Consider the following 288,358-nt stretch of genomic DNA (forward strand, 5'->3'; position numbering starts at 1 on the left):
TCTTTTGAATTCCTGAACCCAATTTCAACATGTGTGTGTGTGTGTGTGTGCGTGTGTGCATGTGTAGGCTTCTTCACACCAACAAGCAGTTTTTGGATGCCAGCACAGGTCCAAGATTTCAGCTCAATTCTTAACACTACCTACTTGGAGCTACAACCAGATACCACAGGTAAAGGGCTCAATCCCCCAAGACTGCCCTCTAATTCAGACACCAGTCCCAAGTCCAAGTTGTTTTCTGTGCTTCTGGCTGACTAGCTATAAATCAGGTTGTGATTTCCACAACCCTCTCCTCAGCTGATTAATTTTCTAGAACAGCTTATGGAACTCAGAGAATCATGCTACTTATTAAACCACCTATTTATTATAAAAGGATATTAAAGGATACAAATCAACAGCTAGATGAAGAGGTGCATAGGGCAAGGCATGGGAAAAGGGAAAGAATTTCTGTGTTCTCTCCAGCATGCTACTCTTCACGTGTTCACCAACCAGGAAGCTCTCTGAACTCTCTCCTTTTGGGTTTTTATGAAGGCTTCATTACACAGCCATGATTGATTAAATCATTGGCCATCAGTGATTGATTCAACTTCCAGCCAGTGTTTTTCAAAGTGACCCTGTCATTTTGCATTCCCACTGGCAATGATTGACAGTTCCTGTTGCTCCACAGCCTCACCAGTATTTGCTGTTGTCCATGTTCAGGGTTTTGGCCATTCTAATAGGTGATAGTAGTTTATTTTATGTGTTGTTTTGATATGTATTTACCCGATCGTGCATAATGTGGAACATCTTTTCATATGCTTATTTCATATCTTCTTTAATGAGGTGTCTGTTCATATCTATGGCCCAAATATGATTGTGTTGTGAACTTTCTTGCTGAGTTTTAAGAGGATTTTTGTTGTTGTTGTTTTTGGATAATAGTCGTTTATCAGATGTGCAAAAGAGCAAATATTTTTAATTCTACACACTTTTCCTGGACCTGGTGCCATAGATTGAAATGCTATCTATCAGATTTTGGGGACTCATTTTATTCCATCACTAACCCGGCTACTATTATCAGTCTCTTTATTCCTTGCCATCCCCCACTTTAAAGACAATGAACTGTAAGGGAAGTCTGCTAGGGAGCTTTCCAATAAAAATAAGGAAATCTTCTTGGGCCCATCTCTTCCCTTGCCTTTTCATTCATCCTTTGAATTTAGACGTGATATCTGGATCTACGGCAGCTAGTTAAAAGAGTTTAAAAATGTCTTAAAGGAGACAAGCCATTGTCTCCTTAAAAAACAAGCCATTTATAACAAACACATGAAAAGATGCTCAACATCACTCATTATCAGAGAAATGCAAATCAAAACCACAATGAGGTACCATTACACACCAGTCAGGATGGCTGATATCCAAAAGTCTACAAGCAATAAATGATGGAGAGGGTGTGGAGAAGAGGGAACCCTCTTACACTGTTGGTGGGAATGCAAACTAGTACAGCCGCTATGGAAAACAGTGTGTAGATTTCTTAAAAAACTGGAAATAGAACTGCCATATGACCCAGCAATCCCACTTCTGGGCATACACACTGAGGAAACCAGATCTGAAAGAGACACGTGCACCCCAATGTTCATCGCAGCACTGTTTATAATAGCCAGGACATGGAAGCAACCTAGATGCCCATCAGCAGATGAATGGATAAGGAAGCTGTGGTACATATACACCATGGAATATTACTCAGCCGTTAAAAAGAATTCATTTGAACCAGTTCTAATGAGATGGATGAAACTGGAGTCCATTATACAGAGTGAAGTAAGCCAGAAAGATAAAGAACATTACAGCATACTAACACGTATATATGGAATTTAGAAAGATGGTAACGACAACCCTATATGCAAAACAGAAAAAGAGACACAGAAGTACAGAACAGACTTTTGAACTCTGTGGGAGAAGGCGAGGGTGGGATGTTTCAAAAGAACAGCATGTATATTATCTATGGTGAAACAGATCACCAGGCCAGGTGGGATGCATGAGACAAGTGCTCGGGCCTGGTGCACTGGGAAGACCCAGAGGAATCGGGTGGAGAGGGAGGTGGGAGGCGGGATCGGGATGGGGAGTACGTGTGAGTCTGTGGCTGATTCATATCAATGTATGACAAAACCCACTGAAAAAATAAAAAAAATAAATAAAGGAGGAAAAAAAAAAAAACAAGCCATTTAGGTATAGGAGAACAGAAACCTAAAAAGAAGCAAGATTTTGATAGCATTTTTGAACCACTAAATCAGTGCTTGAAGCTGCCACCTCTAATTGTTTTTAATGTAAGAAAAATAAACCTGTGTCTTACAAGACACTATTAGTCATATTTTCTGTTATGTCAGTGTTAACAGCCTTCATAAGACATAAAATCCAGTGTTTATTACCTTGATTGTGGTGATGGTAACACAAGTGTGTACAATACATATGTTAAACTCACTAAAGTGTGTATATTAACTATGTGCAGTTTTTGTATACCAATTACACTTCAATAAAGCTAGGTAGGAAAATGATATAAAATCCCACTTGCTCCCCTGAACTCTAGAACTCAGCTGTCTTTCTAGCATCTGCATTTGGATGTCTCAGAAATACTTCAAAACCAGCAAGCCCAGAACGGGTGTCATCAATCTCTCCCTGTAAGACTGCTCTTCCTCTTGTATCCTCTTGGTATTAATTGGCACGGGGACTTTGGTATCATTCTTGCTGTCTCTCTCCTATTTTCTCACTCCTACATCAAGATCAATAAGAATTGTTGATACTACCTCCTAAATATCTTCAACATTTGTCACCTCATCCCTACTTCTGCTAGCTTATTTTAGAACTTTTCATTGTATTTTTAAAATGTGAAATATAATAAATATACAGATGAGGGAATATCAACACATGTACAGTACATTCTTAATATTATCTGTGGTGAAACAGATCACCAGCCCAGGTGGGATGCATGAGACAAGTGCTCAGGCCTGGTGCACTGGGAAGACCCAGAGGAATCGGGTGGAGAGGGAGGTGGGAGGGGGGATCGGGATGGGGAATATGTGTAACTCTATGGCTGATTCATATCAATGTATGACAAAACCCACTGAAATGTTGTGAAGTAATTAGCCTCCAACTAATAAAAAAAATTTTTTTAATGGAAAAAAAAAAACAAAATAGAAGCAATTGCCTGTTTCCCATTCCCCTCCCCAATGTATTGTATGTGTGATAGCCTGAGTACTATTTCATAACAATGAGTAAGGAAAAAAATGAGTAAGATTAAGCCGTTGCCTATTTTAATATTTCAAAAGCATCCCATTGTGCCCAGAATAAAATTAAAACTTTTACAACTCAGAATTTTAAGTTATACATATGTTGCATCAACTATATAAAACATTAACATCTTAATAAACAATTTTTCAGTGGAAAAAAAAAACTTTTAAACATTCTTTACAATCCAATTCTTGAATTCTGCTTTGGTCAGTTTCTCCTGCCTTATCTCTGAGGGGACTTTGCGATCTGCTTAGCACCTTTCACTTAGCTGTTTAACAAAAAGAACTTAACAAACTTGGCTTTACTTTATATCCTCCACCAGACTCTGACCTCCACCAGGCTGGGGATAATATCTAATCAACTACTGTATACCTAGTGCCTAGCACTGCCTTGCCCAGTTAATCATTCATAAAATATAGAGAGAATCTGAATGGGAATATTCCAACCTTCTGAACAATTAGGTCTCTATAAATGCCTTTATACTTTAAAATTGCTTATTAAATTCTAAGCTAATGTAAGAATTCATCCCCATTATACAAAAAAGTAAAATACAGGAGTATATAAAGAAAAAAAGTCATATTCACAGAATCTGGAAATTACAGCAAGATAGCTTCTTAGAACATATTAGATATTCTGTTTACCACAGACTCATTGGCTCACAATATATACCATTCTCCAAATTCCATTTTTCCCACTCACAAAATATCTTAAAGATACTCCTTTTTAATTGGCATAGAATATTTCATACTTCATATGGATAATAGTCTAACTTAATTATTTTCCTGTTGATAAGAATTAAAGTTTCTAAATATGAATTATTGCACAAAGATAACACAGTTGTTAAAACAACAGACTCTAGTATAACATTATTAAAGTATACTGAAGTATTTGCTCCATAGAAATTTACATTGTAGCTAATTGTTTACATGTCTGGCTAGCCTAATGGTTTACTTGAATATAAGTACTGTCTCATTTGTTTTTATGGCCTTCAGAGCTTCTTTTACATAGTGAGTAAAATTGTCATGTAATGTTTGAAGACTGTAATCAGATGGTTGGGGCTTCCCTGGTGGCTTAGCGGTAAACAATCCATCTGCCAATCCTGGAGACCTGGGTTCGATCCCTGGATTGGGATGATCCCCTGGAGAAGGAAATGGCAACCCACTCCAATATTTTTGCCTGGGAAATCCCATGGACAGAGGATCCTGGTGGGTACAGTCCATGGGGCCACAAAACGAGTCGGACACAACTTAGTGACTAAACAACAACAATCAGATGGTTGGTCAAATAAATGCAAATAACAGAATTGATTGTTCTCAACTTATGTCTCCCTTAACTTATAGCTTCCTTTACCTGCCTTTAGGTAGCTAAAGGATCATGACTCTCCATGGATTTTTTTCTCCCACTGTTCCATATAGGTCGACCACTTGCTAGTTCTGGGAAATCAAGTATATATTTTTTAATTTTATTTTAAAAAATTAATGTAGACTTACCAAAAAAGTTGAAAAGATAGTACATACAGAGTTCCTATATATCCTTCACCCAGCTTCCTCTAATACTGACATCATACATAATTATGATACATTTATTAAGAGTAAGAAATTGACCCTGGTACAATATTCTTAACTCTAGACTTTATTCTCATCTCACCAGTTTTCCACTAAGGGCCTTTTTATATTTCAGTATCCAATTCAGGTCCCTTTAGTATCCTTAAAGAATGTTTTTGAAATATAAATTGGGAATGATATTCATACCAACTTATAGGTTCCTTGTGATAGGTAGGTGAATGAAAACAAGCAACGCACTTTGGACAGATTATGGCATATAATATTTACTCTAAGTGTTAGAAAAAGGGGTCATAAATATTCTTTACTCAACTGGAATGGAATTAATGAATACAAGGATACTTAGATTTTAAATTTCGATTGGTTTATTCAAATTGCCCTCCAAAATGTTACACCAATATGAATTAGAATATGCATTTTCCCATGTCCTCTCTGATAGTGGATTGTTAACAGTTGTTTTTACTTTTGCAAGTGATGGATGAAATATGACGTACCCTAATTTTTAAAACTCAAGTACCTCTGATTTCTACTGAGATTCATGCATTCTTTTAATAGCCAGGTGACAATGTGCATGGCAACAATGCATAACCATATGCAGTAGTTCTGATACTTCTGACCTGAAACTCCCTTCAGAACCTTCATTACCTCTGCTAGTTAGAAGGTTGATACTCTGGTAAGATGTACTGTTTCCCCAAATCCAACACAGTAAGCAAGTGACAACTAGCAATGAAGGGGAAATGTCTCAGTCATCCCCAGTCAAGATAGCCCAAAACTAAATGATCAAGCTTTGATAAATTACTACTGATAATTGACAATATACTCACTATTAATGCTGATAGAGATACAGCTATTTATAAAACCAAATAAAGTAATAAATTCACACTTGTGGATTTCTAGCTGCATTTAAGTTCACTAGTTCTTTGGGTAGGTTCTATAATGTCTAATGGCTCCTAAAATGTAACCGAAGAATCACTTGACTTAATTATATGCATTGAATGCAAAAGAAAAGTAATAGGAAAAGTTACTCTGGGTCAACATGAGTAGTATGTCAACAGGGCACTAAAGGCAGAGGGAGATTTATTAATCAGAGTTAGGAATTAGAGTTGGTCCTCTTAGATTGAAAGGAAATCTCAAGGGCCTAGAGGTTCTTCTTTTGTTGAGTCAGTATCTATACTGAAGCAAGTGATTATCTAATTCATCTTTTACAGAGCTCTGTAAGAGGGAGCATCACAAAAAGGAGAGACAACAGCCTATCATGATCATTAGTCAACCTTAACATTATTTTTTTCAAAAGATCCCCTGAGATGCACATTAGTAAGTGTTTGTTAACTATGGACCTTACTTGACAGAAGAAATATGTTATTTATTCTTCCTTCTAGTCATGACAATGAAATGCAAAAAGAAAAAAAAAACTGTTTATGCACTATGTTTAGTCATTCAGTTGTATCCGACTCTGTGACCCCATGGACTGTAGCCCTCCAGGCTCCTGCCTCCATGGAGTTTTTCAGACAAGAAGACTGGAGTGGGTTGCCATTTCCTTCTCCAGGGGATCATCCCGACCCAGGGATCGAACCTGAGTCTCCTCCATCTCCTTCCTGCTTGCAGATGGATTCTTTGACCTGCTGAGCCATCAGGGACACTAACTGGATATAAACTTTTGATTATCTCTAAACAAAAGTATATTTGAAAATAGGCTACTCTTGCATATTTGTATGTGTTAGTCTCTATGGATTATATACAAAGTTATTGTTTGCTTTCTTGAAACAGTGCTTTGCCATGTGACAAATACTTGAATAATTGCATTGTATAATGCTAAAAGTTTTTATGATCCACTGCAGCAGGTCTTTCTTTCATACAGTTGGTCATCAGTGTAAATAGTGCATGTTTTCTTCACTCTTCTAATTTGGATCCCCATCACTGTATTTCTTATATAAATGAAAGAACTTATGGGGAGCAGAGGATTTCACTCTGAAATATGCCTCTTTGACTTAAAGATGATCTTAGACTGATTATTTTCAAGAAATAGCACAGGAGAAATTCTGAAAATCAGGTAAAAATTACCCTTTTGTAAGAAACATTTACATATATATATAGGGAAAATCACCATTTGTAAATTTGTCTTCCTCTCTCTTCCAGGGAGAGGAAAGTGATTCAGTCTTTCAAAACACTTAGCAATGGAGAAAGCAGCAATTTAAATCTGCATCACAACTTTATCCTTGTTTACTGTGCCTTTCCTGGTCACCTCCCAAAACTGACTTCCTACCCAACCAACAGTTTTTTGTCTTTAATTTGAAATGGTATTGAAGTGGTTGACTTGGGCCATTTGGGGAGTTACTCCATTTTTCCTGGGTGTCTCCCATGTATATAGGAGATATACATGTTATCAACCTTTTATTTCTTATTCTCCTTTTAAAATGTCTTTTGTTATAGGGGGCCTCAGCCTATAAGGGTAGAGGGAAAATTATTTTCCCTCCTCTATGATCTTTACACATTTTAAAACTCATTTTCTCTGTGGCCTCTGTGATGTTTGATGCAGAGGTCAACTATCAAGCACTTATTGGAAATTTTAGTAAAACTATCTAATGAGTCCATATTTATTTCTATGACTGTTAATTTAGTTTTAATAGATTTGTTCCCTATATGTTTTACATTGCAGTAGTAGAAGTGAATTTTAATAATTCTTGTTGTTGTTCAGTCACTAAGTCGTATCTGACTCTTTGCGACCCCATAGACTGCAGCACGCCAAGCTTCCCTGTCCTCCAGTATCTCTATTTCACTTATATATATATCAATGTGGAATTCTACCACTGAAAAAATGTCAGAAGCATGGGGAAAATGAAACTGGATATCTCACAGATCCAGGTGTCCCAGGTGGCGCTGGCAGTGAAGAACCCGTCTGCCAGTGCTGGAGTCATAAGAGGCACATGTTCAATACCTGGGTCGGGGAGATTCCCAGGAGGAGGGCATGGCACCCCACTCCAGTATTTTTGCCTGGAGAATCCCATGGACAGAGGAGCCTGGTGGGCTACAGTCTATGGGGTCACATAGAATCAGACACGATAGAAGCAACTGAGCACGCACGCACGCATCTCACAGATCAAGAAATGGGTTATATTTGATGGTAAGAGTTTGAATTTATTTTTGTGGTGAATCATTGTTGTTGTTCAGTCGCTAAGTCGTGTTTGACTCTTTGTGACCACATGAGCTACAGCACGCCAGACTTGCCTGTCCTTCACTTTCTCCCAGAGTTTACTCAAACTCATGTCTGTTGAGTCAGTAATGCTATCTAACCATCTCATCCTCTGTCACCCCCTTTCTCCTTTTGCGTTCTGTCTTTCCCAGCATCAGGGTCTTTTCCAAAGAGTCAGCTCTTCACATCAGGTGGCCACAGTATTGGAGCTTCAGCTTCAACATCAGTCCTTCCAATGAATATTCAGGACTGATCTCCTTTAGGATGGACTGGTTTGATCTCCTTTCAGTCCAAGGGACTCTCAAGAGTCTTCTCCAACACCACAGTTCAAAAGCATGGGAATTCTTCAGCACTCAGCCTTCTTTGTGGTCCAGCTCTCACATTTGTACATGGCTACTGGAAAAAAACATATCTTTGACTGTACATACTTTTGTCAGCAAAGTGATGCTTCTATTTTTTAATATGCTGTCTAGGTTTGTCATAGTTTTCCTTCTAAAGAGCAAGCGTCTTTTAATTTCATGGCTGTAGTCACCATCCGCCGTGGAGCTTAAGAAAAGATTTTGGAGCTTAAGAAAAGAAAATCTGTCACTGATTCCATGATTCCATTTTCCCCATCTATTTGCCATGAAGTAATGGGAGCAGATGCCATGATCTTAGTTTTTTTGAATGTTGAGTTTTAAGCCAACTTTTTCATTCTCCTCTTTGACCCTCATCAAGAGGCTGTTCAATTCTTTGCTTTCTCCCATTAGAGTGGTATCATCTGCATATCTGAGATTGTTGATATTTCTTCTGGCAGTCTTGATTCTAGTTTGTTATTCTTTCAGCCCAGCATTTCTCATGATATACTCTGTATATAAGTTAAATAAGCAGGGCGACAGTATAGAACCTTAATGTATTCCTTTCTCAATTTTGAACCAGTCCATTGTTCCATGTCCAGTTAGTTCTAACTGTTGCTTCTTGACCTGCACACAGGTTTCTCAGAAGGCAGTTAAGGTGCTCTGGTATTTCCATCTCTTTAAGAATTTTCCACAGTTTGTTGTGATCCACACAAAGACTTTAACATAGTCAATGAAGCAGAAGTAGATGTTTCTTTGGAACCCCCTTGCTTTCTTCATGATCCAGTGAATGTTCACAATTTGATCTCTGGTTCCTCTGCCTCTTTGAAACCCAGCTTGTACATCTGAAAGTTCTCAATTCACATACTGTTGAAGCCTAGCGTGAAGGATTTTGAGCATTACCTTGTTAGCATGTGAAATGAGCACACTTGTACGATAGTTTGAACACTCTTTGTCATTGCCTTCCTTTGACATTTGAATGAAAAGTGACCTTTTCCAGTCCTGTGGCCACTGCTGAGTTTTCCAAATTTGCTGACATACTGAGTGCAGCACTTTAGCAGCAGCATTTTTTTTTTTTAAATAGCTCAACTGGAATTCCATCACCTGCACGAACTTTATTGCTAGTAATACTTCCTAAGGCCCACTTGACTTCACACTCCAGGATGTCTGGTTCTCGGTGAGTGACCATACCATCGTGGTTATCCAGGTCATGGTGAGTGAAAAATTTAAATTGTTTTTAGAGGAAGAGCAAGAGGAGAGGAGTATTTTTAAGAATCAACTCACCCTAAATTGAACTTGTAAAATACATCTATCATACTGTATGTCAACTACAAATTGGCACTTGCCATGGGCAAGGATTAAATCAGGTGCTGATGCAGCTGCTAACATTCAACACCCCCTAAAGGAGTTCAAGGTAGAGAGCAGAAATGAGGCACTCTATGCTCCAGGAAAGCTATCAGGAAAAATCTTCAGGTAGTCAGATATTCTCAGGAGCTAATTTTATGAGCCCATCTCTTATATCTCCTCATATCTAAGAAAGCACTAACATCCTTCATGGTGACAGTTGTTTCTCGTGACTAGCAGAAGCTTCCCAAGACCAGTGGAAATCTTCTACAAAAAAATGTGTGCTTGATTGCATGTATTCTCCCTTTACCAAAATCACATGTATACTGTCCTTCCCCCCTTCTTCTTTGGAGCAGTCTCTCAGAGCCATCTGAGGTGCTGTCTCCCAGGCTGCAGTTCTCATTTTGCCCCAAGTAAAACTTAACTTGCTACTCTTACATTGTGCAATTTTTTTTAATTCAACATATGTAATTCTAACAATTTACTTCATAATGGAGATACTATTGCCCTCATGTTACAAATAAGGAACAGTACTAGAAGCTCAATATTCCAAGTCAAACAGAGTCGATCTGTTACCAAAACCTTCCCCTTTCCCTACCTCTAGGCCATTTAGGATTGATGGGGAGGATGCAGTGGAGGAGAATGAAGCTAAAAATGTAGAGAATCATTAGAGGCTGTTTTCTGTAGATGGTGAGCTCCTGAACATAGGCTATAGAGGTAGCTATCAAGAGAACAGACTAGATCCAAGAAATACCTAAGAGAAGAATATCAGCAGATATGCATAATGTTTGGATATTGGAGAACAGTAAAAAAAGAAAAATGGCATCTAATTTCAATTTGAGTGATGGAAAACATGTGATTGTTATCAAGATTTTAAACAATGAAGAATGCCTACCCCCCATCCCCACTCCCTGTGGCCAAGTGGTAAATGATGATTTGATTAATGCTCTTTGTGTTGAATTTGAAGTGCCCATGTGATAACCAGATAAAGATATCTACTATGAAATTAGATCAAAGTACCTAAAGCTAATGTGAAAGTTTTGATCCTTTACACTGGTGGTAATTGATCATACATGGAGTGCATATAGACTGAGATGATAAGAGGGTCGTGGCAGTACCCTGAGAAACATGAATATGTAAGGCAAGGATCACTTTGATTTTCTATTTAAGAATTTTTTAATGCAGCATAAGACAAAGTGATTATAGAATACAGGATAGTGATTAATCTTGAGCTGGGGATGAGTAGAAACTGGAAGGGGACAAGAGACTTCGGGAGTACTGGCATGGTACTCTTTCTTTGTGTAGGCTATAATTTAGTAAAAAGCTAAAGTATATAAAAGGAAAGCCTAAATGCCAGTGTCATTATCCCTACTAATTTTTAAAACAAAAGGCTTTAGTCTATCAGTGAAATGCAATTGAAGCATAGTTTGATCAGCTGGGGATTAATGCAGAAGCATGTATGCACTGAGTCAAAATTTGCATTTGCAATTTAACACTAAACAAATTTAATTTTGTAAATAGTGACTAAGCTAGACATTCATTAGAATTATGGTTACACTTGCATTTATTTTTGAAGTGAACATTTCTTGCTGATGACAGTCATTACTGCACCCCTGAGAGGTAAACTGATTCCATTTCCTAGGTCTATTAGAATGGAATTGCACCCATCTTTCAATTTCCAGTAAACTCCTTAATTCAGTCTGTATTTTCACTCTGCAAACGTTTCTTAAAAGTTAATTTCTTGGCTGGTTTAAAGATTCTCTTCACTTCAGTGTTGTGAAAGGATATTAATTAATAGTTCTTATCTGTTCTTATCCATTAATTCCAACCTCAGTATGAATGTGTTGTTGCTGTACTCTAAGAAGGTGCCAAAAATAATTTTTAATAGGACACAGAAAAGTTCCCTGAGGGATAGTTTTCCTTTGTTATCTACGGTTCTCACTTAGTTTAAACAATTTACAGCAAAGTCTCTACACATCTTCTTCAGGGCACATATATAGCTGTAAGTCTGTAGCATTTACACAAATATGCTCCCCTGTTAAAGATAACAAATATGTCATAATGAATAGGCTGAACGTGCTTAACACTTTCACGAATGTGTCAAAGGAGTGGGCGATTCATTTCAGTTATATTCGGCATCAAGACTGGCTTCTTTACACCTCCATGTAAAGTAGAGCAAATATTTCCTAGTTTCTAACAAAATAAGCAGTAATGAAAGTAAAAACAACTCATTTAATGCCGTGATAGTGAGATGTACTAAGAGCCATATTACTGGAAAAGTACTTAAGCAAATGGCAACTTTTCTCTTGCTTAACACCGGGAAAAGGCTTTAAAGAATAGCAGATGAATTATGTGAGTAGTATAGGATGTTCTTGCCTAGCCATTCCCTTAGTTCATTGTCTAGTCTGGGAGGAGGCTATCTTAAAATAGTAAAATATTACAACTACTTTGACTGTGCTAAAGTGTCCTATTCTACAGTGTAACCACTACCAAGGGTAATCATTCATACTTTTATATACTCCTTGTTTGCTTTGGAGTTTAAGTTGCATTAATCACCACTCCTTGAATTGGAGAACACATTAAGACCAGTGAAGAATGCCTCCTTTCAGTGATATTTGCTAGCAGTAGGCTGTGACCTGAAACTTCAGTTAATCAGCACACTCACAAACACACAGAGACTCCGGTTTAGATTAAAGAAGCAGTGTTAATAAATTTAAACAAGGGGACATCTGGGCAATGAGTTGGGGGAGAAAAGGAAAAAACACAGAGTTCAATTTTGAAGGAGCTTTTAAGTTACTGAAGTAATTCCAGTAAGTCAATGATCTTCTCCATATCAGAGGCAGCTAATTAAAAGTGCTCTACAGCTTGATGTCCTGGTGGTGCGAAATTTCACAGGTTGAAATAGCTAAAGTAATGGAGCAGAATTCTTGAATTAAACCAATTGGTATCAAGGGATTTATTCTCAAAAGACATGGAACGAGTTAATGGCCGAATCGGAGAAGCACACTTAGGGCATTTTTAGAAACTCTTGAATTTCTGGGTTATGCAAGTTGAAGGAAACCCAGGAGGCTCTATAGGATAAAATGCCCACTCTTGACTTTTTGTGGTGCAGTCAGCTCTATAATTCTGAAATTAGCAAATCTTTACCATAGATGCTCTGAAACAGTGGCCTTTAGATGTTTTTCATGCATCAGAATCCCCTGGAGAGCTTTTTAAAATCACTGTGGCTGGGCCCCATGCCCAGAGCTTCTCCTGGAGCAGTTCTGGGGCAGGAGCTGGGAACTCACATTTCTGATAAATTCCCAGGTGATGCTGATGCTGCTTACCTAGAGATCACACTTTGAGAGCTCTGGAAAACAGCAGTTTCCACTCACATTCTCTGACTTTAATGTACATCTGAATCTCCTGGCTATCTTACTAAAATATATAGAAATCCCGTGGGGATCTTATGAAAATACATGATCCTTACTCAGCAGATAAGGTAATGCCAATTTCTCTGCTCTGTGGAACACACTTTGAGAAACAAGGATCTCTAGTACCTTGGTGTGGATCTATTTATCATGCCATTCTTTCCTTAAATGAAGAAACTGTGTAAAACATGAAAGCATTCATGAGGGAAGGATTGTAAGAGAGAAAGAAGTGATTGCTCAAGTTGGGGTTAAGCTGAGAAGGAGAAAAGTGAAAGTGAAGTTGCCCAGTTGTGTCCGGCTCTTTGTGACCCCATGGACTGTAGCCTATCAGGCTTCTCCATCCATGGGATTTTCTAGGAAAAAGTACTAGAGTGGGTTGCCATTTCCTACTCCAGGTGATCTTCCTGACCCAGGGATCGAACCCGGGTCTCCTGCATTGTAGGCAGATGCTTTTACCATCTGAGCCACCAGAGAAGGAGGGTGTCATGTAAAAGGCAAGCCAAGCCAACTGTATAGTTTCTTCTTAGTCTGACACTTTTTCCCCAAGTTAGAATGAAAGATAGACTTTTAAATATTTTATATTATGTTTGCCTGACTTTGAAAATTAGGTGTTCAGAGGCCAGTAGAGTTGAAACAAAACATTCTTGAGTTACTTATGTTCTCGGTTTATATTTCTTTCTTTTTAGAATTTCAAAGGGAAACAATGGGAACTACATAATTATTCCTTCTTTTTACAAAAGACTTAGTTACCTGTTGTTGTCCCCTGTTTCACACTTTACAGCCATTAACTCTCTAGAGTCAATACTCAGTCTTGAAAGTATCTAGTGATTACAGATGAACCAGTATGTAACTACTGTAGAGGGTAATTAGGCACTTGAGACTTCTTTCTTTAAAAAATATCTTATAAATATTATACTTGGTTAACAATAAAGAAAGAAAACACAAACTCTTATTCCAAACCCCACTCTACTGTTTACTGTGGTCTCTATGTTGACATGTGTTCCCAATCTCCATTGGAGAATTTCTTGTGCATATAAGAGTTCTTTGTATATTTTGGATAACAATCCTTTATCAGATGTGTCTTTGCAAATATTTTTTCTGAGTCTGTGGCTGTCTTGTTCTCCTGACATTGTTTTTCTCAAAGGAGAAGTTTTTAATTTTAATGCAGTCCAGCTTATCAATTATTTCTTTCTTGGATCATGCTTTGGTGTTATATCTAAAAAGTCATGACCTTAACCAAGGTCATCTAGGTTTTCTCCTGTGTTATCTTCTAGGAGTTTTATACTTTTCATTAGTTCTGTGTTCCATAAGGTATAATTTTTAACAGTTAAAATAAAATCAGGCTCATAACTCACCTTAAGCCAGTAGATTGCTATATAGTTGGGACATTTTAGCAATAAATATTGAGCAGGATCCCTTACTAGGTCAGTGATCTATGTGTAACATAATACGGCATAGGTAATATACTTCATAACATAGTGGTGGGTTGGTTTGTGTATTCATAGTGATAGAAATTGTAATTGATGTCTGAACAAAGTCCATATTCTGGAGAGAGTAACTGATTATAATGGGTAAGAGAAAGGAAGAAAATTAGAAGAGAGGGTAAATTTCTTGAACATAGTATACCATGCTTATTTATCTTCATGTCTCCAATGTGTTGCCTAATGCTTGGTGTCAGATGTAAATAAATGCTGACATATGAATGTATGACATAGTTAACAGCATTCATTTCTTCTCCTCTACTAGGTGACATCTGTGCTAGAGTAGAACACCATCCTATTTTACCAGTATTATATCCTTTATGATATCTAGCAACATATCCTGTTTATAGTATGAAAAAGAGAAAGCAAATTTACCTATACATTTATGTGCTAGACATAGTTTGTATATATTATGTTTTGACATATTATTTCATTGGTGTTTCTTGAAGTGGCTTAAGGCAGGACTTTGGTTAAAAACTTAAGCTGACAAGGTACTATAGTAGCCATAACAAGTTCAGAGTATTCATAAAGGGATATAGTGGTCCTCCACAGAGGTTGGAAAGTAGGAATGATAGAACCACCAGGTCAGCCCTGCTATGTTACACCATGCCTAAGCCAGTCTGAATTTCTGTGAGCCCACTGTTATATTTATTGACTCTCTATACACTGCCATCCAGCCTTATTTCCTCAGTGTTTTGGCCTGAGAGTAAGAAGTCCTTCCCACTCTGCTTTAACCTACAGCCAATGGTCTGTAGACTAAGACTGTAGACTGCTCAGGTACACTGAGATTTTTATCCAGTCCCCTTAACTTATTGCCTAGAACAGATCAATTAGCGAGCAGACAGAAGGAGGTAAGCCCTGATTGCCCATATGAACACTAACCATGCTAACAGCCTAGAATACATTCATAATTGTAATTGAAATTGGAAGCAATAATTGTTTAGTTTTTAGGAACTCATTAAAATTTAAGGAAAATTATATTGTTAAAGAGGATCATTATAAAAAATTATTTCAAAACTGACGATAGCTAAGAATCCAGTTTGGGTTTATAATCGATTCACATTTGAAAATCATCTATTAAATAATTCTATTAAACATATTCAAATACCTGTTTTTTTATAAAGGACTGTTATAGAAGTTCAAAGATGAATACTCGTATTTCAGTAATAATTGTTTTAACATAATACTGTTAAGCATCTACTACCTGCAGAGCACTTTGGACATTCTCTGATACTTTAAAACAACCCTTCACTGAGGGGTTTATTAGTCTCCTTTTACAGATATCATCACAGCTTCAGAGAAATGAACTGACCCAAGTCTACAGAGCTAACAAGCAACAGCAGTTGGGTGTGAAATACTCCTCTTCCTGACTCTGAGGTATTGTCTGTTCTGCCATCCTGCCTTTGTGAATTCAGTTCCCAATTCCTCCATCATTTTGGATTAAAAAAATAAATAAAAGCACATATAGTTAACATTCATATGGTATATCAACAGGATGACCATATATATTATCCTCTAACCCAGAATACTGTTGGAGTAAAAGAAGAGTATAAAAAATTACTGCAGGGAGTTATTGTTCAATGAATATAAGGTTTCAGTTATACTAGATGAATATGTTCTAGATATCTGCTCTCTAACATACTGCCTATAGTTAACAATATGGTATTGTGCACCTCAGAATTTAAGAGAGTAGATCTCATGTTAAGTGTTCTTACCACACACAAAAAATAAAATAAAATAATAAATAGAAAAAAAGGGACAGGGGAAACCTTTAGAGGTCATGGATATATCTGATACCTTGACTTATGGTGATGCCATCATGGGTGTTTGCCTATGTCCAAACTCATCAAACATAAAATTGTACACATTAAATATGTGCAGTTCTTTGTATATCATTTTTACCTCAAAAAAGCTGTTTAAAAACAGCTTTAAAAACTACTCCAGGCAGCAAGTATAACCTGTGGCAATACAGTCCCTTTTGTAATACAGGACAATAAAACTAACCTCAATAAGAGATAACATATGATATGTACTTATACTGATATGTACCTATACTTAACATATAGGTCAAGAAATAGTACTTACTGCTGTTGCCATTAACATTATTAGTGTCATTAATATAGTATTTAGTAATTATCCTAGAAAATACAGTATTACATTTTTCTAGCATCTTGTCCTTGGACTGACTCCCTATTAGCCTACACATCAACCATAACATTGTCCTCTGCTCACTTACTGGGATGTCCAGTTTGACTTCTCTGGCACCCCAGGATGGCTCCATTTATACGATCAGCCCCTCCCTCCAACAAGAATTAGGCCATCTCTCACATATATCTATGCATATGTGACAACCAATAAGAGAAATCAACAGTGAAAATGATAGTGGCAATATAATAGCATCCAACAACAACAAAGAAGTAGATAAAATCATTGTTTCATTCAACCCAATGATTTCTTATTACACCTACAATAATTTGTGATTAGCTTGGATTTCTTACTCAGTGCCAGGTCCCTTCATGTCTAGGACTTAACTTTTCACTATCTGTGGGGTTCATTCAATATACTTCTTTATTGAAGTTTAAGAGAAGTGTCTTTTAGAAGCACATAAAGCCATCTTCTTGAATAGCTAGACCACAGCAAAGGGACTGGGTAAACACATGGGCTGTCACTCAATTATGGTTTTAAGTGAAGTGGAGTGAGAGTCGCTCAGTCATGTCTGACTCTTTGCGACCCCATGGACTATTCAATCCATGGAATTCTCCAGGCCAGAATACTGGAGTGGGTAGCCTTTCCCTTCTCCAGGGGATCTTCCCAACCCAGGGATCGAACCTGGGTGTCCTGCATTGCAGGCGGATTCTTTACCAGCTGAGCCACAAGGGAAGCCCAGTTATGGCTTTAATGTGAATACATATTCTTTATGTATTCATTAAGGTTCTTAGGGATAACCTAATACGCATTTTTAAAGATGTTTTCTCTTCCTGTCATAATTGAGAAAGAAAATCAGAATTCCCAAAATGTATCCTGGTCTGTGAAAATCAAGATCTATTAATTGAACAGAATCACAAAAAATGCATTTTCTTTTCAATTTGCAGCAACAATTACCTTGTTGTATAGTGTTTTATGATCTTGACTTTCGTGTTATTTCTACCCAGATTCCTCAATCTCACGCAGCATCCAGCTCTCTAAAAGCATACCTGTTAAACCACTAAAGCCATGGCATTAACTGGCAAGGAGATGTGTCTGTAATAATATTTTTTTTTCCTTTTTTAGAATTTTATTGAAGTATAGTTGATTTACAATGTTGTGTTAATTTCTGCTGTACAGAAAAGAGAAAAAAAATTATATATTTGTTTATTTGGCTGCACCAGGCCTTAGTTGATTGCTGCATGTGGAATCTTTGATCTTCACTGCAGCATTCAGGATTTTAGTTGCAGCATGTGAACTCTTAGTTAGGACATGTGGGACCTGGTTCCCCTGACCAGGGATGAACCCCAGCCTCCTGCATCAGAATTGCTGAGCCTTAGCCACTGGACCACCAAGGAAATCCCAACAGTATTTAAATTGGCCATCATTTCCAAAAGCTCATGGTTTCCAGTCATCCCTGACTTCTTTTATTCCTTTTCCATATAGCAAATGCATTGTCAAGTAGCGATTTGATTGATTTGATTGCTGTATTTGACCTCTAGATATACTTTAAGAGGGCTTCCCAAGTGGCTCAGTGGTGAAGAATCCACCTGCCAGTGCAGGAGCCACAGAAGATCTGGGTTCAATTCCTGGGTCAGAAAGATCTCCTGGAGAAGGAAATGACAACCCACTCCAGTATTCTTGCCTGGAGAATCCTATGGATAGAGGAGTCTGGTAGGCTACAGTCCATGGGGTCACAGAGAGTCGGACGCAACTGAGCATGCATGCTTTAAGAAGAGGATTCTATGGGGAGCCCAGGTTTTCAGGAATTAATATTCACATTGTGTGTTATTTTACTTGTGCTTATGGCTCTAACTATTAACTTTTACTTGTATCTTTGTTCTTTTCCATAGAATTTCTCAGTTCCTTCTCACTCTTCTGGGTCATTCTGTTTCCCTTCTTGATTCTAGACTCCTCCATGTGAGTTGCTTTGGCCAATAGGACGATAGCATACTTGACCCAAACAAAAGCTCGACAGACTACTTACACATTTCCCTTTCATCTGTCCTTACCTTAAGACCAGGGTTATTGGACATGTGTAAGAGACACATGGAAATAATTAAGTTATCACTCAAGAAAGAGTGACATGGACATCAGGAAAGGCCTAAGAGAGGAAGTGATATGAATATTAAGCTGTCTCTTAAAGATTAATAGGAATTTATCAGGTGAACAGTGGAGCAAAATGATATTCTAAGTGGGAGAAGTGTCATGTAAAAAAACTAGGGAGCATGAAAAACCTTGGCATGTTAAAAAAAAAAACTCAGCTGTATGGGAACCATCTGATCACAAAGGTAATTGTATGGTATGCTGAGAGCTTGGATTATATGTTACAGTTTTGCCAATGGGATGTTATTGAAGAGATTTTTAGTACATATTGGTTGTTATCACTTTCAATTGAATATTTTGGCAGCAGGCTCAAAGATGGACTAGAGACTGCAGAGATTGAAGGAAGAGAGCTTGACTGAAATGGTTCCAGTGAAAGATGGTGGCTGTCATGTTTAAACTGTGAAAGTGGGAAGTGAAAAGAGATGTGAATTCAAGAAATACTCATGTCATTGTACGGCAAAAACCACTACAATATTGTAAAGTAATTAGCCTCCGATTAAAATAAATTAATTAATTTTAAAAAAGAAATATTTAGTGGTAGAATTGACAGGCCTTATGAGTAATTAAATTTGGATAAAGAGTAAGAACAAATTGTTCCCAGGTTTGTGGGAGTTTTCATTGGGATAGGCACTATATTCAAGAGGAAGCAAGTTTTGGTTGAAGCAGGGAAGAGAAAATGGAAGGGGTGTGTCATGAACTCAACTGAACATTAACAGAATATGAGGTTTATCTTAGATGTCATAATGACAGTGGTCAAAGTTGATGGAGGAGCATCAATTCCGTTAAATCTGAGTATTTCATTATGGCATCTCTAAAAATGTTATATAGCTAGAAGTGTAAAATAATAAGTGAAAATGATAAGGTTATATTATTTTTTATCAGATCTCTAATAAACAATTTGAGACATGGGTTAAAAGAGCTGATAATTTATTTGGGACATGGAAACCTAAAGCAGCATGCATGAGGAAAGGCAAATAAAATTGTGAAACAAAGCTTGTGTTACCCCATTGGCTACTACTTCATGGCAAGCCAAGAAGAGATACTAAAGGCTGCTCAGCAAGTGTGTTCACTCAGCATCTGAGATTTCTCTGGATAAGCCATGAGGTGAAGTTGTAGCTCAGAGTAGTCTCTGAGTCATTACTAATCTTACAGTATAGTGTTCCATCCAAGTATGGAAGCAGTGTGAGGAACTAGAAACTGGGTTTAAGGTTGGTCAACATGGCTGTGTGATGCGGACTAAGTGGGACAGTCTAGCAGAGGCAAATGTCCCGGCCCCTGTCCTATGCAGTGTAATCAACAAGACTGGGACACAATTGGAAGGAAAGAGGCAGTGAAGGAAATGTGAGGGGGCTCCTAAGCCTTGTATCCAACATGATCTATCAACATGGCACAGTCTCAGAAAACTTAATTTTGAGTCAAAAAATAAAGTTGGAAAACTAGACATGTAATACCACTTTAACAAAGTTTAATACAACAAAGTAATGAAACATTTTAAAGTCAATCCATGCATATGCTGTTAAAGCATTAAATAAATAATAGGATGATGAACATTAATACCAGCAAAGAGAGTACCTCTGGTAGGAAGAAAGGGACTGTAATAAGGGAAAACAATAAAAGAACCTTGAAGTATATTTGTAATGGTTTGTTTCTAAACTTGATTGGAGGAAGCTGGGCATTTTAAAATGATTTTTTGTATAACATTTTAATAGTGAAATAGTTTATTAGATAAAATGAAATAATAAGCTCTAAGACTTAGGAGCATTCATGTGAGAAAGTACAAAAAAATAAAGAAAAGCAAATGGAATGAAAGTAAAACTTGAACAAACCAATGAATGGCAGGAAAGAAGCTAAAGAATAAGAAATCATGTAAAGCAGGAAAAAATAGAATGGTAAAAATACATCCAAACATATCAGTGATTACTCTAAATATGTATAAGCTAATTTGCCTATTTAAAAGATAGCTTTTCAGATTGGTATTTAAAACAAGCAAGACTCAGCTATATTCTATTTACAAAGATATGTTAGATAAAATGGTGGTAAAGATTGAAAATGAAGAGAGAATTATATATTAGATGTATGATAAGAAGGAAGGAAAAGCAATAGCAACAATATAAATAGCAGACAAAACAGTACTCAAAGTCAAACAAGGACAGATTGATAAAAGTTTTTAAAAATTCCATGAGTATCTTAACATAAAGGGAAAAGAACTTCCATAATTATATCTACATCTAACTGAACAACTCCAAGTATAAAAAACCAATATGAGGAACTCTTCCCAAATACAGAGAAATTTGGCACACAAATAATACCAACAAGGGGCATTATAGATGGTAAGAAGAGAATTGCCCAAGAAATTGACAGTTGGTGTTCTTAAAGAAAAGAAAATAGTAACCAGCAGAAGCAAGATCATAAAGCATTCAGCAGAAATATTAAGTTACATACAGAGAAAAAATCAGCCTGAATACTTTCGGTATTCTGTTCCGTCATGGTAAATACTAAAACCACTAAATTTTGAGAGAAAAATATTTGCGACTCTATTATTTCTTATAAATAGTTAAGAATTCGCCAGATGTTAACCTGTTAAAAACTTCACTTTTGACATTTGTGGGCTCAAGCATATATTCCCAGAGCACTGTTTGTGACCAAAATACTTAACACTGAGTATGAAGACTCAGATTCAGGAATGAAATTTTGGTTTTAAAAATGGCATATTGGTCCACTTGGGCTGCCATAACAAAATACCATAGACTGGGTGGCTTAAACAACAGATATTTATTGCTTCACAATTCTGTAGGTTAGAAGACCAGGATCAAGGTGCCAGCCTGATCAGTTCTTGGTGAAAGCCCTCTTTTTGGATTGCAAACAGTCATATTGGGGATTAGGACTTTAGTAAGACTTTTGAGGGGAACACAAACATTCAGTTCATAATAGATAGGAAATGATTATTAAATCATTTAAACATAAATCTGATTAGGATTGCATATATTCAATCAAAAATCAGTATCTTAACTCTCAAAATATAAATATACCAGGTAAAATAATGTAACTAATAGATTTAGAGTTCATGCTATATTAATAAAAACCCAAACATGAAATATGTTGAAGTGTTATCATTTTGTTATTTTTCTTTATCCATAATTACTTTTTCTAACTTGATACTAGAATGTTTAATAATTTTTGCTTTAATCTTTTCATGCTTTTCTATAATCTTCTAATTATTATTATTTTATTATGCTAAAAGGTGATAATTTAGTTTAAATGATGCAGGCACATTGTAATGCACTGTAAGCATCTGATAATTACTAATGTTTGCCTTTTTACAACTTGTCTCTTGTAGCTCTAAATTCATTTACTAATAACATCAGAAGTCTCTTCAATCAGCAGTTTCATTGAATTGCATTAGTTAAACTCCCAAAGTATTTGTGATATCATTTTGGTTATTCAGCAAGCTTTTTGCATGAAACTTCTTGGTACTTTTGCATACCCTAGGAAAAATGACAATTACAGTTGAATACCCAGGAGCACTAAAATAAGAGCTTGCCTTTCCCCCCCACTGGATTTTCAACATAGTTTGTCTCTTTTATTGAAATTTAGTTTTGAAGCTAGTTATTAAGCATAATTTAGATAGGATCAATACCACATGATTTTTAAAGCATTAAAGCATGCTTTTATTAGAGCTGAAAAATATAAAATAGGGATCTATGTCATAAAAATAATCTACAATTTAACTTATCACTGAATCCTTTTTGCTTTTCATTTTCCTCTTTGTACTGCAGCAAGATATACAAAAATGATTTGGCTGATTACCACAAATTTTAAATCAAATTTCAAAATGTGACTATATTATTTGTTTTTTAAGATTAATCAGTTGATCCATTTTATTTAGAACATTTTTTTTTCTAAAATTCCTGCAGAATGCAGAGGCTGAACATTATTCTATAAAATGAAATAAGGCAAATTATTATGATATCAACTATTAAAAGGCAAAAAGTATTCCTCACATTGGTATTTAAGAAGAAAGATTGATAAAAGACTAAATTTACTACAAAAAGATTATATGGGTAGGATTGAACAATTTAGATTTAAACATTCTGTGTGAAGTGAGGTCTTCCCTGGTGGCTCAGGCGGTAAAGAATCCAAAAGGATAATGGAAATCATTATCTATTTTCTGAGCTAAAACTTGACACTTGTTTTAAATAGAACTTTAAAAAATTTATATATAAATATAATATACATATATGTATATGTTTAGTATACATACATATATAACATGTACTCTAATTTTTATAGATATAAGTATTTTATATGATAGTAAATAAGAACAGAAAAGTTATATGCTTGGAAATGTATTTATCCTTCGTTCATATATTCCTCTTAAGATGTTACAACCCTGGCTGTTAAACCCAGTTAACAGCCACAACTCTCTTTAATCCCATGATTTCAAGTCCCAATCACTCTTGGGCCTTGGAGGTATCTATTGTAGTCTCTGTATATGGCCAGTAAATAAAGTAAGAAAAAGCATGGAAATTTCTGCAGGTCTTAAAAACCAGTCTTAGAAATAATGTGTATAACTTATGTCCATATTTCACTGTCCAGAATACAACCATATGGCCCCACATAATTGCCAAAAGGTAAAGAATTATATGTGCCTCAAATGCAGAGAAGAAACACAAATATTTGTGAGAAACAACATTCTTTGTCACAACATTAAAAAAATTTTTCTCCCACAAGGATTTATACATTATACTTAAGTCACTGGCCAAATTAAAAAATTGGACTTTGTCATCTTCCTCAGGAACGTAATAAGATGAACAATGGTCCTTATCGATACATAGTTAGACTTTGTGCCAACCCTGAGTACGTCTTTGTCCTAAATCTCTCCCACTGAAAACAAGAAAAAAAAATCTTTTACCATTGTCAATCCATGGGCCTTCTTTACAGTAATTTTTTTTTTCCTATGATAAACTTTCTACCATGCATTTAAATAGTCTTTTTTAAAATTTTAGAGTAACAGTTATTCATTGTGGAAACGATTAATGTTTTTGATGATTTGTTAATTTTGATCTTATCTAGTTGCCAGTACCTAACTATCTTTGTGATACGAAGGCCTTGTGCTCAAAGGATGATGAAACAACAGAAAATAAAGGATAAGTGGTATTTATTCTTTCGGGTAACAGAATTCATGTAAATTAAGGGGTACAGAAGTAGTCAGTAATGGTGTCACAGTTAATGGCTCTCAGATGTAGAATCGACACTCCTGGCTCAGGTCTCAGCTTCGATGTGAAAAATATAACCATTTTACTCTTGTGTACTTGCATTATATGTTTAAAGTCAGGCGTCAGGACACTGCCTTTTTTTGTAAATAAACTGTCGTTGGAATACAGTCATGTCCATTTGTTTATGTACTGTCTATGGCTATTTCAAGTTATAATGGCAGAGTTCGGTAGTTGTGACAGAGACTGTATGTGGTCCCCAAAGCTGAAAATATTTACTATCTGGACTTTTCCAAAAAACATTTGCCCACCCACCCCTGCTTTAGACCCATGAGAAGTAAACAGTAAACTTCCTTTTTCATTACAAACTCTCCATTTTTATCCCACAGAAAACTACTAAAAGCTATTAAAATTCACTGTAACACTTGGTTAACAATGTTGGCTCTTTAGTTTCAAAAAAGTTCAAACTGAAAGTGAATTAAGGAACACTGGGAAATCTTATTGAACAACATTTCTTTGTAATGATTTCCTGCCTGTGGAGGACAGTTTTGAATGTATTTATAGTCATCTTTCATTAACAAATATATGAACACAAAGACAAATTATCTATAAAATTATAATTTTTACTTTCAGATATTTTATATTGCAGTGATGTAAGTTTAATATTTGTAAATAGTTTTTAAAAATAGGTGTAAAGGGGCTGTAAAATGTGGAATAAATCCTACAGCTACCTGGGGCATGTTTTAAATAGTAGGCCTGTAAGGATTTGCTAAAATAAGGCTTTGCATCCTATTTTTGCAATAAATAATGCATCACGCATTCCAGTCTAAATGGAGCATACTAAGGTGCCTAATTTCCATTTTAATCATAAGTATTAAAATTGCATATGATTTTATTGTTTAAAAAATATCTACAACAAGATATAATGGTATAAGCTATTCTTGTAAAACGACTTTATAAAAACACAGATTACCCCCATAAAGGGCAAATGTGCTCTAGTTGCTGGGATCATTAAAAAATAGGAAATTGCATTTCATTATGTAAGTTCTTCCCATCTAGCTTAAAAATTAAAAAGTCATAGATGATGATTGCTGATTTCAGGTTCAAAATTACAGTGGATTGTTTTTGTTTCACTCAGAGGCACATGTGTTTCATAATGTACCACTTATCTACACCAGGTTGTGATTTTCTTCTTTTTCTTTTTTTTTTAAACTTTTTATTTTGTATTGGGGTCTAGCCGATTAACAGTGCTGTGATTGTTTCAGATGGACAGCAAAGGGACTCAGTCATATATATACATGTATCCATTCTCCCCCAAACTCCCTGATTTTTTTTCCCCATTTAGGTTATGGCTATTCCATGATATGTTTCAGTGATACAGTGATGAAAACGGTAGATCCAATCTCTCTACTGTCTTAGGGCTGTAACAACCAAGGATTAAGAACAGATGCCAAACTGGTCTTCATAAATAAGAGTTTTGAAGAGCTGAATGCTACAGAAGGGGTGTGCGAAATGGCTTATAAAATTTATTTTTCCAACTTTCACATGGAAGCCATGTGAAAACTTTTACAGGAATTTCTCAGACCCTTTATAGTAGCAATAATGATTAAAATGAATGAAGATAGAAATAAAAGTTTAAATATGGGTGTGAAAATTGTATTTCAAGTATATTTTTACAAACTGCTTTGTTAATAGGCTATACTTTGTAGCGATTTATTTATTTATTTATTTTACTTATATACATATTCTTACAGGGCTTGGATACCATGAGGGATGGTCACACAGTGTAAAAAGGACACCATCAGAGGTCAGTTGAGGTAAAAACTACAAAATAGATGGTTTGCTCTCAAAGATCCTGCTGCCTATCTCATAATCACTTTAATTATTCGAAGTTTCTCCCAGCTGTTTATTAACTTTGTGCAGCAGCCCTGATTTCTTAGGCAGCATTTCTAAAAATATTTTCCCAGACCAACCACAGTAGACTCAATAGAGATACTTGTTACAATATACAGATTCCTCGGCTAAGTTTCAGTCTTACTACATGAGATTCTGAGGACGGCAGGCCTGGGAATGAGTCTAAACCTAATCATAGAAAGTAGGTTGATGGCAGACGTAATAATGTCTGAATTATTATTCTGAATTAGATATTACCGTTTTAACAGAGTTCTTTATAAGCAGATGACTTAACCTGGAGGAGAGTGTTAAGTTGGAAGGATTTCAGGTGAATATGGGCTTCCCCAGCGGCTCAGTGGTAAAGAATCCGCTTACAATGCAAGAGACGCAAGAGACTCGGGTTCGATCCCTGGGTGCGGAAGATTCCCCTGAAGGAGGGCATGACAACCCACTCCAGTATTCTTGCCTGGAGAACCCCATGGACTGAGGAGCCTGGTGGGCTACAGTCCATCGAATCGCAGAGAGTCAGACATGACTCAAGCAATTTAGCACAGCGCAGGGAAGCTTGTATAGATAGGTGGGAGTTTATTTTTTTTTATACTTCTCTACTTTATGGTACAAGGTGGGAATCTGCAGGTTGCGTGCTTGCTCCAGCTATACGTGTAATTTTCACTTAGCTTAGATTCCTCTATTGGGTTGCCTAATAGAGACTACTCCTAGGAAGTTTCATAGTAGGTAATGGCATACTTCCCTACAAATACATGCAGGAATTTGAAGATTTTACACATTTTTCCATTTTTAGGAAAATCATGAATGTTAGGTGAGTAACATTTCATACCAAGTCAGACTGGATACCTGAATGACTGGTTTAAATACTTTTTGTATTTGGAAACATGGGTCCTGTGATTTGGATATTGTTATTTCCTTATGCAATTCTTATTTTCAACAGATACATAGTATCTCTTAAAGCAAAATCTTCAACTGCTTTTCATTTAGTATTTAAATCACCTGGAAATATAAGAAGTGATTATCTGTTGTTGTTAAGAGTAAAGTCATTTTTGTTTGAAATCATTTTTTTAAGAAAACCACTTACAAGCTGGCAAGTATCTATTAAATCTGAAACCTAAACCAAGGTATTTTATGAGGATTCAGAAACAACAAAAAAACAAGAGCTTTATCATTTTGCTTATAAGAATAAGAAGAGGAAAATCCTACAGTAAATGAAAACGAGGGGATGTGGAGTTGTAATGTTCCTTAGCCAAACTAGAAAAAAAAAAAACTGAATGGAACAACTATACACCAACAAACTGGACAACCTCGAAGAAATGATAAAATTCTTAGAAACGTATAACCTACCAAGACTGAATCAGGAAGCAATAGATAATCTGAACATACCAATTACTAGTGAGGAGATTGAATCACTAATCAAAAATCTCCCAACAAGGAAAAGCCCAGAACTATATGGCTTCATTGGTGAATTTTACTAAACATTTAAAGAAGAATTATTGCCAGTCCTTCTCAAACTCTTCCACAAAATAAAAGAGGATGTAATACTCCTGAAGTCATTTTACATGGCCAACATTGCTTTGATAAAGCCAGAAAAGAGACCTACAGGAAAAGAAAACTATAGACAATATCTCTGATGAATATAGATGAAAATTTTCTCAATAAAACACCAAATTTATTAACATATAAAAAGGATCATTCACCATGATCAAGTGGGATTTGTCCCTGAGATGGAAGAATGGTTCAACATACACAAATCAATAAGTGTAATACAGCACATCAATGGAATGAAAAAAAGTTTTATGATCAGCTCAACTGACTCATGAAAAGCACTTGACAAAATTTAGCATCCATTCATGATAAAAACCCCTAAAAAAATTAAGTATAGAAGGAACATATCTGAATATAATCAAGGCTACATAAGCCTGCAGCTAACATACTCCATGGTGAAAAGATTGAAAGATTTTCCTCTAAGATCAGGAACAATACAGAAGTACCCACTTTTACTGCTCCTATTCAACATAATAATGGAAATTTTAACCAGAGCAATCAGTCAAGAAAAAGAAGCAAAAAACATCAGAATTGGAAAGGAAGAAGTAGAAAGAGAATTAGTAAACTGGAAGATAGGTCAGAAAAACTATCAGAATAAAGCACAGTGAAACAAAAATTTAAAAAATAAAACAGAGGATAAAAGTCATAGAGGATACAGTAAGAAGCTTTAATATACAGTTAATATCAGAAGGAGAGGAGAAAAATAGAAGTGAAGAGGTAATATTTTAAGAAATAATAGTTGAAAAAAATTACTGAAACTGATGACAGATATCATGCCATAGGTTCAAGTAACCCCCAAAAAATATCCATCAAGATGAAATATATACACATATAAACATACAAATATATACACACAACTCATTAGACACATCATAGTGAAGTGAAGAAAAGGAAAATTATAAACCCCTAATGAAAATAATGTAGATAATCCTCAAAGGGGAGACAGACTGTTACAGTGGAAATCAGAAAATAATAGAATAATTTATTGAATTTACTTTTTAAAAAGGTGAATTAAATCCTTTATCTATATCCAGGGGAAAACTTTTCCATAACTAATATTAAATAAGAGTAGTCTTAGGCAAAAGGAAACAAAAAATAAAGTTAAATTTAGAATTTGCCAGAAGCAGACACAGTTTAAAGGAAATACTAAAATCTGTACCTCAGAGATAAAGAAATCTCTGAAAGGTAGATTCATGAAGGAATGAAAAGTAAAGAAACCACACAAAATTAATAATGTATGATTTTAGAAAAAAGCAAAATACATGATGCTGCTGCTGCTGCTAAGTCACTTCAGTCGTGTCCGACTCTGTGCGACCCCATAGACGGCAACCCATCAGGCTCCCCCGTCCCTGGGATTCTCCAGGCAAGAACACTGGAGTGGGTTGCCATTTCCTTCTCCAAAGCGTGAAAGTGAAAAGTGAAAGTGAAGTTGCTCAGTCATGTCCAACTCGTCATGACCCCATGGACTGTAGCCTACCAGGCTCCTCCGTCCATGGGAGTTTCCAGGCAAGAGTACTGGAGTGGGGTGCCATTTCCTTCTTATTAGCATTTAGAATAGTGTTTAAATCTTGTAAGAAAGTTAGATGAAGATATAAAATAGGGGCTATAGATAGAAGCAAGATACTGTTATGTTCTAGTTCTAAGTTGGATGGTAGGTTTTTGGGTACTTATTATCATGCTTCTTAATTTAAACATAAAGTACCCAATATGTACTAAATATATTTAGTGTGTGCATGTGTGCTCAGTCACTTCAGTCATGTCTGACTCTGTGACCCCATGGACTGTAACCCACTCAGCTCCTCTGTCCATGGGATTTCCCAGGCAAGAATACTGGAATGGGTTGCCATTTCCTCCTCCAGGGGATATTCCTGCCCCAGGGATTGAACTTGCATCTTTACCACTGAACACAGGGAAGCCCAATATCATAAGCAGAAAATTACAGCGTTTGGGGGAATAAAGCAACTATTAGGAATGCAGTCATAGCACCTCTCTGAGATAGATGATGATCTAACAGGGAAGACTTAAACAGTCTTTAAAATGCAGCATCCACTTTGAACCAATGAATATTTTACATTTCAAGAAGACAAGAAAGGGAATTAAGCAAATCCTAAAATTGAAAACATAGGTAAATGGACCTAGCTCTATATAGGACTGATTATATAATCACATTGGAAAAATTTAAAAAAATTTTCCAAGACTATGTCTAAATATTTAGTGGATAATTTTAAGGATAAAAATCTACAAAGAAATATTTAATCTTACACAGCAAGCTTGTTGTTAGTAATGCTAATGGCATAGTGATTCTAAACTATATTGTGTACATTGAAGGATAGTGCAAATGATTAATATATTGATGTTATTATAAACCAAGATTCTCACTGTGAGAAAAGGAAGAAACAACTATAAGGTGAGGAAAGGTCAAAAACAGCCTGTAGGATTTCTTTTTTATTTGTTTGTTTTTCATTATTTCTTTCTTTATTTATTTTTGGCTGCACTGGGTCTTTGTTGCTACCTGGGCTTTCTCTGGTTGTGGTGAACAGGTGCTACTCTTCATTGTGGTGCATGGGCTTCTCACTGCAATGGCTTCTGTTGTGGAGCATGGGCTCTAGGGCACATGGGCTCAGTCGTTGTGGTCCCTGGGCCTAATTGCCCCAGGGCATGTAGGGAACAGGGATTCTGGGAGCAGGGATCAAACCTATGTCCCCCACAGTGGCAGAGGACTCAAGCACTGGGCCACCCAGGAAGTCCCCATTTTTTTTTTTAATTGAAATATAGTTGATCTACAGTGGTGTGCTAATTTCTCTTCTACAGCGAAGTGATTCAGTTATATGTATATGGATCATCAAAAAAGCAAGAGAGTTCCAGAAAAACATCTACTTCTGCTTTATTGGCTATGCGAAAGCCTTTGACCGTGTGGATCACAACAAATTGTGGAAAATTCTTCAAGAGATGGGAATACCAGACCACCTGACTTGCCTCCTGAGAAATCTGTATGCAGGTCTAGAAGCAACAGTTAGAACTGGACATGGAATGACAGAATGGTTCCAAATAGGGGAAGGAGTATGTCAAGGCTGTATATTGTCACCCTACTTATTTAACTTATATGCAGAGTACATCATGAGAAATGCGGGACTGGATGAAGCACAAGCTAAAATCAAGATTGCCAGGAGAAATATCAGTAAGCTCAGATATGCAGATGACACCACACTTATGGCAGAAAGTGAAGAAGAACTAAAAAGCCTCTTGATGAAAGTGAAAGAGGAGAGTGAAAAAGTTGGCTTAAAACTCAACATTCCATGGCTGATTCATGTCAATGTATGACAAAACCCACTACAATATTGTAAAGTAATTACCTGCAACTAATAAAAATAAATGAAAAAAAAAAAACATTCAGAAAACTAAGATCATAGCATCTGGTCCCATCACTTCATGGCAAATAGATGGGGAAACAATGGAAGCAGTGACAGACTTTATTTTGGGGGGCTCCAAAATCACTGCAGATGGTGACTGCAGCCATGAAATTAAAAGATGCTTGCTCCTTGGAAGAAAAGCTATGACCAACCTAGACAGTGTATTAAAAAGCAGAGACATGACTTTGCCAACCAAGGTCCGTCTAGTCAAAGCTATGGTTTTTCCAGTGGCCATGTATGGATGTGAGAGTTGGACTATAAAGAAAGCTGAGCACCAAAGAATTGATGCTTTTGAACTGTGGTGTTGGAGAAGACTCTTGAAAGTCCCTTGGACTACAAGGAGATCAAACCAGTTCATCCTAAAGGAAATCAGTCCTGAATATTCATTGGAAGGACTAATGATGAAGCTGAAACTCCAATACTTTGGCCACCTGATGTGAAGAACTGACTCATTAGAAAAAACCCTGATGCTGGGAAAGATTGAAGGCGGGAGGAGACGGGGACAACAGAGGAGGAGATGGTTGGATGGCATCACCGACTCAATGGACATGAGTTTGAGTAAACTCTGGGAGAGGTGATGGACAAGGAGGCCTGGCATGCTGCAGTCTGTGGGGTCGCAAAGAGTCGGACACAACTGTGCGACTGAACTCAACTCTGTGTGTGTGTTTGTGTGTGTATATATATATATGCATTCCTTTTTTAAACTATTTTTTTCCATTATGTTTTATCATAGGGTACTGCATATGGATCTCTCTGCTATACAGTAAGACCTGGTTGTTCATCCATTCCATATATCTGCTAAGCCAACCACCCACTCCATTGCTTTCCCACCCCTCTCCTCCTTGGCAACCCGTGGTCTGTTCTCTATGTTTGTGAGTCTGTTTCTGTTTTTTAGATAGGTTCATTTGTCATATTTTACATTCCACATGTAAGTGATATCATATGGCATTTGTCTTTCTGAGTTACTTCACTCAGTATGATAATTTCCAAATCTATCCATGTTGCTACAAATGGCATTATTTCATTCTTTTTATAGCTGAGTAGGATTCCATTCTATATATGTGCCACACCTTTATCCAGTCATCTGTCAATGGAGACATTTAGGTTGTTTGCATGTCTTGGCTATTGTGAATAGTGCTGCTATGAACATAGGGGTACACATTTCTTTTTGAATTATAGTTTTGTCCAGATATATGCCTAGGAGTGGGATTACTAAATATAGTAATTTTATGTTTAGTTTTCTGAGGAACCTCCATACTGTTTTCCACAGTGTCTGTACCAACTTACATTCCCACCAATAGTATACAAGGGTTCTCTTTTCTCCAGGGTTGCTTTTGAATTAGAGATGTCAGTGTTAGTTCCTTATGTACATATTTTATCTCTGTCCACCAAAAGAGCCTGGTGTTACAATGTCATTCATTGCAGTGAACACCCCTGTGTCAGTCTGGGCCCAATCAGGAGATAGAAATCACAGTGTAGGTGTAAGTGGGGGAAGTTTAATAAAAATAATTACTAAACTGGAATGTAGAATTGACTATGAGATATTTGAAAACTCTATATGGGATTTTTTTGGCTGAAGGAGGCTAGCAAGAAGGAAAAACTCATTAGAGATTCCCTCCCCAAATCTGGGTTTGAGACCTCAATGGTGAAGGTGTAATTCAGTTCACTAGATAGAATAAAATTTTGCTGACTTTCCAAAGCCAGACCTTGTCTACTTTTACTGAAGAAAGGGGAAGTGACCCTTCAGAGTACAGGCAAAGAGCGCACAATAAACAGCCCGTGTGTGTTTGTGTGTGTGTGTGTGTGTGTGTGTGTGTGTGTGTGTGTTTTCACAAAGGAGGTAAAAACCCTCTGGGCAACAGGAGAGCAGCATGGGAAACTGCAGAGGGAATTGGCAGCTACAGGGAGGAAGCCTTGTAGGTACTGGTTTTGCCAGGCCAAGGATACAAGGTTGCCAGGGACCATGCAATCTGGGTGGGTTGAAGTTTGCCATATGTCCTCCCAGCTACACTGCTGTTTAACCATACTGCAGAAGGGCCCCTTCCGCCTACAGTGTACCCCCGTCCCCTCTTCTGAGAAAGTTTAATATCATAGGAAATACAAAAATATCCTTAGAGGAATTTTGTATATTACTATAGAGGATATGTTGATGTTTACAGCTGAAACTGAGAGGCAATAAATAGATTACTGTCAAAACATTTAATACTCAAATATTTGTTTCAAAATATCATTACTCTTTAAAAATACCAGGGCTCCTTGAATAAAAGACTAATTCTAGGTATGGGTATGGAAAGAACAGAGAGATTGAAGCTTCTTACCAAAGACTTGCTCATGTATCAAGGGGAATATGTCACCATGCACAGGCTCCCACTGACCAAATTTGGTTCAGTTGTACATCAAACAGGATAGTGACAATAAAGGCAGATAACTGGGGAAAGAATTCATTGAGTTCTCCAGGGGATCTTCCGGACCCAGGAACTGAACCTGTGTCTCCTGCATTGGCAGGCAGATTCTTTACCACTGTGCCATCTGGGAAGCCTATTGAGTCCATAGTAGTACTCAAAAAGAAAGAATGCTAAAGGAAGTTATTTTTTATAGAAAAAAGACATAAAAAATAGATGGAATAAAGCAGAAGGTCAAATTAGCAATGAAAAGGCATAATTGATTTAGGTAGGGATCATCCATGTATCCCTGGAGAAGCGCATAGCAACCCACTCCAGTATTCATGCTTGGAGAATCACATGGACAGAGGAGCCTGGTGGGCTACAGTCCATAGATTTGCAGAGTTGGACACAACTGAAGTGACTTAGCATGCACACACTCATCCATGTATGGTAAAATGATTGGGTGAAATTTCTTGGGGACTTGAGTATTCACTGTGTTAAAAAATATCACCCCACTGATTTTATATACCAGAAAAAGGAAAAAGTACCATTAGAAAAAAGAAATGTGGAGAACTCTACCTAAACTAAGTTATCAAAGTAGCATCCCCAATAATGCGACATACTGACATGTGTCTCCTTGATGTGAAGCAAAAGAAAACACACATTTTTTTTTAGAAATCATACCAAAAATATTTGATCTGAATCTAATCAAATTAAAACAATTAGAGAAATTTGTAGAACAGTCTATAAAACCTGTGCACATGCTAAGTTGCTTGTCATGTCCAACTCTGTGCAACCCTGTGGACTGTAGCCCACCAGGCTCCTCTGTCCATTGGATTCTCCAGGCAAGAATACTAGAGTGGGTTGCCATGCCCTCCTCCAGGGAATCTTCCCAAATTAGGGATTGAACCCGCGTCTCTTACATCTTCATTGGCAGGCAGGTTCTTTACCACCAGAGCCTCCTGGAAAGCCCTATAAAACCCAGATACTGCCAAAATGTCAATGAAATGGTGGTAATTTCTGGATTAAATGACACCTTAGAAACATGACAACTAAATACAATACAGACTCCTGCAGATTTTTAAAAACACAAAAACATTATTTGTGATATTGGGGTGAAAGTGAAAAGAAAGTGTTAGTTGCTCAGTCATGTCCGACTCTTTCCATGGACTGTAGCCCACCAGGCTTCTCTGTCCATGGGATTTTCCAGGCAAGAATACTGGAGTGGGTTGCCATTTCCTTCTCCAGGGGATCTTCCCGACCCAGGTATCAAACCTGGGTCTTCCACAATGCGGGCAGATTCTTGACCGTTTGAGCTGCCGATATTGGGGTAGTGGACTATAATAATATTGTTAAACTAAAATTTGTGTGTTTGGGGTAACGATAGTTTGGTTTATAAACTTTAATCTCAGGGCATCTATGGTGATATATGTGGTATCACAATTTAGTTCCAAATGATTCAGCAAAAACTATCTTTATACACAAATGTACATAAATACAAAGACAGAGCCACTATGCACAAATGAGAATACTGCACTTGCTTTGGTAGCACATGTACTAGATGAGGAGAATACTAGTGTTTTTCTTTTTCAAAACATTTAGAAATTCCATCCTCACCATTCCTCTCCCAACCCCACACATATGACACACAGATCAAAATATAAAATATAAAAATGAAAGTAGTAGATTGACTCCATCTAAATCAAGTATGTTACCCTATAACTTGTTTCTTTTGAGGAAATCAGAACTTAAAGTTCAATGCAATAATTGATTAACTCAATAATGTGCTTGTTTCCTAAGTTTAAATGTTATCATGTGTATTAATTTAGAGATAATATAAGCCATCTAATATTATTTAGAAAAATCTTTAATCAAAATGGCTGCTTAAAGGGGGAGGTTTCCATTACCTGGAAAATTTAGTTATTTGATACCTGCTTATTATCTTAGACATCAGAAAAATGAATCCATATAGTAATTATTTGGTTATTTTTATCTATAGCTGTACAAATTTAAGAAGCTTTAGCACTTTGAAGAGAGCCTACCCAATGCAAATGTCATTTTCTCTGGTGAAGCCCTAGCTGTCTCACCTCATCCTTGCTTATAGATTTTTATTATGTGTTTCATCTCTTCCCTCATAAACAGTGGTGCTTTTGTGGGCACACACCATCCATTCCACATTTTTGTATAGCTCATAAGACGTAGTATATTTCCTTCTGGTACTCTTAAGATCTCCAGGATCAAGGCTGAATAAAACAGAAACAAACACTGTAGAACTGGGAAATTTACACTTCAAGACATTTGGTCATTTGTATTGCTCTTTATAACTGCCAATATAAAATACTGTCACCTTAAAGAAGTTTTAAATTCAGAAGATTTTAATCTTTCCCAGACTTAACATGTTAAAATGTCACAATGGTTATGCTAGATATCCCACTGTTGGCTGCCCAACTCTCACTTAGACTGACAATGGGAGGAAACGTGGTTTTTGTAACATATATTTTCTTCAGTAGGAATTTGGATTGCTGGATGTAATATGTGCAAAAATGATTTCACAGTAGTTGAATTAAGACTACTATACTTTAGCATATGCCTTTACATGTAATTCCCTTGTTACAGAATTTTACTTTCTCAGAGGGTAACTTTCTATTTCAATTACTATTAATATTTTAATATGTTTTTTCCGCTTTAGTTCAGTTCTGTTCAGTCCTTCAGTCGTGTCCGACTCTTTGTGACCCCATGAACCGCAGCATGCCAGACCTCCTTGTCCATCATCAGCTCCCAGAGTTAACCCAGATCCATGTCCATTGAGTCGGTAATGCCATCCAGCCATCTCATTCTGTGTCTTCACCTTCTCTTCCTGCCCTCAATCTTTCCCAGCATCAGGGTCTTTTCAAATGAGTCAGCTCTTCACATCAGGTGGCCAAAGTATTGGAGTTTCAGCTTCAACATCAGTCCTATCAATGAACACCCAGGACTGATCCCCTTTGTAAGACTTTTTTTTGTAATATGTCACATAATGTGTAATGCTCAGCAGGCTCAGCAGGTAAAGAATCTGCCTGCAGTGCGGGAGACACAGGAGATGTGGGTTCAATCCCCAGGTCGGGAAGATCCCCTGGAGGAGGGAATGGCAACCCACTCCAGTAATCTTGCCTGGAGAATCACATGGAGAGAGGAGCCTGGCTGACTACAGCCCAAAGGTCACAAGGAATTGTACATGACTGAGTGACTAAGCGCACACACACACACACGCGTGTCACGTAGTAATAGTACATAGACAAGAGAATCAAGTTAACACTTTATCTCGCTAGAGGAGTTAATGAGGAGGCTCTTATTTTGTGCATTATTTTTTGTATGACTTGGAAAGCTACAAAACCACACAAAAACAAACTGGATATTTAAGGCTAGACCATATGAATCCCAGAGATCCTAGAAATTTCCCTGACTAGCTACTGATTTGCCAACCAAGTTCACATGGGCATATAAGCAGCTTCATGGCAACCAGCCTTGGCAGGTGGTTGAGCACTCATGCCCATGCCCATGCTTGAATAGTCAACACTCCTGACTGGACTTCATCAATCTCCAAAATACAACACAGAAGCTTTTTTATTAGATATCAGCAATTTCTAACTGCTGAGGCAACCGTAACTTTTTAAATTTACCAGTGCTTATGTATCCAACATGATATACAGTTACTCTTCCTGTCTGGTATTTGGTTTATTTCACTATATCTAAGTCATTTCTTATTTGTCTTGTCCTTACTAGGCAGACTTCTTGGAAGCAGAGACTCTATCTTTTTTCATTATAAATCTATACTAGCTGAGCTCAGCATTTTCCTTCAGGTGATCAAGGCATAATTGTGAGAGTAAAGAAAACTCTAAGCAAAGATGGCCTTTGTCATTGTTGTTGCTGTTATGTGTCTGTGTGTCTTGAAGGGTAAGAAATGACTTAAATGGTACGCCAAAAATTTGGTATACAATTTACTGTTTTACTACAGGAGAATCCTCTGAGTTTGTGCTCATAAACAAAACCTGAAAAAATACATTCAGCATTTTAAAGGCTTTAAAGACTCCTGGGAAGTTAAATTTTGGAGAGTATCACTGAGAAGGGAGAGATTCATTTTGCAATTTATGTATTTTGGTGTACTTTAGTATTTTAAAAATTCGAGCACATACATGTTCCTGTGCAAATTTAAAACAAAACTGTGTAGATACAGTTAAAATTGTCTTTATATTTAACCTGTGGAAGGCCAACAATACTATTTATTGCAGAGACAAATGGGTTTTGTGATTGCTTTTGGCTTTTCTTGATTTGAAGTTACACATAAGTGTTTCTAATCACACAAAAATAATATATAAAGGGGGCAGGAAGAAACTTTTGTAGTTGTGATAGATAGATTTACAGCACAGATTGCAGCAATGGTTTCACACGTGTATACTTCAGGTTTATTACATTGCGTTTACTAAATATGCACAGGTTTCTGTATGTCAATCATACCTCAATAAAGTGAGTTAAAAAAAGAAATCTCCAAATGTCATCCATTTAAACTTGGGACTTACGCACTTATAAACATTCTATACTAAGTCACTAATAAATTATAATACAATTATAAAACACCAGTGGAGATTTGCCAAAAAGAATGAACAATTCTATTTTATGCCCTCTGTCCAGTTTCTAAGACCCCATAGTTCAACTTTACATCAGCCCAAGAGTCCTTCTACTTCTGTTTATTTTTTGCAAGGCTTTTTTTTTTCAAATTGAGGTAAAATTGATATACAATAAATATGCACAGATTTTGCCAGTTCAGTTTGACACTGGGACTTCAACTGTACTACTCCTGTGCACTCAGGGTGAGTTTGTAGGAAAGGGTTGGCAGATCAGGGAAGGCTCACTCTACAGCTGGAGCATTGCACGATTCTCATTCATCCTTCATCCCACTCACCCCCATGAAAAGTTTAAAATCTGGCTAGTTTTCCCTTAACTTCTATGGTTGATACCTTCTCATCCCACTGCTCCATCAAGGTAAAAGCAGATGTGTACCATTACACATCTTCCTTCCTAAGAGCTTTCTGGAATTTAGTCTATTTGGATTTATTTGCATCTTCAGTTCTCTTACAGGCTTAAGAACTCTGTATGTCTAATTTCTTCAGCTTGCTTGCACTGTTAAAATGGGAGCAATGGTTTTTTTTTTTTATTAAATTATTTATTTTAATTGGAGGCTAATTACTTTACAATATTGTAGTGGTTTTGCCATACATTGACATGAATTAGCCATGGGTATACATGCGTTCCCCATCCCGAAACCCCATCCCATCCCTCAGGGTCATCCCAGTGCACCAGCCCTGATCACCCTGTCTCATGCATTGAACCTGGACTGGCGATCTATTTCACATATGACAATATACATGTTTCATTGCTATTCTCTTAAATCATCCCACCCTTGCCTTCTCCCACAGAGTCCAAAAGTCTGTTCTTTATATCTGTCTCTTTTGCTATCTCGTATGTAGGGTCATCATTACCATCTTTCTAAATTCCATATATATGCATTAATATACTGTATTGGTGTTTTTATTTCTGACTTATTTCACTCTTTTATAATAGGCTCCAGTTTTATCCACCTCATTAGAACTGATTCAAATGCATTCTTTTTAATGGCTGAGTAATATTCCATTGTGTATATGTACCACATTCATCTGCTGATGGACGTCTAGGTTGCTTCCATGTCCTGGCTATTATAAACAGTGCTGCGATGAACATTGGGGTGCACGTGTCTCTTTCAATTCTGGTTTCCTCAGTGTGTATGCCCAGAAGTGGGATTGCTGGGTCATATGGCAGTTCTATTTCCAGTTTTTTGAGGAATCTCCACACTGCTCTCCATAGTGGCTGTACTAGTTTGCATTCCCACCAACAGTGTAAGAGGGTTGCCTTTTCTCCACACCCTCTTCAGCATTTATTGCTTGTAGACTTTTGGATAGCAGCCATCCTGACTGGCATGAAATGGTACCTCATTGTGGTTTTGATTTGCATTTCTCTGATAATGAGTGATGTTGAGCATCTTTTCATGTGTTTATTAGCCATCTGTATGTCTTCTTTGGAGAAATGTCTGTTTAGTTCTTTGGCCCATAAAATGGGAGCAATGGTTTCTTGAGAATTTCTCTACACTACACAGAAGTGAATTCTCTGATGCTTTTGTAAAAACATTTGTAGAATATAAGTAAGGACCTTCCAGGTGGTGCAGTGGTAAAGAATCCGCCTGCCAATGCAGGAGATGTGGGTTTGACCCTGGAAGAAGATCTCCTGGAGAAGGAAATGGCAACCCCCTCCAGTATTTTTGCCTGAGAAATCTCATGGACAGAGGAGCCTAGTGGGCTACAGTTCATAGGGTCACAAAGAGTCGGACATGACTGAGCACACACATATAGAATGTAGCTTATTGCTCATCTCAAAGACCTGTCCCCTGTTCTAGTAACTATCACTCATTTATGGATGGAGTTCTGTCCTTTGCATCCCTTGGACATTCAGGTGTATCTTGTTTAATTGTGCTTTGCTTTATTGTGCTTCATAGACACTGCATATTTTACAAATTGAAGCTTTGTGACACTCTGTGTTGAGCAAACGTTTCAGCGACATTTTCCCAACAGCATTTGCTCACTTCCTGTCTCTGTGTCATATTTTGGTAATTCTCTCATTATTTAAAACTTTTTAATTATTATTTTATTTGTCATGTCAATCTGGGATCAGTGATCTTTTCATGTGACTACTGCAAAAAATATGACTTACTTAAGGCTCAGGTGATGATTAGTATTGTTTAGCAATAAAGCATCTTAAGATTAAGGTATGCATTTTTTAGACATAATGTTATTGCAAGCTACATAGGCTGCACTATAGTGTAAACATGTTTATTGTAAACATGCACTGGGAAACTGAAAAATTCGTGTGACTTGCTTTATTGCAATATTTGCTTTATTGTGATACTCTGGAACCAAACTCACAGTATCTCTGAGGTATGACTATATTTCCAACTCAGTGGCTAGGAGGAAGGAAAATAATGATATCTTTTAAAAGAATAATATACCTGCATTCTTTAAAAAATTACTACAAACTTTTCAGTTTAAAAACAACAGAAATATGTAATCTTGCAGTTCTGTAATCAAGTGTGGCATAAGTTTCTTTGGGCTAAAAATCAAGGTTTTAGCAAGGCTGTGTTCCTTCTGGAGACTCAAGCAGAAAATATATTTCTTTTCCTTTTTCAGCTTTTAGAGACAATCCATATTTCTTGGCCTCTGCTTCCTTTCCTGTATTTTCCAAGGCAACTGTGTCACACCTCTCTGATCCGTAATGTCTCCCTCTATAGCTCTACTCTCTTGTCTTCCAGTTTCACTTCTAAGACCTTTGTGGGGCTTTCTGGTGGCTCAGACAGTAAAGAATCTGCCTGCAGTGCAGGGGACCTGGTTCGATCCCTGGTCCCTGGAGAAGGGAATGGCAGCCCTCTCCAGTATTCTTGCCTGGAGAATGCCATGGACAGAGGAGCCTGGCGGGCTACAGTTCATGGGGTCACAAAGAGTCGGACATGACTGGGCGACTCTCTCTCACACACACACACACGAGACCTTTGTGACACCATTGGGCCCAAGTGGAAAATACAGGTTAATCTTCCTATCTTCTGGTCAGCTGATGAACAGCTTTAATCCCCCTCTCTCTTGTAACGTGACACATTGACAGATTCTGGGGCTTAGGGCATGGATATATAAGGGACCACTCTTCTGACTACCGCAGGACAACTCACATCTCATCCTTCAGGATTCTCAGAAATTGACTAGTGTCCTTTTTTTCAAGACCATTCTAATCCTCCAGGAGTTTACACATGCAGTGATTAACCCTAATTCTAATCACATGGAAACCATTATAAAATTTCAAGAAATCTATCTACACAGCAAAGGTAGCATTTTTAGCAATATTAATAAATTTTACCCTTCAGACATGTTTTCTGTTCTTTTACAATACATGAATTTAAAGTAAAACACCTGTATAAATTTAATCTTAAATTTATTTTCTTTTTTTAAAAGTTATTTTGTTAAATGAAGGAACAAATAAAAGTAAATTACACGTTAAAGTGCTTATTGTGGCAAATATTTTAGTGGCATGTCTTTAACTAGCTTGGGGCATTGTCACATATCCCTTGGATAGGGGAAAAAATATCTATGTCTTGTTTTGGACAACGTGCTATGGAGGTAAATAATTTGCTGAGAATTGGCTGGCAGAAAGCAAGTCATTTTTTATAATAATCTAAGCATTTTAATGGAGAGCTATTTATCACACTCTCCTATTATCACTTGGTATTTGAACCATAAAGGTAATTAACTAGGAATAAGTGAACCAAATAATATGCCTACACCTGTCCACCTTATTTCAGCATGACTTTATGATGCACAGTGGTAGGAGAAATGTCTTAGCTGGGAGGCAAAAAATAAAATATTAATGCTTTTAATATTGAATGCCTTTATGCCTTTGGAACAATGATTCAATAATGTGAGCCAGGCCTTGGGATTTAAAGGTGTTAGGGTCACACCTGAATAGCATAGCAGTTCCTTTGCCAGCCACAAGCATTCTGACTCAAAACTTCGACCTGAAACTATCTCTAAAATCCTTCATATGTTTAAATGATACCTAGGATTACTTAGCAGCATTTCCATGCCCACTGGCTGTAAGGATTGATAGCCAGAATTTGATTTTTAAGCTACTGCCTCTGAGACTCTTGCATATTTATAGAATGCTTAATTGTAAATAATTAAAATAATAAACTCTCAATACAAATATCAAGCTTTTGTTTGTTTGTTTTCCTACTTTCGAGATGATAGAACATCCAGGGGATTATTTTATTTTGTGATGCAACAAAAAACCTGCAGAATGAAAGCTATTTTTTTTGGACATGGAAACTAGGCATTGGGAGAACAACAAACAGATGTGGACCATGGAGAGAAAACAGACTCTAAAACCAAAATAAATTCACTAAATAATTTTACAGGGTCCAAACAAGTAAATAGTTTAACCCATCTAAACTCAGCGATATGTGACACAGCCTCTGTATCTCAAGTTAAAGGCCAGATGTCAGCAGAGAGGAAGGGGAACAACAAAAAGGTACAACTCTAGAGCCATCTTTCTGTCATGAGCACACACAGAGGACATCTATAGAGCTTTATACAGGGATCCATACCTTGATTTTCTCTTTTATATGTCAGAGAGCAACTCCAGCAGATGTGTTTCTTGTGATTCCAATGTGTAACATTGAGAATTAAGGTTGAGAATTTTTCCACTAATCTATAATTTAAAATTTCAGAGTCCAAGTCACAGAATACACAAGCAAAGAACCAGGTGTATCAATCAGCATTCACAAGAGTCTGATGGATAAGGGCTGCATTACATAAACTACCTATGATTTTTAAGGCTCTCTCTCTCATTCTTCACTCAGGCCAGTTGTTGGGATGGTAGTATTTTGAGGAAGAGGTGTGCACCCAGTCAGAGGTGTCAGAAGCAAAGGAAGAATATCCTGAGGAGTCATTTCATAGAACATGATGTAGGTAAAATCCATTATTTGATGTCATGGAGAAAAATCAATAAGTTGGCGAGTTGCCTTTTTTCATTTAAAATCTTTGGCTTTGTCCGTATCTAGCACCTAAGAAAATACTTGGCATATCCAGAGTCAACTTAGCAAAACGAATACGGAAACAACTGCTATGAATTGGAGGAGGGTGTGCTATACATAAAAAAGAAAAAATCAGGCCATCTGGTTGTTTATTCACACCTCTATAACAAATGCTATATGACTACAATGATAATATCATTTAGTTGTAATATATATCCTATAGTTGTAATATATAAATATAGATTGCCCCATTCCATTAACTGCCTTAATGGTTTTATTCTAATCTTTGGTTATATAATGATGAATATGAACACATTAAAATATATGCTACATAAAGAATATACATGAATTAACAAAAAGGAAAACAATACTATAAATGTTTGTGTTGATGTAAAGAGTTATCTAGCACTTTAAAAGGGAATTTTTAAAATCCCAAATCTGTAGATTATTATTAGGTGCTTATTCAAGTTATAAGGCAGCAATATACCTTCTTTGAATTTTTTATTTTATATTGAAGTATAACCAGTTAACAATGTTGTGATGGTTTCAGGTGGACAGCTTAGGGACTCAGCTATTTATTTACATGTATGTATTCTCCCCAAAACTCCCCTGCATCCAGGCTGCCACATCACACTGAGTGGAGTTCCCAGGACTATACAGTATTTCCTTGTCGGTTATCCATTTCAAGTATAGCAATGACCATCCCAGACTCTCTAACTATCCCTTCCCCTGATCCATCCCCTCTGGCAACCATAAGTTCATTCTCTAAGTCTGTGAACCTGCTTTTGTTTTGTAAATAAGTTTGTTTGTGTCATTTCTTTTTAGATCCTGCATATAAAGGATGTCATACGATATTTCTCCTTCTCTGACTTACTTCACTCAGTCTAACAATCTCTAGGTCCATCCATGTAAAACAGCAATATACTTTTGAACAAATATAATAGGTGGTTCTTAAAAAGGTCTTCACTGATTTATTTAAACTATGATTTAGTTCACACACGCATACATGCACATACCTTTAATCACACACACACTTTTCAGTCAATAGCTGATCTTTACAGAAGCAGTCATGTTGTGCACGATAAGGATATTCCCTTGGTGTTTGTCGAGAATTGCAAAGTTCCTCTTTGAAAAACTCCTTTAGTCTCTAGAGATGTTTTCCTTTATAAAGTAAAGGTAGAGTGTTTACTATAATAGCATGATACAACTAAAAGTGCAAAGTAATTCTTCTACTTGGCAAGCATAATTACACTTTGTTTTTATAGTCTCTCACCCCTTTAAGGTCACCAACAGTTTTGGTTTTCATCAGAGACACACATAAGAGAAGACAGAGCTCATATTTATATTTTCTAATGTACAAGGAAGACATTACATGTGCAACTATTCAGCTGTGTGTTTCATTGGTTAAATACCGTAATCTACATTTACTTGTTTTTTGTGTATTATTTGCTTTTTTCAAGTTATAATCACTGCTTTCTGTTTTGCCATTATTTTGCATGCAAAATATCAGGATTTTCCATCCACTGTTATTATGTTGGGATTTTTGATGTTTTAATCACACTTAATTTAAAAACAAAGTGGCACACACTTTTATCTTTGTTGGTTTTTATCACATCTCTCAGCATTTTCTGATGCTAGAGAAAAAATGTTGCTTTGTCAATAGAGTCTGTTTTGATGTTTAAACAAAAGAGACAATTTTATTTAAAATATTTTTAAGTTTCAGCGGGACTACACATTTGTAAATATTCTTAAACTTTGCCCTTTTAATGCACCTAGCATAATGTGCTCTGCTTCTCACATTTTCTGACTTAACATAAGAGACTTCATAGTATGTGGGAAAGCATGAGCCGGATAGATTTTGGTTAAGTCCTTGTCTCTGACAATGAATAGTTGTGTGAATTAGTGCAAGTTGATTGACCTTTCTAACCTGGGGGAAACATGAACACTTTCCCAGACTTTGTGAAGTTTAAATGAGAGAAGAGTTATAAAGAACTGAGCAACAGTAAAGCTTTATCATAATGCAATGAGTATGGTCCAAAAAGATCAATCCATAGTGGATCCACATGACGGAGTGACTGTGAATTTAAGGAAATAGAGACCAGTGCTAACCAGCACCCAGCTGGCTGGAGTTCCTGAATTTCAATTGCCAGATTCAAACCACCCCCTCCAGGCCTACTTACATATCACTGGAAGGGGTTTGTATATTTTGCCTTAAATATCCATGGGAATACGTCCTGATCCCATGACCAAGGTAGAGAGGTAAAACATAGGATAGATACCTAGTTAAATCTGACTTCCAGATAAACGAGAATTTTTTTTTTTTTTTTTAAGTAAAATTTGTCCCTCAAGTACTGCATGGGGAGGGGAGAGAAATCAGCGATAAAGTGAAAGGATCTTTGACTAGATCTACAACTTGAGTTTGATAACTAAGGTAATGTGTCCTTGGGATCATTGTTTCCAGGCCTAGACTGGGGATGCTGCCAAGCTTCCATACACGTCCTCCATCCTATATGGTGCCATATATGCCGCATCTTGGAAAGGACAGCGGAGTGTAGTGGAAGATGTCAGAGGATCTTAAACTTATTTTGTGTCACAGAGACAGTCTGGTGCCAGTGGACTCCTTCTCAAAATAATGTTTTTAAATACATAACTATAATACTTGGGATTACCAAGGAAATAAGTTATATTTTAAACTACTGTTATCAAAATGATTAGAAGCATATTGTGACATTGTGATATATTTGCTTTCATTAAGACAGTAAACAATAAGAACTAGTAGAGGATGTGAATAGCTCTGTAATTTCAAAATAGTGATGGGTATAAACAATAATTCTGCTGCTGCTCCTAAGTCGCTTCAGTTGTGTCCGACTGTATGACCCCATAGACGGCAGCCCACCAGGCTCCCCCGTCCCTGGAATTCTCCAGGCAAGAACACTGGAGTGGGTTGTCATTTCCTTCTCCAATGCATGAAAGTGAAAAGTAGAAGTGAAGTTATTCAGTCGTGTCTGACTCTCAGTGACCCCATGGACTGCAGCCTACCGGGCTCCACCATCCATGGGATTTTTCAGGCAAAATTTTCCAGGCAATTCTAGTTAGGTGAAATAATTTTAATGTAATATAAAAATTAAATCTATTGGTGAAAAACTCATAGGTACTGTTGAAGCTACTATAGGATGTTGCCTAAATTCATAACCAAGGAAAATGCCAAATTTTAGTTGGGTATTTGTGAAAATAAAGATGTAGGATTTTTTTCTAATCCAAGTATATAGACCCCATGAATTCTAGCCGTGATCTCCTTAGGGTATGGTTATCCTAAATTGAAACTCCCTGTAGACGACAGTATTGTATTATAATTAGGCAATGTGATAAATATCACTGCAGTGGCAATCATAATAAAACATATACATGTTATCAAAATAACATGTATATGCTCAATATACATAACATTATATGTAAAAAATATTCAATTAAAAAGCAATCCCTTGGATAATGTACTCACTCTCTATGGCATAGCAGCCCCTGTAACATTTTATTATGAAAATTTTCAAATTTAGGGAAAAATTGAAAGCATGCTCTGCTAAATTGCTTTAGTCGTGTCTGACGCTTTTATGACACTATGAACTGTAGCCTGCCAGGCTCCTCTGTCCATGGGATTTTCCAAGCAAGTATACTGGAGTTTGTTGCCATGCCCTCCTCCAGGGGATCTTCCAGACCCAAGGATCGAACCTGCATCTCTTATGTTTCCTGCATTGGCAGGTGAGTCCTTTACCACTAGCACCACCTGGGAAGCCCCTAAAATTGAAAAGGTTTTTCTAAATACCTGCATACCTCTTCCATGGGTATATCATGAACATTTGTCTACATTTATTTATCATCTATTCATTAATTTTTCCAACCATCAGGCCCCTTTATTTTTTCCTTAATGCATTGCAGAGTTCTGTACATTTCTTCCCTAAATATTTCAACATAAATATCCTTATTTGTTTGAAATTCATATTTATTTGGTGGTAATAGTCATGTACAATGAAGTGCACAGATTTTAAGCGGACACTTACTAAATTTTTACAAATGCATACATTTGTGTAACCCAATTCTTCATCAACAAATTCCTTCGTTTTTCTTCACAATTGCTGACATGGCTTATTTTTTAATATGTGGATGATTTGGAGGCTCCTATGTGCCACCTTGTTCCCAGGTGGTGCAGTGATAAAGAATCTACCTGCCAGGAGACACAAGAAATGAGGGTTCGATCCCTGGGTCAGGAAGATCCCCTGGAGAAGGGAATGGCAACCCACTCCAGTATTCTGGCCTGGAGAATTACATGGACAGAGTAGCCTGGTGGGCTACAGTCCAGGGGGTCACAAAGAGTCAGACAGGACTTAGCAACTAAACAACAGCAACAGTGTACCACCTTGCCACCTAATATGAAGCAACAGAAAGAATCTGAGAGGGTAGGTGAACCATCAGAAAGCTGGAGTTTTAAAGATAACTGGATCAAAACTGAAGGCCTGGCAACAGGATATGATCATAGGACTAGCTGATAGGGTTTGCCCCAAGAGGAGGTGATCTCAGCCAGTTCAAGGAGAGCAAGGCATTACATGTAAAGGCAAGCAGGTCAGTCTGATCCCCTTTCTGTGGCCAAAACAAGGCTATTTAAGACTAATGTAAGTGGTAGGTCAGAGAACTCTCGCTAGTAATGTAGCTTAAGATATGCAGCTTTGAATTGAGTAAAACCAAGAAGTGCAGTCCAGGCTGGAGCAAGTGAAAAGGACTTAATTCAGATCAAAGAGAGAAAGCTTTTATCCCAGGGGAAGCAAAGAAGCTGTTTCTAAGGTATGTCAGCCCTATGGACCCATATCAACTGGAGGTATCTCTTTAAAGGTTCTACTTTTACTTAGAGTCATAGTAAAATGAAAAAAGAAAAAGGTAGAAATGAAGAAATTTAAACTTGTGCTCCATCCAGAGTTGATAAGAGCATAGAAACATATCCTGAGTTCTCTGGATGTTTTCCCTCATTTATCTGAGAGAGTTGGACTGGACAGCATCAAAATATCATCAAATGATTCTATAGCATCATTGACATCAAAGAACAAAGGACACAAACAGCATGCCATTTGGCAAACACACGCAGGAGCAATTTTTAAAGGCTTTGATATTTTTGTTTGCTTTGTGTGGAAGACAAAGTTATGAGGATTAAAGTGTTTCTAAGCTGCTAACATTGCTTCCAGCTATGGTGCTATTTCCTCAAATACTCCTTTAGTGCACTGTATCTAATACATGTAATGATGTTCTCATATACATCATTTCTCAGCAATAAGCAAGAAATGTGAAAAACTCTATATAATATCGAGCCCACAAAGAAGGGAGTACTTCCGCTCTAGGCCAAGTGAATTGTCTAGGTAACTCAAATTTACCTTTAATTACCAAAGTCTTAGATTAAAAAAAAATCTTTCTAAGAGACTTTAACTATACTATCTTGACTTAAAAATTATAGCAAAATTACTTATGAACTGTTTATAAAAAATAATAGTTATAAACAGGCACATCAATTATTTCACTATTGTTAAAAGCATTGCAAAAAAGCAGCTATAACCTGGGGAGGTCGGAGGCAGGGGGATAGTTGAAATACACGTAACTCAGTATCCCCACCTGAAATTTACCCATATTGCCCTGCTATAATGTTTTTTTCTCAAAATATTAAAATTGTTTTCTGATCTCTAATGCACTTTCAGTTTAGCAGTTATTATTTCTGACAGTCATGAGCGTGCTGATATTTGAGCTTTAGCTCCATGCTTTTCTAATCTTCCTAACTAAAATAATCTGAAAACCAAATATTATAGAAAAATATTTAAAGAAAAAGGAAGTAAGTTATGTGTGATAGCCTGAGAGGATTTTCTTTATGTTAAGGATATTGAAATGTATGACATTGATTTCAAATGCTCAGAAGCTTTAAAAATATTTTCATATTTCTAAGCTATATTGTGGATACATGAGCCTCTTGAAAAAATAAGCCTTGCACAAGTTAATGTAGTGTGCTATATGAAGTCACTAGTACTGATTTCCTTTGGATTCAGTGATCAAATGGAATAGGAACTTTCTGGTTTATATTTTATATCATTTAAACATTAGATTATCTAAACCTGAAGATGGAGAACAGATATCTTCTAAGTGAAAGGTCACAAAATCACTTAAGATTGCCAGCCATTACAAAAATAAGAGGCCATAAGAATGAAGAAGAAGTTGAATTTAAGAGGACTGAAACTAAATGCCAAAACCCCTTTCCACTCTTGTGACTTCTATGTCTGTGAAATTCACTGATCAATATGAATGAAATTCATCATATCAGTATGGTCTTGAGATTCTAAAGGAATCTTAGAATCGAACCTGTGTGTGGTTGAGAACACACACATACACACACACACACACACACCCCCACACACATAATGTATATAATGTATAATGCTTATATATGTGTGTATGTATGTGTATATATATATATCCAAATGATGTCCTAATCTATGGGAGTAAAATCTTTAATTATACAAATGCAAACTGATAGATTGACTACAAATATTTTTGCTTATCAATTTTTTGTAAGAATTTGTGTCATTTGTTCTCGTTTCTTCACTTCTGTCATCCTAATTATTTATAACTTTCTGTGTGAGTGGGGGCAAAAAATAATCTTTATATATTAGTACTTGTGAGATACTGTGGAAACAGAATAGTTTCAAAATATCATTATGCTATAGTGATGACATGAAATAACTAATCCCTGTAATTCAAAGTTATATCCCAGAATCCAATCTGTTATCATTTTTAGAAGTGACTTTTTTTCAAGTTCCAGAGCACTTTAATATACAGCATATCAGAACTGTTATCATCAGGAAGTGTTTATTGTACCCAAAATTTAAAAAATAAAGAGCAATTTCAGTTCATTTATATCTCTCTTTTGGTAAGATGAAACGATTTTAAGACAATTCTAAAAACCGTTGCTTTTTTATGCCAACATAGTTTTCTTGAACCTTTTGAGTGAAAGCTAGAAATTTATTGTGTCTAGGAGTCTGTCTTCATGAAGAAAAACTTATTAGTAGTTATAGAAGTTTAGTAGATGATTTTCAAGCCTGCTACCTTGATCCAAATACATTTCATTCTAATTCAAACTAATGAGGCAGAATTGTCCCATTTATGAAAATTGTACAGATATATTCAAGTCTCTAGGAGATACTTTAAAAGAAACTTTAAAAGTATATGAGAGTAAAGAATATTAATATCCCCTGGTCAGGGATCAAAGATCCCACACGCCTCAGGGTCAAAAAAACAAAACATAAAATGGAAGCAATATTGTAATAAATTCCATACAGACCTTTAAAAGGGTCCACATAAAAAAAAATCTAAAAAAAAAAGAATATTAGAATGTAAATATTTCTATACCAGAAAGAAAGTTGAAATATGCAGAAAATTGAGAGTTGAAGAGGTATAATAACTTGCCTTAAAATAGTTGACTTTGTTTCTGTCACAGCCACTTTTATCACAGTATTTCTTTGCATCTCTATTTATTTTTATTCTTGAGTTTTGAATGACTACACTTTTAGTTGTCCAGTGACAGTGGAGGATAGTAAGTAATAATAGTGCTAGGGGAAGCACACTGACTGAGACCGCCCACCCTGGCCAGGCACCATAGTAACCATTTGCATGAGTTGTTTTATGACAGGAGGTCCTGGTAAGGAACACGGAACTAATAAGCCACCACCAACTGGAAGAGTTCAGGAAACATCAAAAGGAGACACCATGTGTCCGACCACTTCCCAGAATCCTTCTCGCTGGCATCTGTCTTGGCTGAACAAGGCATGCACCACCAGGAAGGACTCTTGAGTCAGAATGATTGGCTAAAGAAAACCCGGAAATTAATCCCATCACCATAAAATGGGAGCAGTTCTCCTGGGTTCCCTTACCCTGCTGCTCTCTGCCAGGGCGCCCTTTCCCAATAAAATCTCTTGCTTTGTCAACACGTGTGTCTCCTCGGACAATTCATTTCTGAGTGTTAGACAAGAGTCCAGTTTCGGGCCCTGGAAGGGGTCCCCTTTCCTGCAACAATAGTAGCCACGATTTGTTTGATGCTTATTGTGTAATAGAAACAATTTCAATTGTTTTACAGTATTAATTCTTTTAGCCAATATGACAACCTTATGAGATAAGCACTATATCAATTTTGCAGATAAAGAGGCTGATACATAGAAAAGTTAAGGAATTTGCCCTAGGTCACATAGCTAATAAGTCATAGATGTTAAGTCTGAACCCAGATATTTGGCTCCGAAGTCTATACTGTTAACCATGGTATTATTACAGTAATATTGTGATTGAAGAGATTGAAATGGAAAACCATTTCCGCATAATCCAGTATTGCATGTTTAATTCAAATTGGAAAGGAATATAAGATAATTCTATTTTTTTATATCAGAAAGGAACATAAACATCTCACTTTTTTTTTTTTTTCTGGCTTGGCCACCGAACAACTTAATTATCATGGTACAATTATAGCTATTAATATATTAAAACTGTTGACACTGGGTGGCATCAGTATTTATATTTCTATGGGAACCCAAATGTCCAAGGAGAAACATATTTATATATATATATGTATATATATAAGGATTATTTGTTTGAAGGAATTTTTCATTTTTTAAAAATTAATCTTGGTGTGTATATAAATCATACCCAAACTGACAGATCATGGAGCTAAGAATAACTTGAAATTTTCTTTTCACTTGTGCATTCTCCAGATTTCTGAGATAGTTTTTTTTTTCAAAATCAAGTTTATTGAAGTAAAATTTACAAAAGCTCTCATCAGTTTTAAGTGTATAATATATATAACCACAACCAAAATAATGGCAAAAAGATTCTCCAGGATAGGAAAACTTGAACTGTAATTGATGACTTGCTGGAGGTTCAGTGTTGAAAACGCTAAGTCTTAAAAACCCCAGGTGGACCCAATATGCAAGGCTGGAACTACATTTGAAAATTAAGGAATAGAATTCACCACAGCAACAAGCTTAAGTCACATTATCATATCAGTAGTTGCAGAAAAAGCACTTGGCAAAATCCAATAACAACCATTCATGATTCATGATAAAAACTCAGTATACTAGGAAGAGAGGGGGGAATTTCCTCAATGTGAGAAAGAATATCTATAAAAAACCTACAGGCAACATCATGGTTAATGGTGAGAAACTCAAAGCTTTCCCACTCGGATCAGGTACAAAGCAAGGATATCTCCTTTCACCACTCCTTCTCAACTTTGTATTAAGAAGCTCTAGTTAAAGGGGTAGACAGGAAAAGGCTGGAATGGAAGAAATATAACTATCTTTGCTCACAGATGACATGGTCATCTATGTAGAAAATCTGAAAGAATCAACCAAAAAACTCTTGGAACTAATAACAAATTAATAGTAAGTTTGCAGAAAACAAGGTTGAAATACAAAAGTCAGTCATTTTTCTATATACCAGCAATGAACAAAGAAATATGGAATTAAAACAAAATACCATTTGCACTGCTGCTGCTGCTAAGTCTCTTCAGTCATGTCCAACTCTTTGTGACCCCATGGACTGACCTCAGCCCATGGGATTCTCCAGGTCAGAACACTGGAGTGGATTGCCATGCCCTCCTACAAGGGATCTTCCCAACCCAGGGATCGAACCTATGTCTCTTATGTCTCCAGCATTGGCAGGCAGGTTCTTTACCACTGGTGGCACCTGGAAAGCCCACCATTTGCACTACTAGCATCCCATAAAATGAAGTACTTAGGTATAAGTGGTTGCTCAGAGGGTAAAGCGTCTGCCTGCAATGCGGGAGACCCGGGTTCGATCCCTGGGTTGGGAAGATCCCCTGGAGAAGGGAATGGCAACCCTTCCAGTACTCTTGCCTGGAAAATCCCGTGGATGGAGAATCCTGGTGGGCTACAGTCCATGGGGTCATAAAGAGTTGGACACGACTGAGTGACTTCACTTGCACTACATGAGGAAAGCTATGAAACTGATGAACAAAATTTTAAAAAACTTAATAAATGGACAGACATTCCATGTTCAGAGTTAGGAAAATGCAATACTGTCAAAATCTCAGGTCTTCCCAACTTAATCTATAGATTTAATGAAGTCTCAATCAAAATCCCAGCACATTATTCTGGGAATACTGACAAATTGATTACAAAGTTTACATGGAAAGTGAATGACCCAGACTAGCCAATGTGATACTGAAAGAGCCCAACAAATTTGGAAGTGGAATTTATTCTTCCACAGGCAGAGTTTGTTCTCTTGGGAAACTTCAGTTTTGCTTTTAGAATCTTTCAACTGATTGGATGAGGCCCACCCAGATTATCAAAGATTATCTCCTTTACATAAAGTCAACTAATTGTAGATGTTAATCCCATCTATAAAATACCTTCACAGCACCACCTAGACAAGTATTTAATTAACTAGGTATTGTGTGTGTGTGTGTGTGTGTGTGTGTGTGTGTGCTCAGTTGCTCAGTCATGTCTGACTCTTTGCAACCCCATGAACTGTAGCACACCATGCTCCTCTGTCCATGGAATTTGCCAGTCAAGAATACTGGAGTGGGTTGTCATTTCCTACTGCAGGGGATATTCCCAATCCAGGGATCAAACCCTCATTTCTTGCATCTCCTGCATTGGCAGGCGGATTCTTTACCACTGGAAGAATTTACCACTGGATTCTTTACCCAGGAAGCCCCAGCTAGGTAGCCTAGTCAAATTAATATGTGAAACTGTCACAATGAGATACATATTTTCCAAATATTTTCTCCCAGTTAGTAGATTATTTTTAGATTTTCTCATAGGTTCTCTCAAAGAGAAGAAATTTTTAATGAAAAAATTAAAAATGCAACTAACTTTTTTCATTTGATGTTTAAATTGTAGTTTAATTGTGTAATTTAAAAGTCAAACTAATCTTTCTTTCTCTTTCATGGATTGTGCTTTTTGTAGTCTATCCAGGATATCTTTGCCTAACTCAAAGTCATGATTGCTTTCTCTTATTCTTTCTTCTAAGAGCCTTATAGTTTTTAGTTTTACGTTTGTACAAACCATTGATTTTGAGTTAATTTTTGTGTTTAATATGAAGTAAAATTCAAAACAGTTTTTTCTGCAAATGGATATTCGGTAATTCCAGAAGCATTACTGAAAAGACTATGTTTTTCCATTATATTGCCTTTGCACCTTTGTCAAAAAATAATTTACCTTATGTATGTAGATTCACTTTTAGACTCTGTTTCATTGACGTTTGTGTTTATCTTTGAAAGTTCTTATTCACTGCAGTTTTGTTGTAGATCCTATTATAAGGGTGTGTGATTCCTCCACATTTTGCATTTTTGAAGTCATTTTGGCATTTCGACATCACTTGCTTTTTCATATGCAGTTATCCGAACTATAACCATCCTGTGCTCTCTGTTGTCCAGTGTTTGAAAACTACTGTTTCATATAGTCGACTTGGATTTCTATTTCTTTCTAGGTTTTCCTTATCTTCAAAGCATTCCTCTTTCCACTTCCTGTGATAATACTTAAGCTATGCTGATACTAGCGTTTCAATGGAGGTAAAAGAGTAATTACACAATGAAAGACCAAGATATTTTATATATTAGATAATATTTCTGAAGTCTGGCATAGGAAATTCCAAACTGGCAGATTTTGGGTTTTTTTTCCCCTTCCCTGAACCTTGGCTTCCTGTATGAGAACTCCTAGGAATTTCCTAGGATTCAAGAGAGCTAATCCCTTCTTTCAGATCCTCTTTAATCCACTTCCAGATTCCTTCCATTAGCTGATCTCTCAGACACCAAGGAAAACTATAACTATCCTTAAAAAAATTCTTCAAATAAAATAACCATGTTGCATTAATATTCAGAGCCTTATAAGTTCCCTGTTGTTCTGAACTTTGCCAATTTGTATTTTTCTTTTGCTTGATCTGACTCAAGGCCCTTTTAACTGTATGTTCCTAAAGGAAAGTGTTTTCTACTATCAAAAATTATTTCATGGTTCCATCTTTAGCAATACCCAGAGCGTTTGAAATGGCAGTTTTTCTTGCAGAGCCTCTCAGGTTTCTGATAAATTTCTTAGGCAAAATTGAAGGTTAAGGCCCCTGTGCATCTTTCCTTAAGTGTGTGTGTGTGTGTGTTGGCCAGGGATGGAGAAGTTTATTTTCATCTTTCCTGAGCAAACACCAGCAGTAGAAGTTGTTTTTTTCTCTCATAACATTATATTACATTAAAACTCCACTTAGATGGGGAAATAAAAAATAGAAATGTCCTTTGTATAAATAGGATATTAAAATAATAGAATATTATTACACTTCTGACAACTTACCCAACAGGTTCGCTTAAAAACTAAATCACCTATTAAACAATAGGATATTTGGAGTAACAATGTAAATAGCCTTATGTATACTATTTTCTTATTATGTGTTTTCTCTCCCACTGGGAGGAATCTTGTGTGTTTGAAAATAGACCCAGCTGTCAAATAATTAACACAATTGGAAACCAAATAAGCATGCTGTTGTTTTACTCAAAGTTTTTTGTCTTTTCTGAGATTGTTACCATTTAGTCATTAATTCCAATTCCAGGAAGCTTTCAGAAAATTATATAAAATCTTCTGTTTCTGTAGTTATTTTATACCCAGATTTTGATCCAACATGTCTACAAACCTACTACATCCCATTTATAAAATAATTGGTTTGTGTATTGTGTAGTTTTTCTTAATGCTAAGTAGCGTGTAACCAAAGGTTCTGTCTTCAGCCTAGATTCTGTCCTTTGGTGATCTTATCCACTTTGACATCACCTATGACCTCTTTTTCTCTAAAGATCTTGACTCAAGTTTCCCAAGGCTTATTTTATGTTCCTGTTTCTTGAACACCATTTCAAATGTTAAAACTCAGTATCTTTCCTCCTACGGCTACTTTTTCTCTTGACTTTCCTACATAGAGACAGACAGACAGAGGAATCAGCCTTTTTGCTATTACTCAGGTTTAAAACTTGAGAATCAGTGGTGAGTTTTTCTTTGATCTTCACACTACTAATTATCTAATCGTGTAGAATCTACTTAACTTGTCTCTCTTCATACTACTCCCTTCTTTTCTCTCTCGCTCCTTCTTGTGCTGCAAGACATTATTCTCTTCTCGATTATTTCAAAAACCTGGTTTCCAGATTCCATCTATATTAAATCAACTTGATAAGCTAATTGTCCTTTGCTGTGTCTCTACTACTGTTGTAAATATGTTCAGGAATTTTAAGGAACATAGTGAGGAGGGAAATGGATGACATAAGGAAGATTCAAATTTATGGAAATAAAAATTACAACACTTAAAAATTTCACTGAATTGAATTACAACATAATAGACCTGCATAAGAAAAGATCAAAGGAGATGAAGACATAGTGATAAAAATTATTCAAAATGAAGCACCTCAGTATACCACTAAGGTATATTGAATAAATGAACAGTATACCTTAGTGGACCCTCCCTGGTGGCTTAAATGGTAAAGACTCTGCCTGCAATGCAGGAGACCCGGCTTTGATCCCTGGGTCGGGAAGATCCCCGGGAGAAGGAAATGGCAACTCACTCCAGTATTCTTGCCTGGAGAATCCCATGCACAAAGGAGCCTGACAGGCTACAGTCTATGGGTTCGCCAAGAGTCAGACATGACTGAGAGACTAACACTTTGATACCTTAGTGAACTGCATGATATTTAAAAGTCTAAAATATACATGTGTATGCACATGCACACACACACACACACACACACACACATATATATAATTGGATTCCCAGAGAAAAGAAGGCAAGGTAAGAGAGAAAAGTAATTCAGGAAATTATTCCAAAACATTCACAGATTTGGGAGAGTATAAACTAAAAGATACAAGAACCTCAATGAATCAGAGGCAGGGTAAACACACAGACATCCACACACACACACAGTTTCATAAATGCAGTGATACAAAGGTAACTTTTTAAATAGTCAGCCATACCATAGGCATTTCCTCAAGATAGTTAAAACAGGAAGTAATTTCACTTGTTAGGTCAAAAGTGCCTAATACTGGGCTGATGGAGGCTCATAATTTCTTGACCTAAGGAAGTAAAGAGATCTATTCTTTGAAACATAGGACAACTGGAAAGATTATAAGTATATGAATCCTGTTACTGGAAAAGAGACAGAAAATAGAAATCTGCTTTCAAGGGTCAGGGAACAATCCATACTAAAAGCAAGGTTGTTTTAATGTTGAGTCACCCAAGTATCAACCTAGATAGAGTCCCATAAATTCTTCCTAACATAAGAGTCAAATGGGAAATTAAGTATGTTGCATTAGGTTTTACCTAAACTTTTCCTGGACTCCCTAGGTGGTGCAGTGGTAAAGAATCTGCCTGCTGATGCAGGAGATGGATTTTGGAATCTGAATTGCAAAATTTGAGGGAAAAGAAAAGGAGTACTTGAGCAGCTGAGAGCAGGATGATTACTCTGAGTTCTTTGAAGGTAAGAACAGTTTTTAGGTTATCTTGAGTCAACAGTTCCTAGTGCGTTGCTGATACAGTATATATTTGAAGAGTACCAGAGATGTATGATTACTCATCTGGCTGCAGGGCTGATCAGAAGAACATAGGAAGTCAGTAGTCAATAGACCCACTGTCATTCTTCTAGGAACAGTTCTGCTCTGTATTTATAGAAGTTGGTTGGATAGAAAATACTGATATGCCTCAAGGAATCTTTTCAATATGAAAGAGGACTCCAGACAAGTAAGTGGAGGTATCATAAAGCAGGGTGCAATTTCCTTTTAAAATAATTCCTTTATTTTAAAAGTTCTCTTCAAAAAATCCCAGAAAAATGAGCATAGCATCCCCTGACACAAAACTATGAAAAAGGTTCTGCTAAATGAACCAGTAAAGTAAGGTGGGAGTTTAGCAACTGGAGTTTGGTCAGTGTGGTGTGGCTCAGAACCATATAACACCCGTTCGAGGACAGTAAAACTCACCCAACTTCATTTGCTTTAGAGGAAGCTCTTATACCCTCGGGCTTCCCTTGTGGCTCAGCTGGTAAAGAATCTGCCTGCAATGCAGGTAGACCTGGGTTCGATCCCTAGGTTGGGGAGATCCTCTGGAGAAGGGAAAGGCAACCCACTCCAGTATCAGGCCCGGAGAATTCCATGGACTGTATAAATTCGTGGGGTCACAAAGAGTCAGACACGACTGACCGAGTTTCATTTTTCTTTCACTGATATCCTCAGCTAGGATTGACTCCAGACTGAGTAATGAATTGAACCTCCAGATTGGAGGTCTACAGACCCTGCAGTGGAGAGTGGAGTCCAAAGATGGATGGGATGGAACTGAAGAGGACGAGGTTTGCCATGATCTAGGGTAGGCAAGAAATCTGTGTATGTGTGTGTTTCAGATCTCACCTAAATGTGATATACTTTTTAAAATTTGACCTCACTAACTTTTGCTTTTCTTCATTAGTCCCTCTTACTTAATTGTGAAATGGGCTTTGGATACCTATTCTTTGTAAAAGAAGCTGCCCTTAAGCAGCTTCTCCCATCTTCTTTGGAAATTATAGAACTTTTGACTAATGACTCATCTTGATTAAATAATTTATATCTTGAGATTTGCTCAGTGGGTGCTTTACCACTATCACCACCCAGGAAGCCCTAAAGTTTTCCCCCCTAAGTCTCAATATATGAAGCTTATGTTACCACCTAATGTCCAGTATGGCCAATTGGGCTTTATTTTGAAATCTTTGGAAATCTCACAAGCTCAAAGGATCTCTGCATCTTCTCACATATGTATATCAGAAGTTTCCATGGCATACTTGGTATTTGTTCTCTGCTATAAGAAAGACATAACAGCTTAAGATAGCGGCTATCAATTCACAGAGCAGGAGCTATATCCATTCAGCTTCTTTTCAACACGTAATTTTTCTTAATGGAGTGTAAAATGTAACCATGTATAATTAATTCCACGGTCTTCCTTTAGAAAAAGCAAGTTTTTCATTTAATATATTTTCAAGAATTTTTAATCTTCTCTTCACAAATTTTATTTTCTTCTTCTTTGTTACTATCATGAATGAAGTAAACGGTTGTCTTAATCTGTCTACATGTTTCTATACATGTAATGATATGTAGAAAAAACTCTTAAGATACAGAATTCCAACACAGGCCTAGATACATTTGTTTTTTACATTACAAATCCTATGTTTGCCATAAGGATCAATTTATAGTTTGTTTAAAAATTTCATGCAACTTGATAACAACTGTGTTTTTCACTATACAGGGATATAGGAGCAGCAGGATTTAGTCATCTTGAAGTTTTAAGAGACGTGTAACTGTCTTACCTTTTTGCTGAAATGTTAAAGTGACTCACAGCTATCTTAGGCTATATATTATTCCAATCCAGCTGTGCCTGACATTTCAGACTGATGGGTAAGAGTCAGGAGTCCTGTGGAGCTCTGTTCCCAACAGATATTTAAGTTTCAAGACAAGAATTGAATGTGTTTACAGGACCCAAAAGTTGGCTTAAAGCTTAACATTCAGAAAACTAAGATCATGGCATCTGGTCCCATCACCTCATGGGAAATAGATGGTGAGACAGTGGAAACAGTGTCAGACTTCATTTTTTTTGGCTCCAAAATCACTGCGGATGGTGATTGCAGCCATGAAATTAAAAGACGCTTACTCCTTGGAAGGAAAGTTATGACCAACCTAGAGAGCATATTAAAAAGCAGAGACATTACTTTGCCAACAAAGGTCCGTCTAGTCAAAGCTTTGGTTTTTCCAGTAGTCATGTATGGATGTGAGAGATGGACTATAAAGAAAGCTGAGTGCCAAAGAATTGATGCTTTTGAACTGTGGTGTTGGAGAAGACTCTTGAGAGTCCCTTGGACTGCAAGGAGATCCAACCAGTCCATCCTAAAGGAGATCAGTCCTGGGTGTTCATTGGAAGGACTGATGCTGAAGCTGAAACTCCAGTACTTTGGCCACCTCATGTGAAGAGTTGACTCATTGGAAAAGACCCTGATGCTGGGAGGGATTGGGGGCAGGAGGAGAAGGGGGCGACAGAGGATGAGATGGCTAGATGGCATCACCAACTGGATGGGCATGAGTTTGAGTAAACTCCGGGAGTTGGTGATGGACAGGGAAGCCTAGCTTATTGTGATTCATGGGGTTGCAGAGAGTCAGACACGACTGAGCAACTCAACTGAACTGAACTGAACAGGACTCAATGTCTAATAATCGGGACATTTGTCTGCATAGGGCTAGGACTTTATAAAGTTTACTCCTGGATCATAAAATTATTTATGCAAACAGATGTTATCCTTATTCAGATCTTTTTTAAATATATAACAATAGTAGTAATATTGATAATAATAAGTTGCATAACACTTTTTTGCCAAATCAACACACACTACATGAATTATCTTATTAAACCCACACAATAACCTTATGAAGAGCTATTATGATGATCTGCAGTTCATTTAAAAAAAAAATTAAATCCAGGCATGAAATGTACAGCATGGCAACTATAGTTAGCATACTGTATCACATATTTAAAAGTTGCTAAGAGAGTAAATCTTAAAAGTTCTCATCAAAGAAAAAATACACTGTAACTATATATGATGATGGATGTAAACTAATTGTGCTGATCACTTCACAACATATCTAAATATTGAATCATTATCTTGTACACCTGAAACTAATATAAGGTAGTATACCAATTATACCCCCAATAAAAGTCAGTTAAAACACCAACTAAATAATAATACCAATACTTGAAGTACAGAGGGATAAAGTAATTTGTCTAGGACACAAAACCAGTCAGTGGCTCTTTCATTATTCATTCAGGTTTTTCCAGTTATGATCTTGAGTTCTCAAAAATGTCTTCATCACTTACAGCATATTCTCACTTAGGATTATGGCAAATGTGAAGATGATAAAGGAGATTTAAACAATCTTTTTTTAATTTAATTATATTAATTTTAGGGGGCAGTGTTTGTATTGGCCAAACAATAAAGATTTATTTTACTCTGGTAATACCTGGTAAAGCTTTAGAATATGAACATGAATAAGATGTAATATTGCTTTCAAAGAAATTCAATATAAAATATATTGTTTCCAGTTAAATAAATCATTAAACAGTCTTTAAAATACATTATTTAAACTGAAATAATTTAAAAATACTTGATGGTAAAATATTCTGGTTTAGCCACTAAAATATAAATCCATAAAAAGCATGCTCTATTTCAGAAACTTAAACTGAATGACAAAAAAATTTAAAATTTGTATGAAAGTTCTTAACGGTAGAAAATATAGCACAACCTTGACAGCAAATGGCAGTTATTACAAAGCAATGTTGAGAATTACGGAAATTGCAACTCTAACTTAATTCCAAACAACAAAATTTAATTGGGTATATGGACATGGACTGAACCTTGGAGGTTTGTGGATTGATAAGAGTAAAGAAAGATGAAACCGAGCCTATTTTGATATGGTGAAACTTCAGAAACACTTGAAAGCTCAGAGAAAGTAGTGGAATCACTAGAAATTCCAACAGAAGTCTAAGATGAATGAGAGGCTAAAATAAATTTTTTTATTATAATTCTAAATAATGTGATAAAGAATTTTGAAAAATAACTACTGTGAATTTATATTTGAACTCAGAGATACAAACAAAACTGAAAAAAAGAATGTACACATATATGTGATTTTTAAAGCTATAATTCTAAGGATTAATAATACCTTGCATATTTTTGCATACATTTTAGGAGGAAAGTATGATATTGCTAATAAATGACCAAAACATGGTAGTAGTTCAGTAATTAAAAGAAATAAGTTACTGATACACACAACAATATGGATAAATTCTTAAAGGATTATTTTGAACCAAAGAAAGTAGTCAAATAAAAGCACTTACTGTGTGCTTCAATTTATGTGAAGTTGTAGAATAGGCAAAACTGGTATAAGGTGACAGAAGTGAGAACAGTGGTTTTGGAGGGAGAAAGTAGGGATAGACTGGAAAGAGTTACTTAAGAAATTTTTGAGATGATGAAAATGCTCTATGTCTTGATCGGGGCATGTATCCTATGGGTGTATGCATTTACCAAAATTCATTGAACCGTACATTTAAGAATTGTGAAAAGTGAAAGTGTTAGTCACTCAGTCGTGTCTGACTCTTTGTGACACTATGAACTATAGCCCACCAGGCTCCTCTGTCCATGGAATTCTCCAGGCAAGAATACTGGAGTGGGTTGCCATTCCCTTCTCTAGGGAATCTTCCCCACCCAGAAATTAAACTCAAGTCTCACTGATGGCAGGCAGATTCTTTACTGTCTGAGCCACCAGGAAAGAGATAGCATTTCTTCCTATTTAAATTACACTCACTGAAGTGCTTGCCACTCTCTTGGAACTCTGATATATGTTTTGTCATCTAATTTCAAGTCCTGCAGCAACTCTTTGAGAAAGAAACTATTATTTCTTTTAACAAATGAGAATAAAGCACTCATATCAGAGGCAGAATTGAAATCTTGGATAAGCTGCCTGCTGAACACAAACTATTAATCACCACCCTGTTCTATTTTATTTTTGTCTTCTGTGAGACACAAGTTAATTGCAATTATATTGGTGAATGTATTATATTATGTGAAGCTGATTTCAGGAAACAGAGTGTTTTTTATATAATTATGTACTGGAATAATCAAATAAGTTTTAACTCAAAGTTAAAGATGATGAGCACCATTAGTATAAATGAAAAAAACAATTGTTAAGTGTAAATAAAATTATCCAGTAGGAAGAATTTTATTTACACACACACACACAAGAAAAAAAAAAAAAAACAACTTGGTGATTATGCTTAGTTTGTGACTCAGAGCCTGGGTAAATATGTTTAAAATAAAGGATGGGTTTAAAAGGGACACAAATCAAAGAGATAGTATCTTGTTCACTGCACTTGTATTGTATACTCAATAAAGATGATAAGTAATAAAAATAAATATCGTGGTGAAAATTAAATATATTTGGAAGTCCCCGGAAGTTAGATGGAAGAACCCAGAGAAACAGAATGTGGAGCCAGACTCTACATAAAATGTGGCCTCACATTTTTAACTTTCTACATGAAGTTTAGCTTTCTGCAGTATTACCCAAAGGGTTGTTGCACCTTATGTTAAATATATGGAAAACAAAGGCAGGGGATTTTGTTACCGCTTTGGTATTTTGGGTTCAACAATACTTCTTTGAAGTGAACATGCTAAGGTAAAATGGGAATTTCCTATGCTGGGATATACAACAAAGGATTTTCCAAATATATTTGAATTACCTGAAGGTAAAGGCATTTGTGGAATATACTTTAGAAATTTAGATGAATTGGCTGCTCTTAAGTAACCACTCATAGTGACTAAGATAACTAAGAATAAAGAAAGGTTGTCCTAAACCATTAAGCATTTCTACATTTATCTGAAAGAATAGCTAATGAATATTTGAACCCTAAACAAAGCTTAGTAATTCATCTTCAATTGTTCTCTTTCAAGAGCACTTGCCCACAAAGGTAACTTTTTGTGTTTATTTTTATTTAGTACTGATTTTATACTTTCCAATAATTAACATTACATTCAGTTTCTGAAAGTTATGACAAATAATGCAAACTCAAAATCAATAAAAGTCAAAAGACAATAAAAGTAGAATAACAACTACCTGCTATAAATGAGATCAAACCTCAGGTTTCAGAAAATTACATTCTAAGATAATGAAAGTACATTAGATAAGCTCAGAGATACACATTAAACATTTTTTTTTTGAAAAATGAGACAGTGGAGGTTATCCATGAGAGTGAAAGAGACACATATTCTGATTTTCAGAACAGGAAAAGCAGATAGGTAGGGGGAAGTTCATTGTACAATTTCAACATAATTGATGCATAGATTATTAATTACTTAATAGCAACATGAGTTTGAGTAAACTCCGGGAGTTGGTGATGGACAAGGAGGCCTGGCGTGCTGCGATTCATGGGGTCACAAAGAGTCGGACACGACTGAGTGACTGAACTGAACTGAACTGATGCTAGAAAAGGGCTTCCATGGTGGCTCAGATGGTAATCTGCCTGCAGTGCAGGAGACCCGGGTTCAATCCCTGGGTTGGCAAGATCCCCTGGTGAAGGAAATGGCAACCCTCTCCAGTGTTCTTGCCTAGAAAATTATGTGGATCGAGGAGTCGCAGAGTCGGACACAGCTGAGCAACTAACAGAACAGATGCTTGAAAAAATGGTAATAAACAGGGACCAAATGGATTATGAAAAACATTCTTTTTTGGTAAATCTACTAGATTAATAGTAGGTGTTATATTTTCATTTCAGTGCAGCAGATTGTAGGACATGTTCCATGTTTGTTTCCCTCAAGACATTCTGTTTGCCAAGGCATGGAAACATATTGATGGGATTCGGGACAACTACACCCAAATATGGAACCTTGACATAGTGAATATTTTAGCTGAAGGAGTTTGAGAAAACAGCAGAAACAGGAAAGTCACTGTGACTTCCTCCCTCCTGTATCTTCTGCAACAGGTCTCAAAACCATGATGTGAGAGGTGCCCACACCTGTACCCGAAGGAAAGGAGTATCCTTTATCTCTGAAGACAAAGGGACTCTGAAAAAAAAAAAATCCAAACTGGCCATGCTGTGGATCCCTAGCTTCCCGAATTCACCTTACACTCTTTGACATATCACTTTTCTACATGACTATCCATTCTTCATCAAACCCAGCATAAAAGTACTCAGGTTTAACTATTTCTTCAGGTCTCATCTCCTTATGGAGGCTCCCATGAGATATAAAACTGACATTAAATGCCTTTTGTCTGTTCATCTCTCTTTATCAGTTTAATTTTCAGACCGGGGACCCTAAGAAGGTTGAGGAAAACTTTTTCCTCCCCTACAATGTTCATCTCTCTTTATCAGTTTAATTTTCAGACCGGGGACCCTAAGAAGGTTGAGGAAAACTTTTTCCTCCCCTACAATGTTCATCTCTCTTTATCAGTTTAATTTTCAGACCGGGGACCCTAAGAAGGTTGAGGAAAACTTTTTCCTCCCCTACAATGTGAAACAACACTTAGGCATAATATGCTATAAGTAATAATAATAAAACTGGCAGCAGAAGCAACATTAAAAACATACCAAACATACTGGAATTGTACACCAAAGCCCCAAAAGTAAGTTTAACTGAGATTAATGTATTGGCCAGTAATTTGGTTTTCAAATAGCAGTTAATCAATATAGGAGATAAGAAAAACATGGACTGACAGTAATCAAAAATCCAAAGATTAAAGTTCAATTTGAAAAGTTTCAGTGTAACACAGTTAAGAAAAAAATCAAACCAAAAACTAAAAGGGAAGGCAAAACCTAAAAACCTAACAGCATATCACAGCATAAGGCTATACTAGTAGAATTACAGTCTCAAGAGCAAGTTAGCTGGATCTCTGTTTTATATTGGTCTAACTAGACTGAGTTCTGTGTTCATTTCTGTTGCTTTTTTTTTAAAAATTGAAGTATACTTGATTTACAGTGTTGTAGTAGTTTCAGGTATACAGCATAGCAGTTCATTTATATATATAATACATATTATATATATATATATATGTTCTTCAGATTCTCTTCCCTTATAGGTTATTACAAAATATTAAATATAGTTCCCTGTGCTATACAGTAGGGACTTCCCTGTGGCTCAGACAGTAAAGCGTCTGCCTACAATGCAGGAGACCCGTGTTCGATCCCTGGGTTGGGAAGATCCTCTGGAGAAGAAAATGGCAACCCACTCCAGTATTCTTGCCTGGAAAATCCCATGGACAGAGGAGCCTGTTGGGCTACAGTCCGTGGGGTCACAAAGAGTCGGACATAGTTTCTTGTTGGTTATCTCTAGTTCTACATTTTAAAAGGGTCTTTGAAAAGCCATATTGATAGAAAAGAGACAGTATAAAACTTTGAAAATATATGTGAAGATCATTTAAAAACTTCGAGATAATGAATATGTAATGAACATAAGTACAAGTTATGAAGTGCCATGAAGGGAGGGCAGAAAGAATGCCAGTGATGGAATGCCTCTTTTTTTAAAAAAAATGTATTGGAGTGTAGTTTATTTACAATGTTGTGTTTATTTCTGCTGTACAGCAAAGTGAAGTGGCTATACGTTTACATATATCCCTTCTTTTTTGAATTTCTTTCCCATTTAGGGAATGACCCTCCTTTTTATAAATTAAGACACATTGCATGAATACCTTGTCGAAATCACAAGAAGCCCGTTTCCTGCCCAGTTCAAGACATTCAGAGCACTGATTTCCTCTACGGCATACTCTGTTTCTGGGCTTCCCAGGTGGCCTGCCAATGCAGGAGACATAAGAGATGTGGATTCTATCCCTGGGTCAGGAAGATCCCCTGAAGGAAGGCATGGCAACCCAGTCCAGAATTCTTGCCTGGAGAATCCCATGGACAGAGGAGCCTTATGGGCTACAGTCCATAGTGTCACAAAGAGTCAGACACAACAGAAGCGACTTAGCATGCAGGCACACATACTCTGTTTTCAAAGAGCTTACAGATTGTCTTGTGGAAGCAAAATTGGACAGATATAACTGGTAGATAAGAGACTGGCAAAAGAATACAGAAGTTTTCCCTGAATAGTACACAAATGCTTTGATCTGGCAATTCAGTGGCCAACTTTTTTATCTTATGGATGTATTTGCACAAGTGGCCACTGGCACCAGGTGGTCAAAATTGCCTGACAAAATCATCATCATTATGAAAATAAATGAAGGAAGCCAGCCAACAGTTGAGGTAGAGTAGACACCTGTACCCGGAGAAGGCAATGGCACCCCACTCCAGTCCTCTTGCCTGGAAAATCCCATGGACAGAGGAGCCTGGTAGGCTACAGTCCATGGGGTTGCGAAGAGTCAGGTACAACTGAGCGACTTCACTTTCCCTTTTCACTTTCATGCACTGGAGAAGGAAATGGCAACCCACTCCAGTGTTCTTGCCTGGAGAGTCCCAGGGATGGGAGCCTGGTGGGGTCACACAGAGTCGGACATGACTGACGTGACTTAGCAGCAGCAGCAGCAGCAGACACCTGTGCTAATGGATTAATATTCGGTAGCTGGAAAGCCTCGGTTGGAGAATATGTAGCTCTTTGCATAGAGAAAAGAAGATGAAGAAAAAACATAATACCTCTAGTGAGAAAAACTGCCTGAGGGGTGGGACAGGGGCTAAGTAAAGTTGTTGAAAGCATGGTTAAAATATGTGAGTCATGTGGAAGCAAAATAAGGCTTGTTCTCTTTGGCTCTAAAGGGTCAAAGGGAATGAAGAAATGGAACGTATAGAGACATAACTTAAAAAAAAAATTTCTAATTCTTAAAGCCTCCAAAATGCTTTGGTTGCCCAAGAAATGAGTGTTCTCCCTCTGGGTGTATTTAAGCATAGGTTAATATGCCTATTATGAAACCAATATTATGGAGAAGCTTTAAGAATTTAGCTATGTGGTTAGAGTAAGAAATTTATTCTTGTATGAATAGTTTATCATTCTGCCTTGGTGACTTGATATTATTGCTAATCAGTCACATTATTTTCAGAAATTAAACTTTTCATCTCTCAAATGAGAGTTTAAAATAAAGGAGGTACAGAATTAGCAAGAGATTCTTTTTGTCCTTTTCGGCAGTAAGGTTTATTTATTTATTTTTTTGTGTCATTGTTCAGTGTTAAATTAGTGGTAGCTCAACTAATTTCATTTCCTTAATGCCTATTCTCTCGGTACACATGGAGCTCAACTATTTGTGTCGAAAGAGACAAAGATTCAACTTAATACATTCACCCTGGAAGCAATATGACAGGAAATCATTCAGTTGCCAGCACAGCTGCAACAAACAGCTTTAGGATCCCGAGGGAAGGGTGGTGTTGTCAGTGAAACTCAGTAGGGGAGAAAAGATGCTTTAGCGCAAGCAGCAGAGCCAGAAGTAAAGATGGCATCTCTCACTCTCCCAACACCACTTTCATACAAGTCCAGGAGTTCTGGCTCTCCTAGTATTTCAAAATGATTTTCCTCTGCTCCTGGCTTTCTGCTGGTGCATTCCTCTTGCTTCCTTTAGTTTTCCAGTGCTCCTACATTGGGTGAGAAAATTATTTTGTAATGCCAGTGAGATTACTTGCTAATTGCTGTGAGCGGAAGCAGAACGGAAAGAAGTCCTCTTCGTGGTGGTGGTACAGTACTGATAACAGACGTGGGAATGAGCCTTCTTAAAGGAGGAGTTGGGCTTCCCTCTGGTAGAGCTCAGCTGGTAAAGAACCCGCTTGCAATGCAGGAGACCCTGGTTCGATTCCTGGGTCTGTAAGATCCCCTGGAGAAGGGATAGGCTACCCACTCCAGTATTCTTGCCTGGAGAATCCCCTTGGACAGAGGAAGCTGGTGGGCTACAGACCATGGGGTTGCAAAGAGTTGGACATGACTGAGCGACTAAGCACAGCACAAAGGAGGAGTTACCCAAGTGGGCAGGAAGATCCTGGGCCTTTAACCATCCTATGCCCTTGGTTGACCTGTGGCTCAGAGGGTATACTTTTCTGTAGTTCAGATCTGATGTATTGTGGTTTTGTAAAGAAAAACAGGGAAGAGGGGGGAATCAGCAGGAAAGAGAGAAATGGGAAAAGGCAGTGCCTCCTTGATGTGGTAGTTCACAAAAGTCATTTCCCTGTTGCTTTATGGGCTATAAAATCTTTGAATACTTCGTTCTCTCATGGATTGCTCTTTAGATTTAAGTGTGAGCTCATAACAATGAAATATTTAACAGCACAATGTCTTTTAATGGATCAGCTCACTGGTGGGTCTGCAACACTGCATACTTAATTAGAAACTGGTAAAAGAGAGGGAAGATACTAAGAGCAGAGGGCAAAGTGTTTAGGAAACGCCTGTGTTTCTCATCCAAAGTCAGAGGATCACTTCTGGGGCTTTTCTAGGTTTGGAATACTGAATGCAAGTGGATGAGAAAGAATTACTCGGTTGCCTAGGTTCGGGATGGTAAGTGGGGAGGGTGGTGGAGTTGAGAGGTTTTTATGGCATTTGTTGATTTTGTTTCTTAATATGTTTCCTGAGAACAAGCTCCAGTATCACAAAATGTAAATAACTTCTAATATGAAGACATTGACCTTGACATATTTTTGTAGCAGTATGACAGTGATTCACACTCTATTTAGCATATGAGATGTGTAGAAAATAATCAGTTAATTCGTTCAGACTATATAAGCCTTTACATGTGCTAACTACTTGAATAACTGGTATAATTTTGCAACTTTTTGGAGTCTGAATGTTTTTCTCAAATGATTTTCCCAAGCAACATGAGTAATTGCCTTTATATTTCATTTCTCTTTGTGTGTTCTTTTTTCCTGGCTATTAACAATATTGAAAGCACTGATAATTCTTAGTTATTTGGGACAAATCTTAAATAAACATGATAATTAAATGACCCTACTACTACTGCTGCTACTTATACCACTGCTACTACTAACTTGGACAGAAATGTAACTGAAGTACATACTCTTCTTTGATAAGCAGAGGCCAAACTTTATTCACTTAGTGTCCCAAGCTCCCAATATGGCATTTCTGCTATTGGGATAGTTTTTCAAGAAGTGCCTGATAACTGAAGCTGATGATGCTTCTTCTTTATTTACAAAGCTCTTTTACATTCATTATTTAAATTCATAATTACTACAGCCCTGAAAAATTACAAGATGGTGAGATTTAAAGGGATTCATCCACGTCCTAATACTAATCATCCATCTGCCCTTCCTGCCAACTGCTCATCTAATTTATTCCCAAACATCCACCATGGTGGGAGACTCCCAACTTCCTGAGATGGACAATTCCCTTTGGGGGATTTTCATTTGTTATCTTAGTAGCCATGTAATTTGGTCAAATAATTTAATCCCTCTGAAGGTCTGTTTATTCCCCTGGGAAAAAAAATACAGAGTTGAAGCCTAGCTCGTGTGATTATTGAAGCAATCACATCAAAGAAAATTGCATAAAGAAATGTCTGCAAAAAGAAAAGTTTCATCAACAGCATCAAGTTTGGACAGCTTTAATGGCTTTATCACCTTAACTTTTCTACTACTGATTCTTTATAACACAATGTCCCCTCTACTGTGAACCCTTCCTTCAACTTTGCAGGCATTGTAACATTTTTGTTTTGTACAATATTTCGTTATTGTTGCTAGTACAGTCCATGTTACCTTGTATAGAAATATATTGATTCATGTTTACTTCTTTCAAAATAGACCATGAAATCCTAAGTATTGCTGCGACCCGGGGCAAGCCACTGCAAAATATGCCTCAATAGCATATTGATTATTCTGAGTTAAAGTTACTTAAGAAATGGTTAATGCAAGAGGGGCACCCTAACCCCCCCTTTTCTGTCTCCCTGAAAGCAGGAAATAAATCTCTTATATGAAAGATGCACTCCTTGCATCTGGAGGCAGGACACCCTTCTAACCGAAAATAGGGAGATCAGAGAAGCCTGTATACACAAACCTTGTTAAGTCTTTAATTTACTACCCCGAGCTCAAATTCCCCTTAGTCTTCACTAATTAAGCACAGAAGCCCAAGTTTCATTGTCCTGTCAATTCCTCACAAATTTACTGTTTCTGTGTCTAAAAAGTATAAAAACAGACTGCTTTGGCTATTTCTTAGGTCCCATTTCTATGAGACCTTTGTGTGCACAAAGTAAAATTTCTTTTTCTTCTGTTAATCTGTCTTGTGTCAATTTTATTATTAGTCCAGCCACAAGAACTCAAGAGGGGTAAAGAAGAAAATTTCCTCCTACCCAACAATAATCAAAATTGTGTCTTATTCATATTTGTACCTCCAATATTTAAAATAGTGTTTGTCACTCAAAATGTATTTAATGAATGAGTGAATGGTTCAATGAAAAATTGTAAAAAAAAAATGAAAAATCATGTGAAAATCCTTCTCCTTATAGCTTGTACCCACTAATCTCAATTCAATCTATATTTTACACAGTTTTGAACTTGAGGATTCTGAAAGAGTTTATAGGTGTTTTTTTTTTCTTTTTCCAGCAATACTATATTGGAATTCCACTGACTACCTTTTGGTTTAAATTAATAATAAAATTTATGGGTCATCCCCAAATAACCTCTCAGTAAATCTGCTGTGTAACTATCCTAGTGTCAACAGAAATTGCTATTTGAGTTTATCATGTCATCAACCAACAAATATTCTTTACTAAAAGAACTTGATGGGAGCAGTAATGAAAGAATGAACTCCCTGCTCTTTGAGAATTTACTTAATGGGACACTGAAGGGGAGTAAAGTTTGCCACACCAAAATATGCCTCTTTGGCATAAGAATTATTTTAGGCTGATTATTTTTAAGAATCTGAAGACACTGGAGAAACTCTGAAAACCCAGTAAAATTTAGCCTTTTTTTAGAAACATTTATGTTTAAACACTTAAAACTTCATCTGTAGGGGTGTCTCCCTCTCTGTACCAAGAAGAAGGGATGATGAAATCTCTAGAAAATCTTATCAATGGAGAAGGCACCAATTTATTTATTTATTTTTGTAATTTATTTTTGTTGAAGTATAGTTGATTTACAATATCTTGTTAATTTCAGGTGTACAACAAAGTGATTAGGTTACACGTGTATATATATATATATATATATATTCCTTTTCAGACATTTTCCCTTGTAGGTTATTACAAAGTATTAAGAATAGTTCCTCATGCTTTGCAATAGGTCCTTGTCTGTTTTATATATAGCAGTAGAGGAGACAACAATTTAGATATGGAAAGCAACCTTACTTTTGTTTACTGTGTTTTTCCGGAAAATCTCTCATAACTAGCTCCCTGCTCCCAACATCTTTTGTTTTTAGCTGGAGATGATACTTAATGTGGAAGCTTGGATCTTTTCCTGCAGTTACTCAGTTTTCCTGGGTCTCTCCTGTGTATATAGGAGATATTGTTGTTGTTTAATTGCTAAGTTGTGTCTGACTCTTTTGTGACCTCATGGACGCTAGGCTCCTCTGTCCATGGGATTTCCCAGGCAAGATTACTGGGACAGGTTGCCATTTCCTTCTCCAGGGGATCTTCCCGACCCAGGGATAGAACCCACGTCTCCTGCATTGGCAGGCAGATTCTTTACCACCAAGCCACCAGGGAAGCCCATATAGGAGGCCTACATGTTATTAAACTTCTGTTTGCTTTTCTCCTGTTAGTCTGTCTTTTTATTACATGGTGTCTCAGCCAAGAACCTAGAGGAGGGAAAATTATTTCTCCTCCCCTACAAAGTATAAGAGAAACACAGGAGATCCCTTAGTGGTAAGAATGCATTTTCCTTTCTAGGACTGTTTTGTCCTCCTATACCCAATCTCCCTGCTCTAACAAGGACTCCTTTCATCTGAACCTCATGGTTCAAATTCTCAGACCAATTTGAAAAGGATTTGAAATGTTCATTAGCTTTTCCCCCCCCCACATACGTTTAAATGCCTGAAAGACTCTACTCAAGAGGAAGTAGAGAGAAAATGAGTAGGCTGATGCCTCGAGTAGGCAGATTTTGAACCCATGCTTCAAAATTGTCATTCTATTTTACTATTTAGATGTTCACCCAGATCAAAGACTGTTTTATTGGCTTGGAATAGTTCTACTTTCCTGTCGCTTCAATTAAATAAAAAACTCTCATCAGCTGCAATGTTTTAATGAGTGGGAAGGCAGTAAGAGGAAACAATAGCATGTGTAACAGAATTCTGTTTCCATCTCTTGTGGGACTCATTTCCTTCTAGTCTCTCACAGTTTTTCATTTTGTTGGGGAACTCAAATATTCCTCTTTCTCTGAGGACTTATAACCCTTCTTCTTCGAAATGCAGATGCCCTATACCTATTAAACTTGAACTCACAGTAGGAAGTTATGCATTCCGAAGCCCAATTGCAGGGTATAGATAATAAGTGAAACTGGAGATCTAAGGATCACTATTTTAAACCATGTAAATGGTTTCCTTCTAAATGCTGATAACAGCAACAACAGTTCTATAATGGAATGCCTACATTGGCACTGGAGATAGCAAAAGTCTGGAGCAAAATGTTAGATGCCCACTTTTCTTCTCCTATACATCCTATAGTTGCCATCCAGATAAGAACACAATTTATTTCTTTGTTTAAATGTATAGCTTTATGATATGTGAATGTATTTGCAAATATATATGTTTGGTTCTGTTTTTATAGCTTTTCATAAATGAAATGATACTTAGGCCCTTTCTGTCTTTTTTATTAGCTCAGTAAAGTTATGGAGATCTACCCATATTAATTCATACACCTATAATTCATACATTTTACTACTCTATTATACTTAAACAATCTATACAAATGTAACTATATAAATGTAATGCAAATTATATTTTCATTTTATTAGCAGTGTTTCATTGAGTTTGTATTAGTAACAGTCTGCACCGGAATCAGATGGCTAACTCAAACTTAGCACATTGCTAGAGTTTAATAAAGGGGCTATTTTTCAAAAATGTGATAGAGTTTCAGCAAACCAACAATGGATAGTGCAATAGTGGATAGCTCCTCCCAACCCTGGGGATCTGAAGGGAGAGAAAGCAGTTACAGAAACCTGGAGAAGGTATGATAGACACAGAGAAAGTATGGGGAGAGAACCGCCTGAAGAGAACTGTGGTCTCCGCAGAGGTAAAACGCAGCCAATTCAAGATGACCTCACAGGGAGGTGATCCTGGAACAAATGCACAGACTTCACCCTCCTTCAAACCTCTCAGAGTCTGCTAGCGCCTCCCCTTGGCTGCAAGGCAAGGGGGCCAAGTGATGATGTCCAAACTGATCCCATCCAACTCCCAGGGTAAATGTGGCTACTGGGCTGTGGCCTTTCTTGTGTTTGTCTCCTGGAGCAGAAAGGTAAGAATTTATAGAGTATATACCTAGGAGTTGGTCAGCTGTGTCATCATTATCTGCACTATCACAATTGCTTGATAATGCCATGTCATTTTTCAAAATGTTTGTATGATTGTGCATCCAGTCAGCACTGTATAATTCCTATTGTCATCCATTCTTAATGTCACTTAATTTCTCAGACTTTTCTTTATTCTTAAAAAGTCTGAACAGCTTTTATTTTATTTTCTTGATCTCTGTGAGATTTCCTTCTTCTGAGAACTATTGTTCATGAAGTTTTAGAGGGTCTATTTTTTTTTTCTTATTGTTTATCTGTCTTTTGACAGGTGATAGATAAGTAGATAGCTATTCATTTATCAGTTATACAAATTGGAAATGACTTCTCCAGGTATGTACCCTGAATTTTCATTTATCCTCCAGTGTCTCTTGTTAATCAAATGTCCTTAATTTTCAGATTACAATTTTTTTTTCTTATGGCTATACATTTTTAGTCTTGTTTAAGAAATTCTTCTCTACCCAGGGTTCATAAATTAGTTATCTATACTGTCCTCTAAAAGGTTTAATTTTTGATTTTTATAATGATTTAATCCAACTTAATGTTTATAGTATATAAGGGTAGGGATCTAAATTTGCTTTTCCTTGTAGATTACAAGTTGTCTCAGTGCCTTGTTGGAATAATCCACTGTTGCCCAGTTTCTGCATTTTCCAGTCTTTGAATCAGGTTGTATATCATAGACCCAGGGATCGAACCCGGGTCTCCCGCATTGCAGGCAGACGCTTTACCCTCTGAGCCACCAGGGAAGCAGTATATATCACAGTACCAAATCTATGTGCCTTAATTAACACTGCTTTTAATGTCCTGCTATCCGTTTTGGCCAAATCTCAGTTCTGTTCTTCTTCAGACTGTTGTCCTTTGATTTTACATAAGCATGGTAGAATCAGTTTGTACATTACCATGAGAATCACTATTAGGATTCTGATTAAAAGGATTGAGATCTAAAGATAATTTAGGTGTGTATTTAGATCTTAACTATATTGAACAGCTTTCTTGAGGTATAACATTCACACATGTGTGTTGAGTATTTTTTTAATATTCATTATTTTCATTTTATCCATAGGTTATTTGAAAGTTTGTTTTTTGAATTTCCAGGGATATGGATATTTAACATTATTTTTATTAATTTAAAATATAAGTGCATTATAGTCAAAGAATATTATCTGTGATATAGCATTTCCTTGAACTTTGGTGAGACTTGCTTTATCACCTAATACATGATCAGTTTCCTTAAGTATTTCATGTGTTCTTGAAGAGAAATGAGAATAAAATTTTCAGTTTAGTATCCCTTATATCACAGATAAAGCTTGTTCATCTCTTTTATTTTTACTGATTTATCTTTATACCCTTGATCTATATATTATTGAGAGAAGTGTTTTAAAATCTTCCACTATGTCAATGTATATGTGTATTTCTCCTTTTATTTCTGTAATTTTTTGGTGTAGTTGTTTTAATACTTGTGTGTATTATACACACAAATCTAAAGTTTGCATGTCTTCTGGTGAATTGAAATTTTTATCGTATAACCAGATCCTCTTTATTTCAAGTAATACATACTTTTTTGTGTGTTGTCGAGTCTATTTTGTTTGTTATTAGTTTACGTATACGAACTTTTTTTTGTTGTTAGTATTTGCCTGGTATATATGATTCCACTCTTTGATTTTCAAACTTCTATATCTTAATGTTTCAGGGCTTTTTTGGTTTGTCTTAACTTGAAATATACTTGACATACAATATTATATTAGTTTCAAGCAGACAACATATATGACTTGATATTTGTATATACTGGAAAATGATCACCACAGTAAGTCTAGTTAACATCCATCACCATGTATAGTTACAGAATTATGTATCCTAATGTTTTGAGAGTCCCTTTTATAAAAACATATTGCTAGATATAGTGAACTCAGGACTGAATTTCTTTTAATTGAATGAGTGCATGCACGCATGCGTGCTAGGTTGCTTCAGTCGTGTCTGACTCTTTGCAACACTATGGACTGCAGCCCACCAGCCTTCTCTGCCCATGGGATTCTCCAGGCCAGAATACTGGAGTGAGTTGCCATGCCATCCTCCGAGGGATCTTCCCAGCCCAGGGATCGAACCCACATCTCTTAAGTCTTCTGCATTGGCAGGAGGGTTCTTTACCACTAGAGCCACCTGGGAAGCCCTTTTAAAAATTGAATATATCTGTCCATATTTATATATTATGATTATTTGCTCAATTTAATTTGTTTTGACTATAAATTATTATATATAATCCTTTAGTGTTTACCATAGACTTAAAAGATATCTGTATTTATTTATTTGGCTGCTCCAGGTCTTAGTTGTGGCATGTGGGATCTTTTAGTTACAACTTGGAAACTCTCAGTTGTGGCATGGAATTTTTAGTTCAGCATGTGGGATCTAGTTCCCTGACTAGGGATTGAACCTGGGCCCCTTGCAATGGGAGTGTGGAGTCTTAGCCACTGGATTGCCAGGGAAGTCCCTACCATAGATACTTTAAGCACTCATGTCAAGATAGGTAATTTCCTTGCTGCTGTGTTGCCATCCTCTTTTGTGTGACAGGCTTATTTCTCATTTAACGTCACAAGGAGGAGGTAGCCCTCTTTTTAGACTCTCTGGCAAAGGAAGACCATAGCTTTTCCTCTTGTCTTGTAATCCTGATCACGTAACAGAAAAAAAGCTCAGATTCACCTTGCTTCTGCAGTTACCCTTACCTCAAAAACTTATGCCAACACTGGTCTTCCGCTTTTACCATTTCCACTTTGTTTTGAAGTTGAAATGTTTTTTTCTTGCCAACTTGGGTATACATTTAATTATGTTCATGTATTTCATTCAGCTTTTTTTTTTTTTTTTTTGCTTTGCAGAGTCGTTTAAGCTATCTAACCCATCATATCACCAGGAACTAAAATCCCTCAGAAGATTTTTTTTTAATCTTTGTGTTTGTGAGAATGGGGGCAGATATGTTTAAAATTTCAAACATAGTCTCTTCAGTGAATCTACAGCTCTATTTTATATCAACTTTGAAATGTTAGCATTCACAAATTAAAATTTCTAAAAAGATTTATTATAAAATATTTGCTTTAAACTGGCCCAGGACTGAGCAAGGTAATATATTTCTGAATCCTTAAGGAAACAGAATCTCCTGTTCAATTCTTTCTTCTTTGACTATGAATGCCCTTTCTGATTCCAGGGAAAGTCAGAAAAATGAAATAATTTTGTGAAAGTTAGAATTCAGAAAGTAAAAGTTGACAGTTTAAGAAGTAACAGCACCACAGGAACTAGTGGAATTACCACAAGATAGCGTTCCTTGACAAAATTGAAACTCAACCATGTGGCCTGAGGAGATTATAATAATGTATTTTGGACTGCCACTTGCTCTGAATTTAGGAGGCTTTTGTAGATCTGCCCAGTCTTTTGTGATTAAGGTCACCTCATTGCTAATCCCCTTCTCCTCCTGAGCAGGTAATAAGGATTTAGTGTAAACTTTGTGCTAGAATGATAGGAAGGTGACATTTTGTTCTAGTTAATATTAGATAATGTATCCCATCCTCAACTCCTATTAATTAGAATGCCTGTTTCAACCTACAGGATTTTAAGTTCGAGACCCTATATTCTTAGAGAAAGTGATTCTGTGTTGCTGAAAGAATTTTTGGAGGTAAGGTCTGCTGAAGTCCTGGAAATCAGCCCTAAAGGACAGGTAGTTGGAAGTGAATTCTAGCAGCTTCGTGATTAACGAAACTGGTTGGCAACAAAGAGAGAAGATGCCAGAGATTTCTGTGCCCCATAAAAACTACTCATTAAATCAACCTTCATATAAGATTGATTTTGACAAGAGTTTTCTTTGCAGGTATTTTGGCACTTTCTGATGGGAGAGTATTACAATTGTAAAAGTATATATATGTTTTCACACATCTCTAAGCTTCCTTTTCTGTAAAAGATAGATATTTAAGTGGAAGGCTAATTTTCCTAAGGATAGATCAGTTCCATTATGGTATAAAGTGAAAAACTCAAATTGGGACCTTCTTGTTTCATTTAAGGCATGCAAGGATGTACAGAAGTCTTCTCAAGTTCCTTATAAAAATATTATAAAAAATTTAATTCAAAATAAGATATTTGAAAAAGTCTATCAGCTGTATATATAAAGAACTTCTGAAATAGCTAAAGGATTAGCAGCACCAAAAATATATAAATGTTTAATAAGGATGGACTGTTAGCTTTACTGCATGTGAAAGTGTTAGTCGTTCAGTCATGTCCGACTCTGTGACCCCATGGACTGTAGCCTGCCAGTCTCCTCTGTCCATTGGGATTCTCCAGGCAAGACTACTGGAGTGGGTTGCCCTCCTCCAGGAGATCCTCCCAACCCAGGGATCGAACCTGGGTCTCCTATATTGCAGGCAGGTTCTTTATCGTCTGAGCCTATAGGCATTCAATATAAGTTGCTTAATTTGCTAAAAAAAAAAAAAAAAACTCATTTAAAAATACCTAGATCCATATTACTAAACCAGTATAGTCAGTAACACCTAAGATAGGATCTTGACTACATCTTTCTTTGTATTTCAACTTCTCCATCTGTATGACTGAGATGTGTTCAAATATTTCTATGATCTTTCCATCTTGAATACTCCCTAAATCTATGAATTTAGGTTCTTTTTCACATGCTGTCAGGATAATAAGTGGTCTCTCTATTACATAACTTAGATGATCACATAACCTTTTATTGAATATAATTCAGTGACACCCAAACAAATTTTGGTCCTCCCAAGGGATAATAAGACTCAGTATTGTAAATCTTTGATGAATTAAATGCTTAGACATTAATAAATAAAAAGACACCAAGAAAGAAGCTCATACCAAGACTTTTTCTTTGTTTTTATTCACTTTTCCTTTTCCTGGAGTCACAACATATTCATATAGTCATATTTCCATGTCACACAGTAAGCCTTTAATGCATGCTTATGAAATGACTGTGGAAATGTAAATAAACCCCATTTTTACAAATTTCAAGATTTGATGCAAAAAAGGAGAAAATCAATGAAGAAAGTATTTAAAAAGATGAAAATTGGTAGAGAAAGAGATTCCCTTTTTAATCTATGATGATGCTGCAAGAGAGGACAAGTGAAAATGAAAGATACCGGAGGAGTAGTTCAAGGATGATTCATTCATTCAAAAACAAGTTTTGCCTTCTGATGTTTGTCTTTGCTCTTGTATATGCTGTGTATGTATCTGTGTATATCTGAAGAGGAACTAAAACACCTCTTGATGAAAGTGAAAGAGGAGAGTGAAAAAGTTGGCTTAAAGCTTAACATTCAGAAAACTAAGATCATGGCATCTGGTCCCATCACCTCATGGGAAATAGATGGGGAGACAGTGGAAACAGTGTCAGACTTTATTTTTTTGGGCTCCAAAATCACTGCAGATGGTGACTGCAGCCATGAAATTAAAAGATGCTTACTCCTTGGAAGGAAAGTTATGACCAACCTAGATAGCATATTAAAAAGCAGAGACATTACTTTGCCAACAAAGGTCCGTCTGTTCAAGGCTATGGTTTTTCCAGTGGTCATGTATGGATGTGAGAGTTGGACTGTGAAGAAGGATGAGCACTGAAAAATTAATGCTTTTGAACTGTGGTGTTGGAGAAGACTCTTGAGAGTCCCTTGGACTGCAAGGAGATCCAACCAGTCCATCCTAAAGGAGATCCATCCTGGGTGTTCATTGGAAGGACTGATGTTGAAGCTGAAGCTCCAATACTTTGGCCACCTGATGCAAAGAGTTGACTCATTAGAAAAGACCCTGATGCTGGGAGGGATTGGGGGCAGGAGGAGAAGGGATGACAGAGGATGAGATGGTTGGATGGCATCACTGACTCGATGGGCATGAGTTTGAGTAAACTCTGGGAGCTGGTGATGGACAGGGAGTCCTGGCATGCTGCAATTCATGGGGTCACAAAGAGTCGGACACAACTGAGTGACTGAACTGAACTGAACTGAGATCTAGATAAATAGTGTGTAAATGTATAAATATAATAGAGGGCTTCCCTCATAGCTCAGTTGGTAAAGAATCCACCTGCAATGCAGGAGACCCCAGTTTGATTCCTGGGTTGGGAAGATCTCCTGGAGAAGGGATAGGCTACCCACTCCAGTATTCTTGGGCTTCCCTTGTGACTCGGCTGGTAAAGAATACGCCTGCAATGTGGGAGACCTGGGTTCGATCCCTGGGTTGGGAAGATCCCCTGGAGAAGGGAAAGGCTACCCACTCCAGTATTCTGGCTTGGAGAATTCCATGGACTGTATAGTCCATGGAGTCGCAAAGAGTCAGACATGACTGAGCAACTTTCACTTTTATAGATATAATAAGTGCCTCTGTTAATACAACAGTGACTCAGCATGTTTACATATATTACCATCTAAAACTATGTTGTTTTTTAAATTTTTATTTATTAAATTTTTGGCTATGCCGGGTCTTCATTGCTTCTCAAGGGTTCTGGGAAGCCGGGGCTGCTCTTCAGTTGTGGTGTATGGGCTTCTCATTGCAGCAGCTTCTCTTGGAGCACAGGCTCCAGGGTGCACAGGCTTCAGTAGTTGCAGCATGGGCTTAGTTGCCTCATCGCATGTGGAATCTTTCTGGACCAGGGATTGAACCCATGTCCCCTGCATTTGCAGGAGGATTCTCAACCACTGGACCACCAAGTAAGTCCTCTATTACTGTTTTCTGATTTTATATGCTCCACTACCTTTATTTTGGTGTTTTATTTATTTATTTTTTGAGAAAACTTGATATATAACATAATTTTCATTACCTGTGTTTTTAATACTTTGAATTTGCTGATTTTCTCTTTTCTTACTGATAGGAGAGGTCTCAGCCAGAAAGGAAATATATTTCTCAAATCTCTAGCTCTTTGAAGCCTATGTCCATTTTCTTAGATAAGCTCATCATCCTGCTATCAGCACACTTTGTCTTCTATTATGTATGTTTTGCATCATCGTTGTTGGTGCTTTTCTTTTTGCTAAATGGTGCTATTTTTCAAAGTAGGAAGAAGGTTCTATTCCTCATTGCATTGCTGAAGAGGGACTGAGGAGGGACTGAAGAAAGCTAAACTGAGAGAAGGAGCGATCAAGCATGGACCTCCCTTTTCTAAGCAGCTGCTTCATGAATTGGAGCTTTGACTTGGTGATGTTACACCGTGGTCTGCTTTGCTTTCAACTACATATACAACTGCTTCAGAAGTGGTCTCTGATTATGAAAATTATTTTCTAGTTAGATGATACCAGTGGTAAACAATCACTGGATGGAACAAATGAAAACACATATGTATTTCTGAGAATTGGGGAAGCATTAGTGAAAACAGCCCTGCGTTGTGTGCATTTTTACACTAAATCCATGGAGTTTTCCTCTGCCAAGTTAAGCAATTTATACATTTTGCTCTAAAAAGATTTTTGTAAAAATAAATATATGCTTTCTTTTTCCAAACAAGAAATGTTGGAAAGGAAAAGTAATCTGCTAGATCTCTCTATGTATGTTGAGTAATTAGTAGTTAGGCAAGAGAGGGCAGTTTGGGGAGAATGGAGTCATTTTCTCATTTTGGTAAAAATTACCAAAACACCATCTTCATCATCAGGTTCAGAGAACCTGGCTGGTCTCTGAAAGGGTAAAGTCCAGAAAAGGTATGAGCGTTCTACTAGCATGATCTATGGAGGGAAAAAAAGGCTTTATGACAGTCATAAATCTCCCAGCCTCTGAGAAAAAGTCCAGAGCGGGCATGTGATGCCGTCCAACTGACATATATAAATGATGCATTTTCCGCTAGAGCCACAGCTCATCTCCATAATCCACACAACTGCTGAGAAGACAAAGTGAGAAATGTGGTCTAGCCAGCGCTCTGGCTAAAACAAAATAAGCTACAGTTAATCATTTATCGACCTCCCCAAATAATAAGCCCAGAAAGTAAATACCAACAGTAGACTATGATGATGCAGCGAATTTTTGTGGGAAATCTTGCATTTATAAATAAAACTGTGGACAGTGACCAATACTGACATCTGTGTGAAAGCGTCAGTAATGTGCACTCCTTTTATTTCACTAGAATTTCATCCTCAGAAATGAAGTTTCACCTTATGTGGGAAGATTTTACAGCAGTAAAAGAAGTTTTATTTAACCCATATTTTCTTGAAAGAAACAACCACCCCTGCCCCACCCCCCACTAAACTCCCACTTCGATTAAATTTTGTAACCAGGGAAAGGATTTTTGTAGAATTACAATCAATTTGCTTAGTCTGTCGAGTTAACAGTTTAGGGTACATGTGTCAGAAGAGATGGGAGATCACTTGGAGTCCTGTGAAAATAGAGCCACATATGGTAACGTATGGAAGAGCTGACTATTAATATAACATCCCATCATCTCCTCCTTCCTCCCAAAGTTTAACTCCCATGTAAGGTCTCTGAGAAAGTGAACACTTAGGAAGCCAGTGTGTAACTGGAAGTGGCAGCTCTCTGCTTTTCTTCTTACAGAGTACAGTGTTTTGCCTGTCTGTCTGCTTTTCCCCAGAACCCTGATCCTCATTTTCCTGCCTGGCATGTTCTTGTGCAAATCTAATTGTCCTCTTGGTCTACACTTTTGAGGAAATAAATGAAGGCTGAGAATGGAAACAAAGAAAAGTTGCTGACCTCCTTTGAGACATTCATTAAGTATGTATTCAAATGGACAGAATTGTACAAAATGACTTTCTGATTTACCAGCCCTCCATAACTTTTAATTAACCTTTCCTCATTCTAAAACAATTTGTCATTTCAGAGGTCACAAATATTTATGGTTTTAATCCTCTGGTCCACACTAACCACAGGAATGCATATTTGATATCATGGAAAATATGTAATATTTACATACACATAGGAACACACACACACACTGGAGAACAGATCCAATACCTCAGCCTCTTACAGTGGAAAACAAAAGCTCGTGTGCTGACCAGCTTGTTTTACTCTTTGGACAGAGCTTTCACCCCGGACTTATTAATAGGAATGGACTACCAGGTACCTTTACATTTCATGACTTGACTTGAAAATGAAACATGTTGAATAAAAAATTGCAAAGATATGCAGCCCAGACAAAATTCACTTCTGTTATTACCTGAAATCATGTATATAGAGATAGTTTCCACAAATAGGAAAAAATAGACACATTCAGATTACCCTAGATATGACACATTTACAAGCAAAATCAGTGAGGCAACCTGATACAGTAAGTAAACAGTTGTTTATCATCAAAGGTATTCTCCTTTCCTTTAGAACTTTTGAATTTTCAAACTCATACTTCTGTGTTCTTTAGTCACTAAGTTGTGTTTGACTCTGCGACCCCATGGTCTGCAGCATGCCAGGCTTCCCTGTCCTTCACCATCTCCCAGAGCTTGCTCAAACTCATGTCCGTTGAGTCAGTGATGCCATCCAACCATCTTGTCCTCTGTCATCCCCTTCTCCTCCTGCCTTCAGTGTTTCCCAGCATCAGGGTGTTTTCCAATAAGTCAGCTCTTCGCATCAGGGCACCTTCAGCTTCAGCATCAGTCCTTCCAATGAATAGTCAGGGTTGATTTCCTTCTGTGGAGATCTTATTTTTTCTGTAGGTTTTAAAACCCCTCCAAAATAAGGAATAAGACTTCAAATCTGCTTTTGCTGCCCACAGTACTACATATGTTGCTGCCGCCTAATGTTTCTGGATTGATACGTTATTTGAAAAGCACTGGTCTAGACCTAATCCATTCTTACCTTGTTCCATGCTGACAACAGTGGTATCAACCTTCTACTTACTAGCATGATTATGCTTCCTCACTCCTGCTGTCTCTGCAGGGGCACAAAGATGCCCCCCCCCCCCCATGCTGCAGTGCCAAACACTCCCACGTATTCTCATCCCTATTGCAAGCCACCTGCCAGGGTCATAGCCAGCATCCTAAATGCCCCCCAGAACCCCTCTTGCCCATCCAAGAACAACTTCCCATAATCAGACCTTGGCACTTCCAGTGGGATTACTGAGTAGAAAGGTGGAAAATTGACAATGAAAGTCATGGCTACATTTTTAAATAATACTATTAAATGATGATGCCCTGATCAGAGTAAATTTTCTATGTAGAAAATACTAAAACTAAGTCAACAAGTAAACTTTACAGGCAGGCAATTCACACAATGGAGATACAAAAAATAAACTGGAACATTGAGATGGCTTGGGTACTTTCTCTCTTGTGACTCAGATGGTAAAGCATCTACCTGCAATGCAGAAGACCAGGGTTCTACCCCTGGGTCGGGAAGATCCCCTGGAGAAGGAAATGGCAACCCGTTCCAGTACTCTTGCCTGGAAAATCCCATGGACAGAGGAGACTGGTGGGCTACAGTCCATGGGGTCGCAAAGAGTCGGACACAACTGAGTGACTTCAATTTCACTTTCTAGTGGAGGGTGAGAACGAACCTGTTTGGTAACAGAATTGCTGAATCATATGGTAATTCATTATTTAACTTTTTGAGGGATCACCACACTGTTTTCCACATGAGCGACACAATATTCCCAACAGTAATACATAGAGGTTGCATTTTCTCTGCATCATTCCCAATATTTATCTTCTGCTTTTGGTAATAATCGTCCTAATGTGTGGAAAGTGGTATTACACTGTGGTGCTGATTTGCATATTTTAAATAATTACTGATGCTGAGTGTCTTTTCAAGTGTCTATTAGTATCTGTATGCATTTTGATGAAAAATGTCTATTCAGGTCCTTTTTTCATTTTCAATTGGGTTGTTGGATTTTTGTCGACTTATAAAGAGTTCTTTAAATATCCTAGATATTAGTCCTTTATGAGATTCATGATTTGAAGTTTTGTTTTTTGACCATTCCATGAGTCCATAATGATAACTGTAACTCTGTAGCAAGTTTTTGAAATCATAAAGTGTGAAACTGCCAACTTTGTTCTTCTTTTTCAAGATTTTTTTGTTTTTTTGTGATCTCTTGAGATGCCGTATGAATTTTGTGTGTGTTAGTCACTCAGTCATATCTGACTCTTTGCCACCCCATAGACTGTAGCCCTGCAAGGCTCCTCTGTCCATGGAATTCTCCAGGCAAGAATACTGGAGTGGGTTGCCATTCTCTTCTCCAGATACGAATTTTAGGGTGGATTTTCCTATTTTCATAGGAAAAAATGTTGAGATAACTGGTAAAGATTGCATTAAATCCGATTATTTGAGTGATATTGACATCTTAACGTTACTTAGTCTTCCATTCCATGAACACAGTACGGGTTCACATCTATTTTTGTGTCTTTACTCTCTTTCAGCAGTGTTTTACAGTTTTCAGCATACAAGTCCTTCACCTTTTCTTTAAGTTTACTCTTGAATACTTTTTATTTCTTGGTGCTAATAAAAATAGTTATTTTCTTAATTTCTGTCTTGAATTTTTTATTGTTAGTGTATAGAAAGGCTTGCCAGGTGGTGCTAGTGGTAAAGAACCTGCCTCCCATGCAGGAGACATAAGAGACACATGTTTAATCCCTGGGTCAGGAAGATCCCCTGGAAGAGGAAATGGCATGGCAACCCACTCCAGTATTCTTGCCTGGGAATCCCCATGGACAGAGGAGCCTGGCGGGCTACAGTCTGTAGTATTGCAAAGAGTCGGACACGACTGAAGTGACTTAGCATGTACAGCATGCATAGAAATGCAAAAAACAGGAATTTTGTATGTTGATTTTTTATCCAGCAACATAGCCGAATTCATTATTCTGACAAGGACGTGTGTGTAATCTTTTAAAAAATATTTTATTGGAGTATAGCTGATTTACAGTGTTGTCTTAATTTCTGTTGTACAGGTCATTGCAGAATATTGAGTGGAGTTCCCTGTGCTATACAGTAGGTTCTTATAAGTTATGTTTTATGTGTGTGTGTAATCTTTAGGTTTTTCTACGTATAAGATATTGTCTGCAAACAGAATTTTACATCTTCCTTCCCTACTTCAGTGACTTTTATTCTTTTCCTTGCCTAATTACTCTGGCTATAACTCTGAATATGTTGTTGTTGAATATAGTTGATAAGAGCAGGCATCCTTGTCCAGTTCTTGATCTTAGAGGAAAAGTTGTGGGTTTATCATATGTGCACCCTTTATTTTTTTCAAGTAGATATTATTTATCCCTAGTTGTTTTTTATTGTGAAAGGACATTAAATTTTGGCAAATCTCTTTTTTGCCTCAATGGAGATGATCATGTGATTTTCCTTAATTCTGTGTATGTGATGGATTATATTGGTTGCTTTTCATATGTTGAAACATTCTTGCAATTATAGGAATAAATTCCACTTGGCCATAGTGTATAGTTCTTTTAATGTGCTCTTAGCTTTGGCTTGCTAGTTTCCTGTGGATGATTTTTCCATCAATATTCACAAGTGATATTGATCTACAGTTCTGTTTTCCTATAGTATGTTTATCTGACTTTGAAATCAGGATAGTGCTGGCCTTAAATATATTTTTTTAAATACAGTTTGCCTAATTTATTTACAAATTACTTAGATTTATCTATTTATATATATTATGCCATTTTTATATCTTTTTTATATCTTATTATATTTTTAGTATGCTGTTTTACCAAATTCTCTAGAAATGGTTTTTCATTAAATTGTCTTGTGTTCTTTGATCACGTTATCTTATTTTTTGAGTTTACATTATTAAAATGGCTCACATTCTTTTTTAAAAATTTTTATTTATTTATTGGCTGCTCCAGTTCTGAGTTGCAGAATGTGGGATCTAGTTCCCTGACCTGGGTTCGAGCCCAGACTCCCTTCATTAGGAGCACAGAGTCTTAGCCACTGGACCAGCGGAGAAGTCTCTGGCTCAAATCCTTAGCAATAATAAATAACAGTAGAATTGGGCATTCTTTTATTGGAGGAACTGATTTGAATGGAAACATTTCTTGTTTTGTCACTTGTTTGATTTTTAATTATTAGTTTGAAGAAAATACTCTGTCATGATTAGTTTCTTACTTCAGTGATGAGATTATCAAGAACCTTCCTTTCTTTCCCTTTTCTATCTTAAAAGCCATGATTAGATTTTTAGTTTCTTCATGATTCTTTTTATTACTTCCTTTAAACTACTTAGGCAGTTGATTATATTAACAGAATACCTACACTCCTGAAATGCCAGCTTGATGTGTTCTGCTAATATAATATTAAGCTGACTCTGAAACTTCAAAATACATTTTACATAGCGTGTGTTCTCTGTCTCTAAATCCTGTCCACCTCTGCGACCCCATGGATTGTGGCTTGCCAGGCTCCTCTGTCCATGGAATTCTCCAGGCAAGAATACTAGAGTGGGTTGCCTTGCCCTTCTCCACGGGCTCTTTCTGACCCAGGGATTGAACCCACCTCTCCTGCATTGGCAGGAGGATTCTTTACCACTGAGCCAAGACGGAAGCCCCATATTTTCCCTAGAGCAGAATGCAAAGGTTTCCTGTATAAGCTAATTAGCATTATTTATGGAAGTGATTGGGAACAGTGCCGTGAAGAGTATAAGCCTTACACTGTCTTCTAAATTCCAAAAATAATTCCATAACACATCAGGCCCTAAGGGTTTTGGATAAGTGCTTATAAGCCTTATCCAAGCCTATACTTTTACAGAGGAGAAAATATAATAAACTTTGTTATTTTTCTTGTAAAAAAGTATCAAGCTGAATTCCTTTATGTGCTCCTATTTCTGTGTTTTTCTGTTTTATGTTCCCTTTTAATATGTTTACTTTCTTTTTTAGCTTAGTGGTCTATTTTGCTTTATTTTTATCCTCAAATAATTAGTAAGTTATGTTACTTATTTTTGTTTATATTATACTTTTAATTTCAGAAAATATTTTTCTTTGAGATGTTAGTAAATATAATTGTAAGTATAAGTAAGTATAATTCTTATACTTCATTTTCTTTTGTCAACTATAGTACATTCTGGAATTTTTCAGTTTATTTTAGTTAAATTTTGTAACTTCTCTTTAGGAGTTTTAATATGAAATCTGATTTTACAATAAGTAAAATAGTAATTTGAATCTCATTATTTTTAACTGAATTCAGGACCCATCATCAGTACTTACATATTTCAGTAATTCAGTTGGGCTAACTTTTGAATTCACCAAGTTTCTAAGGACTGTCTTTGTTGTTGGATCTTCTGAGTCCTTGCCTACATGAAAACTTTAGAAAATATTACATATGAATGGAAAGTTGCCTAAGTATAGAGTTTCTGGGTCACAGCATTTTCCCTTCTAATTTATTTAGAATCTGCTCCGTTTTTACTGCATTGCCTTTGCAGTGCACACTGTGAGTTGCCTTCCTAGTATCTATTGATATCTCTTCTCTGACATTGATACTGATCATTTATCTCATCCTTCCTTTCTCTTCCCCCCCTAGCCGAATGGCTGAGGGGATGTTGAGCCTATCCTGAGCTCCATATTCATCTATAATGATCATACTGCTATTACTGGGGATTGGTTCAGAATTCAGCATGGGAATCAATTCTAAAAATTCATAAATGGAATTTACTGAAGATTCCTGGGGAAGATATTTTTACTCCTAAGATAGAATGCTGATAAGAGATAGTCTTTTATATTCCTCTGAATATCATCTTGTCTGTATATCCATTGACAGCCAGCCATTTTGCATGTAAACCAATAATCAAGCCAACATTGACAATAGCAAAGAAGATTTGAAATTATGTGGGTCTTCAATGAGATGAGTGAATTAATGAATTGGCTAACTTATCTATGGACTTTTTATCATTTAATATATATTATTTATTGTTTATAACTTGTTAAGTCATGACTCCTGTAATTTGCAGGGAAAAATTATCGAAACTAATGCAGTCTTATGCTCTGCTCAGTTGCTAAGTTATGTCCACCTCTGTGTGACCCCATGGACTGTACCTCCCAGGCTCCTCTGTCCATGGGATTCTCCAGGCAAGAATACTGGAGTGGGTTGCTATTTCCTTCTCCAGGGGATTGTCCTGACCCAGGAATGGAACTGGTATCTCCTGTGGCTCCTGCATTGGCAGGCAGATTCTTTATCACTGAGCCACCTGGGAAGTCCTGTAATACAGTCCTTCTTGTCTTTTTTACCGCATGGGTATGGCTGTCAAGGACAGTCATAAATGCTTGTATGTGGAGATGTGTGGGCCTGAGTATGAGGAAAATGTGCTCAGAGTTGTCTCCTCAGAGGGAGGTTAACCAGAACTGTCTGCCATCTTGAAGCTGCCCAGCAGGGAAGAAGGGGCTGTCTCAGCAAACACTTTGAGATTCTGAGGCCTAGTTTATAAAACTAAAGTCCCTCATGGGACAGATACAGTAACTTCCCACCTTTTCCTGCTCCTAACACCTCTAGTAAGATTAGACAAGCACAGTCATTAATTATTCCAGAAATAACCAAGGCAGCACTTGCCACCCTAAGAGTTGAGGCTACCATTGCCCACTTGGTTTTAATTATTTTTCAAGGAAATAGTTGCATCAGTCCTGGGTGTTCATTGGAAGGACTGATGTTGAAGCTGAAACTCCAATACTTTGGCCACCTGATGGGAAGAGTTGACTCATTTGAAAAGACCCTGATGCTGGGAAAGATTGAGGGCAGGAGGAGAAGGGGACGACCGAGGATGAGATGGTTGGATGGCATCACTGACTCAATGGACATAGGTCTGGGTTAACTCTGGGAGCTGGTGATGGACAGGGAGGCCTGACGTGCTGTGGTTCATGGGGTCACAAAGAGTTGGACGTGACTGAGCAACTGAACTGACTGAACTGAACTGAACTAATCAATACAGAGCCATTCCACTGAGTGCTCAGTGGTGGGTTGAGTGAGGAAATGGTACATTGTTCTGCCCTCAGGAAAGCTCTTGAGGTTATTGGGAGGAGTAGGGAGAAGGTGTTGTGTTATGGATTAATTTAGGGAAACCACCTGAGAGTAAATCTGTCCCTGAAGGCCTGAGTCAGGGCAGGAGCTGGGCCTTTTAGCCTGGGCAGGAGGATGACAGGTGGGGAGCAGAGCCTGGGTTTGCAGCCAGGTACTTTACTTCTTAGCCATAACTTTGAGCAAGGTCATCCATCTTGCCTCTATTTCCTAATTCTAGGATATTGATCAGGAATTTGGAAACATTATACTGTGGAAGCAGTGAGAATATTGGGAAGAAGAAACCATGGCCCAGGGAGGTACAATGGCTGCCTGAGGCCACCCAGTGGTCATTGGCAAGTGGGACCCTCAAGGGTCCCAACCCAGGCTTGTTGGCCCCATGCCTCCCAAGGCCTTCTGTGGTTCCCTTCTTTTCCAGGTCATTTCCAGGGGCCAGATGTGCTTGATGGCTGTTCTCTTCCCACAGTCCTAGAAACAGGCCTGGCGCATGCCCAGCTGACTAGGGTGTCCCATGAGGCTCTTTCCTCTCCAGTTCTTTGTGCTGAACTTAGTCGCTCAGTCACGTCCGACTCTTTGCAACCCCATGGACTCTAGCCTGCCAGGCTCCTCTGGCCATGGGGATTCTCCAGGCAAGAATACTGGAGTGGGTTGCTGTGCCTTCCTCCAGGGGATCTTCCAAGGATTGAACCCAGGTCTCCCACATTGCAGGTGGATTCTTTACTGTCTGAGCCACCAGGAAAGCCCTCCAGCTCTTTAGTCTTGTTAAATATTCTCTGCTTTTCAGAATTCTTAGGTCAGGCCCAGGTGGTGGCTTACCCGCAAAGTACGGAGACAGGACAAGATGAGCTCCAACCCTGGGGAATGGAAAGGATTCTCTTTTTATCCAGGAGCCCCATCTGAATCCTGTGGATTTCTGATCTACAGTCTTTCTTGTCTTCGATGAAACAGACATAATTCAAGGGTGAGCCTGACATTTCCCATTGCTTTGCTGAAAGTATGCTGTCAGAATTTGTTCCTTATCCTTCAGTTGTGAACATTTTTTACAGAGTATAGTTTTATTTTGATCTCTGTTAATTATTCCTGGAACACCAAACCTGCTGATTATTTTAAAATACAGACTTAAGTCTCCCTTTATTTCAGCATATATATCCTCTACTCTATTAGAATTTATTTGTGGTCTTTTCTTCACTATTGGGAATGTTGCATGTTTGCTCTGCATTGTCCTGTTGTTCATGTTCGCCATGTTTTCTCACTTTAGATCTGCTCTTTATGTTTTTGATTTTTATTAAGTCTGTTTTTCAAATTCTTTATACTAATCACTTTTTTGTTTTGATTTTTTAAAATTTATTTTTAATTGAAGAATAATTGCCTTACAATACTGTGTTGCTTTCTGCCGTATACTAGTCACTTTCAATGAATCCTCATATTAGTTATTATGTCCTCTATATAAGGTAGATACTTATATGAGACTCATTTATGGAATATTAAATTAAGGAATTAGGAGATCAAATGATTTTTCCCAAGGATATGTATTTGATTAGATACACAAGATTCAGAATCAAGTCTGAGCATTAATCTAACATCTTAAATAGTTAGAATATGAAAAGCAGTTAAGCGTAAGAGAGTAGATTCTAAAATCATACTGCCAGAATCAAATCGTAATCCTAATATAAAATGTATTTTATGATGCATGATGTAATTCATACCAAAATATACTCTAATGTAATGCTCCCCCTGGCAAACATGTACCAAATGGGAAGCTGGTAGATAAGGATATTTCTTGAATATCTGCTTCCAACAGTGGCCGATTATTGAATTATAATGACCAGCCTGGCTCGCTGTCTTCATTTCTCCCCAGCTTCTTTGACTGATTGCCTCATATTTAGCCTTACTTCTCTCTAGTCTCTACCGCTAACCTGATAACTACCATCATTTGGTAAAACTTTAAGTATTCTGGAGTTAAATGTCTGTGGGTTCAAATCCTGACTCAAATACTTTGTAGTAATGGTCTTGGATAAGTCCTTTGCCTCATTGAGCCTCGGTTCTCTGACCTGTTTTAGCAGATGCTATCTGCTACATATGCCCTGACTGCCAGATCATGTGCATGTCTTGCCTGTTTCAAGTGTCTAGAACTCTGGCCTGAAGGCTTTGTTGGACTAGCATAGCATGTTTGATCTGTGAGTGAAACAGGCCAGAAGTGTTTGGTTGTTGATGTTCCTGGAAACAGACAAGTTGTGGATTAAGACCTGGCTTCCTATTCCTTGGGTAAAGTGCCCATAAGACATGTTCACAGTGAGGTGAAGTTTACTCCCCTAATGATGACCTGCTTATTAACATCATTTTTAGTGGTGTCCTTCCCTATTTGACTTCTCTGCTCTCCAGTTGGTTATTCGGTAGGATCACATCCCAAATAAATTATTTACACTGGAACCCTCATTTGAAGCTCAAATTCTAGAGGAATGCAAACTGAGACATCTGTAACTAAGAATAATAGTACTAATAATTACAACATAATTAATTGGGCATTTAAAGGTACAGGAGAACATGTAGTGAGGTCTTTTTATGCATTCTCATGAGCCAGTTAAGAAGAGTCTATTATTATCCTAATATAACAGATGGTAAAGTGAATCACAGAAGGCAGGAACTTGTCAAATCACCAGACTTGCACTAAGATGAACCAGAATTCTAATTCTAGAGCCTTGCACTCTGCAGTCATTATGTTATATTTTCAGCTGTCATAGTGAAAACAAACAGGAGTCTAGGATGGAGGGGTTAGCAAAACAAGGCCCTTATAAACCTTTTAATGAATTTTTTTTTGCCATAAAAGAAAAGGAGAACAATTGAATTTGGGGAAGGTAGGGGCCGTGATGGGGCTGAGATTAGGATCCTGTTTCTTCTGTTGGAAGATCACATGAAGGAGGCAAGAGGAGACTAGTTAGAGGCTGTTGGAATAATTTTAGGAATTGTTAACTTTATATGGAAATGGTATTGGAAAGAAGTAGATGAGTTTCGGAGACATAGAGAAGATACTCTTCAGTTCAGTCAGTTCAGTCGCTTAGTCGTGTCTGACTCTTTGCGACCCCATGAACTGCAGCAGGCCAGGCCTCCCTGTCCATCACCAGCTCCCAGAGTCCACCCAAACCCATGTCCATTGAGTCAGTGATGCCATCCAACCATCTCATCCTCGGTCGTCCCTTTCTCCTCCTGCCCTCAATCTTTCCCAGCATCAGGGTCTTTTCCAATGAGTCAGCTCTTAGCATTAGATGGCCAAAGTATTGGAGTTTCAGCTTCAGCATCAGTCCTTCCAATGAACACCCAGGACTGATCTCCTTTAGGATGGACTGGTTGGATCTCCTTGCAGTCCAAGGGACTCTCAAGAGTCTTCTCCAAGGTGCTGTCTAGGTTGGTCATAACTTTCCTTACAAGGAGTAAGCGTCTTTTAATTTCATGGCAGCAGTCACCATCTGCAGTGACTTCGGAGCCCAGAAAAATAAAGTCAGCCACTGTTTCCACTGTTTCCCCATCTATTTGCCATGAAGTAATGACAATAGTGGTGAGCAGAGAGAGGCCTCAGAACCTTTCAGGCCTCTGACTTGAAGTGACCAGGCACTAAAAGTTACATTTACTGATATATAGAGAGTGGGGGGGTGGGGAACTACTTTAGGAGAGGATATAGGTTTTCTTACAAAGTTTAGGTAAATGATCAGTTACAATGTGGAATAAAATGCATTAAAATAGGGTAAATGCAGGGATGCTGCAGATACATTTGGCATCTAACTCAATCCTGGGCCATGATCAGTGAAGAAAGAGATACCTAAGCTCAGAAATGAATGAGGAGATGCTATCTACATCCATCCATAGCATACATATATCTGAACTACATTTACTATTCTCAGGACCTGGGTTTTCCTGCTATGAGGGAAGTCTTTAAATGTCCCTGCGGATACCTAATGACCATACCTGGATGTGGTTGTTAAGATGATAGACCAGGGTAACTGGGTCATGCCCACCACAGGATAAATTTCAGTCATGGGCAACCCTAGAAAGAACCACTTTTCAAAATTCACACCTCAGAAGTCATTATCATTCAATCTTAGGCAATATGTTTATTATACTCGTGTGACCGACAAAGTAATGGTCCCCCAAAGATACCTTAATACCTGGTGCCTGTGAACCTGGTACCTTAAATGGCAAAAAAAAAAAAAAAAAAAAGACTTTGAAAATGTGATTAAGTATCTTGAGGTTATCATGTGGCTCAATCTCACCAAAAGTATTCTTTAAAAAGGGAGGCAGGTGAAACAGTCAGACAGTTTAGTCAAAACTACACTGCAGATGAAACAGGTGAAACAGAGTCAGATAGTGTAGTCACAACTGCACTGCTGGTTTTGAAGATGGAGGAAGGGGCCACAAGTCAAGTAAGTTTTCCCCTTGAGTTTCTAGAAGGTGTGTAGGCCCACTGATACTTTGATTTTAACCCAGGGAAACTCATTTCAGACTTCTGACTTTCAAAACTGTAGAAAGTAAATCTGTGTTGTTTCATCCTGCTAAATTTTTGGTGTTTGTTCCAGCAACAATAGTAAACTAATACAAGTAGTAAACTGTGTTATCGTTTATGACAGACATCAGTGTAGTTCAGTTATTTTGGAAGAAAAATCATTCTGTCTGCATTGATGCATCCTGTCTTTGGGAGGCAATCAACCATATATTATCAGCAACCTTTAATCCACATAGTTTTTTTTTTAATGTTTTCAATTTATTTTTTGGATGAAGGAACTAAGTCATGTTGTAATAAAATGTAATAAAGCACCCAGTAAAGGTACAGAAGAGTATCTGCCGGCCTTAGAGCTACAATGGTAGCCACTCATATTTAAATTAATTAAAACTAAGTAAAATTAAAACTTCAGCTTCCCAGTTGCACTAGCTACATTTCACGGGCTCAATAGCTATGTGTGGACAGTGGATACCATATTGGAAAGCACATATTACAGACTATTTCCATCCATGTGTTGCTTTTGAACTTTGTTAAACTTCAGACTTAAAATTTCTAACAAGTCCCCTCTTGCAGAATTGATACTAAAATTTTGAAAATGACAACACATTCACACTGCTTGTTTCATTTTGTAAAATTTGGAAAAGCCTAAAAAAAATCAGACGTTGTAGTGACGTTTTACTTTAGCAAAAAAAAAAAAAAAATAGATATATAGAAAGTCAGAAGTATAACACTGAAGAGTAGAAAAGCACTTTTGACAAATTCAAAACAGAAATGAGAAATGAAGAATCCAGTAAGAATGAAAAGCCCTGACCGGAAGCAGTCATTGTAAATTAAAGAACAAGAGTAAACTCCCACAAGTGTGTGCACACACAGTCACACACACAGCTTTCCATCCCTCCTTGGAGAAGAGCGCAGAAGATCATTAGAAAGCATATAAACAACTGTAAATTCTATTGCAAAGAGAAATCATTAGTTCAGCTTGCTCTGAAAAGATAGAAAAATCTATCTGTAATTAATTAAGTGAAACCAGGATCTCAAGGTATAAAAGAATAAATGCTGACTCCTGAAATTATGCTCCCAGACTGTAAACGTGATGCAGTGCTAGTATTTTTTTTTAAAATTGGAGGATAATTGCTTTACAATGTTGTGTTGGTTTCTGCCATCCAATGTGAATCAGCTGTAAGTATACATATATCCCTTCCCTGGGTTTCCCTGGTGGCTCAGACAGTGAAGAATCCACCTGCAATGCAGGAGACCTGGGTTCGATCTCCAGGTTGGAAAAATCCCCCAGAGAAGGAAATGGCAACCCACTCCAGTATTCTTGCCTGGGGAATCCCATGCACAGAGGAGCCTGGTCCATGGGATCACAAAGAGTAAGACACAACTGAATGACTTAACACTTTTCACTTTTCATCCCCTCCCTCCTGAGTCTCCTTCTCACCCCAACTCCCCATCCCACTCCACTTGGTCACCACAGAGCACCAAGCTGAGCTCCCTGTTCTGTACAACAATGCTAGTGTTTTTACACACAGAATTGATATTGAAACTAGGTAGAGGGGACTCCCATGATAGTGAAGGGGATGTGGGCAGAGCTAAATCTAGACTTACAGGTTAGATTTTTAGTAACACAGATAGTAAACAAGAGCATGCATTTCAATAAGAGGGAAACCTTTTTACCAAAAGTTTGAGAGGATGTAAAGGAGGCATACAAAAATGCTTCAGGATGTCAGCAAAGGTGTAAGATGATTACAGCATCTTAAGAAGGAAATGGGGCTTTGTGTTTCAGAGAGAGGATGCATAAAGTTGTACTGAGGCAGGGAGGGGAGAGAACTTTTGTGAGGGAAAAGATGAAGACTTGGAATCACTAAGACAGAAATGCTAAAAAGGACACTGAAAGACATAGTGCAGAAGCAGCCTGTCACATGTACCGCGTGGTTCAACTCCGAAGGTTTTTCAGAGCAACAAACAACCTAACTGCTTCCTTTGATAACCCACCTAGTTGCCCAAGGGCAGGATACCCCAACTAGTGGTGGCTGCCAGGAAACCAGCAAATGGCTCAAGAATAAGAAAACAGAATTTGCTGTTTCAAAAGTTAGCAATTTACTCTTCTTTCCTCTTTTTAGTGTTTAAGTCCTGTTTCTGCCTTTCATAGGTGAAATGAATGTGTGCATTATTCTTGCTTGTATGCAAGTAAAATATCAAGCTAATAATTGCATTTATATTTGAGTTGTTCTTGAAGAGGAAGACTGAGGTGAGATGGAGAGTCCAGAGGGAAGCCTTGGCTGAGCAGTCCTGGGTTAAAAGCAGGGCACACTTCAGGTCCCTAAAGGAGATCCTTATAATCCTGTTTACTCACTGAGCCTCCTAGAACAGGCCTTCGTCTCTTCAATTTCTTATTAAACTCAAAATGAGCAGACAGTTTATGTGGAAGCGGGGACTATACAACTTCATGATCCTGAAAGGATCAAGTCAGGATTTACCTGCACATGGAAACAGCTCCCCACTGCTTTTTAAAGATAAACTTTTTGTTTGATAACAGTTTTAGATTTAATAAAAATTCCAGATTTCCCATATACCATACATTCAATCTCTCCTATTACATTATATCTTAGGTGACATTAGTATTGTGTATTTGTTACAACTAATTAACCAGTGTTGATACATTATTATCAACGAAAGTCCATAATCTTTCAGATTTCCTTAGTTTTCACCCAATACTGTTTTTTGGTCTATTTGTGTTTTTTCGTTGCTCTTGTTCTAGGGTACCATGTTACATTTCGTCATCTTGTCTTTTTAGGCTCTCCTTGGCTGTGATAGTTGATCAGACAGTCCTCATTTTTTAATCACCTTAACAGTTGGAAGATTACTGGTCAGATATTTTGTAGCATTTCACTCAATTAGGATTTGTGTGATGCATTTCTCACAGTTAGACTTGAGTAATGTGTTTGGAGGAGGAAGTCCATAAAGATGCCATTTCTTTGTATCATCATGCCTTATCACTGTTGATGTTAACTTTGATTGCACTAGTTAGTGTTTGTTAGGTTTTCTGCACTGGGTAATTACTCTTTTCCTCCTCTTTCTGTAAAATGCACTAAATTTTTGGAAAGAGCCCATTATGCCCATCCCACACCTAAGGGGTGGGTAGTTAAGTTCTATCTCCTTAGGGGCAAAATATCTACATAAATTATTTAAAATTCTTCTTCATGGACAATTTGTCTACTTCCCCCATTTAATTATTAATCATTTATTTATAAATGTGTGAGCTCATAGGTGTTTCTTTTCTATTTGGCATTATGATGTGATACCTCTTTATTTTGTTACTCAAATTTTTCCATTTTTGGCCATTGGGAGCTTTCTCAGTTGGATCCTGTATCCCTTTGACATACCCTCATAGATTCTAGCATTGTGAAATGTTCTAGGCTCGTCTTGCATATTCCCTGCCTCAGTCCTAGAACTAGCCATTTCCCTAAGGAGCCCCAGTTCCTTGTCTTGGAAGAAAAGGTTTAGAAACGAAGATCCCAACACTGGGTCAACTTATTGCTACTGGGGTGTCACTGTTTAGGCCTCTCAGCTGACAAAGCAAGGGAATATACATGTGTTTTAATATATTAACCCATATAAACACATATACCTAAACTTACTATGAGCTCACATTGATATCTCCAACTCTCATTACTACATGAACCATACTAGCTTCTTCTCTTTCTTCTCTGTAATTTCCCATTGCACTCTGATTGATCTATCAATAATTAAAATCTGGCTCTCACTATCTATGATTCATTTACTTAGTTGTTCAGTTCCAGTATATGTGTATAGCTGTATCAGGATGGTTAACCTTAACCCCCATGGGAAACATTGTTATCAACTAGAGTGCTACACTTACGTACAGTTTCTTTTGCCTCAGTGTTACATATTAGGCTTATTTCCAGAGGTACTTGCATCACCACCTTTTGTCTTATTTTCATCATTGTATTTTTTCATACATTTGTAATACAGTTAGATTGTTTGTCAGTTCTGGATTCCTACGGCACCAAGCATTGCATATCTGGGATAAATTCCACTTGCTTGTGGTTTATAACTCTTTCTGTACATTTTTGGGTTAGATTTTCTACTATTTTGTGGAAGATATTGCATCTATATTCATGAGAAATGTTGGTCTATAGTTTATTTTTAAACATATTTATCTAGTTGTGGTAAGGGATAATGTGGGCCTCATGGAATGAGTTAGGAAGCATTCCTGCTGCTTCTGTTTCATGGAAAAGATTGTGGGAAATTGATATAATTTCTTAGAAGTTTGGTAGAATTCATCAGTAAAATCATCTGGGTCTGGTGTTTTCTTTTTTAGAAGGCTATTAACTATTGATGTAGCTTTAATAGATATAGGCCTTCTCAGATAATTTTTCCTTGTGTATGATTTGTTAGTTTGTGTCTTTCAAGCTATTGGTCCATTTTGGCTACTTTATCAAATTTGTAGGCATAGAGTTGTTTTTAGTATTCTTTATTATTCTTTTAATCATCATGGTATTAGTAATGATGACCTTTCTTTAATCTTTGTAATTGTTAAATGGTCACTGTACACTAATTTAAAAAGATACATACACCCCACCATTTATAGCAGCATTATTTATGACAGCCAAGACAGGGAAGCTATCTAAATTTCCTTTATCAGATGAATGGTTAAAGAAGATGTGGTATGTACATATCCAGTGAGATATTACTCAGCCATAAGAATGAAATTTTGCCATTTGCAACAACATTGATGAACCTGGAGGATATCATGCTTAATGAAATAAGTCAGAAAGAGAAATACTGTATTTTTTATGTGGAATTTTTAAAATGAATGAATATAGCTTAAAAAAAACAGACTTACAGATATAGAGAATAAATTAATGGTTACCAGTGTGGAGAGGTAAGGTGGGGACAAGATAGGGTTAGGGGATTAAGAGATACAAACTGCTATGTGTGAAGTAAATAAGTTATAAGTATATATTGTACAGCATAAGGAGTATAACCAATATTTTATAATAACTTTAAATGGAGAATAATCCACAAAAATATTGAATCACTCTGTTGTATACCTAAAACAAAGATATTGTAAATCAACTGTACTTCAATTAAAATAAACATAAACACAAGTTATATATCTGAAAATGATATGTGCTATGGATAAAATGGGTGTCCCAGGTAGCTCAGCAGTAAAGAACCCTCCTGCCAATGCAGGAGATTCAGGAGACGTGGGTTTGATCCCTGGCCTGGGATCATCCCCTAGAGAAGGAAATGGCAACCCACTCCAGTATTCTTGCCTTGGAAATCCCATAGACAGAGGAACCTGGTAGGCTGGTGGAGAGTCCATGTGGTCACAAAGAGTTGGACATGACTTAGTGACTAAACAACAAATGGATAAAATAAGAGGGTGATACTTCTCAAACTTGAAAGTACATATTAATGAACTGGGGATCTTTTAAGAATAGATCCTAATTTTAGTAGTTCTATGTGGTAGCCTCAGATTGTGCATTTTTAAGAAATCCCAAGTTATACCACCTGGCATTACTCTCCATCGAAAGGGAATCCAGAGTATTAAGAATGGACTAAGATGAAAAGATAGTATATTAAAATAATACTCTGAGAAATTGAAATAATAAAATTATTCAGTGTTGGTGAGGAAACTACAAAGGAAAGTGTAAAATTAAAACTCACAATACAAGGTACAAATTAGGATTGACAAATACACAAAATTGATGTAGAGAATAATGTGTATAAATGTTCTCCTGAAAAGAGGTCAGAAAAATGAAAGATGGGAAAAAAAAAAAGGATTGATGTGAAAATTGGAGTATAAAGCACTAATCTATAAATAATTGAAATATCTAAAGAAGAAATGCAGAGAGAAGGAACAAAGGCAATAACCTTGCTTGAAATCCTAGATTTTTTCCACTGTTCTCAGATCAAAGGGACAATGCTTACTGTCATCACCACTGCAAATGCAGTCAGTTGGAAAAAAAGAAAAGCAAGAGAAATCTACATTGGACAGAGAACCATGCACTAGTTATCCATCCCAAAGGTGTAGACCATCATGTTTCAGTTAGCAATTCTAGGGGAAATCTCTAAACACTTCTGCCCACTGCATATTGGTATCAGAGTTGCCAAGAGAAACAGCACAGTCTAGCACTGGATGGAATGACAATTTCACTTACTTAGAGAAGAGACAGCAAAATAAACTCAGTGGTGAGCATCAGTCCCCCACGGCCTGTGAGTTCCTCCCGGTGACCAGATACAGGACAATTCACTTGTGTGCACCTCTCTGGTGCTCCAGCGGAAGGAACCTTCTCTACTATCTTCAGAGGACAGAGGTAACAGTGGGCTTGGTCAGGTGCCATGTGATGCACACGCTTTCAGTAGAAACAAAAGAGTGCTCGATACATCTGAAACAAGGAAAGATAGTCCCACACACGGTGATATAGTTCACACAGCCTGTGCCGTTTATCTCTTGGTATGGAAGTGTTCCAGGCCCAAGGCCCATTCCCATGTGGCTGAGTGGAGATAGAAAGACTGCATGCAGGAGACTGCCTCTCCCAATAGTCTAAATGCTGGAGAAGAGAAGACAACAGACATCATATGTCTTCATTATGTACTTAGAATACTTATGAGAAACAAATGTAGAATGCTTAAAAAATTAGAAAATTAAACATGGCTGCTGGTTATTAAAGTGATATAAAATCATAAACTTTGATACATAACAAAAAGATCATTTTGAAAATACCACTGAAAAGGTTAATTTTAAGTAGTAATCCATTGGTTGTTATGTTTACAATCCATTGGTGGTAATGGCTCAGTATACTTAATACCATTGAACTGTACACTTGAAAAATGGATAAGATAGTAAGTTTTATTTCTGATGTATTTTATCACAGTAAAAATTTTAAAACATAGTGAGCTATAGTATCATATATCAAGAAATTAATTTACCAAGGAAAGTACAAGACCTATATTAAAAATCTAAAATTCTACTGAAAGATTAAAAAAAAATTGAGGTACACTGAAAAAAATACTAAGTTCCTGTATGTGAGAATCCATATAGCAAATATGTGCATTCCTCTTACTTAAGATATAAATATATTGAAATTGATATAGCCATATGATTTATTATTTTAACTTAATATAAAGTTTTTCTGGAAAAGGTATTATTCAAGAACATGCTACAGAAATGTGAAGAATAAGATTAACAAGGCAAAAACTGATTTTATGTTTAGAGGCAGAGCAGTGAAACAGGAAATTAAGTCCAGCATAACATATATTGTTACTCAGTCACTCAATCATGTCCAACTCTTTACAACCCCATGGACTGCAAACACGCCAGGCTTCCCTGTCCTTCACTATCTCTCGGAGTTCGCTCAAACTCATGTCAAATGAGTGGGTGATGCCATTCAACCACCTCATCCTCTGTTTCCTCCTTCTCCTGCCCTCAATCTTCCCTAGCATTAGGGTCTTTTCCATTGAGTCGACTCTCAGCATCAGGTGGCCAAAGTATTGGAGCTTCAGCGTCAGTCCTTCCAGTGAGTATTCAGGGTTGATTTCCTTTATACCTAGGACCTTTTTTTCTCTCCAGCCTTCAAGTTTCCCTTTAAACAGGGAAATTTATCCTATGTACTTGTATTTTAACAATTCATGTTCTTAGATTTGTTCCTTTCATCTCACTTTGTTTACAAATAATTTTATTTCTTTATTCTTTTCCTAACTTGTGCTGGATACCCTGCATTATCATTAATTCTGTTTCTTTCCTTTGGTAATTTTATGTTATATTGGCTCTTATCATTCTACTAGTATTATTTTCCGGCCTCTTGCACTGAGTCAAATATCTATCTCAGTTCAGTTCAGTCACTCAGTCATGTCCGACTCTTTGCGACCCCGTGAATCGCAGCACACCAGGCATCCCTGTCCATCACTGACTCCCGGAGTTTACTCAAACTCATGTCCATCGAGTCGGTGATGCCATCCGGTCATCTCATCCTCTGTCGGCCCTTCTCCTCCATCTCTAACCAAAAGAAAATGCTGACGATGCTTCCTGACTTTACCTCCTCCTCTAGTAAGATGAAACATTTTGAGTATTTCTACTTTCTTTACTGCTGCATGTTCTCACAACTGGCTCAGGATGCCTTTACTTCACTCCTTTCTTGTTCCACTTACTCCAAGGTTTTAATGAGATAGTTATGTATCAAAAGTACTGAACTAGGATTAGTCTTTTCTTTGCAGCATTTCTCTCTTGCAAGAATCATTATCCCTTAGTCTCATTAGTTAATAGTCATATTTCAAAGTTTCATTCCCAATATCACAATACAATCAGATAGAAAAATGGCTAGATAATACATTTTTACTCTTTGTTTACTCATCTTTATCTCACTCCCTCTTTTGAAGGTTCTGTATTGATTTACTTGTTGTTTGGCTAGAATAATCTCTCTAGTAGTTTTTTGATATAAGGTAAATGGGTAATATGTTCCATAATTTTTGTAACTACAAATGTCCATTGCTTACCCTGAGAAGTGAATTTACATCAGGCTAAGTGTAAATTTTTTTAGTTGTGGTAATGTTGTTTTCCTCAACATTCTGCACATACTATATTTCCGTGTCTGAAGTTTCCAGATTGCATATGAGAAGTCTGATGGATAATCTGATCCTTTTTCCTATTCAGTAACCTGTCTTTTTTTCTAGAAATTTGTAGATTTTTATTTTCTCACTTTGATCTTAAGACTTCTACCTAAATACCTGTCATTTTCCACCAATTCTCTACAATATTTGTGAGCCCCTTGAATCTGCAAACATATTTTTTCATACCAAGGACATTTTTATTGACATTGTTCTTCTACTCCTTTTAATTTTTCAGAAAATCACATGTATTCGTATTTTGTACTGTGCTTTGACCCTCTAATCTTTCAGGTCCATGGTAGGTTCTCAAGAATGGCCATCATGATCTTATCGTTGATCTACTAAATTTTAAAATGAAGAAGCAAATTGTTATTTTCTTTTAGTTCCAGGAATGTTTTTTTCTTTGGAATGCTACAATTGAATTTCCTTAACATGATTATTAGTTTTATGTTTAAGATGTCATCTGTCTAGTCAGCAGCCTTATTTACTTCAGTGGGAGTCACCTCATTGGTGCCTTGTTTGTTCTTCCAATTTGGCTGTGGCATTCCCCTAAGCCTATTACTATATATTTTGGCTTCACAATGCTCTGTTCATCCTGTGCTGTCACATTAAGCTTTTAAACAAATATAGCTTCCAGGTTGAAGGCAAATTTCAGAACTAATTCTGATGATAACGAGAATATAGTTTCAAATTGCACATTATATCAGTAGATAGCAAAAAGTGAATAGGATAAGAAGCAGATGTAAAAGAATATGGCAGTTTTTGCTTTACAAAGACCTAATCCCAGAGAAATCATTCATTTTGCCTTTGATAATAAGAGATATATATTCAAGTATATTATTAAGCAATCATAATTGTAACAACTAGTATGATCAAATGCAAAACTTTCAGGTCATTGTGAAAAATAAGAATACACAAAGTCAATATAATTTCTGGCAGACATAAAACACAAAATTGAAATATATGATGTTTGACAAAAACAGTATATCATTATCATTTGTAGATGATAGTTTTGCACCTAGAAATACAATCTAATCAAGAAGAAATGCTAGCAATGGGTTTGAATAAATCAATAGATTTCCACTTTAATTTAAATAATCTGTAAAATTGTGAAAAGGAAAAAAGACTCCATTTTGCTGCCCTGGTAGATCAGCTGGTAAAGAATCCGCCTGCAATGCAGGAGACACTAGTTCAATTCCTGGGTGGGGAAGTTCCCCAGGAGAAGGGATAGGCTACCAACTCCAGTATTCTTGGGCGTCCCTGGTGGTTCAGATGGTAAATGATCTGCCTTCAACGTGGGAGACTTGGGTTCGATCCCTGGGTTGGAAAGGTCCCCTGGAGGAGGGCATGGCAACCCACTCCAGTATTCTTGCCTGTAGAATCCCCATGGACAGAGGAGGCTGGCAGGCTAGAGTCCATGGGGTCACAAAGAGTCGGATATGACTAAGCACAAAGTAGCAAATACAAAACCAAACATTATCAGAACAGTAACAGCAGCATCAATAACCACAAAAATAAATGCTATGCCAAAGAATTATTTTAACAGCAAAAAGAAACCTTTGAATAACAGGAATAAAATTTTGCTGATAGACCAGAAAAAAAGAAACAAAAAAACCTTGTTGCCCAGTGGAGAGACAGATTATTGCAATGAGTTCTTTATAAAATAATTTACTGACTTAATTTCATCCTCATCAAAATTCATTTAAGAAGGCTCTTAATGAATGCAGATGGAAAAATCACAAGGGTTTAGAAAACCATAGTGGCACTAATGGTAAAGAACATGCCTGGCAATGCAGGAAACATAAGAGACTCAACTTCAAACCCTGGGTAGGGAAGATCCCCTGGAGGAGGGCATGGCAACCCACTCCAGTATTCTCACCTGGAGAATCCCATGGACAGAGGAGCCTGGTAGACTACAGCCCATGGTGTCACAAACAGTTAGACACAACAGAGACAACTTGGTTGCTTAAAATGATTGTCTGAGGCAAAATGGTTTTTTGAGGCAAAATGGTTTTCTGAAGAGGCCTTACAAATACCTGAGAAGAGAAGAGAAAGGCAAAGGAGAAAAGGAAAGATAGGCCCATTTGAATGCAGAGTTCCAAAGAATAGCAAGGAGAGATAAGAAAACCTTCTTAAGTGATCAATGCAAAGAAATAGAGGAAAACAATAAACTGGGAAAGACTAGAGATCTCTTCAAGAAAATTGGAGATACCAAGGGAAATTTTCATGCAAAGATGGGTACAATAAAGGACAGAAACGGTATGGATCTAACAGAAGCAGAAGATATTAAGAAGAGGTGGCAAGAATACACAGAAGAACTATACAAAAAAGATCTTCATGACCCATATAACCACGATGCTGTGATCACTCACCTAGAACCAGACATCCTGGAGTGTGAAGACAAGTGGGCCTTAGGAAGCATCACTATGAACAAAGCTACTGGAGGTGTTGGAATTCCAGTTGAGGTACTTCAAATCCTAAAAGATGATGCTGTGAAAGTGTTGCATTCAATAAGCCAGCAAATTTGGAGAACTCAGCAGTGGCCACAGGACTGGAAAAGGTCAATTTTCATTCCAATCCCAAAGAAAGGCAATGCCAAAGAATGCTCAAACTACTGCACAATTGCACTCATCTCACACTCTAGCAGAGTAATGCTGAAAATTCTCCAAGCTAGGCTTCAACAGTACGGGAACCTAGAACTTCCAGATGTTCAAGCTGAATATAGAAACGGCAGAGGAAACAGAGATCAAATTGCCAACATCCTTTGGATCACAGAAAAAGCAAGAGAATTCCAGAAAAAAAATAACTACTTCTGCTTCATTGACTACACTAAAGCCTTTGACTGTGTGGATCACAACCAACTGTGGAAAGATGGGAATACCAGACCACCTTACCTGCCTCCTGAGAAATCTGTATGCAGGTCAAGAAGCAACAGTTGGTACCAGATATGAAACAATGAACTGGTTCCAAATTGGGAAAGGAGTTCATCAAGGCTGTATATTGTCACCCTGCTTATTTAACTTATATGCCAAGTACATCATGTGAAATGCTGAGCTGGAGGAAGCACAAGCTGGAACCAAGATTTCCAGGAGAAATATCAGTAACCTCAGATATGCAGATGACACCACCTTTATGGCAGAAAGTGAAAAGGAACTAAAGAGCCTCTTGATGAAAGTGAAAGAGGAGAGTGAAAAAGCTGGTTTAAAACTCAACATTCAAAAAACAAAGATCATTGTCCAGTCCCATCACTTCATGGCAAATAGATGGGGAAACAATGGAAACAGTGAGAGACTATTTTTGGGGGGTCTCCAAAATCACTGCAGATGGTGACTGTAGCCATGAAATTAAAAGATACTTGCTCTTTGGAAGAAAAGCTATGACCAACCTAAATAACATATTAAAAAGCAGAGACATTACTTTGCCAACAAATGTTCGTCTTGTCAAAGCTATGGTTTTTCCAGTAATTATGTACGGATGGGAGAGTTAGGCCATAAAGAAAGCTGAGCGCCAAAGAACTGATGCTTTTGAACTGTGGTGTTGGAGAAGACTCTTGAGAGTCCCTTGGACTGTGAGGAGATCCAACCAGTCCGTCCTAAAGGAAATCAGTCTTGAATATTCATTGGAAGAACTGATGCTGAAACTCATCAATACTCTGGCCTCCTGATGCAAAGAGCTGACTCATTGGGAAAGACCCTGATGCTGGGAAAGATTGAAGGCAGGAGAAGGGGACAACAGAGGATGAGATGGTTGGATGACATCACTGACTCAATGGACATGAGTTTGAGCAAGCTCAGGGAGTTGGTGATGGACAGGGACGCCTGGTGTGCTAAAGTCCATGGGGCTGCAAAGTGTCAGACACAACTGAGTGTCTGAGCTGAAATGAATTGTCTTAGCAGAGCACACATTATATGGAGGTAAATTCATTATAATACAGTATAACAAAAATGAGTATATTGCAGGATTGCAGTGGTGGCTTAACATTAGAATATATGTAGAAACCGTTCTCCACAATAGGAGGTGAAAAGAGAAAAGCAATGTTTTTACTTCATAATGTAGAAAAATGTAATAAAATTCAGCACCCTTTGATAGGTACTCAGTAAACTAGGAATATAAGTCAGCCTTCAAAACCTGACAAACAGAAACAACCAAAAAAAATGAGCAAACCTCTCTTGTAATGAAAACAACTAGAAGCCTTTTTTAATAACATTCAAGAAAGCCATTTAGCACTCAGCCAGTTATTTTTGGAGACCAAGAAAATAAAATCTGTACTTTTTCCACTTTTTCCACACTTATTTGCCATGAAGTGATGGGACCAGATGTCATGATCTTAGTTTTTAGAATGTTGAGTTTTAAGCCAGCTTTTACACTCTCCTCTTTCATCCTCATCAAGAAGCTCATTAGTTCTTCTTCACTTTCTGCCATTAGAGTGATATGATCTGCATATCTGAGGTGGCTGATATTTCTCCAGGCAATCTTGATTCCAACTTGTGATTCATCCAACCTGGCATTTCTCATGATGTACTCCCTATATAAGTTAAGTAAGCAGGGTGACAGTACAGAGCCTTGATGTACTCCTTTCCCAATTTCAAACAAGTCCGTTGTTCCATGTCTGGTTCTAACTATTGCTTCTTGACCTGCATACAGATTTCTCAGGAGACAGGTAAGATGGTCTGGTATTCCCATCTCTTTAAGAATTTTCCACAGTTTGTTGTGATCTACACAGTCAATGACTTTAGCATAGTCAATGAAGCAGAAGTAGATGTTTTTCTGGAACTCTGTAGCTTTTTCTGTGTTCCCGTGGATGTTGGCAATTTAATCTCTGGTTCCTCTGTCTTTTCTAATTCCAGCTTGCACATCTGGAAGTCCTTGGTTCATGTACTTTTGAAGCCTACCTTGAAGGATTTTGAGCATTACCTTGCTAGCATGTGAGATGAGTGCAAATGTGCAGTAGTTTGAACAGTCTTTGGCATTGTCTTTCTTAGGGATTGGAATGAAACTGACCTTTTCCAGTCCTATGGCCACTGCTGAGTTTTCCAAATTTGCTGGTGTATTGAGTGCAGCACTTTCACAGCATGATCTTTTAGGATTTGAAATAGCTCAACTGGAATCCATCACCTCCACTAGCTTTGTTTGTAGTGATGCTTCCTAAGGCCCACTTGTCTTGACATTCCAGGATGTCTGGCTCTAGGTGAGTGATCATACCATCATGGTTATCTGTGTCATTAAGACCTTTTTGGTACAGTTCTTCTATGTATTCTTGCCACCTCTTCTTAATATCTTCTGCTTCTGTTGGGTCCTTGCCTTTTCTGTCTTTTGCTGTGCTCATCTTTGCATGAAATGTCCCCTTGGTATCGCCTATTTTCTTGAAGAGATCTCTGAGCTTTCCTATTCTATTGTTTTTCTCTATTTTTTTGCATTGTTCATTTAGTAGGCAAACCATCTTAGTATTCTTGCCTCAAGAACCCCATGAAGAGTATGAAAAGGCAAAAATAATAAAATATACTCTTTAAAATTACAATAATGAGATTCATAAGAAAAAATCTTATAAAATATTTGTTAAAGATGTAAATGTGAAAAAAAAAAACAAAGCTTGAAAATCTTCAGAAGAAAATAGAGTTATGTATTTCTGACCTTGGACTAATAAATAAGGTACTAAGATAAATGCAAATAAATTTGTTCAACTCAACCAATCAACTCAACCAAATCAAAATTGAGTTTCTTTTAATGAAAAGATGAAGGCGTACATAAAATACAAACAGCAAACAGAAAGAGGAAACCATAACGCATAATATACTAGTCATTAGTCTTTAGAATGTGTAATGAAGTCCTACAAATGCACAAGAAAACAACAAACATCTTCCCTTTCCTCAAAAAAAAAAAAAAAAAAAAAAAACACAGGAACAGGCATTTTAGACTTATGACCAGTACATACTATGTAATCAGCAAATTGAAAATTCAGACCTTATCTTATCTGGATTCCCCAGAAAGCTACTTATAAGGGAACACAACCCCAAGGAGCAGGAGTGAGGGATAAGCATAATGAAGTAGAGAGAGCCAAGACGAGGGTGTGTAATGACCTGATTGTAGCTCAGTGTGCCTGATTATCCTATAGGATTGTCTTCTGAGAAGGTGTTTAATTATGACTCATGGCAGTCTAAGTTAGAGGAGAGGAATGAAGGGGGTAGAAAAATGTACTCCATTTCTCATATTCCCTAGTCAGAGTTCATCCCATGAGGCGTATGTGTAGCTAGCTGCAGAGCAGAGTTTCATAGCACCCCACATCTTGGCCTCAGTTCAGAATCCCCAGGCTTAGCAAAGGCATGAGACCAATTGCTGTTATTTTGTGCCAGCTTGAAAATTCTAGAAGGCTTCACTGGTTATGATGCAACTGGAACAGAAGATGGTGAAGTTGGGACTTTGGAGTGGTTCATAAGAAATATCTGATAAAGATACTAGATACCTTTTTCTACCTGCTGTATTTGTGGAAATTAAGAAGTCTGGCTACATCAGTTTTTGGCAAGGATATAAATGATGTTACATAGTGCTGATAGATAGCATATGTTTGTTTGGATAAATGCTAATCAGAAAAGAAATAATAATTTTCCCTGGTACAGAAAGGGAAAGAAACCTTTCAGAGCAATTTTTTTAAAAAGAAAACTTGTAATTTCTTTCTCTGTTTCTTTGAGATGTCCATAAATCTTTTTAAAACCGAAGTAAGCCTCTTTATAGCCTTACAACCCAGGAATCTTTTTCTCTAAGACTTGGGAGCCATATGTTTGAAATGTAATCATTCAAAGAAGAGAGCATCCCTTTCTCTCATTTTCTGTGGGAGCCTAGGAGCCTAACCTCAGCACAAGCCTTGCTGAGAAATTAACTTCTGTAATAAAGATAGGAGAAATTTATTTTTCTTTTGGATAAAGCCAATTAGCTAAGACAGATGGTCAACCCAACTACCAAGTGAATTTTAGGATGAACCATGTGTGAGAAATGTTGCTATCAAGTCCTTTTACCTGCAGACTAGTGGTTTTTTCTCTTGAGAACATTTAAGTCTAACAGGTTGTGTCTACTTGGCTATAGAGAAGTGGGAGGTTTCTTTCTATTTGTGCAGCGTCTTTAGTGGATTGCCTGTGATGCACATCACATTCTGGTTTCATGTTTATTAAATAATAAAACAGTTTTCTTTGTCTTCTATCTTTGTTGGAGAGGTATGCCAGATTGGCAGGAGTTTTTCTTTTTCTTTTTAGATTATACTCCCCCATCATATTTTCACTTTGGGTTTAGGTTTTGAGTTCATAAGTATTCATTATATAATTATGATTTATAGCTTACAAACACACACTCATATTCTTTTGAGTGTGTCAAATAATATTTTAAAGTATGGTATATTAAATATTTTTACTCTGTCCAAAAATTCCTTAAAAGTGAAGGATGTCCTACTGGAAAATTAAGTTTTGATAACATTCATACATCAAGTTTGTTAATATTTAACATGTAATACTAGGCTGTCTTTTGGCCTCTGACAGTTCCCAGGGAGGGAAGAACCTAGTTGTGTACTGTAATTGCCTATACTCCCAGCCACTAGGTAAAGGAGTATTTCAACTCTAAAGAGGGGTGGGGGAGAGGGGTACGGCTACATCTTTTTTCTGACAACATAGCAGACTAACTTGTGTCTGTGCCTCTCAAGTTCAACTCAGAGGATGCCACAGAAACCAGGGTAATGGGACAGAGACACTACATAAGAAGGGACATGTGAATAATTGTATAAAGTTGAAATTAAAAGCAAAGCAGAAAAGAAAAGTAATGCAAATAGAAAGAATTAAATAAAATGACAAAAAATCCAAATGTGACAGTATTTGAAAAAAAAGTAAATATGTTTTTTGAGCATTTGTTAGCTCAGAACCCTAAGATTGGAATTTTTCTTTAAAGTTTCAAAAAGGTCTACCAGTATATACCCAGAAATTTTTAAAATAAAATGCAAATACGAAGCACTCTAGATGGATATAGGACCTAAATGTTAACTTCTCAAACAAACAGAAGAAACTGAGAGAATATCTTTTTATCTGGGGGAATGCAAAAGATTTCTTAAATAAGATAAAAATAAAGCACTCATGATTATGTTAACATTGATTTAATTATCTAAAAACTAAAGATTTATCTCAAGAATGTCATATATATTGAAATGTATCAATATGAAGCTATTTACAATGCTTATCACATTGCAAATAAATAGTGAATCCCTGGATATCAACAGGAAAATGGAGAAGGGATAGATATTTTGTACATGAAAAGATGCTCCTTATCACTATCAATCAATAAAAAGGCTTATTATTTTTTAATCTATTGATTGAGATGAGATGGTTGGATGGCATCACCAATTCTATGGACATGAGTTTGAACAAGCTCCGGGGGTTGGTGATGGACAGGGAAGCCTGGTGTGCTGCTGTCCATGGGGTGGCAAAGAGTGGGACTTGACTGAGCGACTAAACTGAATCCGTTTATTTATTTGTTTGTTTGTGTCTGGTCTTAGTTGTGGCACACAGTGTCTTTCAGTTGCAACATGCGGGACCTAGTTCCCTGACCAGGCTTTGAACCCGGGCCCCCTGCATTGGGAGCACGGAGTCTTAGCCACTGGACCACCAGGGAAGTTCCCCCAAAATGCAAATTTAAAAAGGAGATACTACTCAACAATCATCAGATGCATAAAATTAGAAGCTGATAATATAAAAAGTTTTCCAAGAATGAGGAGAAATGAATCTAAACTGGTAAAGGAATCTAAATTGGTAAAGGCTTTCTGGAGAGTAATTTGGCAGAATGTAACAAAATTTAAGTCTGAATATTTTCTATTGGGAAGAAATTTCCCTTCTGAAATAAGCAAATTGCTTTCCAGTCTGGTATTGTCTAGCCTTCTTTGAACTCTCTCCTGTCAACTTGGCAAAAATCACCTCTTTGGCCTCTTTTCCATCACCCATTCTGTCTCAAGCTTGTTTGTAGATGTTTATAAGGAAATGTAACTAATCGGTGTCACAAGAGTGATCATCTAGCTCTTTGTCTGAAGGCACATTTTCTTTTTTAAAAAATTTGTTTAAAAAAATTTGTTTTTACTGAAGTATAGTTAATTTACAATATTGTATTAGTTTTGAGGTATGCAACATAGTGATTTAATATTTTTATAGATTATTCTCTACTTAGTTATTTTTAAATATTGGCTATACAATATCTTGCTGTACTGTAGATCCTTGTAGCTTATTTATTTTATACATAGTAGTTTGTACCTCTTCATTCCGTATACCTATCTTGCTCTTCCCCCATTTCATCTCACCTCCGGTAGCCACTAGTTTGTTCCCTGTATCTGTAAGTCTGTTTCTCTTTTGTTATATTCATTCATTTGTTTCATTTTTTAGATTTCACATAAAAGTAATAACATAAAGTATTTGTCTTCCTCTGCATGACCTTTTTAACTGAGCATAATACCCTCCAGGTTCATCCGTGTCGTTACAAATGGCAAATTTCATTCTATTTTATGGCTAGTGTTTCATTGTAAACATATAAACCACATCTTCTTTATCCATTCATCTGTTTGACACTTAGATTCCTTTCATATCTTGACCATCATAAGTAATGCTGCCATCAACAGTGGAATGTATGTGTTTTTAGAAGGAGTGTTTTCTTTTTCTTGATAAATACCCAGGAGTGGGATTGCTGGATCCTATGATCTAATTTGAGTTTTTTGAGAATTTCTGTACTGTTTTCCATAGCAGCTGCACCAGTTTACCAACAATGTAGGGGGTTCCCTTTTCTCCATGTCCTCACCAACATTTGTTATATATGTTCTTTTTGATGATAGTCATTCTGACAGGTATAAAGTGATATGTCTCAATGTAGTTTTGATTTACATTTCTCTGAATATTGGCAGTGTTGAAAATCTTTTCTTGTGTCTGTTGGCCATCTGTACATCTTTATTAAAACGTCTATTCAGGTCTTCTGCCCTGCCCATTTTTTAAAATCAGGTTTTTTTTTTCTGTGTGATCTGTTATATATTTTGGATATTAACCCCTTACAGTCGTATCATTTGCAAATACTTTCTCCCATTCAGTAAGTTGCCTTTTTGTTTTCCTGATGGTTTCTTTTGCTGTGTAGAAGATTTTAATTAGGTCCCATTTGTTTGTTTTTGCTTTTGTTTCCTTTGTCTTCAGACATATTTCCTATGTAAGTTTTTTATTTTTGTTTTTAGTTGTTTGTTTTAACGAGATATATGCCCCTCTTAAAAGCAGTTAAGACACATTAGAATTTTTATTTTGAACTCTGAGAAACATTTCTTCCCTATACAATTCTATACAAAAATTTGAAACTACAAATGATAAATATTGACAAGTCTGTATTTTACAGTTTTAAAATTTGCCAGTATGTTATTAATACAAGCAATAAAACTGCATGTATAGTTTATCTGGATTTATTTTAACTGGGTGAGGTAGGAAAGGAGATGGATTACTTGTTATGAATGAAATATTCATTGAAAGGCCAAAGTCACCCTTCCTTCAAAAAAGAGATATTTTGTCACACTTTCTGGGGGAAGTAGATAAAATCAGAATTTAGAGCACGTTGTGGGTTAAAGCATCAAGGGGTTACTTGTAACAAGACTGGGATTAGGCATTTTACAAACAATTTGTAGTGAAATTATTAAGTAAATCTCATTGATAAATTGAAAATTTCTCAGTCATTTTTTGTCCCTTTCTTCTAGCAACATGCTGAGTTATTGAATAATTATTGAATATTTTAACAATTGAAATCAGTTCAGTTCAGTCTCTCGGTCGTGTCTGACCCTTTGCTATCCCATGGAAAAGTATGCATGCCAACATAGAATGAAAGTTAAAACTCAAGGAAATTTTACTTATATTTTATTATTTTTAGCACTAAATGTTATACCCAGTTCAAAGCATGCATTTCTTACTTGATAATATATGGACCTGTGTTTACAATTACTGCACTAAACTGTTCTCCATTTTTCTCCTATATGGAATCTTAGTACCAGAACTCTTAAAAGCATTCTGAGTGTGAATATCATACCTGTTTGCTGCTGATTAAATACATGGAAATTAGTCTTTCACTATCTCAAATGACAGCTTACATGTTGTCAACCAGATAGAAAAGAAAACCTCTGTCAATTGTTGAGCATTTCCCACATAACGAGATAAATGTTATAGTGTGGATAAAATATTAGCACACTTTAAAAACAATTATTTACTTGTCACTGGAGGATTTGGTGTCATGTAGTCAACAGTGATTGATGAATAGAACATCTGCCTCTTAACTCCCGGTTCAGGGCTACAAGAAATGACAGTTAGTTAGCATTATATTGAAAATATATACTAAAAGATTTTGAAGAAGTACATAAAGGACATTCAATTCATGTCAGAAAAACATAAATGAGATATCTAAAAAGATAAGCAAGGGAATAAATCCAAAACTTATGAAGTACTTCATTTTAAAAATCACTTCCTACTTAAATATGTATGAAATGGGCCATAAAGTGCAGCTAACCATCGCTGGCAAAAACGTGGATTTTTTTTTTTCTTTTGATGGCTACAGAATGCAGAGTATGAGGATTTCTTGAGTTGTTCCACTTTTCATTTGCAAACCTCGCATTCCCTGTACTAGTGTTTTGAAATCTGATTCCAGAAAAAGATTTGATTTTGGTTACTCAAGCTGCAGAGAAGATTATGCAATATGTTACTACTCATCCTGCTATTATCTGTTAAAATAGTGTTGCCTAATTGAAAGAGCACAAGCCTTAGAGTTAGAAAGATGTGCATTTTATTTTTTAATTTATTTTTTCTTCCAGTTTTATTGAGATATGATTGACATACAGCACTATACATTTCTGTGCAGCATAATGATCTGACATATACATCATGAAACTATTACCACAGTATAGTGAACAGCCATTCTCTCAAAGTTAAAGAAATAGAAAAAAATATATTTTCCTTAGAATGAGAACTCTTAGGGTTTACTCTCTTAACAACTTTCAGAAATACAAGAGTAAGGATGCATATTTTAATTTCAACTGTGACAATAAATTAGCTGTGAGACCTCAAGAAAATGTGTTTTTTTTTCCTTTGAACTTGTTTACTTTCTGGAAAGGAAAAGTAATAAGATCTTTTTTAGAGCAGTATTAAATGTAAAATTGAACAGTGAATTTTTGTATAAAATTTCAGTAAGTGGTAATCATTGATATTGCTTTATTAATATAGTTAGCTTTATCCTTATTATATATTGCTAATTTTAGTTATTACCACCCTGGGCAAGTTACATGATCTCTATTGCCACTATCTACAAATGTGTAAAATGAGGATAGGTATCGTATGTATTCTTTGGATAAAGTAATGGTTTAATACATGTAACTCACATAGCAGAATACCTTGCACACCAAAAATGCCATGTAAATGTTAATCATTATTATTATTTGTGTTAGAGGAATTTGTTGTTCTTGTTCTTCAGTTGCTTGTTCAGTACAGTTCAGTCGCTCAGTCATGTCCGACTCTTTGCAACCCCATGGACTGCAGCACGCCAGACCACCCTGTCCATCAGCAACTCCTGGAGTTTACTCAAACTCATGTCCATTGAGTCAGTGAAGCCATCCAATCATCTCATCCTGTGTCGTCCCATTCTCTTCCTGCCCTCAATCTTTCCCAGCATCAGGGTCTTTTCCAATGAGTCAGCTCTTCGCATCAGGTGGCCAAAGTATTGGAGTTTCAGCTTTAACATCAGTCCTTCCAATGAACACCCAGGACTGATCTCCTTTAGGATGGACTGGTTGGATCTCCTTGCAGCCCAAGGGACTCTCAAGAGTCTTCTCCAACACCACAGTTCAAAAGCATCAATTCTTTGGTGCTCAGCTTTCTTTAGAGTCCTACTCTCATGTCCACGCATGACCACTGGAAAAACCATAGCTTTGACTAGATGGACCTTTGCTGGCAAAGTCATGTTTCTGCTTTTTAATACACTGTCTAGGTTGGTCATAACTTTTCTTCCAAGGAGCAAGCATCTTTTAATTTCATGGCTGCAGTCACCATCTGCAGTGATTTTGGAGCCCCCAAAAATGAATTATCTTAGTGTTTCCATTGTTTTCCCATCTATTTGCCATGAAGTGATGGGACCAGATGCTATGATCTTAGTTTTCTGAATGTTGAGTTTTAAGCCAACTTTTCCACTCTCCTCTTTCACTTTCATCAAGAGGCTCTTTAGTTGTTCTTCACTTTCTGCTATAAGGATGGTGTCATCTGCATATCTAAGGTTATTGATATTTCTCACACAATCTTGATTCTAGCTTGTGCTTCATCCAGCCCAGTGTTTCTCATGATGTACTCTAAATATAAGTTAAATAAGCAGGGTAATATATACAGCCTTGACATACTCCTTTCCTGATTTGGAACCAGTTTGTTGTTCCATGTCCAGTTCTGACTGTTGCTTCCTGAACTGCATGCAAATTTCTCAGGAGGCAGATCAGGTGGTCTGGTATTCCCATCTCTTTAAGAATTTTTCAATTTGTTGTGATCCACACAGTCAAAGACTTTAGCTAGTCAATGGAGCAGAAGTAGATGTTTTTTATGAAATTCCCTTGCTTATTCTATGATACAACAAATGTTGGCAATTTGATCTCTTGTTCCTCTGCCTTTCCTAAACCCAACTTGTCCATCTGGAAATTCTCGGTTCACATACTTCTGAAGCCTAGCTTGAAAGATTTGAGCATAACCTTTCTAGCATGTGAAATGAAAGCAATTGTACTGTAGTTTGAACATTCTTTGGCATATCTGTTCTTTGGGATTAGAATGAAAACTAACTTTTTCCAGTCCTGTGACCACTGCTGAGTTTTCCTAATTTGCTAGCATATTGAATGCAGCACTTTAACAGCATCATGTTTTAGGATATTAAATAGCTCAGCTGGAATTCTGTCACCTCCAGTAGCCTTGTTTGTAATAATGTTTCCTAAGGCACACTTGACTTCACACTCCAGGATGTCTGGCTCTAGGTGAATGACCACACCACAGTGGTTATCCAGGTCATTAAGACCTTTCTCTTTTTTTGGAGATTACAACATATTTTTAATTGAATGACAAGAATAATTGTACTTAGAAGAAAGTTTTATAGCTTTAAAAGCCTATATGAGAAAGGCACAGAAGGTTTTATTGACGTTTTCCTCCGAACATTTATAACACCAGTCTTAAAATCTTTTAGACAATAGAAAAAGAACACTTTCCAATGCATTTTATTAGAACAGCTTCACAGGGATATCATAGCATGACAAGGATATTACAAGAAAGAAAAAATACAGGCCAAGCTCCCATATGAATAGAAGCAGAAATTCTAAACAAAAAAAGTTAGTAAATTGATCCAGTAATTTACAAGAAGGACAATCTATGACAAACATTCAGGTTTATTCCAGGAATATATGAATGTTTTACCACTCAAAAGTCAATCATTGGTAGTCACACTTTTTTAAAATTCTGATTTCCTTATTTTTTTTCTTTTTTCAGTTGTATTGTGATATAATTGACATTTAACATTATATAAGTTTCAAGTGTACAACATAATGATTTTATATATATGCAAATTATGAGATGACTATCACAATAAGTTTAGCAAACATCCATCACCTCACACAGTTATAAAGTTTTTTCCTTGTGTTGAGAACTTTAAGATCGACTCCCTTAAAAACTTTCAAATATACAATACAGTATTATTAGCTATATTTACCATACTGTGCATTACATCTCAAGATTATAACTGGAAATTTGTACCGTTTGACCTTCCTCACCCAATTCTCCCACCGTCTCCCCTACCCTCTCTTCTCCTAACCCCTGGCAGCCAGCAGAAATTTCTGTTTCTATGAGGGATTTTTGTTTTTAATTTAGATTCTACATAAAAGTGAGATCATAGAATATTTGTCTTTCTCTGTCTGATTTATTTCACTTAGCAGAGTGCCCTCAAGGTTCATCTGTATTTTTGCAAATGGCAGAATTTTCTTATTTTTTAATGGATGAATTGTATTCCATTGTATATACTCAGACTTTTTCTTTCTTTTTTTTTTAACCATTGTTAGAACCTTCTTTATTATGACTACTTTTTTCCTCCCAGTTTTAGTGAGATATAACTGACCTACAGCACTGTATAATTTTAAAGTATATAACATAGTGGTTTGACTTAAATATATTTTGAAACGCTTACACAAAACTTAGTTAACTTTAGTTATCATCTCATATAAATACAAAATTTTTCCTTTCAATGAGAACTGTTAAGATTTACTCTCTCTTAACAATTTTCATGTATAAGCTGCTACAGTGTGATATTCTCATTTATAGGTGCTGAGAGACTGCGTATGCGGACAATAGACCTTGTGTAAAAATTGAACTCTGACCCACAATCTGCAAGAACTTGCCAAAGAAATCAACTGTCTGATCAATAATAAATAGCCCAGGAAGACAGCCTTCTGTAAGTCAGACTTGTAGGAAGACAGAGTGTTAGCTTTGATAACAACCTAGGAAGCCAAACAATCACTTCTGTAAAAATAGGCCCCAAATTTCCAATACCTGACAGCTTCCCTAATTTTTGCCCCAATTCCAATTTAGGACCAATTAGAGAAAACCAGATATGTACCCTACCAATCACCCTGCTCTTTTTATCCCCCCAAGTCTTCTTATCTGTTTTTTTAATTAGATTTATTTTTAATTGAAGAATAATTGCTTTACAGTATTCTGTTGGTTTCTGCCAAACATCAGCATGAATAAGCCATAGTTTTACCTAAGTCCCCTCCCTCTCGAACATCCCTCCCACCTCCTTCCCCATCCCACCCCTCTAGGTTGTTATAGAGCCCCAGCCCTCCCACCTCCTTCCCCATCTCCATTGCTGCCCTGAAAATAGGTTCATCAGTATTGTCTTTCTAGATTTCATATGTATACCTTAATATTCAATATTTTATCTTTCTGACTTACTTCACTCTGTGTAATAGGCTCTAGATTCATCCACCTCATTAGACTGACTCAAATGTGTTCCTTTTTGTGGCTGAGTGATATACCATTGTATATATGTACCATAGCTTCTTTATCCATTCATCTGTCAATGGACATCTAGGTTGCTTCCATGTCCTCACAGTTGTAAATAGTGCTTCAGTGATCATTGGGGTACATATGTCTTTTTCAGTCTTGGTTTCCTCAGGGTATATACCTAGTAGTGGGATTGCTGAGTCATATGGTGGTTTTATTCCTAGTTTTTTAAGGAATCTCCATACTGTCTTCCATAGCAGCTGTGTCAGTTTACATACCCACCAACAGTACAAGAGGGTCCCCTTTTCTCCACACCCTCTCCAGCATTTATTGTTAGTAGATTTTTTGATGATGGCCATTCTGACTGATGTGAGGTGATAATTCATCGTGATTTAATTTGCATTTCTCTAATAATGAGGGATGTTGAACATCTTTTCGTGTGTTTATTAGCCATCTGTATGTTGGCTTTGGAGAAATGTCTGTTTAAGTCTTTTTCCCACTTTTTGATTGGGTCGTTTGTTTTTCTGGTATTGATTTGTAGGAGCTGCTTGTTTATTTTTGAAATTAATCCTTTGTCATTTGTTTCATTTGCTATTATTTTCTCCCATTCTGAGGGTGTCCTTCCACCTTGTTTCCTTTGTGTGCAAAATCTTTTAAGTTTAATTAGGTCCCACTTGTTTATTTTTGTTTTTATTTCCATTACTCTAGGAGGGAGATCATAGAGGATCTTGCTGTGTTTTATGTTAGAGAGTTCTGCCTATGTATTCCTCTAAGAGTTCTGTAATTCCAAATCTTACAGGTATGCCTTTAATCCATTTTGAGTTTATCTTTGTGTACGGTATTAGTAAATGTTCTAATTTCATTCTTTCACACGTAGCTGTCCAGTTTTCCCAGCAGTACTTATCTTTTCCCCATTGCATATTCTTGCCTCATTTGTCAAAAATGAGGTACCCATAGGTGCATGGGTTTATCTATGGGCTTTCTATCTTGTTCCATTGGTCTATATTTCTGTTTTTGTGCCAGTACCATACTCTCTTGATGACTGTAGCTTTGTAGTATAGTCTGAAGTCAGGAAGCTTGATTCCTCCAGCTCCATTCTTCTTTCTCAAGATTGCTTTGGCTATAAGACCTTTCTTGTATAGCTCTTCTGTGTACTCTTGCCACCTCTTCTTAATATCTTCTGCTTCTCTTAGGTTCTTACCATTTCTGTCCTTCATCGTGCCCATGGTTGCATGAAATGTTCCCTTGATATCTCCAGTTTTCTTGAAGAGATCTCTAGTCTTTCCCATTCAGTTGTTTTCCTCTATTTCTTTGCACTATTTGTTTCCAAAGGCCTTCTTATCTCTCCTTGCTATTCTCTGGAACTCCGCATTCAGTTGGGTATATCTTTCCCTTTCTCCTTTGCCTTTCATTTCTCTTCTTTCCTCAGTTATCTGCAAAGCCTCCTCAGACAACCACTTTGCCTTCTTGCATTGCTCTTTCTTTGGGATTGCTTTGGTCACTGCCTCTTGTACAATGTCACCAACCTCCATCCATTGTTCTTCAGGCACTCTGTCTACTAGATCTTATCCCTTGAATCTATTTGTCACCTCCACTGTATAATCATAAGGGATTTGATTTAGGTCATACCTGAGTGACTTAGTGATTTTCCTTACTTTCTTCGATTTAAGCCTGAATTTTGCAAAAAGGAGCTGATGATCAGAGCCACAGTCAGCTCCCAAGCTTGTTTTTGGTGACTATATAGAGCTTCTCCATCTTTAGCAGCAAAGAATACAATCAATCTGATTTGGTATTGACCATCTGGTGATGTCCATGTGTACAGTCGTCTCTTGGATTGTTGGAAAAGAGTGTTTGCTGTGACCAGTGTGTTCTGTTGATAAAATTCTGTTAGCCTTTGCCCTGCTTCATTTTGTACTCCAAGGCCAAACTTACCCATTACTCCAGGTATCTCTTGACTTCCTACTTCTGCATTCCAATCCCCTATGATGAAAGGACATCTTTTTGTGGTGTTATTTCTAGAAGGTGTTGTTGGTCTTCATAGAACCCTTCGACCTTGACTTCTTCAGCATTAGTGGTTGGGATATAGATTTGGATTACTGTGATGTTGAATGGTTTGCCTTGGAAACGAACAGAGATCATTCTGCACCCAAGTACTGCATTTCAGACTCTTTTGTTGACTATGAGGGCTACTTTGTTTCTTCTAAGGGATTCTTGCCCACAGTAGTAGATATAATGTTTATATGAATTAAATTTGCCTGTTCCCATCCATTTTAGTTCACTGATTCCTAAGATGTCAGTGTTCACTCTTGCCATCTCCTGCTTGACAGTGTCGAACTTACCTTGATTTGTGGACTTTATATTCCAGGTTCCTATGCAGTATTTTTCTTTAGAGCATCAGATTTTACTTTCACCACCAGACACATCCACAGCTGAGTGTAGTTTCTGCTTTGACCCATCCTCTTCATTCTTTCTGTAGTTCTTAGTAACTGCCCTCCACTCTTCCCCAGTAGCATATTGGACACCTTCCGACCTGGGGGGCTCATCTTTTGGTGTCGTATCTTTTTGCCTTTTAATACTGTTCATGTATTCTCGTGCCAAGAGTACTGGAGTATGTTGTCATTTCCTCCTCCTAGGGACCATGTTTATCAGAACTCTTTACTGTGACCCCTCCATCTTGGGTGATCTTGCACGGCATGGCTCACAGCCTCATTGAGCTACACAAGCCCCTGGTTAGAAGAATTCCATTTTCTTTATTTAATTTCATAAGTCGACTGGGGAGTATTTGGAGTGTATAAATGGTCACCCACCACAAACACTAAAAACTAAGATTGATCTCAGTGGTCGATTATGTATTGCTTCATTCCTGCAGCATTATAGAGAAATGTGCCATCTCTTAGATCATAGTGAAACAGCAACAACAAAAAATATTCAGAACTAGAGATGTGAGCAAATTTTATGATGTAAAGTACAAATGTAAAACATGAACATCTAAATCAGTGTTACAGAATTGAAAATTATTTAAAACAATTTGAAGAGTTTGACAGTGATGCCCAAAGCCAACCTCCCAGGAGATCATGCCAGAAAACTCTAGTGAACTATTTTAATCTGTACCTCCATAGGCATTCTGTTATACCCTCCCCAGGGAGCCTTGCAACTCCCTCCTCTCGGTCCCTGCCAAGTAACATAAATGCTGTGGTGAGTCATGGTTACTGGTGGAAGTTTACAGTACAGTCTGAGAATCCCTGGTTTGAAGTCAAGATTGTCTTTTCACATTTGGTAGACATTTTCTTCTTTCTCATCTGAATAATCATATACTAAATATATACATCCTTGTTAAGACAGAAACTTATTTATAAAACACTTGAAGATAATATCTTATGGAGATAGGATTAAACCAACCTGTTTGCAGCTGAGATTTAATTTCAGAGTTTAATGAGATTTTTTGTCTACTAGGTGTGTGATTTTTTTCTTTCAGGTGAATAAGAAATTAAATATCTCACCACAATTGACATAGTAAGGGAATTGTATTTTTACAGTGATACAGCTAAGCTTTCACTAAATGAATACTTGAGAGTATTGGCAGATTGTCACTATAAATTTCTAAAATTAATAGTAAATATTTAATAACTCAATATGAAATCCAGCCAGGGTATGTGAAATCATAGATGGTGCTTGATTCTTTTTTGTCTAAGTTTTCTTGGAGGAAATTAACTTGACTGTTGTTAAGTAAAGGAAGATGACTTGCACTCTTTTCTCTTTTCTTCCTGAAGGGTTGTCTCAATTCTATCTTCTTTGGAAAGGAATTTCATCGTTCCCAAGCTTCTAAGTTATATACTTAAAAATACAAGGATTGTTTTTTCTAAGCATGGTATATAGATGTCATTGAAGACAATATAAAAAATGTAAGGTTTTAAAATTTTAATCAGTTAACAGTTTTGAAGTTTAAGATAAGCAGGCATTAATGTGGTTATCTCACTTTATCCCCACAGCAACCTGCTATTGTTTCTGTAATGATATTATTTGCATTTTGCTGATTAAGAAACTAAGAGTACTTGAATTATGTGTTCATGGTCACTCAGGTGATATTCTTGGTAGAACTAGGGTTTGAAGTATGATCTGCTTGCATCTAGAACCTCTGTTCTTAACCATCAGAACACAAGTTATGTGACTACACCAGGTTGTTTAAAGAAATTGGATAGGGCCACTGTGAGTCTGATTCAGCCATTGAGACTTGAAGAAAAAGGGCAGTGGAGAGAGTTCTTATTTGGTCAGAAGTTCTTTGTTTATGCTCTTTAATCTTTGTGGGTGTGGTTGTAATGGCTGAGATAATCTTATATCCTTCTCTCCATTTAAGGAAAGATGATATGGCCATTTATATAACTAAAAAATGCAACTAAGATGAAAACAGAACATAGCACATGTGACAGTTTATTCAAAATCAAAGTGTTTCTTTTCTAGCATATGTTGAAAGTCATTGCTAAAGGAAATATATATATTTGTTTAGAAATCAGAGATACCCATAGTTGCTTCATGTATGGTAATTGTCTTAATACACACAATCTGCTTTCAGGAACTAAGTAGATATTCACTGCCATGTTACTTACTCCACCATGAACACAATTCTGGGATCACTTCTAGTAATTTTGTAAGGTTGAAAATGCATCCAATCAATTTGCAATACTAATAATATTAGATAATATTTTTGAACACTTGATGCACACTTCTAAGATCTTTATGTGCTGTGAAAATATGAAGAATTTACCTATTCAGAAAATCTCTGTGGATCATAGAGAAGGAAATACACAGGGCAGCAAGATAAAGGGTTTATTTTGTAGCTGAGTGCTGTAAAGTTTCCCTGTTGCCTCCAGGATCTCAAGCAACACAAATCAATTTTGTAAGTATTACCAACAAGCCAGCTTTCCTTGCAGTTTAATGCTTTATATTACAGGTTGCCCTTTTCTCTCAGTAATGTGAAATCCTCTTAAGCTGTGCTTGTTTAGCAAATTCTGTCAGCATGATGACAAGGTAGTGTGAATGTCCACTGAAAGAACCTTGCAGTTTTAAAATATTTAAGAGTGGGTCTAGGTATCATTTATTCTTTCTTGTGAAAAATCTATGGAAGAAGTTACCAAAACTGTGTACTTTTGTCTGCCATTTTCTTACAGTTGTGTCCTGAAATAGCTTGTACTTGCTATGATCATTGGTAGAATATAACTTTTTTAAACTTTTATGACTGTCATAAAATGATGCAAGTTTTATTTCACATTCTTTGAAATATTCCATAAATTTAGAGTCAGAAAGGCACAATTTTTCTGAACAGTGTAGATTTTCTTTAAGTTAGCAAATTTTAAAGTAAGGCAAATTTGAGAGTAAACTGCGAACTAGTATTCCTCAGGAGATGCATAGATGCATAGCTAAGAATCCCACATCTGCAGGCATCATTCAGCTTGAAAGTATGACAAAGAAGGAGTTAATTTCTATTCTGTATGGGACCTCAAACCTTGAAACAGATATGGAAGTTTTTTGTCCAGGTCTACATAGTCCTTCAATCAGTCAGTAAACAAACTTTAGCATCTACTCTGTGCCATGGGTGGGTGATATGTAGTGCATGGTCATGGTGTCCCATCTGTATCCCTTTAACATGTGACATTTCAGTGCATATTGGCAAGTTTCCAACTGCCAGGAACCTGTGACTTTGAGGGCTGTCTCTGTCCCCAGAGCCTGCTCTGCAATAAGTACCAATAATCACCCACCCACCCTGTAAGCAGCATTTAGCACAGCTGCTGGGAACTGCTGAATAAATACTCCATTTCCATAACCTCTTTTGTAAGATAACTCTGAGGTGTTGCCCTGAACAGTCTCCCTGAGTTCTCCAGGTGACTAAACTTCATTTACACATCATGATAAGTAGCTTGAAAAACTACCTTTAAAATTTACTTTCCTTTCATCAAAATCTTATGTTCTCACTTTGCTCCTGGTTACCATCTCCCAAACAAACCACTTGCAATCAAATCCTTGTCCCTGGGTCAGCTTCCAGGGGATCCTAAATTAAAAGATAGATAGTATAAATATGATGAAATCAGGATCTGTCATGAAGTGATTTGAAAGGGATAGTCTGAACAAGGAACAGTAGTAATTCTGAAGAGGAAGGAGAATGGAGCTTTATAAAGAGTTCAAAGAAGTCCTGCAATGAATTCCCTGGATTTAGCACTTTGCTTTCAAGGTGATCATTGTAAAAATATGTGGCAACCGCGAACACTGGCTGCTCAGATCTTTCAAAGGAGAAGCTGCTAAAAAGAATATAGTTGGCTGACAGCCTCCAGTTGTTACCACTTGGGAATTATGCATGGCATTCATGCCAAGGTCACGGTCTCCCTGGCCAGCTCCCTGGTAGTGACTGAGCATGGCAGGTGTATCAGTCAGGCTTTAACCAGAGAAACAGAACCAGCAGGATCAGTTTACATGGTTGAAAGGGATGCCTTGTTGTTGTTATTTAGTCACTCAGTCATGTCCGACTCTTTGTAAAATCACAGACCATAGCCTGCCGAGTTCCTCTGTCCATGGGATTTCCCAGGCAAGAATACTAGAGTGGGTAGCCATTCCCTTCTCCAGGGGATCGTCCAAACCCACATTTCAGGGGGTTGGGAAGATCTGTGTCTCCTGCATTTCAGGGGGGTTCTTTACCACTGAGCTACCAGGGAAGCCTGGGGGATGCCTAGGCAAGTTTAAAAATCCATAGCCCAATACTTTGGGCACCTGATGCAAACAGCTGACTCATTGGAAAAGACTCTGATCCTGGGAAAGACTGAAGGCAGGAGGAGAAGGGGATGATAGAGGATGAGATGGTTGGATGGCATCACTGACTCAATGGACATGGGTTTGAGCAAACTCCAGGAGATAGTGGACAACAGGGGATCCTGGCATGCTGCAGTCTATGGAGTTGCAAAGAGTCAGACTGAGCGACTAAACAACACCAACAATGGGCAAGTCAGGAAGGCTGGAACTCATGGGCACTAGTTGAAGTGATGGTTCATTTAACAGGCAGAATTTCCTCTTCCTCAGAGAAACCTAAATTTTGCATTTAAAGCCTTTATTCTGATTAGATGAGGCCAACCCAGAGGCTAATCTTTATAGAAAGTCAGCTGATTGTAGATGATAGAGACATCTCCAAATGTACCTTCACAACAACACCTAGACTAGTGTTGAATAATTAGACCTGTTTATATACTGATCATAGAGGGTATTAGAAGTAAGAATGTGAGACTCTTCCAGTGGTGGTTAGTATAAGATAGGAAAAATTAATAAATTGGGACAATGACTCTAAAAAGGAAAACAAGTGCTCAAATGAAGACCAACTCTTTGTTCTGAAAGTAGTTTTCTTATTTTTGTTTTTGTAATGCATTACTACATTGAAAATATCATCAAAAGTATTATCAATAGGTACATTTTCTCTTTTCATTGATAATCTATTTTAATTTTTAATCTTCTATTAATAGATTTAGAATTAACCATTTAAACACATCAAAATTTAAGATGTATTTGTAAATCAAGTATACTCCAATACAAAATTTTAAGTTTAACATGTATTAACAAAGCCTTGTGATAAATTCCACAAACCCTAGTAAATAATTCCTCTCTGTTAATTATATAAAATGTGGTGCCTGCTTTTCCCTATACTTGTGACAATTACATGTATAATTGATATTACTATAATAACTACACCATGGAAATACAGAGGAATAATTTTCAACATTTATAAGTACAACATTATTAATCAGTGATATTATTAAATGTGAATTTCTGAAAATTAACTTCTTTTAGGCATTTATACATTAAATACTGCAGAATCACATGTTAACATTTATAAGCCATTATTTGTTCACTTTATTAGCAATTAGGTTCAAAAATTGCTCTTGTTATTATTTTCTTCACAATGTAAACTAAATCTCACCCATCAATTTAACTTCAAGAAAACGCCTCACTGAGCAAGGCACTAACTCAAATCGCTTGTTTTAGCTCATTATTACTAAAATTTGTCAAGTATTTTTCATTTTTGAAATGGTGGTTTTATATTCAGTAGGCCAAAGTTGGTTCATCAATATATTTAGTTTTGAATCTGCAATGAACTACTCAGGTATTCCAGTTCCTGCAAACAACCACCTTGGTTGTAGGGAATGAATTATGGCTCTAACAAGATCAAGGTGGCCTGTTTAGCTGTCTGTATAAGGCCAGTTTCAGCTTCCTGTGGAGAAAGAGTACATTTCTGCCTAGAGAGCCACAACTGAAAATTTTCATAGTCTCCTCAGTTTCGAGTATTTTGTTCATCTTCATGGAATAGCCCTGGTTTTATCTATCCAGAAGATCTATCATTATTAAGGTAGTCATTGTTTAGATAAAATATTCTCTAGACCTGTATTAGACAATTGCAGTAGCACTAGCCACATGTGTCTAATTAAGATTAATTAAACATAAAAATTCAGTTCTTTGGTTGTAGAAGAACCTATTTCAAGTGTTGAATATCCACATGTGGTTGGTGGCTACCATACTGGATGATGCATTTTATTTCCATCACAATAGAAAGTTGTCTTGGACAGCACTACTCTGAAGTGTCTATAAAGTATCTGGTTAATAACTTAGGTCTTGATGGACATTCAGGTTACATTTTCTGAGCACCTCAGATATATCTAGCGTTACATATTCATGGATGTTATTCTTTGTTAACTGTCACAACAGTCCTGATGGGTAGGTATTGTTCTTCACACTTTAGAGATGGGAAGACTGAGGCTGGAAGACTAAGGCTGTGTATGACACAAGAGTGAATGACAAGTTGATTCATGCTCTTTCCACTGTAATATGCTGCCTCGAAGAGAGAAACATACCCCAAGACAATCCTCAGGAGCCAGCATGAGCGCAAACAATGCCTGAAAGAGAGCTCAATTTGGAAGAGTTTCTTCCTTCAGGTGAGAGCACAAAAATAAGCATATTGATGACTGAGAGGAAGTTCATGGGGAATGGCGTAAGAGAAAATGTAGACCAGAGGGCCCTGTCAAGAAGGAACACATGGGTTTTTTTTTCCTTTTACTAGTTAGTACATGGCAGTGTTCTAGCTTAAGGCAAAATGTAAAATATATAAAACCTTTATGCATTAACATAAATTTCATAATGTTATTAATAGGGTGGGGAAAACTACTTAAATATCTAATAATACAGTTAATGAAACTCAATAGAATATTATCCTTAGGAACCTGATATAATAACACAGAGAGGCATTTGACATCCTCTTCAGTTCAGAAAGTATTGCTAAAATCAAAAAACATATGTATAATAAAGATGATGCTGCTGCTGCTGCTGCTGCTAAGTCACTTCAGTCGTGTCTGATTCTGTGCGACCCCATAGACGGCAGCCCACCAGGCTCTCCCGTCCCTGGGATTCTCCAGGCAAGAACACTGGAGTGGGTTGCCATTTCCTTCTCCAATGCATGAAAGTGAAAAGTGAAAGTGAAGTCACTCAGTCGTGTCTGACTCCTAGCGACCCCATGGACCGCAGCCTACCAGGCTCCTCCATCCATGGGATTTTCCAGGCAAGAGTACTATAGTGGGATGCCATTGCCTTCTCCGATAATAAAGATGACAACAGTATTAATGAAAAGTGCATCGAAATTTACATGGAGAGACATAATGCTAACAGTTTGAACCATGGAGTAGTTAGAATTTATTCTTCCCTCCAAATTGTAATACTTGAAACTTACATGAATCATACAGTTAAGACATGTCTAGTAACCCTAAGCCACAGGACAATTTGGAAATAGTCACAAATGAAATGGGAAGAGGTAGTACATTTGAAGAAGTTTGATTAAAGTTCACTGGTTATATAATAAAGCAGCTTACCTTATGTGTTCACCACACCTACACATGTCCCCCCACAACACATACATATAAACCATCTCCCAACTTAGGAATTAGTGTTATTTAAAAATTTACCTATTGAATTTAACCTACGTATGGCAATATTATTGTATTTGGATGATCTAGCAAAGGAAAAATTGTTCTATTACTCATTTATGTGTGCATGATGTCTAGATATTTTCACAGCTATTGTGTCTGTAAGGAAGGTGTTGTTAGGAATGAGAATTAGGGCTAGAAAATGTCAGACCTGGGACATATTTGAGAATATAAGGGCTATAGGAAATTATCATAACTGTGTTCCCCAGAAGAAAATAATTGCATGAATAATTGTCTAACTTCAATTTATTTAGGGCTTCCCAGGTGGTACTAGTGGTAAAGAACTCACCTGTGAATGCAGAAGACATAAGAGATGTGGGTTCAATCCCTGGGTTGGGAAGATTCCCTGGAGAAGGAAATGGCAGCCCACTCCAGTATTCTTTCCTAAAGAGTCCCATGGACAGAGGAGTCAGTGGGCTAAAGTTCATGGGGTCGCATAGAGTCAGACACAAGTGAAGCGACTTAGCATGCACACACCTCAATTTATCCCACTCACCTGCAAATTTCACCATAGTTTGAACACATGCAGGGACATGAATGCATTGCAGTTTAGGTTTGATTTTAAAGATATGAAAATAAATGTCTTAACATCAATTGTATTGGGCCTTACACTTTCTATTTAAAACAAGTGTCTTCTGAAGGAGCAATATTTCTCATCCTTATTAATACAGAGAAGTTCTGCAAAAGCAGTTAAGGTTTATGAACTTCAGTAACACATTTCATGAAAAGAATGTAAGTGTACATTTATCTTTAATGGAAAATAGTTTTTTTTTTAATTAGTGGTCTTGATTTAATTTCCTTGCTACAAAATGAGAGAAGTAAAATGATATTGAGAAACTATGGTGGTGGATCTTCACTAAGGAATCCCTCCTACATGCACAGTGTGAATATTTGACTCACTCTTATTATTTTTGTTTATTATTTTGTTTTATTTAAATGATATAAAAATTATACTTACAAGCTACCGAGATACATGAGAACAATTTCTGTAAAGAATTCTAGATGTCCATTTAACCTTCATGGGTTTCTAAAATTAATTATCAGCTACATAACAAGATGGAATTTTGTACTTGTGGAAAGAGAGGCCTATCTCTGGGTAGATTTCACACAACAGCACCTGTTTCCTCACGTCTGAAGTGAAGTGAAGTGAAGTTGCTCAGTCATGTCCAACTTTTTGCGACCCCATGGACTGTAGCCTACCAGGATCCTCAGTCCATGGGATTTTCCAGGCAAGAATACTGGAGTGGGTTGCCATTTCCTTCTCCAGGGGATCTTCTGGACCCAGGGATTGAACTCGGGTCTCCCACATTGTAGGCAGACGCTTTACTGCCTGAGCTACCAGGGAAGCTCCTCACATCTAGTTTATTGCAAATATCCAGACATGGATATGAGAGCTTACAGTGAATGATGTCAGATTCGTGATCTCTGAAGAAGATTTAGCTTTGAAATCAGGGACCAGGCTTGATTACTCAGAGCTTTTGTGTGGCAGAAGATTTATTACAGTGAAAAATGACAGGGATAGCTTCTGACATAGACATCAGAAGGGGGACGGAGCATGCCCTGAGAGAGTCAATTCCTAGGCAGGCTGATAAGAAGTCCGGGGGTCTCCAAGGAGAGAGGGATCTGGAATTCTCAAGGAGGAGAAAAGAACAAATTTTTTTTTTCTTTTCTTTCCTCTACATTCCTTAGTCTTAGTCACATAAAAGGTTTTTATCTTTAAACCTGGAACTGATGATTACACAACAAACAACTCAGTTTAAACTCTGTACTAAGGATTATATAACAACAATGTATCCTGCTTGAGGACAGTTTCTCCTTCCTGAAAACCTTCTGACTAATCCTGGTATCTCAAAATGTGAATTATGGAAGTGGGTCTAGTAAGATCTTTACAACCTCAAGACATTCTTTTGATTCATTGTGATAAATGGGAAATAGATGGGGAAACAGTGGTTGACTTTATTTTTTGGGGCTCCAAAATCACTGCAGATGGTGATTGCAGCCATGAAATTAAAAGACGCTTACTCCTTGGAAGGAAAGTTATGACCAACCTAGACAGCATATTAAAAAGCAGAGACATTACTTTGCCAACAAAGGTCCGTCTAGTCAAGGCTATGGTTTTTCCCGTGGTCATGTATGGATGTGAGAGTTGGACTGTGAAGAAAGCTGAGCACCGAAGAAGTGATGCTTTTGAACTGTGGTGTTGGAGAAGACTCTTGAGAGTCCCTTGGACTGCAAGGAGATCCAACCAGTCCATCCTAAAGGACATCAGTCCTGGGTGTTCATTGGAAGGACTGATGCTGAAGCTGAAACTCCAATACTTTGGCCACCTCATGCGAAGAGTTGACTCATTGGAAAAGACCCTGATGCTGGGAGGGATTGGGGGCAGGAGGAGAAGGGGACGACAGAGGATAAGATGGTTGGATGGCATCACCAACTCGATGGACATGAGTTTGAGTAAACTTTGGGAGTTGGTGATGGACAGGGAGGCCTGGGCATGCTGGGATTCATGGGGTCGCAAAGAGTCAGACATGACTGAGCGACTGAACTGAACTGAACTGAACTGAATAACTAATTAAAAAGTATAAAACTCCCTTGCTAACACTAGCGAGGGGGAACTCTTTCTGCCCACTTCTGATGTCAATGTTGGAAGCTTTGTCTATCCCTTTTATACTTTAATAAAACTCTATTACACAAAAGCTCTGAGCAATCAAGCCTTGTCTCCAGCCCCGGATTGAATTCTTCTCCTCCAGAGGCCAAGAATCCCGGCATCTTTAGTGGTTCAGCAACAACCTTTCAGCCCCCTCACTAGTCCTAGCAAGGGAGCTATATCCTTTTTCCATTGGTTATTATGGTAAATCAAAAGAATGTTTCAAGGTTGTAAAGTCTTGAAGTGAAGTGAAGTCACTCAGTTGTGTCCAACTCTTTGCGACCCCATGGACTGTAGCCTACCAGGCTCCTCAGTCCATGGAATTTTCCAGGCAAGAGTACTGTAGTGGGTTGCCATTTCCTTCTCCAGGGGATCTTCCCGACCCAGGGATCAAACTCAGGTCTCCCGCATTGCAGGCAGACACTTTACCACTTGAGCCACCAGGGGAGCCTAGAACTAGCAATAGAAAGATCTTACCAGACCCACTCCCACACCTTACATCTTAAGATAACAAAATTAGTCAGAAGGAGAAATCATCCTCAAGCAAGATGCATTGTTGTTATATAATCATTGGTAACAGAATTGAAGGAAAAACATATCCTTGACCAAGATGAGTTGTTTTGTTGTGTAATCATTAATATTCTGGGCTTAAAGAAAAAAAAACTTTTTATGTGACTAAGAATGTAGGAAAAATATTAAGGAATGTAAGGGAAAAAATGGCTGTCCATTTCTCCTCCTCCTCCTCCGGGACTTCTTATCAACCTACCTAGGAATTAACTCCCTCAGATATGAATAGTCTATACTCATTTCCTGTCCCTGTGCCTCAGACGTTCCCTTGAGATTCAGCTATAAGTTGTACACTTTGACAAAGTTCCAGAGATAGTCTTTGCTCTCTGCTCAAGTTGATTCAGCTCAACAGATATTCACTGGATGATTATTATGGCTGGGGTGTTTCAGTAGATGACTTCTTTTTCTTTTCCTCTTTATACTTTTAAAATTTTTGTTAGAGTGTAGTTGATTTACAATGTTGAATTAGTTTCAGGTATATAACAAAGTGAATCAGTTATACATGTACATATACCACTCAATTTTTGGATTATTTTCCCATATAAGCCATTACAGAGTATTGAGTAGAGTTCCCTGTGCTATACAGTAAGTCCTTATTAGTTACCTATTTTATTTCTAGTAGTGTGTATATGTCAGTCCCAAACTCCCAATTTATCTCTCCCATGCTTGCCCCCTGGTGACCATAAGTTTGTTTTCTACATCTATGTGTCTGTTTTTGTTTTGTAAATGAATTCATTTCTACCTTATTTTTTAGATCCCACATATAAGTAATATGGCCATTCTGACTGATGTGAGGTGATACTTCATTGTAGATTTGTTTTGTATTTCTCTAATAATTAATGATGTTGAGCATCTTTTCCTGGGCTTTTTGGCCATCTGTATGTCATCTTTGGAGAAATGTCTGTTTAGGTCTGCCACTCATTTTTTGATTGGGTTGTTTCCTTTTCTTATATTGGGTAGAATGAGCTGTTTGTGTATTTTAGAGATTAATTCCTTGTTAATTGCTTCATTTACAGATATTTTCTCCCATTATGTGGATTATCTGTTATGATTTCCTTTGCTGTGCAAAAGCTTTCAAGTTTAATTAGATCTCATTTATTTTTATTTTCATCACTCTAGAAAATGGGTCAGAAAAATATCTTGATGATATTTGTGTCAAAGAGTGTTCCTCTAAGCATTTTGTAGTGTCTGGCTTTACATTTAGGTCTTTAATCCATTTTGAGTTTATTTTTGTGGATAGTGTTAGGGAGTGTTCTAATTTCATTCATTTACATGCTATTGTCCACTTTTCCCAATTTCTGAAGAAACTGTCTTTTCTCCATTGTGCATTTTGCCTCCTTTGTCATAGATTAGGTGATAGGTGCATTGGTTTATCTCTGGGCTTTCTATCCTGTTCCATTTACCTATATTTTTGAGTTTTTTTTTTTTTTTGTCAGTACCATACTTCTTTGATTACTGTAACTTTGTAGTACAGTCTGAAGTCAGGGAGCCTGATTCCTCCAGCTCCATTTTTCTTTCTCAAGGTTGCTTTTGCTGTTCAGTGTCTCTCATATTTTCGTATAAACTGTGAAGATTTTTGTTCTAATTCTGTGAAAAATGCCATTGGTAATTTGATAGGTATTGCATTGAATCTATAGATTGCTTTGGACAATATAGTCATTTTGTTGATATTGATTGTTCCAATCCAAGAACATAGTATATCTCTCCATCTTTTTCTGTCATCAGTATCTTACAGTTTTCTGAGTATACATCTTTCGCCCCCTTTGATAGGTTAATTCCTAGGTGTTTTAGCTTTTTGATGCAATAGTAAATGGAACTGTTTCCTTAATTTCTCTTTCTGATCTTTCATTGTCAGTGTATAGGAATGCAAGAGATTTCTGCGTGTTAATTTTGTATCCTGCAGCTTTACCAAATTCATTGATGAACTCTGGTAGCATCTTTAGGATTTTCCATGTATGGTATCATGTCATATGCAAACAATGACAGTTTTACTTCTTTTCCAATTTGAATCCTTTCTTTCTTTTTCTTTCTTTCTTTCTTTTTTTAAAAGAAAGGACTTTTTTAAAAAAGTCCTTGCCTTGCCTAGGACTTCTAAGAATATGTTGAATAATAGTGGCAAGAGTGGATGAACTCACTCTTATTAAAGGATTTTAGAAGGAACCTTAGAAGGCACAGAGTTTTCCAATGGGTAAAAAAATAGAAGAAAAGAAACTTGACTGAATATTCGTCTCCATTTTTAATCCAGTGTTGAAGTGTAAGGGCATCCCACATGCATGCCACTTCCAGGATGTCCACTTCCCACAGGGGAGAGTCTTGTAAATGGGGAAATGCTCCAGGCATTGCATAACTCATGTGGTTGCTTTTCTTCCTGTGAAGTTTAAAGGAGAAAAAATATCTCTGTTTCTCAAAGTGGATACTGTTAATGTCTCTATTCCAGTAGTAAGTAATGGAATCACCCTTCTTCTGAGCCCATTGAATCTGAAACAAAGTTCAGAGTATCTTAATTATCTTAGTATTTAATACTGATTTTTTTCTTTATAATATCTGTAAGGAAAAATTACTGTTTCCACATCTAGATATTGTTGGAAAGATAACTGGACTCAAAGGATAGATTATCATTTATTAAAAAATGTGAATTCCAAATTGATCTTCTTTTTCTGTTCTTGGTCATTGTAGTTCTTTTTGAGTTAGTATTTATTAAATATAGCATATCCATCAATTAATTCAATTAGGCTCCTTTGAATTTATACGCCTTTCTCTGATTTAAGTTGCAATTTTATTACTATTCTATACCTGGTAATGAATTCAAGTGACACTGAAAACTTGTCCAGTAAAAATGAGTTATATTTCAAAGATATAAAAAGTTTCTGAATCCTAATTTAAAACTTTCCATCTAAAAATAGAAGTCCTCTTTTCTTTTATATATACAATCTTCACTGCTCATGGTATAATTTGATTAGTAGTTGATATTACACCTAGAAATATCAGCGTTCTTCTAGACACACAGAAATTAGGACACTGCCCTCTAGGTGCTCTTGAAATTCACTGTAATATCACTGACTAGAGATTCTTACATTTCATAGAATGTAGACATTATACAATTTTGCTTAATCATTACATCGCTGCTACTGCTGCCAAGGCGCTTCATTTGTGTCTGACTCTGTGCGACCCCATAGACAGCAGCCAACCAGGCTCTGCCTTCCCCGGGATTCTCCAGGCAAGAATACTGGAGTGGGTTGCCATTTCCTTCTCCAATCATTACATTAATTGTACTTGGAATTAGGTATAACATTTTTTCCCCTTGAGTTTGTTACAATTGCATAGATCTCATCTTTCAAAGCATTTAAAACACTTTGCTAATATCCTCTTATATCATCACCAGAGCTTGTAAGGGTGACAAGAAACAAATGAAGGTATATGCTTTCTTTCACAGAAATAGGGGGGAAAAGCAACAGCTTGGTACCAGTAAGGATGCAAACTTAAAAGTTGAGGGCTGTGTTGGACAGAAGAGAATCTGGAGAACTCAGCATCATATGCAGTGACATAATTTAGAATACTAATATGTAACCTGCTTGAGTCTACTAGAAAGTGTTTTGGTAGGAGAAACAAACATTCACAGAATAAATTAGGTCTCATGGACCAGTTCCAAATCTGATAAATATTTGTAATACTTTTATATTATATTTCTTTTCCTTCCTGTCTCTGTTCATAAAAATCTCTTTGTTTTTAACATTGGTATTTCTTCAGTGATACAATGTTTTCATTTTTTATATCCAATGTAGCTTATTCAAGTTCTTAAAATACTTCAAGTCATAAACAGAATATTCAAGTAACATTTATCCTTGCCTAAGAGAGTATCTATAAGAAATCATTTGGGTTGAAAAAAAATACTTGAAGGCAAATGAGTACTTCTAGGTTGAGGAGAGACTGTCCCTCAATATTAACAGTTGATAGTTGAACAGGGCTAACTGCAGAAAGACAATGCGTAGAATCCAACTAAACAAGAAGTGTTTTTTAGCTTTTTAGCTACTAGATGGCTTGGCAAGAAAGAGGCTGATTCCAGAAAGTTCCAAAAAGATAAGTAAATGCTTGGCAGTACCATACTTAGGAATTTGTCCTTCTTTCTCAGACACAAAAGCATAAAGTCAGAGTAGGGGGTAGGGAATTGTTACAGAAGAAAAGAGACTAGATAAAGATTCAACACTTAAATGTATTATGTGGCCTTTGTTTGGATCCTGATTCAAACCAACTATAAAAAGACATCTTTGAAATAGTCAAAGAAATAAAAAAAAAAGTCCAGTATGAAATAAGTATTAAGGACTTACTGCTGAGGGTAGTAGATGCAATAATGCTTAATAATAGTACATACACACATGTATTTATTTGTGTATCAATCAGAAATGCATACTAAAGTATTTATGGGTGAAATGATATGTCTGAGGTTTCCCTTGAGGGTCCAGAAAAATTAATAAAGAGGAGGGTAAATGAAGCAATGAGAAAGATTGGTAAAATATTGAAATGTTGAAGTTGGTTGATAGATACATGAGGTTAATTATATTATTCTTAGTTTATGTTTCAAAATTTCTATAATAAATGTGTTATTTAATGTGACCAGCTCAATCCAGTAGTCAGAGAACAATTCTGTCAGATACTAGAGGAACAAACAGAAACAGGTTGATTGTAGAGACTGCCACTCAGGCAGATAAATGCAGAATAATCAGCAGTTAATCTCAGATATGCAGATGACACCACCCTTATGGCAGAAAGTGAAGAACAACTAAAGAGCCTCTTGATGAAATTGAGAGAGGAAAGTGAAAAAGTTGGTTTAAAAGTCAACATTCAGAAAACTTAAGATCTTGGCATCTGGTCCCATCACTTCATGGCAAATAGATGGGGAAACAATGGAAACAGTGAGAGACTTTATTTTCTTGGGCTCCAAAATCACTGCAAATGGTGACTGCAGCCATGAAATTAAAAGACACTTGCTCCTTGGAAGAAAAGTTATGACCAACCTAGACAGCATATTAAAAAGCAGAGACATTACTTTGCCAACAATGGTCAGTCTAGTCAAAGCTATGGTTTTTCCAGTAGCCATGTATGGATGTGAGAGTTGGACTATAAAGAAAGAATTGATGCTTTTGTACCATGGTGTTGGAGAAGACGCTTGAGAGTCCCTTGGACTGCAAGGAGATCCAACCAGTCCATCCTAAAAGAAATCAGTCCTGAGTATTCATTGGAAGGACTGATGCTGGAGCCGAAACTCCATTATTTTGGCCACCTGATGCAAAGAGCTGACTCATTGGTAAAGACCCTGATGCTGGGAAAGATTGAAGGCGGGAGGAGAAGGGGATGACAGAGGATAAGATGATTGGATGGCATCACCGACCCGATGACATGAGTTTGAGTAAGCTCTGGGAGTTGGTGATGGACAGAGAGGCCTGGGTGCGTGCTATAGTCCATGGGGTCACAAAGAGTTGGATACCACTGAGCGACTGAAATGCACTGAACACATTTGTCAGCAAGGTCCAGAATTTTAGGATTCTAATTGTCCACAAAATTAGGAAGAGGAATCAAATTAACTCTCAGAGTTAGAACAGAGCCAGCTTTTTCACTCTCCTCTTTCACTTTCATCAAGAGACTCTTTAGTTGCTCTTTGCTTTCTGCCATAAGGGTGGTGTCATCTGCATATCTGAGGTTATCTGAAATATCATATTTCTCCTGGCAATGTTTATTCCAGCTTGTGCTTCATCCAGTCTGGCATTTTGCATGATGTGCTCTGCATATAAGTTAAGTAAGCAGGGCGACAATATACAGCCTTGACATACTCCTTTCTCGATTTGGAACCAGTCTGTTGTTCCATGTCCAGTTCTAACCATTGCTTCCTGACCTGCTACAGATTTTTCAAGAACTAGATCAGGTGTTCTGGTATTCCTGTCTCTTGAAGAATTTTCCAGAGTTTGTTGTGGTCCACACAGTCAAAGGCTTTGCCATAGTTAATAAAGCAGAAGTAGGTGTTTTTCTGGAACTCTCTTGCTTTTTCGATGATCAACATGTGTTGGCAATTTGATCTCTGGTTCCTCTGCCTTTTCTAAATCCAGCTTGAAATCTGGAAGTTCACGCTTCACGTACTGTTGAAGCCTGACTTGGAGAATTTTGAGCATTAGTTTACTAGCGTGTGAGATGAGTGCAATTGTGTGGTAGTTTGAGCATTCTTTGGCATTGCCTTTCTTTGGGATTGGAATGAAAACTGACCTTTTCCAGTCCTGTGGCCATTGCTGAGTTTTCCAAATTTGCTGGCATATTGAGTGCAGCGCTTTCACAGCATCATCTTTTAGGATTTGAAATAGACAAGAGTCAGAATTAATGCTGGTAACAGATCAATTGGAGCCATTTTTTCTCACCACAGCTGCCTCGTTCTGATTCTGATTTTAAAAAATGATGGCATCCAGATATCGACAACACCTTCCCAACCCTTACTTACCTGGAAACTGTGAACATACCCCAGGAGGTCTGTGCAGGGAGGCTTGGTATGACAGCCAACTAGCATGCAAGTGAAGAATCGGTTTCTTCTAGAACAGAAAAGTAGAGGTCCGTGGGTGGTGGAGAGAGTGGAATAGATAGAATAGACATTAGGATTACATATTTGGAAAATACTGGAAGTAGGGTAAACAGTGTTTTTCGACTTTAAAAAAAGACCGATTTGAATTTGACATTGAAAACTTCCCTCCCTAAGCATCATAGGGGCCTAACATCAGAGCAGTTAGAGAAGGAAATATTACTCTAGAATATTGCTAGATCTGGTGGTAAACAATAATTAACCCAAATACTGTGTGTTTATTATGTGTCTATGGATGCATAAGAAGTTATTCCTCCAAATCAGTGGTTACAACAATAAGAAACATTATCTCTCACAGTTTCTATAGCTCAGGAATTTGGAAGTAGCCAGGTGAAAGGTCCTGTCTTGCTGTTTCTTACAAAGTTGCTGTCAAAATGTTGCCCAGGGTGCGGTCATTGGATAACTTGACTGGAACGGGAGGATCAAATTCAAAGATAGCTTGCTCACATGACTGGCAAGGTGGTGTGAGTGAGGGCTGGCAGCCTCAGTCCCTCTCCAGATGGGCCTCTCTCCAGGGCCGCGTGACAGCCTTCTCTAAGTGGTGCCTGCTGTAATGGTAAATTTTAGTGTCAACTTAAGTAGGTCTCGTGGTGCCCAGAAATTCTGTGAAACATTATTCTGGGTATGTCTATGAGGCTGATTCAGGATGAGATTAATATTTAAATCAGTGGACTGAGTAAAGTGGATTGCCCTCCACAATGTGGGTGCATCTCCTCCAATCCTGTGAAGTTTTGAAAGAACAAAAAGGCTGACCATCCCCCAAGTAAGAAAGAATTCTTCCTGCTTGACAGCCTGTAAACTTGGACACCAACTGAAACATGAACTCCTCCTGGGTCTCAAACCCAGGGGACTTCAGAATGAAACCTATACTCGTTGGCTCTCCCAGGTCTCCAACTTGCCAACTCATGCTACAGACCTTGCAATTTGCCAGACCCATAATGGCACAAGCTGATTCCTGATAATAAATCTCCTTAAATACATACATATATATATATATATATATATATAAAATGTTATAATTTGTGTATTGTGTACACCCATTCACACACACACACACACACACACACACACACACACACACATACACTGTTAGTTCCATTTCTCTGGAGAACCCTGATTAACACAATAAGTGATCCAAAAATGCACTTAGAGTAATGGAGGAAGGTGGGAGGGGGGTTTAGGATGGGGAATACATGTAAATCCATGGCTGATTCATATCAATGTATGACAAAAACCACTACAATATTGTAAAATAATTAGCCTCCAACTAATATAAATAAATGAAAAAAAAATGGAACAAGAAATGGAGATTTAAAATGTTTGACAGGAAGGAAAAGGTATGTGGAAAAATTGAGATTACTGATATAAAACTGACTTGGCAGAAGCAGAGATTATAAAATGTTGTTAATAACAACATTAACATGTTGTTAATAAGCCAATTGCTCATTATCAACTGACAAAAGCATAGATAAATTGTAATATTAGTAAGTAGAAAGTTATCATATAACAATAGTGTTTAGAAACAGAACACCAAAATTCTGTAAAGCAATTATCCTTCAATTAAAAATTTAAAAAAAGAGTTGAAAGCAGAAACTATTCAATTTTTTATTCCTTGGGGTGGTAGGGTGGGTAATAATACAAAGGTTGGATGATTACAGAAAATTATTGATTATATTATATACCTTTCTGTATACTATTTGATTTTCAAACATACATATATATGACTTTGACAAAATTATAAAAAGGTGATTTTTTTATGAGAATGAGTAAAATATGTAAAGTATTTTCCAGAAAAACAAACTAAACAAAGCAACAAATAAGGCTAAAAATCCTTGTTTTATTTCTTTATGCAAGATTTTTGTTTCCTGTTATTAAACAACTGCTTGCTGGGTTTTCCTTTGCTTCCTGATACTGAATTAAAGTCATGTGTATCATCCACATGGGTTCATTCACAAAAATAACTAACTTGCTTCTTTGAATCAAGATTTCATAAAATGAATAATTTTTATTGATTAGCCAAGAAAATTTATTTTTTATTAGTGAAGTACAGTTGCATTACAATTTATATTAGTTTCAGGTTTTTACAACATAGTGATTTAATGTTTTATGGATTTTCATTGAAGGTGATTATAAAATAATGGCTATATTTCCTTGTGCTGTATAATATATTCTTGTTGCTTATCAATTTTATACATAGTAGTTTTTCTCTTAACACCATACTCTTATTTCACCCTCCCTCTGTCCTTCTCCCCACTGGTAACCACTTATTTGTTCTCTATACCTGTGAGTCTGGTTCTGTTTTATTATATACATTTTTTTGTTTTTATTTTTTAGATTCCCCAAAGAAGTGATATCATACAGTATTTATCTTTTTGTGTCTCACTTATTTCATTTAGACAAAGGCCCTCCAAGTAAATCCACATGGCTGCAAATGACAAACTTTCATTCTTTTTGTGACTAATATTCCATTGTGTGCATATATACATCACCTTCTTTATCCATTTTTTCTGTTAATGGACACTTAGGTTGCTTCCATTTCTTGGCTGTTGTAAATAATGCTGCTATGAACATTGGGGTACATGTATCTTTTCAAATTAGTATTTTTGAATTCTTTGGATATATACCTAGTAGTTGGAGAAGGAAATGGCAACCCACTCCAGTATTCTTGCCTGGAGAATCCCATGGACAGAAAAGCCTGGCAGGCCACGGTCCATGGGGTTCACAGAGAGTTGGACATGACTGAAGCAACTAAGCATACCTAGTAGTGGAATTGCTGGATCACATGGTAGTTTTTTGGTGAAGCTCCATACAATTTTCCATAGTGGTTGCACCAGTTTACCATGCCAACAACAATGCACTACGGCTCCATTCCTTCTTATCAATATCTTTGCCAATTTCTTATTTGTAGACTTTTTGTCATTCTGACAGGTGTGAGGTGATATCTCATTATTGTTTTGATTTGCATTTCTCTGATTAGCAATGTTGAACATTTTTCATGTGCCTGTTGAATACATATCTTCTTTGGGAAAATGTCTTTTCAGATCTTCTGCCAAGTTTTTGAGTTGCTTATTTTTGATATTGATTTGTATGAGCTGTTTATATATTCTGGATATTAACCATTATCAGTCATATCATTTACAAATATTTTCTCCACTTAGTAGGTTGTCATTTCATTTTGTTGACCATTTCCTTTGCTGTGCCAAAGACTTTTAAGTTTAATTAAGTCTCAATTGTTTATATTTGCTTTTATTTCTTTTGCCTTAAGAGACAGATCTAAAACATTTTGCTACCATTTAAGTCCAAGAGTGTTCTATGTTCTCTTCTAGGACTTTTATGATTTCCAGTCTTACATTTTGGTCTTTAATCCATTTTGAGTTTATTTTTGTATATGATGTGAGGATATTTTCTAATCTCATTGTTTTACAAGTAGTTGTTGAGTTGTCCCAGCACCACTTATTAAAGAGATGGTGTTTTCTCCATAGTGTATTCTTGCCTCATTTGTTGTACGTTAATTGACCATAGCATATGGATTTGAAGTATACTCTGAAGTCAGGAAGCATGATACCTCCAGCTTTGTTCTTTTTCCTCAGGTATACATTGACTGTTTTGGGTCTTCTCTGGTTCTGTATAAACTTTAGGATTATTTGTCTCATTCTGTGAAGAATGTCTTGGGTATTTTGATAGGGATTGCATTAACTAACAGAGAGTGCTTTGGGTAGTATGACCATTTTAACAATATTAGTTCTTCCTATCCAGGAACATGAGATAGCTTTCCATTTCTTTGTATCATTTTGAAATTCCTTCATCAGTGTTTTAAAAATTTCAGAGTATAGGTCACTGACCTCCTTGGTTATGTTTATTCCTAGGTATTTTCTTCTTTTTGATATAGTTTTAATGGGATTGCTTCCTTAATTTATCTTTCTGATAGTTCATTATTTATTATAGAACAACAGATTTCATATATTAATTGTATATCTTGCAGCTATTGCTGAATTCATTTATGAGTTCTAATAGATTTTATTAGAGACTTTAGGATTTTTTATAAATATTGTCATGTCATCTGCAAATAGTGACAGTTTCACTTCTTCCCTTCCAGTTTAGATGTCTTATATTATTTTTGTTTGTTTGTGTGAATGCTATGTCTAGGGACTTCCAATACTATGTTAAATAGAAGTCAAGAGTGGGCATCCTTGTCCTTTTAGATGAAAGGCTTTAGGCTTTTCACCATTGAGTATGATATTAGCTGTGGGTTGTCATAATTGCAGTGTGTTATATTGAGATATATTCTCTCTGCACAACTTCGATGAGAATTTTTATCATGAATGGGTGTTGAATTTTGTCAGATGCTTTCTCTGCCTGTATTGAGATGATTGTGTGATTTTTCTATCCTTTCTTTTGTTAATCTGATATATCAAATTGATTAATTTGCAAAATGTTGATTCATCCTTTCATCCCTGGAATAAATCCCACTTGATCATGGTGTAAGATCCTTTTTGTACTTTTGGATTCAGTTTGCTAATACTTTGTTGAGAATTTTTGCACCTGTATTCATCAGAGTTATTGGCCTATAATTTTCTTTTTTTGCTGTATCACCTTGTCTGATTTTTGGTATCAAAGAAATGGCGGTCTCCTAGAATGAATTTGGGAGAGTTATGTCCTCTACAAAAACTTGTTTAATAAGGATGCTGTGCTGTGCTTAGTCGTTCAGTCATGTCTGATTCTTTGCAACTCCATGAACTGTAGCCCGCCAGGCACCTCTGTCCATGGGGATTCTCCAGGCAAGACTACTGGAGTGGATTGACATGCCCTCCTTTAGGGGATCTTCCCAATCCAGGGATCAAACCCAGGTCTCCTGCATTGCAGGCGGATTCTTTACTAGCTGAGTTATCAGGGAAGCCCAGATATTCAGCTTCTGTATCTCTAAATATCCATCTCTTAACAGGAAAATTCCCAAACTTTTTTTCACATTTCATGCTAGTTTGAACATCAAGGTATGATCAGGAATCGATCCCATGTCCCCTGAATTGAGAGCTAGATTCTTAACCACGGGCCACCAAAGAAGTTCTAGATTGTTTTAAAGTCTATTTTGTCCAACATGGGTAGCATGGTACCCCCACTTTCTTGTTTCCAATTGTGTTTAACATCATTTTTCCATCCCTCACTTTCCATCTGGGTGTGTCTTTAATTCAGAAGTGAGTTTCTAGTAAGTAGCCTATAGATAGGTCTTGTTTTATTATCCAATCACCCACTCTGTGTCTTTTCATTGGAGTATTTACGCCACTGACATTTAACATAATTATTGACAGGTTTGTACTTATTTCCAATTTATTACTTGTTTTCCAGTTGTTTTTCTAGTTCTTGCCTGTTAATTCCTCTTCTTTTAGTTTTTTTCCCTTGTAGTTTGATGGTTTTCTTTAGTGGTACCCTTGTGTTCCTATCTATGTTCTGTGTATCTGTTGTAGGTTTTTGATTTGTGGTTGCAATGGGCTTCATATATGTTGACCTATAACTATATATATTTGTCTTAAATAGGTAGTCCTTTAAGTTCAAACACATTCTAAAAGATCTACATTTTTTATTCCCTTCTCCAACATTTTGTTTTTGATGTCATATTTTACACCTTCATGTCTTTCTCTTCACTATTTATTGTAATTGTACTTATTTACATTTTTTTCTTTTAATCTTCATACTAGCTTATTTAAGTGGTGGATACTCAGACTTTACTGTATATTTGCCTTTACTAGTGGAATTTTTCCTTTCCTATAGATACTTTTTGATATAGCTTTTAGGACTTATTTAGTCTTGATGCACTCATAGTTTTGGTTTGAGAAATCTATTTTATCTATCCTTCAATTCTCAATGTTAATCTTGCTGTGTAAAGTATTCTAGTTCACAGGTTTTTCCCTTCAGCACTTAAATATATCATGTCACTCCCTTCTGACCTACAATGTTTCTGCAGAACAATCAGCTGGTAGCCTTAAGGGGATGCCTTTGTATATGGCTCTTTAGTTTTTCTTGCTGCCTTTAGAATCCTCTATTTATCTTTGATTTTTTCCATTTTAATTTTGCTATGTCTTGATATGGGTCTGTTTGAGTTCATCTTGTTTGGGACCCTCTGTGTTTCCTGTCTGAATATCTGTTTCCTTCAGGTTTGGGGAAGTTTTCAGCCATCACGCCATTAAATACATTTTTGACCCCATGGTCACTTTTTTCTTCTGTAACCCCTGTAATGCAAATGTTGGTACACTTGATGTTATTCCCGAAGTTTCTATGTTTTCTAGTTTCTTGCTATAACTCTGAATCATCTATTACTTTTCCTCATTTAGTTAGCATTCTTATTACTAATACTGTGAATTCTTTATCTAGTAAATTTATTGCCATTTCATTAGTTGTTATTTTGGGCTTCCCAGGTGGTAAAGAACCCGCCTGCCAGTGCAGGAGACGTAAAAGACAGGTTCGCTCCCTGGGCTGGGAAGATCACCTGGAGGAGAGCATGGCAACCCACTCAAATGTTCTTTCCTGGAGTATCCCATGGACAAGGTAGCTACTGGCAGGCTACAGTCCATAGGGTCACAAAGAGTTGGACCCAAGAGAAGTGACTTGCCACGCATGCAGCAGTTTAGTTATTTGAGGAATTTTCTCTTTCAATTGAGACATTTCTCTGCCTTCTCATTTTACTCAACTTGTTCCGTCTCTATGATATGAGGTGAAGCAGTTATCTGTGGTGGTTATAAAGGGCTATCCTTATGTGCGAGCTCCCTATACAGTCTTTGTGTACCAAGTGACTTGGGGAAAGAACTGGATTTGACATGAACAAGTGTGTGGTGACATGAACAAAAGTCTCATGGTGTGTTGGTAGCTATCACCTTGATAGGAATTGGGGCTTCAGATGGAGGGGATAGTGCTGAAGCGAGGTGTGAGCTGGGGCTTCTCCTGTGATCATTGGCCATCCTCACCATATAAGGGGTGGGGGCAAGTCTCAAGCTGTTGGAACAAAAGTCCTCAGGCTTGGGTCTGAGCTGATTCAATTCCCTTCAGCTGTGAGATCTCCCTTCCAGCACTGGCATCCTCACCACAGAGGAGAGTAGCCCTGGAATAAGGAGGGATAGCATGGGCACTCAGTGAGGGTGGGCATAGGCTGTGGCAATCTGGCTGTCATCAGAGATCTGGACTACCTCTGATGTGCTGCCTGTATTTTGCCAAGTAGCGGCTCACGTGCCACTTTGGATTTGAACCACCTCAGTGTCTCACAGCTGAGGTCTTTCCTGGGTCATGGAGGCTTTCACTCCAGTGTGAGCTGCAATGTGAGTTAAGTGGGACTAGAACATTCACTTGCTCCAGGCTGGGGCACGCAACAGGACAGTTACAGGAAACCAGCCAGCCACCTGTGCATTCTCATTCTGCCCATTCTACCTTACTTTGGGAGGAAGCTAGCATTTGTATGATACAAACAAAGTCTGGGCTTCCCACAGCCCTCTGGTTAGTCCCAGTGCCCTCCAGCTCACCAAGGTGGCTCACTTTCCCTTGGTTGGACCCCAGGACTGGGGCACCCAATATGTGGCTTGAACCACTCATTCCCCAGGGAGGATGTCCACCTGTGTAATCTTCCTTTTCCGCTGAGTACCCTCCCACAAGAGACTGACCCAGACTTGTCTGTGAGTGTCCAGGAGTCTCCAGTGGAGGCATGGGTTGGTGGTGGCCTGCTGTAAGGTTGGTGGCACTGAGTGTAGCCGTACATGCGTGGGATCTCTTGAAGGAGGTCACCATTATCTTCATTACCTCCACCATAGTTTGGCCCCAGGTAAATAACAGGGAGGGAATTAGATGGGGAAATAGTGGCTGACTTTATCTTTGGGGGCTCCAAAATCACAGCAGATGGTGATTGCAGCCATGACGCTTACTCCTTGGAAGGAAAGTTGTGACCAACCTAGATAGCATATTAAAAAGCAGAGACGTTACTTTGCCAACAAAGGTCTGTCTAGTCAAGGTTATGGTTTTTCCCGTGGTCATGTATGGATGTGAGAGTTGGACTGTGAAGAAAGCAGAGTGCCAAAAAATTGATGCTTTTGAACTGTGGTGTTGGAGAAGACTCTTGAGAGTCCCTTGGACTGCAAGAAGATCCAACCAGTCCATCCTTAAGGAAATCAGTCCTGGGTGTTCATTGGAAGGACTGATGCTGAAGCAGAAACTCCAATACTTTGGCCACCTCATGCGAAGAGTTGACTCATTGGAAAATGAACATCAGTCAACTGATGCTGGGAGGGATTGGGGGCAGGAGGAGAAGGGGACGACAGAGGATGAGATGGCTGGATGGCATCACCGACTCGATGGACATGAGTTTGATTAGACTCTGGGAGTTTGTGATGGACAGGGAGGCCTGGCATGCTACAGTCCATGGGGTCGCAAAGAGTCAGACATGACTGAGTGACTGAACTGATACTGACTGATACCCTCCCAGGAGCATAGGTCCTCCACTTAATGGCTTCTCTTCCCCTCATACCCTATCCTGTGTGTATCTTTCTTGATTACACAGATGTTTTTCTGCCAGTTTCCTGTTAGTTTTCAGTGCAAATTGTTCCACATGTAGGTGCATTTTTGATATGTTCATGGGGGAGTTCTGCATCCTCCCCCCACCAATTTTTTTAAATTAATTTTTATTGGAGTATAGTTGCTTTACAATGTTGTGTTTCTACTGTTTAGCAAAGTGAATCAGCTATATATATACATATATCCCCTCTTTTTAGGATTTCTTTCTCAATTTGTTCACCACAGAGCACTGAGTAGAATTCCCTGAGCTATACAGTAGGTTCTTATTAGTTGTCCATTTTATAAATAGTATCAATAGTCTGTATATGTCATGTTAATCCCAATGTCCCAATTCATCCTACCCCCTCTTCCCCCCTTGTTGTACATACATTTGCTTGCTACTTTTGTATCTTTATTTCTGTTCTGCAAATTAGATCATCTATACCATTTTTCTAGATTCCACATTATGTATTAATATATGATATCTGTTTTTTCTTTCTGATGGCCATTCTGATGGATGTGAGATGATGGCTCATTGTAGTTTTGATTTGTCTAGCTCTAATAATTAGTGATGTTGAGCATCTTTTCATGTGCTTTTTGGCCGTCTGTGTGTCTTTGGAGAAATGTCTATTGAGGTTTTCCATCTATATTTGATTGGGTTCTTTTTTTGATATTGAGCTGCATGAGCTGTTCTATATTTTGAAGATTAATTACTTATCAGATACTTTATTTGCAAATATTTTCTCCCATCCTGTGTATTGTCTTTTTGTTTTATTTATAGTTTCCTTTGCTATGCAAAAGCTTTTAAATTTAATTTTTTTTGTTTTTATTTTCGTTACTCTAGGAGGTAGATAAAAAAGAATTTGCTGCTATTTATGTCAAAGAGTGATGTGTCTTTGGTTTCCTCTGAGAGTTTTATAGTATAGTATGCTGTCTTAGATTTATGTCTTTAATCCAATTTGAGTTTATTTTTGTGTATGGTATTAGAGAGTTTCTAATTTCATTTTCTTATGTGTGGCTGTCCAGTTTTCCCAGCATCACTTATTGAAAAACTGTCTTTTTTCCATTGTATATTCTTACATCCTTTGTCATAGATTAGGTGACCGTAGATGTGTGGGTTTATTGCTAGACTTTCTATGGTGTTCCACTGTTCTGTATTTCTGTTTTTGTTCCAGTACCAAGCTGTTTTGATGACTGTAGCTTTGTAGTTCAGTCTGAAATCAGGGACCCTGATACCTCCAGCTCTAGTTTTCTTTCTCAAGATTGTTTTTTCTATTCAGGGTCTTTTGTGTTCCCACACGAATTGTAAAATTTTTTGTTCTAATTCTGTGAAAAATGCCATTGGTAATTTGATAGGTATTGCATTGAATCTGTAGATTGCTTTGGGTGGTGTAGTAATTCTGATAATACTGATTCTTATGGCCAAGGAAAAAATTTACTATTTTAAGACTCCAGAGGCAGGCTCCTAGTATAATTTTGTGAAATTAAAAAAGGCTTAAGTTGGAGAACAAAGGGAAAAACCCAACTTTAAAAATATATTCAAAGTGCAAAATTTGACTTTTTTGTGATAAAAGTATATAAATATTTAATAAGTAAATCTTTTAAAAGAGTGTGAATATTTAAAAAGATCTTGGAAGTTTATGAGAAACTGAAGTAAGATAACATCAACAAAATTAATTTGAAGCTCTCAAAAGGAAAAATGAAACGTTTGTGGTATAGATAATAAGATTTAAAAGCATGTGATTGACCAAGACATTGAATAATTCAGGTTGTTTGGGAAAGCAATGACTTCTTTAGTCACAGTGAAATTTTCACATTATGTTTAACCTATATAATGAGTATGGTATTAGTTTCAATATTTGAGTTCACCTAAATTGTGTATGTAAAGTTATATAATGTAATTACATTTCTCAAAAAGGTTCTTTAATTTTCAAAGTGTTTGACTTTAAATACTATGTTTTCCCATTTACTAAGGAATTATCATAAAGTCTACCTTTCAGACTTCAAACTGTTCACCCCTTCCTGATTGGAAAAAACATGAATGTGGACAGTCATTCATATTCATTAAAGATGTCCTTTTCATCATAGGGGATTGGAATGCAAAAGTAGGAAGTCACGAGATACGTGGAGTAACAGGCAAGGTTGGCCTTGGAGTACAAAGTGAAGAGGGGCAAAGGCTAACAGAGTTTTGCCAAGAGAATACACTGGTCATAGCAAACACCCTCTTCCAACAATACAAGAGAAAACTCTACACCACATGGACATCACCAGATGGTCAATACTGAAATAAGATTGATTATATTCTTTGCAGCCAAAGATGGAGAAGCTCTATACAGTCAGAAAAAAACAAGACTGGGAGCTGACTGTGGCTCAGATCATGAACTCATTGCAAAATTCAGGCTTAAATTGAAAAAAGTAGGGAAAACCACTATACCACTCAGCTATGACCTGAATCAGATCCCTTAAGATTATACACAGGAAGTGACAAATAGATTCAAGGGATTAGATCTGATAGACAGAGTGCCTGAAGAACTATGGACGGAGATTGTACAGGATGCAGTGATTAAGACCATCCCCAAGAAAAAGAAATGCAAAAAGGCAAAATGGTTCTCTGAGGAGATCTTACAAATAGCTGAGAAAAGAAGGGAAGTGAAAGGCAAAGGAGAAAAGGAAAGATATACCCATTTGAATGCAAAGCTCCAAAGAATAGCAAGGAGAGATAAGAAAACCTTCTTCAGTGATCAGTGCAAAGAAATAGAGGAAGACAATAGAATGAGAAAGATTAGAGATCTCTTCAAGAAAATTAGAGACACCAAGGGAACTTTGCATGCAAAGATGGGCACAACAAATGACAGAAACAGTATGAACCTAACAAAAGCAGAAGATATTAAGAAGAAGTGGCAAGAATACACAGAAGAACTATACAAAAAAGATCTTCATGATCCAGATAACCACGATGGTGTGATCACTCACCTAGAGCCAGACATCCTGGAATGTGAAGTCAAGTGGGCCTTAGCAAGCATCACTATGAACAAAGCTAGTGGAGGTGATGGAATTCCAGCTGAGCTATTTCAAATCCTAAAAGATAATGCTGTGAAAGTGCTGCACTCAATATGCCAGTAAGTTTGGAAAACTCAGCAGTGGCCACAAGGCTGGAAAAGGTCAGGTTTCATTCCAGTCCCTAAAAAAGGCAATGACAAAGAATGTTCAAACTCCTGCACTATTGCATTCATCTCACACACTAGTAAAGTAATGCTCAAAATTCTCCAAGCGAGGCTTCAACAGTATGTCAACCAAGAACTTCCAGATGTTCAAGCTGGATTTAGAAAAGGCAGAGGAACCAGAGATCAAATTGCCAACATCCATTGGATCATCAAAAAAGCAAGAGTTCCAGGAAAACATCTACTTCTGCTTTATTTACTATGTCAAAGTCTTTGACTGTATAGATACAATAAACTGTGGGGAATTGTTAAAGAGATGGGAATACCAGCCTACCTTACCTGCCTCCTGAGAAATCTGTATGCAGGTCAAGAAGCAACATTTAGAACTGGACATGGAACAACAGACTGGTTCCTAATTAGGAAAGGAGTACCTCAAGGATGTGTGTATTGTCACACTGATTATTTAGCTTATATGCAGAGTATATCATGCAAAATGCCCAGCTGGATGAGCACAAGCTGGGATCAAGATTGCTGGGAGAAATATCAGTAACCTCAGATACACAGATGACACCCTTGTGGCAGAAAGTGAAGAGGAACTAAAGAGCCTCTTGATGAAAGTGAAAGAGGAGAGTGAAAAAGTTGGCTTAAAACTCAACATTCAAAAAACAAAGATCATGGCATCCAGTCCCATCACTTCATGGCAAATAGATGGGAAGACAACGGGAAGAGTGACAGACTTTATTTTGGGGGGCTCCAAAATAACTGCAGAGGATAACTGCAGCCGTGAAATTAAAAGACGCTTGCTCCTTAGAAGAAAAGTTATGACCAACCTAGACAGCATATTAAAAAACAAAGGCACTACTTTGCCAACAGAGGTCCATCTAGTCAAAGCTATTGTTTTCCCAGTAGTCATGTTTGGATGTAAGAGTTGAACCATAAAGAAAGCTGAGCACTGAAGAATTGATGCTTTTGAACTGTGGTGTTGGAGAAGACTCTTAAGAGTCCCTTGGACTGCAAGGAGATCCAACCAGTCCATCCTAAAGGAAATCAGTCCTGAACATTAATTGGAAGGACTGATGTTAAAGCTGAAACTCCAATGCTTTGGGTACCTGAAGAGCTGACTCATTGGAAAAGACTATGATACTGGAAAAGAATGAAGGCAGGAGGAGAAGGAGATGACAGAGGATGAGATGGGTGGATCGCGTCACCGACTCGATGGACATGAGTTTGAGCAAGCTCCGGGAATTGGTGATGGACAGGGAAGCCTGGCATGTTGCAGTCCATGGGGTCACAAAGAGTAAGATATGACTGAGCAACTGAACTGACCTGACCTTATATTTTTAAAGAGTTCCTCAAACATGAATACAGCTGGGCACATAGTTTACCACTCTGTGGACTTTGTCCAAAGATAGTTGTATTAATAAAAATGGGGTAAAAAAAACCTTATAAACTGATCAAACCAGAAATTATTTCTTGTTAAACTGTGTTTCCTGGAGTATACAAAGAACCAAGGGACCTTACAAGCAAAATTCATTGCATACCAAGGTGGTACCAATGAATCAAAATGGCAGATATATAGAAACCTCTATAGTTGTTTGTTTCTGAATTGAATCAATGGTCTCACCTAAGGGGAAACTGTCCAGTAAGTGTCCTGCCTCCTGAAGTCATGTTAAAATGGAATTTGTAGAGTCCTCAGTAACTGAAAAAAAAGGAGTGATTCTACCTTTTTAGTCTATTTAACCACTGATATTTAAAGATAATCTTTCTTTTTCTAATTCCTTTTCCCAATACTGAACACCTTTACTTGTGCCTGCCTTATCATATTGGTTTATTGTTTTTTTTTTAATGTGAATTTCTCTACCTCTGAATTGTGAATTTACTGCCTCTGTACCTGGCATAACATGAATGCTAAATAAATGCTTATTGAGCCAGGATATCTTGGGCAATCTGAACCTAAACATAATTATTCTAATAATCTAACCAGCTTTTATGGAGTGCAAGCTATGCATAAAATACATTGCTAGGCATTAAGACACAAACAAAAAAGAGATAAACTCCCACCCTTACAATTTGGTTTGGGAAGCAGAAACATAAAAACACACCTTTTGTACAGCAGAGTGAGAGAAGGACTGAAATACTCCTAAGCTTTGTTTATAAATACCTTTTACGGGGGAGGTATATGATAGACTCGGAAGAGGAAGGAGGACACATGAGTGCTAATCATGATATTCCCTAGAACTTTCTGTCCTTCTTTAAGGAAAGACTAGTTCAATTCATCATTTTCAGCATTTCCTCTGAGTTAATTATATCCTAGAATGCCAGCACAATGTCTCATGTCTGCCAAAATTCACACTATGTCTGTGGTTTTACAACTGCTCCCTCTTTTAGATTTTTGCATCCCTTTTCCCAGTTTTCTTTTCAAGGTTATTGACTCAGAGCCTCCGCTCAGATTTACACAGAAAGATATTTGACTCTTTGGTGTGTCATGTATGACTTGTGAGCCACCAGACTGCTTACATGTGAGTATGAAGGGAAGGGATAAATTGGGAAATTGGGATTGATGTATACACACTAATATATATATTAGTATAATTATATATATATATATATATATATATATATATATATATGATAGCAAACTAATAAGGACCTATGTATAGCAGGGAATTCCACTCAACACTCTGTAATGACATATTAAGGACCTACTATATAGCACAGGGAATTCTATTCAATTCTCTGTAATAACCTACATGGGAGAAGAATCTAAAAAAGAGGGGACATATGTATATGTATAACTGATTCACTTTGGTGTACAAAAGAAACTAACACAACATTGTAAATCAACTATACTCCAGTAACAATGATTAAAAATAATAATAGTACCTTTACAACAGCTCTGATGGTCCCTTAGTAGAAGCACAGAACTGCTTAGAGAACTCTTAATCATTTTCTCTTCTCCTTCCCCTAGTCATAATTCTAAGAAGGTATATGAAGTTTGGCTTCAGTGTACAGTACCCCCTGGTCCACCCTCAAAGGCGAAATGATGATGAAATATTGTGATGGTGTTTAGGATGTGCTCAATGGCACCCCACTCCAGTACTCTTGCCTGGAAAATCCCATGGACGGAGGAGCCTGGTGGGCTGCAGTCCATGGGGTCGCTAAGAGTTGGACACGACTGAGCAACTTGACTTTCACTTTTCACTTTCATGCATTGGGGAAGGAAATGGCAACCCACTCCGTGTTCTTGCCTGGAGAATCCCAGGGGCGGGGGAGCCTGGTGGCTGCCGTCTATGGGGTCGCACAGAGTCGGACACGACTGAAGCGACTTAGCAGCAGCAGCGGCGGCATTCCAAATATGGTACCTTGGCATATTGAATATGTTAAGCTGAAGGGGTTTAAGAAAATGGCAGAAGTGGGCGCATCACTGTGACCTCATATCTCTTGCCCTTCTTCCCTGAAACAGGTCATAAAACTCCCTTATGAAAGGTACAGTCTGAAAAATAAGAAAAGAAAGGTACATCTGTACCAGTACCAGAGGGAAGGAAGACATTCGTATCACCAGAGATGGAATTTGAGGGCCCAGAAATCTGTATAAAATAATGTTGTTAGACAATCTCTTGTGTTCCTAGTTACTTCTTTATCATTTACTATCCCTAGCCCAAATCCTGTTGTCTTGTCAGTTCTTCACAAATTTGCTGTTTATCTAAAAGATGTAAAAGCTTCCTGCTCTGGGTCATTTCTTTCAGTCTTCATTCAATAAAATTTGTATGCTTCTCTCCTGCTAATCTGTCTTTGTCAGTTTAATTTTCAGGGCCAACCAGGGACCCTAAGACAGTGAAGGAAAGCTTTTTCTTCCTCTGCAGCTACTAAGGGAAAATTCTGAAAGGGACAGGAGAAGTTCAAAGATAGTAGAGAAAAATGTTCCCTGATCATTATAAAGTTGCATTCTAGCAGATTCTAAGCTGGTAAATTAGAAGTACAGAACTAAATCTCAGAAAAATATTATCAAGGATGTTGATCAGTGTATTTTTATGATGACTAATCTCATATTCTATTTCCACATATGTCACCTGTACCTCTGAAATTCATACTCTTGTTATGCACCTCTAGTCATCACTGAACATTTCATGCAGCCATTTTCCAAATACAAACTTTGTTTTAATTCACTCAGTCCTTCTGGAAAGCCAAAATATGTGAGAATAAGATCAGTGGTACTTAAGAGATTATCAGTTCATTTGAACCATGTCATCTATCACTGAGCAGAATTATAAAATCCCTACTATGTGCCAGGCACTATTATTGGTATTGATGCAGACTCACAAATGTTTTATCATCAGAAATTTCTTTGGTGAAGAGAACTTTTTTTAGGCTTTCATGTTTTGTTTGCAGATATGGTGTTCACAAATATATAACAAGAACTGTTTTAGTGGAAAATCTTTAATAGGTTGGCATAAAAAATAGTGCATTCTAAAGCACTTAGGGTGGAACAAACTTATTTCTGGCACAAAAATTTCATGTTATAAAATGGACTGGTGAATTACAGGAAGATGTCACAAATTTTGAGATTTGCTTCTTTTAATATATATATAATATATATAACAATATATAATATAATACAATATATAATACAATTACATTCTATTATATATATTATATTATAAAATAATATAATTATATTATATTATTAATATATAATGTTATATTATAATATATAATAAACATTATACATAACATATATAATTTCAAATTATATATAATAATATATATAATTTCAAATTTAACATGTTTTTCTAATATTGAAAATTAAAATACATATATAGTGTATATATATTATATATAATATTATATTATATATTATTATAATATATATTATATTTATATAATATATATTTATATATTATATAAATATATATTTATATATATTAATATAATATATATTATATTAATATATATATGTATATGTATTATATGTATAATATATGTATTTTAATTCTCAATATTAGAAAAACATGTTAAATTTGAAATTATATTTAAATATGAGGGAAAGAAGCTTATGATTTACAGAAACATTTGGAGAAATTGCCTGCAGATAGTTTTTCTATCCTCTGAGCCTGACTCCCTAAGGCTAAACCATCAAGCCTGACCAGATCATTTTAGCTACTGACAAGAGATGTGGAGAATAGGAGTTTTGCTGGGTGTCTACAAATATTCCTTTCATGAAAGTCAGCACTACCTTTCCAGGACAGAGCCCTGGAAACTGCATTTCTTTGTTTCTCCTTTCTCTGTTTTATCTGCCTCATTGGTGATTTGGTTAATGAACATTTCATCCAAGGATTACATCTCTTAGAGATTCAGGAGAGTGTGAAATTGCCCTCCTGGCAATGACAAGGATGAAGGAATATCCCACTCTCATAGCTATTACTGTACAGCTGGATTTAAAATTTAATATTTTAAAGAATAGTTTCTCTGGGAAAAGAGAACTATTACTCTATGACAGTGGTTCTCAAATTGTGGTCCTCAGATCAGCAGCCTCACTGTCCTTGAGGAACTTATTAGAAATGCAAATTATCAAGCCCCATTCCAGATCTACTGAGTCAGAATCCCTTAGATCAGGGTCCCCGTAATCTGTGTTTTTACAACCCCCTAGGTGATTCTGATGAATGATAAAGTTTGGGAACCATCGGTCTATGCAACTCCCTATGTTGTATATGAATATATTATTTAGTGATACAAGAAGACTTGGGTTAAATTATTAATTAGTAATTTAAATCTTAAATCATTGCCTTTGAATTTGTTAAGCAGACTAGTTCAAGCCCACAGGGCTCCATCAATGTTTTATTGCAGTTCACAGCATGTAGGTCTATTGGCACAAAAACGACTAATTATCTTAGTAGATCTGAAAAGGAGGAAATGCCAGCTGAAAAGTGGCAATGCTTGTTTGAACAAAGTCTCCAAGCTGAAAAAGTCCTCTGCTGCTGCTAAGTTGGCTTCAGTCGTGTCCGGCTCTTTGCAACCCCTCGGACTGTAGCCCGCCAGGCTCCTCTGTCCATGGGATTCTCTAGGCAAGGATACTGGAGTGAGCTGCCCATTTCCTTCTTCAGGGGATCTTTTCGGCCCAGGGATCAAACCCACATCTCACATCTCCGGCATTGGCAGGCGGGTTCTTCACCACTAGCACCACCTGGGAAGCCCTTCCTATGTATCTAATAGCCCCTTTTCAGAGTGGTGGAGCCACAGGAGGAAGAACCCAGGGTTCACACCCAAGTCAGGCTCAGAGCCCACATGGCCCCGGGCTCTCCCAGATGCTCCCCACCACAGTTCCCGTGACACCCAGGGCCACATCTGATGGACAACTGAAAGCCACACCACAGAAGCGGGGACAACTGTAGTGTCCAGAGAGCTGTCCCGACTCTGGCTGTGTACCTTCCACCCACAGGGCCCGTACAGGCACTGGTGCTTTCTCCACATTTGTACTACACCTTTTCCTTTCATGTCACCATGCTGGGGAAATTCAGTGCTTCCCAAAGGCCAGCTGCCTGCCTGCACAGTCTCACCTCAGTGCCTGGAGGGCGGCTCCAGTGGAAGCCTCCTGACCATGATGGTAGAACACATGTTTGCTTTTACTGGGCCTTAAGCCCCACCTTCTGGGGGCAGCGTCTTGTGCAAGTTCACCTGCCACCAGGCTCTGAAGCTTTGCCCCAGTGGCCCACAGGCACCAGCGCAGGCCACCTCCAGGCCTGGGGAGGCCGACAGCGGTGCCTGTGGGAAGCACCTCTCTGTTCCGAACTCAGATCTGTGCCTGGGGTGGTGTGATTAGATCACATGACAGGTCTACTGAGGCTGTTCCAACTCCCTCCCCATGAGGGGCAGGAGGGAAGTCTTGGGATGTCAGTGTCTGGGGGACCAGTGCTTCACCACCAAGGAGGAAGTTAGGATTTTTAATGTCATCATATTCAGTCTTGGAATACTGCCTTATCTTACAGAATTTGGTTTAAAGTTGTTTTTTTTTTTAATTTTTCCTTTTCACTATCTTGTGTTATGGTCATTTCAGTCACCACACTTGCCATTGTGGTTTTACATTGGTGGTGGTATTTCTTCCAGGAAATGCTATTTTATCAGGAGAATCGCAGGTTTTGATGCCAAAGAAGTCTTTTGTTGAAGAAGTAGGAGTTCCTGGATGAAGATAAAGGTGGGATTTTATCCTTACTGCCCCAATTGCCAGTCCTTTTCCCTTCTCTATCCACACCTGATCAATTTCCAGGTTCTACAAATCATTTCTCAATCACCTCCACCTATTCTCCTCATTTAAATATTTTGCCACTGTTACAACTTGGCTGCTGATCATTTCTCAACTTGATGACTTAAATTCAGAGACACAGAAAGGATTCACAGTAGCTAATTATCATTCTAGCTTCTAAGGTAAGTTCAGGTATTTAATAATTGTTCCTGTAATCCTAAGTGAATTGAATGGGAAAACCAACTAGTGTTGGTTTGTGATGCTTCTATTCTTATCAACGACACTCCCTCCAACTCTATGTACTACATAATGCTTGTACTAATTCATTCAGTCAAATTTTTTATGCTGTTATATGTCAAGAGCTATTTTAAACAAAAAGGTAACAATAGTAAACAAATACAAAACCTGGAGACTTTACTTATAGAATTCATAATCTAATGATGGTTATGTGTGGTTGAAGACCTACCATTATATCTGTATCTATGGCCATAGCTACATCTTTCTGTATCTGTATCTACTTACCTGTCTGTCTAGCTATTTTAATTATGATGGTAAGGAGGTCCTCTGATGTACTGACATTTAAACAAAGACATGAATGAAGTGATTGATGTTGCTATCTGAGGATGAAGTGTTCTATTAGAGCAAATGAAGTAACCTGGGGTAAAGAAAGGAGACTGGTATAACTGGGCCGGGTGGTGGTGGTGAGAAATGGGCTGGATGGAAGAGGATAAAGTCAGAGGTAGCCAGGGAATGGATTGCCAGGGACCATTTACATTGTACTTCAAGTGAAATGAGGGCTTCCCTGGTGGCTCAGACGGTAAAAGCATCTGCCTACAATGCGGGAGACCCGGGTTCGATCCCTGGGTCGGGAAGATCCTCTGGAGAAGGAAATGGCAACCCACTCCAGTACTCTTGCCTGGAAAATCCCAAGGATGGAGGAGCATGGTAGGCTACAGTCCATGGGGTCGCAAAGAGTCAGACACAACTGAGCAACTTCACTTCACTTCACTTCTTCAAATGAAATGAGAAGCCCTTAAGAGGTTTTAAGAAGAGAGGTGACTGACAGTGTGGCGATATTTTAGAAAGACCATCCTGTTTACCAGCAACTGAAGCAAGAAGACCCTTTAGGAAACAATGTGCAATAAACCTGATGAAATTTGATGTTGTCATGAGTATATCATGAGTGGCTGGGGTGGGATTGGTGGTGTTTTTTCTCGTGCTGATTGTGGAGAATGAGAGAAAGGAAGGAATCTAACAGCAACTCAAAAATTTTAGGCCCGAAGAAACTAAAAATTGAATTCCCTTTCACTGAGACAGGGAAATAGCAAACACCCTCTTCCAACAACACAAGAGAAAACTCTACACATGGACATCACCAGATGGTCAATACTGAAATAAGATTGGTTATATTCTTTGCAGCCAAAGGTGGAGAAGCTCTATACAGTCAGCAAAAACAAGACTGGGAGCTGACTGTGGCTCAGATCATGAACTTCTTATTGCAAAATTCAGGCTTAAATTGAAGAAAGTAGGGAAAACCACTAGACCATTCAGTATGACCTAAATCAAATCCCTTAAAATTCTATAGTGAAAGTGACAAATAGATTCAAGAGATTAGATCTGATAGACAGAGTGCCTGAAGAACTATGGATGGAAGTTTGTGACATGGTACAGCAGGCAGTGATCAAGACCATCCCCAAGAAAAAGAAATGCAAAAAAGGCAAAATGGTTGTCTGCAGAGGCCTTACAAATATCTGAGAAGAGAAGAGAAAGGCAAAGGAGAAAAGGAAAGATATACCCGTTTGAATGCAGAGTTCCAAAGAATAGCAAGGAGAGATAAGAAAGCCTTCCTCAGTGATCAGTGCAAAGAAATAGAGGAAAACAATAGAATGGGAAAAACTAGAGATCTCTTCAGGAAAATTAGAGATACCAAGGGAACTTTTCATGAAAAGATGGGCACAATAAAGGACAGAAATGGTATGAACCTAACAGAAGCAAAAGATATTAAGAAGAGGTGGCAAGAACACACAGAAGAACTGTACAAAAAAGATCTTCATGACTCAGATAACCATGATGGTGTGATCACTCACCTAGAGCCAGACATCCCAGAATGTGAAGTCAAGTGGGCCTTAGAAAGCATCACTACGAACAAAGCCAGTGGAGATGATGGAATTCCAGTTGAGCTATTTCAAATCCTGAAAGATGATGCTGTAAAAGTGCTGCACTCAGTATGCCAGCAACTTTGGAAAACTCAACAGTGGCCACAGGACTGGAAAAGGTCAGTTTTCATTCCAATCTCAAAGAAAGGCAATGCCAAAAAATGTTCAAACTACTGCACAATTGCACTTATCTCACACACTATCAAAGTAATGCTCAAAATTCTCCAAGTGAGGCTTCAACTGTATGTTAACCTTGAACTTCCAAATGTTCAAGCTGGTTTTAGAAAAGACAGAGGAACCAGAGATCAAATTGCCAACATCCATTGGATCATCAAAAATGCAAGACAGTTCCAGAAAAACATCTACTTCTGCTTTATTGACAATGCCAAAGCCTTTGACTGTGTAGATAACAACAAACTGTGGAAAATTCTTCAAGAGATGGGACTACCAGACCAGCTTTCCTGCCTCCTGAGAAATTTGTATACAAGTCAAGAAGCAACATTTAGAACTGGACATGGAACAACAGACTGGTTCCAGATCAGGAAAGGAGTATGTCAAGGTTGTATATTGTCACCCTGCTTATTTAACTTATATGCAGAGTACATCATGAGAAACGCTGGGCTGGAGGAAGAACAAGCTGGAATCAACACTGCCGGGAGAAATATCAATAACCTCAGATATGCAGATGACACCACCCTTATGGCAGAAAATGAAGAACAACTAAAGAGCCTCTTGATAAAAGTGAAAGAAGAGAGTGAAAAAGCTGGCTTAAAACTCATTCAGAAAACTAAGATCATAACATTTGGTCCTATCACTTCATGGCGAATAGATGGGGAAACAGTGGAAACAGTAACAGACTTTTATTTTGGGGGGCTCCAAAGTCACTGCAGATGGTGACTGTAGCCATGAATTAAAAGACACTTGCTCCTTGGAAGAAAAGCTGTGAGCAACCTAGACAGCATATTTAAAAGCAGAGACATTCCTTTGCCGACAAACATCCATCTAGTCAAAGCTATGGTTTTTCCAGTAGTTACGTACGGATGGGAGAGTTAGGCCATAAAGAAAGCTGAGCGCCAAAGAATTGATGCTTTTGAACTGTGGGGTTGGAGAAGACTCTTGAGAGTCCCTTGGACTGCTTGGAGATCCCACAGTCCATCCTAAAGGAGATCAGTCCTGGATATTCATTGGAAGGACTGATGGTGAAGCTGAAACTCCAACACTTTGGCCACCTGATGCAAAGAGCTGACTCGTTGGAAAGGGCCCTGATACTGGAAAACATTGAAGGCAGGAGGAGAAGGGGATGACATAGGATGAGATGGTTGGATGGCATTGAGTTTATGCATGTTCTGGGAGTTGGTGATGGACAGGGCAGCTGGCGTGCTGCAGCCCATGGGATAGCAGAGTGTCAGACACGACTGAGCAACTGAACTGAACTGAGAAAGAGGAAACCATTTTGTAGGGAGAGAGGCCAAAGTTGGGGAAAATGAGTTTAGCTTTGGGTATGTTATTTGAGATAGCAACTGTCAATCAAAATAAAAGATTTTAAATTGTTTGTGCCATCAATTCAGGTGGGAAGTTTAAAAACATATACCTCAGGTCACTCTTTTAAATAGAATCACTCATTTTGTTGTTGTATAGTCCATATTACAAATCAAGCCGGCTCATTCCTCAATAATAAAATATACAGATGTATAAAAGAAAACCAAAAATCACTGTCATCTAATCTTTCCAAAGGAGATAACCATTATCAACTTCTCAATGTATAAATTTCCAAATTGTGTTTGTCTACATATATTTAGATATATATTAGTGTATGCCATGTGAAACTATTGCTATTCACTTTGATCTACAAAAATAATAATTTAACATATCAGCTTAATATATAGATAGATATCAACACTATAAAAATAGAAGCATGCAAAATCTACTTGTCTATGAAGTGAAAGTCACTCTTTGCAACCCCATGGACTATACAGCCCATGGAATTCTCCAGGCCAGAATGCTGGAATGGGTAGCCTTTCCCTTCTCCAGGGGATCTTCCCAAACCAGGGATCAAACTCAGGTCTCCTTCATTGCAGGCAGATTCTTTACCAGCTGAGCCACCAGGGAAGCCCAGGAATACTGGAGTGGGTAGCCTATCCCTTCTCCAGCAGATCTTCCTGACCCAGAAATTAAACAAGGGTCTCCTGCATTGCAGGCAGATTTTACCAACTGAGCTATCAGGGAAGGCCAATACAAATAGAAGCATGCAAAATATATTTGTCTATGCATTTGTTAAATACTTTATTTTGGCTGAGTCTCTTATGTTGCACATGACAGGAAAAAGCTAGAATAACTGACAATGTATTTTAAAGAAAGGAAACAGGTAGTGTATTAAACCTGACAAATCCTACAAAATACAATATATCTATACAACATTAAGGGTTCCAAAATGGTCCCAGACAGCACCAAAATTACCAGTAGACAAATATCATGTTTTTGAATATCTATTTTTCTGTTGAGGATTATAGCATAAATATGGCAAAACTCTTTGATTTACTTTAAAGCATTTTAACTAGAGTAACTGAATTCTGTGAGATTTTGGTTGTTAAATTACACATTCAGCTCAACGGTGTTTTTATAACATTTTTGGAAGAACAATATTGAACAAATTGGTAGTCAACAATGGCTTTAATGAGATTAAATTGAATTTATGGGTTTAATACCTCTCTGGGTCAATTTTGGGACATAGTGAATAATCTTAGCTGTATTTATCATTGGTCTTGAAGAGAGATGGAAAAAATATGTGTAAGCTAGCACACCTCTGTTTCAGGAAAAATTACCCACAGTAGATATCTCAGTTATTTGAGGATCAAATGTACGACTACACATTGTGAAAGTACTTAACAAACCACAAAGCACTAAATAAATTCAATAGGTTGTTATAGTGACAAGATAGAGCTAGCAAACACATAACGGAAGAACAGATTGTTCTTTCAGTCTTTTGTTGTTTGCTTCTGAAGGTACTGTAGATTTTATTTTGTTGTTCCTTTAGAAATGAGAAGAAAAAATTTTTAAAAAGACCGTACTGTAAGGCAAAGAGAGAACTAACAATTTCCCCAAAAATCGTTTTAGTCTTTTCTTGAAATGTTGCTTATCATGTGTAGAGCAAGAGGAAGCTAGACAGTGATGGATTTTTTTCCTTTTCATTGGGTCAATTAAGAAAGATACTGAAAATTCCTCCCAACTGCAGTTTAAATTAGGAACAATAGCTTTTTGTTATTTCATAAAAAGTCATTACAATGTCATGAGTTTTCATTAAAAAAACATATCTTACAAGATTGGACTTTATTTTCAGATGCAATTCTCTTGGTTACAGATTTAAAAATACAGCTTTTTGATGAGTTAAGTATAAATGAACAAAGAATTAAAATGATTTTCCCTGGGAATTCATATAAGCCAAATATCAAGTAGTAAATTATATGATGGGATATAAGCGCCTTTTAAAAACTAAATACTAATCAATTTGATAATACACCTACCTTTAACTGAAAATTTAACATACTTTTTCCAGCATTCACCAAGGAGGAAAATAAATGTGTTTGGCATGTCAATTTATTCTAAAGAACTAAAATTGCTGTTAACTTCCATAATCCAAGAGGCTTTAAACATGATGCTGGCTAGAAAAACACTGGCAAAGAAATACACTGAAGTGGAAGGAGCTAGAAACTGGATAGAGATGAGGCTAAGACCATCCAAGATGGAGGAAAGAGCCAGAGATTGAATAGGACTGGAAATCCACTTCCAGGAGTTGGATGAGGCTTAGTTTCAAAAGCAGGTACTGAGTCCTTCACTGATACTGTGACAGTAATCTTCCTGATGCATTGACAATACATATGGTCAATTGATTTTCTATAATGATACCTGAACAATTGGAAACCCATGTGCAAAAAAAGAGAACACCCATTCATACTTAGCACTTACATATAAATATTAATTCCAAATGGACCATGGATATAAATGTAAACCCCAAATTATAAAACTTCTAGAAGAAAACATAGAAAAAATCTTAACTGCCTGGGGTTATCAAAGATTTCTTATGTACAAAACCAACACCATAATGCATATAAGGAAAAAGAAAATTGGACTTCATCAAAATTAAGAACTTCTTCGCTTTGAAAGACATTGTTAAAAGGATGAAAATAGAAACCATAATTCTCAAAAATGAGTTTTACCCATGATATATATAAAAGAACATGTACACTTAAATCAGTACATACACACAAATATACACATATACCTTAATACACAATCAAAACACTGAAATAAACAACCCAATGAAAATAAAAAGAACAAGAGTAAACAGGCACTCATCCAAAGAAGATAAATAGGTGGTAAAATACATAACTCTGTTTAATCATTAATCTTTAGGGAAATGAAAATAAAACTACAAAAGGAGATATCACTAAACATGTATCAGAATATTTAAAAGAGTCTGACAATGCCAGATATTGGCAATGATATGGAACTAATGGAACTTTAAAAAAACTTTTAATTTTATATTGGAGTATAGTTGATTAACTGTGTTTAGTTTCAGGTGTACCGCAGTGATTCCATTACACATAGCATGTATCTATTGTTTGCCAAATTCATTTCCCAATAGGTTATCACAGAGTATTGAGCAGAGTTCCCTGTGCTATAGAGTAGGTCCTTGTTGGTTATCTATTTAAATATATCAGTGTATACATGTCCATCCCAAATTCTCAATCTATCCCTTCCCCCACCCCTTCCCCCTCAGTAACTACAAGTTCATTCTCTAAGTCTGCTGTTCTGTGTTGTAAATAAGTTCACTTTGGTCATTTTTTTTTTTTTAGCTTCCACATATAAGCAATATCATATGATATTTGTCTTGCTCTTTCAGACTTACTTTCACTCAGTATGACAGTCTCTAGGTCCATTCATGTTCCTTTAGATGGCATTATTTCATTCTTCTTAATAGCTGAGTAATATTCCATTGAATATATGTACCAAATCTTCTTTATCCATTTCTCTGTCAAACATTTAGGTTGCTTCCATGTCATGGCTATTATAAAACAGCACTGCAGTGAACATTGAGGTGTATGTAATCTTTTGAATCCTGTTTTCCTCCAGATACATGTCCAGGAATGGGATTACTAGATCATGTGGTAGCTCTATTTTTGGTTTCCTAAGGAAACTCCATAGTCACTGTACCAGTTTACATTTCTACCAACAGTGTAGGAGGGTTCCCTTTTCTCCACACCCTCTCCAGCAGTTATTGTTTGTAGACTTTTTGATGATGGCCATTTGAACTGATGTGAGGCAATACCTCATTGTAGTTTTGATTTGCATTTCTCTAATAATTAGCAATGTTGAGCATCTTTTCATGTGCCTCTTGGCCATATATATGTCTTCCTTGGAAAAAATAAGTCAGTTTAGTTCTTCTGCCCATTTTTATTGGTTTTTCTTGGGGAGGAGGGTGGGCACTTGAGCTCTTTGTAAATTTTGGAGATTAATTCCTTGTTGACAGCATTATTTTAAAATATTTTCTCCTATTCTGTGGGTTGTCTTTTTTGTTATCATTTCTTTTGCTGTGCCAAAGCTTTTGAGTTAATCAGGTCCCAGTTTTTATATTTATTTTCATTACTCTAGGAGGTGGATCAAAAAAGATTTGTCTGTGAGTTACATCAAAGAGTGTTCTGTGTATTTTTTCTCTAAGAGTTTTATAGTATCCAGTCTTACATTTGAGTCTTTAATCCATTTTCAGTTTATTTTTGTATATGATATTAAACAATGTTCTAATTTTATTTTTTACATGTAGCTGTCTAGTTTTTCCAGCACCACTTATTGAAGAGACTGTCTTTTCCCCACTGTATAGTCTTACCTCCGTTGTCATAGGTTAGGTGACCATAGGTGCATGGGTTTATCTCTGAAATTTCTTTCCTGTTCTATTGATCTATCTTGTTTTTGTGCCAGTACTATTCAGTTTTGATGACTGTAGGTTTGTAGCAACATAGTCTGAAGTCAGGGAGCCTGATTACTCCAGTTCTGTTTTTCTTTTACAAGACTGTTTTGGCTATTTGGGGTCTTTTGTGTTTCCATACAAATTTTGAAAAATTTTGTTCTTCTGTGAAAAATGCCATTGGTAATTTGATAGAGATTGCATTGAACCCATAGATTGCCTTGGATAGTAGAGTTATTTGGTCAATGTTGATTCTTCCATTCAAGAACATGGTATATATCTCTCCACCTATTTGTGTCATGTTTTTTTTTTAATTTATTTTATTTTTTTTTTATTAGTTGGAGGCTAATTACTTCACAACATTTCAGTGGGTTTTGTCATACATTGATATGAATCAGCCATGGATTTACACTTATTCCCCATCCCGATCCCCGCTCCCACCTCCCTCTCCACCCGATTCCTCTGGGTCTTCCCAGTGCACCAGGCCAGAGCACTTGTCTCATGCATCCCACCTGGGCTGGTGATCTGTTTCACCATAGATAGTATACATGCTGTTCTTTTGAAATATCCCACCCTCACATTCTCCCACAGAGTTCAAAAGTCTGTTCTGTATTTCTGTGTCTCTTTTTCTGTTTTGCATATAGGGTTATCGTTACCATCTTTCTAAATTCCATATATATGTGTTAGTATGCTGTAATGTTCTTTATCTTTCTGGCTTACTTCACTCTGTATAAGGGGCTCCAGCTTCATCCATTTCATTAGGACTGGTTCAAATGAATTCTTTTTAATGGCTGAGTAATATTCCATGGTGTATATGTACCAGAGCTTCCTTATCCATTCATCTGCTGATGGGCATCTAGGTTGCTTCCATGTTCTGGCTATTATAAACAGTGCTGCAATGAACATTGGGGTGCACGTGTCTCTTTCAGATCTGGTTTCCTCAGTGTGTATGCCCAGAAGTGGGATTGCTGGGTCATATGGCAGTTCTATTTCCAGTTTTTTAAGAAATCTACACACTGTTTTCCATAGCGGCTCTACTACTTTGCATTCCCACCAACAGTGTAATAGGGTTCCCTTTTCTCCACACCCTCTCCAGCATTTATTGCTTGTAGACTTTTGGATAGCAGCCATCCTGACTGGCGTGTAATGGTACCTCATTGTGGTTTTGGTTTGCATTTCTCTAATAATGAGTGATGTTGAGCATCTTTTCATGTGTTTGTTAGCCATCTGTATGTCTTCTTTGGAGAAATGTCTGTTTAGTTCTTTGGCCCATTTTTTGATTGGGTCATTTATTTTTCTGGAATTGAGCTTCAAGAGTTGCTTGTATATTTTTGAGATTAATCCTTTGTTTCTTCATTTGCTATTATTTTCTCCCAATCTGAGGGCTGTCTTTTCACCTTACTTATAGTTTCCTTTGTAGTGCAAAAGCTTTTAAGTTTCATTAGGTCCCATTTGTTTAGTTTTGCTTTTATTTCCAATATTCTGGGAGGTGGGTCATAGAGGATCTTGCTGTGATTTATGTCGGAGAGTGTTTTGCCTATGTTCTCCTCTAGGAGCTTTATAGTTTCTGGTCTTACATTTAGATCTTTAATCCATTTTGAGTTTATTTTTGTGTATGGTGTTAGAAAGTGTTCTAGTTTCATTCTTTTACAAGTGGTTGACCAGTTTTCCCAGCACCACTTGTTAAAGAGGTTGTCTTTTTTCCATTGTATGTCCTTGCATCCTTTGTCAAAGATAAGGTGTTCATAGGTTCGTGGATTTATCTCTGGGCTTTCTATTCTGTTCCATGGATCTATATTTCTGTCTTTGTGCCAGTACCATACTGTCTTGATGACTGTGGCTTTGTAGTAGAGTCTGAAGTCAGGCAGGTTGATTCCTCCAGTTCCATTCTTCTTTCTCAAGATTACTTTGGCTATTTGAGGTTTTTTGTATTTCCATACAAATTGTGAAATTATTTGGTCTAGTTCTGTGAAAAATACCGTTGGTAGCTTGATAGGGATTGCATTGAATCTATAGATTGTTTTGGGTAGAATAGCCATTTTGACAATATTGATTCTTCCAATCCATGAACACAGTATGTTTCTCCATCTGTTTGTGTCCTCTTTGATTTCTTTCATCAGTGTTTTATAGTTTTCTATGTATAGGTCTTTTGTTTCTTTAGGTAGATATACTCCTAAGTATTTTATTCTTTTTGTTGCAATGGTGAATGGTATTGTTTCCTTAATTTCTCTTTCTGTTTTTTCATTGTTAGTATATAGGAATGCAAGGGATTTCTGTGTGTTAATTTTATATCCTGCAACTTTACTATATTCATTGATTAGCTCTAGTAATTTTCTGGTAGTGTCTTTAGGGTTTTCTATGTCATCTGTTTTTGTTCATCAGTGTCTTATAGTTTTGGGAGTACAGGCCTTTGCCTCATTAAGTAGGTTTATTTCTAGGTAGTTTATTCTTTTTGATGCAGTGGTAAATGGGATTGTTTCTTTAATTTCTCTTTCTCGTGTTTCATTGTTAGTGTATGGAAATGCAACAGATTTCTTTGTATTAATTTTTATCCTGCAGCTTTACTGAATTCATTGATGAACTCTAGTAGTTCTCTTCTTTCCCTGTTGGTTGGAAATTTATTAAAGCAGTAAGTCTCAGGAGATTAGCACACATAATATTATAAGACAAAATGTCAGTGTCACAAAACAAAAAAGTTAGTATGAATCAGAATGCATTTTGAGCTTTTCAAGATGTATATTTTATTATTAGAATATACTTACAGTATTAGTTTCTGTTGTACAACAAAGTGAATCAGCTATATGTATACCTAAATCCCCTCTCTCTTGAGCCTCCCTCCCACACCTCCCCCCACATCCCATTCCTCTAGGTCATCACAGAGGACCAAGCTGAGCTCCCTGTGCTATACACTAGTGATCTGTTTTATATACAGTAGTGTATATATGCTAATGCTACTCTCCCAGTTTGTCCCACCCTCCCTTCCCCTCGTGTGCCCACATATCACTTCTATGTCTACATCTATTCCTCCCTGCATAGGTTCATCTGCACTATTTTTTTAGATTTCATATATATGCATTAAAAATGATATTTTTCTCTTTCTGACTTACTTCACTTTGTATGACAGACGCTAGGTCCATCCACATCATTAATTACCTTCCTTGTTATGGCTGAGTAATATTCCATTGTGCATGTGTATATATATATGTGTGTGTGTGTGTGTGTGCCCACATCTTCTTTATCCATTCATCTGTTGATGGACATTGAGGTTGCTTCCATGTCCTTGCTATTGTAAATAGTGCTGCAATGAACACTGGAGTACATTGTGTCTTTTTGAATTCTGGTTTTCTCAGGGTATATGCCCCTGGTGGTATTTCTGGATCATATGGTAGTTCTATTTTTATTTTTTATTTCCATAGTGGCTGCACCAAGTTACATTCCTACCAACAGTGCAAGACGGTTCCCTTTTATCCACACACTCTCTGGTATTTATTGTTTATAGATTTTTTGATGATGGCCATTATGACTGGTGTGAGGTAATACCTTATTATAGTTTTGATTTGCATTTCTCTATTAGTGATGTTGAGCATCTTTTCATGTGTTTGGCCATCTGTACGTCTTCTTTGGAGAAATGTCTGTTTAAAAGGTCTTCTGCCCAGTTTCTGATCGTTTGGTATGAGCTGCATGAGCTGCTTGTATATTTTGGAGATTAATCGTTTTTCAGTTGCTTCATTTGCAAATATTTTCTCCCATTCTGAGGGTTGTCTTTTTGTCTTTTTTAGGTTTTCTTTGCTGTGCAAAAGCTTTTCGGTTTAACTAGGTCCCATTTGTTGCTCTAGTGGTTTTCTGGTAACATCTTTAGGATCTTCTTTGTAGTATCACATCACCTGCAAACAGTGACAGTTTTACTTGCTTTCCAATTTAGAGTCCCTTTAGTTCTTTCTTTGCTGATTGCTGTAGTTGAGACTTCCAAAACTATGTTGAATAAGAGTAGTGAGAGCGGACATCTTGTCTTGTTCCTGATCTTAGAGCAAATGCTTTCAACTTTTCACTGTTGTGGATGATGCTAGCTATAAGTTTGTCATATGTGGCCTTTATTATATTGAGGTATGTTCCCTCTAAGCTCACTTTCTAGAGAGTTTTTATTGTAAATGGGTGTTGAATTTTGTTAAAAGCTTTTTCTGTATCTATTGACATAATCATAAGTTTTTCTTCAATTTGTTGATGTTATGTATCACACTGATTGATCTGCAGATATTGGAAAATCCTTGCATCTCTGGAATGAATCCCACTTGATTATGGTGTATGATCCTTTTAATGTATTGTTGGATTTGGTTTGCTAGTATTTTGAGGATTTTTGCATCTCTGTTCATCAGTGATATTGGCTGTAATTTTGTGTTTTTTGTAGTATATTTTTCTGGTTTGGGTATTAGGGCCATGGTAGCCTCATAGAATGAGTTTGGGAATATTCCTTCCTCTGCAATTTTTTGAAACAGTTTCAGAAGGATAGGTGTTAATTATTCTCTAAATGTTTGATATATTAATAATTCACCTGTGAAGCCATCTCTTCCTGAACTTTTGTTTGTTGGGAGGTTTTAAGTCACAGTTTCAATGTCAGTACTTGGTCTGTTAATATTTTCTATTTCTTCCTGGTTCATTCTTGGGAGATTGTGCTTTTCTAAGAATTTGTCCATTTCTTCTGAATTGTCCATTTTATTGGCATATAGTTGCTTGTAGTAGTCTCTTATGATCCTTTGTATTTCTCTGGTGTCTGTTGTAACTTCTCCTTTTCCATTTCCGATTTTATTGATTTGAGCTCTCTCCCTCTTTTTCTTGATGAGTCTGGCTAAAGGCCTATCGATTTTGGTTATGTTTTCAAAGAACTAGATTTTAGTTTCATTGATCTTTTTTCTATTCTTTTCTTCATCCCTATTTCATTTATTTTTGCCAGTGAGTACTCCCCAGAGCAACTTCTGCCAGTGTCCTAGTCCCCATAATGAGCCACACCCATCCCCTCCCTCCACAGGAGACCTTCCGATACCAGCAGGTAAGTCTGGCCCAATCTTTTTTGAGGTTATTGCTTTCACCTCTGGGTCGTGGTGCACACCAGACCCTGTGTGCTCCCTTCAAGAGTGAAATTCCTGTGGTGAAACTCCAATGGCCTTCAGAGCCATATTCTCTGGGGGTTCCTCCTCCCATTGCCAGACCCCCAAGCTGGGGAGCCTGACATGGGGTTCAGAACTTTCACTGCTGTGGGAGAACCTCTGTGGTATAATCATTTTCTAGTTTGTGGGTTGCCTACCAGGCACGTGGGCTCCCCAGGTGGCTCAGTGGTAAAAAAAAAAAAAAATCCTCCTGCAGTGCAGGAAACCTGGGTTTGATCCCCAGATCATGAGGATCCCCTGAGAAGGGAGAAAGAAATAGCAACCCACTCCAGTATTCTTGCCTGGAGAACTCCATGGACAGAGGAGCCTGGTGGACTACAGTCCATGAGGTCACAAAGAGTTGGGCATGACTGAGTGACTAACACTTTCACTTTTTACCCAGCATATATGGAACTTCATTTTATCATGATTGCATCCCTCTTTCCATCTTATTGTGACTTCTTTGTCTTTGGATGTAGGGTATGATTTTTGATAGGTTATAGCATTTTGTTTTATTTTTGTCACTGGCTATTTAGAAGTTAGTTGTCATTTTGGTGTTTGCATAAGAAGAGGTGAGTTCATATCCTTCTACTCTGTCATCTTATCTCTGGACTGGATCTACTGGAACTTGAATTGACCGCTGATAGGAGCATAAAACAGTACAACCACATAGGAAAACTGTTTGGAAGGTTTACAGAAAGTTAAAAATGCACATACCATATGATCCAACCATTCCACTTCTAGAAGAGAAATTAAATATATATTTAAAGACTTAAACATTAGTGTTCATAACAGCTTTTAACTGTATCACCCTCAAACTGGAAATAATCCACATGTCCTTTACCAGGCGAGTGAATAAACAAATAGGGATGTACCAGTCAATAGACTACTACTCAACAATAAAAAGCAGTAAACATTCAGATACGTTGATGATTCTCAAAATATTTATGATGAGTTAGAAGAAGTAGACAAAAAATAGTACTCTGATCCCATTTATAGAAAAATTCTGGGAAAGGCAAACTTACCTACAGTGACAGAAAGCAGATCAGTACTTGCCTGGCAATGAGGGCACAGGAAGTGAGGGGCAGAGGGAGGAAGTACAAAGAAACATTAGGTAACTTTTAGAGGTGATGTTCATTATCTTATTTATGGTGGTGGTTTTATAGGCATATACTTATATAAAAACTCATTCAAACTTTATCATTTAAATATGTCGTGTTTGGTGTATGCTAAGTTATACCACAGCAAAGATATTGAAACTGCAGATTTATTCGTCAAAGGTACTGGAAAAGTAGGTGATTTCTGAGGCCAAAATAACAAATGAATTTACTTCATACATTTGGTTACAGAAACATAAGAATGTGTACATCTGAAAATACACTTGCAAAAGAGTTGAAGGTTATTAGCAGTGTGATCAAAAGTATTTGAAATATTTATGTCACACAATGTGTTAATGTCTTTAACATAAGAAAAGTGTTTAAAGTATGTAGAAATCTGATAAAAATGCATAAGTGTGCAAATCAGTAGAAATAAAGCAGAAATCATCAATAAGCATATTTTAAAACTGTACATGAATAGTTATAAAAATCCATACATAAAAAATAAATCATTTCTCAAAACTGTCAAATGTATAGAAAACAATGTTAATACCGAATCTTGTCTCCACAAAGAACACTTGGTTGTTCCCACATATTGTGAGGAAATTAGTGCAAACTCCTAAGCTCCAATTGTCAATATTCAAAATCCTTAAAACAGGTCCTGATCAGCAACTCTAGTCTATCAAATTACTAAAATAAAGTCATATGAATATGTCCAGGTACAAAGATTTAATAACAAATCCATGCTGTTAATATTAGGAAACAAGTTATATATCCAAAAGTAAAAGATTGATTGGGACATCTGTGGTGCTTCTCTGATCTCACTGTGACCCATAAGATGGAATACATTGCTGCCTTGTGTTTCTTGATACTCAAATAACAGCAAAATGTTTGGAGTGCAAGTTTTGAATACAGACAACCTGTGACACCACTTCTTACTTTCAATCTTCGCTATGAGGCATAAGTTGGTTAGCATACCCAAGTCTCAGTTGCTCATTATATAAAGATAGTGATAATTATAGCGCTTATCTATAGGCCTCTACTGAATATTGTATAAGATAATTGGTAGAACATTTGTAGTCCACTGCCTGGCCCTAGTAGGGATCATGAAAGTCAGCTATTATCATTAAGTGAAAATGCTTAAAACAGTATTGTTTATTTTCATTAAAAAAGTATACACATATATTAACAGTAGTTAACTCTGAGTCTTGGACTTACACATAATTTGTCATATTCTTCTTTCCTCTGTTACTTGATTTTACAATAAACTAAGTAATTTTTAACATCTATGTATTTTCAAAATCGCTACATTTATAAATAGAACAGGATAGTAAATATAAAGTTTCTTGATATTCCAAACATTTAACTTGAAAATGCATTTAGTTGAAAAATTATATTCTTATTTCATTACAGAGATAAATTAGTGGTTAATAAATGCAGTAAAAAAAAAGAAGCCATATTTATTAAGTTCTCCAAAAGACTAAGTCACCTTCCTAAAGTTGTGAATTTTCATTCAATATGGTATTGTGAATTGACTTTAATATGTAGTAAGCAAACTATATTTCCTCTGAAGTTGTATAGTTTCTTGAGCTAATTTGGAAAGATCAAGATCCAGTTGCCAGTGATGTTGTTTCCTTATTTGTGAAATAGGGATAATGAATCATCTTAACTGCCACCACAGGATTCTTGTGACTCTCATATAATAAAATATGGAGAAAGGTCCTGATAAAAGAAATATCCTATGGAAATATTAAATATTTTTATTTTAGAAATCATCAAATATTTGTTTCAGATTCTTTTAATAAGTTGAAAGCATACTAAAAAATTATTACTCAATAACCCTTTCTGGTAAATAGTAGTTTCAATAACAAAGATAAAAACATACAATGAATAAAAGTGAATGGAAGTATATTTCCTTTGCATGCAAGTTCGACACCCAGACTGGAGGTGTGGCTTAATGCCAAGAAGATATTCAGTGGTGAAGGTGCTGTCAACATTGGTGCTTTGCCATCCCCTAGCATACAGCCCTCCTCTGCATGCTCATAGCTGTCCCCTGCCTCATTTGGCTTCTAGCTGCCTCATTTGGCTTCTAGCTTATGTGAAGAGGAAATAGAGGAATCCAGATGAAGCAAAAATTGCTTGTGCTCATATTTTATTAGCAAGAATTTAGCTGAGTGACCACATGTAACTATAAAGGAGGCTGGGCACTGTGGTCTCCAGTTGGGTTGCCCTGAGTAACCAGGGAGAAAAGTACAACAGATTTAGAGGGCACAAGTAACAGTCAAATGTACACCCTACACAGCATATCTGGTCATTTGGAACCACTTGATGTAGCAATAATATTTGAAGTAATTTCCTGGAATTCATGATTAAATTTGCTTTGTGTCAAAGTCATGTTGTTTATCTCTTTCTATGTGTAGGTGTTCTTTATTCTAAAAGCTATATTTTAGTATAAGACAAAAAGAACAGTTGTGGCAAGTTTTCTGCATTGTACGGGGATTTCATCTCTTCTAGTCACAGAAGAACTCTGCTTCATCATCAGATGTCTTGCTTGTCAATAGCTCCCTGTGTGAAACTTCACAAGAGCTATAGAAGTAGTTAATATTTGAAGTTAGGTAACTTTGATGGTGTCTGTAAGGAATAGGGGGAAAAAAAGAGAGAGGAGAGTGTTTGAGCTGTTTCAGAGAAAAACATATTTTATACAAAAAGCCTATAATGCAACTTAAAGATTTGGCAAAATGCCCACAAGGTAGCTTAACATGCTTTAGTAATGGGAGGATGCTTTAATACTGCTCATGAGGAAGCAATTCCTTTGTTAGAGGACTTTCCTAGTGAATGAGTATGCCCTGTGCTTACCTTAGGAGTCCTTCCATTCCTCTGGAACTCATGTTAATTGCTTAATGCATGCCTGGAGATAGACATAACCTTGATTTCTCAAAAAAACAACTTCACCTTTGATTTGAAAAATGGACTTAATAGATCAACCCATTAAGCCTTTCCTTGTTGTTCAGTAATATTGCCAGGATTAGGGATAACCTCACACTATTGAAAATTCCGCCTGTTTCAAGAAGCATGTGGTTTGCTACAGACGGTCTCCAATCTAATTTCAAAATGTCCATGGCTGCTATAAATTACTTTGGGCAGAAAGGTGGTAGCAGACAAAGTTCCTGTGAAATACATCATTTTAAATGTCATGGAGGGAATCAATAATCAAGGTGTGTGACATAAAGTTTTTTTAGCAGATACAAGAATGAGAAAAGGCTCTATAAATTCCCTAAGGTCTTCTCTCTGAGCCCCACAAAAGGAATTAATAGTAAGTGAACTGGATGACGGACCTGAAAAGATTACAATAATTCCTTCATGATTTGAAGTATGAAAAATAATGGGAAGTTGTAAAACTGTGTCAGAGTCATTAAGCAACTCTTTCAGAAATTGTGAAAAAGAAGGATGGCAGGAAGTCATCATATTGAGAAAGCAGATGTGCTTTTCTAAAAGTAAGTGTTTTACAAAAATATAACATTCAAAAAACAGACACAAGAAAACATTGGGAGGTGTTGCATAGGTCTATTACCTTGACTGGTGATGGTATCACAAGTGTTTCAGTTCAGTTCAGCTGCTCAGTCATGTCTGTTTGCAACCCCATGGACTGCAGCATGCCAGGCTTCCCTGTCCATCGCCAACTCCTGGAGTTTGCTCAAACCCATGTCCATTGAGTTGGTGATGCCATCCAACCATCTCATCTTCTGTCGTCCCCTTCTCCTCCTGCCTTCAGTCTTTCCCAGCATCAGGGTCTTTTCCGAGGAGTCAGTTCTTCACACCAGGTGGCCAAAATATTGGAGTTTCAGTTTCAGTATCAGTCCTTCCAATGAATATTCAGGACTGATTTCCTTTAGGACAGACTGGTTTGATCTCCTTGCAGTCCAAGGAACTCTCAAGAGTTTCTCCAACACCACAGTTCAAAAGCATCAATTCTTTTTGTTTTTTTTTCATTCATTTATATTAGTTGGAGGCTAATTACTTTACAATATTGTAGTGGTTTTTGCCATACATTGACATGAATCTGCCATGGGTGTACATGTGTTCCCCATCCTGAACCCCCCTCCCACCTCCCTCCCCATCCCATCCCTCTGGGTCGTCCCAGTGCACCAGCCCTGAGCACTTGTCTCATGCATCCAACCTGGACTGGCGATCTGTTTCACAATTGATAATATACATGTTTCAATGCTATTCTCTCAGATTATCCCACCCTTGCCTTCTCCCACAGAGTCCAAAAGTCTGTTCTCTTACACTGTTGGTGGGAATGCAAATTTGTACAGCCACTATGGAGAACAGTGTGGCGATTCCTTAAAAAACTGGAAATAGAACTGCCATATGACCCAGCAATCCCACTCCTGGGCATACACACTGAGGAAACCAGGACTGAAAGAGACACATGTACCCCCAATGTTCATCGCAGCACTGTTTATAATAGCCAGGACATGGAAGCAACCTAGATGCCCATCAGCAGATGAATGGGTAAGGAAGCTGTGGTACATATACACAATGGAATATTACTCAGCCATTAAAAAGAATACATTTGAATCAGTCCTAATGAGATGGATGAAACTGGAGCCCATTATACAGAGTGAAATAAATCAGAAAGAAAAACACCAATATAGTATACTAACCCATATATATGGAATTTAGAAAGATGGTAACGATAACCCTATATGCAAGACAGAAAAAGCATCAATTCTTCAGCACTCAGCTTTCTTTATAGTCCAACTGTGACATCCATATATGACTACTGGAAAAACAGTAGCTTTGACTAGATGGACCTTTGTCTGCAAAGTAATGTCTCTGCTTTTTAATATGCTGTCTAGGTTGGTCATGGCTTTTCTTCCAAACAAGTATTTGCCTATGTCCAAACTTGTATGTATTGAATTGGACACATGAAGTATTGCAGTTTGTATATCAATTATACTTCAGTAAGCTATTGAAAATATAACATGTGCAGAAAAGTGCCCAAAACTTAATGGAACAGCATGGTACATTTTCAGAAAGTAAATACCTCCATATACCCGCCAATCTGATCAAAAAGTATAGAATTACCAATACCTTTGAGGCCCCACTCATGCTCACTTCCACTAAGTACCATCATGAAGTAACCATCCTGATTTCTAACACTTTATACTAGTGTTGCCTTGTCTTGGACTTTATATATAAATGCAATTATATGGTGTATACTCTGCCTGGTTAATTTTTAAAACTTTTTTTTATATTGGAGTATAGTAAGTTAACAATGTTGTGATATTTTCAGGTGGACAGCAAAGGGACTCAGCTATACATATACATGTATCCATTCTCCCCCAAATTTCCCTCCCATCCTGTCACATAACATTGACCAGGGTTCTATGTGCTATACAGTAGGACCTTGCTGGCTATCCAGTGTAAATATAGTGGTGTGTACATGTCCATCCCAAACTCCCTATCTATCCCTTCCCCCATCCTTCCCGCCATCCTTACCCCCAGCAACCATAAGTTTGTTCTCTAAGTCTGTGAGTCTGTTTTGTAAATAAGTTCATCTGTATCATTTCTTTCTAGATTCCACATATAAGGGATGTCATACAATATTTTTCCTTTTCTTTTTTTTTTTATTAGTTGGAGGCTAATTACTTCACAACATTTCAATGGGTCTTGTCATACATTGATATGAATCAGCCATAGAGTTACACGTATTCCCCATCCCGATCCCCCCTCCCACCTCCCTCTCCACCCGATTCCTCTGGGTCTTCCCAGTGCACCAGGCCCGAGCACTTGTCTCATGCATCCCACCTGGGCTGGTGGTCTGTTTCACCATAGATAATATACATGCTATTCTTTCAAAACATCCCTCCCTCACCTTCTCCCACAGAGTTCAAAAGTCTGTTCTGTACTTCTGTGTCTCTTTTTCTGTTTTGCATATAGGGTTATCGTTACAATGGAAGCAACCTAGATGCCCATCAGCAGATGAATGGATAAGGAAGCTGTGGTACATATACAGCGTGGAATATTACTCAGCCATTAAAAAGAATTCATTTGAATCAGTTCTAATGAGATGGATGAAACTGGAGCCCATTATACAGAGTGAAGTAAGCCAGAAAGATAAAGAACATTACAGCATACTAACACATATATATGGAATTTATTTTCCCTTTTCTAACTTCACTCAGTATGATGATCTCTAGGTCCATCCATGGTGCCACAGATGGCATTATTTCATTCTTTTTAATGGCTAGTAATATTTTATTGTATATATGTACCACATCTTCTTTATCCATTCCTCTGTCAGTCAACACATAGGTTGCTTCAATGTCTTTTGCTTGACTTCTTTTGTTGAATATTGTGTTGATGCTCATCCGTGTTATGGAACATGGCCATAATTTAATCCTTCTCATTGCCATATAGAGTTCAGTTGTGAATATTCCTCATTTTTTTATTCTCTAGAGTTGATATGCATTTAGATTGCTCCCAATTTGGAGATTGTATCAATAATACTTCTCTGAATGCCTTTGTATACATCTTTTGATGGATATACCTACATACATTAGAGTTATGTACTTAGTAGTTGAGTTCCTGTGTCACAGAGTGTACCTGTGTTCAGATTTAGAAGCTATTGCCAAGGAGATTTGCAAAGCAGTTATACCAAAGTAAACTCCCTCTGGAAGGATACAAAGGTTCCAGTTACTCTACAGCCTCAACAATCCTTGAAGTTGTCAGGCATTTAGTTTTCTGCATTCTGACTGCCATAGGCTTATAACTGCTTTTGCCTGTAAATTTGCATTTAAAGATATAATAATAGATATTATTTATTTATAAATGTATATTTAAATATGATTTAAACATAAGGACATAAGAAAGGTTAATCTGTATATGATTTAGGGGCAGTAAATTAATTGTATAAATATCAATCATTGCAAATTTCACACAGTTCATGTGTATATAGAGTGCAAAAGTGGGAGAGAAATCTATATATACACATATTTTCCTCTCTCTCTCTTTTGATATATATGAATAAAGATTGATTTTAGTTGGTGACTTATTTACATACTTTATATTAATAGCAATTTATTCATTTTAGTAAACATTTAATGACTTACATTATCCTTTATTTAGGAGCCAAATGAAACATTTTCTACATCTACAATCCAATGAATTGGTTATATCATAAACTCATTGAGAAAACAGTTTAAATTAATAACACATGCTGGGTCTCTATCACAAAGTTTGATTCAAGAAGTTTATTTTCTTTTTCATTTAAGGAGTTGGATCATTATGCTGCAACTAATGGGAAATTAATAGATTTTTAAAGTTTTGCAATAATGAGCTTACACTACTGCATTATTCTTAATTATAAAATGTTACAGTTGATTTCATTCAGTGTTGATCTATACAACAAGGGTTTAATTTTAAATAGATGTAAACCCTTCCTTAAAGCACAAAAAAATTCAACTTATTCCCATTGTTCAGAAATTATATAAAGTCTGTAATTTAAGACCCATAGATATACTGCTAAAGAAGTAATTGATATAAAAATAAAAATATCCTTATATTTCACTATAGGGCTTCCCAGGTGGTGCTAGTGGTAAAGAATTCACCTGCCAATGCAGGAGACATAAGAGACGCTTGTTCAATCCCTGGGTTGGGAAGATCACCTGGAGGAAGGCATGGCAACCCACTCAAGTATTCTTCCCTGGAGAATTTCCCAGACAGAGGAGCCTGGTGGGCTGTAGTCCATAGGGTCACACAGAGTCGGACTTGATTAAAATGGCTTAGCATGCATATTTCACTATATTGAGCCTTCCTAGAGGGAAGGGAAAGTGTTAGTGTTAGTTGCTCAGTCGCGTCTGACTCTGCAACCCCATGGACTGGGGTCTGCCAGGCTCCTTTGTCCATGGAATTCTTCAGGCAAGAATAGTGGAGTGGGTTGCCATTCTCTTCTCCAGAGGATCTTCCCAACCCAGGGACTGAACCCAGTTCTCCTGCATGCAGGTGGATTCTTAACCATCTGATCCACCAGGGAAGCCCCTGAGGGAAGAGCGATAGACATTAATTATCACTGTTTGCATATATCTAGAAAAGAATCTTAGAAATAATAACAAGAGCTTCTTGTGTTGTTTTTATTCTTTGTTACGATGTAGTGTGATGATAAGGTAGGCTAATCTACACAGCCCTGAAAGGATCCAAGGTTAGAACCGCTGAATGTGGAAAATGGACCCACAGATTAGTACCCAATCATACTCATTTATCCTTTGAACAAATGGAGCAATTTGCCAGAAGTGCAATATTTTGTCTGCTTTGTCCAGATCTAAGCTCCAAAATTCTTGGTGTAGACTTAGGTTTGGTCACCACACTTTTCTCCTTGTATCATGTCTTTTTCCCTGTTGACTTTGTAATTTCTCCCACTAAAGACAGAGTTTACTTTCTCTCTCTTTGACTTTGGGCTCAACCATGTGACTCATTTTGGTCAGTATGTTTTAGCAGAGGTGATGTAAACAGGCATGTAATCTACTTCTTTGATAGGGCTTACACTCTTGCAGTTCTGCCATCATAATAAGAAGAGACTGGGTCTCAGAATGAACACATATTAAGTAAAATGGGGCAAGGAACCATATCTAGCAGAACTTGCAATTTGAAACAGTGAAGAGAGATTACCCACTTACCAATCAACCTGTATACCCATGAATGTGAAAATAAATGCCTGTGGTTGCATGACACCAAGTTGTCTAGGAAGCATTGTTGTAGCAGTACATAAATGATACAATTCTTAAAGGCAGGTACCATGTTGAATTCAAGTTTGTCCATAGTACCTATCCAAGTACATGTAGTAAGTAGTCTACAAATGATTATGGAATGAATATATGAAAAGGCCTATTTTCAAAAGCCCAAGCTTTGAGTACTTTTCTTCTCAGTATTTTATTATGAAAAGTGAAAGATAAATTGAAAGAGTTGCATGGGGAACATCCATATACCCATCATCTGAATTTGCAAACTTAACATCAACTTTCAGATGGCATTTATAGTAATTAACTGAAACTAGCTAAACTAAAGAATCAAGTAGAACATTCATGTGCTTTCCCTCCACAAATGATGGTTATCATATTGTATCATCATTTCTTTGTTATATCAGTATTTCAGAAAGGAAATAGATCGAGGCTAGTGTGCTGAAGGATTGCTGCTCCATATATTCTCTATCAGGATTTTAGGAAGATTAATTGCAATGCCTAAGACAAACTACATACCTGTTTCTCATATACATGATACAGTTAAGTATACAGATTGGTAAGGATAGTTTCTGTCATTCACTATCTGTCCCTGGCATAGTTCTAAGAAATGCCCAAATTATTTTAATGCGAGGAAGAGGGGATTTTCTTCAGTGGAGTGGAACTGGGCTAGTCCAGCCTTTTCTTGGCTTCCCAGAAAGAGATTTAGGGTCTCTTTCCGGCCTGCACTAGAACTTAGCGGGGCTGTGATGAAGGGGAAAATGCTATTTACATTTCAGAGCTTACCACTTCACCTAATAGACAGGTTTAGTAGTAAATACAGACCTTCACATGTAGAAAGCAAATTAAATGGACTATGAAGCTGGGGTTGGAGAAGGAAATGGCAATCCACTCCAGTATTCTTGCCTAGAAAATCCCATGGATGGAGGAGCCTGGCAAGCTATATCCATGGGGTCGCAAAGAGTTGGACATGACTGAGCTACTTCACTTTCGCTTTCACTTGCACTTATGAAGCTGGGACAGTACAATCCCTCAGCACTGTGTACATCTCTTTCATGCTATGTGTATTTGTCCTTATACTGTTGGAGCACAAAAAACATGCATTTAACACATACTAATTCAAATATGTACATTCAGGACAATTGAGGGATGAGAGAGAGAGAAAAAAAAAAATATTGCCAGTGCTTCTGCTAGTAATTCTGTTCATCAGATGTTCCCTAGGATAAAGGTGCCATGGGAGTTATAATTCTGCTCCTCTTTCAATCCACCCCACCCCACCTCTGGTTTCCTTTATTTATGTAAGCTTCTTTTTGTTATGGGAGTGATTTCCAGTGTTTAAAAACACATATTATTCATACAGTATGACTTTTAAATATAAGCCAACTGCTTAATCTGTTGTCAAACTGAGGGTAGAGAGAGCTCTTCTGAAACTGGATGAGGAACTGTCAGTGAGATGGGGTGTTTAGAGAAAACCAACTCTTACAATCTGAAGCTTGATCAAAGGTAAATTTCACTTCAAATGATATCATGTGCACAGTTTAAAAATCTAACCCTCATGTTAAATTGATTTCAGCCCCCTGAGATGAGAATAAAACCTCTATCTCCCAAATTGAATCATGATATCTCCAATCTGTCATGGAAATAAGACTTAGGTCCGTCTAGTCAAAGCTATGGTTTTTCCAGTAGTCATGTATGGATGTGAGAGCTGGACTATAAAGAAAGCTCAGTACCGAAGAACTGATGCTTTTGAACTATGGTGTTGGGGAAGACTCTTCAGAGTCCCTTGGACTGCAAGGAAATCCAACCAGTCCATCCTAAAGGAAATCAGTCCTGAATATTCATTGGAAGGACTGATGCTGAAGCTGAAACTCCAATACTTTGGCCACCTGATGCAAAGAACTGACTCCTTGGAAAAGACCCTGATGCTGGGAAAGATTGAAGGCAGGAGGAGAAGGGGACAACAGAGGATGAGATGGTTGGATGGCATCACCAACTCAATGGACGTGAGTCTGAATAAACTCCAGGAGTTGGTGATGGACAGGGAGGCCTGGCGTGCTGCAGTCCATGGGGTCACAGTCAGACATGACTGAGTGACTGAACTCAAACTGAAATATTTATCAAGTGCTGCTACTAATACACGAATCATAGCTTTACTGTTTACCATCTGTAAAATAATTTAAGTAGTTATTGGCCTAACGTTCTTATCTCTTCTTAGCTAGTAGGATTCTGGACATTTTTCTCTCTTTGCATCCCACTGAGTGTTAGCACATTTCACTGCACAGTCTTGTAGATGAATGAATATCTTAATTCAGACACCATCCATGATTTCCTACTCGATCACATTGACATCCAAAAGGACACTACATGCAAACAGATACCTAACATTTGTCAATATGAACACTTTTTTTTAATGGAGTATAATTGCTTTACAATGTTGTGTTGGTTTCTGCTCTACAACAACGTGAATCAGCTATAAGTATACATATATCCCCTCCTTCTTAAGCCTCCCTCCCACCCCCTCTAGGTCATCACAGAGCATCAAGCTGAGCTCCCTGTGCTATATAGCAGCTTCCCACTAGCTAGCTGTTTTATACAGAGTAATGTATATATGTCAATGCTACTCTCTCAATTTGTCCCACCCTCTTCTTCCCTCCCTGTGTCCACAAGTCTGTTCTCTGCGTCTGTGTTTCTATTCCTGCCTGGCAAATAGGTTCATCAGTGCCATTTTTTCTAGATTCCATTTGTATGTGTTAATATATGATATTTGTTTTTCTCTTTCTGAGTTACTTCACTCTGTATGACTGACTCTAGGTTCATCCACATCACTAAGATGACACAATTTCATTCCTTTTTGTGGTTAATATTCCATTGCATATGTGTGCTGCAACTTCTTTATTCATTCATCTGTCGATGCACATCAAATTGCTTCCATGTCCTGGCTATTGTAAGTAGTGCTGCAATTAACATTGGGATGCATGTGTCTTTTTGAATTATGGTTTTCTCAGGGTATATGACCAGTAGTGAGATTTCTGGGTCATATGGTAGTTTTATTCCACATTTTTTAAGGAATCTCCATACTGTTCTCCATGGTGGCTGTATCAATTTACATTCCCACTAACAGGGCGAGAAGGTTCCCTTTTCTCCACATTCGCTCCAGCATTTATTGTTTGTAGATTTTTTGATGATGGCCAGTCTAACCAGTGTGGGGTGATACCTCATTGTAGTTTTGATTTGCATTTCTCTAATAATGAGTGATGTTGACCATCTTTTCATGTGTTTGTTGGCCATCTGTATGTATGTCTTCTTTGGAGAAATGTCTGTTTAGGTCTTCTGCTTATTTTGATTGGGTTATCTGGGGTATTTTTTTTATATTTATTGAGCTGCATAAGCTGCTTGCATATTTTAGAGATCAATTAGCTTTGTTTGCAATATGAATACTTTTATATTATTCCAAATAAATGTAAAGTCAGAGTATCCTACCTGAAAAACAAAACAGGGAAAGTAGTATGATTTAACAGCCATAACACAGAGGTGATCTAATCTGATGAGAAATAAATCTTTTCTTATTTATTGAATTTTAAGTATTGACTTGGAAAAATATAGAACCACAAGAAAATGCCATAGTACTATATAATGCTAACATGTATTGACTGCTTAAAACAAGCCTATGAAGCAGGTACTATTCTTATCCCAATTGTATAGATGAGAAAAATGTCATGAGAAGATAAGTAACTTTTCTAATGTCATATAGCTAGTCAGTGCTGGAATTTGAATCCAAGAAGGCTGGCTCCAGAGACTGTATATATAATCTCCCTGTCATAGAACCTAGTGCCAGGTATATGACACTAATAAGTGATATCTACACAAATGATTTTCCTTTTTACCCAGCTAGGAGTAAGAATTCTTATATGCATGAATGAGATTCTGAATATCAACTACCCTTTTGTGAAATATATTCCCAAAGCAATATGATTGAATGTGAAATAATAATGGAAAAAAAGAAAAAACCTTTAAAAGCATTTTTTCATCTAACACTACATAAGGAAATAATGCATCAATCAGCAAAATAATGTTCCTTGGATCAATTATCGGCTGCAGAAGTAGCTTCCAAGGCAAGGCATAATTCCTTATCACTAACAATTCATCAGTAAAGATTTTATGAGTGAAAAACAAAGGCACCCTTTATAGTATCATAATTGTTTTATTAAAGTCCAGGTAAAAATCTGAAAGTACTGATAATCATTCTAATCATGAATATCTCAAGCATGCAATTGCTTCCTGAACCCACATTCTAACTACAGTTTATTGGAGTCATCATTGTCTATTATGGTTTAGCATCCTTAGGACAGGCATTCCTGGCACCCCTGGGAAGAATGAATACAGGGGTTATCTTGCCAGTTACTTAGGAAAGACTGAATCATTGTGTTTTCCTTACACCTGGAGATAGATGTGGTTCTACATTTTTCTGTGTTTTTTATTAAATTCTTAGTACTCAGGGCTCATTCTGATGCAAAGATGGGGCTGGCTATTCTCAATTTTCTCCCTTTCTCAGGTATGTTTTTGAACTTTGCTCTGATGTTTCCCCCTTACTATTTGAGTACCTATAACTACTTGATATATATTTGTTGAATAATGAATAGCATCACACACACACACAACAAAAATAACCCAAATTAGCTTTTGCACACCATCCATGACCACTTTCCTGATGGGTCAAATTGACATCCAGAAGGAAAATTTCAATCTAGCTTATGCTCTGATTTTATTTGAGGCAATTTTGATGCAACCCAGAACTTTCAGTGGACTACACAGGTCCTGTAATACTACTTACAGCTTTAAGACTATCACATGTAGCTGGAATCTAATTCAGATTAACTTAGGTGATAAAGTTCTGAGATAAACAAACAGGGTGTTGGTTATATCCCCATAAACGTAGGTTGAATAATGTATTTTTTATTTTATTCTTAGACCTTCTGTTTAGACCCCTAGTATTTGGGTCTTCATATTTATAAACATTAAATTTTTTTTAACTTAAAAATCAAAAAATGTTTGTTTCACCTTAAATATAATATACAGTTAGAACTCATAAATACAATTTGAATGTTAGGTAAAGGTACTGTTTTAAAAGGTTGAATGTTCTGTCCACCTCTTGCTTTTTGAATCATCAGTGCCTGAAATAGGCAATCATCTACATTGGCAAAGACACACTTGACACACTTACATTGTAAAAAACAGAGCTTCCACCATTAAAATACTCAACCTTGAAACATCCAAGTGGATGGTTTCCAATTAGGGAGCACACAGTACTTTTGTAGGTAGTAAGAAAAGGACATGACAAAGGATTCTAGCTAAGCCTATGTGGGTAGAAATTTCAGTCAAGAGGGAAAAAAATATCTCATGAGAAAGATATTATAGAGAGGAACACATTTTAAGTAATGCTGTAGGAAGTAGAAATAGAGTACCTTCCCAAAATTTGGCATAAACAAATGCATGTCACCAGATTATAGGGTGAACAGGCCTCCTAGCAAAGAGTCAGTAAGGAAACATCTTTTTACTAACAGCTCCCATCGATGTGACCAGTTAGTAAAACTCAAACCTAAGAATGACATGACACTCTTTTCTCATACATAAGTGAGAAAAACTTGTCAACAACATGAGATCATCCCCATAAAAGAGATTAAAGGGGATCTAGGGCAACTAAGCCAGCAGAGGATATTGGCTGAGGGTATAGAATCTTGGATTGGATTGTCTGGATGCGATCCTGTTTTTTTTTTTTTTACACTTTGCCTTTATATCTGTGAGTAAATGGTGCAGCCTTTCAGGTCTTAGCTTGCTCATCTCTAAATCGTACCAAATAGAACTCTCCAAAAGGAGGAAACAAGAACTAGGGAAAGCTCGTGGGATGGTGTCTGTGCTACAGGACAGTTGGAGGTGCAGGTTCGAGATGGCAACAAGATTCATAAGAGAAACACTGGCTTCAGGATGATGCTGCATTTTCATAGCTTAATAGATGTTACCTGTTACTGTTCCAGTTAGCAAATAGGTAATATTATATGTGAGTGAGTGTGTACCCTCACCACCAAGAAAGGTGCGTTGTTAATACATGAAAGTGAAGACTGCCAGAAGAACCTAAATTATCCACTGAGACAGAAACTATGTTGAGACTACTAAGAATGCTGTTTTTGTCTGATAAATTATCCACTTCCCCCTTATTCTAGTAAAAAGTATTGCAGTTTTTCTTGGGAGGTCTATTCTTACCCAAGGCCAAATTTGCCTGTTACTCCAGGTATCTCTTGAATTCCTACTTTTACATTCCATTGCCCTATGATGAAAAGGACATCTTTTTTGGGTGTTAGTTCTAAAAGGTCTTGTAGGTCTTCATAGAACCATTCAACTTCATCTTCTTCAGCATTACTGGTTGGGGCATAGACTTGGATTACCATGGTATTGAACAGTTTGCCTTGGAAACCAAAAGATCATTCTGTCGTTTTTGAGACTGCACCCAATACTGGATTTTGGACTCTTTTGTTGACTATGAGAGCTACTCCATTTCTTCTAAGAGATTCTTGCCCACAGTAGTAGATATAATGGTCATCTGAATTAAAGTCTCCCATCCCAGTCCATTTTAGTTCACTGATTCCTAAAATGTCAATGTTCACTCTTTCCATCTCCTGTTTAACCACTTGTAATTTACCTTGATTCATAGACCTAACATTCCAGGTTCCTATTCAATATTGCTGTTTATAGCATCGGACTTTACTTCCGTTGGATCATAGAAAAAGCAAGAGAATTCCATGAAAACATCTACTTCTGCTTTATTGATGACACCAAAGCCTTTGACTGTGTGGAGCACAACCAACTGTGGAAAATTCTTCAAGAGATGGGAATACCAGACCACCTGACCTGCCTCCTGAGAAATCTGTATGCAGGTCAAGAAGGAACAGTTAGAACCAAACATAGCACAACAGACTGGTTTCAAATTGGTAAAGGAATACGTCAAGGCTGTATATTGTCACCCTGCTTGCTTAACTTATGTGCAGAGTACGTCATGGGAAATGCTGGGCTGGATGAAGCACAAGCTGGAATCAAGATTTCTGGAAGAAATATCAATAACCTCAGATTTGTAGATGACACCACCCTTATGGCAGAAAGTGAAGAGGAACTAAAGAGCCCCTTGATGAAAGTGAAATAGGAGAGTGAAAAAGCTAGCTTAAAACTCAGCCTTCAAAAAATGAAGATCATGGCATCTGGTCCCATCACTTCATGGCAAATAGATGGGGAAACAATGGAAATAGTGTCAGACTTTATTTTCTTGGGCTCCAAAATAACTTCAGATGATAACTGCAGCCATGAAATTAAAAGATGCTTGCTCCTTGGAAGAAAATTATAACCAACCTAGACAGCATATTAAAAAGCAGAGCTGTTACTTTGCCAACAAAGGTCTGTCTAGTCAAAGCTATTGTTTTTCCAGTAGTGATGCATGCATGTGTGAGTTGGACTGTAAAGAAAGCTGAGCGCTGAAAAACAGATGCTTTTGAACTCTGGTGTTGGAGAAGACTCTTGAGAGTCCCTTGGACTGCAAGGAGATTAAACCAGTCAATCCTAAAGGAAATCAGTCATGAATATTCTTTGGAAGGACTGATGCTGAAGGTGAAACTCCAATACTTTGGCCACTGGATGCGAAGAACAGAGACTCATTGGAAAAGACCCTGATGCTCAGAAAGACTGAAGGCAGGAGGAGAAGGGGACGACAGAGACTGAGATGGTTGGATGGCATCACCAACTCAATGGACTGAGTTTGAGCAAGCTCTGGGAGTTGGTGATGGATGGAGAAGCCTGGCATGCTATAGTCCATGGTGTCTCAAAGAGTCAGACACGACTGAGTAACTGAACTGAACTGATTCCTTCCTCAGACTCACGAACTTCAGATGCGAACAACCCACCTTTCTATCTAAGGGTGGGATTTACTTTGCAGGCTTGTGCACTCATGTTTAATTCAAGATGAATCTGTGACTCGGATTAGGCCAATGAGGGTGAACTTGGATTTTTTACCAGAGTTAATGACAAAAGAGAAGTATTTGCTCAGCCATCAGTTTATCACACTTAGGGTCGAGTATCAGTGGCCTGGTACCAAATGGATAAAGTCTGCCTGAGAACAAAGGATGCACATAAAAACGTAATGACGAGAGATGAAAAGAGAGTTAAAATGAAGTCTTCGGTTGTCTATTAATTAGAGTCTGTAAGATTCTGGACCAATGTAGGAAATGAATTGAGAGGGGAGATGCAAATGAAAAGACAGGCTGCTTAACCAAAAAGAGCAAAATCCATAACAAATAGTCCCGGGAGGCATATGCCAAGGTGAACCAATGCCGAAAGTGGATTAATGGCTGGGAAAGCTGGTCTAAAGGATTTACAATGTCCCTGGCACATACAAGCAGTCTATGGTAAGCAACGATGAACTGCATCAGGCTCCATTCCTGGAAAAGATTGGCAGAACTTTTGAGCTCAGAACATATTCCAGTCTGCTGGCTGAGATGTGGGCTTGGCTGCTCTGAGGCATTAAAAACCCAGTGGGGATGGAGAAACCACCTGCTATCCAAGAGCTAGAAGCCAAAGGAGATCAGTCAGGCATCACATGGAAGATAAAACTGATGTTTAAAAAGACTATTTCCTGATTGTGCCGAAAAGTTCTCCTTGGATCCAATCTGAGCAGCCTGGAGATGGAGGAGTACCATGGTCTATATCTGGGATGGGACTAATAGGGGTCAGGTCTTGCCATTTAATGTTGTTAGGAAAATACAAGAGAACTACTCATATGCTTTCCCCAAACTACTGTCTAAGGAAAAAGGTCAGTACCGCTCAAAGAAATTTTTCATAATGCTTGTCATTCAAATGACATAAACTTTTAAAGAATGGTAAAAATGGAATAATTTCTCTTATTAGTAGGTGAAAATCTTATTATTTGGGATTTATGATGTGGCATTAGATATTTTCATGGAAAAAAACAGAATTCAAAACAGCAGCATTATATGTGATATTAAAATATTTCTCATTTTTCTGGTTAATAGAATAATATTAATGAGATGAAATACCCTGGAGACTGTTAATCATGGTTAGACTAATACAAGCAAACATTATAGGGTTATATGATGTATTCTGGGTAGAGTTTTTCCATAAATTAGGTAAGATGAAAAGTGTACATGCAAAACTGTCAATATATAGAACATCATCCTTAAGAATTGTAGAAGATTGAAAGCTTCATATTTAGTCATTTGAATATTTAAACATGAAGCCATGTGCTTTAGCAGCCTACTGTAACTTCTTCACAGTTTACTACATGATGTTAATAATAAGCACACAATATTTAATGGGTGCTTACTATGAATATATTGAGTGGTTTCACATATGCTTTCTTATTATCGGACTTTCCCCAGAGCCCAGCACACTATGAGTTCAAATGGTATCATATTTAGAAGTAAAAGCCTCAAGTTCAATGACTCTTACCCCAGTGACTCAACTGATAAAGGATCTCTACTTGCCTGCAGAAATCTCACTCAGATCTGAGAGTCTGCAGGTGTTAATTGGTGTGTGCTCACATATGTGCCTATACTTGCTGAGTACCACCATATCCACAGACAGTGGATATACATTGGAAACTTCAATTAATTTCTAGTCATCGCTGGACACTTCATTACTCCTCCAGACGTCCAGAGACCTCTCAGCCTCTAATAGTCATACCCTAAGTGCCAACACGTCCTCCTGTGAAAGCAGACACTTAGAGTCGTTGCTGAGCACTGCAGATGACGCACGGGCCCCCTTCTGCTGGCAGAGCTGTCCAGGGTGGTGTGGTGGAGTGTGGTACGCCGAGTGCTTTCCCCTTCTGTCTCCAAGCATCCTAGCATGTTGCCATGCTGTACACAATTTCTACTGGAAGTGCTCTTTCTGGTTTTTGTTTTTACCTGTAATCCCCTACCCCTGATATTTTTATCCTGATATTCCACAGGACTTCTACAGGGAGAGGGAGGCAGGGTGGGGAGATGACATCAGATGACAAATATAAAAAAGGGATGGTGTGTTTAATTTAGGATCAACTATTCTTTCTAGTAACCAAGGCTTTACTGTATCAAGTTCATCTTACTTAGCTCCTACTTCCCTCAGAATTAGCTCTACCTAAAGCCCTCTCATCCCCTAAATCAGAACTTTTTTTTTTCCTGGTTGCTCGGGCCAGAATGTTTATTTTTGAATTTTTTTTTAGTTTTTTAAAAACTTTTGAGTATACTCAAATTGCTTTACAGTGTTGTGTTAGTGTTTGCTGTATAGCAAAGTGAATCAGCCATATGTATAAATATCTCTCTTCTTTTTTGGACATCCCATGGCTCAGATGGTAAAGAATCTGCCTGCAATGCAGGAGACCTGGGTTTGATCCCTGGGTTGGGAAGATCCATTGGAGAAGGAAATGGCAACCCACTCCAGTATTCTTGCCTGGAGAATTTCATGGACAGAGGAGTCTGGCAGGCTATAGGTCCATGGGGCCACAAAGAGTCAGACACAACTGAGTGACTAATACTTGTCACTTGTAAATATAGGGATAATGGATATATTACATTACATTTCAAAGGTGGTTTTATCTTTAGACACAACTTTGTCCAAGGACTTCAATGATATCTTCAAGGTTTATCTCTCTTTTTTTTCATTTCTCTGTTGTTCTTTGTGTTGTCCCTGTCTCAAGCAAGCCAGAAAGGGGTGGGGCAGAATGATAGCAAGATAGCACTTCTTTCTTCTTGGTTCCAGAAAATGTCATTGGGATGAATTTGATGGCTCCAAGTTGAGTAACTGGGCCCACAGCTCAGCCAGCCACTGTGGCCAGGGAGACAGAGTATGCTGATTGCCAACTCTTGTTACTAGGCAGGGAAAGCCATGTAATTAACATCTCTATGAGTTAGGGGGAGGATAGTTTACCAAGAAGAAAAATAAGCTGGGCAGTCACAGTCATCTACTAAACCCCGGCTCTCAACAGATATCTGTAGGGCCAATCTGATCACAAAATAGTGTTGTTCAGTCACCCAGTTTTGTCGAACTCTTCGTGACTCCATGGACTGCAGTACCCCAGGCTTCCCTGTCCCTCACCATTTCCCCATGTTTGCCGAAGTTCATGTCCATTGCATCAGTGATCCCATCCAACCATCTCATCCACTGATGCCCTCGTCTCCTTCTGCCCTGAATCTTTCCTAGCATCAGGATCTTTTCCAAGGAGTTGGCTGGTGACCAACTTTGCATCAAATGACCAAAATATTTGAGCTTCAGCTTCAGCATCAGTCCTTCCAATGAGTATTCAGGGTTGATTTCCTTTAAGATTGACTGGTTTGATCTCCCTGCTGTCCAAGGGACTCTCAGGAGTCTTCTCCAACACCACAGTTCGAAGGCATCCATTCTATGGCGTTCTGACTTCTTTATGGTTCAGCTCTCACAACTGTGCATGACCAGTGGAAAGACCGTAGTCTTTACTATACAGGCTTTTGTCAGCAGTGATATCTTTGCCTTTCAACACGTTGTCTAGGTTTGTCATAACTTTCCTGCCAAGAAGCAGTTGTCTTCTGATTTCATGGATGCAGTCACTGTTCACAATGATTTTAGATCCCAAGAAGAGGAAATCTGTCACTGCTTCTGCCTTTTCCCCTTCTATTTGCCATGAAGTGATGGGGCCAGATGCCATGATCTTAGTGTTTTTTTTTTTTTTTAATATTTAGTTTTAAGCCAGTTTTTTCACTCTCCTCCTTCACCCTCATCAAGAGGTTCTTTAATTCCTCTTCACTTTTTACCATTAGAGTGGTATCATCTGCATATCTGAGGTTGTTAATATCTCTCCTGCCAATCTTGATTCCTGCTTGTGATTCATCTGGCCTGGAATTTCTTACGATGTGCTCAGTGTATAAGTTAAATAAACAGGGTGACAACAAATAGCCTTTTCGTACTCCTTTCTCAATCCTGAACCAGTCAGTTGTTCTATACAGGGTTCTAACTCTTGCTTCTTGACCTGCATACAGGTTTCTCAGAAGACAGATAAGATGGTCTGGTATTCCCATCTTTTTACGAGTTTTCCACAGTTTGCTTCCCAGGAGGTATTAGTGGTAAAAACCTGCCTGCCAATGCAGGATACATGGGTTCAATCCTTGGGTTGGGAAGGTTTCCTGGAGAAGGGCATGGCAACCCACTCTAGTATTTTTGCTTGGAGAATCCCAAGGACAGAGGAGCTTGGCAGGCTACAGTCCATAGGGTCACAAAGAGTCAGACATGACTGAAGTGACTTAGCACACATGCACAGTTTGTTATGATCCACATATTCAAAGGCTTTAGCATAGTGTGGATGTAACAGAAGTAGATGTTTTTCTGAAATCCCCTTGCTTTCTCCATGATTCAGCAAATGTTGGCAATTTGATCTCTGGTTCCTCTGCCTTTTCTAAGCCCAACTTGGATGTCTGGAAGTTCTTGGTTCACATAATACTAAAGCCTAACTTGCAAGATTTTGAGCATGACCTTACTAGCATGGGAGATGAGTACAATTGTCCAATGGTTAGCACATTTTTTAGTACTACACTTCTTGGAAATTGGGATGAAGATTGACCTTTTCCAGTCCTGTGGCCACTGCTGGGTCTTCCAGATTTGCTAACATATTGAGTGCAACACTTTGATAGCATCATCTTTTAGGGTTTTAAAAAGCTCTACTAGAATTCCATCATGTCCACTAGCTTTATTGATAGCAGTGCTTCCTAAGGCCCAGTTGACTTCACACTCCACAATGTCTGACTCTGGGTGGCTGACCACACCATCATGGTTATCCTGTTCATTAAGATCTTTTTTGTACAGTTCTTCGGTGTATTCTTTCCAACTCTTCTTGATCTCTTCTGCTTCTTTTAGGTCTCTATCATTTCTGTCCTTTATTGTGCCCATCTTTGGGTGAAATGTTCCCTTGATATTTCCAATTTTCCTGAAGAGATCCTAGTCTTTCCCCTTCTGCTATCCCCTATCTTGATGCACTGTTCATTGAAGAAGGGCCTTCTTGTGTCTCCTTGCTATTCTCTGGAACTCCGTGTTTAGTTGGGTGTACCTTTCCCTTTCTCCCTTGCTTGTCACTTCTCTTCTTTCTTCCTTTTTTGTAAAGCCTCCTCAGACAACCACTTTGCTTTTCTTGCGTTTCTTTTTCTTTGGAATGGATTTGTTTGCTGCCTCATGTACAGTATTATGGACCTCCATCCATTGTTCTTCAGGTACACTCTTTAATAGGTCTAATCCCTTGAATCTGTTCAGCACCTCCACTGCATATTCATGTGTGTGTGCGCGCACTCAGTCATGTCTGACTCTTTGTGATCCCATGGCTCCTCTGTCCATGGGATCTCCCAGGCAAGAATACTGGAGCAGGTTGCCATTTCTTTCTCCAAGGAATCTTCCCAACCCAGGGATCAAACCCGGGTCTCTTGTGTCTCCTGCATTGGCAGGGAGGTTCTTTACCAGCTCAGCCACCAGAGAAGTCCGCATATTCATAGGGGATTTGATATAAGTCATACCTGGCTGGCCTAGTGGTTTCCTCTGCTTTCTTTCGTTTAAGCCTGAATTTTTTTCTATGAGAAGCTGATGATCTGATCCACAGTCAGCTCCAGGTCTTGCTTTTGCTGACTGTATACAGCTTCTCCATCTTCGGCTACAAAGAATATAATCAATTTGATTTTGGTATCACAGCGTACGTCCAGATAAATCAGAACCTCAGAAATGGAAATGACTGTTTAAATTCCTCCCTTAGATCATCACAAAGAGAGTTGAAAATTTAGTCTCACTGCTCTAATTCCTATGTTCCTTTGACCGTACTCTGCTTTCCTAATTACAGTGTGTTTTCACATTTCAAAACAGCATCCCTAGCTATAATTATTTAGGCACATCAAAAGGAAATACAACTTTGAAGAATTCAGAAAAGCATATTTGGGGTTCACTTCTGAACTCTCAAAGCAGGATCTTCGGGGTTTCTCCTATGCCTGCCTTGGCTTGTACTGGTCCATTGTCATTGGTATAATCCAGAAGGGTGAACCGTCTGATAAAACATTGGCTTCCCCACTGTAATGAAAGTTTCCATTCAACCAGATATTTGCATTTTGTTCACACCAACTTGCACAAAAGGAACAGACAGCTATGTCTTATCAGTGATTTAGTGAGTCATCAGTGGAGTGCTACGTTCTGAGGTGCTGCCAATTCTATGGCTCAGATTCCCTATATTTGACCCAACCTTCTAGCCAGGGTATTTCCAGAAAGAAATGTCAGTGGTGCTTACGTTTTTCTGTGCTGAACCAAACACAGCAGTAGTTTCACCTCAGAGTGAGTACAACACAGAAGCAGTATGTCATTAGCTTTGCCATGACCACCTCTTAAAGTCACCATACTTAGGAGGCTCCTCAGCGACCAGTGTGATTGAATATAAAATTAAAAGCCAAAAGAAAAAGAAGGGATTGTTTCTATTAAGAAAATTAAAGCCTTAAATGATATATTAAAATGGCTATGCTTTTTAGTATGGGAAAGCTGGCAAGGGCAAGATGAGGAACAGTCATGCATCCACAAAGGACTGCTTGCCCAAGGATCAGCATCCTTAATATTTATGCACAGTAAGATTTGAGAAACGATTTGAGGCAGTTGTTCCCGACCTCTGCAGTATATCGGGATCCCCTGGGGAGGATTAATAAGCAGTGTTGTCTGGATCCTACCCCTGGAGATTCTGACATAATTGGTCTGGGTGCAGTCTGGGTACTACTCCCCAAGTGATTCTAGTGCACAGCCGAGGTTGAACCCCACCTATACCAGGGAACTATCATAGTGTTTAGTGAAAATGCCTACAAAAGTGTTTTCAAAGCATTTCTCTTAGGAGAACTGCAAAGAAAGTGTTCATCAGTATAGTAAAAAGAAATTGGGAATGCTTTTCTAGGGGAAATGATAGTACATATGAAAACTCAGAGGCAACCCCAAGACATGAGCTCTCAAAAATAATTAGGTTTGGAATTCAGAGGGCTGTGAACATGGCAGAGTGGAAAACAGGGACTTTTATGTAAAGGAGAATGAAGAAGTGGAGAACTTCAGACCCGGGATCAGGAAATTGAATTCAGCTTGAGATCCAGTTGAGAGCCACCATAGGTATCTGCAGATAGCAGTGGCATGATGAAAACCATGACTGAAAGAGAACATGAATAATAGCAAAGTGAGGTAGCTAATCCAGTGTATCTTGGAAAGAATCAACTCCAGGGAGCTTTATTTCTGTTTCTCCCCAACAGGCATTTTTAGCTATGAAGATGAAATAATTACACTCACATTAAAGAAACTGCATGTGGGATCATTAGTTAGCTACTATTTGCTACTCTGAGTTTGCATTATCTGCAGAGCTAGGTCAGACCACCATTGTTGGTCTCCAGTTAAAGAGTGGTAAGAATGAAGATTGAGAGTTCAGGTTGTCTTGGTTCAGTTTACCACTTAACCTGCAAGCAAGTCTCACAGAGGGTACGTGTGAGTGATCACATGAGAAGAGTTTACAACCATGAACTCGCTGCTTTTAAAACTATTTTATTTAGGCTTTTATGGATACACTCGAGGACCCAGTCAATATAATAGGACATTGTTGCAGCACCACTTCAGTAACATACTTCCTCAGTTTAATTTGCCCTCTCATGGCAAATAGATGGGGAAACAGTGGCTGACTTTATTTTCTGGGCTCCAAAATCACTGCAGATGGTGATTGCAGCCATGAAATTAAAAGATGCTTACTCCTTGGAAGGAACGTTATGACCAACCTAGACAGCATATTGAAAAGCAGAGACATTACTTTGTCAACAAAGGTCCGTCTAGTCAAGGCAATGGTTTTTCCAGTGGTCGTGTATGGATGTGAGAGTTGGACTATAAAGAAAGCTGAGCACTGAAGAATTGATGCTTTTGAATTGTGGTGTTGGAGAAGACTCTTGAGAGTTCCTTGGACTGCAAGGAGATCCAACCAGTCCATCCTAAAGGAGATCAGTCCTGGGTATTCATTGGTAGGACTGATGTTGAAGCTGAAACTCCAATACTTTGGCCACCTGATGCAAAGAGCTGACTCATTTGAAAAAACCCCGATGCTGGGAAAGATTGAGGGCAGGAGGAGAAGGGGGTGACAGAGGATGAGATGGTTGGATGGCATCACCAACTCAATGGACAAAGGTTTGGGTGGACTCCGGGAGTTGGTGATGGACAGGGAGGCCTGGCGTGCTGCAGTTCATGGGGTCACAAAGAGTCGGACATGACTGAGTGAACTGAACTGAACTGTTGTTGGGGCAGTGGTTGGCGTAAAGACTGCCAACCATGCCAGGCAACTGGATATGATGGTGCTTGTTACCACGGCTGAGGACGTGCAGTTGACGGAAGGTTCTATTTAGCAAACATGAAGGTACAGGGTGGACAGTTGAGGTCATTCAGTTTAGGTATTTCTACTCTATATATAAGAAACTAAAATTCATTGGTGTAAGAGACCATCAGATTGTGGTGACCCTAACACCTTGGTAGCCGAACATAAGCAAACCTAAACCTAAGCAAGAGCCAACGCACTCTTAACATGCATTGAATGGAAACTTTAGAACAACCAATCACAAATGACCCACTGGGCTTTCTCAAATAAGGCAACCACTTAAGCTATACCCAATCAAATAATTGTTTTGCTTCGCTTCCTCCTCTTCTCTCTAAAATCCGTGACCTGGCTCCTATTTGTGGAGTGCTCTTAACCATTTCTGGTTTGGTCCTGCCTGATTCAAAATGATGTTTGCTCAAATAAACACTTGAACATTTAATACACCTTAGTTTATTTTAGTCAGACCCTGGCCAGTACCCCAGAATTATATTCCCCTCTCCCAACATATGGGACATTTTGCCTCCTATCTTATGCTTCAAATTGTAGGACATGGTTTATGTGACCATAGTTCCTCAGGGTATGATCTTTCACCAGTTGTATTAAAATTTTGTAGGCTTCTTTCTCACAAAATGTTATTCCTCAGTCCTACCAGAGACTTATAGAAACAGACTATGTGGTGTGCAGAACCTATGAATCTGAATTTGTATAGGCCATCCAAACAGTGAAGTTTGAAGACTACTCCTCAGGTTACTTTCAAACCCAGTGCTTCCTAAAATCAATAAGTTGGATGCTAAGCAGACTGGATACCAGCATCCTCAGGTGTACCTGCATGGCACCAGGTATCCCATCCTCATCAGACAGAAATCCCCCCTGGTCCTACTGACCACTTTTGGTCCCTTCCCAGAATCAGGGTCACCATCTCAGACTCCCATGTGCTTTGACTGTCAGTAATCCCTTTGTTCAATTCTGATCCTAAATCTTAGTGATTCCTATGGCCTCCACTAGCTTATTATGAACTTCTATAAATTCTTCCTTTGCAGTCTGAGGTAGGAAAGTGATGAAATATTTCTAGCCTTTTGTACGTGTGTGTGAATTCTTAAACTCTCAGCCTTATGGTCTGACAGTAATGAGAGAAGATTAAGAAACTTCTTAAAGTAAACATACATATTTGGACAGGGATGTTCTAGACGATACTCTAATCTCAAGTAGTAGCCAAATAGCCAATCTAAGCCCAGGGAAAAGGGGAACCACAATGGAAATGCAGGGATGGTACTCTGTAAGAGAATTCTTTATTGGGAGATCCAAAATCAAACTGTACTGATTTCCTAATAAATGGCAATGTCAGTGGAGGAAACAACAGTCCATACTGGGAAGTCAGGATTGACATATTTGGGTATCATGAAATCTTGTAAGTAGATAACAGTGCTCCAGATATTCGTCTTTGGTTTAAGGGCAAAATTTCACCCTGTTTGAGTAAAGTAGTATTTTTCTTTTAATTTTTATTTCTTAGGAAAGTTACCAAATCAGGAATTCACAAACAGGGAGCCTCACTTTGGTTTATGATGTGGGAACATATCATAGCACCTTCTGGGAGAAAGGGTGACTTGATAGGCTAGAACCTCCTCAATCCCTCCTGCTTCTAGTTAGGTGGGGTCTCACCTAGGTTGCCTGTCAGAATCATCTTTGGAGCTTCTTTCTTGTTGTTATTTTGTTGGTATAGATCCAAGAACTATCTAATGAGAATCCAGGACAACTATGCATTTTAAAACTGTAATATGGAATATTACTCAGCCATTAAAAAGAATTCATTTGAATCAGTTCTAATGAGATGGATGAAACTGGAGCCCATTATACAGGGTGAAGTAAGCCAGAAAGATAAAGACCAATACAGTATACTAACACATACATATGGAATTTAAAAAGATGGTAATGATAACCCTATATGCAAAACAGAAAGAGACACAGATGTACAGAACAGACTTCTGGACTCTGTGGGAGAAGGCAAGGAGGGTGGGACGTTCTGAGAGAATAGCATTGAAATAAGTATACTATCAAGGGTGAAACAGATCACCAGCCCAGATTGGATGCGTGAGACAAGTGCTCAGGGCTGGTGCACTGGGATGACCCAGAGGGATGGGATGGAGAGGGAGGCGGGAGGGGGGATCGGGATGGGGAACACATGTAAATCCATGGCTGATTCATGTCAATGTATGGCAAAAACCACTACAATATTGTAAAGTAATTAGCTTCCAACTAATAAAAATAAATGAAAAAAAAAACTGCACAGGCAATTCATAGAACTACAAGGTTAAGAGCTACAGTCCTAGGAATCAGAATTGGGCCGAACCTGAAAGAGGGTGGGGCGGCAGGTAGTGGGGGGTGAAAGTGGCAAGTAGATGGAACTACTGGTCCAATCAGAACGGGCATCTGGCAAAGTGCTGTGAGGAAAGTGAACCCTTAGAAAGCATAAGAGTGCTTCCTCTTTTCGAGTGCACCTACTTCTTAAGATTGTAAAGTATGAATTAAAAGAGTTCTGCATTATATTCCAAAATTATGGAAACCACTACTATCCCTTGAATGGGGAGCCTTATCTGCACCTCTGCCTTTTTCCTTCTCTACCAAATATAGGGTACCTTGACACACAGAACAATTTTTTTTTTTTATAACCTGTGGACCATTAGGCATTTAGGTCTAGTATTCAAAAGAATTTCCTACTATAAGAAATCTCTGAAACATCTAAAGAAAGTAATTTTGGCACTTTTCTATCATTCAAAAATTGTTAACTGATTCGATTCTCACCTCTCAGGTATATTATTTTAGATAAAGGAATTTCAGCAGCAGCAATTCTTTCATAGCTGTTCAGAAAACCCATTACAAACAACCACAGGAAGGCAACCATCATTTCTCTAAAAGTGAGAGTAAACACAAGGCTTAATTTGTTCATGTGCAGTAAACAGTTTAGTTTTGAAGGAAGAATCTAAAGTGAAGATTTTATTTCTCTCTGGTCATTTTGATCTCCCTGGTTGAAAGATATTACTGAGATAAGGAAGCATCAAAACGTAGTGCCAGGTAATCAGAGTTGACGGAATATAACTGTGTTGGGGAATTATTGTCTTAAATCTTCTCTGGCTCAAGATAGTAAAGTTGGGACCCTTTACAGACTTTCTTCTGAGGTGGCTTGAGCAAAGAATCAAGGCTTTAGGGACTTGGAATATAGATTAACCCATACAACAGTATCAATTCCAAGTAGATTAAATACAGAAATGCAGTTAAAATCAACACACACACACATACAAGATAATTATAATAACATGAGGGTAAATATTAATTTGATCCCTGGTCAATGAAGGTCCTTATAAATATTTTTTTAAAATGGTATGTGTGACTATGTAAAGACTTAAAGTTTTATCATAAAAATAAACATGAGACAAATAGATACACTGGGAAAAATACTCTGAAATTATACAGCAAAGTAGGTCTTAATATTGTTACATAAAAACACTCTTAAAACTAATAAAAGAATGTACACCCATGGCAGATTCATGTCTATGTATGGCAAAACCACTACAATATTGTAAAGTAATTAGCCTCCAATTAAAATAAATAAATTTATTTTAAAAATTTTTAAAAAACTAATAAAAGAAAATGAACTAGGAACTTTAAAATGAAAAGTAAATAAGAAACATTAATAAACTTACAGATTCAAAAAGTATCCAAGAAAAGTAAATTAAAGCAACAATGAAACTCCACTGACCAAAATTTTTTGTTCATTTATTTGTACTATAATGACAATGAGTGTGTTGGCACACAACCATTCCATCAAACTGCTTTCCAGAATATATCAAAAATGCTCAGAGCCTAACTCAGCTATTTAACTTTGGAAAGTTGTTTTTTAGAAATCAGAAATACTCAGAAAGATGTAATCATAAGGTTGAACACTACAGAAAGGTGTACATCATGAAATTGGTAGAATATACAATAATGGTAGGGAATTGATCAATTGCATTATTAATTATAATTGTAATGAGTATTGAGCAACAATTAGATTATCAAAGAATAATAATGTGTAAAATCTTACAATATTACAAGTGGTTAAACATAAAATAATATCCACAGTAATCTATAATAAATTATGGAGTTTAAATAAATGACTAGAGTTATATAGAACAAAACAAAAGGTTCTAGATATAATAGGGTGGTGAGATTTTTGTTTTATTCTTTATAATTTTTAAAAGTTCCCAAATTTTACAGAATGAAAACAAATACTGGAAAAAGTACAATCCATGCTAATAGGAAAAAAGTAAAAACCAAGTAGCAGTAGTATCAACAATATAAAACAAAGAATAAAGAAAATAAAGAAGGCAGAAAAAGTCATTCTAGACAAAAGGCTCATGTCCGAAAGCACCAGAGTGGAAAAGAGTTTGAGATGTTCTGAAACTTCGAGTAATTTCATGCAAGTCACAGGCTATATAAGGGCTCAATTCTTATGTTAAAATTTTTATTTTATATTGGAATATAGTTGATTTACAATGTTGTGTTAGTTTCAGATGTACAGCAAAGAGATTCAGCCATATATATGTGTGTGTGTGTGTGGGTGTATGTTCTTTTTCAAGTTCTTTCTCATTTATGTTATTACAGAATACTGACTAGAGTTTCCCATGCTATACAGTAGGTCCTTGATGGTTTTGTGTTTTATTTATTTTTTTTATTAGTTGGAGGCTAATTACTTCACAACATTTCAGTGGGTTTTGTCATACATTGATATGAATCAGCCATAGAGTTACACGTATTCCCCATCCCGATCCCCGCTCCCACCTCCCTCTCCACCCGATTCCTCTGGGTCTTCCCAGTGCACCAGGCCAGAGCACTTGTCTCATGCATCCAACCTGGGCTGGTGATCTGTTTCACCATAGATAATATACATGCTGTTCTTTCGAAACATCCCACCCTCACCTTCTCCCACAGAGTTCAAAAGTCTGTTCTGTACTTCTGTGTCTCTTTTTCTGTTTTGCATATAGGGTTATCGTTACCATCTTTCTAAATTCCATATATATGTGTTAGTATGCTGTAGTGTTCTTTATCTTTCTGGCTTACTTCACTCTGTATAATGGGCTCCAGTTTCATCCCTCTCATTAAGACTGATTCAAATGAATTCTTTTTAACGGCTGAGTAATATTCCATGGTGTATATGTACCACAGCTTCCTTATCCATTCATTTGCTGATGGGCATCTATCTATTTGCTTCCATGTCCTGGCTATTATAAACAGTGCTGCGATGAACATTGGGGTGCACGTGTCTCTTTCATATCTGGTTTCCTCAGTATGTGTCAATCTCAAACTACCAATCTATCTCTACACCACCACCCCCAATCCTTCCCCTCTGGCGATCCTAAATTCCTTCTCTAAATCTGTGAGTCTGTTTCTGTTTTGTAAATAAGTTCGTTTGTATTTTATTTTAGATTCTGCATATTATATGATGTTTGTCTTTATCTGTCTTAACTTCACTCAGTATGACAATCCCTAGGTTCATCCATGTTGCTGCAAATGGCATTATTTTATTCTTTTGAATAGCTGAGTAATATTCCATTGTGTATATGCACCACATCTTCTTTATCCAATCCTTTGTTGATGGACATTTAGGTTGCTTCCATGTCTAAACTACTGTAAACAGTGCTGCAATGAACATTGGGATACATGTATCTTTTCAGGCCTTGTTTTTCCTCTGGATATAGGCTCAAGAGTGGGATTGCAGGGTCATATGGAGCTCTATTTTTAGTTTTTTAAGGAACCCCTATGCTATTCTCCACAGTGCCTATACCAATTTACATTCCCGTGAACACTGTAGAAGGGTTCCTTTTTATCTGCAGCCTCATCAACATATGTCATTTGTAGACTTTAATGATTGTTATTCTGACTACTACGAGGTGATATTCATTGTAGTTTTGATTTGTGTTTCTCTAATAATTAGCAGAGTTGAGCATCTTTTCATATGCCTCTTGGCCATCTATATGTCTTCTTTGGAGAAGTGTCTGTTTAGGTCTTCTGCCCATTTTTTGATTGGGTTGTATTTTTAATGATATTAAGCCACATGAGCTGTTTATAAATTTTGGAGACTAATCCCTTGCTGGTTGCATTGTTTGCAAATATTTTCTCCCATTCTGTGGGTTGTCTTTTCGTTTTGTTTATGGTTTCCTTTGCTGTGCAAAATCCTTTGAATTTAATTAGGTCCCATTTGTTTATTTTTGTTTTCCATTACTCTGGGAGACAGATTAAAAAAGATATTTCTGCGATTTATGTCAGAGACTGTTCAGCCAATGTTTTCCTCTAAGAATTTTATAGTATCTGGTCTTACATTTAGGTCTGTAATTCATTATGAGTTTATTTTTTGTGTATGGTGTTAAAGAGTGTTCTAATTTCATTTTTCTACATGTAGCTTTTTCAGCACCTTTTATTGAAGCAACTGTCTTTCCTCTGTAGTCTTGCCTCCTTTGTTGTAGATTAATTAACCATAGGTGTATTTTTTTTAATTTTTTGGCTACATGGTATGACATGTGGGATCTTAGTTCCCCAACCAGGGTTTGTACATGTACCCCTTGCAGTGAAAGTATGGAGTCTTAACCACTGAACTGCCAGGGAAGTCCCCATGGGTTTATTTCCAGGCTTTCTATGCCATCACATTGATCTGTATTTCTTGTTTTGTGCTCAAGTACCATATTGTTTGATGACTATAGCTTTGTAGTGTAGTCTGGAGTCAGGGAACCTGATTCCTCCAACTCCATTTTTCTTTCTCAAGATTGTTTTGGCTTCCCAAGTGGTGCAGTGATAAAGAATCTGCCTGTCATTGCAAAAGATGCAAAAGACACAGGTTTGAAAAGTAGTTCTGATAGAAGGATAAAAAATAGGGACAGAAAGTGGTACAACCAAGGATGCAGAGACAGGGATAGCAGCATCATTGTGGACCTTGGATAAGGAATAAGATCTTTATCTTAAGGACAAAAAACTTGCACTGAAGGGATTTGGACAGGGAGGGAAAGGATTTGTATTTTTCAGTTATAAAAACTCTACATGATCATTATAAAAGAAATCAAATCAAATCAAAGAATGTTAAAGTGAAAAAAGATCCCCTCCTGTTCTGGTCTTCAACCACAAAACTACTACTGTTGGTATTTTATTTCCTTACAAATAGACACATAGACATACACATATGTGCATTAGTTCCCTTTATGCACATGTAAAACCATGCATTATATATGTATACACACACATATATACTTCATATATTTTGAGTTTTTTTTTCATATCAGCACATATATATCTACATCAGTCTTAAAAGAATTTATTTCCTTCTAGCATGTATTTAACTTCCCGTCTCTTACTCAACATCAAGGTTGCTGCTTTTATTAAAGCAGGTGTTAAATAGATGTGAAAAATTGTAAACCAAGTGTAAAACACTCTTCTCGGTAATTTTTCTTTTGTTTCAGAAAAATTATTTTTCATAAAATGTGTTATTTGTGTTAATGTGAACGGGTTGGAAGATAATTAACTAGGGGTCTCTCATGTTTGTACACTTTATGGTGAGAGGAGGCACTCACTCCCTTTGTCCTGGGCTACTTTTTCAGTTTATTTATTGAACATCCTGGGAGACAGAGATAGTGTTGTTCTCAATTGCAAAGAGAAGTTACACATTTTTATAATCATAAAAATGATTATAAAAGATGTCAGGATCCTAAACTTAAGGTTCCTCTCCTGGAATATGACTGACTGCATGTGCCCATGTAACCTGGTACTCCTCATTTTTCCCTGTGGGAAGTGGCATTCAGAATTGGTGAAAGACAATTACAATACTCTGACCACTATTAATGTAAGTTATTTCCTTTCTCATTTCTTTTGCCAGCATCCACAAAACTGTGGCAGGCTAACTTGTAAAATCTCAGATGTATCACAGTTCTAAACAATTTATTAAACAGTATCTCAGTTTCAGTTTTAATACTGAACAGATCAATAGATATAACACAAATAAATAAAGGCTTTTTATTCTTTCAACAAGTGTAAGGCCTGATACATTTTTTAACTTTTTATTTTATATTAGAGTATAGCTGATTAACAATGTTGTGTTATAGGTGTACAACAAAGTGATTCAGTTATACATATATATGTATCTATTCTTTTTTAAATTCTTTTCCCATTTAGGTAATATTGAATAGAGTTCCTTGTGCTATAGAGTCGAATATTGAGTAGAGTTCCCTGCGCTATAACTAGATCATTGTCTGTTTTAAATATTAGCAGTGTATACATGTCAGTGCGAACCTCCCAATCTATCTGTTCTCCCCAACATTCTACCCACCTCATAACCATAAGTTCCTTCTCTTTGTGAATGTGTTACTGCTTTATAAATAAATTCATCTGTATCATGTTTTTAGATTCCACATATAAGCAGTATCATTACACCTGTCCTTGTCTGTCTGACTTTACTCAGTATGATAATCTCCAGGTGTATCCACGTCACCAAAAATAACATTTTTTCTTTTTCATGCCTGAGTAATATTCCACTGTGTATATGTACCACATCTTCTTTATGCATTCTTCTAATGATGGACATTTCGGTTGCTTCTATGTCTTAGATATTGTAAACAGCACTGTAATGAACTTTGGAGTGTTGTATCCTTTCTACCCATGGCTTTCTCTGGATATATGCCCAGGAGTGGGATCGCTAGATCATATGGTAGCTCTGTATTTAGTTTTTTAAAGAACCTCTCTACTGTTCTCCATAGTGGCTATACCAGTTTACATTCCCACCAAAAGTGTAGGAGGGCTCCCTTTTCTCCACAACCTCTCCAGCATTTATTGTTTGTAAACATTTATTTGTATTTTACATTTAATATTTTAATTGGAGTGGGCTCCCCTGGTAGCTCAGTGGTAAAGAATCTGCCTGCAATGCAGGAGACCTGGGTTCAATCCCTGGGTCAGGAAGATTCACCTGGAGGAGGAGATGGTAACCCACTCCAATATTTTTGCTTGGAGAATCCCATGGACAGAGGAGCCTGGCGGGCTACAGTCCATGGGGTCACAGAGTCAGACACAACTTAGCAACTGAGCACACATGCAGAACAGGTATTATTAATTGGTCAAGTGAGAGGATCCCAACTAGTAATATCAAGGGTGGCCTGAGCAGGAATGAACTTTTTTTATTCTATAATAAAATTTTAAGGGTCATCCAATTAGAGTCTTGGAGTGGAGAAATCCACCAAAGTAATCTACAAGTACCAGACACAGGTAATTGTCTACAATGTAACAACTGGATTTGTTTTTAAAACTAGCATAGGATTGTGTCCATGATAGGAAACATTTGCTCTATATGCAAAAGTCCAAGTAGTCAATAAAACATTGTGAATGTTCATATGAATCAGGTCCAGCATCTGGGGTAAGCTGTCTACTTCTGATGTCATTGTCTTCCATCACTTAATTTAGCACAACCCTAGAAATTCAGTTGAGCAAAATCTGGAAAGACTAAACAATCTTTCCTTAAAAGTTTCTTCACATTCAATTACTTCCCTTGCTGACAAATTTGACACAGCAAGATTTTATTTAGCTTATATTAAACCTAGGCACAATGAATGTATTATACTTAATATTGATGACTTTAAGACATGTATATATAAGATAAACAAACATTAATACCATGTGTCAATTTAGTACTGAATATTTCACAGTTCACATGTACCTAAAATTCATTTAACTTATTTTTTCTTATATTTAGAATTGTTTGATAGTAAGTGCTTCTTTTTCCTTAGGCCAGTTAAATAGAGATCATATACAAATTAACCTCAGCAATATCATCCAAAGACAGAGATATATATGGAGTCATACATATATCCAAACAGACTCTACAAGAGATCTAGCTTTATTCCCTATTTTTTTTCTCTCAATTTCAGGAATTAAACATGGTCTTGATAATGTAAGTATTCCTGAGAGCTCTGGTCTCAAGGCACAGATAGTGAAAATCAGGTTCTCCTAAGTAGGACTTACTTCCTCGGGCCTTTTTTCTTTTTTCAAGCTAACTTTCTCTACTGGTTGGGAATCAGTTAAGCTTCAACTAGCATCATGTACTTAACTGTTGCAAGTGAAGGTTCATAATTTTTGTACATAACCCCTTTTTCTTCTTTTAATGGTGTTGAGAAGTTGGTCAGCCATTGTAACAAGGGTGTTTGTGTGTAACTTGGACCAACCTAGAGTGTCTTTTGACTAGAGCAGACAAATCCTCATCTAAGCTTTCTAAAAAGCCAGAATTAAGCAAAGGATCATTTTGGTAGTTAGAGAATGACTTAGGTGTCCAGCCTGAATATTGCTGAAAGTGGTTTTTTTTTTCCCCAAACCTTTCATAAAGTCCAGAAGATTCATTCAGTAAGATCTTGCTGTTTATCCATTCTATATATAATAGTTCATATCTGCTAACCCCAAACTCCAAGTGCCTCCCTTTCCCTTTCCCCCACTTTCCCTTGGCAACTAAAAGTATGTTTTCTATGGTTTGTGTGTGTTTTGTAAGTAAGTTCATTTGTGCAATATTGTAGGTTCCACATGTAAGTGCTGTCATATGGTATTTTTCTTTCTATGACTGACTTCACTTAGCATGATAATCTCTAGTTGAATCCATTTACCTACAAAATGGTATTATTCTGTTCTTTTTTATGGCTGAGTAATATTTCACTGTATATACATATACATACGTGTGTGTGTGTGTGTGTGTGTGTGTGTGTGTGTGTATACACACACCAAATCTGCTTTATCCATTCCTCTGTTGATGGACATTTAGATTTTCTCCATGTTTTGGCAATTGTGACTAGTAGTGCTATGAACATAGGAGTGCATGTATGTTTTTGAATTATAGTCTTGTCCAGATACATGCCCAGGAGTGGGATTACTGGATATATGGTAATACTGTTTCTAGTTTTATCAGGTTAATAGTTGAAGGGAACTCTTAAACTGGGCTTTTTTGACTTGAACTAAGTGTTGAAGTAGAACTAACATATTGTTGGCTTGTTCCCATCATCGCTAATCAGTAAGTAATTATAATAAAATTATACCTCAGAAAAATAATCTAAAAATGATCTAGAAAGTGACTTTCTTAAAGGGTATATTTTTCCTGTTGCTTCTAAGAAGCAGATCTAAATTTTTCAAAATGTTTGAATGGTTCATCATAGTTTAATCCTATTCATTACTTGTGTTACACTTGTGCTGCTGCTGCTGCTAAGTCGCTTCAGTCGTGTCCAACTCTGTGTGACCCCAGAGACAGCAGCCCACCAGGCTCCTCTGTCCCTGGGATTTTCCAGGCAAGAGTACTGGAGTGGGTTACCATTGCCTTCTCCGGTTACACTTGTGGGATGCCATCAATATAGAGACACATTTGTTTTACATGATAATTCCAGTATGAATCTAGATTTCTACAATCTATTCTTTTTCTCACTGCTCCAATACAATGTAAATTAATATTCAGCTCTTAGAGTATCAAAGAGAATACTGTTAGTTTTTAAAATAAATTATTGTTTTTAAAAAACACTAAATTATTGGGCATAGCATCTATGGCAGTATGTGAAACATTCAACTCAAAAATGTCTCATGAAAGATTTCCTTGTTAATAGTTTACAGTGGTGTTTACTACTAGTCTATCATTTTGAGTCAAGGTGGTGGTACATTATCTGGAGGAATCTGCTACATTCATGAAATAATACTAAACTTATTCTTGCTGGTCTTTTGTTTAAGATTTCCACTCCTCTCTGATCTGGTATGTAACAATAACTTTAATAGATATGAATTTCTCTTCAATTCTGAACACAATCATTGCACTAGGCAATGTAGGCATTTACGTGATTATGTCCAGTTACACACTGGGCTTCCCAGGTGGCTCAGTGTAAAGAATAGGTCTGCCAATGCAGGAGACCCAGGTTCGATCTCTGAGTTGGGAAGATCCCCTGGAGGATGAAATGGCAGCCCACTCCAGTATTCTGGCCTGGGAGATCCCATGGACAGAGGAGCCTGGTGGGCTATAGTCCATGGGGGTCACAATAGAGTGAGAGTCGAGTGAGCATGAGCTCCAATTGGATGTTACTAAAAAGATAAGAATAATCATAATTGAACATTTATTTCTTACTTCTATTAAGATTTAATATAAAATTTTAACCCTTTTTCAATGTTTAATAATGGAGTAGAGGTGATGATCCAAAACCAACCATTCAGCAAACATTCAATAAAGTTATTACTTTGTTTTTGGATTAATTCTCAATGGGTAGTTATAATATTGAAAGAAGTCAAATATTTCAAAGGAACATTAATGCTTTTTAAAAATGAATTGTAACAACTACTAAGTGATTTCATTGTAGTAAAGCATGCTTATATATTCCTAGGGATAGAATTGTGAAGTTTTTGTATTAGGGAAATGAGATGGAATAAGTGGCAAATTCCATGTTTCACTGAATTGATAAGGGAGAGGGAAAATTCATCTTTAAATTTTTTGTTCTACATTTCAAAGTGTGACTATAACTATAGTATTGTCTCTATCAGAATTTGAAAACTGAAATGTGTATTCAGGATAATGGGAAAAATATGTCATAGAAGAAAGGTTAGTCTCCATGACATCTTAAAATATAGAGTGCCCCTGGGATTCACAGGAAGGCTATGTGGAGCCTGAAATTGACTCGTGAGGAGCACGAGTGCCGGGAGAGAGGGCACCCTGGGGACTGGTCCAGCAGTGGCCAGATTTCCTGAGGTGAGTGGCTGTCCCAGCCCCGCTTCCTCCACGTTGCAGCACTGGATCTAGAACCTCCAGGAGCAGGGAAAGAGTTCAACGGTGGGACTCAGCAGCGCCTTCCTACCGGGGCAGAGTCTGGGTGGAGTGGTGGCCATTGTTGGTGTTGACTCAAGTGTGGTCTGTCAGAAGCAGCTGAGAACACAGACAGCAGCTGGTATCCCGGCTCACCCCCCACCCACCTAGAGGAGCCAAATGTGTATGGCGCTAAGGGCTGCCCAGCTATGTCAATCCACAATGGGGGGTGGGGGGGCAGGGGGTAGCAGAGGCTGTGAGGGACCAGTGTGGCAGGTGAAGCTGTGTAGTGAGTGGGAACAGAGGCAGCTACCACTCACCCCTCAGGACTTCTGCTCTAGCAACTTGGGCTCCGATCCTGCGCTGAACACAGCAATGACAGCCACTGTTACAGTAAATCTTCCCTGAAGCACCTCACCCATGAGTAAGTATTACTCTTTGGAGAAAAGGATGGAGGTTCTAAAAAACTAGGAATAAATAAAGACAATCGAGTGTTGTTAAGAAAAGGAGAGCTAAGGAGACTTACTGGCCCTGAACGTGTAGTGTTGTTCTCAGCTCTCCTTAGAACACTTGCTTGGGGTAAGTAAGTCTCCTTATCTCTCTTTAGCAACACTATAGTTCAGAGTAAGTACATCTCATTAGCTCTCCTTAGCACACTACGAGTCGGAGTAAGTCTCCTAGCTCTCCTTAGAAAACTACAGGTCAGGCTAAGTAAGTCTCATCAGCTCTCCTTAGCCCTCCTTAGCTCTCGTTATCTCTCCTTAACTCTCCTTAGAACACTATAGGTCAGAGTATGTATGTCTCCTTAGCCCTATATAGCCCTCCTTAATGGAGAAGGAAATAGCAGTCCACTCCAGTATTCTTGCCTGGAGAATCCCGTGGATAGAGGAGCCTGGCAGGCTACAGTCCATGGGGTAGCAAGAGTCGGACATGAATGAGCAACTAAACCACCACCACCAGCCCTCCTTAGAACACTACTGGTCAGAGTAAGTAAGTCTCCTAGCTCTCCTTAGCTCTCTTAGAACACTATATGTCAAAGTAAGTAAATCTCCCTTATTCTGAACTGTAGTGTTCTACTGTATTCTACAAGAGGTAAGGAGAGCTATGGAGTGCTAAGGAGAGCTAAGGGACCTACTTACTCTGAACTATAGTGTTCTAAGGAGAGCTAAGGAGACTTACCTACCCCAAGAAAGTAAGTCTCCTTAGCTCTCCTTAGCTCTCTTAGAACACTATAGCTCTGAGTAAGTCTCGTTAGCCCTCCTTAGCTCTCCTCTCAGAATTACTTACTCTGACCTGTAGTGTTCTAAGGAGAGCTAAGGAGACTTTTACTTACTCTGAAGTAAAGTGTTCTAAGGAGAGGTATGGAGAGCTAAGGAGAGGTAAGGAGATTTACTGACTCTGACCTATCGTGTTCTAAGGAGAGTAAAGTAAGTAAGTATCCATAACTCTTCTTAGCTCTAGAATCAAACTTATGATCCCTGTATTGCCAAGCAATGGCCTAATCACTACTAGGAACTCTCAAACGCTTAGCTTTTGTTTCCCTCCTTACTCTGACAAATACCCTGACTTTACAGAGCATAGGAATGGTTCCATGAAAAGTAGAAATCATGCTGAGTCATAAACAAGACAGACTTATACACAGAAGCAGAAGAAATTAAGAAAGAGGTGCCAAGTATAAAGAAGAACTGCATGAAAAAGATATTAATGAAAACAATAACCATGATGGTGTGATCACTCACCTAGAGCCAGACATCCTGGAGTGCGAAGTCAAGTGGGCCTTAGGAAGCGTTACTATGAACAAAGGTAGTGGAGGTGATGGAATTCCAGCTGAATTATTTCAAATCCTTTAAGATGATGCTGTAAAGTGCTGCACTCAATATGCCAACAAATTTGGAAAACATAGCAGTGGCCACAGGAGGAAAAGGTCAGTTTTCATTCCAATTCCAAAGAAAGGCAGTGCCAAAGAATGGTCAAACTACCACACAATTGCACTCATTTCACATGCTAGCAAAGTAATGCTCTATATCCTTCAAGCTAGGTTTCAACAGTATGTGAACCAAGAACTTCCAGATGTACAAGCCAACATCTGTTGGAAGATAGAAAAAAACTAGAGTTCCAGAAAAACATCTACTTCTGCTTCATTGACTATGCTAAAGCCTTTGACTGTGTGGATCACAACAAACTGTGGAAAGAGATGGGTATACTAGACCACCTTACCTGCCTCCTGCGAAACCTGTATTCAGGTCAAGAACCAACAGTTCAAACTGGACACAGAACAACGGACTGGTTCCAAATTGGGAAAGGAGTATGTCAAGGTTGTATATTGTCACCCTGATTATTTAATTTATATGCAGAGTACATTATGCAAAATGCAGGGTTGGATGAAGCACAACCTGAAATCAAGATTACGGGGAGAAATAATGATAACCTCAGATATGCAGATGACACCACCCTTATGGCAGAAAGCAAAGAGGAATTAAAGAGCCTCTTAGTGAAGGTGAAAGAGGAAAAAAACTGAAGGCAGGATGAGAAGGGGACGACAGGATGAGATGGCTGGATGGCATCACCGACTCAATGGACATGAGTTTGAGCAAACTCTAGGAGATTGTGAAGGACAGGGAAGCCTGGTGTGCTGCAGTTCATGGGGTTGCAAAGAGTCAGACACAACTTGAGCGACTGAACAACGGTTAAATGACTCTGCTATTGCTGCTGCTAAGTCACTTCAGTCGTGTCTGACTCTGTGCGACCCCATAGACGGCAGCCCACCAGGCTCCCCTGTCCCTGGGATTCTCCAGGCAAGAGCACTGGAGTGGGTTGCCATTTCCTTCTCCAATGTGTGAAAGTGAAGTCGTTCAGTCGTGTCCAACTCTTACTGACCCCATGGACTGCAGCCTACCAGGCTCCTCCGTCCATGGGATTTTCCAGGCAAGAGTACTGGAGTGGGGTGCCACTGCCGTCTCCTAAATGACTCTAGATCTACATTATCCATCATATTTAAGCAAGAAGTCCATAGGACTTACTCCTGTAGAATCAAAATATTTAAAACTTAACATTTTAGTATAGGATTTAGAAATCTTAAACAGCCTTAGTATAGGAGAGTGGCAAATGACTTACGAATTGGAGGGAGATGAAGTTCTAAATACCTTATACTATACATGTTCAGCATTTACATTAAAGCAGTCCTGTGAAGTTGAAAGAGCTGGTCCTACCAGCAACTTACTACCTGTGAGCTGGGAGACTGAATCACCTGTCCAGAATTCCCCAGCTATCAGTGGCTGAGTTAACAGTTAAAGCCCATGTTCTGTACTTCTTAATCAGAAGTCTTTTCAAGATAACATTTACTTTATGGTGGTGGGTGGGGTAGGTGGGTGGGTTTGAAAAACATCAATGGAAGAGATTTGTTCTGGCTGATACAAAAGGGCCTAACTATATTTTTGAGCATAAATTAAGATTTTGATTGTTTTTAAGTGAGTTTTAAAATGTTTCAATTGAAAATATGTTTTGTTGTTTTAGACTTAAAACAATAACAGCAACATTTTTTTTTAACTTGAAGTAAAACTGATGTACAATATTACAAGTATCCAATATAGGGGGCTTCCCTGGTGACTCAGATGGTAAAGACTCTGTCTACAATGCAGCAAACCCAGGTTTGATCCCTGGGTTGGGAAGATCCCCTGGAGAAGGAAATGGCAACCCACCCCAGTATTCTTGCCTGGTGAGCCACAGTCCATGGGGTTGCAAAGAGTCAGACGTGACTGAGCGACTTCTTTTCTTTCACTGACTTATTTCACCTAGCAGAATGCCCTCCAAGTCTATCCATGTTGCTGCAAATGGAAAATTTTTACTTCTTTTTAAGATAAAACATATTTTAAGTCACCTTTTATGAGCTAAAATTTATGATTTCATTTTCTTCCAAGAACCTCAACTACTGATATAAAAAGTGGGTATTGGTTGGTTCATTTTGACAGGGCGCCTCCTGTCCATCACCACAGACCCGACTTCTATCCTGAGTAAGAAAAGGTAGTCGTCCTTATGGCCTGGAAGGTAGGAACTCCTGTTCTTGGCAGAAACAGCTATGAGGGGGAAATTGTTCTTTCAGAGCTCTTCTGGAAGAGCTTTTTGCATCATACTCATTTCTGACTCTGCCTTTTGTGGCAGCTACTGTTCAGAAAAAAGTCCATCCATTCCATGTAAATCTGGCCACTCTGTGCGCCAGTGTTAGAAAACTCATTTTAAGTCATACCTAATCACTTCTACCAGCTGTAGTGCACTTCCCAGCACTTCTCACCCTGCCGTACTTTCTAGCGTGACTTTTTCTTCTTCCATCTTTCAGCCTTCCTCCAATTCAACCACCTGCTAATTGGCTGGCTGGGGATTCCACTGTCACTCATGCTAAACCCCAGTCTCACTGAGGAAATTTGAAGCTGAGTTTGCATTTTGACTTTGGTTCCCAGGGTACATATTTCCCTGCCTTTTTAAAAAAAAAAAAAAAACCCTTATAAGTAGCCAGTATTCATAAGTATTCATAGACAGTAAGACAGTGTGTGAAACTATACTTTAAAATACAGCACATCACTTTTCTGACACATGTAAATGTTTACTTCCATGCCTGTGGCCAAGAATGGAACTGGAGGCTTGTCTCCACATTTTGCCACAAATAAGTGAACCATGCATTGCCAGAAAGCCTCTTTCAACAGCCTGTTGGTTACCACTTTTTAAGTGACTTCATGTGACCTAAAGATTATTTGGTTTTTGGAGGGAATTTAGCAAAGTTTTCTGTGGGTACCAATCGAAACAACTCAAGATTAACTTTCTGCTTCTATATTTGGGCTGTGAGCATCAAATTACTGATGTATTTTAAAAATCTCAAAATATTTCTGTATTGTTACTAATGTACCTGATGCTTACTGATGTACCTGACACAAGAGAAAAATTTCCAGCTCATGATGTACAAATAAAAGGGAGATATATGATTACTTCTGAATCACCAAGTATGGATTTCACTGCGAGTAAACAAAGAAGGAGCTGGTAGGAGTTCTGGTTGTGTGATGACTATGGGAGGGTTACAAAATAACTGACACAAAGCCCTTGCCCTCAAGTAATTTCCATCTTATGAAGGAGACATTTAGGTAAAAAATGCATAATGTTTTTCTAAACTAAGTACCAAACTTGTAACAGACACAATAACTGATAAAGCATTTTAGAGGTGGGGAGAGATGACTGAGACAGGTATTTGTCTCAGAGTTTCACTAGCACTCTTTTTCTCTGCCTCTCTGGTCAAAGGTAGAGTAGAAAAAAGGGAAAAAACCCTGATAACTGCTTAGCTTCAACTGTCAGATAACTTTGAGTGGCTTTGTTCTCATTCATCATAAACACATAGGATGGAGAGGAGATGAAGATGGTGGAGCAGCAGGAAATGACCCTAAAATTTCCATCAGAATTTACTAGAACTAATGAATTCAGTTAAGTTGCCTAATACACGATTTACAGATACAGAAATCTGTTGCTTTGCTAACACTGAAAATGAAAGTGAACTATCAGAAAGAAAAAGAAAAAAACCCAATCATGCTTAAAATTGCATCAAAAAGAATAAAATAATTAGGAATAAACTTAACCAAGGAGGTGAAAGACCTATATTCTGAGAAGTATTAAACATCGATGAAAGAATTTGAAAAAGATACAAAGACATAGAAAGCTATCTCACGCTCTTGTATTGGAAGAATTAGTACTATAAAAATGGTCATACTACCAAAAGCACTCTACATAGTTAGTGCAATCTCTATCAAAATGCCAATGACATTTTTCACAACAAATAATCCTAAAATTTATATGAAACCACAAAAGACCCCGGATTGTCAAAATAATGCTAACAAAAAAGAACAAAGCTATCTATCTTTGTATCTAGCTCCCTGACTTCAGACTATACTACAAAGCCACGGTAATCATAATAGCATAGTGCTGGCACAAAAACAGATACATAGATCAATGGAACAGAATAGAGAGCTCAGAAATAAATTACATACATTAACATTTAACAAAGGAGACAGGAATATATATGATGGAGAAGTCTCTTCAATATGATGGAGAAAAGACATTGAAGAGATTTAGGTGGTATGGGGAAAACTGGAGAGTTCCATATAAAAGATTGAAATGAGAGCATTCTCTAACACCATTTGCAACATAAACTGAAAATAGATTTAATAACTCAATATAAGACCAGATACTATAAAGTTCTTTGAGGAAAACAGAGGCAGAACACTTTCTAACATAGATCACTGCAAGATCATTTTTGATCCAAGTCCTAGATTAACGGGAAAACACACACACACACACACACACACACACACAAATAGGACCTAAGTAAACTTAAGACTTTACATATCGAAGGAAACCAAAGACAAAATGAAAAGACAGCCTATCAAATGGAAGGAAATATTTGCAAATGATATGAACAATAAGAGTGTGATGCAAAACTTTTATACATTGTACTCCATTTAAACTTAATACAAAACAATTGCTATATTTCCCTGTGTGTATGTAACAAAAGAGAAACAGACTCACAGATACAGAGAACAATCTAGTGGCTACCAGTGAGGAGAGGAAAGAGGGTGTATCAAGAAAGGGGTATGTGATTAAGACGTGCAAACTGCTATCTATAAAGTGCATAAGCAGCAAAGATATATGGTACAGCACAGGGAAATACAGCAATTATTGTGTATTACATTTAAATGGAATATAAAGTATAAAACTTTTGAATTATTATGTTACACCTGAAACTAATACAATGTTGTAAATCAACTCCAATAAATTCTTTCTTCAAATAAACACACAGTATGTCTATTGCACACCTTATTTCAATAATGAATGAAATGCAAACCTGGCTTATCCTAAAACCACAAATTTGCCAAATTGATTTAAACAATGAAAAGAAAGCCATTGTCCATGGTGTATTTGTTACTTCTTTCTAAACATGGTTGAAGTATGAGTAACAACTTTTTACCACAAGTTTAAATTTATCTTAACCAGAACCAGACTGGAGTTTATTCCTAGGGAACCAAAGTGTCTTATTTTCCTTTCTTGTCTGTTTTTGTCTGTGCATTTGGTGATAGCATTTACTTTCCTCTCTTAACTTCCTAATAGCTCAGTTGGTAAAGAATCTGCCTGCAAGGCAGGAGACCCTGGTTCGATTCCTGGGTCAGGAAGATCCTCTGGAGGAGGGATAGGCTACCCACTCCAGTATTCTTGGGCTTCCCTGGTGGCTCAGCTGGTAAAGAATCCTCCCACAGTTTGGGAGACCTGGGTTTGATCCCTGGGTTAGGAAGATCCCCTGGAGAAGGGAAAGGCTACCCATTCCAGTATTCTGGCATGGAGAATTCCATGGGCTGTATAGTCCATGGGGTCACAAAGAGTCGGACACGACTGAGTGATTTTCACTTTCACCGTTCCTCTCTTAAAGAGTAAAGATGCTAAGTGTATGCATACACATGTGTCTTTTTGGTCACATCTTCTTTAAACACTACCTGCTTTCTTCTGTAAATGCCTTGTTTTCATTCCTTTTATATAATCTCCTTATACTCACCTTTTATTCCCAGTCTTGGTCAATTAACTATTATATATTTTTCAGCTGTTGCCTAGCTTTCCCCTTTTCACAATTACTGTATTTTACCATATTCTTGACCTGTTTTGATTTTAGTAGACAAAATTCAGGCAACCTTCCCTAATAAAAGAGATATTTATTGTTGCTCAGAGAAAAATAATTTTAAATGGACATGAACTTTATCTAGTATGTTCTCACTTCTGAGGAGCGGTCACTGAGTTGGCTTTTATTCACACTAGGAATACAAGTTAGTTATCCCTTTAAAATGGGATGTCCATCCAAACAGTGATACAAAACCCTACTCCTACCTTCACATAAACCTAGTAAATGGAATAGGCACTCATAAAGACAGAAGAGTGGGTCTCATTTTCTCATCTCCTGTTACAGAAAAATCATATTCTATCCTTTTATATTTTTTTTCAGAAAAAAATTCCTCAGAATCTCTGTCTGAATCAAGGTATCTTATGAAATACCCTAAACAATTTTCCTATACTTTAATTCTTAGATGATGATAATGTTGGATTTGGGATTCCTCTAGTCCCTAGAAACATGTCTAAGCATGTTACAGTATAGAGGCCTATCTGAGACTTGATTAGTGTTTTCAGATTTGTCCCTGTCTCAGAAAGCTGCTCTCATCTCTTACAGTTATCTTTCTGAGTATCAGTTACTACAACACTATAGCTCAGATGGAAAAAAAAAATCAGTTCTTAAGGAATGCAAATTTAATTAACAAGTTATTGTTGGCAGGCTTCTTAAATTCCCTGAACATCAATTTACTCGTCTCTAAAATGAAAAGCTTGAACAACATATTTTTAAAGGAAATATCATAGAAAGTGCTGCCATTACTTGAGAGCAAACACTTTTTCTTTATTTATTAAGGTCATATGTAACCCAGACCATTAATTGACTTCATTCCCCAAGTCTCTTCCTCTTGTCCTCATGAATACCCATCAGATTGAACCATCCAGTGGTCTTATTCCCTCTACTTTATTCCATCATATTCCTTGGGTCTTCTCAGATCCCTTCCATCCTCACAAGCCCAGCTTCCTTTTCTTGTTAATCTCTTGGTTCAATCTGATTTCCCAACTGGGGTAAGGGGCTTCAGATGTGAATGAGGAGGCATGGATGAACTAAAATGATATAATGAAAAAAGTCACAAATATTTCTCTTAGTAAAACTGATAAGGATATAATGCCAATATGTTGTCATTCTGATAGTGTCTGTCTCTTTTTCCCATCTTACCAGTCTACTGTGATCCCATCTTTGTTTTGATTACAACCTAAAAAGGGCTACAGTGATGTATGTTAATATCCCATTTCAGGAAAGAGGATAGGAGGTAAATAACATGCCCTACCACGTATGATCCTGTGGCAGTCTCTGCATGATTTGTCATTCCTTTCAAATCCCTAAGCCTTGGTACCAGGCTTGTCCTGAAAAAATCTGTTTCATTTCTTTCTTGCTGTTCTCAGTGACTAGCAAACACCACTGTAGTAGGATATTCAAACTTTTACTCATTGGGGGAGCAGCATTTTATGAAACTGTTTCTTAGTGATTTCCAGCCCTAATCAAAATGATGTCTATCCTCTGCCTTGACTATTTAGGTCTCTTTAAATATAATCACTAACTTTTTTTAGATAATATGCTAAAGGTTACTTATTACTGTGCTGTCCATACTAGTATTTAATTTTTAAACAATATCCAATGACTATACTAAAAGAATCCAAGTACACAACCATGTGAAAATCATAAATTCAGCTGAAGGACTGGCAGGGAAGAAATATTTGGGATGTAGATAGAAAAGACTGAATGATTATGTATGCAGTTTTTTCAGTATGAATATGTGTGTATGTATCAATTGAGATAGAATGTTCATCTATACCCTATACTTCTAAATGTTTTCTCCTATTTTGCAAAGTTTTGTTTCTCTCTTCTTCTATAAACAACAACAACAAAATGGAAGTGTAACAATATTCCGTAAGGTTAGGTTTGCTCTTTGAAGAATTTTGCTATCACAAAATCCCTAGTTTATTTCCCCCTTCCTTTTCGGGTACCTGTTTCACATTTTAGAGTACTTAATGCTGAAACTAAACATAAAGTAGCTCTTGCTTCAGTTATCTATCTTAGAATAAGTTATTTAAATAGACATCCAAACTGCTTGAGGATTTTGTGAGGAAAAGATGAGTAAACACTGAAGACAACAACCCATACGAGATTTAGAGGAAAAGTAGCCATAACTAAGAGAGATACTTGAACATCTTGACATTAAATGAATATGTAATGCTTATGCAAATGAACATATACAATTTCTTCATTGAATCAATAACTCTGGTACTCCGACTCTGATACCATTAGCACTTAGTTTAAACAGAAATATTTTGAGTTATTCAATAACAATTCAGCTACTTAAATATATTATGCAGGAGGCAGAGGAGTTGGTATAATATACCAATATCCATAAGTTAACACTACACATCTGAATTTCTTAAGCAGATTACAATGATAGGATAGGTCCCACAGTATAAAACAACTGAAATACAAGATAATTGAACTGGATTCTTTCCTCTGTGATTGTTTGCTGATATTATAATATTTAAATGACACTCCATTATTCCAGTCCCATTAATGCTCCCCTTTCAACTTTGGTGTATAAAGAAAGGCATCACAGCCATTAAAAGAGCAAAATAAAACTGCTGATTCTTGCTGTGCCCACCCATAATAATAAAGCCTGCTACCCACCAAATTGTACTGAGTTTGACCAACTCTCCCAGTTTGCCTAGGACTGAGGAGCCTCCCAGGACACAGAACTTTCAGTGTTAAAACCAAGAAAGTCCTAGGCCTACCAGAACAGGCACCTTAACGCATCATCCATGTAATTGGTGAAACTACCACCTAAGAGTCAACCTTGAGTCTTCCTTACCCTTAATTTTCCAGATCAAAATTATCAGTATATCTTGAAACCTCTACCTTGAAAACATCCCCTGGACTCACCACTTCTTAGCTCTTGCCTGTAGCAATAACAAGCCAAACCAGCATGGCCGCACACCTAGTGTTGCACTGTGATGGCTACTGAAGTGTTCCCTTTCCAGCGCTGCCCATTTACAAAACTCCCTAGCTCTGAATTAAGGCCAGGCACGATCTTGTTTCCACCTACTTGTCCACTCTCATCTCCTGCTTCTCTTGAAACTTCCACTATGATTCAGTCTCCAGGCTTTTCTCCCTTCTCCTTAAACATGCCAAGCTTAGTTCCATCAGGTGGTCTGTGCGCTGCTGTTGTCATTGCTTCCAGTGGTTTTTTCCATGCTCTTTATGCAGCTGATCATAGTACTTGCCATATATTCTAACATTACAAAGCACCTCCACAGAGAGCCTTCTTTGACCACTCCATCTAAAATTCCATTCAGATAGTGTTGTGTCAGTCATTCAGTCATGTCCAACTCTTTGCAACCCCATGGACTGTAGCCCGCCAGGCTCCTCTGTCCATGAGATTCTCCAGGCAAGAATACTGGAGTGGGTTGCCATTTCCTTCTCCAGGGGATCTTCCCAACCCAGGGATCGAACCTGGGTCTCCTGCATTGCAGGCGGATTCTTTACCTTTGAGCTGCCAGGACAGTTAAGACAGAGACATTCAGATAAGTCAGAGACAAATACTGTGCACTGTCACCTATATGTGGAATTTAAGAAATGCAACAAACTAGTGATTATAATAAAAAAGAAGCAGACTCACAGATACAGAGAACAAACTAGTGGTTTCCAGTGACAGGGGAAGGGGCTATTAAGGGAGTGGGAGGTACAATCTGGGGGGTGTAAGATAGGGTCAAAGATGCATTGTACACCATGGGGAATACAGCCAGTGATTTTGTAATAACAAAATCGAAGTGAAAGTGAAGTGAAGTCGCTCAGTCGTGTCTGATTCTTTGCAATCCCATGGACTGTAGCCTACCAGGCTTCTCCATCCATGGGATTTTCCAGGCAAGGAAGGGTACTGGAGTGGGTTGCTATTTCCTTCTCCAGGGGATCTTCCCCTCCCAGGAATCAAACCCAACTTTCCCATATTGCAGGCAGACGCTTTACCTTCTGAGCCACCAAGGAAGCCCCACAAAATGGAAAGTAACCTTTAAAAATTGTATTAAAATTGTATCAGGGCTTCCCTGATAGCTCAGTTGGTAAAGAATCCGCCTGCAATGCAGGAGACCCCAGTTCCATTCCTGGGTCAGGAAGATCCCCTGGAGAAGGGATAGGCTACCCACTCCAGTATTCTGGCCTGGAGAATTCCATGGACTGTATAGTCTATGGGGTCGCAAAGAGTCGGACATAAGTGAGTGACTGCCACTTCACTTACAAAAAAATAAATAAACCTCAAAATAAATTTCCATTCAGTGACTTTCCATCATATCACCATGATCTAATTCTCTCCATAAACAGTACTATCTGCTATTTTCTTATTTGTACTTGTTTATTTTGCATTTTAAAGTTAAATTTACAATATTATTCAAAATTATATGTACACAATAAGCACAAAACCATTTGTATGGCATGCCATACCTTGCTTAGTCGCTCAGTCATGTCCAACTGTTTGCGACACCATGGACTATAGCCCGCCAGTCTTCTTTGTCCACGGGGATTCCACAGGCAAGAATACTGGAGTGGATTGAAAATCTATGCAAAATATGCAAAGAAATATCTAAAACTAATACTAATATATGGATTTACCTGGTAAAATCATGGGTTGTTCATATTTTCTTATTCATGTTTTCTGCATCTTCCAGACTCTACTATATATTGTGCCTTGATAATTTTGGAATAAAAAAAAAATCAAAATCAAATTTATCCTGGAAGAGTTGTAGCCTTGGGTCTGGCCTCTGCCTTGAAGCCTTGGTTTTTTTGGAGGCCATACCCCCTTACTCCCATTGTTTTCCTTGTATACGTCTATCATGGTACTTCTTGGGTCATTCATGATATCTTCTTTCCCTGTTGGTCTCTCTCTCTAGAGTGTGAACTCCCCTAAGGAACAGAAATCAAGATCTGTGTCTTTGAGGTTGTATTCCCGATATCTACAGTACATATAAATAAACTTGTTCTGCCTTTAAACATTTCTATTCATATCTATGCTATGCTACTCTCTAATCATAATGAAAAAAGCTTTCAACATGTCCAGTTCCTATCTACACGATTGTCTGCATCATTTTTCTCAAAAGAAGAACATGAACACAGGTCAATAAATTGTCCACACAAGTCACTCATAATTGCTCAATCTACTGATTCATGCCGCTCTTAAATTAGAACAATCATACACAGAAAACTGCCAGGGCAGGTTGGGATTTCCTGAATTCTGTTGCATTATTTACATAAACAGATCCTAAGTGGATTGATTATGTGTTTCAAAATCTGCCCTCTTTACATTTTGAGCGTGTAGTATTATGACAACTGAATTGAATGACTTCAAATGAAATTCACAAATGATCTCTGACAAATGACTTAACACAGAAAAGAATACCATGCAGGTGTCAAGCTTCAGAATAGCTTTTGATGGTGCACTGGAGAGTCTTACTGGTTTAGAGAAGTAATTAGAATTGCAAGGGTCTTGTAGACCTTAAAAGTTATCCATAATTCTCCTAAGAGCTAAAAGTGCAAGAAAAAGGAGGATCCTTAGGGAACAATTTCAAATCGTAAAGCATTCAGACACAAAATAGGTAATAAAATAGACAAGTTGGTCATCAGCATTGCTCTTCGGATGGTTTCTAGTTGCTAGTGGAAAAATCAACATGAGATACGTATGTTTAAAAGGAACTTGATCTATAGAAGAGTAAAAATAGAATGTGATCATTCCAAGCAGTCTATTAACACAGACAACAAAAACCCACTTGCTTACTGACACCTCACATTCTTCTAAAAGGACCAAAGCCTTTAATTACGTATTAGTAGGTAAATTCTCTGCTCCTAAAGATTGTTACAAGTTGATATAAATTCACACTACAATCCAAATAACTGATATTATAGTATTATAGTCTTTCCTGTGAGCAATTTATTTTTAAAAAATCATTGGCTTCCTGCTTACATTTTTTTAAACATCAAGGTCCACAGAAGAAAGTTTAGGGGAAAAAAAAGAAAATGATTTCTAGTCCTATCACACAAGATTAAAAATTTAAAATCTTGGCAGTAATAATTCTGAAATTAATATATCTTTCTGTCTGTGGAATTGTCTTTCTCTTCACCAAGCATGCACAGGAAATAACACAAAAGCTTATAAAAATCAGTGATGTGAACAGATATAAATCTATCACGAGACAATATTGCAGATCCTATGATTGCAGTGTAAATCATTTGCCACTGACTTAACCATATAGGAAATGCTAAAAATATTAGCAATTCTAATTCTACCACTCTAATTTATACCAAGTGTTGTGAATATAAAAGAGAGGTTGATAACTAAACTTTTCTTGGAAAATTAGGCAAGGTGATCTGTGTGTTGGGGCATACAAATGAGTAGGAGGTTCCTGAGTAAAGAGTAGGATAAAGACCATTTAAAGGTAGCAACAACAATATGAAATGTAGAAACTTGGGGAGAAGCTAAAACATAGGGTTTCAGAAGAAAATGGTAGTAGAGAGGGTTACAGATACAGATAGGAGAGAATTACACTGTGAAGAAATGCATTTCTGTGTGGAAGTGGAGGAGTGTATGTTTTTTCACCAGGAAACTGATAGCCATTTGAAGATAAGATTAGAAGTTTTTAGATGACTAATCTGGGAGAAAATTAGAATGTGAACTAAATAAAGGGACTTAATGTTAAGAAGATCAGATAAGTATCTTACAATATACCTATAAAAATTAGTGCTGAAATAGTTCTGAATTCTCTCTTTAACAGTATTTATATTCATCAAGCCTTTTATTATCAAACCATTTCTTTCTCATTTCATTTTGTGTTTGGTTTGTTTTTCCTGCTACAAAATCATGACATATTTTTCCAATCAAGCATACATGAACTAAAATCATCTTTTAAGACAGTATGAAATATCTTATCCATTTAGTAGTGAAAAATACTAACATTAAAAAAAGACTGATACCAAATAAAACTTAAGCCCTCTAAATTCACCCATTCTATGCAATTCTGATTACCATACTAAATGGCTCTAATTTAACATTTGTGTCAGCTAGATTCAAAATGGTTTTTTTCCACAATAGTAATTTCCACAAACATAAGGAGTATTTTGAGAAGTCACTCAAGATCTGATATTACCCCATATTATTCTTTAGAACTTTGAGTGAAAGTAAATATGAGACATAAATACCATTCCCTTTATTTCTAGGTGAGGTTTTTAATTTTACTTGCAAAACAGGAATTGTACTTATGCCTGAAGGTAATTAGCTGTATTATTTTAGGATGACTATAAAAAACATATGGAGGGAAACACATCTCTAGGTCACTCCTGAAGACATTGGAGAGATACCAAGGCAGTTAAGACCTCAAGGGTTAAGACACCAGAGAGAAGGAAATTCTGAGTAAGAAGCCTCAAATCCCATGCTACATTTCCTAGCTGAGAAGCCAAGTAGGAAGCAGTGAGTGAGAGGATGAGCAGATGAGCAGAGCTTCTAGTGGTCTTAGATAGCCAACTGGGCAAAAAGTGAGGTTGGGGGTCCCTAATAATCACTTTAGATATACAGTTGTGATGACCAGAGAACTCAGAGTGAAACAGAAATAGAGTAGCCTATACAAACACTAAAGCCCTGTGATGAATCAGCTCAATTCAAGGTTGCTTGTTTACTTGCCCCAAACATTACATGTGCTAGAACCTAAAGCAAGTTCTCTCAGAAGTATATCATCCAGCAATTCAAATCATTGCTACTGCATTTTCTATGTAATGTTCAGCCATCAATAAAAAAGAAACAAGCATATGAAAATTAGACCAAATGAACAAAAATGTAAGAGGACATATGAAGCAGAACCAAAGAGATCCAGGTACTGAGGTTGTCAGAGGCTGACTTTAAAATGACTGTAATTAATATTCAAGAAACAAAAAGTGAGTGGAATCATATGTAGCAGATATACAATGATAAAAGTGTCCAGGAAGTACTTAGGCAGATAAAAGTGAACTCATACAGAAGCAGAAAGAAATAGTCACCAAAACAATACATGAATGTGGAGGAATAGTGGCCATTTAAAAAATAAAATTAAAATACTGTGGTGTGTGGTCTAAAATATATATAAATTATAAAGCTACATAAAATGTTAACAAAAACATGATAGGGTAGTGAAAGGAGTTAGAGTATTGTATGGTGTTTGTGTCATTCTGGAAGTGATTAAAGCACTAATTTCTAATAGACTCATGACTCAGTGATCAATATGGTAATCACTAAAATCACTAGGTCCTTCTAGTCAAGGCTATGGTTTTTCCAGTGGTCATGTACAGATGTGAGAGTTGGACTGTGAAGAAAGCTGAGGGCCGAAAAATTGATGCTTTTGAACTGTGGTATTGGAGAAGACTCTTGAGAGTCCCTTGGACTGCAAGGAGATCCAACCAGTCCATCCTAAAGGAAATCAGTCCTGGGTGTTCATTGGAAGGACTGATGCTGAAGCTGAAACTCCAATACTTGGGCCACCTCATGCGAAGAGTTGACTCATTGGAAAAGATCTTGATGCTGGGAGGGATTGGTGGCAGGAGGAGAAGGGGATGACAGAAGATGAGGTGGCTGGATGGCATCACCGACTCGATGGACATGAGTTTGAGTAAACTCCGGCAGTTGGTGATGGACAGGGAGGCCTGCTGCGATTCATGGGGTCGCAAAGAGTCAGACACAACTGAGCGACTGAACTGAACTGAAAATTAATACTCAAGAAAGTTTAAAATAATGTATATACTGACACAGGGGAAACAGGCTATATTTTAAAAATCAAAAAAAGAAGAAATGAATGAAAAAAAGGTGGGGGAAATTAGAAATTATGTTGTTTGATAGCTGATTCAAATGCAAATGTATCAGTAATGACATTAAGTATAGTGAGTGATTGAATGTGGGTCAGGTTTGAACCAAGTTTGGAAGCAAGGACCAACTGTGATGGTATACAGAGAGAGACAGTATACCATGATGGCAGAAAATACTAAGGAAGAGACAGTTCTGAGATGTAAAGCAGAAAACAAATCAGTTAGGCAAATGAAGATTTGTATGGCTGGTTGGGGAGAGGATGGCAAGAACATAAAGTAGCTATGAGATGTTTAAACTACTTTAAGATTGTACATTAGTCTGCTTGGGCTGCCATAATCAAGTACCACAGACTGGGTGGCTTAAACAACTGAAATTTATTACCGCACCATTCTGGAGGCTGGAAGTTGAAATCAGGGAATCAGCAGGGTTTCTTCCTTCTGAAACTGTGAGGGAAGATTCTGCTCCAGGCCCTTCTCATTAGTTTGTCAATGGCTGTCTTCTACCTGTCTTTTTTCACATCACTCCCCTCTATGCATGTCTGTGTCCAAATTGCCTCTTACTATAAAGACACAGTCATCTCTGACTACAACCCACCAGAATATCCTCATTTTAACTTGCTTATCTTTGTAAAGCCATTTCATGGATCACAGCCTTGTACATGGCAAAGGAGCTGGCATAACTCAATGAAGCTATGAATCATACACTCCAAGGACACCCAAGATGGAAGGGTCATAGTGGAGAGTTCTGATAAAATGTGGTCCACGGTAGGAGGAAATTGCAACTCACTCCAGCATTCTGGGTGAAAGCAGAAACAATGCCCAGTTGTGGACGTGTCTGGTGGTGAAAGAAAAGTCCAGTGGTGGAAAGAACAATATTAAATAGGAACCTGGAATGTTAGGCCCATGAATCAAGGTAAATTGGATGTGGTCAAACAGGAGATGGCAAGAGTGAACATCAACATCTTAGGAATCAGTGAACTAAAATGGACGGGAATGAGTGAATTTAATTCAGATGACCATTATATCTACTACTGTAGGCAAGAATCCCTTAGAAGAAATGGAGTAGCCATCACAGTCAACAAAAGAGTCCAAAATGCAATATGTGGGTGCACTCTCAAAAACAACAGAATGATCTCAGTTTATTTCCAAGGCAAACCGTTCAACATCACAGTAATCCAAGTCTATGGCCCAACCAGTGAGGCTGAAGAAGCAAAAGTTGGCAAGTTCTATGATGACCTACAAGACCTTCTAGAACTAAAACCAAAAAACAGATGTCCTTTTCATCATAGGGGATTAGAATGAACAAGTAGGAAGTCAAGAGATACCTGGAATAAAAGGCAAGTTTGCCCTTGGAGTACACAATGAAGCAGGGCAAAGGCTAACAGAGTTTTGACAAGAGAACACACTGGTCATAGTAAACACCCTCTTCCAACAGCACAAGAGAAGACTCTACACATGGACATCACCAGATGGTCAATACTGAAATCAGATTGATTATAATCTTTGCAGATGAAGATGGAGAAGCTCTATACAGTCAGCAAAAACAAGACTGGTGACTGTGGCTCAGATCATGAACTCCTTATTGCAAAATTCAAACTTAAATTGCAGAAAGTAGGGAGAACCACTAGGCCGTTCAGGTATGACCTAAATCAAATCCCTTACAATTATATAGTGGAGGTGACAAATAGGTTCAAGGGATTCAATCTAATAGACAGAATGCCTGAAGAACTATGGACTGAGGTTCATAACACTGTATAGGAGGCGATGATCAAAACCATCCCCAAGAAAAAGAAATGCAAGAAGGCAAAATGGTTGTCTGAGGAGGCCTTACAAATAGCTGAGAAAAGAAGAGAAGTGAAAGGCAAGGAGAAAGGGAAACATATACAGAACTGAATGCAGAGTTCCAAAGAATAGCAAAGAGAGGTAAGAAACCCTTCTTAATTGAACAATGCAAAGAAATAGAGGAAAAAAACAGAAGGGGAAAAAGTGGAAGCTATGGCTGCTTTTCTTTTCTTGGGCTCCAAAATCACTGCAGATGGTGACTGCAGCCATAAAATTAAAAGACTCTTGCTCCTTGAAAGAAAAGCTATGAGAAACCTAGACAGCATATGAAAAAGCAGAGACTTTGCCAAAAAAAAGTATGTATGGTCAAAGCTACTTTTTTCCAGTTCAGTTCATTTCGGTTGCTCAGTCATGTGCTACTAAGTACGCCAGGACTGCAAGCATGCCAGGCTTCTCTGTCCATCACCAACTCCCGGAGCTTGCTCAAATTCATGTCCATTGAATCAGTGATGCCATCCAACCATCTCACCCTCTGTCATCCCCTTCTCCTCCTGCCTTCAGTCTTTCCCAGCATCAGGGTCTTTTCCAATGAATCAGCTCTTTGCATCAGGTGGCCAAAGTATTGGAGTTTCAGCTTCAGCATCAGTCCTTCCAATGAATATTCAGGACTGATTTCCTTTAGAATGAACTGGTTGGATCTCCTTGCAGTCCAAGGGACCCTCAAGAGTCTTCTCCAACACCACAGTTCAAAAGCAATAATTCTTCGGTGCTCAGCTTGCTTTATGATCCAATTCTCACATCTGTACATGACTACTGGAAAAACAATAGCTTTGACTAGATGGACCTTTGTCAGCAAAGTAATGTCTCTGCTTTTTAATATGCTATCTAGGTTGGTCATAGCTTTTCTTCCAAGGAGTAAGTTGTCTTTTAATTTCATGGCTGCAGTCACTGTCTACAGTGATTTTGGAGCCCAAGAAAATAAAGTCTGTCACTCTTTCCATTGTTTCCCCATCTATTTGCCATGAAGTGATGGGACCGGTTGCCAGGATCTTCGATTTTTGAATGTTGAGGGTTTTTTTTTTTTTTTTAAATATGGAACGCTTCACGAATTTGCATGTCATCCTTGCGCATGGGCCATGCTTATCTTCTCTGTATCGTTCCAATTTTAGTATATGTGCTGCCGAAGCGAGCACGAGTGTTGAGTTTTAAGACAGCTTTTCCACTCTCCTCTTTTACTTTCATCAAGAGGCTCTTTAGTTCTTTGCTTTCTGCCACAAGGGTGGTGTCATCCGCATATCTGAGGTTATTGAAATTTCTCCTGGCAATCTTGATTCCAGTTTGGACCTTATCCAGCCCAGCATTTTTTGCCAGTACTCAAGTACAAATGTGAGAGTTGGACCATAACGAAGGCTGAGTGCTGAAGAATTGATGCTTTTGAATTGTGGTGCTGAAAAAGACTCTTGAGAGTCCCTTGGACTTTAGGGAGATAAAACCCCAGTCAATCCTAAAGGAAATCAACCCTAAGTATTCATTGGAAGGACTGAAGCTGAAGGTCTAATACTTTGGCCACCTGATGGGAAGAGCCAACTCATTTGAAAAGACCCTGATGCTGGGAAAGATGGAGGGGAGCAGGAGAAGGGAGAGACAGAGGATGAGATGGTTAGATAGCATCTGTGACTCAATGGACATGAATTTGACCAAGCTCCAGGAGATAGTGAAGGACAGGGAAGCCTGGCATGCTGCAGTCCATGGGCTCAGAGTAAGACATGACTTAGCAACATAACAACAAGGATCTTAGTAAAGACTGTATCTCTAAATTAGGTCACAGTGTGAGGCACTAGAGGTTAGGACTTCAACATTAAATTTGTGGTGGGACACAATTCAATCCATAACAGTGTTTATCATTAGCATTGTGGCTTGAAAGTCAAATATGTTTGGAATGCTTTACAAGGCAACAGAAAATGTTTTTAGAAATATAAAAATGTTAATAGAGATATATAATTCCTGTTATACTTGAGTATGAGCAGAATCTGCTATCAGCAGCAGTGAATCACCTTAAGGATGTTTTATTTGTATTCAATTCTGAGTTGCACGCATAGGAAAGATTTCAAAATCTCAGGAAGGATCAGTGCAGAGCCCTTAAGTATTAGTGAACATCAGTTAATATCATTTTCAAAGAACAAAAGACATGAATTAGTTCAGTTGTTTGATGAAAGATATTTACCGCTCCCTTCCCCATGCCCAGAATATAGCTCATACCCACCTCAAAAGTGTTGGCTAGATTTTTACAGTCCCATCCCAGACATCTTACTCTTTTTGGCATTTTAATTACACAACAATTAGGCACACACTGATATACACTGATTTTTTAAGTTATATTTTTGTTAAATAGCTGCTCAAATAGCTTGCTCCCCCTGGATTGTCACACACCACCTTAATTCAACCATGTGAAATTATACTTTTGTTCTCCAGAGTGTACTGTGTTTAACCCAAGAGGTTTGCAAGATACTCACTTTGTGAAAATGCAACTTATATATTGCTATTTAATTGTAAAAATAAAAGAGAAATGAAGTTTTACTGATATTTTTACATTAAGATGAATAACTTTGTCTACCCCATATTGGTCACATGTCATAGTTGGGATGTGAACTACTTTGAGGGAGATGTTGAGAGTTCCATGAGAGGGCCTATAGGCCCTATGCCCAACCCCCACCTCCATCCACCTATAGCATCATGAAATGATTTGTAGACTCTGTATGCCTAGTTAAGATTCTTTATTTGTCTAGTTTTAACCAATCAAACCCTTTGAAAATGGATTTGACCTAATAAGATTTCTGAAAAGTTACATTAGAGTGAAGATACTATGAAAAATTCAAGCACAAGAGAAGAGCAATAAAGAGAGTGCACTGGCACTTCTAGCAAGGGTTTCTCAGCTGGGACAGGAAGGAAAACAATGTCAACCTAATTATTTCTGCTCAAAGTTTAAAAAATAAAAATCCTGGAGAATACTATTAGAAAAATGAGCTTGTATTTATTACTGTTCACAGTGACCTTTGACCATCTTTCAAGCCATAAAACATTGTAAGACTCTAAAAAACTAAGCACCTAGAACATGAAAACAAGTCTCAATAATTGGAAGTAAATTAATATTGTATATTAATGAGAAAATAACGTTAAATGTTAACTTGATAATTATCTTTTCCGTGTCTATTTTGGTGTTTTTCCAAAATGCATATATTATTATATTACACGTGTATATAAAACATAATGAAATAGATATACATATATTGAGATGCTCTAAACAGTTTTGCTAGCATTAGGGTCTGATAAAACAATTGGGAGATTTATACTCCACATATGCTTTTATTTAGAAGTAGATATATCAAGTGAATTTCCAACTGAAATTTCTCCATTTTAAAAAATCACACTTTGACAAAGTGAAGCTAGAGAGTTCTGACTAGTAAGTTTCTGAAGTTCCAAGATCAATTCAGAAGCAAATTCTATACAAATATAACTAGCTCATTAAAATGGACATAGGACACAATGTGCTTAGCTAAAAAAAAATAACAGTTGAATATACTTTTCACTTAATCACAGTATTTACTGAATGTTTATTATATGTCAGGGACTCCTTGGACTCCTTTCTGGTGGAAATGACAAAACAATAAATATACAATGTGTCAAATGTGATAAATGCTAGCTAGGGAGATACCAGCATTAGGATGCACTGGCTAAAGAATGCTAGCAAAGGCAACTATTACTTCATCGAATGTGATCAGCAAACCCCTGACTGATGAGGTGAGTTGAACAGTGACTGCATGAGCTGGCTGGCTGTTCCAGGAAGAGGGAAATGCGGGACAAACCCCCTGTGTGATGTGTTCCAGTAACAGCAAGGATGCCAGTGGGAGAAGTGGAGGCAGCAAGGTGGTACTAGTACGACAGTAACAGGCAGCAGAAGACTAGATCAAGAGCAAGCCTTCAGCCACTGGAAGAGGTGTGTATTTAGCTCTGAATGAAATGGCAAAGCCAACGGAGGATAAAGAGACAATAAGTGACATAACTGAAAAGGATGGACATGTTTTAGAAGTATGACTCTGGTCTGTTGAGTCATAGTCATCTGTGGATAGGGAACTTAGCAGAGAGACCATTTCTGAAAATGTAATAATCAAAGCAAGTGACAATGATGACTAGACCAGGACGGCAGCCATGGAAGGGTGGGAAAAGGTTGAATTCTGGACATATTTTGAAAGTAGAACAAAAAGTATTTGCTGAGGAGTTGGGAGAGAAAGACCGGAAAATGAAAACTCCCTCTCAAGTTTGAGGCCAAAGCAACTAGAGATGGGGAGGAACACGTGTGGGGGGAGGGGAAGTTGGTAGAAGGGTAGCCTGGAAGTGCTGTTAGGGAACAAGGAGGGTCCCCATCTCGAGGACCATGGCACAAGCAGGCGGGGGGCGGGGGGTGTGAAATAATGGAGCAGTAAAGAAGGAAGTTGCAGAGGAAGTATTTTCTCAGTGGAAACTCAGGCTTGGGATAGAGTAAGAAGGTAAATGGACAGTTTTAGAAAATTAGTATAAATGACTCACCTTGCTGTAAGGCAGAAACTAACACAATGTTGTAAATCAACTATACTCCAGTAAAAAGTCATTTAAAAAGAGAGAATTAGGCTATATGGAGATATGACATATGGAATTTTTTTCTGGTTCAAGAATAGCAGGAGTTCTGGAGATCAGTGGAAAGGATTGGGGGAGGTGGGTTTTGGGACATGGGAACAGACTGAGGGTGTAGAGAGTCATGTGGGGATGAGAGTCAGGGTAAGGAAGGATAACCTTGTTTTGTCAGTCACTGATACAATGAAAATAAAGGGCATCATTTAGTAATCCTATCTATCTAATATTTTGGTAATTGATATTAGGATGTCATTCAATTCAAATATAATATATTATGGGTCTTGAAACATAAATAAATTTCCAAAGAACCCTTGAGGATGAACCATGTGAAGAAGTTGAATGCTAGGGATCAGAATAACAAAACACAGAATCTCACCTTCCATTAAATCTTAATTTAGTTGGGGATTTAAGCCAAATAACTGAGAATTTCTATAACCTACTATTTTATAAAAATGAAAAATAATATGATTCATATAAGGCTATATTTATTCAAACAAGTACCACACAGGTGGTATATTTAAAAAACTTCAAGTTCAGAGGAGACATACATAACTGTGGCCTGGGGTTGCCTCAAGAGGTGTCTTGACAAAGTGATGAATAAGCAGTAAAAAGGGGAGGATGCATTCCAGGCAGAGAGAAAAGATCAAAATTTAAGGAACTTTTCTGAGTTTCTCGGTAGATGTTCTTCCTTCTATCTAAAGCATAAATTCTCCATAAATATCTAAATATTTCACTAGTATGATTATTAACTATTGGATGATGATATTTCAGGGATATTAAGCAGCTTGTCTCTACTGACAAAGCTGTACATTTTTATTTTTAATTATGCTACTGACATCAAAAAAAAAGTCTGAAAGCAAAGAGAGCAGATGTGTATTCCATGGGATTTAAAGAGTAATCCATCGTCCATTGCACCCACTTAGGTTCAGGCAGGAAGAAACACTTGCTAATGAGTCAGATGATTACCAGCATTGAGTTTATTTAGAGGAATTCCATGTGTGAGGGTGGGCCTGGAGTGAGTACACCCAGAAATAGAAATGTGAATGCCACCCTGTCAACATTATTAAAATACAGATATGCTGACTCGGCTTTGTACAACTCAAGTTTATCAATTGTTACTGTTCTAGGCTGCAGCTTAAATCTAGATGCTCTCCTAACATGGACTCAGCTTATAGGTGCTGTTTGGCTAGGCTGCCCACACAGCAGAGGTATATACTATAAAAAGCTGAACCGAGATAATGTCATGCACTTGGAAAGTCTATGACAAGAATTCTACTGCCATCAAGAGCATCTTTCCTTCATAGCAGGTCAAACACGACTCTAATTCAATTTGTGGAATGCTAAAATCTTTGGTAGAGAAATAACCATACCAGCTCCCCTGAAGCAGCAGGAAATACTCCCTCTTCACCAAGCTGCAATTTATTTCACAATCACTATTTGATTTTAGACATAAACTGAACTATTCACTGCAATGATTGACACTATTAATCATTAACTGGCTCTAAGTGTTAAGGAGAACACACACACTGTCATTGTCTGCCACAAAAATAAAGAAAACCATCCTTTTTGGTTTCAAATTATAATATCTGCTTAACTATTCTGTTTCAGTGAAATGTTGAGTACAAAGTCACTGTGTCTGTTTTCAAAATATGTGGGGTTTTTTTTTTTACTTTGAATTTTTTTAAACTACATCTTAAAATGCTGTTTTAATTTCTGTCTTTTCTCCAAATGATTGTCTTGTCCCTCTTTAGGAAACCTGCTGATTTCCAAAAATGTTTAAGATATTTGATAATCTGAAAGGGATTCCAAAGCTCCATTTCTGTCAGCATTTAATTATAGTTGATCTTCAGTAATACTCACCCTTGTGCAGTTACAGTGAAAAAATCATTAACCTTCCTAGAGTAAATCAAACATATCCTCAAACAAAAGCTTTACGTGGGGGACCATCTCCTTAAAGATTATCGCATCACAGAGCTCAAAGTACAGTTACTCTGTGGTTTATACCACTAGGTGATTCTGAGCATAATCACAGATATTGACATTTGCCTGAGGATGTAGAGTCTTTAAAAATTTTTAGACTAATGACTGTGTCTATCATAATTATGCAAATAGTTGAATCCATTAACAAAAAAAGAGTTACCTATAAGATTTTTTTTGTGGTCAAAATCTATAAATAAGCTCTGTGCTTGAAAGGAAAGAAGGTTGGACACTGGAATCCAAATACCTAGGTTTGAATCCTATGGATTTTGTCTTTTGTAAAAAAAAATTAATTTACTTATTTTAATTGGAGGCTAATTACTTCACAATATTGTGGTGGGTTTTGCCATACATAGACATGAATCAGCCATGGGTATACATGTACACCCACGTACACCCATGGCTGAATCCTGTTTGTCTTTAGGAAAGCTAACTGAACTCTCTGAATCTATTTTCTTTTCTTTGGATTTTTTATGGTGGGGGGGGTAATCTTTGTATTTCATGGTTGTTGAAAGAATTAAATAATTGCCTGTTAAATATGTGATAGATAGTGACTAAAGCTAACTGCCAGTTTGGGCTGTAACCTCAGCAAAATTATTTAAATCTATTACATAGCTACAAGAGACAAGGGAAGGAAAATATTTAGTATTAGATAATAACCAGTATCTGGGACAATAATTATTTTTACATGCATTGATTCAATATTATATGCTGTCCGTCCTCGACTGTTCCATTTACCACCACGGCCTCCACACTATCAGAAGGCACCCTGTTCCCATTTAAAGGCAACACCAGTATCTTCAAAAGAGAAATGAAATTAGGATTTAGTTGGAGGGGCGACAAAGATCTAGGCAAAGATCTAAAACTAGACAGCATGATGGTCAGGAGGTACAACTGGGAAAGGGGACTTCAGGGCAGTGAGTGACTAAACTCTTCAGATTCTGTCTTTAGCAATTTGTGGAGCCTCTGGAAGAGGCAAAGCCAATAGTCAAACACAACTGAGCAACTGAACTGAACTGAACTGACTGATAAGTATCTGGAGCTCAGGGATGAATTCTAGATTAGAAGATTCAAGAGGAATTCAACAGCATTTAGGAAGGAGCTGAAGCCATGTGTCAGGGGGAGGTAACCCAGGAAGAAAACACAGGATGAATACAGAGGATTTAGGCAGTATCCAAAAGATAGGATTTGGCCATAGAGATACTTCAAATTGAGCTTACTCAGAGGAAAAGAAACTCACATTAGGAAATACAATCACTGGCAGATATATACAAAGAAAACCAAGATGAGTACTCTCACAGAAATCTGAGAAGGAAACTTTTAAAGAGGAAACAGTAGAAAAGTCATTGGATTCAGTGATGTGTTGGACATATTTCTAAGAAAGCTAAGAACAAAAGCCACCCTTCTTTGAGTGAGGAACAAATTAGTAACTGAGAAACTGCAAAGATAGTAATATGACATATTTCATGAGGAAGCTTGGTAGCTTGGTTGAGAAGGAAGGAGAGAAGTTGGACAGTGCTTATCATGGGACATGTGCTCCAGATGTGATCGTTTTAGGCCGAGGAAACATTTAGTGCAGAGAAAAAAAGCAGACAAGGCAGAGGAGACCAGACCTGACCGGGAACGGAGATGATTCCTGAAGAGAAGGAACGGACTGAAATCTAATCCTTAATGTGATTTCCCTTGACCTCCAAGTGGGAACAAAGACAGTCTCTCATTAATGCCCATTTTGAAACTGTCAAGAGACACAACACAGCAGCAGCATCTGGTCATCTGCTAGAAGTCACACTCCGTTAAGTGGAGATTATACAATAAATTCATGACTTTCAGTTTTGATAATTCTATCGCTCTGCCAATTGAAGAGACAGCATGCAAACATGCTCATTTCCATCCACTAGAACATTGAGGGTGAAGTAGAAGAGAGAAAACTCTGGGAGAAAGCGACAGATCAGATGAAAATTTCCAACTGAAATTAAAGGAGTGTACTGAGCCTGAAATGGGCTATGTGTGCTGTGTGCTAAGTCACTTCTGTCGTGTCTGACTCTCTGGACTGTAGCCCACCAGGCTCTTCTGTCCATGGGATTCTCTAGGCAAGAATGCTGGAGTGGGTTGCCATGCCCTCCTCCAGCAGATCTTCCCAACCCAGGAATTGAACCTGAGTCTCTTACGTCTCCTGCATTGGCAGTGGGGTTCTTGACCACTAGCGCCACCTGGGAAATGGGCTATAGGACATGAGAATACAGTTTCTAGAAAACTCTGGGTAAAAAGCACTGTGATGTGTTGGCTGGAGATTACAAACAAAGATTCATCCTAAAGGATAAAAGCTATCTGGGAAAGTTAAAGCTCAAAATTTGTTCAACTTATAATACCTGGGGCAAGAAAGAGGACTCTATGAATCCAGAGAAAAGCATGGTGTCTGGAAGTCAGTGGTTTTATCTGAGAATGCAGAACCTCTCAACATTTATTTTTATTGAATCTTTGCTATCAAGGACCATGATCTTCAAACTAAAAAGAATAAAACAAACATGGTCCAGAGATATTTGAAGTACACAAGAGGTGACAAGATAAGAGAGAACGAGTTCAATTCACACAGGATACATAAACAATTCCCAGAGCACAGAAAGAACTAGCAAACCCCGCAAATGGAACTTTTTGAGACTTTTTCAATAGAAAAATAAGGAAGGTGCCAGAAAACATAAGAAAAAGAAAATCACCTTAATTTTCAGGAAAAAAAGAGATAAAGAGATAATAGAATCTAGGAACCATAGTGCCAAAGGCAAAAATACTAGGATGTGTCATTATACAGATATACAGATAATTTGTACATATGAGAGATCAAAGCAGGAAAAAGTGAACATACATAGCCTGTGCAGACATCCACAAAGGCTCTTTAGAAGAAATGGCTTTTGAAGATTGGGGACATTTTAACATATGGAAAGGAGGAGGGAGTGGGACAGTGGGTGGGGCACGTCAGACAAATGGGAGCAGCACGACAGAGAAGGCAGCAAGACTGTCCTTGTTAGGTTTGGAAAAAATAAATGGTATAAATATGGTAGAACAGAAAGAAAACCTAGTGCTTAAAAACTTACTTTAAGTGGGTATATTATGCCAGAGGCCCCCAACCTTTCTGGCACCCAGGATGGGTTTCGTGGAAGACAATTTTTCCATGGATGGAGGTGGGGGAGTGGTTTCAGGATGATTCAAGCGCCTTATATTTATTGTGCACTTTATGTCTATTATTACTACATCAGCTCCACCTCAGACTTTCAGGCATTAGATCCCAGAGGCTGTGGACCCCTGCATTATGCTCTTCCTGCTAACAATAACATTAGCAAAAGATAGGAGAATGTGAATGCCAAGCTAAAGCACACTTCATACTGACCTTTGTTTTTTATGTAGAGACCGCCTTGGTAATTTTAAAGTCTGTCTCTACCTGAACTCAACCAATCCAAGAGGGAAGAAGAATGTCATTATCAAGACAATCTTGCAAATTCTAACACTTTATGGATCCTTTAATTTAAAGGAAGCTTCACACCTCTATACTATATCTGGCCCTCCAGGTCAGTGATCCAAAACTTCCCACACACTAAAGGTTTTCATTACTCATTTCTTAATATGCCACAGGTCTTCCGTGATGCATCGCTTCAGAGGGTAGGTGTTCCAATGTGGAACAGATGTCAGCCCAGCAGGCAGAGCTGTGAAAACAGGATGGAAGCTATGGTATTTGAAGTTTGTATGACCTAATTATCAATTTTAAATGGTGTGCATTTTTTTGGTTTTAAGTAAAAAATTCAGTTAAAGTCTCCATATTTCAAAGACTGTCACCCATCAATACTAATTCCCTTCAAGATGCTGTCACCTGCAAGCCTTCTTAAGACCAAATGTGGAATGCAGTATGGCGGTTTTATTTATGTGTAAATATACTCACTCCATTGCCTTAAGGTTCCAGAGTAAAGCAAACAATATATTTTTCTGGGCAGTTGGAAACAATACTAGTACATTCCAATGGCAACATTCCAGTAGATGTCCTGGTAGATATTTTATCAGCTCGAGCAGTAAATTAAGCAATGACAGTGATCACAGAGATGGAAAATTCAATCAAGGCTGCACACTGACCTCAACTTATAAACACATAAATTGGATTTAGGATACTACCAAAGGCTGCATGGTAAAGACGGACATAAGTGTGGATGAACATATACCTGGTTTTGAAACTAAAGACAGTACCTGGGGTCAAACTAGGGATTCCTAAATTTGAATCAGATTCTGCTTTTGGGTTAATCATCTCTAAAATGGGAATAAGTTACATGATTGGGATAGTTTAGACAGAGTTTTCACAGCAGGGAAATATGCCTGGTGCATGCATAATAGGTGATCATTAATTTTATTGTAACATTTGTATTTTCATCTGTTGATATTTCTTGATCCACATTTGTCACAGGCCTATTGTCCAAGTGATGACTTAAAAGATTTGAAGTTTTTGGAAAGCCTATTAAATATGAACTTCAAGTCTGTTAATATCATTTTGTTATGAAATACCAATTTTTCCCAAACAAATAATATTAATTATCTCACAAGGGCTTCCGTTTTGTCTTCAGTACAGCCCATTTCTGCACAAGTAGCTCAGCTTCTACTTGCAGGGAATTTTTCACCCAATCAAGTGTTGACATAGAAAATGTATTCCTGTCCTAACCCAAGCAATAAACAGCTGACACAAAGAGGTTCAATATTTGTGCACCAAGTGTTATACAGATGATTTGTGATGACACAAAAGTGTAGTTTTCATCTTCTGAAAGCATTTCCTTGGCTTTCTGCTGAAAGAAGGGGAAAATCTGCCATCACTCCTTTCTATTTAGACACCTGAATTTCATTGAGGAGTCTTGGTGACAAGAGTGACATGATTATATGCTGCCTCGTGCCTTGCTGAGCAGGTGGGGGTACCAAGGCCAGCGGAGAGAAGGGAGAATGTGAGAAATGAGGAGTGAGTTCATGCATCTGGTATTTGTTGATTCTCTAATAATCAGAAACATTATATTTAGTTAGAAAAGACACTGCTGTGTTTTTCTGCATTTTTTACACAGCCATATTTTAACCCCTAATTAGCCTAAGTCGCCTTGATTTTCCCTAATGGCCAGCCAGCTGGCTTCAGAGTGTAACGCGGCCTGATGCCACCTCCTAATGACCGCCTGTGGCCTCAGGTCACCTCCATCCACCAAGCAAGAGTGACAATCTGATTTTTATATCTCTTGTCATTACAATGAAGCAGACTCACATCACTTATGGCATCCATTTCCTGTCATTCAGAAAGGGAAATGGTGCCTTTTTTTTTTCCCCCATGTCCGTCTACTTGCCAGTGAAAACAGGTTTTCCTGAAGGAGCCAATAACCTCAAGGCACCTGTATGGGACAAATTCGTTCAAAATATGGACATACTTTCTTCTCAAGCTGTTGAATCAGTGCAGCCTTAGGCCAGAGGAAACTTGGAATGCAAGCCAGTCACCAAAGAAAGACTCAGGACATAACCCTGCAGTGTAGAGATCTCATTGTACAACACAGACTCCTCCCAGTTCTTTTAAGTATGCGGAACAGCTACAGTTTTGCCCGTTTCATATATATTGTCTCATCTCCTCTATATTCCCCAGTTTTCCTTAAGAAATTGATAAAAGAGGAATACCTATCCCAACAAAATGCTCCCCGCAGTCCACAGTATGGAAGAAATGGGCAGCAAAATACAGTCATCTATCACTAACGGCCACCACTGAGCTACTTTTAGCTTATTTGGAAGCCAGCAGCGAGTCCCACTCAGAACTCCCATGCGAGTCCCACTCAGAACTCCCACGTGCAGAGCCAGGCTCCTACCTACACAGTAAAATCAAGACACTTTTTCTCCTCAGCTGATCATTTAACATTTCTAAAGTCTTCTGAAGCCTATCAAAAAGTTGAATAAGTAACATTTTCATTAATGTCCTTGATCTACAACTCTAAACACAGACACTGAATAAATCAAACCCCAAAGTCCTTTAGCACCAAAGTAATGTTTTTCATTTGAAATACCTTACTCTTCTTTGAAAATGGAAATATCTCTTCAAATGAAACACAGATCTAAACTGCTAAGGGTTACAATTAGAGACAGAGAGAGAGAAATGTGCTATTTCCTCAGGAGAATATATTTCAATTTTTTTTCTGTAATCTAAAGAAAAATGTTAAGTTTCATTTTACTTTTGGTTATGTCTCCCTCTTCAATGGTTCTTTATTAGTATCTATCTTTAGGAATAAGGGACTTCAACATTATGTAGTTATTTGGGTTTCCCCAGTATAACAGGACTTCAAGCAAGTTCAAGGTTAAAAGGGCATCAATCCCAACCTGAGAGAGTCATTCTATATTTCACACAGAAAAAAACTCTAGTATGAAGAGAGGCAAATGTCTGTTCTCTCCATTTTGCCTGGTGAGGTGTGTGCACTTCCTGTTTCTGTTTCTCTCCTTGTTCACTCTCTTGTATATTGTGGACCTTTTCTCCCTGGAGATAACTTTAACAGACACAATTCAGACCCTGCAAAGAGTGACCCAATACCTTGGGAACTGGCATCAGGCCAGGCTGACAGATGGCTATCAGTTCAACAAGAAATATGCTAGGTTAGAGCATTACCAGCCAAATTCTTCTTTGAAACCACTCAAAGGGAAGCCTGTGAACACATGCGTGCTTTTATACACAGAGATTTTCCAATTAGGCTATTCTAGTGTTATCTTAAATAGAGGACTTAGTAAATTTATTTGTCTGTTTTTGTGGATTTACTTGTTTCCTGGATTTTGAATTTATGTGGTAATTCATACACAGCAGGGAATGGTTTTTATATTTCTGAAATTCATGGAAGGCACTCAGAAACTGCATCCAAAAGGCTTCTTCCTCCTGTGCAAGCCTCCAGCCAAAGCAGGAAAACAACTGCTCAGGATTGTTTTTTTCTAGATGCTGAAGCTTGCTAAGGAAGGGTATTTTTACCCCATCTTAGACTCAACTGAATCTGCTACACAAACTAAATGAAGATGAAATATCACCTTCTTTGATTATCAGTAAATAGTTCACAAATTAACACTAAACTGGAAATGAGGGAATAATGTGTCTTTTTGAGAAAACCAGATGCTTTCTCTTCTGTAGTACGTGCAACAACAGGGTGGAATGGTTAATGTACAATGCATGCCATCTGCTGACTAATACAGAGTATTTACAAGTGTAAATTCTCCCAATAACTGTGTTTGGTAAATGATTATGTGAATTAATACAACTACATTTGAACCACAACTTGGATCTTGCCAATTTTGTTTCACTTTTCTAGTCATGACTCGGCATTTTCTCTAATTAGAAAAAATGGTAATAAAAGGCAGGGGCTCTGAGGTTAAATTTGATGGTAAGTTTTCAAATGCTTCCAGATATGCAAGAAATAATGAATAAATCTGAATGTTTCTCCCTTTATCCATGTCAATTAAAGGAATAAAATATGTTTCTTAAAACCCCATAGTAGAGCCCTGAATCTCTGAGCTTTTCCTGTTCCTGATACATGTGTTGTGCTACTTTACACATCAATTTGATTTAGATGTAAACCATATCGCTGGAGAAATGTAATTTGTATTTTTGTTTAGACACAGCAAGTACTATAGATAATTATTAGATATTGTGTACAATTTATATTCAGCAGAAATAGTTCAAAAAATGATAAAGATTACAGATCTCTGTTGTTAATTTTATAGTTCAATCAGTACAACTGAAATGTGTTCAAATGTACATCCATTCGCAGGTACTAATCTCATGTACATAATAATTTCTATCTTTAAAAATAAACAGAATAACAGAATATTAATTTTGTATTTTTCTAACCTAAAATTTCACCTGTAATGACAAGCCTCTGATTTACTGCTGCAGATAACTCATAGTTTGATTTTTCTAAGTTCAAATATTATTTTCAGTGTCTTGGAAACTTTATCACAAACTTCATTTGATTAGCATATAAGTTAACAGATACTAATCTCACCACCTCTATTTTTTTCCATTAGCATTGTGAATACTCCCTTTTAAAGGATCACAGGGAGAGCAAGTATGCACCAGGCAGAAACTGATGATAGTTTGGATCCTCAAACAAGGGATTCTCACATCTCACTTTGTGAGCAATTAAGCACCTTTCTACCTAAGGGCACTTTTCAGGCTATTCAATGCAAAATAGTCTTAACTGGCTTGAGGAGTCACAAGACAAAGTTTAAGGCTGCCTGGATGGCTGGAAATTAAAGAGAAAATTTCCAGAAAAGAAAGCCAAATAGAAGGGAGCTCCAAAATCTGCATGGAAACGCCATTAAAATACTTGGCTGACCTTCAGATGATCATGTGCATGGGAGACTCCAGGAGCAACATATGGAAGGCTAAACTAATTGAACAAAGACTTCAGCTGCTGTCCATTTCAGGCAAGACAGGGTTTGAGTCCAGCAAAGGTAACTGCCTGCTACAAGAAAATTGATGCTGTTTCAGGAAAGAAAACACCTTCCAGAGTCTCTAACATATAACCCATGCTGTCTACTAATTCAGGCTTTCCAGCTGGCACTAACTTTCAGGAAATACAAAAGACGCAGGTTCAATCCCTGCGTTGGGAAGATCCCCTGGAGGAAGAAATGACAACCCACTCCAGTATTCTTGCGTGGGAAATCCCAGAGGCACCTGACGGGCTACAGTACATGAGGTTGCAAAGAGTCAGACATGACTGAACAGGTCTACTAAAGAATCAAAATTTATTAGACGTGAAACACTGAAATGTGACTCGTGTTCAAGAAGACAGGCAGTCAACAGAAATCAACCCAGAAATGACCCAGGTAATGGAATTAGCAAGCAAAGATCAGCTATTAGAAATACATTCAAATACTTAAAGAAAAACTATGGTCATAATGAGCACACTGATGAGAAATGTCAGGAGAGAAACTGAAGTTTGTTTTATTTTTAAAGGTCCAAATAGAAAGTCTGTAAGGGAAAAGAACAATATCTTAAATGAAAAATTCAGTGGATGGGCTTAAAAAGAGATTGGAAAAGCAAAGAAAGATTTCCGTAAACTTGAAGTTAGATCAATAGCAATCACCTAGTCAAGTAAACAGGAAGAAAATATACTGAAAAACCAAAAGAGACTCAATGATTTGTGGGACAATAGTAAATGGTCTAAGATATATGTAATTGATATCTTAGAAAAGAATATTATGAGAGAATGAGGCAGAAAAAAGTTTAAAATGGTCAATTTTTATGAATTTTATGAGAAATATTCATTTATAAACTCAAGAGGCCCAGAAAACCCAAAGCAGGATAATACAAAGAAAAACATGCCTAGTCAAACTTCTGAAAGCCAAACATCAACAGAAAATTTTAATGCATACAGAAAAGGAGCCAAAACTTTACACATACAGGGGCACAATTAATATGAATGATGACTAAGTTCTCATTAATGGAGGCTAGATGTCATATTTAAATTGCCCTAGGAGGAAAAAAATAACTTTTATTTCAGAATTTTGTATCCATTGAAAATACCCTTTAAAATGAAGGTGAAATAAAAATGTTCTTTTAAAAATTTTAAAAAGACCTGAATTATTTTAAAAAATGCTTAAAAGTATTTCTTCAACCTAAAGGGAAAGTATATCATAAAATCCCAAATGTAAAGGAAATAAAGATCATCAGAGGTTAATATCTGGACAAATGCAAATGATAACTTTTTCGTGCCATTTTTCTTAAATTTATTTAATAGACCTATGAGTGTTTAAATCAAAATAGAAAAATTGTGAGTTTCATAGAAGTATCAGAAAAATATAAGACAACAGAACGTTAGTAGGTGTAAATGGAGTTCCAAAGGTGTAGTAAGGTCCTTACACTTCTTGTGAAGTACTAAAATACTATTTGAATTTTGCCTGTGATAACTTAAAGATGTATACTGTAATCTCTAGATCAGTCACTAAAATAGCTGAAGACATACTGTATTTTTGAACAAGAATGTCTATACACCTTATCTATGATAGGTAAAATTCAGATAAAACCAAAATGTCCATCAACAAGAAAAATAAATTATGACATATCCATGAAATGGAGGTATGTACTTACAAAACAGTGAACTAGGGATATACAATAACAATAATGAATCTCAAGTAGGCTATGTTAAGCGAAAGAAGTCAGACACAACAGAGTATATTCTAAATGATTCCATTTCTAGGATGTTCAAGGAATAAGTAAAAGTAATGTATGGTGACAGAATTAAAAAAATAAGTTGCCAGTGAAGTATTGTGCGACTTTGGTCACCTGATGTGAAGAACTGACTCATTGGAAAAGACCCTGATGCTGGGAAAGATTGAAGGCAGGAGGAGAAGGGGACGACAGAGGATGAGATGGTTGGATGGCATCACTGACTCGATAGATATGAGTTTGAGCAAGCTCTGGGAGTTGTTGATGGACATAGAAGCCTGGTGTGCTGCTGTATATGGGGTTGCAAAGAGTCAGACCCTACTGAGCAACTGAACTGAACTGAACTCAGCTGAAGTATTATGGGTTGACTGTTAAGTGGGTATGAGGAAACTCTCTGGGATCAATGAACTCTCCTATTTATTGAATAGGTAAATCATTACAGAACTGTATACATTCATCCAAACTTATCAAACTATATGCTTCATAACTGAGCACTTCACTGTATGTAAATACTGCCTCAATGAAGAACTATAAACAAATACTGAACTCTAGTTAGTAGGTTTTCTTTTTGTACTGGCACGGGTTAGCAATTCTGAAACAACTTTTGTATCTCAGGTGTGAACAAATAAGTATATTAAAGATATTAGGTGAAAGCTTTTTCATTGTTGAGAAGAGAGATACAAAGATAGAAGACTGTTATAGGGAATTGAAGTTGTCAGGTAAATGTGTGTATGTATGTGTCTTTCCTAGTTCAGGCCACTGAAAAAGAAAATAGCTCTCCAGCAACAGGACACATCTAGCACCTAGATCTTGGCTTCTGAATACTGTTTTCCACTAAAAGGAAATATAACTCCTTAGAAAACTGGCTGACACCAGCACTGTGAAGTCGCTCAGTTGTGTCCGACTCTTTGTCACCCCATGGCCTGTCTACCAGGCTTCTCCGTCCATGGGATTTTCCAGGCAAGAATACTGGAGTGGGTTACCATTTCCTTCTCCAGGAGATCTTCCAGACCCAGGGATTGAACCTGGGTGTCCAGCATTGTAGGCAAGACACTTTACCGTCTGAGCCACCAGTGGACACCAGCACTGAGACTATGCCAAAAAATAATTTTTGTTGTTTAGTCACTAAGTCATGTCAGACTCTTTGCAACCCTATAGACTGTAGCCCATCAGGCTCCTCTGTCCATGGGAATTCCCAGGCAAGAATACTGGAGTGGTTAGCCATTTCCTCCTCCAGGGGATCTTCCTGACCCAGGGATCAAACCCATGTTTCCTGCATTGGCAGGCAGATTTTTTTTTTTTTTTTAATCGCTGAGCCACCAAAGAGCCCCCCAGAATAATGCTTAAAAAATCATGAGAACACATTAAAGCACAGAATAGCCAACTAGAAGGTACTCACACAAGCCAAATCTGGGGAAATTTGAGTATTAAAATAATAACAGGAAAAGATTATAACCCATTGAAGAAAATAAGAATCCATGTTTGCAAATTAATATAATGAATGAGCAAATAAATAAATGGAGAAAGAAAAGTTCTTCCTCATAGTACAATAGAATGCCAACTAATAGATGTAAAGGAATAATGCAGTTAGAATGTCATCAATGAGAAATGAAATTAATGGATATAAATAATGTGATGAAAGAGAGGATATTTCTATAGCTTCAATGGATCACTCCACAAATTACTTATGAATTACAAAGAAAAATATAGTTACTTTATATTTATGAATTCTGGGAGATAACACTTTAACCAAGTTCAGAAAATAAGGCATACCTATACATATATGCATACACTTACAGAGAGGGGGAACGATAAAGTAAGGGGGGGGCAAAATAATACATAAACAATTGGTGACCTTGATGAGGGATAATGGAATATCTGCCAAAGTATAATTTTTAAACAAAAAAACATAGGAGAAACAGAAGTAAATTTAAAAATCAAATATCAAGTGTGTCAATTTCATTATTGGGGCTTCCCAGGTGGTGCTAGTAGCAAAGAACCCACCTGCCAATGCAGGAGACATAGAGATACAGGTTTGATCCCTGGGTCAGGAAGATCCCATAGAGAAGGAAGTGGCAACCCACTCCAGTATTATTGCCTAGAGGGTCCCATGGACAGAGGAGCCTGGTGGGCTACAGTCCATGGGGTCACAAAGAATTGGACACAACTGAAGAAAGAAACAAAAGCAAATTTAAAAATCAAGTATCAAGTATGTAAATTTCATTATAGGTGTTATTATTATTGTTTGGTTTCTACTAAGCATCGTGATCATAATTTTCATTTAACTACAGCACTAAGGATCGCTCTGAGAGGAGATCTTGAAAATATGCTATTTTCTTTGGAAACATATCAAAGTGTTGAACCTGGAGAAAGCAGTTTCCTTCATTTCCTGTACATTAACAGAGAGCAAGCATTAAGATGCATGTCATTGTAAGAACTGATCATAAATTGTAACCAAAAGTCCCACATGGTTGTGGGAAGAAGAGACGAAGAACTGAGTGAGTCTTCCCATGACAAGATGGAAGACAGGTTAGAGCAGGTTAAGTTCTAAAGTGATGTTTCAAAATACCTACGTATTTTAACTAATCATCATTATAAAATGCAACATGAGGAGCTAGTCTATATTTAATTTAGATATTCTCTAATACTTGAAAACTGCATGTTGCTTGGACCCTATATAAGATGACCATGATGAAGACCATGAACAGCTATCCAATCTATTTTTTTTAATTTTTTCTGATCCATGATGCACTGAAAAACACGCCAGCTTCTCTGCTGAACTTGATTGACTTGATTTCTATTACTAAAAAGAGTAGTACTTTTTATAAATATTATTTTTAATTTATTTTTTAATTGAAGGATAATTGCTTTACAGAATTTTGTTGTTTTCTGTCAAACCTCAACATGAATCAGTCATAGGTATATATACATTCCCTCCCTTTTGAACCTCCCTCCCATCTCCCTCCCCATCCCACCCCTCTAGGCTGATACAGAGCCCCTGTTCAAGTTCCCTGAAACATACAGCAAATTCCTGTTGGCTATCTATTTTACCTATGGTCATGTAAGCTTCCATGTTACTAAAAGAGCAGTACTTTTTAAAATCTAATTTTTACATAATTCAACACCACCTTTCTTTTATATATTCCTTAAAATGTGCTTTCAAAAAATAGTCATCAGTCATGAGTTGTTTCAAATTCATTTTTCTTCATTCCTTTCTGCCAAAATCCTCTGAGTTCCAATGCCTCTAGGTCTGCATTTGAAAACCTCAGTAGCCCAAGTCTCAACCTCTGTAACTTTTACTTTGTTGCAACCCTCATTTATTCTGCTTTCCCTGGTGTATTTTTTCAGATGCTCGTGCTTCATGTCTTTAAAGTGCAACTAGATTTTTAAACCTAGCCCATCTCTCCAGAGCCTCCCTCAGCAAAGACTTCTAGAGCCACCTGGGATTGGTACAGAAGACGTTCTCATAAAACAGAACAAGCTCAAGACTTTTCACTGGGGCTGCATCTAAAGAGGGCCTATGAGCCTTTATCAGGGAGATGCTTGTGGGGAAAATGGAGTTAGAGTTCTGTGAAAAAAAGGGGGAAAAACTGAGCCCCCTCCAAGTCAGGGAAATAGAAGATATTCAAAAGGGTAACATATGCAAGTTAGATTTGAAGAAAATAGATAAATTAGATTTGAACATAAAAGATGGCAGAAAATAATTTTTTTCAATTTCCAGGAATAGAGATGCAGATGTAGTGACAGACTTTAGAAGTGGGGTGGGGGGAAAGGAAGGGTGGGACTTGAGGGAGGGAATTAAGAGAGTAGCACTGACGTATATTTACTACCATGCATAAGATGGATAGCTAGTGGGAAGTTTCTGTATAGGACAGGGAGCTCAACTCGGTGCTCTGTGATGACCTAGAGGGGTGGGTGGGGAGGGGGCGGGAGGGATGTCTAAGAGGGAGGGGATATATGTATACATATAGTTGATAGTCAAAGCTATGGTTTTCCCAATAGTCATGTACGGATGTGAGAGTTGGACCATAAAGTAGGCTGAGCGCCAACGAACTGATGCTTTCGAACTGTGGTGTTAGAGAAGACTCCTTAGAGTCCCTTGGACTGCAAGGAGATCCAACCAGTCAATCCTGAAGGAAATCAACTCTGTATATTCATTGGAAGGACTGGTGCTGAAGGTCCAATACTTTGGCCACCTGATGTGAGGAGCCAACTCATTGGAAAAGACCCTGATACCGGGAAAGACTGAGAGCAGGAGAAGGGGGTGACAGAGGATGAGATGGTTGGATGGCATCATCGACTCAATAAACATGAGTTTGAGCAAACTCTGGGAGACAGTGAACAACAGGGAAGGCTGGCGAGCTGCAGTTCATGGGGTCGCAAAGAGCTGGACACGACTGAGCAACTAAACAACAAAAACAATAGCTGATTCATGTTGGTGTACAGCAGAAACCAACAGAACATTGTGAAGCAATTATACTCCAATTAAAAAAAGCTTTTCTATGCAATGCTGAAATAAGGGTTGAAAACAAAACATTCAGTAAAAACATTTACTTGGTCCATATGAGAAAAACTGTATTTTTGTACACATATGTGTGTACTTATTATATATCATACACACACACACACACACAAATCCCTTTACCTATGGTTAGTATTTAAATGAGGCATATTTCCATATAAAATATTGTAAATATAAAATAGATCAGTGCTGTTAGCCACAAAAAGTATCAAAACACAAACATTTCACAATTATGAGACTTTGGTGGAATCCATCCAAGGATACGCCTACAGAGTCTGCTAAACTTCAAAAAACCCTTAACTAACCCTTAAATTGAAAGCTGACAATCAAATTGTATTCCAGTGATTGAGTGCTTTATTAGTATATAAACTTTAAATTTTTAAAAAACTTTCTGTATGTATGAGATATTATTTTTACACCCAGGCCTTGCTCAAAAACTTAGCCATTTGTTTAGAACAAAATCTTCAGCATTTAAAATTAATCTCTCTCATCCTAAAATAATAATGACTATCCATTTCCTAAAATAAATATTTTCCTAAATGAAATAAATTATTAATTCACTATAAAAGACATATACCTCGTGGTTAAAAAAACACAACAATATCAAGCTACCAATCTGTTAGGGCAATGCATCATCATAATGATAAACAAATTACTGTCTTGGTGAATTCTAAGAATACCATTTAAAAGGAGGACTGATGCCAAATAGAAAGTACTAATAGAGATAAAGCAGGGAGTTAGCAATGTCCTTTGAAATTGAACATATGCATTTTAACAGGCATTATCAGCCTTCCATGTTTTAAAGAATGATACATTGGGTACCACTCAATGGTCTAAGGGAAAACCTTTAAGTTTTATAAAGTATGATTTGGCATGCCTAGTTTTAATGTGAATATTTCTCATGAAGTGTTAACATTATGCTTTAAAGCAATCGCAACAATAGAATAAAGCATATTGGTTCAACAAGACACATTTATTCAGCAACTATGTATAATGTGTAAGGTACCATCAAAGTCTGTTCTAGATCTCAAGTCTAAAATTTGTTTTGTTTTCCTCTGAACAGGAAGTTTTTCATTATGTTTTAGGACAACAACAACAACAAACTTGTGAACTGGTGATCAAGAGATTTTCTCCTTACTAAAATTTATTACTGAAGTATATTGAAGTATATTATAATATGTAAAAGGACACATTTCATAAGTTTTGTTGTGTTGTGTTTAGTCATGTCTGACTCTTTGTGACCCCATGGACTGTAGCTGGCTGGGCTCCTTTGTCCATAGAGTTCTCCAGGCAAGTATACTGGAGTGGGTTGCCATGCCCTCCTCCAGGGGATCTTTCTGACTGAGGGAATGAACCCAGGTCTCCCACATTGCAGGCGGATTCTTTACCATCTGAGCCACCAGGGAAGCCTATGAAACTCAAGTTCATTCTCTAACTCTGTGCTGTCCCTTTTAATAATAATTACATATTTATAATTAATAAAGGCAGAACAATTATTAAAAGGGACAGCACAGACTTAGAGAACAAACTTACAGTTCCTAGGGGGAAGGGAGAGATAAGGAGTTTGGGATAGACATAGTAAATTGAATAACCAACAAGGACCTGCTTACTGTATGGCCCATAGAACTCTGCTCAATGTTATGTGGCATCCTGGAGGGGAGGGGAGTTCGGGGGAGAATGGATACATGTATATGTATGGCTGAGTCCCTTCCCTGTTCACCTGAAACTATCACAACACTGTTAATCAGCTATACTCCAATACAAAATAAAAAGTTCAAGATATTGTTTAAATAAATTGCATTCCCAACAGTCAGGAGTGAAATTCTACCATGCATTGAGTGAGAATATTAATTCATGTTTCAAAAAACCTCATCACCAAAATATAGGCAATATTTCTGACCACATCATAGTAACTGAGCTAAGAAGCATACACCATAAGATTGGGAGGCTATTGATGTCTTCACCAGTAGATAGCCAACAGCTCAAGAAATGAGTTTAGTGACATTTGAAAGTGCTTTCAGTGATCTCATAATTTGAATTGCACTCAACTATGATCTCTGATGGCTAGAGCAAAGTTTTACAGTTTATGGGTATTTATCATACAAGCATATGAATGAAAGTGCTTTTGACTCAAATTCTAAGACACACATTACCAGAAAAAATAAATTCATTTTAATATTTAAATCCAAGTATTTGGCACTATCTCTTCATATAAAGAAAATATATCTATATCAACAATGAGATTCTTAAACACTCTTCCCTCAAAAAAAAAACCACTTCCTTTTCTGATACACAGGTATTTTGAAATATTCCTGCCACTTTAAATTTGCAATGACCTGATCATTCTCATCCTGGTTTCTTGCAGTTCTATTTTTCCCACTATTTAAATCTTGAATAAACAATAGGTCTTTGTTGAACCTCACTTGATTCTCTTATTCTTCTCTATTCCTCTTTTTCTCTACTTCGAAGTTTTCTAAACATTTTGAAATATCACAAGAAAACAGAAGATAGTATCTTACTTTTCGATTTTAGAATAAAACTGCAGATATTTTCAAGTAGCTTTGTGCTTTCAGATAAACAACTGTATTGATACAGTTCACCTTAGAACAATGTGGGTTTGAACTGCCCAGGGTCCACTTATACGTGGATATTTTTCAGTAGTAAATACTACAGTACTACATGGTCCATAGTTGGTTGAACTGTAGATGCTGAGGAACCCTGACGTGGTAAGCCAACTGTAAGTTATACATGGATTATACATTGTTCAAGGGTCAGCTGTGCTGTGAAATGGTTAATTCCTCCAAAGCACCCTTAAAAGTGTCTCAATGTCTAAGATCCCTTTCTCTTTTTCCTGAAGTTGCCAATATATGCAACTCTAAAGTAAAATTAACATCTCAAGAGCTTTAAAAACAATTCCCACTGAAACCAAACTGAACAGTATTTTTAAGAAAAGTATATTTTCCTTTATATCCAAAATTTATTGAGTGCTTACATATACCATATTTAACCCATGCAGTTTGTATGTATCATCTCATTTATTCCTCACCTCAAAAAGGGAAGAAAAACTGTAAGATAAATTGTATCAGTATTATGGTCAATATTCTTATTTAATAAATAATATATAGTGAGGTTAAGTAACTTTCCAAAGACCATGCACTATCAAATGTTGGGGCCAAGATCTGATCCCATGCAGAGTGACAAAGAAGTTCACCTACTTAACCACCATGCCCTGTTGTTTTCCAGATTGTACACCTGCCTGAATATTCCAAATACTTCTAATTTATTCACTGCTCCATCACAGGACTCTCAAGAATAATAAGAACTTTATTCAACACCCATAATCTAGAATAATTACTTTTAGGAAACTCCAATTTCCCTAAAGGCTGGTCTGTCAAAAAACTAAGTTGACATCACTAACATCAACTGAATATCTTAAGACTAATGGTTCATGGGCATATTCCAAAGGAAGATGGAACAGTTTAGGCATGCAAAGTCCAAGGAAAAAAATCAGTAACTTGGAGATGTGTGGTAGTTACAAGGGAAGAACAAAATGTGTCTAAGATTCAGGGAAAGCAGGTACAAGAAAACTAGAAGTTTGGAGCATGGGAAGCAAATAAGGTACAGAACATATCATCAGTACTTAAAGCTTAGAAAGGATGTTTTCAAACCTATAAGACCATCCCCTTATTCCTACCTTTCCTACTCAACCCCCTAGAGTCAATGCCAAATAAGCCTATGTGAAGGCTGGTGGGAGGTAATCACATACTCACAGTCTGCATGGGCAGGAGGCCAACATCATTTAAGAATAAGTTTTCCTCATGGCAAGCTAGCATGGGAGCCCTGGAAAACAGGCAGTGACAAATCAAACACTGTAATACACTTTCAGTGGGAAAAGGGTACAAAATCAGGTATCATAGTCACCACAGGTAAACTTCCCCTACTTACTAGTTTCATATTGGGCCAGCCCTGGGGAATACTCAGAATTAATGGGATCACAATATTAACAGGATTTCACACAGTCTAGGGATGCATATCTCTAATTAACTTGCTTACCCCCATATCCCCACTGCTTTTTCCTTCTCCTTTTCCAATCAGAAATCAACAGAGAAAGGTAAGAAAAGAGGAATAAAATGGGAGAGACTGAATTCCTTGGGAAGTCTAGAATAGATTCAACCAAATGGCACAATGGAAGAGGATGAGGGTATGGAGATTAGACACGTGCACTGAATAAAAGGGGTGTATTCAAACCAATTGAGCACTGTGTCCAAGCTGTGCAATGTTCTAGGGCAAATGACTTCATAATTGTGTGCCTCAATTTCCTTAGTTGGAAAAATAGGTATGACAACGTTTTCTTCAAGGAGTTATGAGGAATTGAAGTAAGACATGTGACAGTATTTGGTATACCTTAGGCACTCAAAGAACTCCACTTTTCTTTCTCTGAACAACCACACAGATATCTATGCCTCTCTTAAGGCACTAATTTACTTCCTACTTGCACTACAGTTATTTCTACATGCATCCTCTCTCTTGAACTAGTGTGTGAGCTCACTGACAGCAGGATTTGTCTCTGATTTACAAGTATCTATCTCAGTTGGAATTTAGTAAACGTTTATTTGGATGGATATGCTTAAATCAGAAAAGATCACTGAATGACAATGGAGTGCATAATAATCAGTCAAGTAAAGATTGGGAATAGAACCTGCCAAATTGCCCATGACCTTATTCACAGAACTAGAACAAATAATCCTGAAATTCATATGGAACCATAAAAGACCCAGAGTTGCCAGAGCAGCCCTGAAGAAAAACAACAAAGAAGGAAACATAACCATCCCAGACTTCAGACAATAATACAAAGCTACAGTAATCAAAACAGTGTGGTACTGGCACAAAAACAGACATAGAGATCAATGCAACAGAAAAGAAAGCCCAGAAATAAAGCCACATACCTACAGTCAATTAATCCTTGACAAAGGAGGCAGGAGTAAATAGTACAATGGGAAAAAGACAATCTCTTCAGTCAGTGGCATTGGGTAAGCTGAACAGCTGCATGTTAATCAATGAAGTCAGAACATACCTTTGAACCATACACAAAAATAAACTCAAAATGGCTTAAAGACTTAAACATAACACATGACACTATAAAACTCCTAGAAGAGAAAATAGGCAAAGAATTCTCTGACATAAATCGTACCAATGTTTTCTTAGGGCTGTCTTCCAAGGCAATAGAAATAAAAGTGACAACAAATGGGACCTAATTAAACTTACAAGTGTTTGCACAACAAAGGAACCATAAATAAAATGAAAAGACAACCAACAGAATGGGAGAAAATACTTGCCAACAATGTGACCTAGAAGGGCTCAATTTCCAAAATATATAAACAGCTCATAAAACACAACAAGAACAACAGCAACCCAATAGTAAAGTGGGCAGAAGACCTCATGACACATTTTACCAAAGAAGACATACAGATGGCCAATAGACAAGGGAAAAGATGCTAACCATCACTAATCAGTATAGAGAAATGCAAATCAAAACTACAATGAGGTCCCATCTCACACCAGTTAGAATGGTCATCATTAAAAAAATCTACAAATAACAAATGCTGGGGAGGGCGTGAAGAAAAGTGAACCCTCCTACACTGTTGATAGGAATGTAAGTTGGTGCAGCCACTGTGGAAAACAGCATGGAGGTTTCTCAGAAAACTAAAAATACAATTATAAAATGATCAAGCAATCCCACCCTGCACATATATCCAGACAAAACTATAATTAAAAGAGATACCTGCACCCCTATGTTCATAGCAGTGATCAATGCAAACACAATAACACGACATGGAAACTAACTAAATACCCATCAATAGATAAACAAACAAAGATGATGCGGTGCATGTATAAAATGGAATACTACTCTACCATAAAAAAGAATGAAACAATACCATTTTCAGCAACATGGGTGGATCTAGAGATTATAATACCAAGTGAATTAAGTCAGAAAGGTAAATACCATATGATATCACTTCTAAGTGGAATCTAAAATATGACAAAATGAACCTATCTATGAAACGGAAGCGGTGGTGGTGGTTTAGTCACTAAGTCGTGTCCAACTCTTGTGACCCCATGAACTGTAGCCCAGCAGGCTCCTCTGTCCATGGAATTTTCCAGGCAAGAATGCTGGAGTGGTTTGCCATTTCCTTCTCCAACAGAAGTAGGGACATAGAGAACAAATAAGTGATTGCCAGGGGGAAGCAAAGTGGAGCAGGTTGGATTTGGAGTTTGGGTTGAGAAAATGCAAACTAGTATATATAGAATAGATAAGGTCCTACTGTATACCATAGGGAACTATATTTAATATCCTGTGATAAGCCATACTGGAAAAGAATATGAAAAAGAATGTACATACGTGTATAATTGAGTCACTTTGCTGTACCATGGTGAGTTATACAACATTGTAGTTCAACTATTCTTCAATAAAAACAAAAAAAAGGTTGGAAAGGGAGATGTTCAAGGCAGGAGATATCTAGACATTCAATCCAGTGTATAAAGAACTAGAAAATCCTTCTAAGTGATGGAGGTACCCAGAAAATGGACTGTGTTCATGGGAAGCAAGCAAGATGCTACAGTGGGACACCACACTGGGTCTTAACTTGTGACTTGAGTACAGTTGAACTAGTAAAAATTTAAACAAACAAAAAAAAATTCTGAACAAAATCAAGTTACTGGGAGTGATGGGAAGAAATAAGTAAATATATATATAATTTTAATGTTAATAAACATAAATACTTTTTAGAAGCAATGACTGTGGTTCTGGAGTTAGTGAATTCTAGGTTTGACTCTTATGTCAGTTATTGCTATTTAATTGTGGGCATATTATGTAATTTCTTATGTACAATATATGCAGGTTAACAGTACCTATTTCAGGGAAAATGAGGGGATTAAATAAGATAATTCATCCTAAAGCACTTAGCACAGTGGAAGCAATATAGTAAGTACCCAACAAATGACAGCTTTAACAGCGATAATTATCATTATTGGTTTCATTTTACAAGTAAAAAATATAGAATCTGGAAAGGTAAAGTAATTTTTCCAAAGTCATATAGCTAGTAAGTTTTAGAACCTGGAATTAAGCCCAGGTTGGACAGCCAGCACAGGCCATATTGTTTAGACTTACAGTGGAAGCAAGATGTTTGGACACATGAACAAAACAAAACAGTACTTCTTAGAAGAGCAGAGTTTGCACAGGGCTGACCCTGTTGGTGGTGTGTATTCTCTTGCTTCACTCTGTCCTAACATAAAGATTAGTCTCCAAGTGAGCAGAAGGGTGGCTTGAACCTCAGGGCTCGGGTCCCTGACTCAACCATGGAGGCTGGAAAGAGGTACAAATAGGGAGTTAGTTTGGTCATTTCAATCTCCCTAAAATGTCTCTGATAATTGGGAAATCCATCAGTTGTGAAAATACCAACATAAATAACTATTTATTGTTGGGAGGTAGAATAAAAACATGGTCCTTAAATTAATACAGACATGGTCTTGATAATTCAAACTATATGTGAGTCACTTAACATTTTACTATTCAGTTTTCTCATCTGTAAAGTGGCGATATTAAAAGTAGGACAGAGTGCCTGATGAACTATGGATGGAGGTTCATGACATTGTACAGGAGACAGGGATCAACACCATCCCCATGGAAAAGAAATGCAAAAAGGCAAAATGGTTGTCTGAGGAAGCCTTACAAATAGCTGTGAAAAGAAGAGAAGCAAAAAGCAAAGGAGAAAGGGAAAGATATTCCCATTTGAATGCAGAGTTCCAAAGAATAGCAAGGAGAGATAAGAAAGCCTTCCTCAGTGATCAATGCAAAGAAATAGAGGAAAACAATAGAGTGGGAAAAACTAGAGATCTCTTTAAGAAAATTAGAGATACCAAGGGAACATTTTATGCAAAGATGGGTTTGATAAAGGACAGAAATGGTATGGACCTAACAGAAGCAGAAGATATTAAGAAGAGGTGGCAAGAATACACAGAAGAACTGTACAAAAAAGATCTTCATGACTCAGATAATCAGGATGGTGTGATCACTCACCTAAAGCCAGACATCCTGGAATGTGAAGTCAGGTGGGCCTTAGAAAGCATCACTATGAACAACGCTAGTGGAGGTGATGGAGTTCCAGTTGAGCTCTTTCAAATCCTGAAAGATGATGCTGTGAAAGTGCTGCACTCAATATGCCAGCAAATTTGGAAAACTCAGCAGTGACCACAGGACTGGAAAAGGTCAGTTTTCATTCCAATTCCAAAGAAAGGCAATGCCAAAGAATGCTCAAACTACCGCACAATTGCACTCATCTCACACGCTAGTAAAGTAATGCTTAAACTTCTCCAAGCCAGGCTTCAGCAATACGTGAACCATGAACTTCCAGATGTTCAAGCTGGTTTTAGAAAAGGCAGAGGAACCAGAGATCAAATTGCCAACATCTGCTGGATCATCAAGAAAGCAAGAGAGTTCCAGAAAAACATCTATTTCTGCTTTATTGACTATGCCAAAGCCTTTGACTGTGTGGCTCACAATAAACTGTGGAAAATTCTGAAAGAGATGGGAATACCAGACCACCTGACTCACCTCTTGAGAAACCTATACGCAGGTCAGAAAGCAACAGTTAGAACTGGATATGACCAACAGACTGGTTCCAAATAGGAAAAGGAGTACGTCAAGGCTGTGTATTGTCACCCTGTTTATTTAACTTATATGCACAGTACATCATGAGAAATGCTGGGCTGGAAGAAGCACAAGCTGGAATCAAGATTGCCGGGAGAAATATCAATAACCTCAGATATGCAGATGATACCACTCTTATGGCAGAAAGTGAAGAGGAACCAAAAAGCCTCTTGATGAAAGTGAAAGAGGAGAGTGAAAAAGTTTGCTTAAAGCTCAACATTCAGAAAACTAAGATCATGGCATATGGTCCCATCACTTCATGGGAAATAGATGGGGAAACAGTGGAAACAGTGTCAGACTTTATTTTGGGGGGCTCCAAAATCACTGCAGATGGTTATTGCAGCCATAAAATTAAAAGATGCCTACTCCTTGAAAGGAAAGTTATAACCAACCTAGATAGCATATTAAAAAGCAGAGCATTACTTTGCCAACAAAGGTCCGTCTAGTCACGGCTATGGTTTTTCCAGTGGTCATGTATGGATGTGAGAGTTGGACTGTGAAGAAAGCTGAGCACCGAAGAATTGATGCTTTGAACTGTGATGTTGGAGAAGACTCTTGAGAGTACCTTGGACTGCAAGGAGATCCAACCAGTCCATCCTAAAGGAGATCAGTCCTGGGTGTTCATTGGAAGGACTGATGCTGAAGCTGAAACTCCAATACTTTGGCCACCTCATGTGAAGAGTTGACTCATTGGAAAAGACCCTGATGCTGAGAGGGATTGGGGGCAGGAGGAGAAGGGGACAACAGAGGATGAGATGGCTGGCTGGCATCACTGACTCGATGGACATGAGTTTGAGTAAACTCCGGCAGTTGGTGATGGACAGGGAGGCCTGGAATGCTGCGATTCATGGGGTCACACAAATTGTCGGACATGACTGAGTGACTGAACTGAACTGAACAGAGACTTACCTGCTGGTCCAGCAGCTAAGACTCCACGCTCCCAATGCAGGGGACCTGGGTTCAATCCTCGGTCAGGGAACTAGATTCCACATTTTGCAACTAAGAGTTCACATGCTGCAACAAAAAGATACTGGATGTCCCAACTCAATAAATAAATAAATATGTAATTTTTTAAAAGTAGGTACAATATAAGTAGCTTTGAAAGTTACATGTAATAATGTACATGCTATGTATTCAATAAATTTAGCTATTTTGGACATATTGTTAGTACTCACCCATAACTGGTTCTCCACTCCTCCTTTGACTCATGGGAGGCTGACTTCCCAGCTGTCTTGAAGTAGATGTGGTCATAGAAAGAGCTCCAACCAATGAAGTGAAAGGTGACAAGAGGTAAGTCACTTAGTGACAGAAAGTGTAACTTCCCAGCTCTCCCTCCCTCTGCTGTGGCAGTCTATCCTGTCCAATACAGTATTATTATAATCACCCAATATCATTGTACTGTTCATTAGCATTTTCATGATATCACTGTACTTAGCATATTTTACGTTATGAATTTTGCTCTATATTTTGCAGCATATTAAATGTGAACTAGAGTAAGTATGATTTTGAACAACAGTAAGTATGTTTAAATATTTTGTCACTTTGACCTAACTTATGGGACATTGAAATTTCATACTATGGACAATTCAAGAGGTGAGGGTTAATTTTTTTTAAAAAATTAAGTACCTTTAAAAAGTATGTGACTTGTACAATACGACAAAAGCTCAAATTCCAAATGAAGGAAATCTTTTGAAATACTGATTTTATATAAGTCTAGGAATCTATTCCTAAGATACAGAATAAACTTACTTAATTTTAAAGTAGCTACTGAAAACTTATAATGAGTGATGAATTGTGTTGGATGCTGAATGATAACTGATAATTATACTAAAGGCATAGATAAGTAGACATAGATAAGTAGACAAACCTTGCATCATTCTTGATAAGACAGTGAAGTTTGAAACCATGAGATGAGAAGAAATGAGATGCAAGTAAGACTATGTTAGATTTTTACTAGATTTTTTATCTAGTACTATGAAATGTCAGCATTATAGTAGATATTTAGGTATAATATCTGCATTAGTTAAAGAACACCAATTGCTTTAGGAAGTAACCCCCAAATCTCAGTAGCTCACCCAATCAATGTTTATTTCTCTCATGGAGAGTCCTGGTCAGGAGGTTCTCCTTCAGGTGGTGACTCATGGATCCAGTCTCCAACCATCTAATGGCTATTCATCTGGCTGGCTGATAAACAAAGAGAAAGAACATGCAGAATGGTAAGGAAACTTAAGAGCACAGGCCTAGAAATGAAGCCCAATACATGTCCAGAGTTAATCAAATATCTTCACCCATATTCAATTATGTTGAAATAAGAATATGCACGAACATGCAATGAATATATATACAGAATTAAGGATTTTACATGATTAAATATTGAATTTAAACTCTAGAAAACAAGACTCAGAGTCATCCAAAAATATACAGCAAGTGATAATGTACTAACAAGTATGGGGAAAAAATGCTAAGTAGAACACAGAATGAATTCAGAGCCTTCAATGTCCATCTAGTGGGACTTCCAAAAAGACAAGAAAGAATTGTGAGAGAAAATACAATGCTTAGGAATTTCTCTGAGCTGAAAATATTCACTATACTTGGCATTGAAACAATCAAAAACTGCACTGTAAAGCAGGATTTTAAAATCCATTCCTAGGCACATTAGAGTGTAACTTCAGACAGAAGTTACAGGGAAAAAAGCCAGATTACTTATAAAATGTTTTAAAAATTGACATCAAGCTTCTAATTAGAAGTATTTGAAACAAAAAGTCTATGAAGAAAGCTTAAAATTAGAAGAGATAAAAAGAGAAAAACTTTGAACATGGTCATTAAAGAGTGAGAGAATGAAAAACATTTTAATACATTCAAGAAGTCAAAATTGAACAGTCTGGAGGTGCCTTAAAAAACTAAAAAGAGAGCTATCATATGATCCTACAATCCCATTCCTGGGCATATACCCAGAGAAAAACATGATCCGAAAGGATACTTACATCCCAATGTTCATTGCAGCACTGTTTACAATAGCCAAGATATGGAAGCAACCTAAATGTCCATCAAGGAATGGATGAAGATGTGATACATATATACAATGGAATATTAACTCAGACATTAAAATGAATGAAATAATGCCATTTGCAGCAACATGGATGGACCTAGAGAGTGTGATACTGAGTGAAGTAAGAGACAGATAAGGAGAAATATATAACATCCCTTATATGTGGAATCTAAAAAGAAATGATACAAATCTCTTTACTTACAAAACAGAAAGAACTCACGAACTTAGAAAATGAACTTATGGTTGCCAGGGAGAAGGGATAATTAGGGACTTTGGGAAGGTCATATACACATTGCTATATTTATAATGGATAACCAACAAAGGCCTATTGTATAGCACATTGAACTCTGCTCAGTGTTATGTCCCAGCCTGGCTGGGACAGGGTTTGGGGGATTTGGTTGAGAATGGATACATGTATGTGTATGGCTGAGTCCCTTCATTGTCAACCTGAAACTACCACAATATTGTTAATCAGCTATACCCCAATACAAAATTAAAAGTTTTAATTTACAAAAAAATAAAAAACTCAAAATTATTACCATTATAGAACACATTCTGAAAGAGCAAATAAAAGATGTATTCCAACAACAACAACAAAAAAGAAAATTAGAAATAAGGGATGAGTACAAGAAGTAATGGTAAACAACTTAAAAAAAAATCAGGAACTGTTAAATTTAAGAATTTACTGTAAAATATCATGCTTAAAAAATCTAGAACTTAAATTCTAAATAGTGACTGCATTAGAATTTTAAATGATAAGGGGAAAAAGTGGACAATAATTTAACCATGTTGAGTTTTTGTCTTGTTTGTTGTCGAGTTCTAACTACAGATTTATTGGAATATCGTAAGTTAAATATTTGAAAATTTAAGAGCAAATCATAGAAATATAAAACTTAGAATATTAGAAAATTGGGATAGAATAAAAAATTAAAATTTGAAAACCTAGGAGAAGGAAAGAAACAAACAAATTCAGTAAATCCAACAAAAATCCAAAAAGAGAGAAAGGAGAAAATATAGAAAGTATACCACGACACACAAAAAAATAACAGAAGTTGGCAAAATTAAATTAAAATCATAGTATATGTGGAAGGTTCAAAACTGCCCATTGACTCCTCATAATATATTGAAATATTTGAGAGCTTTATCCTTATTTTCAATATACTTTATTAATCCTTAATTATTCAAGTCATTCATCTCTAAAGAGTTTTTGCAGTTGTTTTGAGTTGTGATTTCAGTATATCTTTTGAAGTTTATGACAGTGAGGGGAAGACTAATCTAAGAGACACTAGTGTTAAGCAGAGAAGGATCTGTGGGCTAAGAGACAATGGCATAACTCTCTTTTCACCAGTTTTGAGATATAACTGGCATATAGCACTATGCAAGTTGAAGATATAAAACATAAAAATTTGATAGATGTATATAATGCTAAATTATTAGAACTGTCTATCCTTTTCAAACTCCAAAAAAAAAAAAAACTGAAGAGGAGGGAATACTCACTAATGTATTGTACCCTGATACCAAAGCCACCTAAGAACACTACAGGAAAACATCACAAGCAAAAACAAGAAGTAAAACCTGACAAGTCAATATCCCTGGTGTGTGTAGATTCAACGGAGAAGGCAATGGCACCGCACTCCAGTACTCTTGCCTGGAAAATCCCATGGATGGAGGAGCCTGGTAGGCTGAAGTCAACGGGGTCGTTAAGAGTCAGACACAACTGAGCAACTTCCCTTTCATTTTTCACTTTCATGCATTGAAGAAGGAAATGGCAACCCACTCCAGTGTTCTTGCCTGGAGAATCCCAGGGACGGGGGAGCCTGGTGGGCTGCCGTCTATGGGGTCGCACAGTCGGACACGACTGAAGCGACATAGCAGCAGCAGCAGCAGCATATAAATGCAAAGACTGTCAACAAACTACTAGCATATCTAATTCAACAGTACATTTAAAAGATTGTACATCATGATCAAGTAGGAGTCATCCCTGGGATGCAAGGATGGTGTGATATATGCACATAAGTATATGTGCTCTACCACATTAATAGAATGAGAGATAAAAATCATATGATCATCTAATGCAGAAAAGGCATTTGACAAAACTCAACACCTACTCATGATAAAATCTCTCAACAAATTGATATAGAAAGAATATACTTCAACATAATGAAGGCCATATATGTGTAATTCTTTATTCATTAGCAGATACTTTTTATTATTGCAATGACTTTTGTTTTTCTATAGAATACCTAAAGAGCCTTTGATGATCAGCCCTCAGATAACTAAGACTCAGTATATTCAGTTACTGTTGGCACATTTATATGTTGGTAAAGGCATAGAATCAAGATTGGAATCAAGAGCTGGAATCAAGATTGCCAGGAGAAATATCAATAACCTCAGATATGCAGATGACACCACCCTTATGGCAGAAAGTGAAGAAGAACTAAAAAGCCTCTTGATGAAAGTGAAAGGGGAGAGTGAAAAAGCTGGCTTGAAACTCAGCATTCCAAAAACTAAGATCATGGCATCTGGTCCCATCACTTCATGACAAATAGATGGGGAAACAAAGGAAACAGTGACAGATATATTTTGGGGGGCTCCAAAATCACTGCAGATGGTGATTGCGGCCATGAAATAAAAAGACACTTGCTCCTTGGAAGAAAAGCTATGACAAACCTAAATAGCATATTAAAAAGCAGAGACATTACTATGCTGACAAAGGTCCGTCTAGTCAAAGCTAGTAGTCATATATGGATGTGAGAGTTGGACTATAAAGAAAGCTGAGTGCCAAAGAATTGATGCTTTCGAACTGTGGTGTTGGAGAAGACTCTTGAGAGTCCCTTGGACTGCAAGGAGATCCATCATGTCCATCCTAAAGGAAATCAGTCCTGAATATTCATTGGAAGGACTGATGCTGAAGCTGAAACTCCAATACTTTGGCCACCTGATGCGAAGAATGGACTCCTTGGAAAAGACCCTGATGCTGGGAAAGATTGAAGGCAGGAGGAGAAGGGAATGACAGAGGATGAGATGGTTGGATGGCATCACTGATTCAATGGACATGAATTTGAGCAAGCTCCGGGAGTTGGTGATGGACAGAGAAGCCTGGTGTGCTACAGTCCATGGGGTCGCAAAGAGTTGGACACGACTGAGTGACTGAACTGACTGACTGAAAGGCATAGAATTTCATCTAAAGAACATCTACCCTTGATAATATACATGTTTCGATGCTGTTCTCTCTAAACATCCCACCCTCGTCTTGTCACCAGCCCAGGTTGGATGCATGAGACAAGTGCTCAGGCCTGGTGCACTGGGAAGACCCAGAGGGATCGGGTGGAGAGGGAGGTGGGAGGAGGGATTGGGATGGGGAATACATGTAAATCCATGTCTGATTCATGCCAATGTATGGCAAAAACCACTAAAAATAATAATAATAAAAGCATTTATTAATGAAAAATAAATTAAAAGAACATCTACCAATCACATATATGTGCAAACTAATAGGGCAGATATCTATGTCAATTCAGGGTCAGTTTTGATTTATCTCCTCATCATGGGTATTATTTTCCTACCACTTTGCATACTTGGTAAATTTTGATTTTATTATAGATATTTCGAGTTTTACCTTTTTGGGTGTTGGATATTCTTCTATACCTATAATATTTTTCATCTTTGCTATAGGATGCCATTAAGTTCTTGGAATAGTTTGATTTTTTTTCAGATTTTCTTTTTAAGTCTTGTTTAGCAGGGCCAGAGCAGAGCTCCGGCTCGGTTTATTATCTCTCTTTATTAAGATAAGACTTCTCTGTGTTTGCTACCTAATTCCCCATGAGTCATAAGGTTTTCCAGTCTCTCTGGTGCAGACAGCCACATTTCCCAGCCCTGTGTGCATATTGAGCACTTTCACCTCCCACATGAAATAGATCAATTCACCTGTATTAATATAATTTAGAAATTTGATCTGGTCCTCTTGTTCTTCTGGGTTTTGATTCCTTTTTATCTTTTAGCCCTTTAACTTTCCTTTGCATTTGAAAAAAGATTTACTTTACTTGTAACATCCTGTCTCCTTTAGCACTTCAAACTTATTTTCCCATCACTGGATACCTTTGAATATACTTGGTATCAATAAAGTACTAGTAACAACTGAAGAATTTATTTTATTTAGCTTGCCTTTTTCCTAATCCATTAATAATTGCCCAGCAGGCCCATAAAATTGAAAAGTGAGAGACTGAATAGCACATTCTTATTTGTTTTATCCACAGAGAAATAAATCTACTTGTAAGATTTAATCCTACAATCTGTTAAAAAACTGGTCCAAGTGTCACTGACTTCCAACTGAGAAGTCAATGCTTTCAATTTAGGAAGATAATGCACCATCTTTCATGACAAAAACCTTTTTCACTTTTCAGTTTTTAAGAGTATTATCAATAAACATCAATCTAAAGCACACTTAATGTCAGAGTGTACAGAACAACCAGGAAGAGTTATTCATCCCAGGTTCATACTATATAAGCTTTTAGATGATATGCTTGCATATGTATATGCATATGCATATGTGCATCTTGGCTATTATTTACAGAGTAAATAAAATGATTATAAGACGATCTTTTCTTTTTGATGGGTAGATGGATCAATGAATGAATGGCAGTGAAAAAGACCGTAACTTTCTCTATTACAAAAGGCACTACACAGAAAACTTTATATAGATTTACAGCAAGCCAGATTCACAGCAAATCCAGTTTTTACCACAATCTTTACTACTGGGGGCTTCTCTGATAGCTCAGTTGGTAAAGAATCTGCCTGCAGTGCAGGAGACCTGGGTTCAATCCCTGGGTTGGGAAGATCTCCTGGAGAAGAGAAAGGCTACCCATTCTAGTATTCTGGCCTGGAGAATTCCATGGACTGTGTAATCCATGGGATCACAAAGAGTTGGACACGACTGAGCAACTTTCACTTCACTTACTATTGATTGAAATGGTAAATTCTCACTTTTGTGAGGCTAGAATAAGGGAAATAAGTGGCCAAGGAACAGGCCTGACAAACACTGAATCTATTAACATGATCTGGATTCTGGAAACAAAGAAAGAATTAAGACTTGGCTAGGTGTCAAAACAAGTTTGAAATTAGGGACATAAGAAATCAAAAAGAGCCTAAAATTACATGTTGGAATCCTATAGTATTAATAGACAGAGAATAATGAGAAGGAGACTTGAGGGAAATGTGTAAAATTCAATTCCCCAGAGAATCATGGTGGGACCCTTGGAAAAACAGACCCTTTCATGAAGATAGTATTGAAATCAGGGATATCCATTTACCTGAGCTGATCTGAAAGCAGTTCTACCAAGAATCAAGAAAGACTAACTGGAAACATTTACAATATTTTTATATGCTTATCTTGCCTTTTTTACTGAGGTATAATTGATTAATATAATATTATATTAGTTTCAGGTATACAATATAATGATTCAATTTATCTATATATTGCAAAATGATCACTACACTAAGTCTAATTAACATCTGTCACCATAAAGTTACATTACGAGAAAATTTAAGGTCTATTTCTTTCAGCTATTTTCGAAAATACAATATAGCATTATTAACTATATAATCATCATGGTATACAACACATCTCTATTTGTTTTATAACTGGAAGTGTGTTAAAATATTTTAAACACACTTAGGCTTATAAGTAAGCCTAAGTCATAAGTCATAGGTGGAAAAGTCATTTTACTTCACTTTTATTTTTTCAACAAGAACTTCTTAATTGTTCAAGACAGCCAATTTGTTCAGAATAGAATACAAAAGAGAGGTGGCTCATGAAGTAAGGCACTTCCTTTCCTTCATCAAGGCAGCACTGGATAAATAGCTCTGTTTCATATGGGTTTAGGTTTAAACCATGTAAAATGAAAAATGGCTCTGTCACCACTGCTAGGACATATATCAAACCAATCTCAAAACATACACACCCACGTATCACTGTACATTCCACCAAAACCCCTAGCAATCGTGGTGCTACATTTCCAAGTTATTCAAATGGTGAGGAACATTTACACAGATAATGGAACCCAGTCCATCTCTCTGGCACATGACCCCCCTAGTGACCACAGCATGCTGTTCTGAAGGGAATACCTAAACGTAGTCAGAAGCTACAGGAAAGTTGAATTCATTGGTTCACAAGAGCATTAAACATACCCTTGGAATCATGAGAAACCCTTAACATGAAAGCTAGAGAAACCGAAAAAGAGATCAAACTAAATAAAGCCTTCAGAGTTGGAATGGTTAAAGATTTTAATCATGATTAGTGAGGTAGTCTATTTCTAAGATGCCTATTTAACCCTAATAGTTTAATCTCTCCAAAATAGAAGAGGATAATCTCTCAAAAACAGCAGAGAAAAGAGGGGGAAATTAGAATATAAGCCTCAGCTGTGTGTATAACTGTGTGACCTTGTAAATGTGTAGCTTAGAAAGTGGACATGAGACATAAAACTTACGTTAAGATTGCAATCTTGATCACCTAAGTTTTAGGCTGAAGGTTAGTGTCCATCTATATTTAAATTATTCAATGGCCATTCTTATGAAAAGGATTGTGTGGTCCAAAGGAATTCCTGCTGCTTATATTAAAATGCTTGCTATGCTTCTCTATGATATTTCCAGGGGCATTTTTTGTTTGTTTCTTGGTAAAATATCTGTAAGAGGGTGACAAACTATCACCATTGTACAAATATTTGTTTCCCAGCTGTGAAGAAAGTATAATGAGAGGATAGGCAAGTAAAACAAACAGAATAAATAGGATCACACATGAAACTCTGAAATGTGTCACCACTATAAATGAAATATGCATTCAATGATTCCATAATTATCATGATTGAAAAGGTAATATACATAGAAAGCTTTAAAAAAACTATTGCACACTCTCCAGAATAAATAACTGAGTTAATACAAAATTATTCACTTTGTCAGTAGAAAATTGTGGGAAAAATTTTATCAATATCATCTTTCTTCTTTGTCTTATATATATACATTATCATAAATGGAAAAATTTGAGAGGGAGTAAATTTCCCACTTAGAGCACTGTCTAAGTGGCATTAGCTACTTTATTCTTAATGAACTGTTGGTAGAATTAATATCAGAGAAGGCCAAAAAGCAGAATGATACAGTGCCCACTCTCAAGACACACCCAGCTACATACACTCTACCCCAAACTCCTTGCCATAGTGGTGGTAGGTCTCCCAGCAAGACGGTGGCTGGCTCAGGTCATTTTAATTAACATATTTCCATTTCCAGCACACAGTAGTGAAATTTCACATGTCTAATATTCTAGTCTGTACCTCAGGCTTCCTAGTAGATGTTCCCTAAGCTTTCTTTCTGGCCTATGTGGATTGCTCCCAACAAATTTGAAAAAGTACCTACACTCTGATTCACCAAGTAAATAGTCTCTCCATCTTGCCCTCAAGTCTCTCACTTCCCATTTGCATTCAAATAGTTCAGAGGGGGCTCAAACAGCAGTTATGGTCTGCTACTGGGAAATTTCTAGAGAGCTAAATATTATTAATGACAATAACAATAGCTACTGTTTATTAGCAATTTCTAGCTGCCAGAGACTTTTCTGTTTCACATATTTCATCAACCAAATCTTAGAAGAAACAGAGGATTAGAAAGATTGAATACTTTATTCAAAATCACCCAGATAATAGCCATGAAGCTGGAATTTGAACTCTGTGTATGTCCTACTCAAGATAACAAGCACTTAAACACTCCATCACTGCCTATTGTCCAAACAATATATTGGTTGTAAGCCAATCCCTGATGGCCTAAGGCAAAACAGAATACACTGAAGATGACTCAGAAAACTTCTAGGATCACACACAACACCCTAGGACCTAATTCATTACCAGAAATTTCAAGCAAGGTTACTTAAGCTTCCATAGGTGGCACATGCAAGAAGTACAAAATTCAGGTAAAGACCTATGTCAACAAGAATAACATTTGTGGAGCCCTAACGGACAGCTTGTTCAATATATGGTTCATTGGACATATGATGGTGGTGCTTAGTTCTGGTGTCGGTTGTAAATTCAATATATATCTGTGTGAAGTCAGGCAGTGAAATATTGTTAGACCACTGGAGACATTCTGATCATGGATATCCCCTCTCATGTCTAAGTACTTAGAGTATCTGCTATAGATACAAGTTCAAGATCCTCATCATTCCCTCGCCTAACTTTAAACTCTGTGACATCTTTGTATTAGCTATATTTTGAAAAATGCAAGAGTCCCCTTTTGTATATTACAACAAAATTCTTCCTTATTTTACTTAGAGAAATATTCTCTTTGGAGGAGCACTAACAGATTTTGATATGCTTCAGGGGCTTTCTTGAAGATGTGGGGATATGGAAGAAATAGCTCAATGGCTTTTTTTCCCCACTTGTAAAGTTGCACCTAAATGCAAGGAGCTGTTCTTTCATTTTACCATCATCCCAGACAGCAATGTGGCCATCAGGTGTGGCTATCAAAGCAGATTCAATTATGCACCTATAGAACTTTCTTGACTCAGAGCACAGAAACGTCACTTAGTACAGATTTTGAGATCTATGCAGTAGAATTATAGTACATTAGAAAACTTTCTTCAAACTGAGCAACTCTGAAAGCTGTGAAAACCTTCCTACTCCACATGTCTCACGGAATATAAATGGAACAGAGATGTCAGTAAGAAAAGTCAATTTTCTTTTTCTGCAGGTTCATCAGCATATGTTTGCTTAAAGTCCACTGGCAAGATTAGAAGTTTGTTGCTATTCAAGTCATTTTCCATCTTCTCAAGAGGGACTTTATTCATGGTTTCCTTATCGCTAAAACTTAATCATTTAATCTTCTACCAGGTTCCCAAGAAAACACAAAGTAAATAATGCTTTACTGAACAACAAGAGGAAAGTTAATGAAACGGTGAGGGTGGGGAAAGGAAAAGAGCAGGACCCCATGGAGAAAAAAAGAGTTGCATTTCTTACATTTAGTCCTGATATATCATGAAAACTAATGATGTAATGCCCATGAGCTGCATGCAAATCAGAGCATTAATCTCTAGCAAAATGGTTTATGTTATAGGAACCCACAAACAGATCTCCTTCAACTGCAGTAAATCAAACATGGTGGGTAGTTTCCATTTGACTGATGAGTATACATGTCACTGGCAGGAGAGCGGTGACATATGGAAGAGCAATAAATATTTTCTCTGACACTCCAACGGCCCTCATTCAATGACACTAAAGGAAGATAGAAGACTTCAGGAGAAAATGCAAGCCTGTCTCTATTAGCTGTCGGGCCAGTGCCGAGGCAGCAGCTCCAAGGTGATTTGGTGTTCTGTGGTGTAGCCTGCACATTTAGTCTTAAACAAATTCATCACCTGAAAGCCAAGAATCAATAGTTCTCTCAGAACTGTGTCTCAGTGTTTCAAATTATGGCATTCTCCCAATAACTTAGATTTCCTTTAATGTTAGTGATCTCGGGCATCTTCAGATTGTCTGACCCAGTGCACAATGAAATCTTGTTAGATATTTTATTTGCCCCCCTCAATACTACAGTTTATGTGCTGTCTGCATAAGTTCCCTTTTCTCAGCAGGAAGAAACTCATAGGCAAATATGTTAGAATGTATTATGTTACAATCCATGTCCAAGAGATTTTGAGGTATTTGATTCCAAAACCCTTGTACTAATTTTTCAATTATCTTAGTATTTCCTCAAACCTCCTCAAACGTTATGATTTTGGCCCCTACTGAGCATGGTTATTGCTTCCCCGGTGGCTCAGTGGTAAAGAATCCACCTGCCAATGCAGGAGACACAGGAGACTCGGGTTCAATCCCTGGGTTGGGAAGATCCCCTGGAGAAGGGCATGACAATCCAATATTGTCCAATATAAAAAGAAGTGAAGAACTAGACTTAAAATTTTCTTCTACTACTAACTTACCTTTATGACCTTGAGTAAATCACTTATCATTTGCAAGTATTTATTTTAACATCTCTTGGTTGTGCTAAATTCAACTGACGGATGCTCCAGCTCTCAAATCCTGACTTTCTATTTCTATTAATTATTGAACAGACAAATTTACAAACATATCTTTCTACTGAGCTGCTGTTACATTCACAATTCCTAATTAATGAAGCATTCATGCTTATAAATTATGTTATGCAGTCTCAGTTTTACAAAAGATATTCATAGATTGAAAGTTGACATGAATTGCAAGTGTCTCTTCAATATCAGTTCAGTTCAGTCGCTCAGTCATGTTCGACTCTTTGCGACCTAATGAACCGCAGCACGCCAACCTCCTTGCCCATCACCAACACCTGGAGTCCACCCAAACCCATGTCCATTGAGTTGGTAATGCCATCCAACCATCTCATTCTCTGTCGTCCCCTTCTCTTGCTCTCAATCGTTCCCAGCATCAGGGTCTTTTCAAATGACTCAGCTCTTTGCATCAGGTGGCCAAAGAACTGGAGTTTCAGCTTCAACATCAGTTCTACCCAGGACTGATCTCCTTTAGGATGGACTGGTTAGATCTCCTTGCAGTCCAAGGGACTCTCAAGAGTCTTCAACACCACAGTTCAAAAGCATCAATTCTTCGGCACTCAGCTTTCTTTATAGTCCAACTCTCACAACCATACATGATCACTGGAAAAACCATAGCCTTGACTAGATGGACCTTTGTTGGCAAAACAATGGCTCTGCTTTTCAATATGCTGTCTAGTTTGGTCATAACTTTCCTTCCAAGGAGTAGGCGTCTTTAATTTCATGGCTGCAATCACCATCTGCAGTGATTTTGGAGCCCAGAAAAATAAAGTCTGCCACTGTTTCCACTATTTCCCCATCTATTTGCCATGAAGTGATGGGACCATATGCCATGATGTTAGTTTTCTGAATGTTGAGCTTTAAGCAAACTTTTTGACTCTCCTCTTTCACCTTCATCAAGAGACTCTTTAGTTCTTCTTCACTTTCTGCCATAAGGGTGGTGTCATCTGCATATCTGAGGTTATTGAAATTTCTCCCAGCAATCTTGATTCCAGCTTGTGCTTCCTCCAGCCCAGCGTTTCCCATGATGTACTCTGCATATAAGTTAAATAAGCAGGGTGACAATACACAGCCTTGACGTACTCCTTTTCCTATTTGGAACCAGTCTGCTGTTTCATGTCCAGTTCTAACTGTTGCTTCCTGACCTGCATACAGGTTTCTCAAGAGGCAGGTCAGGTGGTCTGGTATTCCCATCTCTTTCAGAATTTTCCACAGTTTATTGTGAGCCACACAGTCAAAGGCTTTGGCATAGTCAATAAAGCAGAAATAGATGTTTTTCTGGAACTCTCTTGCTTTCTTGATGATCCAGCAGATGTTGGCAATTTGATCTCTGGTTCCTCTGCCTTTTCTAAAACCAGCTTGAACATCTGGAAGTTCACGGTTCACGTATTGCTGAAGCCTGGCTTGGAGAAGTTTAAGCATTACTTTACTAGCGTGTGAGATGAGTGCAACTGTGCGGTAGTTTGAGCATTCTTTGGCATTGCCTTTCTTTGGGATTGGAATGAAAATTGATCTTTTCCAGTCCTGTGGCCACTGCTGAGTTTTCCAAATTTGCTGGCATATTGAGTGCAGCACTTTCACAGCATCATCTTTCAGGATTTGAAAGAGCTCAACTGGAATTCCATCACTTCCACTATTTTTGTTCGTAGTGATACTTCCTAAGGCCCACTTGACTTCACATTCCAGGATGTCTGGCTCTAGGTAAGTGATCACACCACCCTGATTATCTGGGTTGTGAAGATCTTTTTTGTACAGTTCTGTGTATTCTTGCCACCTCTTCTTAATATCTTCTGCTTCTGTTAGGTCCATACCATTTCTGTCCTTTATTGAGCTCATCTTTGCATAAAATGTTCCCTTGGTATCTCTAATTTTCTGGAAGAGATCTCTAGTTTTCCCCATTCTGTTGTTTTCCTCTATTTCTTTTTATTGATCGCTGAGGAAGGCTTTCTTATCTCTCCTTGCTATTCTTTGGAACTCTGCATTCAAATGGGTATATCTTTCCTTTTCTCCTTTGCTTTTCACTTCCCTTCTTTCCACAGCTATTTTGTAAGGCCTCCTCAGACAGCCATTTTGCGTTCTGCATTTCTTTTCCATGGGGATGGTGTTGATCCCTGTCTCCTATACAATGTCACGAACCTCCATCCGTAGTTCATCAGGCACTCTGTCTATCAGATCTAGTCCCTTAAATCTGTTTCTCACTTCCATTGTATAGTCATAAGTAATTTGACTCTTCAATATACCTAATATGCAAATATCCAAACAACTAGAAATTTTTTAAAAAATCTGCTATATGAAAGTTTTGAAACTTGACAAAACAGATAAAAGAGACAATTCTTCTGTGTATTAAAAGTTAATGAATTTCAGTCATATATTCACTCATTCATTCAACCATCATTTATTGAACAAATACCATAAGCCAGATGCTATCAAAGGGCTAAGAATAGAGGAGCGAATAACAAAGATCAGGGCCTTATCTCCATAGATCCTGCATTTAGGGCAGGGGGAGTTGAAACCAATTAGAGAACAGTAATATTGTTTTTTTTTTCCATTTATTTTTATTAGTTGGAGGCTAATTACTTTACAATATTGTAGTGGTTTTTGTCATACACTGACATGAATCAGCCATGGATTTACATGTGTTCCCCATCCCGATCCCCCCTCCCACCTCCCTCTCCCTCTGGGTCTTCCCAGTGCACCAGGCCCAAGCACTTGTCTCATGTATCCAACCTGGGCTGGTGATCTGTTTCACCCTAGATAATATACATGTTTCGATGCTGTTCTCTTGAAACATCCCACCCTCGCCTTCTCCCACAGAGTCCAAAAGTCTGTTCTGTACATCTGTGTCTCTTTTTCTGTTTTGCATATAGGGTTATCATTACCATCTTTCTAAATTCCATATATATGTGTTAGTATACTGTATTGGTCTTTATCTTTCTGGCTTACTTCACTCTATATAATAGGCTCCAGTTTCATCCATCTCATTAGAACTGATTCAAATGAATTCTTTTTAATGGCTGAGTAATATTCCATGGTGTATATGCACCACAGCTTCCTTATCCATTCGTCTGCTGATGGGCATCTAGGTTGCTTCCATGTCCTGGCTATTATAAACAGTGCTGTGATGAACATTGGGGTGCACGTGTCTCTTTGAGATCTGGTTTCCTCGGTGTGTATGCCCAGGAGTGGGATTGCTGGGTCATATGGCAGTTCTATTTCCAGTTTTTTAGAGAAGAGTAATATTGTTATTAACAAATGTCCTGTGTAGCACAGCCCTTCCCTCATGGAACCTTCAATCTAGGTGGGAGAAGATGTTAAGTAAGCACATGAATACTTTCACTTGGACAAGTGCTATGAAGAAGTGCTGGCAGCTGGGAGAGCATACACAATCAAAAGAAACCCACTCTGGGGATCAAAGGATGCTTTTCCAAAGAAGTGACTTCCTCCTATGATCAAATTCGTTTCTTAAAAGTGAGAAAAGAAACTAGAGGTGGAGAAGAATGTTTCCCATGGGGAACATTTGCCAAAGCCTGAGGCAGAATGGTTTGTGGAGCTTTGCAAATCAAACTAAGATTGGCAAAGAGTAAATGAGAGCTAGAATGGCAGGCATGTCAGCCAGTCTCCCAGGGATAAGGGCAGATACCAGGTCAGCAAGGGCCAGGTGGTCAATTTTCATAGTTTTTTTACTTTATAGTAACAAATACATTTTAACGAGAAATCAACTTGTTGAAAGTATTGAGTCAAAATATTTTTCACATGTATCTCTCATATCTCACATGTGAAGAAGAATAATGATCAAAATGACTGAAATATTGATGTCAACTTGACCCAAATTGTTTACACAGTATCATTTCAAGTATGTGTGTGTGTGTGTATATTCTATTGCTGATAATTTCAGAATTGTATAATGTGTGTTTCTCCAAACACACAGATTTCTCCTATAAATATTCAAAATAAAATACTATTTTGTGGGAAAGACATTCTTTTCTAATATTAGGATAGTTATGATCCTGATGCGGAGATGATAAGAATTGTAAAAACATGACTTCCATGTTCTAGAGCAGTGCTAAACATGACATATACTTAGTTCACATGCTAAATGTCAAAGAAAAAAAAACTGAAGTTTCTAACCCAGATTCTGACTCACATATTTCATTTTTCCTCATGTAGAGAATTAATCAGGCCAACTGAACAGAATAAGTAATTCAATCTTATTTTATATGAGTCATCTTGAATAATAAAAAATTATTCATAGACATAAGGGAAAAAATTATGCTCCTTAGTCATTTTACCATGAAGATATATACCCTTTCTATAAACAATCGGTAGGATTCACCCTAAAATTGACTTAGATATTCCAAGGTTTAAACTTTTAAAAAGGACACTAGCAAAGTTAGATTCATTGATGAAGACTGAAAGAAACCAATGCTCCATCAAAGTAGTAGGTAACCCCTAGATCATTCTATTTTCTAAGTTCTGAAAACTTAATGGTTATGACATGAATTTACACCCATTCCTTACACTAAGTGCAAGCTAGGAACATGCAATCATAAATTGATGAGGAAAGCACTGCACTTTGAGTGTAAACATTTCTTTCTGAGGTTTTTAAGCCTCCTATTTCAATTCCATTAAATCTAGCTATATTTCCACTTCCTTTTTTCATAGTTTTTTCTGATTCATCCCTCTATCACATACTGATAAGTGGATGAGATAAATAAATGCATTAGTTAATTTTTCAGCAGTATAATGTCAAACTGTATAAACTATGGGTTCTCATTTCAATTTTGCCTCTAACACTATTTTCATTCTTCATTTTTTTTTTTTTTTTTCAGAATCCAGGGCAGAAAATTCAGACTTCAAATGAATAACAGTTAAACTCAATCTAGTACATATTTTAGATTCAGTCTGTAAACTTTCAGAATAAGGTTTTTTTCCTCCTATGTTTTATTCTCCTTATTTCAGAGGCAAGATCAGAGAAGAAAAATAAAACCCAATTTAGATCCCTTATATAACAACGTGTTAAAATTAAAGTGTAAACCAAGCCACCAATGCCCAGTAAATGTTAAATTCCAAAGTGAGGTGTCAGATTAGTATATGCAGAAATTATAAAGGAAAGAGAAGGGGTTGTCGACACTTGGATGCATATAAGAATCACCCGAGGACCTCAAGGAACAACTGATGCCTGGGTTTCAGCCCCACGAATTTGCATTACATTACATATGGTCTGGGCATTGAAAGTTTTTAAAAGTTATCTAAGAGATTCTAATTGAGAACCACTATTTTATCCAATAGTAATGGTGGCTCAGTGGTAAAGAACCACTGCACGGGCTGCCAATTGTCAATTGCTGCCTGCCAATGCACGGGTTCGATCCCTGGGTTGGGAAGATCCCCTGGAGAAGGGAATTGCAACCCACTCCAGTATTCTTGACCTGGAAAACCCCATTGACAGAGGAGCCTTGTGGGTTCCAGTCCATGGGGTTGCAAAGAGTTGGATATGATTAAGTGACTGAGTACACATGCACAAAATGATTTACAGAACACTGAAGGGTTACAGTTTCCAGACAGTTAAACACTGTGATTGTTCAATAAGTATCTGTTGATTTATACCAGTAACATGATGCTTCAGTTCATTAAGTCTAGTGAAATATTCATGTAGGACTTACATTTAAACTATTGAAATAGAGACTGAAGCAACCCTCAGCTGATAAAGCTATGGACTTTCTAGGAATAAAGTTTAGATGTCTTTATGGAGTCCTTTTCCCATAGGGATTCTAAGACCATAGCTAGTCCTTCTAGTTAATCCTAATAGTTAGGTTTGTTAATGTCTACATTGGCTAAAATTTGTTCACGTATAGCAACTTTTTTTAAAGTTTAAAAATACTATTTTTGAAGTAAGTGTTATCTGAAAGTTCCAGTTCCAACATAGATCCTGTCTATTAAATCTGTCATTATCATGATACACAGAAATAAGAGGTATTTTCCTGCCTGGGATCACAAAATAAGTTTCAGGTCAGCATTTGGGAAAGAATTTAAAACTGTTAGAAATCCCTGTTATTTCAGTAGTTCTAGTAAAACGAAATAAATTAAGTCTATTTCCCTTCAAGCCTTCTACAGCTTACTATGTACCCTTAAATGTGTGTGTGTGCATGTGTGTGTTCGAGCACACACACACATGCTCATGTGTGTTTTACTGTCATCTCTCACATTTTGGCACAACCAGATTTTGTTTTACTTAAATTCTTTTTGCCTCTTTTGTATTTAATACTATTCAACTTTATTCACTTCTTATATTTCAAGCAACCTCAAAACATTAATCTGACAGATGCTGTATGGTAATGGGATGGACAGATGTATCATATCAACAAGAAAGCTGTAAATACACACACACACACACACACACACACACACACAGCCCTCTGGACGTTTAGAGAAGAACAGGGAATCAGTGAATGTTAATACTGCCCATGTAGCAGCTTTACTAGACAGATTTTGTGTAGTTGTCCCGTTTTATAGCCAATAGCCATATAAGTTCTTTCAAGAATCCCTCTGCTTCCAATATTATAGCTGTGTCATTGATAGGCTCTCAGATCTCTGAGAATAGAGGACTTTTGAATTAATTAGCAGTTAATTTTCACCTCTCAATAAGCAAAGTGAGGACTTTCCTAGCTGGTGGATATTTGACAAGACTGTACATTCTTTAATGACACTGGTTGAAGACCAGTTAGAGGCTTCAGTATTTCCTTCAGTTAAGATAGATGTATTATTACTTGTGTTAAGAAATTCCTCAGGGCTTCCCTAGTGGCTCAGTGGTAAAGAATCTGCCTGCCGATGCAGGGGACACAGGTTCAATCCCTGGTCTGGGAGGATCCCACATGCCGCTGGACAACTAAGCCCAAGAACCACAACTACTAAGTCAGTGCTCTGGAGCCCATGAACCACAACTACTGAAGCCTGCATGCCCTAGAGCCCATGCTCAGCAACAAGAGAAGTCACCACAATAAGAAGCCCGTGCACCACAACGAGAGAGTAGTCCCCACTCACCACAACTGGAGGAAGCCTGCGTGCAGCAGCAACGACTCAGCACAGCCAAAAATAAACAAATCTTGAAAAATTCTTCTCTTTCTACTGAGGTGATAACCCTAGAAAACCTGAAATATAATGGTGGGAAAGCACTATGTTGTAAATTTGGTTCAAATGTCACCGTAACATTTTTAACAATTATTTATTTAGAGTCTCTATTGTCAGCCTCCACTTGACCATAGCTTTGCTTGTTCATAAATAAGGGCAAGCGCAGGGGAGACGAGTGGTTAAAAAGATGTTTTCCTCCCTGCAGTGGGCTCCTGGGATCCAGGAGGAGTGAGAATCTGGCAGAACTAAGACTAGGTGGAAAGGATTGAAGACATGAGTGGGAACTTGCTTATTGATTCCACATGCTTCCATCCTGATCTGCCTGACAGATTTGGTCAAGTGAAGTTCAGGAACTCCTGAAGCTAAGCTAAAGAACGTCTTCATGGATCTGTTAGTTAAGTGTAGTCAACCAATAAAGAAACAGCCCCTGATAAGGAGGATGTCATTATCCTGCCAGCAAACAATCCTGATACTAAATGCTAAGTCTACAAATTACTAATAACTGAAGACATCTAAGCCTCAGATTATCATTAGCAAAATAGAGAGGAGCTGCTGAGAAGACTGAGAGGTATTTCGTTGGGTCAGAAGGTCAGACTGATATTCCATGAATATTTATAAGGCATTTACTGTACTTCAGGTATGACACAAGGGCTGAGAAGATGAAGATAAAAAGACAGACCCTGCAAACAAGGGGTCTATCAGGTGGTAGGGACACAGACCTGTGAACCTTTACAGTAGAATAGTAATCAGTGTAATTATAATATGTAGAGGGAAGAGAGGAGGAAGATGTTCAGAAATGCCTAGGAAAAAGACAAGGAACTCATCACAAGGAAGATAAACTTGGGCTGAGACTTTAAGGACTTAGATAGGCCTTTATATTAGAGATGCTAACGTAAGGATGACATCCTAGGTGGCAAGAATAATGGTGTAAATGTCATGAAGGTGTAAGAATGCTCTTGGGCAAGAGGTTTGTGAGAGAATATCAAAGAGCAGTTTTAGAAAATTTGGTTGATCAGGTAGGTGAAGGCCAGAGGATGAAAAGACTGGTATGTCATGCCAAGGAATTTTTTTTTTCTCTAAAGGTGATGAGAAGCCAATGACATATTTTGAGCAAAGAGCTGATGTCGTATTTGTTCTCAAAAGGTCATCCTTGAGAGATGCTGGAGGATGGATTGAAAAAGGGTAAAATTAAGGAGGAGAGAACAGTGAATAAGACATTCAATACTGTGGGTAGGATCTGCTGAGAATGGTAGCAGAAGGGATGGAGATCAATACGTCAAGAATTTATTGTGGAGCAGAGTGAATAAATATGCAGACAAACTGGGTATGGGAGATGAAGATCTACAAGAAGTTTTATGATTGGAACTTGGATAACTGAGTGGATGGTAGCTGTTGCTCACCAATATAAGAAATTTCAAAAGAAGCATGTAGAAATGGGAAGATGATGAGTTTGCTGATAAGCCTCCAGAATATGAGGGCTTCATAAGATATTCATTTATAAATGCAAAGCATCAGGAAAAGAGCCTGGCACATAGTAGATGGTCAAGAAATTATGGTTCACTTTCCTTTGAACCAAGAGGAATTGTCATTAAGCAATTGAATATATGTAAATAAAACCTGAAGAGAAATATTTTGTCTCTTTTCAGTTTCAAAACTGATTCTTCCCTACTATATATTTTGCACATGCTATTCCCTTCACCTAGATGATCCTGCCTGCACAGGCCTCCAGGCCCTTTTCATTGTTCCAGTATTGGCTGAACATCATCTAAGTCAGGCCTTTGGTAATCATGTTCAGAAACCGTTCCCTCCCAACTCAGTACACATCACATGTTCCTATTGATGACTTGCACAGCAAATTTCTCAATTTTCAAATATATAATTCATATTAGTTTATCTGCCTATCCCTTTAGGTTCTATTCTAAGGTGTGGAAAGAAAAAGGAGGGGGTGGGAGAAAGAAAGGAGGAAGGAAAAAGAGAAAGAGGGAAAGAACAGAAGGAAGAGAGCAATAGACTGTGCCTAACTTGGAAATTAATTACCCAATTTGTGGATATAAAAATGCCATTACCTGTTCTTATTACAAATATATGCAAAATTCACATTGTTTTCAGTTTTTGTATATTTCACTCCTTAACATCTCAGAATAAGGCAGGGAAGAAAGAGGAAGTTTACAAAGCACACACACGAAATTGTGCAACAGCCTCTTTTACAAATAATGATGATTGCCTGAGGTTTGGGCCCCACACTATGGCAAGTGTATTGCCAATTAGAATTCTAACAAAAATGATCGGCCAGAAAGGAAATCACTCCACAATAACATCAACCAGCTGAATGCATCTACAGCCATTGCTGTTGTTTTTTATTGGCTAAGTCATGATTGATTCTTTAGCAATCCCATGGACTGTAGCCCACCAGGCTTCTCTGTCCGTGAGATTTCCCAGGCAAGAATACTGGAGTGGGTTGCCATCTCCTTCATAAGGGGTTCTTCCCAACCAAGGAATCAAACCCATGTCTCCTGAATTAGCAGGAGGATTCTTTACCACTGAGTCATCTGGAAGCCCCATCTACAGTCATACAAGTCAAGAAAATCCTATTCAAACATCTATTATAGGCACATCAGTGTGCCGTTTTTGGCAGGTGATAGAAAATGATTTAAAGCACAGGATCTTCCTTAAATTAATTTACAATTTAGTAATGAGGGTGAAGAAATTATGAAGAACTAAACCATATGGCAGCATATGAAACAAGCTACAGAGATGCTCAAGCACAACACTGTCAGAAGCCATAAAACTCCTTTTCCAAGTCGGCAGTGTCCTTTTTAAATGATAGTGGCATCATTTTTAATTCAAGAATAGACAAGGAAACAAACCAAAGAGCAGGGCAATAATGCAGGTCGTGGGAACGTGATACTCTTCTTGGAAATATAAACTACAGAAAGGAGAACAATCACAGGGTCAGAAACCACAGAATAGGTTCATGGCAGTTAGTACCTATTTGAAATCCATCTCCTCATCAATTTTTTGTGACTTTTTAAAGCATATATATGAAACTGGTTTTCATAAAATCTAACAGTGACTTAACATATTTTAAAGAATTCTGTATTCTATGCATGTGATACTGTTATTACATATGTTACAATCCTCTGCTTGTTAATCTTCCATGTTAGTATTGACTCTCAAATACACATAAAAGACCCATAATGTCTGTATCCTGAGAAATTACACTTGAGATTTTTATACTTTATAGTCTGTTTAATGCTTACCTTAACACTTAAAGAACTAGGACATGAATTCAAAGGCCAATTCATTTTCCTTAATGATATAAGAGCAAATAAAATCCACTCCAATTATCCTGGTTTGTAAGCAATGGGAAGGAGTTTGGTCAAAGTAAATAGGATGTGAATGCACTGAATGATGATATATTAAATAAGACTCCAATCATATAGTTATTTTCTAACTAATTTCATAATTATTAAATATGATTCTTGGATTTTCATGTTGAATTTTAATACATCAGAAAAAAAATTTTAAACCGAAAAAGAAATTCCATAGTAAAATGTTTAAATCTTGTTTAATTACAAAGCTATTCTCAGGCAAAAATTTTGATAATGCTTATAACTACCTAAGAAAAAGAAATGCAAAAAGGCAAAATGGTTGTCTGAGGAGGCCTTACACATACCTGAAAAAAGAAGAGTATGGCAAAGGAGAAAAGGAAAGATATACCCTCTGAATGCAGAGTTCCAAAGAATAGCAAGGAGAGATAAGAAAGCCTTCTTAAGTGAACAATGTAAAGAAATAGAGGAAAACAACAGAATGAGAAAGACTAGAGATCGCTCCAAGAAAATTAAAGATATCAAGGGAACATTTCATGCAAAGATGGGCACAATAAAGGACAGAAATGGTATGGACCTAATAGAAGTAGAAGATAATAAAAAGAGGTGGCAAGAATACATAGAAGAACTGTACAAAAAAAGTGTTAATGACTGACATAACCACAATGGTATGGTCACTCACCTAGAGCCAGACATCCTGGAGTGTGAAGTCAAGTGGGTCTTAGGAAGAATTACTACAAATAAAGCTAGTGGAGGTGACAGAATTCCTGCTGAGGTATTTCAGTTCCTAAAAGATGATGCTGTTAAAGTGCTACACTCAATATGCCAGCAAATTTGGAAAACACAGCAGTGGTCACAGGACTGGAAAAAGTCAGCTTTCATTACAATCGCAAAGAAGGGCAATGCAAAAGAATATTCAAACTACTGCACAATTGCAATCATTTCACATGCTAGTAAGTTCATGATCAAATCCTTCAAGCTAAGCTTCAACAGTACATGAACCAAGAGTTTCCAGATGTACAAGCTGGATTTAGAAAAGGCAGAGGAACCAGAAATGAATTCGCCAACATCAACTGGATCACAGAAAAAGCAAGAGAATTCCAGAAAAATATCTGCTTCATTGACTACACCAAAGCCTTTAACTGTGTGGATCAAAACCAACTGTGGAAAAATCTGAAAGAGACGGGAATACCAGACCACCTTACCTGCCTTCTGAGAAAATTGTAAGTCCGGAAGCAACAGTTAGAACTGGACATGGAACAATGAACTGGTTCAAAATTGGGACAGGAATATGTCACGGCTGTATATTGTCACCCTATGTATTTAGCTTATATGCAGAGTACCTCATCCGAAATTCTGGGCTGGATGAACCTCAAACTGGAATCAAGATTGCTAGGACAAATATCAACAACCTGAGATATGCAGATGACACCACCCTAATAGCAAAAGCAAAGAGGAGCTAAACAGCTTCTTGATGAAGGTGAAAGAGGAGAGTGCAAAAGCTGGCTTACAACTCAATGTTCAAAAACTAAGATCATGGCATATGGTCCTATCACTTCATGGCAAATAGATGAGGAACAAATGGAACCAGTGACAGATTTTATTTTCTTGGGCTCCAAAATCACTGAAGATTGTAACTGCAGCCATGAAATTAAAAGATGCTTGCTCCTTGGAAGAAAAACTTTGACAAACCCAGACAATGTATTCAAAAGCAACTGCATTACTTTGCGGACAAAGGTCTGTACAGTCAAAGCTATGGTTTTAACCGTAGTCATGTATGGATGTGAAAGTTGGAACATAAAGAAGGCTGAGCGCCAAAGAACTGACACTTTTGAACTCTGGTGTTAGGGAAGACTCCTGAGAGTCCATTGAACAGCAAGGATATCAAACCAGTCAATCCTAAAGGAAATCAGTCCTGAATATTCATTGAAAGGACTGCTGCTAAAGCTCTAATCCTTTGGCCACCCGATGCAAAGGGCCAACTCATTGGAAAAGACCCTGATGCGGGGAATGACTGAACTGCTGTACGTTAGATCCTAAGACTTATTGATCTTATAACTGGAAGTTGGTACCCCTTTGACCAATATCTCCTTTCCCCCACACCAGTTCAGTTGCTTAGTCATGTCTGACTCTTTGAGACCCCACAGACTGCAGCATGCCAAGCTACCCTGTCCGTCACCAACTCCCAGAGTTTACTCAAACTCATGTCCATCGAGTCGGTGATGCCATCCAGCCATCTCATTCTCTGTCATCCCCCTCTCCGCCTTCCTTCAATCTTTCCCAGCATCAGGGTCTTTTCCAATGAGTCAGCACTTCGCATCAGGTGGCCAAAGTATTGGAGTTTCAGCTTCAACAAAAGTCCTTCCAATGAACACCCAGGATGGATCTCCTTTAGGGAGGACTGGTTGGATCTCATTGCAGTTCAAGGGACTCTCAAGAGTCTTCTCCAACACCACAGTTCAAAAGCATCAATTCTTCGGCACTAAGCTTTCTTTATAGTCAAACTCTCACATGACTACTGGAAAAACTATAGCCTTGACTAGACAGACCTTTGCTGGCAAAGTAACGTCTCTGCTTTTTAATATCCTGTCTAGGTTCATCATGACTTTTCTTCCAAGGAGTGTCTTTTAATTTCATGGCTGCAATCACCATCTGCAGTGATTTTGGAAAGTAAAGTGATTCTTTACTTTCTGCAATAAGGGTGGTATCGTCTGCATATCTGAGATTATTGATATTTCTCCCAGCAATCTTGATTTCAGTTTCTGCTTCCTCCAGCCCAACATTTCCCATGATGTACTCTGCATATAAGTTAAACAAGCAGGGTGACAGTATACAGCCTTGACGTACTCCTTTTCCTATTTGGAACCAGTCTGTTGTTCCATCCCCAGTTCTAACTGTTGCTTCCTGACTTGCATACAGGTTTCTCAAGAGGCAGGTCATATGGTCTGGTATTCCCATCTCTTTCAGAATTTTCCACAGTTTATTGTGAGCCACACAGTCAAAGGCTTTGGCATAGTCAAAAAAAAAAAAGCAGAAATAGATGTTTTTCTGGAACTCTCTTGCTTTCTTGATGATCCAGCAGATGTTAGCAATTTGACCTTTGGTTCCTCTGCCTTTTCTAAAACCAGCTTGAACGTCTGGAAGTTCACGGTTCATGTATTTTTAAAGCCTGGCTTGGAGAATTTTGAGCATTACTTTACTAGCGTGTGAGATGAGTGCAATTGTGTGGTAGTTTGAGCATTCTTTGGCATTGCCTTTCTTTGGGATTGGAATGAAAATTGATCTTTTCCAGTCCTGTGGCCACTGCTGAGTTTTCCAAATTTGCTGACATATTGAGTGCAGCACTTTCACAGCATCATCTTTCAGGATTTGAAAGAGCTCAACTGGAACTCCATCACCTCCACTAGCTTTGTTCGTAGGGATGCTTCCTAAGGTCCACTTGACTTCACATTCCAGGATGTCTGGCTCTAGGTAAGTGATCACACCACTGTGATTATCTGGGTCATGAAGATCTTTTTTGTACAGTTCTGTGTATTCTTGCCACCTCTTCTTAATATCTTCTGCTTCTGTTAGGTCCATACCATTTCTGTCCTTTATTGAGCCCATCTTTGCATGAAATGTTCCCTTGGTATCTCTAATTTTCTTGAAGAGATTTATAGTCTTTCCCACTCTATTGTTTTCCTCTATTTCTTTGCACTGATCACTGAGGAAGGCTTTCTTATCTCTCCTTGCTATTCTTTGGAACTCTGCATTCAAATGGGAATATCTTTCCCTTTCTCCTTTGCTTTTTGCTTCTCTTCTTTTCTCAGCTCTTTGTGAGGCCTTCTCAGACAGCCATTTTGCCTTTTTGCATTTCTTTTTCTTGGGGATGGTCTTGCTCCCTGTCTCCTGTACAATGTCACGAACCTTCGTCCATAGTTCATCAGGCAATCTGTCTATCAGATCTAGTCCCTTAAATCTATTTCTCACTTCCATTGTATATTCATAAGGGATTTGATTTAGGTCATACCTGAATCGTCTAGTGGTTATCCCTACCTTCTTCAGTTTAAGTATGAATTTTGCAATAAGGAGTTCATGATCTGAGCCACATCAACTCCTGGTCTTGTTTTTGCTGACTGTATAGAGCTTCTCCATCTTCTGCTGCAAAGAATATAATCAATCTGATTTCGGTGTTGACCATCTGGTGATGTCAATGTGTAGAGTATTCTCTTGTGTTGTTGGAAGAGGGTGTTTGCTATGACCAGTGCGTTCTCTTGGCAAAACTCTATCAGCCTTTGCCCTGCTTCATTCTGTACTCCAAGGCCAAATTTGCCTGTACTCCAGGTGTTTCTTGACTTCCTACTTTTGCATTCCAGTCCCCTATAATGAAAAGGACATCTTTTTGGGGTGTTCTAAAAGGTCTTGTAGGTCTTCATAGAACCGTTCAATTTCAGCTTCTTCAGCATCACTGTTTGGGGCATAGACTTGGAATACCGTGATATTGAATGGTTTGCCTTGGAAACGAACAGAGATCATTCTGTCGCTTTTGAGATTGCATCCAAGTACTGCATTTCAGACTCTTTTGTTGACTATGATGGCTACTCCATTTCTTCTAAGGGATTCTTACCCACACTAGTAGATATAATGGTCATCTGAGTTAAATTCACCCATTCCAGTCCATTTTAGTTCACTGATTCCTAAAATGTCGACATTTACTCTTGCCATCTCCTGTTTAATCCAATTTCTGGAGTGACTATGAGGAGCTACCCCACATCCAAGGGCAAAGGAGAAGCCCCAGCAAGATAGTAGGAGGGGTGAATTCACGTTTAGAATGAAACCCTGTTCCCACCAGAGATGCTCAGAGGGCTCAAACAAATCTTGTACACCAGGACCCAGGGGCCCCACAGAGACTGAGACAGAACTGTGTCTGAGTGTCTTCTGTGGAGATACGGGTTGGCAGTGGTCTGCCACAGGGACAGGGGCTCTGGGTGTGGGTATGTCATAGGTCCTCTTGGAGGAGGTCACCATTAACCCCACTATAGAGCTCCCAGAACTTACATAGGACTGGGAAATAGACTCTTGGAGGGCACAACAGAACCTTGTGCACCAGGACCCAGGAGAAAGGAACAGTGATCCCACAGGACACTTGCCTTTGGGTGTCTGGGAGTCTCTGGCAAAGGCGTGCATTGGTGGTGGCCTGCTGCAATGTTGGGGGCACCAACTGTAGCAGTACATGCATGGGATCTTTTGAGGGAGGTCACCATTATCTTCATTACCTCCACCATAGTTTGGCCCCAGGTAAATAGCAGGGAGGGAACACAGCTCCAGCCATCAACAGAAAACTGGATTAAAGATTTACTGAGCATGGCCCCACCCATCAGAACAAGACCTAGTATCCCCCTCAGTCAGTCTATCCCATTAGGAAGCTTTCATAACCTCCTATCCTTCTCCATCAGAGGGCAGACAGACTGAAAACCACCATCACAGCAAACTAACCAATCTGATCACATGGACCACAGCCTTGTCCAACTCAATGAAACTATGAGCCATGCCGTGTAGGGCCACCCAAGATGGATGGGTCATGGTGGAGAGTTCTGACAAAATGTGGTCCACTGGAGAAGGGAATGGCAAACCACTCCAGTATTCCTGCCTTGAGAACCCCATGAACAGTATGAAAAGGCAAAAAGATAGGACACTGAAGGATGAATTCCCCAGGTCGGTAGATGCCCAATATGCTACTGGAGATCAGTGGAGAAATAACTCCATAAAGAATGAAGAGATGGAGACAAAGCAAAAACAACACCCAATTGTAGGTGTGACTGGTGATGGAAGCAAAGTCTGATGCTGTAAAGAGCAGTATTGCATAGGAACCTGGAATGTTAGGTCCATGAATCAAGGCAATGTACAGCAGGGTGAGTATAATTAATAATACTGATATATGTACTTGAAAGTTGGTAATCTCATAAATCTTAAATATTCTAACCTTAAAAAAATGGTAATTACATGACATCATGCAGGTGCTAGATAACCTATGGTGGTAATCATTTTATAATACATAAGTATATCAAATCAACATGTACATCTTAAATATACATAATGTTCTATGTCAACTGTATCTCAATCAAGTTGTTGGGAGAAGTCATAACCTCTGAGGAAGCAAGTTTAGCCAACACTTTTATCTCTTTTATTCCTCCTGTTGAATTCAGATAAAACTTAATGATTTTATTTCAAATTTGCATGGACTGTATAAGTTCATTTTTATAAGAATATTCTCTATCATTCCAGATATCCTTCTCTCCATATCTATTAATAAGTTATTTGGAATGAAAAATGTTATAGTTTAATTCCATTTTTTAAAAATATTTTAATTTCT

General features: G+C 37.5%; 1 non-coding gene across 1 annotated transcript; it reads right to left on the reverse strand.

Annotated features, from left to right (window-relative positions):
- Nucleotides 1-229,475: 229,475 nt before the first annotated feature.
- Nucleotides 229,476-229,582, reverse strand: LOC133053225 (U6 spliceosomal RNA). The gene has a single exon (XR_009692159.1). It is a non-coding gene; the product is annotated as a U6 spliceosomal RNA (small nuclear RNA).
- Between the last annotated feature and the right edge of the window lie 58,776 nt (nucleotides 229,583-288,358).

Source organism: Dama dama, chromosome X (assembly GCF_033118175.1).
Source record: "Dama dama isolate Ldn47 chromosome X, ASM3311817v1, whole genome shotgun sequence".
In the NCBI taxonomy this organism is placed as follows: Eukaryota; Metazoa; Chordata; class Mammalia; order Artiodactyla; family Cervidae; genus Dama; species Dama dama.